At 37.8% G+C, this 288358-nt stretch overlaps 14 protein-coding genes and 2 long non-coding RNA genes across 21 annotated transcripts in view; 8 read left to right on the forward strand and 8 right to left on the reverse strand.

Annotated features, from left to right (window-relative positions):
* gpc6a (glypican 6a) overlaps positions 1-25252 on the forward strand; it is a 139702-nt gene extending 114450 nt beyond the window's left edge. Inside the window, exons 9-11 of the mRNA XM_055045110.1 lie at positions 14687-14817; positions 19424-19599; positions 20242-25252. Of these exons, the coding sequence (XP_054901085.1) occupies positions 14687-14817; positions 19424-19599; positions 20242-20465 (531 nt within the window). The 3' untranslated portion in view covers positions 20466-25252. The remainder of the gene's footprint in view (positions 1-14686; positions 14818-19423; positions 19600-20241) is intronic.
* Positions 25253-39989: 14737 nt separating this feature from the next.
* Positions 39990-42379, forward strand: LOC129369415 (uncharacterized). The gene is made up of 4 exons (XR_008606941.1): positions 39990-40046; positions 41011-41045; positions 41678-41768; positions 41932-42379. It is a non-coding gene; the product is annotated as an uncharacterized LOC129369415 (long non-coding RNA).
* Positions 42380-43016: 637 nt separating this feature from the next.
* gpc5a (glypican 5a) lies at positions 43017-159111 on the reverse strand. The gene is made up of 9 exons (XM_055045254.1): positions 158749-159111; positions 154989-155150; positions 133858-134318; positions 133531-133764; positions 132601-132734; positions 132357-132482; positions 100401-100521; positions 80798-80951; positions 43017-43432 (listed from the first exon to the last, which is right to left on the reverse strand). Exons 1-9 carry the CDS (start codon positions 158891-158893, stop codon positions 43293-43295), a joined length of 1677 nt encoding a protein of 558 aa, XP_054901229.1. The 5' UTR covers positions 158894-159111; the 3' UTR covers positions 43017-43292.
* A 9045-nt stretch (positions 159112-168156) lies between these two features.
* Positions 168157-176918, reverse strand: LOC129369564 (ephrin-B2a-like). Its single transcript, XM_055045066.1, has 5 exons — positions 176556-176918; positions 175735-176018; positions 174680-174772; positions 170920-171012; positions 168157-169801 (listed from the first exon to the last, which is right to left on the reverse strand). The coding sequence occupies exons 1-5, from the start codon at positions 176660-176662 to the stop codon at positions 169389-169391; spliced, it is 990 nt and encodes a 329-aa protein (XP_054901041.1). The 5' UTR covers positions 176663-176918; the 3' UTR covers positions 168157-169388.
* Positions 176919-188354: 11436 nt separating this feature from the next.
* LOC129369599 (uncharacterized) lies at positions 188355-189905 on the reverse strand. Its single transcript, XR_008606957.1, has 3 exons — positions 189665-189905; positions 189406-189563; positions 188355-188939 (listed from the first exon to the last, which is right to left on the reverse strand). It is a non-coding gene; the product is annotated as an uncharacterized LOC129369599 (long non-coding RNA).
* A 13598-nt stretch (positions 189906-203503) lies between these two features.
* LOC129369540 (C3a anaphylatoxin chemotactic receptor) lies at positions 203504-205934 on the forward strand. The gene is made up of 3 exons (XM_055045030.1): positions 203504-203563; positions 204103-204252; positions 204486-205934. Exons 2-3 carry the CDS (start codon positions 204148-204150, stop codon positions 205419-205421), a joined length of 1041 nt encoding a protein of 346 aa, XP_054901005.1. The 5' UTR covers positions 203504-203563; positions 204103-204147; the 3' UTR covers positions 205422-205934.
* Positions 205935-209524: 3590 nt separating this feature from the next.
* cenpq (centromere protein Q) lies at positions 209525-214216 on the reverse strand. Its single transcript, XM_055045070.1, has 8 exons — positions 213906-214216; positions 213767-213827; positions 213568-213679; positions 212775-212843; positions 212233-212362; positions 211045-211164; positions 210532-210606; positions 209525-210195 (listed from the first exon to the last, which is right to left on the reverse strand). Exons 1-8 carry the CDS (start codon positions 213996-213998, stop codon positions 210028-210030), a joined length of 828 nt encoding a protein of 275 aa, XP_054901045.1. The 5' UTR covers positions 213999-214216; the 3' UTR covers positions 209525-210027.
* Positions 214217-215462: 1246 nt separating this feature from the next.
* On the reverse strand, positions 215463-218734 carry mrpl16 (mitochondrial ribosomal protein L16). Its single transcript, XM_055045052.1, has 5 exons — positions 218518-218734; positions 218166-218237; positions 217462-217610; positions 216974-217267; positions 215463-215981 (listed from the first exon to the last, which is right to left on the reverse strand). Exons 1-5 carry the CDS (start codon positions 218585-218587, stop codon positions 215790-215792), a joined length of 777 nt encoding a protein of 258 aa, XP_054901027.1. The 5' UTR covers positions 218588-218734; the 3' UTR covers positions 215463-215789.
* A 584-nt stretch (positions 218735-219318) lies between these two features.
* txnl4b (thioredoxin-like 4B) lies at positions 219319-221278 on the reverse strand. The gene is made up of 3 exons (XM_055045067.1): positions 221093-221278; positions 220862-221013; positions 219319-219883 (listed from the first exon to the last, which is right to left on the reverse strand). The coding sequence occupies exons 1-3, from the start codon at positions 221222-221224 to the stop codon at positions 219718-219720; spliced, it is 450 nt and encodes a 149-aa protein (XP_054901042.1). The 5' UTR covers positions 221225-221278; the 3' UTR covers positions 219319-219717.
* Positions 221279-221510: 232 nt separating this feature from the next.
* Positions 221511-223531, forward strand: trmt10c (tRNA methyltransferase 10C, mitochondrial RNase P subunit). The gene has a single exon (XM_055044991.1). It carries the CDS (start codon positions 221726-221728, stop codon positions 223250-223252), a length of 1527 nt encoding a protein of 508 aa, XP_054900966.1. The 5' UTR covers positions 221511-221725; the 3' UTR covers positions 223253-223531.
* Positions 223423-227794, reverse strand: blzf1 (basic leucine zipper nuclear factor 1). The gene is made up of 7 exons (XM_055044992.1): positions 227665-227794; positions 227318-227383; positions 226273-226727; positions 225881-226080; positions 225565-225693; positions 224510-224738; positions 223423-224397 (listed from the first exon to the last, which is right to left on the reverse strand). The coding sequence occupies exons 2-7, from the start codon at positions 227340-227342 to the stop codon at positions 224212-224214; spliced, it is 1224 nt and encodes a 407-aa protein (XP_054900967.1). The 5' UTR covers positions 227343-227383; positions 227665-227794; the 3' UTR covers positions 223423-224211.
* On the forward strand, positions 226661-236804 carry ercc5 (excision repair cross-complementation group 5). Of its 2 annotated transcripts, none has more exons than XM_055044990.1 (16): positions 226661-226749; positions 228124-228234; positions 228365-228540; positions 228626-228741; positions 228827-228928; positions 229446-229500; positions 229878-230021; positions 230102-230312; positions 231053-231919; positions 231992-232269; positions 232878-232997; positions 234199-234412; positions 234598-234742; positions 234840-235040; positions 235158-235242; positions 236211-236804. In XM_055044990.1, exons 2-16 carry the CDS (start codon positions 228147-228149, stop codon positions 236706-236708), a joined length of 3300 nt encoding a protein of 1099 aa, XP_054900965.1. In that variant the 5' UTR covers positions 226661-226749; positions 228124-228146; the 3' UTR covers positions 236709-236804. The 2 variants fall into 2 exon arrangements, with proteins under 2 accessions (XP_054900965.1, XP_054900964.1); XM_055044989.1 differs by lacking the exon at positions 226661-226749 and adding an exon at positions 227318-227377.
* A 454-nt stretch (positions 236805-237258) lies between these two features.
* mettl21e (methyltransferase like 21e) lies at positions 237259-240376 on the forward strand. 2 transcript variants are annotated; one of them, XM_055044736.1, is made up of 5 exons: positions 237259-237562; positions 238567-238736; positions 239288-239405; positions 239488-239585; positions 239809-240376. In XM_055044736.1, exons 1-5 carry the CDS (start codon positions 237511-237513, stop codon positions 240130-240132), a joined length of 762 nt encoding a protein of 253 aa, XP_054900711.1. In that variant the 5' UTR covers positions 237259-237510; the 3' UTR covers positions 240133-240376. The 2 variants fall into 2 exon arrangements, with proteins under 2 accessions (XP_054900711.1, XP_054900712.1); XM_055044737.1 differs by having other exon boundaries at positions 237259-237559.
* A 2594-nt stretch (positions 240377-242970) lies between these two features.
* Positions 242971-247438, forward strand: LOC129369492 (uncharacterized). 2 transcript variants are annotated; one of them, XM_055044936.1, is made up of 8 exons: positions 242971-243038; positions 243213-243314; positions 243426-243571; positions 244039-244168; positions 244234-244881; positions 245452-245600; positions 245712-245829; positions 245933-247438. In XM_055044936.1, the coding sequence occupies exons 2-8, from the start codon at positions 243221-243223 to the stop codon at positions 246373-246375; spliced, it is 1728 nt and encodes a 575-aa protein (XP_054900911.1). In that variant the 5' UTR covers positions 242971-243038; positions 243213-243220; the 3' UTR covers positions 246376-247438. The 2 variants fall into 2 exon arrangements, with proteins under 2 accessions (XP_054900911.1, XP_054900912.1); XM_055044937.1 differs by having other exon boundaries at positions 244039-244156.
* Positions 247411-263030, reverse strand: tpp2 (tripeptidyl peptidase 2). 2 transcript variants are annotated; one of them, XM_055044934.1, is made up of 29 exons: positions 262765-263030; positions 261242-261370; positions 260995-261090; positions 260600-260704; positions 260359-260483; positions 260093-260256; positions 259439-259593; positions 259049-259125; positions 258831-258958; positions 258504-258752; positions 258283-258398; positions 258035-258206; positions 257790-257947; positions 257633-257709; positions 257446-257552; positions 255957-256111; positions 255752-255868; positions 255563-255663; positions 255382-255478; positions 255166-255303; positions 254816-255060; positions 254507-254585; positions 252277-252315; positions 251756-251907; positions 251578-251674; positions 251358-251488; positions 251011-251266; positions 250128-250247; positions 247411-250008 (listed from the first exon to the last, which is right to left on the reverse strand). In XM_055044934.1, exons 1-29 carry the CDS (start codon positions 262927-262929, stop codon positions 249919-249921), a joined length of 3840 nt encoding a protein of 1279 aa, XP_054900909.1. In that variant the 5' UTR covers positions 262930-263030; the 3' UTR covers positions 247411-249918. The 2 variants fall into 2 exon arrangements, with proteins under 2 accessions (XP_054900909.1, XP_054900910.1); XM_055044935.1 differs by lacking the exon at positions 252277-252315.
* Positions 263031-270563: 7533 nt separating this feature from the next.
* The window catches only part of rasa3 (RAS p21 protein activator 3), a 40313-nt gene continuing 22518 nt past the window's right edge, over positions 270564-288358 (forward strand). For both annotated transcript variants that reach the window (XM_055045074.1, XM_055045075.1), the window contains exons 1-3: positions 270564-270801; positions 282300-282417; positions 286174-286277. In XM_055045074.1, coding sequence (XP_054901049.1) covers positions 270747-270801; positions 282300-282417; positions 286174-286277 — 277 coding nt within the window. In that variant the 5' untranslated portion in view covers positions 270564-270746. The remainder of the gene's footprint in view (positions 270802-282299; positions 282418-286173; positions 286278-288358) is intronic.

Genomic DNA, 288358 nt, shown 5'->3' on the forward strand with positions numbered 1-288358 from the left:
AGGTATACCGTATAACTGCCCTTGGGTGATATCTTGTATCTGTCTGACTAGCATTTCTTAGCCGAGGTTACGTGTCCTTTGGTTCTTTTGGGTGATGTGTGTTACATGACTTTCTACATTTTTGTCTCTAATAACTGTGTACTTCCAAAGTAACAGACTCACATACACCCACTCAGCACAAACACATTTATTTCTACATTTACTCTCACCCACCTACCCACACATGCCTGAGTACTGGCACACAAATAATCAAAATGGTTGAAGGTCATACAAACAGAGGATACTGTTATAACAATGTGGGCAGTTTACTTTGATGCTAGATGCGGTCTTGAGTTAATAAAGGCAACCACAAATTAGGATTTCATCTTCAGATAATCATTTTGCAGAGCAAAACTTCCCAGGCACACGTAGAAAACCAGCTTCTCCATATGGAATGAGTTAAATAATGCTTCAGGTTTTTATACTGCTTCATGTTGCCAGACAATTAAAGGGAATTATTTATATGACAGGTTTTGCACTAATCGGAGCCAGGTGAGGCTTGTGAAATTAACATTTGGTTGATCAATGTTAAACCATGTTTTCATAAGGGCTGCAGTCATTTTTTGCCTTGGTTTGTGTTGTTTTGATTAATGTCCCACCCCGACCCTCCATCAGTGAAAGTATAATTTGAAAACTCAGTTTTGTAGATCTCTTTCTATGGTATTTATTCAAGTTTTCTTTGTCTGATGTTAAAACTTGCTAAAATATATAAATCATCTACAGACTAATACAGTCTCTGTTTCACATGCTGTGTCACTCATTGAGGGTGGATTAGACATGAAGCTAACAAAGTCTTGTAGTGAATGAAATTGCTTTTCATTCTGTTCTTTTGATACCGATGTCCTTGCTAAGGTCAGTCGATACTTGTCCCATTGAAATCATTTGCTTCTGAGTTCAGCATTCATGAAGTAAATGAATGGTGTGCAGCTTTTCACCTGTCAGATAAATTCCTGACACATCATTGTGGTACATTTTTAATCATGTTAAAAGTTGTGCTTTAAGAAGTCAAAACAAAACCCATTAGCACCATTAACTTACTTTATTAATTAAAGTTGGTTTAGTAACTTTACCTCCAGAGGAGCATCTGTTTGTGAACTTTTTTTCCACTCCTAAATGCTATGTTTACCCTTGGGATGGGACACAGAACCAGCTATGTATGAAACGTCCATCTGTGCTTACATTAGGCAGGACACGGTTTGTTTAGCATGAATGTGTAGTTCTAAAACTGCTCTGTGTTTGTCTCCTTTGAGAGTTTCTTCTTACTCTATAACAACAGAAACCAGGTTTTCTTCAGTTTCTATCATGTAGTTTTTAACTGAAAGATTTTCAGACAATGCGGTGTGAAAAATTTACCTAGAAAATTTACCCGATTTTATAGGATCTTGTCGGAATGGTTGTTTTATAGCATGCAGACATTTTGACATGTGTTTTTAAAATTAAGTACAGAATTGTATCTATTATCATTAAATTACTACAAAGAGAAGAACTAGAAAGTTTTTATATTATTTGATATATAACATAACTTACTGTGTCCACTTCAACCGGACCGAGGCCTGGGTTTTTAGGCGGATCAGAGTTTGGTTTTTAAGTCCGTTTTTTGAATTCAAATTTGCATTCAGTCTGAGTTTTTGGGAAAAGTTCCCAAAAACTCAGACTTTCTGGACAAACGGATTAGAGTCTGATTCAGGACTCTAATCCTGGATTGGTCTGAATACACCCTGAGTCTAAAGAAATGCTGAAAATAAGTAACCCCAGACCAGCAAGTGGTGTCATATTTTTGTTTAGCACTTGTACACTTCTTTGTTGTAAGAACCCTGGTGTGTTAGGTTTGAACATGCTGAGGCAGGCAGAAATTTTGTTGAAGACTTGCTTGGAAACAATGTTCTTCTTTAATTTTGTCTCAGTGATGTGTTCCACAAATACGGGTTTATCACTCATGGTGTTGTCCCCAGTTAGTGCTTAAAATGTGCAACTTAATATTTGCGATTCTGTTTGTGTCTCCAAAGCAAAAATAATTACAGTGACAGTGACAACATGTGCACACAAAAACACAACGTTGTAGAAAACTTGAAGGTTATTTGGAGAGCTGTTGTTACGAAGACACATTGTGAACAGCATGCTAAGTATACCTGCTCCCTGTTGCTAGAAGTAACAGATGTGTAGAGCATTTAATTATAGGTACAGAGCTTGTGCTAATTGTGTAATTAAGTGACAATGTGATTATGAAAAAACAGTGAACATTTTTTATTACATACAGGGAAATGATTTGTGTATTTCTACTTAGTTATGTGTTATTACACTGGTTTTATCGATACTTTTAGGTAGGACTTATCACAAGAAAATTTAACTCAAATGAACTAATGCAAACCATTATACCTAACTACATATGACAATACTGACCTTGTTTGCTTCTCAATGTATTTTATGCAGACCAAATGCCCTTTTCCTTCTGTATTTTTACTTTCTGCCTTTACACACAATGTAATGTAGGCAGCTAGCTGACAAATGGTAAAATTGGCAGTATGACACAAAGTTTTGATGTACCTACCCATCAGTTTCAATCAATTTAAAAAAATCTTCCCCTACTTTTGTTGGTGACTGTTTTCTGGTTGTTGAGCACAGAAGTTGAAATTATTTAACTTAGGAGGACAAATCACCTGACAGAATATTCTTATTTCCTTCACCTAAATGTCTACAGTAGCGAATTGTTCAAGTCTGATAATAACTCTCCTTGTTTTTGACAAATAAACAGATTTCTTTTTATTATTATTATTGCAATGGCACACAAAATATACTGAGGATCATAAATTTCTGGTTAGTAGCACATATGAAGTATTTATGTTAAACTTTTTAATCTGCAGAATGACCTGAGATTATATGGTTGCAGCTAAAAGTGAACAAAGGCCATTTTTCCTTTTGTAAATTCACTTTCTTTTATATCTGTTTAAAATGAACCAAAAGTATTTCTATTAAAAAAAATTACAAAAGTATTCATATCTTTTTAACTTTTTTGACCTTTAGCTGAAGGACATTTTCTTTTAAATTTTGCATAATTTTATGTTTGTCCCTGCCTAAATACATTTGAAATGTAAAAAATAAAAATGTGATGAGTTTTCTGATATATATACTAATAGATAAATATGTCAAACTGGTACATAGGAAAGTGAAGCGTCTGACTCGGACTCCATTTGCATGAACATCAAGAGACTTAAAAAAGAAAAACACAGATCAATTATAATCCATCAATGTACAAAACGTAACTTTATATAAAAAGATATGTATTTCAAAAAAAGTGAGGGTGATTATTTACATACTGAATTACAAGGTTAGTAAAAAGAATGTAATTTTTAATAAAAAAAAGAAAAAACTGTGGAGAAATTAGAGCAAATTTTTCAGTTTGTACATCCTACCATGACTGAACCTTGTTTCCAGGAAGTAGTTTATACTAACCAGAGATATTTTTTTTCCACCTCCACACAACTCAACCACAGCTTTGTGATAAAGTGCCCTTTCTGCAGAAATAAAAATGGCCAGTAATGAGGCAGCTGGGCTTTTCCTTCTGCTATAGCACAAAAGCAGCAGGGCTGGCCTCTCTATTCCATCCTCTTCATTTCTGCAAATCCATCCACAAAACATTTTAATATTTTTAAAGTCATTGCCAGAGAGATCCAGGCTTCTCAGTGTTTAGCGCTATCTCTCTGTAGTTATTACCTTCACCCTTTGTGTGTTTGTCATAGCTAATTAAAAAAATATACTGCCTTCAACTGCTATGATTAGCAGCAGGCCAGTTTTTTTTCTTTCCAGTGCATCTCTTGTGATTCCCATTGATCTGTAAAAGGAAACCATTACATCCAGTAGCATAAAAATGAATTAATTCTTAAAAACATCAACCACTCTAATGTCACAATATACAGTGAAAGGTGTACTTGTTAAGAGAAATGTTTTACTGTTCAAATTAATATTCATAAAGCTACACATCCAGTTTATTTCTATGTGAACTTAGCAACTTAAAACTTCGGGTATATTTTCATGGTTTACTTCTAACTTTAGATTTCTGTCATTTATAAACAGCCTATGAGTGTAGCGTTGTACTCTTTATGAGCTACGAAGAAACTATAAACAAAAATTTTGCCTCTCCAATTTCAGTTGTGTTAAGTGTTTATTGGCCTTTCAGTCCCTTGAGCTCCACCACTAATTGCCAGTATTTTCCAGGAAAAGGCAGCAGAAATAAATAGGCATGTTCTAATGTAATAGCCTTTCCCTTTTAGTCACTAAATTACCTAACACCTCACTCTTATTGCTATTTTCTAGTTGGCATCCCTTATGTTCTTACTGAAATGCATTATTAATTAGGCTGAATGTGGGGGTGTCTGCAAAGGTTTCAAACTGCCTACAACCTAAGCTAAGCTCATAACCTTAAAGACACTTGTAAATTACTTGTTGTAACTGTGTGGATCTATTTATTTGAAAATATTTAATTATAGTTATTACAGAAATACTTATTAGAGAGAATTACAGCCTAGCAAAATATGCCAGCTGCACACGGATTACAAAACCTTCCACTGATGTACAAATTCTACACAATGTCTTCATCAATAAAAAAAATAAAAGGAAATCCTAGTTACATATCTTTCTATTTAAGTCTTTTTCTATAATTTCTTTAAGGAGAGACTATTGACTAGAATGTGGAAAATAAATTATTCCATCCTAACAATAAAGACTAATATTTGAGTAGGAAGGATTCTAATGACAAATGAGAAAACAAAATATAGATTGATTGATTTTGCAATTGAAGAATTTAATAGCATCCTCACTGCATGAACTTCTTGCACAGTTCTTGTTTTTTTTGGACTTCAGATCCTCACTGTTTGACGCTCTGCTTTGCATTGTTTGTTTTAATGTAAAGGTTGCTTTCAGTTCAGTGTGTCTGGTGTTGCATTTCTGCAGTTCTTTATGAATTAATTACAGAGGCGATAAAATGTTAGTTATTTTTGTGCTTTATCTCAAACAATGTGAATGGCATTGTTTTTAAATTAATTAAAAGGACAATATCTTGAAAAAAATATACAGTTTTGAGTTTTATGTACTATTATAATGTTATCCACGCATCAAACATATACCTGAAGTGTTGCTTTGATTCTTTGATGCATGTTGAAGGAATTCTTAAATTGTCCTTGTCAGCCATTCAGTGTCCCAAAACACTTGGTCCAGCAATCCGAGTCAGTTTTTTAACAACTATAGGCAACAGTTTCTTGACTGTGTTGTAAAATGACACCATATGCCTGGAAAACACAACATACATCCCATTTCAGATAGGCATTATGCAATTATGTCCTTATTGATAGAAACAGCAATACCTGCACATAATCCTGATAATCATGCAGTGGCAAAACACTTGACATCCTGAGTGAAATGTTCAAGACACAGATGTCTTCATTTAATATGGTTAGATCACAAGTATCAAGTGTTTAGCTGTAGCTGGTGGGTCTTTGAACTTTGAAAATCCTAATTAAGGTTACTGGACCAATTAACATGCATTACTGGAGATTGCCCTACTTGCTGTGTGCTATAAATGCTCAGATCATCAAATTATTTTTAGAGATTTAACATGGGGGTATTATGTATTTACCAGACACATAATTCCATTTTGTTGTACAATAAAATTGTTATGAAAATCCCTTAAAATCACTCTCTGTCTCTTTAAGTAGCTGTCAAGCTTTCCAACCTTCACCATTCAGCACATAACCTCAACAATGATACCACTTAAAACAATTCTTAGGAGTGTTGGACTGAGAAGTAGTTTGTATGATAAGCTCAGCAGATGTGTACTAATTGCTGCTACTTCTAGTCTGATGGGGACGGTGTGTTTGTGCGTTGGTCTGTGGGGCAGGAACTCGGCAGGGAATTGAAGCTACAAGGTGGAGCTTTGGGTGTGAGTATGCAGATATTCCTAATTGGTTACCACAGAATATTCAAGGACTTCTCTAACATGCATGAAAGAAGCAAAGCAAAACTCTTGGAATGACTTTGATGATGAAATAAAATTCTAACATGATATAAACCTCTAAAAAAATCAATGTTGCCCCACTCTTTAGCCCTGTGTAAAGAGTGGGGCTTCACACTAGCAGACGGCACAATCTAAAGATGCAAATGTGACTGACGGTTCAGACATCTTTCCTGTAAATTAGAGATTATCGCGTTTGTCTCTTTCAAAAGGCAATAACATATGGAAACTTTTAGCATTTGGAACAGTCTGCTGCCAACTGACTCCACTTAAGTAGGAATAATGTGTTGGCCATCTGGCTTTATTTAGACCAGATTGGAATCAGCTGTTAGTCTAAATGTCCTATAAATATAAATAATATACCTCATTTTTATTTGACTGAATAATGCAAATTGCACACACATTAGTTATGATGATGCTCTAATAGTTTGTATGTTATGGAGAGTTAACAACATAAATCCAAACATAAAAATCAGTTAACTACACAGGTCATTCTTGGGTGCTTAACAATAGAGAGATACTAAAGATTTATCTTTGATATAGTGACTAAAAGTGATAAATTTGTTGCTTTTTGTGGGATGTTTATTGCCACTTGATATTCAGTGAGTCGTACAGCAATCTAAACAACTGCTGTTATTTGAAAATGAGCTTCGTAAATAAAACTATCTTGACCTCGAAGAAATAAAAGTTGGACAATAAACCTGAAAAGCGTAAGATGACTCATTGGGGATTTTGTCAGAGTCTTCCTCCAGCAGACCTGTTGATAATTATAAAAGTTGCTTTGAGATGTCAGTACTGAGCATTCAGAGAACAAGTTCATGACCATCATATTGCAGAGCTTCTGCTGCAGTGCAGATACGGCGAAAGCAGTAAATGTTTAGCTAGAAAATGTCTGATCTCGACACTCATCATTTTGCACCTAGTGTGGTGTGTCTCTGTGGGACGCGTGTCCATTCCTTTTTATTGATAGAGCGCTGTGCCTTGCAATATCCAAACACACTTCAAGCTATGTTGTTTCTACACATAATGTCCAAAATAAAATTACACTGTATATGTCTGTATGTTTAAATTTTCCACAGAATTTTTCTTCTTTTACACATTCTGTATAAAATCATTCTGCTTGCCGACTCATGGATGTCAGATTCAGCTGTGTCAGTTTCACATTAAAAGCCGAAGCAAAATCTCCTGTTAAATCTTCACCCGATCCATATGTTGTTGTCACTGCCAGGTTGCTTTGGGCCATGATGAGTCAGAGCCACACCACTGTGTTAAAACTAACCAGCTTTGGTTCCTGTGTAATAGGATTATCACATCAAATGTGAGGGCAGCCTCCTGCAGTGGCATCCTATTATTACAGGCCCTTTCATGTCCTGCTAAGACCTGAGGCTTCAGTGTATAGGAGACTCTTTAAAAATATAAAACATAACTAGGACATCATGATGTTTCTTCGTGCATGTTGCTCTGCATGTTCACTTGAACCAGGTATGTATAGGTTTGTATGTGTGATCAGGATTGTTTAGACGATTGATAGCGCCTATATGTAAAAATCAGGCTATTTTTTTTATTTAATTTTTTTATCATTATTAATAAATTACTCTCTCTTGGCTGTTAGGATCGATTTAGAGGTTGTGCCATTTCACTTTATAACCGGAGATACCATAAACTGCAACAAGGTCCAGATGTATAAAATTCTTATTCACAATAGTAAACCCAGCCTATTTTGAATTAAAAGCTCTCGATCACCTTTTCTGTATCTATGATGACTTTTTATGTAAAGATTTCTTACATCTAAACAAAATATATTTTTCCAAAAAATAAATATTTTTTGACGGTTTGTTTTTTTTCCTGTGATAAGAAGTCATTTTAAGAAATTAGGAATAAAAATGGTCATAAAAATATACAAATTCACATATAATTTAATTTACTGACTGAAAAAATTTTTTCTATTCACTCATAGATTAGCCCTCCCGCTGTCTTAGGGGTCATTTCGAGCCGGTGGCTTTTTTATTCCGGCAGCGTCGCACTGACCCCATGTGCGTTTTTACAAGCTTCTTTGTGTGTAGTTTTGGGAATTGACAGTCTGACTGGACAACCCCCCTCCTGCTTCCCCGCTGTCTGGCTGTGACATTTGCTGCGCTGCTGCTGAGTGTCACGCTAAGACTGTGGATGGGTTAAATCTCCTACACTTCTAACAATGAAGGTCTTTTATTCTGTTTTTGAAATCAAATAAAATGTCCAATTAGACATTTTGTCCCTGTCTCAATACTCTAACTTTGTAAGTGCAGATATGTCCAACGATATTGCCGCAGTTCCTGATGAACGTCACAGGTCCTGGTTTGCTTTGCACAAGAGAGTATGTTTCTGAGGATAGAGATCGGATATTTCATTATGGTGTCATGCTGTGACAGAAATAAATCATTTGCAACTCGTTTGTCAAGCAAATAAAAAGGCATCCTATTGCAAACACAAGGTAGATGATTACCATAAAAATTGGGTCTGTTTATAAATCTCTATTACTGTTCCCTAAGCATGAATGAAGTTATGAGTTTTCTGTTATTATGTTTCAACATTTCAAACAGCTTCTGTAGTGAATGAAAACAGCACAGGTTATCTCACACACTATTGACTGGTTTGTAAAATCAAATATATATATAACCTACAATTAACTGAAAGGTTCAGAATAAATGCATAATTGTTTATGGTATTTCTTCCTGCTCCTCCTAGCTAAACCATGAGTTCAATGTGATTGTGGCACAAGTTTTAGGTATAGGGCCAATTACTTTTTCACAAAGAGTCAGAATGGTTTGAAAGTGTTTTTCCTCTAATAAGTGAAGGTGTCGTGAGACTTTCTTTCTCTGATAAAAAAAAAGTTTTATATTTTGAGTTATAGAAGCGTGCAAAGAAAAAAAAACATATTTAAAGGTAAAAATACTTTTTAAAGCACTATAGAAAGTGCAGTGTAAAATAACCTCACATCTTACCTTGACAAAAATATCTTTATTAAAGAAGGGATTAAAAAATCCTTTGAGATTCTGTAAAATAAAAACCTTTGAGGGAAAAATTGTGTTAACTGAAAGCTATAAATGAAAAAAATGGAAATTAGGAGAATAAAAACTTGCTATGGCATAATTTGACAAATTAATCAGTGAAACAATGGGATTACTGGTGTGCAACAACACTCTGAAGAAGCAAATACTGAGAAATACAGAATAAAAAATCAGAGAAAAAACAAACAGAGGAGGCTCTTAAGCCTTTGTAAGTATTTAAGAAGAAATATCACTTAATATACAGAAACCTTATTGAAATGCTGGAGGCATCTTTGGTCACAATATCTTTTAATTCATGAACAACAGCTTGCTTTTCACCCTATTGTAGAGCTTTCTGTCGAGCAGACTGTGTTCAGTGGGTGGAGTTGTTTCTCACTCTTACTCTGACCTCTCTTCCTGGGGACCATGCCAGCAATCCTTCGAATCTCTCCAACATGGCAACTGTTTAGTGTAATCTAATGACTCCGAAAACCAGAACCAAACCATTTTTTACATCACAATGCCTTCATATTCTGTCAATTCTTAGTGAGACCAATAATTAGAAGATTATTCCAAATACATTTGAGCATTTGGACTATTTTAATCAATTTACATTCTGTGTTTTTTCTTTAATTGTGTTTAATTCAATTTCAGCAAAGTTCATTTATGTAGCAGAAATTCACAATAAATATAATCTAACAGCACTTTACAAAAACAGAAATTTATTCAATCATATAAACAAATTCATGGACTCTTGTTTGATCGTAGTTATCTTACAAACAGTTTAATAATGAAATTGCTTTAAAAGCTTTTCTGTAAAAAGAAATCCAACCAACTGAATCAAGTCAGTGACCTACAGCAATCCCTCCTCCTGAACAAGTAGCAACAATGTATTCTCTAAAGTAAATGTGTTAAGTGGTTGATCAGTGTTGTGCATGAAAAGCCTATATAAGTTCAAAGGTTATCTCACTAAATGTGCACAGTGAGATATCCAGTACAACACATAGGATTCTGAGCTAAATCCAGATTTCAGCAGTAATTAGTTCATGTTCTTTCCTCCCGTTTATATTCAAGTTGATAAACATAATTATCAGTTATTTTTATCATTTGGGTGTCTTTACGTTGATTTCATACTATCTATTTATATTTACTTGTTTTCCTCATATTCTGGGTTCACTTGTCTGAAAAGTTCCAGATATTACTGCATGCATCGCTGCACAATGTATGAGGTATTTTGGGCCTTTGAAAGCAGTTCTAACACTTGCTAAGCAGTTAGTGTTGTGGTTTGTTTAAAATAAAGAAATTATCCAAATGATATAGAGATTGTGTGATAGATCCACAAGAAGCTCATGGCTGATGGCAAGCAGGGATATGGCCATAAATTTACACTTTGTGTCCAAATGACTTAAGAGTAAAAACAAATTTGTATTTGCTATTGAAGGTAACAATAGTATTTCCAAATAGTAATTTGGCTTCTCATTCTGCCTTTGGAGTTATGACTTCTTCCTCTCCCAGTGACCTTTCAGCTCATGTCTGTACATGACCAGCTTTACTGAGAATAAAGATACTTTCTTATCATAGTGAGCTAACATGTCACAGGGTATTTTGCTTTTTTACTGGCGTTGATTTGCCCACAAGATTTAATTGAATTCAGTTTTTACATAGTGCTAATTCTCAACAGATATTGTTTAAGGCGCTTTACCAAAAACGAGTTAACTTAATATGATTTTACAGACAAATTTAAAGCCAAACATTCATTCCAATTTGATTTTTATCTAAGGAGATGTTAGATTTGCAGCGATCCTTCACGTTGAACATGTGTACAAAGGAAATCCCCCAGTGAAACCTAGCTGAGCGGTCATCTGCTGTCACCAACTGGGAGTTTGAAAAAAGAGAGCATATGCAGAAATAATAAAAATGCATAATCACTGATCCAAGAATATTTTCTATGTTAAAGAAAAAGTGGACTGTTATTGACAGACATAGATTTTTTAGCGGAGAGCTAAACAGTTACAATAACACTTACAGTGCAGCCAATTACTTTATCTAGCAGAAAAATAAAATTAAACACTGAAAACGCTGTCTGGACTGCTAGGTCAGAGCTTTATGGAGTTGTTAGTTTCTTCAAGCAACTAACTACATAAGCAAAACAGCATAAGTCTTAAAATAGACTGAGTCAGTATTCACACTAATTTATTTCTCAAGATGTTATGAATTACAAATCCAAAATATCAGTCCAGCTCTTGCAAATGTTTTGGTATACAAAATATATTTAATTTTAAAAAGTAGTTATGTAGCTTGTATATGCTTCTAAAAACAAAATCAGAGGAGGCATTTAGTCTCCTCGTATATGGATTTACTGAATCAACCGCAGGCATGCAGCTGTATCCAAGAGAAAACAATGTTGCTGCTGAGTGGGTTATTACCTCAGGGTTCACAGAGATAAACCAATAGCTGCTGTTTTCTCATATTGCTGAGAAATCGGTCAGTCTACCACCCTGAACTAAATGTTACACTCTTGGAGTCCATTTGGAATCGATGACTTTTCTTACTAATGCTTTTTTTTTAGATTGCTTAAATACATATCAATTGAAAATGCCATGTTTTCACTATTTGTAGTATGTACTACAAATAGTGAATACTATTGTATTTGCTTATTTATGTTTGTAAATAAGCAAACATACATTATAGTTATAAAATTGTGGATTTGCAAAAAATGAGGTGCCAACACTCGCTAACCTAATTTACTTTCTCTTATTAATGTAGCACCCTTTGAAATAAGTATTAAATGTGAATGCTACATAAAAATACTAAAACATTTAATGAAAACCTTGTTACATAGTGTTAACTATAGATAGGACATTCATTACCCAACAATATCTTTGTTTCTCACAAAATTGTTTTTTTTTTTTTTTTTTTTTTTTTGCATTTGGATGCTAATATTGGGCAGAAGACCTTAAAACTATTAAAATTACTATTTTTTTTTTTGATAGTTCTGAAAGAAGCCATCAACATGCAAAGTAAGAAAATCCTCATCACTGTTTATAATTATGGCTTCCTAAAACACTTGAAGAAAATTATACGTCTGATTATAATCCTTTTAAGCCTATTTGGGATTATTTCTTATCTGTAACAGCAGATGGCCTGGCTAACATCCCAACTTAAGTCCTGTATGTGTGTTTTGTCTTGTTTAAATGTACCTTTCTTGATGGTCACAAAAATTTAAAGATGTGTCTAATTCGATAAAAATATTAAAAATTACTGTTGTTGTGTTATGCCTATACACCATTCAAACACAGTGAGAGGAGAAGACAGCCTTCCAACCTTTGTACATGGTAGCGTAAAGTGGACAACATGAATAATTCAGTCTGAAATTCAGCATTAACAAGTGTTAATCTCTCCATTATATTTCATTAAGCATAAATAAAATAGTGCAGATTTTATTTCCAATTTATAGCAATTGTAGCAAAAAGAGAAACTATTTATTTCAGTCAGAAAAAAAAATAACTTGACTTGGATTTGAAGTGAAAAACTAGAGATTTTACTTGGACTTGGGAAAATGTCTGTTTTTACATCAGATAACTGTGTGGTGACCCAAACTGGATAACTCTCTGCAAGACATAGTGAGACAAGACAATATTGTGAGATCTGTTGCCATGCGATGTGAACAGTCTTTCAGAGTCCAGGAAAGTAGATTTCATGGTTTGCCATCTTCTGGCAAACAATGATCTTATGCATTATAGGTTAATCTTACTCACCAAGTATTTGTTGTTCTTTAACCTTCAGGTTCATATTCAGTCGTTACTGAGCTTGTGTGTCAGCAGATTCATCTTCCTGTCACATTAGCAAGCTCCATCACTTTATGTAGTCTTTCAGCCAACTAAAAGAGAAATGAGAGCTTAAAGTCTTTAGCTTGTGTCACTCACTTGCTAGGATTCAATCAATGAGGCTGTAATAAACAAGAGGCAAAAACTAAAAATGTTAGTTTATCATCTTATGTTCTACTACAATGTTTTATTAAGACTTTTTTAAAAATCAAGAAAAAAGACACTGTAATCAAAATTACATGGATAAAAAAATTTGAAACAAAAAAATCTTAAAGCTAAAAGCTCCACTGAACTGAACTTTATATTGAAGGATGCAGATTTTTGGCATTTTCTTTATTCTGGTATAATGTTTTTCCATACACACAAATTCTGCAACATGTTTCTATATATGTATGCGTGCATGTGGGTGCATGTGGGTGTATGTGTGTGCGTGTGTGGCAGCAAATTCTGTAGGCTTGATACTTTTCGGTCTGTGCTTTACCCGAGCTTTGAACAATTCAGTACCTGAAATTGGTCTGAGTCCAAAACAATTTACTGGGAGAATTGCAGCACAGCCAAAGGCAATAGAATTTGACATAGAAGGTTGAGGCCCTCCTGCAAAGGTTTTTCTCTTCAAAATATACATTGGGACAGTCAGAGAAACACGGGATGAATTTGCCACCTGTCTAAATTATCAGGCTCAGTTATTTACTGTTTTTGTACAGCAACACTGTGTAATTTCATAAAGGTTTATGTGTATATCAGAATAGGGGTGCTTCTTTTAATAACTCTTATTATGTAAAGCTTGATTCAAGTATGAAAAAATAAAATGATCAAAGTTGTACTATATGCAAAATATATTCATTTCAGTGAACTTATACAAAACATTCTCAGCAGAGCTGGACAAATAATATGAAGCTTTAAACTTAAAAAGTAGATAAAAGTCACTAAAACATTTCTTGGAAAATAATTTTAATCCATTAGCTTCTTTATTTAAAAGTCCTCTTAGTCATATTCCACAACTTTTGTCAATGGCTTACTTAAGGTCATTCCACATCTTCTTTTTAGACTCAGATCTGGTTTTCAGAAGATGAATGTTCTTTAAAGCCATTCTTACATCAATTCAGTCTCAAAGAAACTATCCTCTAACATTTTATAAGCTTCTTTTCACATTAGCATTAACCAAATATGACACCAAAATTAATATTGTAATATTTATTTTTATTTGGCATATTTCAATTGTTATCTTTACCCCCTCCTTTCCTAAATGTTTTAAATGTATGAGTATGAAAATGTGAGTTTTGTATTTGTATTCCTAACTGTTTTTCAATTGAAAACAGAGAACATAGAAACATGGTCCAGTGGATGACAATTGTGGTGTCTTTCTTTCCATCCTGTTTGCTGCGCACTCTCTCAAGCGTCTTGTTGAGCCCAGATGGAATCAGTTGGTGGTGACCACTTATTCCAAATATCAGATTTGAAGCCTCAAATCTGTCTTGTATGAATCAGAGATGAACCAAATGAGGAAGGAAGTGGACAAAAAGAAAAAAAAAAACCTCTGTTGCCCATCAGAATTTCTCTTATGATGGAATAAATGAACAGAAGGGCTGGAGCATGGACACAAACTGGGTGCATGACTGCAAAATAAAGATAGTTTTTCTCTAGCAGTACTAATTTATTTGCATTTACTCTTGTTCTTTCCATAGTCAAATCTGTAATTTTATTTAATAGAAGTAAATGATGTACAGGTTCTAGAATTCTCATCTTTTAATTGAAATATATTTTCTTTCCATTGTTTCGGTTAATGACAGGTGATTGATATCAAAGAGAAGTTAAAGGAGTCCAAGAGGTTCTGGTCCGAATTACCAGATGACATCTGTGCCAAAGGCAAACTGACAGAGTTTGACGAGGAACAGTGCTGGAACAGCCACACAAAGGGCAGGTGAGGACTCGACAGCTCCAACTAAAGTCACCCCTCTCTCCTGTTATCACATTTTGCCTGCCAGGGATTAAAATAACCACATTTTGTTAAAAGATTAACGGTTTCTCTGAAACTACAATGGTTAGCAGTGATATGGAGAACTTGTGCTGTGCATAATCTCTGAGGCTCTAATACTCGAAGGACTGTGGAGCTTCAAAAACCTCTTGTCGCCAGAGCAGCTTGTAAAGTAACCCTGAGACTGACAGTTGATTGGTCAGAAAGTAGCTCTTTCCGACAGTGAACTGGAGATCCTGGCAGGGAGCACGAATCACTCCATCCTTTCCATGCTTTCCAAGCAGCAAAATCACCAGATGGTGCGATAAAAGATATATGCTGGTGCCAGTGCCATTTTAAGCACTGCTCTAAATCTGGTTGTTAAATTGATAATGAAGTACCAGTCTGGCTATCAAGGATTCTTTATTAAATAGCTACCATGTTCTCTAAATACAGATCAATGATTACATACATGCAAGTAATAAATTGATCAACTTAGTAGGAAATTATGGGAAAGAGTTACCACATATAAGCATTTATGTAGTAGAAGCATTATTAGTTAGAGTGATGGTGTTGTGTCCTGAGGCAGCAACACCCTGAAGCAAACACACAAAAACAATCTGTAGGTTGTGAAGTGACCTAATCAAAGTAGGGACATGACTCCAGTGAAGATGTTGGGGATAGTTTTTGAAATATTAATTTCAGTGCATCACTCTTTGAAAAAAATATTGTATTATGTTTTGGCCAACATGTTAAAGGTTCCCTTTTGTGAAGAATGTCCAAAATAATCAAACAAAACCTAATTATACATACAAGGTCTTTCTGATTTACACCTCTGCATAAATATAACAGATCTAATGCTGTTAGATTTCAGTCGTTTTTCAGACTCACCAGCCATGAACACATACATTTCTCAGTTCATCCACTGTTTAGGTTCTTCTTCTGGGGATAAAGCCATTTTAGATTCTAACACAAACAGAGAATGTCGAGAGATTCATTTTAATTGCGACTAATAATGCAACTTATTTTATAATGAGGTTCTGGCTTGCTGCCATGCCCTTTTTACGCTGCTGATTTTGCATCTCAAGACAGGACAGAAAAAAATATCAACCTCCTAATACCTTTCCTCTGGCTGTGGAACGCTGAAAAGAAATAAGGAGCTTATTTGACAACACACAATGAATGTGAGATGCGATTCACTTCAAGCTGTTTGCGAGCAGACAGGCAGGTAGGCACACAAAGAAGTTGTTTCAGAGTATCTAGGGCACAGACAGAGCAGCAAGGTAAGTAAAAAAGCTTCACAGAAAACAAAAGAAATAAAAACCTTTTTCACAAGATCTAGACACCAGTAGGATTTTCACTGGTGTGTCATGGCTTGGCAGGGAATAATATTGTGGCAAAGATTGGAGAGGAGATGGGGAACAAAATAAAAATGTTTCAGCTCAAGTAAACGGCTGCACCAAAGGGATCCAAGAATCCAGGACTGTTTCTATATGGGAATTATTTTCAATAAAAAGGCATAAGTTGTGAATCATGGATGGAAGAACAACTTTCACTGCATATGTTGCAGTGAAAGTCTGTGTATCAGAAGTCATTCAAGCTATCTGTAGGGAAGAAAGCTGAATTCTCTCACTTATTTGATAAACAGGAGCATCCGCTAGAACATGGTTATGTCTAGAGGTCCAAAGTAAAGTCAATTTAGTTTGTCCACAGAATCCCAGGGAGTGATGAAGATCATTTTAAACTGGGGGAGTAATGACCTTGTTTATTCTGCGCAGGGAGCTATTTGGGTTTATAAAGAGGCCTGAAAAGATTTCCACAGCTAGGAAACAGAGTAGTTATCTCTCTCTCTCTCTCTCTCTCTCTCTCTCTCTCTCTCTCTCTCTCTCTCTCTCTCTCTCTCTCTCTCTGTATATATATATATATATATATATATATATATATATATATATATATATATATATATATATATATATATATATATATATATATATATATATATATATATATAATGTCTATGCCAGGAATGTGATCACACAAAGTAATAGAAATGTAGGCCACAAATTGCACGCAATGGCTTAAATGAGTTTAATATTTAAACTGAGAAATGTAGTACTCTCCATGGTATTTTTCTTCGAAGGCAGAACTTAAACACAACTCCCAAGGATTGTGTGTCATTAACCAATTTTAAGTATTAAAATAGCAACAGCTGACTAAGAGTGCAGATACAGCTGATGTGTCTCTGCTCTCCTCAAAAGGCAAGTAAATATGGAAGTCTGTGTTGGCAATATTTATTTAAAGTTTACAGCTACACCTTACTGTGAGGTTTGAGTGACTCGGTTATAATGTGATGTCGCAGTGACAGAATTCTCAGCTGTGCCTTTAGTGCTTAAAACCATGGCTTTTGCAGGAAGCCAACCACTGTAAACCCCTGACCGGAATGTCCCTTTAGTTATTGTCAGTCCACTTTTAAATTATAGCTTCTATGAGAGATTGTGATTGTGAGCTGATTGCTTAATTTCACTGCAATTAACTGCAGTCTGGACTCCTCTGTTGGGGTAGGTCCATGAATTGCAGGAACACTCCAGCTGAGAAGGATCCATTTAGCGTTAGGGGACAAAATCTATACAAATTTCTCAATTTTGGAACTCACTGTGAAAATGCACATAAGTAGACACAAAAGTTTCCATGAAATTAATTTCTAGGCTTAAGGCATTTCAGAATATAAAAATAAAGTACACCTAAAAACTGAGAGTTTGTTGAAGAAGAATTTAAAAAAAAAAACCTAAATATACCACGGGCCCAGATCACCCAAAAGCAGCTGCTACATAATGGCAATACATACTTTATGAATATCCCCAGTCAAGCACTCGAGAGCAGAGATAATTAGGGGCAGTTGAGCTCTCTTAGGGCCAAGAAATTTAAGTTGTCTTTTTCTCCAAATTGTTTATAGACACACATCTAATGACTGTGGACAGTCTGGGGTCACCAGTTCATAGTAGTTTATTTTTTTCTATCCTCAATCCACTCTTAAAGTCCTGAACTCTTCAGTTCTCCACTACACTGCTTTAGCCCCTGGTGGAGAAGTAGTAAAATCTGATTACATCCCAGCCCCTAACAGGAAGATTAAAGACTCCCTTTAGCTCATTAGCAAAACCAACAGAAGACCACTGTTTGATGCCCTGACGGGCAAATAAGCCTCAGCCCATGCCCTCCTGCTTGATAAAACAACAATGTATCCAAAGTAAAGGTGGTTTCATTCTGAATCAACAACAAGGACATTTGAGAAAGAAAGCCCTGATTCACCTTTGTCCCCAAAAGAGGAGTGAGGATCAGGAAAGTAAGCAAACTTTTGAGTGGACTGTCAGCTGAATGTTATTAGTACTTGGACATGTTCTGGTTATTGAAATAACTGGGGTTGTGTTGTGACAGTGCTTTGATGCCGTGATTGGAGCTCTTGGTCATGCTATCTTAACTGAATATTTGGCTTTATGTGTACCGTCTGAATCAGACGCCATTTTCATCTGCAAGTCCACTGAGTCTGTCAATATTCCTGGGCCGTTCTGTCACAAGTGTGCCCTCCTTTGAGCTGAAAATAAGTCTATGAATGACTGAAGACACTTAAGGTGTTTGTTTAGCTAAATCAGAGAATAAAGGCTGAAAGATGAGTCAAGTGATTTGAACAGCATGTGTGGGGAAATGGAAACAACATCCAGTCAGACAACCCCTCCAGGCATTCTGGTTGATTAATAACCGGAGCAGCTGTGAAGGATCAAGAGTACAAAGGGAGCAATTGTGTTAGTAAAACTCCAAACTAAAACTCATCAAATGCACACAGTCACACACGCACGCACACACACATTCACATATTTACTGCTTTGTTCTCAAATTTTCAAATGGACAGGAATCCAAGTTTTGTGATGATAATTCCAAGAGATTGACTTTATTGTCCTTAAGCCACTTTGTAACATTTTGTTTTTCAGAATGATAAATCTTATTGTCCGTGTGGAAGACCCATTTCAAAGTTTTATCTACCTTGCTGATATGGCCAGATCTCGTTTTAATGTTTCACCGTAATGTTCTTCTCATGTGATGTCATCTAGTTTGTGACATATACCAGCCTCTGCTGCAGCAAAACACCCACACAGCATGATGGCTTTAATTGTGTGTAATTATGTGGCCAGGTGAACAACTTACCTTCAGATATCTGGAAATTGTACCCCAGGATTTGGACTTGTTAAGGTCCATAATCTTCTTTATAGCTTGACTTTCTTTTAATATTTCTCTGATGTTGCACAATGAAGCAGTGTCTGAAGTCTACTTTAAAATCTTACACGATGAAACAAATGGTAAAATTACCATTTTTCTTGCTCATTATTCTGCCATTAAGCAAAAAGGAACAATTATGACAACGACCCGAGACAGGAATTTCATTCACATTAGTTAATAAATTGTCTTTTTACAGCCTGTATGTTCAGTCATTTACCATACATTAGAACACACGTCCCGATGAGTCTTGTTAATAACAACCTTTGAGCAGGTATTAAACATACCTGTTTCTCTTTGGTTCCAGATATTTCCCTGAAGTTGTAAAGGAGGGCCTCACCAACCAGGTGAACAATCCAGAAGTGATTTTGGATATCACCCGACCGGACACGTTGATTCGGCAGCAGATCATGGCTCTACGAGTCATGACCAACAAGCTAAAGAATGCCTACGTTGGAAATGACCCCGCCTTCCCAGAGTCCAGTAAGTCCTCAGAAATCTCCATAATGTTTTCTATATTTGAAACAAAATCGAAAAGCCCTGTTCCATTTCTTTCTCTCCCTGCATGGTAGTTTTGATTTAGACACACACCACAAACACTCTCAGGGATACACAAACTACAGAAACAAGATCTCATTTGTCATTCATGTTGGAACTTGTCACCAACGGCAGAGGATGTTCAGATCATCTCTGAGGCAAGACAGACATTATTAAGAGAAAAAATAGCTCTAGGTGTGGAGAAGCAACATATGATAGACAGACAGGCCCATGTTTAGGAGGATGTACGTCTCAAATGCTGTTGTGACAGAAACAATCATGTTTGAATCTGTGGATCTCGTAGAGCCTACAAGATGGGAACAATGCTCAGAGCCCCGTCCAAAATCTGTCTGTATTAAAACTGACAATAAATGTAGTTTTTCTAATCTTTGGTAGTATTAAAATAAAATAGATTGTGAAATTAACTAATGTGTCATAGAAAAAGCATGAAAGATTATTCCATGGTTTCTGAAACCGAGTTCAGTCTCAATAGAATCATTTAAATTCATAAAGTACTTACAATGCCAGACCCTGTCATACACCATTTATGATGTTTACATTTAAATTAGTGTAATTTTCTTGCTGCAGATGAAGAGGGCAGCAGCTCAGGAAGTGGCAGCGGCTGCTCTGACGGCTGCACGACAGAGTTCGTTTTTGTGGGAACAGAAGCTCCCGTGATTAGAGCCGACAGAAGTGACGAACGGGCTGCAGATGCTGCTGCGGGCCAGTCGCTCTCCTGTGGACCCTCCACCATCCTGGTGATGGCTGCCCTCACACTGCCACTCTGGGCAGTACAGACTCAATGGAGATAATACAACGTGGCCTAATCATTGACTCTTATACTGTTAAGTAACAGTATGTCTTACAGCAAGTTATACTGCTGTTCCCTCACTGGACATGTAGAACCTCCCGGAAACATGTCTAGAATGATTGACTGTATGGTGTGGTAGGGTTGAAAGTGAGTGCAGCGCTGAATCCTGCTTGTCCCCCAAAGAATGCTTGGTGCCATCAGTGAACCAGCTTTTACCATCTCTGAAAAAATGAAAATCTGGTGTTTTCTCATCATTCTAAAGTGAGCTTCGAAAAACATGCTTCTCGTTTAGGAAACAAAACTATCTTATGGTGGATCTATCAGTGATTTTCCAGATAAAGGGAAACCTCTTTATTTCTTTTCCTTTGTGTGATGAAGTGAAAAGAAGACAACACTGTTTTTACGTTATTAGTTCTCTTTCCCTCAAACAAAATCAGAAAAAATTTCTGTGTGCATGCATGGGTGTGATGTAAACAGATAAAACATTGTTTTGTTCTGCTTTTCTTTATTTATTCTGATTTAATTTTGTCTTTACAGGCTCCATCGTTTTAGGTTTGTTTGCACAGAACCGTACAGCCCGAACAGTTCACTCGGTTTCCTCTTTGGCCACATCATTGTGGTTTGAGAAAACTGTGGGTCTTACAGCCACTTTGTTGTTGCACATTTGATTATCTTTACGAAAGTGCTAAAGTGCTGCACTAAGGGTACTACTTTGCACAGATAATTGTACCGGCTTATTTATTAAGCTGCAACAGGCACCCATCATATAGAGAAAAAAGATTTATATTTTCAGATCATTTAAACTGATTGTATTGTTCTTTAAGTGGGTACAGTATGTAGTTAACAGGATTGTACTTTTATGTAATCTTACTGGTATTGGTTAAAGTTACATCTTTATAAAGATATGTGTTTTATTTTATTTTACGTTACAACAATGTTTTAGCAACAATATCAAGCCATTATACTACAAATGCCTGCTAAGATTGTCAAACTACCTGATTTATTCTCTTTTTCCAGAGTCATTATCCTGCACTAACACATTTATTTTTTACCCTCTTTAGACGGCAACAAAACGTACATTTAATTTATTTCCCTGGATTCCTCTTATATAATTATGCACAATGCAGAAATTCGCATGTTTTTTGTTTGACCGGCAACAGCAATCCCTGGAACCTTGCAGCTCTTTGCAAGTGGTCATGTACTTTAACATGGCATGTACAATGTCACCTCCAAAGGTAGAGGACTGTCAAGGTTAGAGTGCTCTGAGAACTCAAAGAACTGGGGTTACTATACATACCCTTCAGTCTGTCTCCTACAGGCTTTGACCTTTAACAGGCTGTAGAGGCTTAGTGTGCAAAGCAAATAACCTGCGCTCCAGAAACACAGTGCCTGAGACCCCCGGTCATACAGAAAAGGTTAGCCTTAGAAAGTTTTGCAGGCCTGCTGCTAAAATTAACAATGGAAGAACTGTTCCAAAATGTTGCACAAAAGATGAAAAATGTCATGCTCATGTGTGTTTCTGCAGGATCCAAAAGCAGCCAGGTCATAAACACTTAAACTGTTTCCACATTACAAATGTCCCTTATCACAGCAGGGACCTCTCCAAATGCATCACAGTAACAAATTAACAGCTCCTCTGAGTGTCTCACTGAGGCCATGTGTGTCCTGTACCACAGGAAGATGAGCATGGGACAAACAAGTTTTCCCCTCACACAAAGGTATTGCAGAATGAGAATGAAAAAAATGGCATCAAGCACAAAGTTTACGCCAGCATCACAACTGATTGCACTCAGAGCACCAGAAGGGAGATCTGTCCTCAGTGTGCACTGGTGACTCACAACCGAAGCCCCAAGCGCCGCAGGAAGCTCCTACCGCACAACAGTTGACCTCTATGACCTCACTCCCCGCAAAAACCTATTTAAGAGAAGGTGACTGAATAGCACCCTCCCACCAAAACCAGCATGGCATGATTAAAGCACCGATGCGTAAACCTTAATTGTAGAATGCAACAGGCCAAGGCCTGAGGAAATATATTGCAGTGATTAACATAAGGCCCTCCTCAATGTCAAACTGTCCAGAAGTAAATCAGTGCTAGAAAATATAGAAATCCTATTCCTACTGAACTGCTACTGAAGCATTTGTTGAGGGAGAACTAAATAGATTAAACTGGTAAAATACCAAGAAATGTAAATGTTTCAGTAGATGTTTAAATAAAAAATGGGGCAATTAAGAAAGATTCCAATTCTCTGAAAGATGAAAAACAAAAAAGGGGGCAGGGTATTTACACACCTCAGATAGTTTTTATTTTGGATCACCATCTATATTTTATGTGTGACTATATGTGCATGCTACTATGAAATGCATAGTAGTATGCATTTCAAGCATACTACTCAAAAAATTGGTATCATTTAGGTTGTTGATGGAAGAGTTCTTTGTTTCAAGAAAGGACATAACCAGCTTTGGTGCTAAAATGGCAAAAAAAATAATAATTCTAAAAACCTATGTAAAAGTGAAAATAAAATTATAAATAGTAATGGAAGCAATCGTAATGCCATTAGGAAAAGATGGGCAGCTGAATTTAGAGGACTAAGGCCTGTGTACATGGATCACATGCTTTATCACTGGCAGGTTTGATAAATGTTACCAGTCCCCTTTTGTAAACCCGAAAGACACATCGCTGTTTATCTGATACATAATATGTTTCCGTCTAAAATGTTATGTGTAGTTTTCTACTGAAGAGTGTTGTGATGCTGGAGTTTTTGGCTATTTCTATTTGCAAGTTCAAATATTGACACATGGTAGTATTTATCAAATGTCCTTTGAATTTTCTTAAAACTTCCATACTTTTGGTTAGTCAGTGAATGAATATAAAATGGATTGTGAATCACACACACGTTTTAGTAATTTATGGCTTTAAGAGATGGAGAGAAGTGATAGTATAAAGCACTCTCTAACCAACAGATGTGTAATCTAGGAATCTACTGGGAGTAAAAAGAGGGACAAGATGCGCCCACATCTGCTCCACCAATGTTATTGGAGCATGAGGAAGAGGACCCCACCTTCAGCTCTTTGGTCATGTTATTCCTATAAAGTTTCCACTGGGTCAGTGAACCCAGTTTGATTGACTGAACATTTCATGGAAATTTCAGTGAACAGCATAAGGGTGACTTAGCAAGCCCCTTCCAATGACAGAGCCTGAAAACCTTACACATAAACAGATCTGACCCACCTCTCAAACTCTAAAATAGTTTGTATGCAGAAGTCGGTGCTGGAAATTGCACTGCACTTTGATGAGAAATAAGGACCATCAAGCTGTGTTAGGCGTTTGTAATACAACAACCAATCTGAAATTCTTTATTTAAAATAAATACCGACAAATGGATTTTTATTTGGTCAGAGTGATGAGAAACATCCATCGGGAAATCTTTTAAGTGTGCTGATTGTTGAGCCCATAGCAAATCCGATTTCTTTTTACCTGACTATAACAGGAACATTTTGTTTGTTTGGATGAACAATCTAATGAAAAGGCCTGCATTGTTTTTTGATCAGTTTTGCTGGGAATGCGCAAATTTTTGTTATTTTATTATCACTGTTTTAAAGTTTTGCAGTGTTCACTAAGCCAGGGAGAGCAGGAAGAAACACTACTAGGTTTATAGGAATCCATTACATTGATGCTTGGTGAATCAAAGTAACATTGATCTGTACTATTCACATGGTGATATCATTTAGTCAATAACAAATTCAATTTTAAATTATAAACAAAAAAATATAGCTGAGGCAGGTATCTTTGAGTGAGACCCTGAAACGACACATTACAAAATAAAAAGTGTTGTGATGCTGAAAATTTAGGTTATTTCAAATATCACAAGCAGCATTTCAAAAAAGCTAAAAAAAAAATTGTCCTTAAACTTCCTGTACATTTTCTTAAAACGTCCCTTCTTGACAACAACAAAAAAGTCATCCGATTGGCGTCAGATACTTGTTTTGTTTGACTCTCAGCAGGTATGTTTTTTTCACAGCGCAGAAACACAGTAAACATCTGCAGCCACGCAAAGGTTGAAGGCACCTATTAGAGCCTCTGCTAGAGCTGGGATTGCATCAGAGCTGTGGATGGGTGAGGAAAATGCAGGGCTGTGCTGGTGTTGCTGAAAACACAACAGAAAAAGTGAATTGAGAAAAGAATTTCTTAGAGCCTGGTCCTGTTTTTCCAAACTGCTTGTATCTAGGGAAACTGGTCCCTCAATAAACTGTTGCTATTCTCCATTACCGTATTTATTCTTATCACTCCTGACAAGCTGCAACATTATATTCTAATCAGAAATACAAAATGACTCTTTGAAATGATGCAGTGATTGTCTTCATTTACACATGAGCCATAAAGAAATCAATTAGCTTCTTGAATTATTTTAGCGATTGAGAAAAAAGGAAAAAAAAAATTCGGGATTTCTCATTTATTTTTTACTAAATGTTTAGAACACAACTTGTTATGCAAGGTCTTTTCATTTTGTCGTGAAACATTTGCTGCACTTTTGCTAAACATAATGCTCTGAGTGTGGTACTGTTGTGACTTGCGAAAATTAATGACTAAGGAGCACATTACGATTTTTTGAAGCTGTTCAGTGCACGCTGTTTAAAGTGTTTTGGGGGAACTGAAGTTGATGGTTATACAAGCAGACATGCCTTACCATTTTTTAAAAGACTAAAATGGATTGCTTATTCGGCTTTTGTTACACATTCTTGTATACAGAAAATATTACAATGGTAAAATAAACATTTTATTAAAAAACACATTTTGCCTGCCTCTTTTACTGTGTTGTGCATCAGAATTTAATTTATTTTTTGTAGAAATCTTGAATTTTAATTGTTCTTACTTTTATGAACTTAACATAAATGTATATTAAGGTCTCAGCTTAACATACATTTATGCATTTTGGTCTTTAAATGTACAAAATGCTGTCCAAGATCAAATGTTATCATTTAAGACATTCCCTGATTTGTCAGTAATGTGAAAAAGTAAATTGTTTCCTTGAAATATTCTGTGCTTCTGAACTATGATTTTTTTCTAATTGCTTTTCTCCATGTCTTTCTGGAATCACAGTTTTAAACAAAACACTTCTCCAAAAGATGAGAAGCAAACAGCCTTGGTGAGTTGTGATGATCAAGTTATTTAGATGACAGACTTTACCTGCAAAAGTTTCCGAAAAGTTGACCTTAATAAGAATTTTGGTAAAATTGCTGACTTTACTTTGTCTTAATAAGAAAATTGGAAAGCTTGGAAAAACATTTAATTCAGTTCAAATTAAGTGTGAACCTATTTTTTCTATGGTGTAGTTATATTAGTTTCTTGCTTGAAAGGTGATTGTGTAAAGAGTCTAAGATAGGTATTGTGGCAAGCATGACATTTTTTTAATCTCAAGAAGTCCTCTTGGGAAACAAATATGTTTGGCTAAGATGACACAGTTTTCACATAAGCCAAAATCTACTTCTGAGCAGTTCATCGGTGCCAAGTGATGACTCCTGCTCTGGATGCACATACTGTCACGGAGCTGAGCTGAGCTGGGACACACAAACTAACCTATAAAATCCATTAAGCATGAGATTCAATTATTGCAGACAGGACTGATCAACCTTAAGATCTGTTCACATTGGATACATTTTATTATGAACAAGTTGTGCAAGACTCTAGTTTTTCTTGTGCTCTTCACTTTGGATCACTTATGCAAACATACAGACTGTTTTGCTTTAAGCAACCAGTGCACCTTACCAATTAAAGATTAACCTTTATTAGACACAACTGCTGATTGTGCAGAACCCAGCTATCTCTAAATTTGAGAAAGACATAGGGGGGAGACCTGAAATAAGCTATTTCTGTGATTTAGTTTGGGTTCTAAAAGTTGCAGACCAAACCTGGTTTGCAGCCTTCCTTTCATCTCTCTTTTTACTTACTTTTTAAAGTAGGTATTAGAACTCTGAAATAGGCTGCAAATCCCCTGTTTGTATTATCTTGTCACTCTGCATACTGCTAAAAAAAAACCATGCTTGCATTTCGGGCTGAGAAGCAGGATTTCCTCCTGACACTCTGGACTATCTTGAATGACAATAAAATGCCAAGAAAAGGATTTGGCTTTCTAACATGTGCCATGACTTTCCCTGTCATAACTACACTTGTTTCAAGATGCCAGGCTGCAAAACGTCAGCCTTCCACAATGGCAGGAAGTGACACTTGAGAAATGCACAATGTGCTGCTATGACAAGTGATATGAGTTGGCATGCTCTTCATATGTGCTTTATGAGAGCAAGCTGACCCGGCTGACATGGTTCCTGGCATTGACAAATCTATCTGAGACTGATTTATTATACTTTCATCTGCACAGATGGATGGGGCATCTTCATTTGTTTAGCCAAGCTTAAACATTATTTTTTATTTATTTATTTATTTTTATCAGAAAATGAAATAAAAACTATGCATGAGAAAATTATTTGTTAATGCTTACACAATGTGCATTACATCAATAACTTTCTATAAGCAGTAAATAAAGGACATTCTATATCATTTGTCCAGCCACCGACTACTCCCTATAAACGCTCCAGCAAGGTCACTTAGAAGTCAAAGTCAAAAATGCTCAGTATTTTCAGATATTAAATCTACCACCAGTTGATCACAATTTTCTTTTTTAAACAAATAAAATGTATTTTGTTAATACCCAAAACTTCTAACTTAACCATCATGCCACAAATGAGGTGTTTTAAAACATTGTTTTTCCCATTCAAAAGTCAAGAGGATTTTCATTCTACTCGTGGTAACCTTGAGTTGAAAAGGGTCCTTTGTTCGTCAAATGTTTGTTTGCTTTTTTCCCCACAAGTGTTTCAGATTTACCAAACAGCTCACGTCTTCCTGTTTTCCTTTAGTAAAGTGACAATGATGTAGTGTCTTTTGTAGAAAGAGACGGAAGCCCTTCTCTTGCAGCTCTGATTTCATCTGAAACTCTGGAGATCAGTTCTTGACACAACATTCAACAAGGTAGTTCTTTGAATTGCTCACAATTCAGTTCTGAACTCCAATTCCTAGTAAGTCAATATGAGGTAAAACAAATACTTATTATTGACTATGTTACTCTTCCTATTGACATTAAATAATTGCATTATGTTGTGATTAGAAGTGAGTCAGATCCTACATAACTGGATCTGAATTAAACTACACAATAAGAATGTTCTAGAACAATCAAATTGATATGAATGGACTTTAGATCTAATTAGATTTTACATAGTTATATATTAAATTTTTCCATTCTGCAAACTGTTTCCAGGTTTAATTTAATTTCAATTAGTGCCTTATGAAATAACTTAACTGAAAGGTACTATAAACAGAAATGACAATGTCTTCTAATTGTCCTTCGTAACTTGCAAAACTCACTGATACCACAGAAAGTAGGGTGGTGCCTGTAAATATTGAGGTCTGAGGACATTGTTAATGGATTCTCTGATGACACATTTCATCTCGGCAAGGATTGTAATTGCTTTTTACATGACAAGTAATAGTGCAAGGGCTTTAGAGACGGTGAAACAAAATCCCTTGAAAATAGAGACCTATGAAATTAAACCTTGGATTTCAATTTTCTCTCCCACGAGGCTTGAGCAATTAAATGGGTTTAACCCAGTGCTGTATAATAAGACATAAATAAAGTGTGTCTGTTGCTGTGTGTGTGTCTATAACTTTCATTCATTGCAGATCTAATAAAGATATACTAATCTAGAGTGACATGAATAACTGGGGAGTCTGAACTTCATCTTCAGTAAGATATAAAAGTAATATGTAGGATGATTATATCTGAAATATTTTTCTGTCAGTCTCTATATATTGATCTGAAAAACATTGTAGTTTATGTCAAAAACTTGCTGTTTTCCAACCGTGTACAAACACACTTCTGTTTCTTTTTTCCACCTTCACACATTAGAGATCGTTTTCTGTCTCTCTTTCTCTCTTTAGATTTAGGATAAAGAGTGAATTTACACAGCAGAGCCGTCCTGGATAGCAGAGGCAGAGATTACCCTCCCTGATCTTTTCACAGACAAGAAATGGTTCAGTGCAAACCCTCCCTTAGGGCTTTGCCACCTCTGTACTGACAGTCTGTGCATTAGCATCCATCAGAGAAGAGGAAGAAAATGTTTTTATCCTGTTCGACCTATTGCTTACTCAAAAAAGAGAGGAATGAAGAAAGACAAAGTACTGGATGATATGCCTGTCACTATGGTGGATAATCTGTAAACACACTGCCAGGTCAGAGCCACACTGATGCAAAGCCAAAAGCTTTGTCTCTTTCTTCAAATGACAATAGAAACCACAGCTTAACTCTGAAACCACCGACGGTTTGTCATCCTTAAAAAATATTTAAGGGGCCAGTGCATCTGCTCCTGTTAGGCATTTATACACAAAAACACAGTAAAACCAATGGGTTAATATGATAACAGACACGATACAGTGAATGAGTGCTTACAAAATGAATATTCTGCTTCATACCTATAACTTACCATCTGCAATTTTTCTGAAGCTTAAAAGTTTTAGAAGAAATATTTCATTCAAGGCCTCAGGCGCTCTCGCAATATCACACATATTGCATTAAATTTTGCTTCAGGGCTCAGTAGGGCAACTGATCAGCAGCTAGTATTTAATATGTATCAGCATTCAAGTCATCCATCAAACACTAAATAATGTCCTGGTCACTTAGAAATATATTATTACCTGAAAGTGGTCACAAATTAAACTAATAATTTCAAAGTAATCTCCATTTGATAAGTATTAAAATGCTATGATCCCTTTAAAGGCTTAAGAATACCAGAACCTGTTGAAATCCATTGTATATGTATTCCTATGATAAATCCAACATATTGTAGGACTGGTCCAAGCATATTGAGTAAGCTGGAAATTCGTATTGCAAATGTCACTAAGCCATTATTTAGAAACAGATTCAGCACCTAAATCAATGGGACAACATCAAAGTTTGTTTTGCTGATTCCCATGATTTGCACACATCTGTATGTTTTTCTTTCTTTTGTAGTACATAATCATGATTCTCAGTTTATTCTGAAACTTCTCTCTAAACAGTTTCTCAGACAACAGGTTATCATCAGTCGTTCATCCTATCTTAGCTCTGAATAATGTTTTATGTAAAGTGTGCTGCTCTATTACCATTGAATAATATGTATATAAAGTTATATAGACAATATAAACAGTTAGAAATACATATATCAGATAAATTATGAGTGTACATGCTATACAATCGTGTGTTGTTCCAGACTGATTGCTCCCAAGCTTGAGTGAGGTCATCTATGCACAATTCACAGCTGGTGACAAAAATGGGATGATCTGGAAAACCAGACAGGAAAGTTAGCGAGGAAATGGGAGAAAACTTGAGTGTTTAGGCAACAGAGACTCTGAGAGATGCTACTGGGTAAATCTGGGAACCAGCACATTCACAGAAGAAAACAATTTCAGAATTACAAACCTACACTGAAACACAAATACTACAGACTGTGAACCAAGAAACAGTCAAAGAGTAAGAAACTAATAGCTATTAAATGTAACTATTGTTTACTAGTTGTAGCATATTAAAAAAAACATAAAAAGACTTGAGTACAGAACTAAACTACAGTAAAATTTAAAACTAAGAAATCCAGTGTGCAGCTGCTAAGTTGAGATAAAAGTTCAAGCCAAAACCTTGATGTGCAAGATGTCTTCTTATTTGGGTAAATGTTCTTTTGCTGTCTGATTAAGAGGGATACATTAAAGACTGAATTGTGTCAGAAATTGAGGTTGCAGTGCAGCTGCCCTGGGTGCAAACAGATGATGTGTCAGGCTCACTTTGAGCAGCACTCCCACAAATGCACAGGAGAACCGTGATGAAAAAAAAAGCCAGGATCAGAAAGACAGAACCATTGGTGGTGGAATATGGGTGAGTAGATATAACCATGACTTATGTGATCTGAAAATGTGAAATTTTGAAGGTTGACTTCCTTAGCAAATGGGTCACTGCACAAGTGGAGAGCTGGGGAGTCATGTTTTTAGGAAGCAGTTTTAACTAGGTCAAAATATAAAATGGAAATCTTCTCCTGAAAAATAATAGCAAACTATTGAATCAAATTCATGCCAAATTATCAGTCTGTTGTGTGCTTTACCCACAGCAATGCCTTGATGTTTAGTAGAGAACCCTTCCAGACGACACACAAGGTAACACCTGTTATACCAACTGAGCCGCCCAGGAACACAAACTCATTCATTTTCTAAACTCACCTCTAACCTACTATGTGCAGCTACTCTGAAGAATTTTCAAGCTGTTCACTATTAAAAATCTGTTGCTAAGCAAGCCTCTAACATCTCTTACTCTTTTTTTCTCATCAAACAGCAGGATCACTTGACACCTCAGCAGTACATCAAATATCATCCGCAAAACTATCAGGCAAGCACATGCATATTTCAGTCCTATTTATTGTCACTTGTTCTCACTCCTGAAACTAGATCTTTTGCTTTTGGAGACAAAATCCACCATGCAGCTAAAAAATTAATTATGGTTTCAGGTCAATGTGGTAGACACAAACTGTATGGCTGGTAATGTGAGGTAGATTTCACTGCTCCATAATTTACATTCTGACTTTTTATCTGCATATTGCATATTAAAACATCTATATTTTCAGCATTTCCCTAAATGACTAAAATAGCAAAATACTGAAGATGTAACTTCAACATCATTGGTTAGGAGAATAGGATTTTAAACAGTAAATCCGAGTGTATAGAAAGAATGATGAGTGAAGGAGGGATGCAGGGGATGAGGTGATTTATTGTAAAACCTGTGCTCTTGTTCTGTCTGATAATCTGGAAGCAGTAGGTGGCAAGACAGCAGAAAACACTATATTGATGAGACTGTTTACTCCCTGGTCAGAGAGAAAAATAACATGATTCCAGCAAAACAGAGCTTGGGTAAGACTGGGATTGTTTCTCCATGAGGGGAGGATTGTGGGTAATGAGTTGCGTTAAGTTTTCATTTACAATTATTATCTTTAAAATAGTATGAGGAAGCACAGAAACAGAGCAGCAGGGTGGGTCAGTTTCATGCTGAACGATGTCATCTGCCCTCTTTATGTCTGTGAACTAAAATCAATTATGAATAAAATGAAGCACAGACATACATAAATAAATGCAAGGCTTCAACCTTGGTATTGGATTTGAGCTGCAGTGTTGAGTAACATGAACCTCTGGTCAGAAAAAATGTGTTTGAATTTTTCTAACCTTGGCAGGTCGACAGCAGTACTTGACATGAACTCCACTTGCTTGTACTGGATCTACAGGCGCATGCTTTGCTTTGTAACAGTAATATATTTTATGTTCTCATTTGTCGTTGGCAGGTGGATGAGTGTGGGAGGGATTTACGTTAGAGTTCACAGAGCGCTGCAAACCGCACATCGACAAACACTGGAAGTGATGAAACAGATCAAAGCTTCAAACTAATGCCTGTAATTTTACAAGCTGTGCCTTCCTCACACAAGCATAAAAACACAACGTCTAGAACTGGTACCAGTATTTAACCACCCTAAAATGACTGGGATGTGGAAATAAAGAAAATTTTCATTACAGCTCAAATATGTGCAGTTAGGATTTAGTCCGATTTCAATTTCACCTTATAGCAGCTTTACATGATGATAATCTCTCACAAATTAGCATAATTCATTAATTAATGCAGACAAGTTGCTTAGCACCAGCAGATTAGTGTGAAGAGGTGAGCACAGTCCCTTAGAAAAGCTTAACACCTAATCTGAAAGCTTTTGTTCTAAATAAATATCTGATGAATGTAGTTGTATTTTTAGATACATGTTATGTCTCTCTTAGTGTTTTCACAGTGTGATTTCATACCCCAGTCTCAGTGTTTTTTTGTTGTTTTCTTTTTATTCCATACATCTTCTCATCAACTCTGACCATCTTTCCTACTTCTGCAGGAGACAGGCAGAGCTGTCATTCTGCCACCGCCAATGGTCTCTGCGGTGATGCTTTGCTCAGTAATGTGTTTTAATCATCTCCCACACAAAGCGTTCTGCACGTTTAATTGTGGTCTCATCTGACCAGAGCACCTTTTATCATGTTTTTTCTTCATGGCTTGATGCAAGCTGCAAATGGTACTTCCTGTATTTTTCAAACTTCCATGAAACCAAAGTGTGCAGATTACTCAACCAACAGCTGCCATGTCAATACATTTTCCCACCTCAGCTGTGCATCTTTACAGCACTTCGAGAGTTACATTGAATCTTTTGGCTTATTGACATTTTGACAGCTTGGAGATGAACAGTCATTTGCTGGTAGGTAGTATACTCTTTCCACCCAGATGATGGACTGAACAATGTGCTGTGAAATGCTTAAAGTATGGGATTTTGTTTTGTAACCAACCCTGTCTATCTGGTGGGTTTCTTAGTCTTCATGATGCTGTTTAATAATATTTTATATGTTTTTTCTTTCAGATTTGCATGGATGTGCTGCTTTATGGTGATCTTTGACATAAAATTCCTAAGATTACTGAGACATTTATGGTTGGAACATGCCAAAGTAAGAAAATCTTCAGTGGGTTTAAAATGGTATTTATTACATCAAGAAGATGCTGTCTATATTCTGCCACAAGTTTGTGATCCAGTAATGTTAATATAGCATAAAACATCTGGGGAATGATTCCTGATCCCTTCTAAAAATGTGCTATAATTAAACATTTGAGGTTAGAAAATTAACTTAACCTACAGGGTGTAATATTTAAGTACTAATGTGATCACTGGGTGAAAAGGTGAACCTCCTGTTGGCTTCAAATTAAAAATTCATGTGGATACCGTCCAATGGTTTTATATTACAAAGATCCAGAGTTAATGATTTTAACAAAAGTGGACAAATACATGACTATTGATGTTGGAATTTTAAACTTTGCATTTGAATAATTCAAAAAGGCATTCAGGAAAGTTTATTTAAAATGTATTGTGCAACATCGATTCTGATGCAAGTGGAATTTTGTTTTGTACAACACGTTTCTTTGACACACTCTGTGTACAGAATATTTAAAAAGAAAATAAGATCTTTGCCAGAAACAGAATTACAAATAAAACTGCATGTTTTCTGGGCCTGCACTGTGATGATTACTACATGAATTGAGGCTAAACGTTAGCTATTGTCAAGGTCACATTAATTGTCTTTAGTGAAACAGAAACCTTAATGGGAAAATGAAATGAATTTCTGTATACATTTAAGCATAGCTCACCGCAATTCTTCTTTGAAGGTCTCAAGAGTCTTTTTTCAGCATGCAGAGACAAAACACTAAAACCTCACAAGTATCTGAAGACAAAAATTAAAAGAGTAATAAGAGGCAAAGTTGTTAAAAAAATTACTCCCTAAATAGCTGAACTAACGTTAACAGCTTAACTGGTTTGCACATTCGTAACTATATTACCCCAAAACAGATATTTTCCAAAGAAAAAAAAAACTAATCTGTTGCTTGTCAAACAACAAATACTTAACTGTGATTTTACGTATATGAAGAGAAATAGAAAAAATGTGCCAATATTCACTTTAAGGTATTAAAAAGTTTAAGTCACATAAATCAATTATTTGTATCAAATATGATACTGCTGATGGGACTGCTGTAGACCTTCATGGCACATCGACACAACTGAGTTAAGATTTAGGTCTATAGATTTCTTGGTTGATAATCCATCAGTGAAAATATTCCTACCCTGACTACCTGAACAACTCAAGAAAAATGCTGGCATTGCCTCCTATTGTGAGATGGCTCCCATGTTAAATGATGTAGAATGTAAAAGCACACACCTCATCGATCATGTTAAATAACCCGAAACATGATTTCACTTCTTTGCTTTTTACCAAGTGGATTTTATCAAAGGTTTTATTTGTAAGTCTGCACAAAAGATGTCCAAATTCAAGATATAGACATTGACTATGAGTGGACTGCGCAGTCAGCTGAGCTGTTTAATCACAGATCTCTTTTTGTTTTCACCCTGTCTTTCATTCAGCTCTTCCCTCTGGTTGTGACTGCTCACTAAAGCGTGTGATCAGAGATTTAAGTGTCGGCATGAGGGCATAGTATGGTTCAAATCACTCAAACAATAGACAGCTATCTTTACAAAGAGAATAAAAACGGATTTTCTTTTACTTCACTGTTGCTAGTCATGAGTAGAACTTGTTCAAAAATCTTTGCTTTTGGATAATAAAAATAATAAATGTGTCATTAAATCTATTGAACCTCTCTATGAAGAAAAACAAAAACATTCACATTTGTTTATTGTAGTGGATTTGCACATTTTTCTAAGTATGTGAAATTATTATTTTTTTGTTCCAAACATAAGGTTAAATTCTAGATATTTGCTAAGGATGATTAATAGTCTGCATTTTTGCTGGATTACATCATATTGGACTTATAGGTCAAGTTACAAATTTCAGAGTTTACTGCTTTCTGGCTAAATAACTAAAATTAGAAGTCAATGCTTATATAACTGAAAACACCAAGTATTGTTCCTTTAAAGTTTGTAACAATCAGACTAAAATTTTATCTGCCTGCATTTTTTTTTGCAACATTAATAACACGCAATGGTTCTAATTAATGCAGCTGAAGAAACATCTTGATTTAGTACAAGCTAGATTGAGTTCTGCAAGTGCAGCTTAAGTTGTGACAAAAGTAATTTTATACAGAATATCTTTGTAAAAAAAAAAGTGTGCAAACAGAAGGGAAAAAACTCTTTCTAGTGTTTGCTTTGACAAATATCTGCTCAAAGATGATTTGGCATGTTTGGATGGAGGGTAACGCTTTCTGGGTGCAGTCTAATTAATGTGACAAAAATCTCCAGGATCCATCCTCTTTCTTAGTTTCTCTACAATTCAGTGATAAAAATCAAAAACTAAATCAAACTTTAATAATCAAACTTTAATAATCCTCTTTACTTCAGGTACAAAAGAAACACCATAGGCTCAGATCTATATTTAGCCTCTGAAAACCTTTGTCTCTGAGACTACTGGGTGTCAGCGGAGACTTAACACTGTTCTTTAGAGGTGTCATTACCCTGGCTGTTCAAAGTATAATACTGCTGACTACGAGGGTGGCAACTTGTGATATAATTGGTTTAGGGAAGAAGCAGTCACTTTTCCAGAAGTAACATTCTTAATTTAAGGTTCTTAACAAGTGAATATCACCATTTGGGAATTCGGTTTGATGAGAAAAGAAGCAGAGAAAAAGAGAAAAAGCAAAGCAAGTCATATGAATGAGCACTGAGATGGTAATTGGCACAACAGGTAGCACAAAAAGCTTTGACTGCTTTTCTTCTCCCTGAACTCCTCAATAGGTAAAAAAAAACAAAAAAAAGTTGATAATAATTATGACGTACAGATGCGCAGAAGTTTTTAATTTAAAATGCAATCAAGCAAAGCAGCTAAAACATGCAGTTGAAAAAAAGACTAATGTTAAAGTGAAAACCATTCATAAATCAGAGGATCAGCTGCAGAATGTAACTTCTATAAAAAAACATTTATGTATTTATTTATTATTTTTAAACTGGCATGACAATGAAATGAGCTCCTCTACCTTCTCCCAGTGCTAAACACAGAAAACTGCCATTCGTCAGAACAACCAATCAGAGCCAGCAGGACGGCCTTACCGCTGTCAGTCATGCTTGTGTTTACGCTTCTCACAATCTCCCCCTCACTCTATGGTATGCTACCAGTTTCTTCTCGGTAGCACAGCCTGCTTTGAATTCTTAGGCTAGTTAGCATGGCCACTGATGACAGCGGATAAACAATTTTCCTGTGAAGCTAAGTTGTTTCTCTGCTGTCAGCTCATTGAGCAGCATGTACATGAAATTGATTGACAGCACTAGTACTGTCCTCCAGACTGACTGGTTGTTTCTGATGGCGAGCATTGGATTTCTGCAGATGGCAGGAGGAACTTGATCTCTTCACATATTATCTATCACATTCTGTACTTTTACAGCATAGTGACAGTTTAAACAAATATGTAAAAATATTTTTTTTACCATGGTAACTTACTGCAGCTTCACTTTATCCTTCAGATTTGTTTGTTTGCTGTTATTTATCTACAATTTAGTTTTTTTAGTAGGCTACATGACTGTCAGGAAATAATTTTGCATCAAAAGCAGTTTTATTGGTTTTGTATATAATCTTTAGTTATATACAAAACCACTAGATTTGTAAGTATTTTTCTTTTTTGTACCATTACTGTATTCCTGAAGTTTATAAGAATACCTTAACAAATGCAATTGAAAGATGAAAACAGTAATGTTATAAACAACCCTTAAAGGTTGTTGTTTAACGGTTGAAACAACAACCTTTAAACACCTGGAAAGTCATTGTGGGATTTATATGACGATTTTCCTTGATTTTCTCAGGGTTTTAGGGATCACCAGGGGACACAAGCCTGAATTTGAGAAGTCAGACCTTAGCCCTAATGTAGCATAAGCTCAGCTCTTATTTTTCAAAAATAAGGGTTTAAATTTTTCAATTGAAACTATAAAGGCAAAACTAGGCTTAGGAGAATGGGTATGTACGTATACAAATCTGAGAAAAGTTGAAGGTTTCAGAGAAAAATTTGATGGAAATCTTCAGAAATCAACTTGAATTGCATGTTTGTAGCCATTTGTTCGTCACCACTAATGCAGTTTTAACTTGAGTGCAGTCAGACTGCCAGGAAAAAAGAAATTGTTTTTTCCTAAATCCATTTGTTGTTATCCTGAAGGCCAAAAAGAAAGATGCTCGAGACAGAAGTGCAATCCTTTGCTCATGTCCTGTTGAGACAAACATCATTTCACTAAGACTTGTTGCTGTTTGGTCCTGTTGTAAATGGCAGACTTCTCATCTTTAACTCATCTGGACTATTTGTCTTCCTTGGGGTTTTAAAATATCCATCATGTGTTCTTGTCCCATTGGAATAATGAGACTCGGAGTATAGCTGAAATATCTTTAACAGTTCAACAGCATAGCAAATTCTGACAACAGGCTCAGACAGTGTTCAATGAAAAATACACACAAAAAAAAACATTTGACTGAAGCCACATCCGAATCCAACTAAGTGAGAATCACTGGAGAGAGGATAATTAACATATTATATGTATTTTGTACAGGACATATTTTAACTTAAAATATCATGGAATAAAACAATAGATAAAAAACAAAATTTCAAGAACAAAAGGGCCTTAAATCTGTGATACACTTCTTTAAATCTATTTTTGCATATAGTAAAAATAACGCATCTAATTTTATTTGGAAAGTGCTCACTTCTGAAGTAATAAAAATACACTTTTTTACTACCATCAAGTGCTTTTCTCTCCCAGTCATTCACCAGGTGTGCATGGAAAACATGAAACAAGTCTTCGTTTACATTTATCGGCACAGTAATCTGTTAGCAACACACCAGTATTATGCAGTCAGGAAGCAAGTCGAAGCAATCAAATTTTTCCTCACTCCTGGCTCCTGGAGCTATCAGCCCCCCTCCAGGCCCATGAAGACACCGCTGGATTGAGTTTGAAAGATGATAATAGACTCCTGAGGAAACTAATCTATTTCTAAAGAAGAAAGGGGTATGAATTCTCGCACATGCACCCATCTCCACCTGTCCACTCTTCAGCAGTTTTCACCCTTGCAGTTGTATTACTGCGCAGTTGCTTGATTAAGCCATAAAGCATAATGTAATTTTGATTTTTAACAGTACAAAAGGGGAAAAAGGGTATTTCATACATACCTCAGTTTAGTGTGTTTTTATGCCCTTGCATAAAAAAGTAAATGCCAGTTTTAATACAGAGTAATTGTTATAACAGCCTTTTATAAAAACTCAATTTCACCATATACAAATATTGCAACGGCAGGAGAAACAGATAAAAAAAGAAAGACAATCTGTACTGTACTGGGAAGTATTGTACTTTGCAGAAGTACAATAATGCATAAATATTTACAGAGTATTTACTAAATGTACAGTAATACAGTTCATTTCAGACCAAACATTTACAGCACTGTCATTGTCTTATCTTTCTTATTATAAATAAGTCATTATTTTCTGTTTACCTTATCAAAAATAACTGCTGTTTTCAAGCCAGAATATGCAGTTTCACACTTAGCCCAGGAGAAGTTCTGTCCAAGTCATTATTATATTGTAATAATGACGTCCACTGTCTTCCTCATCTTGGGGAAAATAAGCTTAACATCTAAATTTAATGTTTAATGGAGCAAAAACGCAGCTGCTACAAGTCCAAGATCATGTGTACACTGTAAAAAAGGAACCTCAGGGGTTATCACATTAACAAAAGAATATCATGTACTGTTAACTAAATAATTGCGTGTTTGAGCCAAAAACATGATACATTCATGTTGCATAAACAAGATATTCCACAACTTCAACGTTTATAAAATTGAATCATGTTGAGCGAACATGATTCATTATAGTCAGACCGATCCTATGCTGAAGACCACGAGTGAGATCACGCGATATCACGCAAGTTCACGCAAGATTACGGGAAATCACGGGATATCACGCGAGAATACGCGAGACAATCTGTTTTTCTCGCAAATGGAATAAAATGTATTCAAGGTGAGATAACGTGATTCAATTACGTCAGCTAGATCTTCCGCCAAAAAAAAAAGAACGTCGGGGCGTATTACATTAACAAAAGAATATCATGTACCTTTCACACAATAATGTTGGGTTTGAAGCGAAAACGTGATAAAATCATGTTGGATAAACAAGATATTCCACGACTTCACATTTATAAAATTGAATCATGTTGAGCTAACATGATTCATTATAGTTAGACTGATATTGTGCTGACGACAACGAGTGAGATCACGGGATATCACGCGAGAACACGCGAGACAATCGGTTTTTTCTCTCAACTGGACTAACGTGATTGAATGACGTTATCTCAACTTGAATACATCTAATTCCTCAAGCTCCCAGGCGTCTACCAGAGGCCTGGGAGCGTCCTGCGCAGTATCTATATCTATATATCTATATCTATATCTATATATATATCTATATAGATATATATATAGATATAGATATATATCTATATCTATATATATATATATAGATATATAGATATATATCTATATCTATATATATATATATATCTATATCTATATCTATATATATATATATATATATATATATATAATATATATATATATATATATATATATATATATAGATATAGATATATATATAGATATAGATATAGATATATATATATATATATATATCTATATATATATATATATATATATATATATATATATATAGATATATATATATATATATATGTTTTTTTTTATTTTATTCAATATCAATATTTGTCAAAGTTAATCTAATAAAAAAAAACACAGTGACGTCAGTTCCAAAGCGCTATTGTGTCAGACTCATCTCCCGCTGAAGAGGATCCAGCGACATCAAGAGATTACGGAAAATCACGCGAGATAACTGGCTTGCACCTTGTTGGTTTTTTCAAGGGCAGAGGGGAGATTCCTGGCGTGCATCTACTTAATTTGAAGAAGGTAAGAGTCAAACTATTTTCATCTAAATCCATATAAAAATATGTAACTTAAAATTTCTCTACCATTTGCACCATTTTCTACTTGTTCCATACTTGTGTCACATTATTTCATGTTCTGTAGATTAAGTCGGTTAGGTTAAGGCAGATAGCTTTTTGTTTACATTTATCGCCGCACCATGTTAGGTACATTCTGTGCGAAAAAACTCTGCAGAGCCATATGTAGTGTAAGGGTCACAAAGCTGCTGCCAGAGACACAAATGGACCCCAGAAATGTCACAGTTTTGCTCCTCCTGAGCTCCCTGGAGGTTTAGTGGATTTTTAACACACGGATCTAACATCAGTCTATTTCTAACTATTTTAATTCTATTTCAGTAATGTTACTATGGAGGTAAATGTAGATACACACACACTTTGGTACCTTTCTATCATCATCGAGATTCTTAATTAATTATGGTAATAAAAAGTCCTACATTTCAGTCGGTGAAACCTGCAGAAAGCATTGCTTTCTGAGCTTTGTTAAATGTTCCTTAAATACCTGTTAGTTATGGATTTCTAGTATATTTTGTCAGGCTAAAACTCTCAATGGATTATCCATTATTACAGACTTGAGCTTTCTATTTTTTTTCTTTAAAATACATATTCCTCTGCTGTAAAGATGTTGGGTTTTTTTGGACTCTTCTTTGTTGTCCCCAAATAATTGTAGCTCAGAAACAATATTGAAGTTCATTGGTTTAATTTTGAAATGTTGATGTTTTTTTGTGTTGATTGTTTGTGCTCATTTTGACCTATGTTACTATTGCTTTCTACCATGTTCAATTCACCATTGTTCTGCACAAATGTGCTTGCATACAAGTGTCCAGTGGTTATATTCATGAGGCATTCAAGGGACTTGTACTAAAAGATAAAACTCAGTTCAGTATGAATTGCATATTTTAATGGCTGAAAATATATCTGATCTCTTTCAGAACATCACCTGATCACCTGTCTGTAATCCACCTGCGTAAGTACTGGTCAAGGGGCTCATCGGCTATCAAGTTATAGATTTCAGTGGCTAATAGTAAGTTTTGCCAGATCTAAAGTGACTGAATGTAGTGTTAGAGAGCTTATAAAGCTAGGGTTCAGCTAAACATTTATTTGGCCAGTCTGTTTTATTTGTCTTTATTTGCGTGGGGATGTGGAAATGTAAGGAGTGTAGTCTCTCTCTGTCTCGTAGATATGACCTGTTAAAACATTTTACACTTAAACACCGGCATATGCGACGTTATCCATGCCCACACATAGACTGTCCATGTACTTGTAAGACATGGAATGCTTTGCATATTCATTTAAGTAGAAGGATATAGACTGTGTTGACCATTCTGTACTTTTCACATATTTCTTTGGTGATATATTCATGTCTTTATTTAAACATCCAACAGCTTCAGTTAGATGTTTAAATGAGATGTTAAACTCAATTTTAGTCATGGCATAATGAAGGGATACTAACAATTTTAAATATCTTTCAAATAGACTGCAAGCCACTGATCACTTTTGTTGTGACTTCCTTTGAATGTAGCTATGTTTTCAAGTGTGTGAACCTATACTGCTGGAGTTTTGAGATTGTTCTCATTGTTTTTTGATCTGCATATTTAGGAAGACACTGCTGAGGTCAGACGAGAGTGCATCCTCAAAGGTCTGTGTGTACCTAAATGAAGATCCAGAGAAGCTGGTGAGGGAGTACATGGTATGTTAAATTCTCTTTGTGTTTACAATAGAACTCCTAAGAGTTGTTAAAATACTTTCACCAACTAAGGTCCATGAGTGACTCAATCAATGTCAGTCTAATTTATTTATTTAATTACATGTGAATTGTCTCCCCCCCCAATACCCTTCCCTAACTCCCTTAGGACGTTGATGAATGAAATGGCCAAAGCCGAGACTGTCCTCGGAATCGTCATTTGAGCAGAGGGTGCCGATCCTCATCTGGATGTTGGGATTGTCCTGGAGGGGGTGGAAGTTATGAACAGCTTGGGCAGTGTATCTTCTGCAATAGTGATGCTGCTGGGACTAATCTACGCACTAAACTTGAGCTACCCTCAAGTTTAGTGCGTTCAGCACTCAACTTGCTCAGTAACTCAAGCATACCTTTGAAGTAATACAGAAAATAATAATGAAATTGGATGGAAAGAACTTATCAAAGAAAGCACAAGTTCTCAATATGAAACTCGCTGCTAAGTTGAGTAAAGTTTCATATGGAAAATGAGTGTTTAAAGTCTGCAGTAGAAAAGATTTATATTGTTACAGTTCTCTTAAGTTGAGCAACTATACTGACATGTTTTATGTTGTAAAGAATTGGCTGGAAATGAAACTGTAACCTTTTGTAGTTGTTTTTTATTTCAATGTCCAACTCGGCTGTGTTTTGTGCTGTGTAAAAAAACAATGTATAACAATTTTGAAAATACAATTGTGTTGTACCTTTTCTAATTGTTGAGTGTTCTTCCTACACTTTCACCTAGTGCTATCTTAAAATGCTTGATTAACGCTTGAAAATATGTCTTTGAATTAACGTCATGAAATAATGGAAAGGATTTTCACATGATTAACGAGCTGTCTTTTAGCATGAAGCATATTTGTTGAGCTAACTTGCTTTTAGTGAGTTGGACCTACTGAATCAGGTAGTGTGAAGGTACCACTGTAAAATAAGGTGGTTTCAACTAGATTTACATTCATCTTAATGAAGTTACATCAATGATTTGGTCCTAAACATTGCAGATTAGTTGGGCGGGCTGTATTGCATTACACTGGGTCACGCTATAGTAACTGAGTTAAAGGAACCTTTAAAACATATGTTGAGCCAACACATTTCATTTGAATTTGAATAACCTTAATGAATGGAGTTGAGCCAACTCATTTGATTTACAATCATCCATTGCATTACCATAATTCTGGTTAAGCCAACATATTTGGTTTAAATTAGAACAACCTTAATGAATTATGTTTTGCCAACTCATTTTATTTATATAAGAATAACCACAATATATTACGTTGAGCCAACATGTTTGATTTAGAATCACCCATTGAATCACCATTGTAACAAGTTGAGCCAACACATTTGCTTTACATTGGAATAATCTTAATAAATTAGGTTGACCTAACACATTTGCTTTAAATAGGAGTAACACAAGTACATGGTGCTGAAATAAAGCAAAGTAATCAGGTGGAAATCCTTTCCATAATTTTTTTATGTTCATCCAATGACTTATTTTTTTCAGTGTAAGCAAGGCAATACTAGGACCCAGATGGCTCCAGTCAGTCTGAGGCTGTGAGATTTGCCATTTATTTCTGAGTCCTTGGCAGGTGGATGATGATAATGATGATGTTTGTAATCACTGGTCACATCTGGACTCACTGCAGAGAGAGAAGAGATGAAAATTACAGTTTGAAGGATGCACAGTAACAGCATGACATTAGGAGACATTGCAATTTTACATGTTAGAAGGACAAGGACGGTTTATTTTAGATTTTTTACATGTCAATAAACATAATAAAGAAACAGAGTCTGTCTTTCAGTCCGTCTTTGAAAGTCTTTCTTTTCTTCTCTATGAGAGATTGTTCAGGTATATGAAAACTGGGTTTCCTCCTAAGACATGAAAATACAAAAAAATCAAGAAAGAATAACATAAGAACGTTGTATGGTTATCACTCTATACCAGAAGGATTATTTGATCTTATTTTCTAAGGAACTTTATATCACAGCTGGAGAAGTAGCTCCTTTTTAAAACTATTGCTAACTGCTATCATTTCCATGCCCTAGAAACATATGTTAATGAAGCCATGTAAAATACTGTTTGCTTTTTCAATTAACCTTTATGTAAGCAGGAAAAAAGTGCATTGAAAAAAAATGACAAGGTATAAAATAAATTGGTGCATGTCATTAAATCAGGCTGGAGAACTTTTAGTTTGGAGGTAAGAAGAAGTCAGTGAGATTTATTCAGTTAATTTCAACATTTTCTGCAGCAAGTTCCAGGAAAAGGAAGCAGAATGAACAAAAGCCTTGTTACCCATTTCAGAGCAAATGGGACAGAAAGCAGCAGCAAGTTTTGTGAGCAAAAATATAGGAGTCAATATTTCTCAGTGCAATTCCAGTACAGACAAAGGCCAGCAGAAGTCTGAGTAATGCTTTGTAAATAAAAGTTAACCAATGGGAATTCTGTCGGGCAGCCAGACCATGCCGCTCCATCCATAATTATAATAACAATGGTTTACTGATATTGTGCAGTTTGTAATGAACTTCAGAGAAGAGGAGTAGACATGGTCAGAAATTCTTACTAGGTAAAAATGTTTTTGCTACTTAACTACATCCATTTGTTTCAGTTTAGGCTGGATAGTGGCATAGTTGTTGGCATGCCATGCAGGAAGAAACTCCTCAGTTTGAACTTTGACCTGAGTTTTTCTTTATATGTTCTCCTCATGCATAAATGGCTTTCTCGAGCTGTCAACAAATGTCAACAATAGGTTAACAGGCAACTCTACATTTCCACTCCACATTGAGACAACCCTAAGTCACTTGTAAAAGCATTCAAGGTCAAGGTTAAAATTTGAGTGAAGACAGCATTATATATTTGATCAAATCCCATACAAGGAATTCATGTGGCATTTGATGGAGCAACTTATGTTGGATAGTCATGTTTTTCATTTCCCTCTTAATTACAACTGAAGCAATAATGCCTCATACATCTTTTGCAGCTGCAATACATTAGCGCCCCTGTTAAACCATTAGGGGAGTGTGTTAATTTTCCACTACCCTATAAATAGCGAGCTGATGCAACCACAGGGCACCTTCATCCTCCATCTCATCCCCTGGAGATGTAGCAGAGAGCATCCTGGGTGCATCTTTGTGTCAACAGATACAGAGAGTTTATGGCAAGGTGTTAAAAGTGTTAAAGCCCATTCAATAGCCTCACAAACTAGAGTTGTGAAAGTAGTTCACGAGAAGAAGGACTCGTTGTCTTTTCTTCTGTGTAGAATCCACCTGTTTGTTTTTTTTTCTTAAACTAACAGAGTGAAAGTCAATGTCAAGTCATCATGACTGGTTTCCGTATAAACAGTTAAAAACAATGAGTCAATATCGCCTCCAGTTCTAACATTAGAGAACTACAATCAATACAACAATTCGATGCACAGATTTACTGTGACGTAGGAAAATGGATCAGGAAGCCTTAAACATAAACAGTAACCAATTCACTCATCTTTTTTTTTTTTTTTTTACTTTTGAAAATGATTCCCCGGATTGCCAGGCCATGAACTCAAACACATCCACGTCTTGATGTTTTTAAAATTAAACCTAAGCAGTCATCAAGACAGACAGCTGCACCACACCAGCAGTCAACATCCATCTTGTTGTTTACATGTCGTTGGAGGCCTTTAGGGCTGGAGGGGAGAAATTCTGTGTACCCTGCAGTGTGAAATAGAGCATCCTCTTTAACCCTGCTGATGAAGCCTCAGTCTTCATTGTGAATTTCTTCCCTCGGGGAAGGAGTGAGGTTGAACCCAAATAGATGACCAGCTGCTCAAGGATTCTGGAGTTTCTCGCTTAGGCCCAAGGGTCATAAGTCTGTCATGGGCTGAATTAGTCTCACCTACACCCTCCCAGCTCTCCTATCAAAGTTTATCTCAGTGGCAGAAAAATAAGACCAGCTGTAGATGCCATTTGTACTCTATGGATTCAATTCCACTTTTTATGGTGTGGCACAAATGGAGTGTAATTCCTTTACCAAGAACAGAATCCAAAGCAGTTACATGATTTTGTAAAGACAAAAAACAATCCTAAATATATGTGCTGTCATCTAATTCAGTGATTATGTAATTTAGATGATGTCAAAGAAATATTTATAAAGTGCCAAGTAAAGCAAACACACTCACACACACATACACATTTTTCACCAGATTTAATGTGTCATTTCTGCATGTATTATTTATTTAGAAAGATTTGTACCTCTTGTGAAAGCAGATGATCAGATCCGGTCAACTGCCTATTGATTGCATACCACAGAGCTCACAGGATAGCATACAGCTCACTGACAGGTTTTACACAAAAGCACTGAACTGAAGTCTTCACTAGGCTCCTCCCATTGAAGATACAATGTTTATAATGCAGGAACAAGCTGTAGACAGAATAGCTGAGTATCTGTGATGATGAATAAACTATGCAACTCACAGAGAATAATCTTATTTCAACTGCTTGACAGTTTGTGTGAACCTCAACAAAACCCATGAGCATGAGCTCTTAATTTAGAGTAGATAGAATAGAAATGTCCTTTATTGTTTGTTTCTCAGCCAGAAAATATTAGGTGTAGCAGCAGCAAAGTGACAGGCAAATGGAAACATGCAAATCCACGCAAGGTTAATTATAACAACAAAAACAAGACTGTATGGTGAAAGTAGGCTTTGAACATAACAAAAAATACCATACTGTTATTGAATTGAATACTCAGGTAGCCAATAAAACAGCAAATATTCAGCAACACGTTTGATAGTTAAATAAAAGACCAGGGAGTACAAATAAACAACAAAACAAAAACTACAAATTGTCATTCACAATAAATCAATTATAAAATGCATTAGATATATAACCACTCTAATTTACTTTCACTATCTGACTGAGGCACATAATAAGTCAGCTGCACAATGGAGATAATTTCTGAAGAATATTAACATTAAGCTCCTGAAACATTTTGTCCTTGCATGTTGGGAGCTTAAAAAAAAATGTATAGCCTGCATATTTTTTCCCCAGTTGTTAGCTGGGGTCAGGTCACTCTGCTGCTAGTCAGACCTTAATGATCTTATGTGTAGGTCATTAATTCTTGGTCAGACATTTCCACTTGCACCATATGTGGCATCTCAGTGTCGAAAGGCTCATGCAACACAGCCAAAATACTGTGTGACAGGCTGGGAGATGAAACTGTGCATGCTGCAGACATGGGAAGATAATACTGAAGCTACCTGCATATTTTCCAACATTACATTAGAAGGTGCCTTGTTGAACCCAAAGGCAGATGCAGATCTCATTATTAATCCCTGCTTGCACTTATTTATTAATAGAAAGTACTTAATTCAACAGTCCATTATAGCATTTGTGGTCTCTCTTTGAATCTGTCTTATTTTGACCACATTCAAATAGTTTCAACCATGATGACGCCTAAATCCTTCTTCTTGGGTGTTTTGAAATCATTGTTGAATTGAGTGGGCTCAAAAATAGTTTTACTTGAATGTCTCTAAGTATCTTCATAGATATTGATATGATGTAATCCATTTTGAAACAATGCAACCATCACAGTGGGAATTAGGGTAAACAAAAAGTAGGCAATTTTAAATTACACAAGATTATATATTTCTAGCATACAGTAGCTATAATGACAAAGGGTACAACCTACAAAGGTAAAGTCATTAGAAATAAAAACTGAAGATGTTCAATCCTCAAAAAATATTTCTCCAACAAACATTTTTTGTTGCAGGAAAAAATACCCATTTATGTTTTTCACACATAAATGGGTATTTTTTACCCATTTATGTGTGAAAAATAATGTTTAAACTCATAAAATAATTTCTCAAAATAACATAACAAATGCAGTCATTGTCATTTGGCAGGCACATACTTGATTACAAACAAATACATGTTACTTAATAGCTCTCTGACAAACACACACACACACGCGCGCACTCTATTGACTTTGCACTGCAGCTATTATTATACACAGCCATCAATGCAGACTGTTCTGGCTCTAAGTGGGTTGACTTTATAGATCATAATGACGGTCCAGACGAAGGAATATATTACCTCAATAAAAGAACAACTACATCCTCAATGTAATAACCCAGGAGAGGTAGAACTATGACTCATTAAATGGGGAATTTGGTCTCCAATCACTGAAAGCTGAAAACAGCTAAAATGACCTTGCTTTTTTTGACATCCAAGAATGAAAAATTTTAGAAATTGGTCTGTAATTATATGTTTTTGGTCAATTGGCTCCAGAGAGGTTAGGCTGTTTGAAAAGGTCCTCAGGCTGAGGAGAGACACGTGTCAGGAAGTGAATCCCTACAACAGAAGAAAAATCAATGCAAGCTGGATTCTGATGGCTTGGACCAACAATGATCAATAGCATGCTAACTGCTTCATGAAAAATGTCTAACTGCAGTGGCAGAAAATGTTACTGCAGATTTACACTATCATATTTTTAGTGTTTCTATATGAGTTTTAGAAATCACTTGCCAAACACACCCTCCCTTTCACTACTGAGTTTTATTATTGAGAAGAGTTATCCAACATGGAAACAGTCAGCTCATTACCCTTCTCTTTCAAAAGCTGCAGCTTGTTGTTGATCCAGTTGAATAAATTAAATGGCAGACTAATCAAGCCGCACAATAAATGACACGATAAAGGAAGTCTCACATTTGGAGCATGAAAAGTCATAGAGTTTTGTTGTAAATTCAACATAAATTATCTTATTTAATGGCATTTAAGAGTGTAATATTGCCACAACCCCAGTCTGAATTCCCTGTCTGAATATAATTACAAAAGCTTTGCAATGTTGATTTTACTGCAGATGCAGACATTTTATGAGTAGTGATTTATGTGGCTGTGACAGCAGCTACAAGCAGCAGACACTTTACAACAGGGACTTTTTGGGGGATTCATTATTAGAGAGTTCCAATTACCACCTCCATTTAGTGAAGAAAAACCCAAAGACAAATGGAAAGCTTATTTAACCAAAGCTACACAGTTTTTATTTTATAGATTTTTTTTCTAGCTTACCCTGGCTGTTACTTGGGATATCATTGTTAACATTTTCACCTTTATTCTGTAGAAATGCAAAGCAAAAAACACAGACAAATGAATGTAAGGCTGACACACTGGTAGGACCATAAAAAGCTTTCATTTTCTGAAATACAGGTGTCTTTGCACTGTTTCAGAAAGTAGACAGTCTATCTGTCTATTGGAAAACAGTAAGTAGACTTATCCAGTGTATTATACATACCTAGCTCTTCTAGAGTTTAAATATGGACCTAAGAAAAACATTACAAACACATGAAAATGCAGTGAATTGGAAAAGTCAGGTCTTGTATGTCTGTAAAAAACTATTATAAAAGAAAACCTAATAAGCTATTCTTTTTTATATGAGTCCCAGTTTTAGTCTTAAAACAAAGTAAACTGTTGTGACTTTTGGACAATGAATTTAATTGACAAGTCTTGTTGGAACTCTAACTTTTGCATGTTTTTCCCCGTATGTTAACTGAACTCTTTGTAAACACCTTTGGTCATCACTGGAAAAGGATGACTGCAGAACTTTTTCAAGACGACACATTGGCTTAATTGCAAGTCTGAACAGTAAAATCTTTCAAATGTAAGGGTAATAAAAAATGCTTTCATCACAAGTACAACATCCTCAATAGTTATGTTTATTGAGCACAAGACTAATAATCTTTTCCCAACAAAACCAAATCAAGTCTTTGTTTTAGTGACTTTTTTTTTTCTTTTTTAAGGTCAAGTTTATTCCCATCATTGACCTTTTTCAATATTATTCATGTAACAAAATAATACATTTTAGTTAATTAAGTAATAGGCCAATATAAATGACCAAATTCATATACATAGTTTTCAGCAGTTTTACAAATACAGATATGAAATGTGCTTGTATTCAGATCAAACAAGGCTTCGATCTAAAGCTTCACATTGTATAAATGGCAGAACATTGTTACTCAGGACAGTGAAGATCTATTCTCTAGTGTCAACTCTCTCAAAGCCTTAAGGAGTTTTTCTTTCAGGATTGTCGTGTATTGAGCTTTCAGATAAACGTTGATATGATTTCTGCTGTTCCTGATGTATAAAAAAGTCGTCAAAGCACGATGCCGCCATCAATATGTTTTACTCCAGAGGTGGAGTTTGCTTAGGGTGAAGTATACTGTTAGCTTTCGAGTTGTACATCTGAAACAAAAAGTTACAATGTGTCTCATTTGACGTTTTTTGACATGTTGCTGTGTCCATGTGGTTTTTCCATATTGGCCAGTATTGTGGTAATGATTGTCTGGTCAGGAGATTCTCTCACCTGATGTTTGGACACTGCAACTTCTCCAGATTTACTCAAAGGACCTTGGTCATTTTTCTCTTTGTCCAACCTGTCAGCTTAGGTGGAAGGCCTCAACTCGGTAGGTTTGTAATTGTAATACTCTGATGATGGACTGATTGTCTGTCAGGTCCCTGGTCTTTTTGATGCTCTTGTCTAATGTTCTCCAACAAACCTCTGAGGCCTTCACAAAGCACACTCTAACTAACCTTATTTTTAGGTCATCAGTGTGTGAAAGCAATTAGTAACACTGAGATTTATTTGGATTTATCAGAGTAAAAGGGGGCTGCAAGCAAATGCATTTGTTTTGTAATAATCTTGAAAACCACTTACATTTTCCCTTCTTCTTCACAGCTATGCATAGTTTTGTTCTAATTTAAAATACAAAATCCCACTAAAATACTGAAAGAATTGTGGTGGTAATGTCACAAAATATAAAAAGTGTGATGAATACTTACAATATCACTCATCAGCATAAAATTTTGCCTGATAATATTGAAAGATGCCCTCTGATGTGTTATCAATGAGAAACTACATGCAGTTTGAGTGTGCACAATATCAATGGGGTTCCTGCTTGTTCTCAGATGAGAAAATCATCTTCATTTAAATGATTTTAATTATAACTTGGAGACAGGTTTTGGACAAAATAAGCATTTGTATATGATCTAATGTTTTCCCTAATAAACCAGACAACTGAATCTTTTTAATATGATGTGAACAAGTAAAGTTGAAAGGATTAAGCCACAGAATTACAGAAAAGAGCAATCAAAAAGCAGTGATTCAGTTTTCTAATCCTTTTCTTCCAAAATGTTACAATGTACTTTGATGCTAAGCGGATGAGTAAACAATGGCTCAAACCAGTGGCTCAAAGGCGATTTATGAGTAAATATTAATCCAGAAAATGAATCCAAAATAAATTCTAACAGATGACAACTTGTGTTTTGAATAGAAGTTTTGTTAGCAATATCTTGAAAGAAGGTATTTCATCCTCTGACTTCAGTGTGAAAATTTGCATGTGGCAAAGTTACATTAATGCTTGTTAAACCTAAACTTGTTCCAATAGGTATGTAAAACCTTCATCTAAAGATATATAAAGAATAATCAATAATAGAAATCAAATGTATCCACACTGCATTGAAACTCTTGTTCAGATGAGCAGGTCTAGACAATGACAGAGTGACAGAATATGGCAGTATCTTGGCTGTGCCAAGGACTGCACATTTCTGGACTGAGATGTCTGATGTTGCTCCTGGGATCTGGGATATGAAGCCTAGGTGCAAATTCAAACTGGAAGACTCTTTAGCCCCACCTGCAGCATTCAGTCGGCGCATCCTGCTAATCACCGACGACCAATCATCACTGGACCAAGCCACGTCGCAGCCAATCACCGACCATGCCCCAGTTGATAAGGACGTTCATCCAAGTGGTCTTCCATTTCGCTGCTGCGCTCAACCCACCTCCACCCTTTCTCCACCTCCTCTGTCCACGCTCCCAGGCATACTTCATTCACCGACCTCCACCACCAGGATCGGGTCCCGGAGTTGACATTCCTATCAGCATCGGGAATGCTCATCCGAGCTTATCGGATCAGCTCGATGTCCTTAGCTAGACTTAATTTATGCATGTCAATAAACTTTTCTAATCGGTTTCTTTCTCTGTCTGAGTCTCTCCAGATTGAAATATATATATATTTTATAAATAAAATGAAAATGTCATATTTATATGGTTAGTATATAAACATGCAATTTGAGTTGTTCTGTGTGTGCTCTGGAACAAAGTGTTTTTAACTAGAAAATGTATTTATAAGGCTTTCAGAACTGTCATCAATGTACCACAACTATAAACACGAAAGATGCAAATAAAACGCTACATCCAGTTCTTTGATACAGACTGATTTCCTGTTGGAAACACCAGTTAGGTAAGTCTTTTTTTGTGTGTGTGTGTGTTTTATAATGGTTTTTAATGGCGGACATGTTCAAAGGGTGATGTGCACTGGGCGTCCATTGGACATGTCTGGAGTGCAGAGTGTCTGATCAGAAGGAGCCACATTTCTCCTAGTTCAAAGTATTTTCCTCTGGCATCTGCTCATGTTAAAAACTCACGTTTCACATGTATCATGAGTTTATGAGACGCAGATTTCTGTAAAATGTCCTGTTGACATTGTTTCTTTTTTCACTTTTTTACATAAAAATTGAGTGAATTATCTTCTAAAAACACTTTTTAGTATAAACAATTCTTTTTTTTTTTTTTACTTAAGAACTGACTATAATTATAAGTAGTCAGATAATGAGCAGATGCCTCTTAAAGCTCTGAAAGTGGAACAGACATTCAAAAGTATTGTGTGTCTTTCTTTGATACCATTTCTTCTGATTTATCCATTAAATAGTAAAATGTTTCTTTCATTATACTTTTGTACAATACTCTTTATTTCTGCCATGTTGTCAGTCTTATATCTGAATTTCATTTTGCATAGATTTATTATTATTATTTATTTATCTATCCCATTATCTTACTTTTTTACCCTCTTTGATCATGTATTTCCATTAGCATGTCAGCAAAGGGAAATACATGCACAAAAAAATGGCTTTTTTTCCTTATATATCTTGTATATTATTCAACAGTCTTATATGAATATATGTCAACATCACATCTCTAAGATATTCACATCTTGCTTCAATCCTAGATGATGTCAAAAAAAAAAAAAAAAATTCCCAACAATAAATAAGGGTTGCCACAATGTCAACCAGACAGGCAGACATGTTCCTCCATACAAAATAAAGACACCCCACGCCCCATCCTCCACACACACAAACACACACGCAGACAGGGTTTTAATCTGTGGTGTTAAGCTACTTCAGGGATCAGGGAAAAGCTGAATCTATAGAGCAATATAGAGCATGACAGCCAAGATACAAACATACATACAGACATGAATATTTCCCGGTTGTTTCTGCTTCAGTGGTTTTGTTTACAAAAGGAAAAAAAAATGAGCTGAAGAGAAAAGCAAGGCAAAGAGAAACCACCTGAGACCTTTTGAAGACAAAGCTCAGTGGTCCCATTCTCACACATTAATTCTATTCAGCTCTGAGCCGGGTGCCCTCTCAATTATACTCAGACACCCACAGACAACAGAATAAATTAAATCTTTATCAGCAAAAACCGCATCATTTTGTAACTCATTGTGAATTCATGCATCTATATTGTCTGTACAATTTCAGTGTTTAATAAATTACCAGTTTCTAATGATTGATCCACTGCAGTCGCTATTTTTCTCGATTCCCTTCCTCATTCTCTGTCTGAATGATGACACAATTAGGCTGTGTCATTTTTGCATTTCTGCCACCTCAATCAGAGCCAAAGGAGTCTTTAAGCTGAATTAAACCAAAACAGGATAACACAGACACACAAACCCGCACGCGCACACACACAGTAAAGCATTAAAATCTATGTACTGCAAGCACACAAACACACACACTTTAGAAGATAGCAAATTGCTTTGAGTTATTTAAAGAATATTGGGATTTATTAGACCTTTTTTTGCGTTATTATGTGAATTTTCCAATGGTAAAAATCATTTCACCACAACAACAAAGTCCTTTCGAAGGCAGAACAAACAGCTAATACAATAACAAATAAGAGACACATAACTTATAAAACTGTACTTTTGGTAAATTATTCAGTTATCTATAACTTGATTGAACTGGTTGTTCAGTGGTTGTTAATGTACCATCTCACAAGGCTTCTTACCTGATTGGATCATTGTTTGTGTTATAAAGGTGTAATTTGTCAATAATATACTCGGTTTAACAGTCAAAAGCTGCACTGATCATTATGTTTATGACAGCCTAGAAAAGGAGAGCAGATTTTACTTTTTTTTTCTCTTCAATCAACATAAATTTGTGTAATTAATTAAAACTGCTTTCACTTAATGCCCAATCTGCTTTGAGTGTTATGTTATGAACAAACTGAATAAGGTGATTGCAGTTGTAGTTTAATGTTTATTTGTTATCATAATCAGCATTTTTCTCAAAACACCTGAGTTATTTTTCTTTTTACAATTGTTTTAACAATGAATCTGTGCACCTTGTTATTGTCACCAAGCTGAAGATTAAGATATTTCTTATTGCTGCAAGATTTCCCATGAAATATTTTCATCAGTTCACTAATTCAGTCATAAAGCATCAAATATTTGCTCCATTATAATTGATCACAGGATGAACCCAAACATAATCATTAACATTGTCGTGTTTGGCAACAGATGCCAAACACGACAACATGTCTAGTTTAAAGTGATTCTAGTTGTTATTCATTGTCAAGTGTGTATAAAAACAATGTTTGCAGAACTTAAAATATAAATGCAAAAGAGAGTCTAGTAATACCACTAATTAGGATGACACAATGAAAAGCAATAAAAAATATGTTCTGCAGATTGGAGCCTGAGGAACTTTACCATATAAGAAATTAAAAATCAGTTTGAGGTTCCAAGAATTATTAGAATTGTTGAAGGTGATCATATTACATTTCTAAGAACATGACACAGATGTGGTTTAAAAGCTTTCTTATTGATATTTTGATATCTTCAGAGACTTTATTGTTGGATGAAATTGTAGAAAGCATGAAAATGTTTCCTGAATCAAAATGTGTAGGAAGTCTAATGGTAGACAAATTTGCTCTTGGAATAGAATTTGATATCTCAACACATCTGAACACATAGAAAGCTATAAAATAGTTTAATTGATAGTTTTATTAATACATTCTGTCACAAACTTCCCTTTGAGGACATTTATGATGTTGTTGTGTTCAAAATGAACATGAGTTTGACACCCTCTCTGTCAAACTGAGGTCATTTCAGATTAATTCAATACATTCCTCAACTGAATAGAATGAATTATTTGTAAGCTATACTTTTAAGAGTAAAACATATTTAGAGACCTACTTATTGAAGCTGATGCTTTTGTCTTGTCTTGATTTGATTCATGTATTTCAAACAGGTATTTCAAAAAGCAATCAGCAAGACAGAGAAAACATGTGCATACATAATCAAGAACAAAATAATTTGCTTTCCACTTCTTTTGTGTTTGAAAAGGAGTAGGAAGATAAGATGAGCTACGAAGCAAAACCAGTCCGAGACGAAATGTATTTTCTTCTAGACCCAATGTTCAGATAAAAATACATGGATTTTTCAAGCTTGTAGAAAAATGGTAAGAAATTAAGCAGATTTTTCAACAGACACACATGTCTTTACAGACCATACAGTGCAAGCTACATGTGTACAGATGATATGTGATATTATCATAGCAGATCTTTTTTTTGTGTGGTATATTTACCACATAGGCAAAAAAAAAAAAAAGTAAGTGTGTATGCATCTTTGCATTGGCATTAAGTTCAACAAAGACACATTTGTTCCCTCTTTAGAGAGAATGTCTATACACTCTTAAAAGCCAAATCACCTTATAGCGGCTCTAACTCTGTTTCACCTTATTTCCTCTACCTCTTATACTTAAAGCTAAAGTATTTCTAAATCTCTATTTTGACCTCCATTAAAACCAGCATCCATCCTGCTTGTGCTCGTATAGAGAAAAGCAGGATCAATGAGATCTAATTTAAGGCAGGAGCATTATTCTGAAAAAGAAGGCCTAGTGCCTCTCTGCATGGAGCCAGAGAAATGATTAAGTGCCCTGGTTTTATCCCATATGGCTCTGATCCACCCGCCACAGAAGAGGGTGTGCATGTCCAGGATCCCATCACCCCGAGCCTCTATTACATCCTCAGAGCAGTCAATACAGAGGCTCTGACCACCAGTCAGTCACTCTCATGTTGCACACACAGGCAGAATACAAATCAGCCTGGAAAAGCCAAAGCTCAGCATCCTCTCTGTGTCCACACCTTTACTTCACATCTTGTGTTTCAGAAAGCAAAGGTTTGTGCAAACAGGAGGCATGAGACTTAGGATCACAAGACAAGTGCAAAAAGAATTTTAGGTGAAACAAATTATTTTATATAAAAAATAAAGGAAACTTTTTTTAAAACTGCTAATAAACTCAAAGCTACATTACATAGAATCAATGGTGAAAATACATTTGCGCAGCAATTTCTTATGTCAGTCAGTTGTTAGATACAAAAAGAAAAAACTGTTTGGATAATAGATTAATTGCAAAGGGCAGAAGCAAGTTGCTGCATTGGTCTGTGCCTCTGGGAAATTATAAACAAATGTACTAGTTTGGCTTATTTTTATTACTCAAGATACACTAAGCAAAACACAAATAAAAAATAATATTGCTGGCCAACATAATGTTTTATCGTTATCCAAGTCCACAGAGAAAAGCCAAACCTCCAAAAAGCAAAAAACAAACAACATCCTTTGAGAATAATAAGCAATACTCAACCCACTTAATATTGTATCAGATAAAGTCAGACAGTGTTAACAAAAAGTGGGGATGTTCTAAATTTTTCATCCACGATTCCGTTTTTCCACAAAGGAAAAGAAACCATATGGAGCTGATCAAACTGACATGCTGGTAAAGGTCTCTGCAAACTTCCTCCTCTCGGTTTTGCCCTTCTTTTTGTAGCAAACATCAGCTCACATCCTCAGAATTAATCCTCATGGAAGTCAGCCTCCTGCAACAACAAACTAACCTCGGCTGCTTTTAAACAGCACAGGGTCATCCAGCTGTTTCATCTCTGGCTTCACAAAGAACTCCAACTATAAATGAGGGCATTAAAGGCTTCACAAACTTTTTCCTCAGTCACCCTCCTCACAACAAGACATTTCTGTGAGTACAAAGAAAACCTTACTTCACAACAACTTTGGAAAACTACTTAGTTGTGGAAACTGTGTAATTGACAATCTTTTTCAGTCAGTTCTTACAAATTCTTGGGAATTTAAAGAAGCAGCTGTGCCAAACATATCAGTCATAACAGCCGAGATGGAGGTAAAATAGGTGCAATTTTGTTGCGTTTGTGTGAACACGTTTGATCGTGTATCTGGTTACTTTATTTGTATGTGAGCTATTGCAACATCCAGATTGATTTAGAGTCACTTTCTAGGGTGGATTTATCCAGAAATATTGCAAAAACAATGTTTTCCACTCTGCTCAAAATTGATCACAATATTCCCCTGTTAGCTGATTGTAACATCCAATTTCTACCTTAAAGCAGTGCAAAACTATTGTTTTCCCTTATTTTTGTTGTCTTTTTAAAAGCTGCAGTATTTCTAGTGAATTTAGGCTGCAGGAGCCAAGAATGGCCATTCCACTTCTAAGTCAAGATGTGTGACTGAACACCTGAAGGTCAAGTTTGCAGTCGACTAGAAAACTACTCATGTGTAACATCTCCTTCATCTAGTGTTGAATTGCTTTTGTTGAAATTCTAACTTTAGTTTTCTACTAAATGGGATTTATAGCTCTGTGTTTCCTTTTGACACAATCCTTTCATGTTGAGTCCTTATAACTCAGTTCATAACTTAATGTTTCTGTCACTCATACTGTATATTTTTCATGATCTCAGATGAATTTGATTTACCTTTTGGTTCATCTCTTGCTTCACAAAGAGTTGTTTTTTGTTTGATCAAAAACCAAACACATGGATTTCTACCCAACTGATTATTATAAAATGTTTAGGTTGTTGAACAAAATGCAGTGAAGTTTGATTGTACAGTATCAATATAGAGTGTAGGATGTGTCATTCACATTTCTTAATTGACTAAAACTTATACACAGTATCAAAATGTAGAAATCTGAAGAAAACTGCAATAATGTCTTACGAAACCAAATCAGCCCAGAACGGCATTAAAACTTTAAAACTGGACACGTTTGTTATGCTTTTGTGGGCACCAAGTTAGTCATTTTCACAAACACATAAAACTGTTTCTCCCACTATGCTATTTCTCCTTAATGGTTGCATGATTGTATTTCTGATCTAAAAATTATCTGGTCATGCATGTGATTAAATACGTAAGCAGTGAAATTTATGAAACGCTCTGAATGTTGGGTAGAAGGTTAAAAGAAAACAAGACATAAAGATATATTTTTGACTTTGAAGTATTTTGAAACTTAACACCCATTACATACTAAAACTATATTTCACCATAGTAATATGTACATTTTATTTTCTATTTTCATATGTATCACAATTTCAAGGCTTTGCTGATCCACTTGAAAATCGCAGTGACTGCAGTCTGTTCGCGGCAGCATTATATTCAGGCTAGATGCTGAGCTCAGCATGGCGTTAAACGCATCGCCAGCCAATTGGAACACATTGCCCTCAGTTTAGATCGTCTGCATAATAAGATCTGCACAGACAGAAAGAAGAGATTAAAAAGGGAAGATGTTGCAAAGCCAGGCGTCTCACTGTCAGTTCAACAAGTATTAATGAGACACCTTAATCAAGCCCTATTTTACTGTCAGTGATCAGCTAATGTAAGCTTCAAAATGATATTATTGTTTCCTTACAAATTATACCTCAGAGGTGGTTCTGTTTAGACCAACGTGGAGACAATCTGCTAATTAGCACAGTCAAAATCATAAACCATATTACGCTTTTTAAAAAACATCATTTGCATAATAAGGTTTTGAATTTTCACTGCTCCCTGTCTTATTAACCTTCCATTAACCTTTAGATAAACATAGACAGCTCTGAGCATTAGTCGCAAGGATCAAACACCAAATGCCTTGGCTGAAATTTATCAGACCAGCTGTAGAATCGCTTCAGGGTGATTAGGACACTGATAGATGCTTGGCTCACTGAAGATGAAGATCACTTCCAAACCGCTTTAGAGCAAAGAACATCTGGAGCTCAGGGTCTACTTTTTTTTCCTGAACAAAAAGTAATGAAGTGCTATCATCTGGGAATTTCACATCAATGAAGAGTTCACACTGGTGCAAAAAACCCAAAATACAGTGGTTAAATTAAAAAATTGTCTTCAAACGTTTATGGGGAGAATACTGCCATAGTTCTTTACGGTGCAACTTTTTACAAGTATCAGCACCTTTTATAGCAGTTTTATGTGGGCATACTGACAGAGACTTCTTGCACAAACTTGGTGGTTTCTTTCAATACCTGAGAGCAGCAATATATCTGAATAACAAAACATTTGCCGGGTCCAGGTCAGACATTTGTGACATTTTGAATGCATAGAGAACTATCCTTCATCTTAAATTGCAACAACAAGTCAAACAAGCAAGTTATCTTATTTAATTGCTCATTGGATTTTGGATTTGTTCTTTCTTGAAGCAACCAATTGCAGCTGAATAAGGTCTCTGCAGCCTGATTTAATCCACTGCACTTCTTTCAATTAAACTGATGGAAACTAAACATGATGGCTTCATGTCTGAATGAACATTCTCATTACTTTTTAATGGAAGCCACACCAGCATTTTTACTGGGTCAGACCTACTGGCATCTAGTTATCACCTTTCCCACTGCTCGAGTTGGAGCTACTTGAAGTCACATTAACCAAATAACACACACAGTAGGGGTGGATGAATTTTACGTGTAATATGATTTTTTTTAAAGAGAAATGAGACAGATAATGCCAAACCGAAAAATTATAGAAGCATAGACATGGAGCTGCTGTAATGAGAACTTCCTGAAGCACATAATCAAATTAAAATAAAAAATTTTAAATTTGCAGGAGTTTTCTTACTATTTTATATTTTTTTTAAGATGCAATGACATTGAAGAGATAGCAAGTAGAAAAAACATGAACATTTTTGTAAGAACAACAGTAAAAGTCCTTGAGCAGTTCAACATGTCACCATGTGATTCTCCACTGTAAAGAAATAATTCAATAGGTATGTAAGAGTACGCATTATCTACTGTGTGACTGTAGTGCACGACAAGTCCAAATTAGGCTGTATATATTACAAAATGATATCATGAAATTAATTTTGCTTTTAGTTAAGAGAGTTGTGAATTAAGAGACTTGAACTTCAGGTGTCCTGTACAGACTGTGAAAACGAGGAATACTTATGTAGTCAAACTGTTAGTGAAGGTATGCAAAGATAAACACAATCTCTAATTGTAAAAATAAAACAAAAGTTCTATAAGATAAATAAGTATATGTTTTTGTATCTCTGATCTAAAGTACATGCATGATGTGTGTGTTTACATTTGACTATGTCCCAGAGGAGGTCAGTCAAATGTTTCATGTTTAGCACAGCTCTTCCTTTGGTAGATTGGCTTTGTGATCCATTAAGTGGCTCCGTCCCCTCAGCAGGGAGAGTGTGCCCTCCACCTTACACTCAGAGGATTAGGGGAATCCCTGAGACATCATCAAAGGAGCTCCAAGGTTAAAAGTGCAGACGGCTTTCTATGAAATGTCAGCGAAGAGTGCTGCACTTCTGCTGAACACCCGATTTCAAAAGCAGAAACTATATCAGGTCTGCAACAATATAACACTCAGATCCATTCAGAATATTTGGAGAGAAGAAAAAAACAGTTATTTTACATGGTTGCTTTATTGTCTTGTATTTTCCAGACTAAAAGTCCATCTGGAGGACTGACTTATAGTCAATAAGGGAAAAATATATTTAATTCACACTGGAGTTGCATTCATTGAAGCATGAATTCTTCAAAAAAAGGAGCATTTCTAAATGAAAAATCAAAAAAGTAGTTAATTTTATACTTTTGTTTGGTTACTGTATAATTAATAAAGTTACAAATCAATATAATTCCAGTAATTCGTCTTTGTCTGTCTTTGCACAAAACACAATAAGTTAAATCTATATGAGGGTTTTTTTTTTCTTTTTTCTCATAAGTTAAAATTTGTGGAGCCATGTAGTTTAAATCAAGAAAAAAAAATGTGTGAAGCTGCGAGACCACAAGTTTCATTTCAACACTCCCTCTGCAAGTACAGACAAGGTGTGAATGTGCCATGAAATGAGGTACAGAAGCAGGGCCAATTGATATTTAATTAATGTTAGGCCTGACTGGAAGGACTGGGCTCATCTGCTGCATGTCTTATCTAATATTCATCATTTACAAACAGGCTCCTGACCATGGCAAACTTCTCCTACAGTAAAAGACATGTGTGTGAGACACATGCTTGGGGTCCAGGAGTATACACTTTTAAGTCAAAGCAATGAGGAAATGAAATATTGACAACATAAAATAATGTCTGGATAAAGATTTCCATAAAAAAAGCCTTTGTAATTTAATTTGAAATATAAGTAAATAAGTAAAGCGCAGAATGCAGACCTTTCCTATTTTGAAAGCAAAAAATTTCTGAGTACGGTACACCTTTTCTCTTTAATTAAACTTATGTTTTATTAATGAACATATACTGCATTAATAAACTAAAATGAAAAGATACATGTTTGGAGGACTGACATAAGAGGATAGGATTCATGTTAACCCTTTTCGCTGTACTGAGAACAAGGTATCAAAAAAGAACAAAGTATTTTCAAAATATTATTTGAAAACAAGTTTTGTATGAAAATATAAAACATCACCTGGTAAAGACGTAACATTTGTCAAGTCTTAGGTTTGATAAATTAGATATGGTGGATAGTAACTAGCTACATTTACTCAGTTAGATAAGAGTTTCACTGTATCCTACGTTTTTCCTTAAGTTGAGTCATCATCCTGGAGAAATGTATTCTGAGTAGCATTTTTACTAAATATTTATATTAAGGTTCAAATGAAACAACTATTAAAAAATTAAGCAAAATTTAAAAAAAAACTGCATGTAAAAGTAGAGGATAAAAACATGAATTGTCCTTGCTACTCTGTAATATATTTTACTTCATTGGTCAAATAGTCAAAATTCATATCAATTTAACTAACAGCAGATTGGATAAAAGAACAAAGTAAAGCTTTTTTCCCCTTTTAACCAAAATAGTTTTTTTGGGTTTTTTTTTCTGAGAACATATTTGCTTTTCTGTTATCTTTATTTAAACAGGTGAGTCTCATTTCAACAGATGCTCTGTTATGAAACTGACTAAAATGTTTTGCATAAATCTAATCTTGCTCATTTTGGATCTTTTTGAAAATACTTGCCAATGAGGGGTTATGAGCAAATTCAGGAGGAGACAAAATATAAAAGACCAACAAAGGTTCCAGTCAAAGGCACACAATCGATATAATGAAACTATAAATTTAAGCTTCATTATTCTAAAGGTCCTATAGGCAGTTTGATTGAAACCATTTTAATCTGTAGCTTCTTTCATGTCCCTAAAAATTCAAACACAGAAAAAAAGCCTTCATTTCCGATTACATTTTAATCCCAACTGCAAGTTAAAAGCAGTAAACACCTTCCCAGGCTGCTGTCCAATGAATTATCATTTTTCCACCCTGGGCCATCTGTCAGGCCCCTACCTTTGCCCACGTTACATTAAATAAATGCCTGGCTTCTCTCAGGGGTCCAGAGCAGCGTTATTAAACTGCCTACCTGTGTTACAATGATAGATCTCTCCGAAAGTTTGGGCCCAAACAAGCCCTGGTTACCCATAAATGCAGAACATAAAAAGATTGCTGTTTGTGACAACCAGTAAAAGCAATGAAATAAGGCAGCACACAGCTGACTGGACTTTGAATTCTGAAAGAGGACAGCTGGAGCCGACTGAACGGTAAGCAGACAGTAGTTCAAGGACACGGTAGCATATGTATACAGGTTAACATAACCCAGCAGAGTACAGTTTAATATTAATACAAGATTCAGTATGTGATGCCTGTGCTTTTAAGTTTGCACAGGAATAAAAATAGAATGTTACATTTAAGCCAATAAAAAGGACTGCTGAAAAAAATGTCACATTCAGTTAGAGGAGAGATTCTTTTCAAAGGTTATTTAAAAATGTCCTAATTTAAAAATAAAAACAAAAGTTGGGAAGAACACACAATTAAGGCTAAAACTTGTATTCATAATTTAAGCTGGACATTGTGCGGCTGATGCCAGGCTAATACACACTCATGAAGCAGTGCTCACAGATATGCTCAGTGGCAACGGTTCTATACAGTCGAGGCTACAGCCAATTAATTATGCAGTAGCTTACTGACAGAAACAGGAGAGCCTTATTCTGCTTCTACCTCATAGTCACAATCATGTCTGCTTGCCAATTTCCCCACCAGGGGTAAGTGACAGGCCAGTGGATGTTGGGCGTGATAATAGATGGTTCTAATGGTCAAGCCTGGACCGCACATTAGGAATCGGGTCGATTCTTAGTAATGCACACAAGAAGTGCTGCCAGCAATCAATGCCAGGCTAATATGTGAAAAGGGGTGTGTTGAATGTCAGTGTTGCTGATCAATAACTATTCATTTTCAGCAACCACATTTCCACAAATAGGACACTTAATATTGTGCGATTGGATAATTACCACGCCCAATTAAGGGTGTGCGACACTAAGCAATAAATGGTTGATGGAAGACAACTGCCAAAAGGTGCTAATGGAGATGCACCCACACTCTGATCGACACTTGGGAGACGGATCTTGATGTCTGCAAACTGTGGGACGCCAGCTAAACCCGGCAGGAGTCAGATAATCCTCTCTCTACCTCCACGGCATCCGGGATAATAAATGTCCACTCTCAGATTCGGCTTCAAAAGGAATAAGTTGCTCCAGAGGAGAACGGGGTGCAAACACTGTTGCAAAACATCTTAAATGGATTTTCCCGTTTTCTTCACAATTCGATTCTTCTTCTTTTTTTATTTTTTGAAAATAAGTAAAAATTATTAATTGCAAAGGATGTCTTGAAAAATATCTGGCTATATACTTACAGAGACAGATCCCTGGTTGCCTCTTTTCCTAACAGCTGAGTAAAACATGTTTTGCTCAGCTGCAATAAAGATTATCTTGTTCAGGGGCAGACTGACATCTGTATCCCTCTCATTCCAAACCATGAAAATCCTGAAAACATATTCAAAAGTCCACAAAAATGCTTCATGCTAACATGGCAATCCTGCAGGAACACTCAAGCCATGAAGAAGAGGATTCACAGCAAGTAGTAAAGCCCATGCATGTCATGTTTTGCCCGTAATCCTCATTAAAAGTAGGGTTATACTTGGAAAAACTCATTACTTTATGTTATCTTCAAAGCTTCTTTTGAAATCCAAAAAAAAAACTATCTTGATCAGCAGATCAGTGCAGCCACATTCATGTGGTGTTAAAATTGTTTTTAAAAGCATAATTTACTTTTGATGTGGGCCCACATTTATCAAAGGATCTCCATCTTTTATTTCACCAATTCATCTTGATTTTTAATTTACATCATGTGAACTGTGCATTACAGACCAAAATTCCTGTACAAAAGAAACAGCATAAGGACAACTGTCCACAAGACGTATCTCAAACATTTGTGATAAGAATGTCTGAGGTTTTCCTTCATTTCAGTAAATTTACTCCCCACTGTTTACTCTTCACAAATGTTAAAATTGGCTTAGATGCAGGAGATGACTATTACTGAGACTGTGAGAGAGGAAGTGTTTTGATTTATCAGCATTGCCTCATTCCTTTATAAAGTTTTAATGCCCCTGTAGCATTGCTTAGATTTCCCTGTAAACAATTTGAACTTTATGGTGAAGAAAACACATATATCTTTACTGTGCATATTACGACAATAAATACACTGCACTGACAGTAAAAAGTACAACTTTTTTTGTATTCATGTCTAGAATTACTAAAAACTGAGGATATTATCAGTTTTGCCTTAATATCCCACTACTGGTTTAATTTATGTCCTTTTTTTTCCTTTTTCTTGCTTTAAAGGTTTATGCATAAATCTGTGTTTCGTAAATGTTCTTTCTGTTTTTGGAGTATTCAAAATTAATTCACATTAAAACGTACATACAAACTCTAACCCCAAAAGTTATTTTTGGGGGGCATTTAGCTTTAGAAATATATTCATTGCAAAAGCAGAGCGGTCATGAAAGTCCATTAACTTAAAACTTAATGTCTAAAATACTAATTTTTTTATGTCCCAGCATGAGTGTATAAAAAGTGAAATGTCAGCATGTTACAAATGATGAATAATAATTTATTGGCTATAAATTATTTTTAAACAAAAATGTATTTTCTCAAATACAAGTATAACAACATATTTGCTAAATAAAAGTCTCCATGGCAAAGTCGTCATGTCTCAAATAGGTATCTATCCATCCATATGCCCTGACTGCAGCTGGGCAGAAAACATGACAATTACAGATAAAGAAAAAAATACACTTTAAATATTCAGAATTAATAAGTACAATATGGCAGGTATGTTGTTCATAAGAAAGCAGAGTCCTAATCTGAGCTAATCATCTCTATTTATTTTGTGCAAAGGTTACATTTTCTAGGAAAAAAAATTCAGGGCTCTTTTCTACAAACCTACAAACAAATAAACCAATGAATGTTTCCATTATTTAGTCAGTGAAATCTGAAGAGTAAATCCAAAGCAGTTGTGAAGTTAATGGCCATCATTCTAATTTCATGCACACAAACATGAACACATCTACGTTGAAAAGTATGGAAACTTGCCCTCTTGTGTCTCTGTGCAGGACATCGTCTGTACATGTCATCAGTTAAGTGACTGTGGTTAGAAAGAAGTGAGACTGTTGAGACTCCGCGCGCCACACGCAGTGTTGTGACATTCAATCACTCGGACAAAGGAAAATGAGTAATTGCGGGTTTTGAGTGGGTAAAACCGGGGAAAAAAACGTGACTCCCAGATGGGGATCACAGATCACTGACACATATCTGCTCTCTGATATCTGACTGATAAGATCAGCCGGCTGCAATTCTGTTGACACTGTTACACTTTCCCCAGACAGGTTTTCCAGTCAAATGTTCAGGCCTGACTGTAGTCATCTGTCCAAAGTCTGTTATTATTTTTCTGGTTAATGCAATAAATAGTATTTAATTTCAAAGTTAGAATTATTTTGGCACAAATATTGGAGTGAATTATATCAAGAATGATACAGAGTTCAGGAATGCTTAACTTTTTTGTTAAATTCAACCATTAAACGGGAGCTCACATGGTGAAAAGCAGTATGACATCAGTGGCAATCTGCCGGCTGAAAACGTCTCGGCAGAAAGCGAGGTCAAAGAAAATTGGCGAGACCTGTTCGAAGTAGCAGGAATGTTGGGAGTTAATGAATAAAAGTGCTGTACAACAGCAAGGTATCCTGCAGGGAGCGTTCAGTGACGCATTTTATTGAACCTTGAAATGTCTGGGTCGCAACACCAAAGAGCCTGCAAGCTTTCTTTACTGTCTGGCATCACAAGAGAAATAAGGCCATGAACAGAAAATGTGCAGATGATAGACGAGAGGAAAGTGTATGATGTGTGTTGCATTATGTCAATGTGTGGCAATAATTAGTTGTCAATAGCATCTATTTAGCTTGTATCAAAGGCATGAGAGAGGGTGAGCTCATTCTGTTAGTGGTGTTTCTTGGCACACCTAAGGGCACTTAATGCCAACGGAGCATCATTAAAATGCTGCACCGTTCTCTCCAGATCACTAGCAGCATCCCTTCATTACTCCAGTCAACAATCGCGCTGAAAGGAATGTCCAGCTGCAAAATAAACAAGGCAGCTCCAAAAGCAGCCCTAAATACCTGAGCAAAAAGCATTTCAGACTGTCTCCATTTAATATAAGTGTCTGCAATGTTTGAACAATAAATGATGAGTCATTTTCATTTGTCATTTGTTCCAGTTTAATAGCAAAGCGGCATCTAAATGCTTAACTTAAAGCAGAAAAAATATCTGCAAAGATGTAATTAAATTTATTTTAAATTTATCATTTGTTGTACGATATATTACTATTTAGTACATCGTAGTGATGATTTATTCACAGGGAAAAAAAAAACAAAATAAAGCATGTAGAAAAGAAGCCTCTTTAATGTTTTACCATTAATACAACAATAGCTGATCTTGAAGAAAATTGGATGCGTTCCATACAAAGTGTCTGAGTCAAATAATTCATCATTTACAAAGAAATACTACTTTTTTTTCTGCTTTGGCTAAATGAAAGATCAAAGCTAAGGACATTAGAAAATCACACCAAAGAACCACAAAATGTGTTTACTTTTGTTTGAAAAACACCCAAATAGTGGCTCATTCTATAGTTCACCATATACATCAATGATAATGTACATGCTATTCAAATTAAAGATAAAAACAAAATTTTAATGTTACCATGATTTTAAGTGTATGCAAACATCACACAGTGAAATCACCTGCCATTTTAATTGAAATCTTTCAAAAAAATAAGCATTTGAAAACTGATATTTACCTGCATTTCAAAAAGTATAAAAAATCTTAATGTCATCTAAACCTTTCATGTTTTAGATCAGTTAAGATTGCAAAAATTATCTATTTGCTATATATATATATATATATATATATATATATATGTTAATCTCCAAAAATAGAGGAAAATATATATTTGTATTAATTTCTTCAAATTCAAAACAATTTGGGGACCTGCAGATGATAATCTTCTGATAAACTGATTTATAACATTAAAGGTAAGTGAAAGCACAACAGTAAATGTATTTTAAGGGAGAAACTCAAACACGTTGCTCTCTTGTCATTATGAAAATCAAATCAATCACCCAAGATGGACCTCCATAAGTCAAGATCATCCTTGGGCACAATTCCCAGATGCCTGACGGTACAAAAATCTTTTTCTCAAAAATGATGTGGAACTATTAGCAATGCTGGAATTTTCTGTCCCCTTACTATTCAAGAAGGAGAGAGATTTTGTGACCAAGAGATTACATTTTTTGTGTGTTTGAAATGTGGGTCTCCACCCCAGAACAAAATCAGCAGAAAAGTGTTTTCTTGTGGCACTCATCCACAATAAAACTAGTCCTGTACCAAGATGGGTTGAGAGGCCACTCAAAAAGAAAAAAAATAATTATTAAAAGACATCATAAAAAGGCAGATTATAGTTTGCTATGGCACTCAGGTACAAGAATCTACATTTTTGGAGATGTAGCTTCTAGTCTGATGAAAATTAATTTGCAGTGTTTCGCCATGATGACCATCTTGAAGCAAAAAGCGAAAAGTTAAAAAGTTAATCCCCAAAAACACCATGCTAAATGTGAAGTACCAGACTGGTTACGTCATGTTGTGTAGGTTATTTGCTGCAGAGGAACTGGTGCACTTCACAGAGTAGAAAACCTTGAAGAAAGAATGTCATGTGGAAATATTGAAGTAACATCTCAAAACATCAGCTGGAAAAGTCAACGGAAAATGTGTGCAAGGCAGCTTAACCTTGATTTGGACATTATTCTGTTTTCCAGTGAACTACTGGACACCAACAACAATGCACCCCAAAAGAAATCTTTCAATGTTTGTGAACCAAGAAAATAAGTCATGAAAGTGTCAACGTTTTTGAAGAAGTAAAACATGCAAAACAATAAATAACAATGACAATAAAAGACTAATGTAATGTTATGCCTGTTCGCTTCATTGCTGGTTCCAACATGAACCTTTCACCAGGTCTTATCTTTACATCAGCCTTTTCCACATCCTCATCCATCATCACTAAAGGTCAACAAAGAACATCAGCATGAGAAGATTCAAACACTGTTCATCTTGGACGACTAAGATTTTCACTAGTTCACCTGACATGTTTCTGCACCGTGTGGCCGTGCTCGTGTGTGTGTGTACGGATGCGGTTGTGGGTGTGCACACTATTGAAAGCGAGGGTGAGCTGAGGGCTTTTGCTGCAGACAGAGTTGTTTTTTGTTCTGCCTGGCAGGGCAGTCAAACGGAGAGGGAGGATGATGGGAGAGTAGTGCGTGGGTCTGCCAGGGCCGCTGATGCACATCTGAGAATGACCTTGGAGGTCTGGAGATGAAGGCTGAGTGAAATTTTAAGAGGACATGAAAAGGAAGGAAACAAAACCTTTCTATCATGTCGCTATGCTGACAAGTGGTGTGAGTCATGAAAGCCTACTTTCATGTTGGCATAAGATGCAATACACAATTCTGTGTGGAATTGAAAGCATTACAAATGAAACCTGAATAACATATTACCTATAAGGACTTGTTGCAACACGAATAATTCATATTATCATAGCTGAACTAAGAGGTAACCCACTTGGTAACCACTTAAAAACATAAACCGGTGCTGCGGATCTGAATTTTATTACCATCAGGGCATTAGTCACACAGTAGACTGAATAAAACTGACGGCTCCAGACTTTGTAATAACAAAAATCATGTGCTTTGATTGTGTAGTGGATTGTCACTCACAAAGGAGTTGTGCTATGATGTAAAACCAATTTATAATCAAGTTATCTCTAAAGAGGGACAGATTTCACAAATGAGCAGAACAAATAAATTTGACTTTCCTGTGCCATAAATTTTAAATGTGCGAAAATAAAAACAAAGTCATAAACAAATTGTTTTTAGGCTTATTATGAAAATTTTAACAAACTTTTCACTTGTAAGAATTAATTGGAAGTCCCTTGAGACTAGAATTTCAACTTGCAAGGTTAAAAGTTTTACACAAAAAATCTAATATGGCAGCTCCACTTATAAAATACAGCGTTAACAGCAGAATTAAATATTTAATATGCACTTCTGATGTCTTATATTTCATTTTATAAGCCATTCTCACTACTGTGTCACATGCAGTTGTGTTCATTCACTGTTTTCTATGCACAAGAGACAAAACAATCAAATTGACAGAAAGCAGTTTGCCTGGCGGCTGAGCTCAACATTTTCTGACATTAAAGGATTATTCTGGATCCATCAGTAAACCATTCAAAATATAGCCAGGCTACGATCGTTGGTATTAGCTTCTGCAGCATCAGAAGTCATGCTTCTCAGTCTACTTGCATTAAATAATTTATAGGGTCAATAACAATAACAGGTAAAGAAACTATTGGGATACAGTTACCGAATATTGCAATGACAAAGTCAATTACAATCAACCCATATTTTCCTCACATCTTTCTTTTCCTTCGTCACTAACTCTGTGAGCTTTAGCATCTCCATCACTGACATTGTTAAAAGTATAGACAATCATGGCAGTGAATGTTTATCCAACAGAAATGATGTCATTCTGAATTTGCAAACATGGTAATTGAAATATCCTACAGAATAATGTCTTCACACAGTCCTTTGCAATTGCAATATTGCACATGTTGACATTAAGATGGCAAATGTTACCTGATATAATGTGCAGTTCTACTCATTTATTTAACTTTTGTTGACTAATTACAGAGGAAGCATAACGAAAACAGATGTTCAATAGAAGCTAACCACATTGCTACCTCAGCTCCTCTTCCAACTGAGTAAGTCTTAGACAAGAGTGTTCACTGGATTCACAAAGCCAAGCTCAGATCTACCCTTCAATGAAAAGGGCTGGGAGGAGTGGTGAGTGGCATCGAGAGAAACAACAGCAATGCTGGAGCAGATTGCTTAGCTATTGCAGAGTAAGTTGTTTAAATGAAACATTCAGCATCTTTGCTCATAGATGAAGCAGGCTTTTGGAAGATGGGTTGTGTGTCTGACAGCGAGCTGATTATTAAAACAATTCACACAATAATGTGCGCTTGCCCTTTTCATGGTTCATTAACACAATGAGATGTCCTTCCACATTCAAGCCGCAGCTCATTAAGCCAGCCATTAACTCATGCAAAGTCTGAGAAAATGTTTGAAATACGGGAATGTGCCATTGTAGATAATGACATCTTACTGTGGTTAAAACGCTATGCTTCAAAACCCACAAACACCTGGAAGGGAAATGATAAGGAAAATGCAAGGTTTTTATTATCTTATAATAAAATTGTCATCATGTTTACCGTGCCAAATCAAAAAGCAATTGCATTTCATTTTCATCCAGCCATGTTTGAGTTACAGCAGGCAAAGACATTTAAGGTCCACATGCAAGGTATGTATTTCATCAGAAAAATATCCAATCTGAGCTGTGAGCATTTGTTAACAGATATTAATCTGAATGTTTTTTATCTGCCTGGTTTGTAGCCCACTCATATTTCTATTTTTTGCAAAAAGCAATCTTTTCCCTATTCACTTCAAAATGAACATAAGGAAGAAAATGTTCTTGAATAATTGGAAGGTTGAGGGTTGTCTGGTCGCACAGCTTAAGTGTGATCCACAATGTGAAGTTGAGTCATATATCTTTACTAGTGAAATATAAGGAGTAGAAGGCAAATATAAAAATAAAGTGTGTAAAAGTTACATTTAATTTTAAATCCTATATATTAACTTGCCGATCACATCCTATCTGTTACTTTTTCTTGTTTAACACGACTTCTTTGATTTGTACATTGAATCGTTTTAGGCAGCCGGAACCAGACTGAGAAATACAAAACTACTCAATTAAATAATTAAGTTATATCAGCCAGCATAGAATGGGGGAAGCATTCATCATGAGTCACATGAGACATATTATATAAACAGATTTCATCTAAAACACAGAAGAGTCTGCGGATGAAGAGATGGAAATGGGGATAATATGTTGTTAGAGATAAGCAAGCGCTCAAGGACATTTGAAGTCTACGCTTACTGATGAAGCAACATCAGTAAGCAACATCAATATTAAAACGTGAGCACAAAACTAGACTTAACATTTGTGAAGGAAAAACCCAAACAAAAACTGAGTCATAGGTTTAAGTTTCGTGAGCAACTCAAGCCTGAAGCCTGAATTTGAGTGAGCAGAGATATTTGACCTAGCAGCTGAAAGAGCAATGAAAGAGTTTCAGACTTTGTCTACTTAAGAAGCAAATCTACACATTATAGCCAATAGTGCCTCAGATCAGCCAGTAGTATGTCAGCCAACAGCTGGGACATAAAAAAAATATTTCATAAGAAAGAAATTTATTTTACTGTGAAACAAGTCTGGAGGCTAATAAGATCAGGTCCTCAAATTGTCATTATTTTTTTTTTCTTTTCAAAAACAGTATCTATCTTCCTCTCAGCCAATTATCTAAATTCTAGGAAGTAGTCTTTTCAGAAAAAATCGTTTAGTCATTCATAATAAAAGAGAAACAAAAATTCTTGCCTTACCAAGGTAGAGAATGATGAATTCAATTATCAACAACTATCTTGTAATGAGCTCAAATATATTATTCTTAAAATTACACTTAAATTCCAAATGAATCTAAAAACAACTCAAAACCACCATTTTCAACTTTATAAATGAAAGGTTTTGTACTTAATTGCAACACGAAGGAATGCATAAACCTTCCCCAATAATAATAGTCCCTTCAGTCATGTTTCTTTTACTTCTCTCCTACTTCCCATGCACTCGTATGCAATATGAATGAGGACAAAGCTACTACAGACATGCATTCTTTTGGTAAAATGTTGATGTTTGTAGGAAATCCTGCTTTGACACACCATGTATGTTTTGGACAGATCAACAGAATCCTGGAGGATCTGTCAAACTTGGATCTCAGATCATTTATATACACACATTTATTTTCTGAGCTCTTAATTTAGACTGTGGTGTATGTGTGATTGTTTAAGATATGTGCTTCATTTTGCAGTTGCCATTTATAGTATGTATAACATTTATTAACTTCTGCTGTTTGTTGACTTATGAGACAGCAGTGGATACTTTCATTCTTTCATAAAAATTTCTTTCGTTCTCCTTTAACAGGCAATGCAATTTCCTTCAGTCCCTAATGATATGGCTTTCTCAGGCTTACAGTACAGTAGTTTCTAAACCTCCGCCCACTTCTCTCTGTGTCCAGAGACAAACAGCCTGCAGAGTCCAGCATAATCACTGTAATGAGACTTTGTGAAGAATGAAGGGGCTGCAATAACTAGAATGAGTCAGCATTATACATTTTGGTATATTTCTACCAAGATAGTCAGACAATAGTCTGTCAAAGACATGCAGATCATCTACACACATGATGATCTCTCTTTACATCTCAGTGTATAGATGATCTACATGTCTTTGAAACCTGCCAAGTTATACAAAAACATGTAACTCAGAGCTGGTCCTAGCTCACAATAATATTCACATCTAGAATTATTCTCCAAAGTAGTGGCACGGCCCACCACTGCACTATTTAATGACCAAAAGGTCTCTTAATGGAAAAATGTCATTCACCCTTTTACCTATACTTGCAAATTAAAGCACTGTGCATGAATGATACCAACTTTTCAAAAGTGCTGAATTAAGAATATACATCTCTGATCACATCATTTGCTGAATAAGCCTCCCTCATGGCAGATGGTGTCTTTCTCTAGTGATCTCCGGCAGCCACCTCATCTGTCAGACGATGACAGGAGCCATTTCACTAATGCACTCATGAATGCATTGTGTGTCATACTGTGTCCTTGACGTTCACCTTAATTGTCATCAGTGTCAGTGAAGTGTGATGAACATGAACGTAGAACTGTCAATAAAATGTAAAGATCTGTCTTTAAAATGATCATATTTATCTTAAATACTTATAAATTGCTCATATAATACTGTCTGAAAATACTCAGACTAAAGCCAATAGCATAGGTACAGTGCACAATGTTTCATTTATTTTTCTTGTTTGGAACTTTATGGTTTTTACAGCAATTTAATCTTCCGGTCAGGTGTCCACCACATTCCTACTATGAGTTGTTCCCCACTGGCATTTCAGTTCAACCAGGTCAATCGTCTCCATATAGAGGGTATGGTTGCTGTTAATTTTATCTCTAAAATGGATATAAAATATTCAAATTTGACTGAAATGGTAAAATGATAAAATGGAAAAGAACAAAATATAAGTTTTACGGTGCAGCTGAGAACTATGGCTAAATAACATTGTGGCAACATTATTTATCTTGCAGGAAGTGTGCAATATTGGTTACTAAAGAGTGTGTAACCATGGTATTACTGAAAATAAGTGCCGTGGCGTGCATCTAAATGTTATATTGGTCAGTAAAGAATTCGGAACAAGACCCTTTTCTGATGTTTATTTACTATTTTAATGTGTAGTAAACATTACTACACATTAAAACATTTGCATTTACTTCCATGTAAATTGCAACTTTGTTAGAGAGTTTCTGCTTGTCAGTAAGTATTTCCACTCTGCAGTGCTGTATTATTCGATTGCCTCTTCCAAGTCGATCTAATCCAGCCGGTGTTCAGGTTCATCTGTTCCAATGACAGCTCTGTCTTCAGCAGCTGGTGCTTTGGGCCTCTGGTGTTGTTTTCAATCCCCTGCTGCATTTTACTCCTGTATTGACACACATGTCTCTTCAGCTTCAAGACTGTGATGTCTGACAGGAATTTCTGTGTTGCGCAGTAGTCGGATGGAGCTGTTGCCTTGTCAAGATCATTCATGATCACTTGCGGCGTCCCTTGTGTTTGACAGTCTTGGAGTCTGCCGTTACTCAGTTAATTTGTGCTGTTCTGCTTTAATGCAGCATCGCTTAGATTCCTCTACCAGTGAGTGTGGATGATTTCAAACTCCATTTCCTATTATTATGGAGACTGGTTCCCACTGTTTCTGACTATGATTGTCTGGCGATGAACTTCCAGATGGTCACTTTCCCCCCTTTTGCAGCTTGTTTATACTTTTGTCAGAGTTTATGAATGCAGGTCTGAGTATCAAAAGGCTTAGCCACTCAATAGACTAAGTTACCCATTTAAGACACAGGCATTTCAGAGTATTATCTCTGCTGCAGAGTATCATCTCAGCTTCAATTATCTCTAAGCATAGAACAAAATCTGTATGAAAATTATATTGTGTGAACCTCAACTGTAAACACTCAACAAAATATAACTTTAAAATAAATAATTAATTACAGTCTCTATGACATGATATGCTCCAATATTAAATGGTCCAGTAGGTTAACGTATCTAGTAATAAAATCACAGAGGACTTCACACAGTAAAACTCATTGACCAAAAGCTTACAAGACACTGCAGTACAGTAAATGACTTTGATCTTATTATTTCTGGTGCAGAGAAGGGCAAGAGTCACAGCAGGTAAGTTAATTTGATCTCACAGAGTAATGAAGATAAAGATCTGTCTAATGGTCACAGCAGAGTGCTGTAGGGCCTGGTAGGAAAACTCTTAACAGCTTTCAATGATAGCCCTATTACTGTATATTTCCAACAAAGAGGCCATGATGTTATCATCCATGTCTTAGATCTCTTATTTAGAGGTGGATTAAACACAGCAAAAAATTATAATAAAAAATCTGGATTTGGTTATTTAGTATGGCTATGGCAATTATAATTTAAAATTGGAGCCAGAGACTCATTAGGAATAACTACATTCCTCTCTTTTTCTATAATAGATTAGAGCATTTGAATAAAACAGCTTTTGTTCATAAGAGTTGTGATAAAGGAGTCTATCCCCTCGCTCTCATTGTGCTTACCTGCAAGAAATCGATTTCTGTCTCTCCTGCTGCCACTCTGTCTGACAGACGTCTTTTGGCCATGCAGTACTCATGGTGCGAGCAGTCACAGTGTCTGCAGCTAAATGATGCCAGGCCTGATAAAAGTCATCAGGCTGCTGGCCAGGCAGGGTTGGAGCATGAAAAACCTCTTAGATGTTTACCACTATGGGCACTGCTGACAAGTAAAAGAAATCTAAGAATCCACTTGGATAAGAGGAAATTGAGAAAGATCTTGATTTTTTTTGTGTGTTTTCTAGAACACGTTGAATCAACAAGTAATTGGAAACTGTGTGGCAAAGACATTTTGTTATCCCCTTTTTTCTGCAAGGTGGCTAAAAAGAATGGGAGTGTGAGTGCTTGCTTCACAATACACTTTTCATCAACAACCTTTTACATAAAAAGGATTAGATTAAAGTGTTAAAACAGGTTTGCAAATTATATTAACTTGATTTAAGGAAAGTTCTTCAAATGTACTGTTCCAAGAAAAGGTTTCTGCACTTTTAGGCAGCATTTTAAATGTGTTTTTTTGGCATGGACCTGGCACTGGATTTGATTTAATTTATTCATTTATTTCAAACACGTTTTCAAAGTAAGAACTGCTAAAGCATATTCTTGACATCTTTTTACAGTATTGTAGGTAGGACTTTGGGAAGATTATTCCTAAAGCCCAATGTTCCCTGATTTTTTCATTAAAAATCAGTCTACTTGCTGAGATCATATTTTTTATATTTTCAACACCCAATTGTGTCTATCAATGAAATCTTCCACCTTAAATGAAAGAAAATGTATTAGGATGTTTAAGAACAACACAGTGAAGTGAGTTCAAATTCAACATGGACTGAGAAAGAGGAGCAAAATGTGCGCCTTGAAGATCAATAACAATTTGCACTTGACCACAAACAACAAAAAACCTTTCTGGAAAAGGTTTACAATCTAACGAGACAAAACCTAAGCTAATCAGCAGCCAAAACAAGGAGCATTGGGTATGTTTAGAGGAGTCCAATGAAGGGTTTTAATCCAGAAAACTATAGCAGCTGCAAACCAGAGGTGTGTAAGAAAAATGCTTGGAACTGTTATGTTGCAAAAAGTTGGACAAATATTATAGACAAAGAAGTAATTCCTAATTCCTCTATTTCCAGCTGAAGGTGGTTTGAACCTAGCTAATGTTAAACTTTGGTATGCCTGTACCTCAATCCTATTAGCATTTCTCTTCCTCCACAATTATGTAGAGTATTTCCTTCAGTTTAGCAGTGAAGTTGCTCATGTTATGGACAGGTGTGCCATTTATACTAATCTACATAACGTCATTAAAAGTGCTGGCTTTTAAAATGTGCACTGGCAACGAGCCAACTCATCCATTTATTCATTAGCACAAAAGGTTTTGGAAAGAAATTAAACAATTTGATTCATTAAGTGATATAACAGTTTTACACTTCTGTTTTAACCCATTTTATGAGGCTACTTTTTCAACTCCTCAATAGCATTGCGTAAGTTTTCCCTCAGGGCAGCATGATGTGAAAGAGAAACGTAAATAAGACCAAAAAACAGCAGCATTAGCAGCAGGGTTTACGGTGCCACTCAACCTCATTACGCACAACAACAAACCCTTCCTGTAGCTATCGAACAGCAGACAATGGGTGAAACATTATTCACAGATCATTAACGCAGACCAGAAGTTTTGTGGCGATTAATGTCATAGATGGATATCATCAATTCAGAAAAAAACATGATTCTGAGCATTCTTGATTATCTAAATTTACAAAAGGCTTTGTTTGTATTTACCACATCAAGGGTTGCAGAAAAACAACACACTAGCAATTACTAATAGTTTTATTTTAATGGTTGTACAAGAATAATTTCATTTTGTTGTAAAGCTCAGATATCTTTAAGTCATAAAACATTTTTTATTAAATGAACACGTCTTATTTACAAATTAAAGTCAAATGGGGACTGAAAGCCGACAGTATTTTTATTAAGAAGAGAGAATAATAACTAACAGTATTTACACAAAGCAGCAACTTAACTGACTTTATTTTCAAGCTAGTTTGAGTTTGGGGCAAAATGCAATTAGAGTCATAAAGCATGTGTGGCCAACCATTTATTTGCTGTCACATTTCAGGGGAAAATAAGTTTGGATGTCCCAGCTCTTTTAATTACATTCATTAGTTTTACATTTGCACTTTTGGCTTAATTTTCTCAAAAGCTTTTTATGGAATTAACATAAATGAGACTTCGAAATTTAGAGTGAAAACATAAATTTGCCTCAACCCACTAAAATGTCATTCGGTATTAATAAAGGTACAGCTGCTTCGAGTCATAAGTGACACTGTGTTCTTATGTAGCAATTAAGAACTAAAACTGGACATCTATGTATTAACATATGATTGTGGTATTCTGTTTTACTAATTTGCCAAGTTAACGACTTAATAAGCATTAAATATAATGTAAAATAGCTATTAACTGTCTCATAACTTCTTCTTAGAACCCTTTCTCCAGAGTTCACTGATGCATAAGAGCAAGCCTTCTTATGCGGTGAACCTGGATTCATGCTGAATTGATTTTCCCTTTGGATTTGTGTTTTCCGAGTCAATGTCACCCACTGAGCTGTGAGGAGTTCGTGCACCACCGTAATGAGCCTGATGATGTGAATCAATCTTCTGGTTTCTCTCTGTGCTTTCAAGTGTTTCTCTGAATTTCTGGAAGAATAATTAATTGTTTCAGTTACCATTCACTGAAAAAAAAAAAAAAAAAACAATTTGGACTGAAATGCAGAGAATGAAAAACAATACTATAGAAGCTGCTTGGCTTCAATAACTAAATATTTAATATCCAGGGAAAATCTCAGAAGCGCACACAGCTCATTTTGTTGCATCGATCACATGCATATGTAACGATTCTGTGCAACAATAATTCTGCTAAATAAGGATAATCCTTTAAATCAAGCTTGTATTGTCAGTATTGAGCTCATCTCATTTAAATTCTTTATCACACTGATCTATCATCTGCATGTTCTGCAGATAAATATCAAATGAGAGAGAGATTATGAATTATAGCAGACAAAGAAATCCAATTAAATTATACATGGTCTTTAGGCTTTGAATCTGATCATAAAATAGCACTATCACTGTAGGTAATCTGCTTTGACTGACTTGTAAGCTTGTGATGCATTTTATATGTCTTCCATAAAACACTTCTCTCTGTAAATGTTGTTTAAATCTTTGTGAGAACCACCACCGAATATTTCTTTTGCACAAGTCCTCTCTCAGACTCCCCTTGTTATTTAATTACTCATAGTTAATTGTGTGATTATATATTTTCACAGAACTATTTTTAGTCCAGTCCTTTTTGTTGCGTAAAAGTTTATTAATACAGTGGCTTTGATGCAAAATGCATAGTTTTTCTTGTGTCTGCCTCTTGTTTTGGATTCTATATTTTTGTCTCTGAGGTGTTCTGTTTTGAAGTTTTTGCACGTTCACTGCAAAAAACCTAACAGCGGTCATTAAAGCTGCATCTTCACCGCGGTGTTTTAACCTCAAGGTAGGCAATTAAGCAACTCTGTTTCCTAAGGAAGCTTTGGTAACTTCATGAAAATTCAAAGTCGTGTCACTGACAGCAAGCAAAATTAAATATTTCAATGTATGAAATAAAGTGCGAAAACAGGCAATACAGTTGACTGCAAGAGTTTGAGTCTTAATTAAGTTTTGCTGATTCACAAAGTCATACTTTGTAAATTAGGCTGATTTATAAGATTAAAAGTAAATTTTGAATATCATAACATTTTAGGCTGTATTAAAGATTGATCAGATTAACCAGTCTAATTTTTTAAAATACGCAGGGCTGCAATAAGCAAGATACAGACTTTCACACATCTCAGAAATATGGAGAGAGTCCTCCCCTCCGTTCTGAAAGTTTGGACTTGGAAATTTGTGCCTCTAATAATGTACAGACCCACCGATGGAAAAGCTATGTCAGATCTCATTTGGCAAATGTGTGTCCATGTCCCTTTTTGCACATTAACTCTTTCTTGGAAAGCACTTTTTTTAGACTTGAGGAACTTATTTTGTATTTTGCCATTTCCATCAGCCATTCCTAATATGAAACTTCGAAATGAGCATAAAAAATATTGATGGAAACTTTAAAAATGCATACAATGTTGCATAAAAGAAACTGCAAATAAGTAGATGAAAACTATTCAAATAATAAACAATAAAACTGACATTGTCCAACAATAAAAAAAAGAAACACCAAAGGGTTTATGTGCTTCATAATTCTCGCTAGAGCTGAACACAAAAGTTAATCAGTTGTTGATTTTCTTGATAATAATTTTATTTTAATAGTTTTACTATTAGACTTTAGAGAAAATGTAAACATTGAAATTGGAAATTTTTCTTAAATTGCTCATTCTTTTCCACACAACAATGACAAAACACTGAAAAATAGATAAATAAATAAATGTTTTGGTACAGTAGTCGCCACTAAATCCTGCAGGGACTGAGAAGAAGTCCCTCCCTGTTGTTTTGAGGGTCAGGCACCAGGGGACCGATGTTCAACAGAGGTCACAGCAGACAGCGGGTTATAAATATAGGAGGCAGCCTGATCTGGCCTATGACAAGGAAAGGGTGGCTCAGCTGTAATGGGTGATAAATGTCAGAGCCTCCCGACAGCTTCAGATGAGTGATCGTTAAGCAGCTTTCCTGAACCGCGGCGGCTGAAGCCCACAGTGAGGCTGACAAGCAGCAGAGGAAACATTTTCATGGGTAGAATGGTGAGTTTGGATGACCCTAGCTTCCTTTGAATCGCCATAGGCAAAGCGAGAGAGGTAATTAATCAGGTTGTTAGCATGTCTGATGGAGAGCAGAGGACCAAGAAGAGGGGAAATCTATAAGTGCTAAAAGAAAAGTGCAAAAGGTAAGAAAATGGAGAGGAGAGCTCTGCCGCTGTGATTCATTGAAGGTTGCTGAACCGCAGAGGAGCAATAATTTTTCGAGTTACAGGCCTTGATTGCAATAATGTCCCCATAGCAACTATTATCTTTAATGACTATTATTACGGCTGTCATAAAACGAGACTGGAGCCAGTCCTATTTAAAAGAATATATAGGTGCGTCTTTAAGTTTTTTTCACTGATAAAGAAAAAGAACTTTGTAAAATCTTGCCAATTTAAATGAAGATAACATTTAATACCTACCAATAACAGCTATATATAATACAATTATTTTGATACATTATGCTTTCTAAGCTCATTGATATCACTAATATAAGTTTACGATGTGTCTGCTAATTTGTTCAGACACATGTATTTGCCTTGAGACAAACACATCAACTAGAGATTTATTACCAATATCACACAATAGTTACTTACTTTTGGAGACTTTTCTGTTAAGCTCGCCGCCCCCTGACCCTGCACATCCATCCTCATCATCACAGTCACCGCTGTAATGTCCTTCTGAATCTCCACTTCCTGTTTCAATCTGGTCCAGTGATCCCAGTTTAGGGATGGTCTTTCCTTGCAACAACTGACAGTGGGGGGGAAAAAAAGACAGCATAAGAAAAATGATTAAAAATAAACAACTATTAAGATTAACAATTTTCACTCTGTATTTATGAGCTCACATTGCAGGCAGCGGGATGTGTATTCAAATTCAGATCAAAGCACTTTTTAATAGTAATGACAAAATAAAATATTTTTTTTTTGTTTCAAAAATAATAAAAAGACAAGAAAAAAACCAAGACAGAAACTCACACGCTTTCTCAGAAGATAGAAAAGCAATTAATTATTTTAGCTCAAAGTGTTTTGGCTTTTAAGCAACTGGCTGATTTTTGGTATTAAATGCTTTTTATTTGTAACAAACAAAACACAAAACTACACAAGCAATACATGTCTGAAGAACCAACAATGTGTTACAGTAAATACCCTGAACAACAGAACTATAAATGAATCCACAGTGTGATGCACATTGTTATTGGTCCCAGTGGCCCACAGGGCAGCTCGACGTTTTTGCTGTACTGCTGCGCTGTAGAATCTCAATCACACACTTGGTAAACTTGACATACCGGGGGAAATAAACACACTAATTGGCTCATTTAAATTCTTGTTGTATCATTGGAAACAAGAGAGAATGCCTTGTGTTGATCAGAAAAGGTAAGGACTATAGCAATTAGTCACCATTGTGGCTCAGAGTTGGCAGAGGCTGTGTGGCTGTAGCTAAACGGTGACCTGTTAGATGACGGACAGGCTGTCTCAAGCAGTCTGCTTCTGTATAGCTTCATTTCTAAATCAAAATGTTCAATGCATCTTGGAGAATATTGACTGTCTGCAATCCCCAGGTTTTGGATTTGCTTTTTTTAAAAGTAATAAGCAGCCTGAGTTTTAAGGTAATTGATTTATTTTTTCCCTGAGGTCAAAAAGTTGACTAACTGTGCAGGACATGTGCATAAAAAAGGCGAAAGAAGGAGCTGTGTTATTTCACACATTCACAGATGCATGTGTGAAAGTCGACTCTGAAGTATCATCGTCCTCTTAAAGGAACAAATATAAGAGAAGGAAACTCACAGGAGGGTTGCCTTGATGTCAGATCTGTCTCCTGTGAAACACTGATAGTCTTAAACAATTTCATCATGTCTGTTTGACCAAAAGGAGGTTTTCTGTTCTCAGTTTACATCTTGACGTCCATTTTTCTAATTAATTCATAATTAAAATAAGTACGCTAAAGATGTCATGCAAACAAGTTAGTTATTCATATCATTCTTTATAATGAAAGTAACTGAAACATAACAACCTTAACTTTTCAAAAAATATGTGGAAATCAATATTTTGTTTCTAACACTGCCAAAAGCAGATTCAACACAATCTCGGACATCTTTAAACAGAAAACTTTGTTCATCATCAATTTTCCTTCAGCAGGTTTTCTTTTGTTTTTAGAATACTTTATTTTTTATTTTTTAGTAACATCACAATTATGAACTGACAGGACAAAATTGGTTCAGGATCAAGCAAAAATCAAAGAATGAGACATATCTAAAGTAAAATATATTTACAATAATATAACGCAACAAGAAAAAGACAAGAAGGACTGGATGGGCGAGGGCAAAGTGTGGAGGAGAGCAATCAATAAGGATTAAATAAAAATGTATATGAATCAGAGATAGGGTGAGAGACCGATGGCATCAGTATCTCTCATAGATCTTGTTGAGTCCAGCTCAATTACAGAAGATCAATCAATCCAATGTGCAGGTAGGTTTAACATATACCTTAAAAATGTTTGCCATATTTTATGAAAAGTCAAATTAAACTTCTCTTTTAAATGAGGTAGTGATGTAAATACTTGAGTCTTAGAAGTTTTTAAACTCAGCTCAAAGACTTCACATACAGTAAATCATTTATTTAAATCGGGGGAAGAAAGCTGTGACCCAGTGGACAGCAAACCTGTTTCTGAATCAGCACTTGTGCAGAAGTATTTGACAGACAGTGGCAGCAAGTTTGGAAGCTGTTCAAGTCCATTTTCAACTTTACAAAGGTCCAGCTTGCTCATCCACACTGACAGAGGGCCATGCTCTAAGTGGAGCTCTGTGTCCATTAGTGAATAAGCACAAGTCCAGCCAGCTGCTATATTTGGAATCACTTTCATTTTTATCTGTCCAGATAAAATGCTTTGAGAAGATTTTTCTTCTAGCACAACCATGTCATTTTAACTTAAAATTCTTCATTTGTCCAGCTGTACTTACTTACCTAAGAGATGTCCGAGAGCATTCTGTAGTATATTTTCAAAAAATTAAAGTTGACGGAATTTCCTTAAAAGTGAGAGATAATGATATATAAACTAAGCTTAACTTTTCACCTCATTGTCACAGATTGGGGTGATCTAATCATAAAGTTACATTAAATGATTAGACCTAATCTGTTCTTCAGTAAATCCTGAAGTACAGGTGTGTGTTACAAGGAAAGTTTGACACTGTGGGTGTGTTTTTATTTTGTTTTGTTTTTGCTCATTAGCTGATTACTTTATTTGTGCCAAAGAGCAATGAATATGGAAAATGTAATAATATTTTCCAGCCACATTTTTGTCCCAAAGCTGCTGAAACATTTGTAACTTGTGATTAACCCTGTCAGTCAAGGCTCACAGTTATTTTTCTCCTTGGCAGGGGAAGTACCTCTTTAGTGTTTGGGTCGAGCAGCCACACTGTTCACGCAGACACACAGTGGAGTGTTACCTGACTGTTATTAGCCTCATCGCGTTGAATGACACAGGGTTTATGTGTAACCCTGGCTATGAGGCAGTTGCTTTGATTTGTTCTGACTCCAGACAGCCCCCAGCCCCTGAGCTAGCCTCTGGCTTTTACTGCAGTGTGTAGGGACTAGATAATGCCCAAATAAACCAATTACTCTGTTCATAAAAATAACCACGTATGTGCAGATAAAATTGATCTATACTTCACATTCTATATGATCCTCTGCCAATTGGGAATTTTCTGTTTCTTTTCAAATTAAGGCCTCAACATAGAGCTAACATGACTAGACATAATAATGAAGATTTTTTTCTGTACAATATATTTAGTGGTACACTTGGACAGGTCAACATTAGAGGATGTGCAACAGATAGTAACAAGTTTAGTCATGAACTGCCCTGAGCAGTAAAAAAAAAAAAAAAAAAAAAAGCATGGATTTAATGAAGAATGTTTCATCCCTGTGCCCTCGCATCACCTCATGTTCTGAGATATTCTGAGGACACACAGAAATTGTGGAAAGAAGATGACTGACAGAACATGCTTTGTGAATTTTGTCATGTAATTTGTCATGTCTGCTTTTAACTGTGAAAGAAAAGCTTCATCCTTTTGTCTATTTATTTCAATGAAGCTGATTCAATTAGATATTAGATAACCAGCTCTTAAACATCACTCAAAACTAAATTTTAGGATTTTCACATGATAACCACATATTCAATATCAACCAGAAAAATGGCATTACTTCCACTGGTGAGGTTTGAAGCCAGACTTATTGCTTTTAGTGCGATTCTGACTTTGACGAGAGGGAAAGTTGCAGTGGCAACAATTTACCTGTCAAGCATAATGCTAAGAAAAGGCTCAATGACACACAAGTAAAGAAACTCCTCTCTGTAAACTCCAGAAAAAAAAACTGTCTCACACAGCAAAACAATTCAAAGGAGGTTGATTGAAAATGCTGAAAAATACTGCAATTACTAAATGCGTCAGTCTTTTAGGTTGTCAGTGAGACCTTAACACTCTACATGTTCAAGTCAATGCCCAGTGGTTTGCACAAACACTAAATATATATTTGATTTATTCGGTAATTGCATCGTAAAATCTTATTTCGATATGCCAGTTGTGGGTTTCTGTAGTTTAGTGATGGGAATACAAAATAATAATGTCTAAGGTAAAGATTAATTCTTAAGAGTCAACCACTCTGCCAAATTCAACCTTCACTATGAAGCTATACAAGCTAGCTAAATTATTTAATCAGGATGCTTCACCTGAACACTTTTCTTGGACAGTATATTTGTCTAAAACAGATCATTACTGTCTTACCCACAACACAACAATGCAGTTTGAAGTTATTATGTTATCTTTTATAATTTGCAAATCAAGGACACATCAGTATTTCAATAATTGCTGTTAGACATAACAAGAAATACAGTAAAACATTTACTGACTACAATTATCGCCAACTGTTATGCCCCCAAGGTCTAGGAGTTCAGGGGCAAAAATGTGTCCAGAGAAAATAAGTGGAGTGTAAAATAATTTATTACAAAAAAGATGGTTTCACAAAACCAAAACACAAGACAATGTAACCCAATTAAAACAAAACAAAAAGGACTAACAAATTCAAGAATTTTTAGGTACAAATTGAATTACAAAATGTTCAATCAAGACAGTCTACAGTAAACTCAAAACGACCTAAAAGAAAGGACAAATGGAGCACCAAGCCTCCCAAACACAAGCTTCCAAGTCAAACCAGAGCAGTCAAACTGCTTAGCAGAACAAGCAAGAATAAAATGTCTCAAAACTCCCCAAAAGCCATTATAAGCACCAAAGGAGGGTGACAGCTGAACAAAACCTCTTCCTACAAGCTGCCCCCTCTGGAGGAATGACTTCAGGAGCCTTTTATAAGGTGCAGATGGGCCTCATCAGCATCTGATTGGCTTGACAATCCTCTGCTGGTCCAATGAGGTCGCTGCTCCTCTGCAGCCTTCATGCAGCCAATCAGGAAGGTGTGCCCTCACAGTTGAACCTGCATAAATAACAAAAAGAAGCCTGCACAGCCTCAAGAGGCCAGGGGCCATAGCACCAACCAATCACTAAAATAAAGCATTCCATTTTTCCAGGCTACAGTCTGCACTATTCACACTTTGCTCAAGTCAGGGGTTGAAAATGTTTTCATCTTCTTCCCCTCAAGGACATGCATCTTACCATACATCTGGTGCTTTTCTTTTGGAAGCCACTTTCATTATGATCAACCAGGTACATACAGGAGTTACATATTAATTTACTTTCTTATGTGTTGCTTTTTCTCATGTTTTTAGTCATTGCAATAAGCTGAAGGACTTATTGTTTTCCACAAGAGTATCAGAAGAGTATCATTGAAAAATGAACAGGGAAACAGAAAGTACAATGCAGCATTCAACATTCAGCCAAAGCCGCAGCTCTTTGGTTGAACATCACCTGACAATAGTTTTTATTTCTATATAACCTTTTTCTATTTTGTCACATTGCAATTAACTTTAAATGGGATTTTATGTGATAGACCAACACAAAGTAGTGCATAATTATGAAACTGGAACAAAAACAATATATACTAGATAAAACTAGTTACAAATAAAACTCTGAAAAATTTGGTATGTATATGTTTGTAGCTGCCTTGAGTCTTTATGTAAAAGGAACACATTTTGCTGCAACTATTCCTGCAAACCTTTCAAGGTAGTTCCTACCACCACACACACGTATTCATATATTGTGTCCATTCACTTTGAAATGTAGCACAAGCTTAGTAAGAACTTCAGTGATCAGCAATTGTAAAGTCTTTATGAATATTCTGAGTTGGATTTAAGTCTGGACTTTAAGAATAATAACCTTTATTTTACTAGATAAAAAACTCCTTGACAGAAAAAAATAAATGGCCTGATGTACCAAATATTACATCCAAATATAAAACAAATAGGAATTTCTCTAACTTATTTGATTATACCGTAACATTAATTATTATTTATTTATCATTATCAATATTTGTTTATCATTTTCAACTGCATTTATTTTTATCTACTGTCACTTTTTTACACATTGATTTATTTTCTCCTCATAAAATCACAAAATAATAAAATCAACCAATAAAAAACAATTGCAATTAATAAATGTATTTGCTGCCTTTCAGCATTGTATTTAGTTAGACAAGTGCATAATGCTCTGCCAATTTAGAGTCTTTTTGAAAATGATTGAATGTTGAATGCTGTGGACTATTTAACAAGGCAATACAACACAGGAATTTTTACTATGTTATATTTCTATATATTTTATGACAAGCTGCTCAAAACATAAGTTCTTTAAGCAGTTATCCTGGGAAGAGGATACTGTTGTGAAAACAGAAATTGCTGCATTAATACCTAATAATTGACCAGGCTCCAAATAAACCTGCATTTAGGTTTGAAAAAAGCTTTTTACTCTGATGAAAAAGCTTTCAGTGGGATAAATGTGAAAGCTTTTCAGACTTTTCTTTGAAAATAATTTTCAAAAATATCTATCACATTTCTTCCACTTTGCCATGCATTAGTCTATCACCTTGCATTTGTTGTTTTAATGTTATAAAATATGCAAAAAAATGCATATTTTTTTAACATTAAAATTCTTATAAAATAAAATATGAGCTTCTAATTATTTCTGTTAAATAATCAGAAGGTCATTGCTTAATATAATGAGCTTATGATTTCACAAGAAAGTGATCATTTCTGAGGCTGCAAAATGTATATATTTTTTATTTCCCTGTGGTTAATTACAAAACTGTCCCACTTTTGCTACTAAACCCTGAGGAATACAACCTTGAATGTTCATGGAGCATGAAATAAAAGTGTTTTATCATAACCACATAATCTGTGGCTCCCTTAGATCAATTCTTACAAATGTATGGCACATCCTGTAAAACAAAATGTAGTTTAGACAACATCTGAAATGCTGACTGTTACTGACAGTGCAGTAAATGCTCATATTCACTGGTTCTCTTCATCTAGATGAAGCATGTGAAATAATGAGGTAAAGTGGCAAATACCTAATTGACCTTGCTTTAACGGACTGATGAAGCCATTAACTTTACATACTTAGGAGGGGAAAAGTCTTATTATTGCTTTATAAATGCTGATTGGTTAACTGAGCCAATCCGAAGTTAAACTTCATTTAACAACTTTCCCTGAAAACTCCAGTCCAGAATAAATCAGATTTTTTTTTTTTTCTATTTACATCACATACTTTCAATACCAGATACTTCCATCACCAGCTCTGAAAATCATACAAAGGACTGCAGTTTGTGGCGTGTCTCAAAAGCTTTGGTATGAGAACTGAGGCTTGGCTCAAATATTATCACCGCACCATAAAATGTGGATGCTCACAGTCTGCATCACTGTACATGAATTAGTACTTTTCACTGTACTGTACAGGACTAGACCTGGAAACTGTCCCTGTCAAAGATTTACTGGCACAGACCTGCTGTGACTGTGTGATATCTTCATTACCGGCTGCAGAGGGAAATCCCAGAGCATAATCAAGGACACCAGTCATCCAGCCCACACACACACACACACACACACACGCACACACACACACACACACACACACACACACACCCACACACACACCCACACACACACACACACACACACACACACACATATTTTCGTCTCTCTTCTGCCATCTGGAAAATGCTACTGGAGCATTAAATCATGCAACACCCAAGTCAAAGGCAACTTTCCCCCACAGGTAGCTAAAATAATGAGTATTACGAACAAATATGGAAACATGTGCACACTTACACACAAATGAAAACATTCAATTTGTGCCTAAAAGTAAACATTTGGTTTGTTGTTGTTTGTTGTGTTCTTTTTGAAGTACCATTTAATGATACAGCCTGTGTTCTTCTTTGTTCACAGTTGAGAGCACCACAGTTCAAAAATTTTATTGGCACAGATATTGGCATCCATCACCGGAGCTAGCCAATGGGAGAAAGGAGAAATATAGCAATATGCTTGGCTTAATTGCTTTAGTCATTTAAAAAAAACTAAATCAAAATCCTGTGGCAAAAAACAGAGAACATGATCATGCTGCCGTCTAATGCTTTGCATTTTCACTCAGCTGACAGCTCCAATTTGCAGCATCACACTCTGCAGTGCATTTACAGCAATGTAACAATGTGACTGCGCCTCTGTAAATGCAAGGGGATCATCACTACTCATTCTGCAGATGCATGTTGTTCCACTGACATCTATCACATCTGGTTCCACAAACACAGAAAATAAGAAAAGGTTTCAGATGATCAGTGACAACTGAAAGCCCATATTTGTCTTCTATCTTTTATGGAAGGGAACAGATTCATCTGCCAAAAACGACTCATTCTTAGAGATCCAGGAGGAGGTTGGATAAAACTTTTGACAGCATTTTTACTTCTTTTAGTATTCTCTTTGAACCTGATCTAGTGTCCTTAGACTTGTGGGAGGAGAAGAGCTCTTACAATAATCATATTTGCCAGTCAGAGCAAAAAAAGTGTCAGGATACGTGTTGGCTCGCAAGATACCGACTGTCATTTTCCATTTTCCTCTTCATAGAACATGCATTGACAGTATAGTTATCCACACCAAGTGCATCAACTGGAAGAAAGCAGAAGTTCAGTGAGAACAGAAATTAGAATGGGATGAGAATGTAGCACCTGGATTTCCATCTTTAACAAATGTGCAATGCCACTGTCATATGAACGCTTCTTTTTAATTCAAGGCGAGAATATTGCAAAGTCTTACCATCATTCCACAAATGTAGTTAAAAAGATTTCAGCTCATCCAAAACACTGTAACAAGAGTTCTGATGAAAATTTTAAAAAAAGATCATAGTTCCCTAAATTTACCTTCTCTAAAATCCAGAAGAGCATTTAAAATTATCATTCCAACATATAAAGCCCTTATATGTCATCTGATTGTTCCATTGACACTTTGTTCCCAGATTGCAGGTGTATTGGTGTTCCTAAAGGTTTGAAAAGTAAAATTGGAGGTAAATCTTTTATTTATCACGCTTCTTTTATGTGGAACCAGCTCCCATACTTATTTCTTGTGTAATTACATATAATTTATGTGGTGCACTGATTTGCACTGATTTATTTGTGTGTAGTTTTGTAAGTACTTGGGCTGTTATTGACATCTGGTGTAAATTTCATATTATTAACCCCTATCAAAATATATATTTACTGAGAAAAACATGGGTCACGCCGTATATCACTAAATTGTTTCTAAATAAATACAGTGCACCTTCTCTTCCATTTCCTAATCTGTCAATTATTCAAAAATTATTTAATCAAGCTTCATGCAGCAAGTAGGAAATCACCTCATGTATTATTTACTTAAGAGTGCTGAGATCAAGATGTAAAAATAAAAATAAAACCCTTTTACACTTTTCTAAAGAAGTAACTGTAGAAAAGACAAATAAGTTAGGAAAGGGGTAATTAAGGTTAATTTGCTCAGTCTTGTGGCAAAAGACTAAGAAAAGGGAACAAGGCTACAAAGAGTTCTTAATTTTAAGAATGGAGGTCTGCTCCTTCCACAATCCCCTGAAGCAAATCGTATGTCAGAGGGTCATGGTGGTTCTGAGTTGGATCAATTCCAGCGGCTGAATTCTGCCACAGTAACGCCTGAAGCCAAACTTCTCTGAGCCGAGGCATTGCAGGTGCAAAAGAGAGATGAGGGCATTCCCAGAGTGGTAACATAATCGGTTAAGAAAGAAGGCAGTCAGAAGGTTCTTTCACTTGAGTCACATTTGCGTTTGGAGAACCACAAGTTCGGGCCGCTGTGCTGAATCTTAAAGACCGAGCGGCCTGACAGACAGCTGCATTAGCTCCGAAGTCGAGAAAGGAAGACTGTGTACTTCTGAGGATAATGATGTTCTTTTGTTGAACCACTTTTGTTTCTGCATCAGTGTTTAGTTAACCAGTTTGGAGATAATGAATGGTAAGAAAAGACATTTCAAACCAAGGAAATCAGATATTTAACACTTGATTCAAGAAAACAGTATGATTTTATTCGAACGTTTAGTAATACCAGTTCCATTACCAGTTTGAACACAGAAATATTCTACGTTTGACTTATTCAAATATCTTTTTTAACCAATATCCATTAACTCAATTATTAATAAGACATATCAGTACAACCTATTGAGAAAGAGATTTAGTTTTTCCTCATTACTTCTATTTGCATTGCATTTCCACAGACAGGCAGAATGGCAATATTTCCATTTTTGCTGAAAGGACGGAGTTGGAATGCCTCAAATTTTAGCAAATTGAACACAGAGGATTATGCTGTTGCTGCTGCAGCAGCCCAGACTGTAAGCACATGCAAGCACTTCAGATAAAGTTATCTACAGGTGTGCAGCTTAGCTGGATTTGTCCCCGAATGTTTTTATTCACTGTCCTTATCTCATGGTGTAATGGATGTCACAATGAGCATGGGTTAGACAAACAAACCAATCATTATGCAGCACACTGCTGTTTTCGATGCAGTGTCCCATGGGACTTTAATGCCGTCCTGGTGCCACATGTTTAGGGATTTGTTTCCCATAAGAATGCCTCTCAGAGACATGACATTCTGCACTATGGGAATTAACCAAACAAACTGTATTTGCGCGTTGCATTCAGCTGCTTATAACCCGATACGTCGTCAGACCTGGAACATGCTTATTAATAGGATTGTCTTTGCTCTCTGACTGGGTTTTTATAGCATTCAAATGCTGCGTTGTAGTATGCAAATTTAGTAGCAAAACACATAAACTGTGAATACATTTTGAGTGTTAATCCTTTGGACTAAGAGGAGAGGGGATATGAATAATTCACAAGCAAAACTGCTGGTCAACCACCACATCAATGAGTGGTAAATAATTCAGCCCGTAGACTGGGTGAGGAGCTGCTTGCCCCTGATTTTGATTGAGAGACACAGGAACCGGGCCTACTTATAGATTCTTGATGGGTTTTACCACATCAAGAGGCGAGGACAGGCAAAAAGGAGAGGAGCCAACAAATAATTCATACGAAAGAGCTGCTGATCAGGAAGATGATGAAATCCACAGTTTGTTCACTCGGATTGCATGATTGATTTGTCAATAGCCGCATTGCTGTTTTGTGTTTCTCCTGCAGCCTCGGCTGAGGAATAGTAATGATGCATTTCCATTTGGTCCAGGCGAAACTGGGTGGGAGCAGGTTCTGCACCTCGTCAAGGTCAGGGGCGAATAAATAGAAATCATAAAGAGCATTACTGATAGGCAGAAATGAATCCTGAAACATCAACATTTGCATAGAAGCATCATTCTTATCCTCATAAATAATGGCAAAACAGTTTCGTCATGAGCAAAATATCACCTTGTGCCTTCACCTGTATTTCTCTGTATTTTCTCCAGTTCCTTTTTAGCCATTCAAGCAGATTTGAGCAAGTAATTTCAGAGATTTTTCTTGATATTAATAAGTTGCACCAACATTATAGAAACTTGATACAGTGTAATGCGTAAGATGTGCATGTAGTCGCTCATGTGTACAATGGAATCAGTGTGTGCACTGGTTTATGTAATTGATGTTTTTGCAGGTCATAAACCTCAACTATGTGTTTATGTGCATATGTGTACAGACACATATGCACGTGTGCACACACACACACACACACACACACGCAAGCACGTACAGACAGTATGTATTTCTATCTTCACAAGGACTTTGCACTGACTTCAAGTGTTACTATATATCTTCAGTGTTCAAATTACTTATTAATTAGATGATTAAAAGTTCAGAAGGCACTATGTTGTGTATTACAATATAGCAATACCTCCTGAAAAAAAACTGAGGAAAAGTTTGGGGAAGATGCTGAAAAACAATCCAGGTCAGACATGCAGGCTCACACTTGTTCTGCACTTCAGTGGTTAGAGAGAGATGCCAGTCAGAGCTATTTGCAAATGAAATCCCAGTGAGATGATCATGCAAACTAGACTCAAGCACTGTGAACACAAGCTGCCTCTTGACTTGTGCCTGATGTGTATACAAAAGGGTTGCAACTCATAAGCATTACATTATTTGCAGAGTTTTATCCTCCACCATCAGTATTAAAACACAAGCAATTTCCAGCCTTTTTACAAACTTGCAGGTGAAACCAGACATTTAATAAGCCCTTTTAAGTAATTACTTACACTCTGTTCTCCAGTTTCATTGTCATACTGCAATAAATGATAGTTCTTCTTCCAAGAGCCTCTAATGATCTGCTATTATTAAAACAGAATAATAAATGGCACTGCTGCTCAGTAAGTTCTCACAACAAATTAAAAAATAATTATATTTATCTAATAAGGAACTCAAACAAAAGCAAGCTGATGTAAGCTTAAAAGTTCATTCATAGATAAAATTGTTATGTATGGCCAGTATTGCTCTTTAAGAAATAAGGAATGAGCCCATTCTCAGAATACCACAAGTTTATTAAATGTTCAAATAAACCTGCTTTATAGCAAGTGTTAGAATTAGTTGATTATATTGGACAAGATTTGAATTTAAATATGACGTTAAAAAGACATCATAATTATCTTTGTCACTTAGAACTGTAGATTCTCACATTTGAGAGACAAGAAGTGATTTTGATTAATTCAAATGCTCTTAGTTTAATCAGATAAAAGCATCATAACCCTAAGGTCATGGATATGCTGTTTGGTCAAAAATGTTTTGTATCTCTGTTAAATTGAACTTCTGAAATAGATTCAACAGTGGGGAATTGAATATAATATTGCTGCTGAATGATTTGGTATGGTGTCAGAAATAATTTTAGTTTATGTAGGTGAACACATTTCTATTCAAAGTTGTTTCTACAATAGCTGGAGACAGTGCTTACTTTGTAACAAGTTCATAAAGGTTTATAAAACAAGATATTAGAGTCCTCACTCTACTATCTGCTAGCAGCCCACAGCCTCTACTTTTAAGTAAAGGAAATAGAAATTATTCTAATTTCTATTAATGATCATTATTAATGATCTTTTTACTTATTAATGTCTTGTTAAGGACCAATCAATGTGACATATATAAGGCATGGAATATTATTAATACCTCTTGAATTATGGTATTTTACTCCCTAGAGTCAAGACTTTGCAAGCAAGTCTTCACCAGCCTTGCATATCATGAAAATAACTAAGTATTTTTTGGAAAACATCTTAGCTATTCAATCAAGAATATGCATGTGCTTTGGTCCAAACAATTCCATTGTTTTGATTGTATATACCAAGTTGTTGTCTCACTTTAAGATGAACCAGTTCCACAACCTTTGGTTTTTTGTGGTGTGTGGAAGGTTTCCTTTCAGGACTGCTGTGTATTTAACTTTCTTTTAATAATGGCTTTCTTCTTGCCCACTTCCATAAAGGCCTGATTTGTGGGTTGCAAACTAATGGTTCACCCATGAATAGATTCTCCAGATAAAGCTTCTCCAAAACAAAAGGCCTGTTTATTTAGGTACACAGGGATGTCCTCCCTACCACACTTTTCAGATTTATGTTTGTGAAAGATTTTTGAAAACCTTGGCTCATTTTCCTTCTGTTTTTGAAACACATTAAAGTTTGTCGTGGCAATATTTCAAAATAGGAAGAGGGTTGTGAGTGGAATTTGCAAGTCACGGTAGTTCCCCTACGAAATAGCAGGTATTCAGAAGCTGCGTAGGCAAAATGAGTGGAGAAAAGCTGCATCCACAGTTAAAAACAAAGGGTATTCAGTTTTAGTTTGACCTCACTGAAAATTCTTCTGCTTTTCTTGTTTCAAAAAAAAATTTTGTAGTATCAGAGCACATCCTTTTCTGTTTGTTTATACTGTGTGTTTCCTATTTGCATCAGCAACATGAAGAAAACATGCCCAGTAATGAATTACACTGCAAGTCAGAACATTATTAGTCAATATGAGGCTTACACCTATAGCTTGGCAAAAACTCTTCCCTTTGAGAATCAATTTGACCCAGCAGTACAGATCAATTAGACTTCAGTAAGTACATGTCTCTGCAATTGTTTATTTTGCTTGCAACTTGAATTTGTTGAAATGAAATCCAAACATTATCTCGAAATTCCCTTAGGCAGAGAAAGGCTTGTGGAGCATTGATCTGTGAGGTCTGCGTCGTGACTACATGCAAGAGAAGACATGGGTCACTGTTTTCCCTGCAGTCGTTTTTTTGTCTTCTTTGTCTGCTTGTGCTGGAGGCACTCCTGGCACACGCAATGAAGTCCTGGCAAAAAGTACTTGTGCAGGAGGGCAAATGTTGTTTCAACACGAGTTGGCTTTAACTACAAAATCACACAACTGAGAAATTTCTGTTGTGTGATTACATTCAAGATAGGAACCATAAATTGGATAGTTCACAGCAAAATGTTGAAACGAGAAGAACTGCGAATATTTTCAATTGTGGTTTAGTGGCTCATAGATATGCAATTTTCTCAAAAGAAATATATATCTTTATATATATATATATTTTTTTTTTAAGAAATTCACAGTAAACGATTCAGCTATGAGTATAAAAACACTTTTGTGCATTAAATGAAAGTATATTTGAAAAGCCCTCACTTAAACGATTCCAGAAATAAGTGGGGTTTGGGTTCTATGTTTCTGTATACTCTCTTATTTTTCCTCTCTATTGTATTTTGGGTCGATCAGCCCTGAACTCTGCTAAAGTGAGTTATAATACATACTTGTAACATTCAGGAGAAAACCAGGAGCAAGACACTAGCACAGAAATTAAATAAATAGATTTTAAAAAACACCTCTAACTCAGAAAATAGTGATACATTAGTTCAGATCATGAGGAAACAACTACATAGCAGTCTCAGAGGTTTTAAAATGGTAAACTTTGTCTTTGAATTCATCTTGCTTACAGAATAAATTCAGCCAATAAGATGCAAATGTGAAGAAAATACCTGGCTAACTAATATTGCCATCATAGCACCCTGAACCCAGGTTGGTAATGTGCTGTTAGAAATGTGATACTTCGGAGAGGACGACATCCAGCAGAGAAATACTGCTGAAAAAAAAAAAACAATACTAAAACTGCTTGTATGATTGGACATATTCATGTCTGCAGGAATAGTGTTTTTCATTCTCATGGAGTGACCCTCAGAACTTTTATTCCTTTTAGGATATTAAAAGTTGTGGCCAGAGGAATGAGCAGTGATGTGTGTCATGCTGATGAACTGCATCTTGTGGCTGGTGAAAATAAAATTAAATAATTGTTTACATCATATTTTCTTTGGGGTAAAAAATATTTTCTTGCATAACATGTTGTGTCTTTTATCTTCTGCTATTTTCTTGCCGAATTGTCAATAAGTCCAGGTAACTGATCAGATTCAGGAATAACTCTTTTAAAAAATTGAGGGCTTTTTTCTCCTTCATCTTGTTTAGAGTCCCAAAGCTTCTTCACTTTCTCATTTCTATGTGTTTGACATCATTATAAAGCTTCAAATCTACACTTTCAAAATCGGCAAACAACTCAAAAACCCCAAGGGGTAGAAACTTGTTCCTGTAGCAGTCGTGGCCAGTCACATTTACAATCCAATGAAAGCAGCAATGTGATGTTTGGAAATCTCCTGTAGAATCTTAATTACTTCATATACCACACATGTAAGGGCTAAAAGATTACAACAATCATACAACACAGATTCTTTTAATTAACAGAAACACTCTAACTCCCTGACATTTTACATTTGTGCTATTTGTATTTCCAGGGACTAATGAGGGCTCTGTATTAGTATGCCAGAGGGACATTTCTATTTCTAACTGTGGTTGATAGGCTTGCAACACCTTTGTTAAGGTTGTCCACATAGAAAAAGGGACATTAAGACTGCCATGCACGTCATGGTTGTTGTTTTTTTTTCCCTGACATGGAAAACAACAACAATAATGGGGGTAAGCAAAAACCGTCCCAGATCAGACATGTCTGAGGGAAAAAATATGTTATAATTAACCTTAGTGATCTGCCAAAAAACAAACACAATGATTTTATTTTTGCCTATTTTGAGCTGTCACATTTTTAAAAAATATTTCTTAAAACAATTATGCATTAATCAAATTTAGTGTTATAATTACACAAATGTCATTGTTTAAGTAGGAAGCAGAGTAATTTATGACAGATAAGAAACCTGCTCAGCCAGCTGAGCTTATTAAAAAAAAAAAACTAATAATCAACCATTCAGCAACTAGATAGCCAAGATTCCCTTATAACTGTTCAGTAAATTTGACTTCAAACTCTGAGAAGTAAAACTAAACAACTGATGATGATCCCATTTAGATCATCATCTAAATCATTAGATCATCAATTTAGAAGCTCAAATAGTAAAATATTATCTGCTTCAACTTAAGAACTCTGCTTACTAAAGATTATAGTGTGATATCATAGTCTACACACCTGGGCAAATACATTGTACAGAATAAACCTTTCTCTGTAGAATGTAATTGTAAATGTGTCTGTGGTTAATCTGCCAGATTTTTTGTGAATAAACCATATTTAAAATGATCAAAAGAAAACGCAGCTTGGGAAGCTGAAAAGGCCTGGCTTGAAATTTACTCCTGTCAATGAAAATTACTTTTAAGCTTTGTAAATATAGATATTACCCTCATTAAAGTCTAGACAAACAGTCATGGGAAAGTGTGAGAAAATCCTATCACCGCTTCTATGTTTCCTTAGCTTATTTGGACATATGAATATTTTATATTTATGTTAACAAAACTAAGTTTTATGTATTTTATATGAAGAAGAAAAACAAAAGACATCAAGCAATGTAATTCCCCACTCAAATGCTCCACATCCCACAGCGGCGTATCACTACCGTGGATTCTGAAGGAGGTTTGCTCAGATTAAAACCTCAGACATTCAGTTTGGTGACCTTCTGACTGTTGAAGAGAAAATGAACATCAAAAGAGTTTTCCAATGCTGCAGCAGCTTATGAGTCTCTCAAGGGTTTAAAATACCATGCAGGACCTACAGCAGGCTCTTGCTACTATTGATATGCAAGGGCTCAGTTGCACATGCATGTGTGACTATATATTATCTACCAGAGTAGAGGACATGTTTGGGAAGATCCAAAGAACCTCAAATAAAATGTGAAGCAAAAAGTCTAGCAATATTCTGAGCATCATATTAAGCATACTGGTCCAGTGGTTTTTTCCAGAACCTTCCCCACATATTTCACTCATGAATCCCCGTCTGAGTGAACAGAGTCATAAAAACCACACTAATATGCAACAACATCCCCAAAACAGCTTCATGGTTTGAAACACTGCGTGCCTTTTGGGGCAAATTGCTCACCTGTGTTGCTGCATGGAGCTCAGAAAGTCTGACCTGTGCAGCCTCTTTGGTCAAAACACAAAGTTAAATTAGGCGCATCAAATCCATTTTTATGACTGGTCAACTGGCCGTGTGTCTCTGGATTTGGCTCACTGATTCCCAATTATAGCTCAACCGTGTGCATCCAAGTGTATTCATCAAAAAAGGTAACTGACATTAAGTCTGTCAAATTGCAGTGCTTCATCACTGGTGTGCCTTTCTGTTATTTTTAGACATTACTGGTTTAATGAGGCCCCAAATCAGCAACTCACATCAGTCTAAGGGAAAATATTATAGAATAACAAGGGGAAACATTTTTTGTTAGAAGTAACAGTACTGTCAGTCTGCTTTGGTGCTTACATAAAACTTGTTAGGAACATAACCATTGTAAAAAAAATAGATAAATAGATAAACAGGAATATACAACAAGTATATTCCTAGAATCTAGTGCTTGTTGTGTGTGGACTTACTGAGTGGCAACAATATTTTATTTATTGGTATTTTTGAAGGAGAAAGCTTAATTAGTCCCACATTTTTTTCACTTACCTAATTTATTTAGCTGATGAAAAAAATAACTTATTCCAAGCCAAGGTGTGGCTTGGTAAAAATATTCTACATATTCTTCTCAAATTCTTTCAGAAAGACCACTGCATAGTTTTGCTAAAGATGTGTACGTACCAAGTGGAAAGCACTTTTAGAGCTTCTATCTGTTGTCACAGTTTAAGTTTTTTAAAATGTCTTTTTATTGTTGGTTGGTGAATAGATACAGTACGGTACTTATTTTATTGTAGTCATTCCAAGACTTGAAAAGCAACATACATCTGCCTTTCTTAAGTGGCATGTTCTCTTGTATTGTCTGTATTGCAGAGTAACTAGAAGAAAGAAGTTTCTGTGACACAACATATCTATGGCTCAACAAAACAAGAAGCCGAATGTTACTTAATGAAGTTTGAAAGTCTCTTGTCAAGATCACTTATTAAAAAAAAGTAATAATTAGATCTATTTCAAAGAGGTATATCCCAACTCAGTAAAAAAATATATTCAAAATACAGGTTGAGCATTTCTACATTTTCTGAAGTGAAAGTTGGCTACTGCAATGAAACATTGATTGCGTTTGAATCTATTATTCATCTTCATCAAGACAACCAATATGTGGAGAGAGCTGTAGTTAACTTTTCATCTACAGGTTAAGCTGCTGGCATGTGGATTTTAAAAGAGCTCCATCAGGGATTCGTCTTCAAATTATTTTTGTTACAGTAGAAGAGAGAGCAACAGAAGAACTCAAAATATAATGAGAGGCATATTTAAAATGTTCTGAAAATGTAAAATAGCATTGAATACAATAAACTATGTCAAACCAACAACTTGGAATGGAAAGAACAACATGGGATTTAAAATGACACTGGCTGAAATACTTGGTCTCAGCAGATTGTAGGTGATTATACAATCTGGGTAGAGCTCATAATCATAATCTGTTCCATAGTATTTAAAGTAAATCACATAAACCATTTCCAAATCAGATAAGCCATCCCTGAGTATTCAAGATTACAAAACAATCTTTCCTGCTGAAACTAAAAATGTACAGAACCAAAAGACACATGAGGAAATACAGTTAGGATGCAAAAAAGACACCGCACGCACAGTGAATGTCAGCCAGGCAGAACAGAGGCTCTCTGATGGTTATGATATAGATTTATGTGTTCTGACACCCCACAGATGGTGAGAATTAGTGAAGGAGGGGGTGCCAGTATGAGGTCAAGAGAGATGACCTGGCCTTCAGCCCGCCACTTGGGAACCCGAAGCAACAGACATCTGAAGCTGCCGCTGCAGCTCGACAGCCTAAATGCAGCCAGAGCAGCTGTTATTGAGGCGAGAGGAAAGAAAAGTGCTCCCGTAAACTGCTCTAATCTCATCATGCGGAGAGATAAACAGCACTGAGAGGTGCTATGGCAGCACACACGCACATAAAGGCAGACTGGCAGGTAGAAAAAGTCACATTGATTTTGACAAGAGCAAAAAAATAATAATTTTGTAAATACGAAGGCACATAAAGCAGACCAAATGGCTTTCTAAATGTGTAATGATTGATTTTTTTCATTCATTGCCTTAGAAATGATTCTGTATTTGAGACTATTTTCTCTTTGCTGGTACTTGCCAGGAATATAAAAGAGGGTAAAAAAGAATCATTTGATGAGAATTAAAGGTAAAGAGTGAAAGGTGTTATACACAAGAGGGCTCTCAATTTATGAAAAACTATCAAAGAAGCAAAGGGAATTAACAGATTTTCAATGGGCAAAGTTACCATATGTATGACAAATGAACCATGTAAATATAGGTTTGAAGAAAATGAGAGCAAAATCATGTAGTTCTCTATAAAATGCACACAGGATGAAAGAATCTCACCTGGTTGATGTGTTTTAATTTGTCGATGATCTGGTTTATTACAGGGTCTTCTCCTCTTACTTTGACTTCGGGGTTGGTACTCTGAGCTCTGACTCCATTTCCAACAACACGCCGCGTGTAGCTGTGAAGAGCACAAACAGGTGAACACATAAATAAATTTTTTCATGTGAACACCTGATATATTTAAAAAATATATAAAATATATATATTTTCTAAATTAAATATATATATATATATTCTAAATTTCTGACACAAAAAGAAATTGGACCCTAACATTTGACTCAAAGTGGTTTTACTCTTTAGAGGCACAGGATAACAAGCATTTGTAATAAAAAAATATTTATATTCACATGTTTCTGACTTAGAAACTGTGCATGACTTCAAACGTCTTTTCATGAAAATACATTTTTTAAACATTTTCTAAACTGTAATCATTTTACAAAGATTTCTTTCTTTACTTGTGCTTTTCATAAGATTAAAATAATATCAAAGGGAGTTATTCGCTTGCAGGGTAAGGTAACTGACCTTTCCGGAGCTCACGAAAGGCTGAAATAAAACTCTTAGTCTAAATGAGTTGAAAGGGGAGTCTGATGACAGGGAAGAGTAAAACCGAGTGAGGCTTTTTCTTCCTATATCAAAATTCTGCCAGGTTTGAGAATTAACAAAGAAATAGCAGAAATATTAAAATTGTAGTGTTTGTCTTATTTTGAAAGGGCAAAGCATCAATATATGTACAGCTGACATGAAATGTGTTCAGCAAATGTGAAGGAGCTGCACAAATTTCTGGTTGGTGTTTCTTGTTTCCTTTTTCTCTTTTTTTTCTCTTTTTTGTACATGCATCAACAACTCCCCATATTTTCCACATGGATTGGAAGACAGAAACATTTTGTTCCAAAGAAAATATTCTTGCTTGGCTGAAATCTCACAAAACCATGGGGGACAATATTTTATCATCTGATGAAGCCAGGCATGAACATTGGGCTATAATTCCTTCTTGCCTACAAGTCAAACAAGAATATCTACTGCAAGACATCGGGGAGGCAGCATCATGCTCAGGTGTTACTCAGTGGGTTGTTTAATAAAACAGATATAGGAGTGTAACACTGGACTAAGAAAACCTTGTTTAAATATTCAACCATAGAAATTGAAACATAGCAGGAAAATGATTCCATTTTCTAATAAAGCTTGTTTTTGGTATTACACATTGGTTTCTAATTGCCACCAGCTCTGTAGACTTGCCTCAGGAAATTGGCTTTGTTGTGCTCAAGACTTCATATTGTTTGCGAAATGTAGTTGGAAATAGAAACAGTGGTTGTTTAAAGAAAATAAGCTGTATTCAGGTTTCACACTGCTAGATTAATGATGTGCAAAAGATGCAACTCGCTTGGTTTTCAGCGCTAAACGTTAGCATTCAGTGTGAGGTTTAAAAATAAAACTATGCATCCAACAAGGTGGTGATTCTTCATGGAAGGAAAACGACTACCGGTAAGTGAGTGTATGCAACAAAGCCCACTTTGGGGTGAACTGTTGTTATAGGCTGGTAATGGACCTCTGTTTAGCTCAAGGACTCCCCAGTCTTTAGCTTTCCTTTTGTCTGCCAGGCATAATGACTGTGACCATGGCAGCAGGTGACTGAACACAATTCACTCACATCTCAATCTCTGCCGTATCATTTAAGTCATACAAGAGGATCAAGGTGAAGTCACTTATTGCTGAGATATTTCTTCTTTTTTGCTGATGCTGAGCACACGTGTTTGTGGAGGTTCTGAAAAAGAAGATGTTGGCCTTTCAACCTGAATATCTGAATGAGAATGTCGACATCATTTGCAACAAAAATAAGATGGTTTGCGGGAACAAGTACAAATTAGCTCTGACTATCAAAAAACTACAAAGTCGGAGAGAAAAGAAAAAACTATGAATAAATAAAATGCTGCAAGTGTGGAAGCTTAATTTATTCAAAACACAAGGTAGGTGGCAGAATTCAAACATAGCTTGTCTGGATCTTTGAGATGTAATTTTGAAGTTAATTTCCTGCAAATCAGACTCCACAAATGTGATTAGTTTTAGAAAAACATGCTCCACCTTCTATAAAAAGAAGAGTCTGTTATCACTGCCGCTTTTTTTATTACCAGCTCTTTTTTCTTGTTTTGCAGCCTTTTGTCTGTCGTCTTCGCCTCTGCAGCTCCGTTGTAGAAAATGAAAATTGAACTCAAGGTTTGAAGTGACTTTTAGGTTCCCATACTTTGGTAATTTACATATAAAGGCCAATGTATTTAAAAAAATACATTTCTATGTTAGATTTGCATAACATAGAAATGAAGTTTTTAAATTCATCAGTAACGACTTCTTGAAGTTTTTATGATTTGATGTAATCTACTGTGTTTTAAACTTTAAAACAACAAAGTCATGTCAATGAAAATAAATGATTTGATGACCTTTGATGTGTTCTTTGTTTAAGACAAGAAACTATTACACATTGAAAATAGTTCATGCACCGGCTATTCTAACGCAAAAGATACAATTCATAACTATACACAGTAAATGGCACAGAGGTGAATGTAGAAAATACTGCAGCCTGCCTGTGCGTGTTATATATAATTGATGGTTTCAAATATACCCTATGTAACTGCAGATGCATAAATAAGCTATGAGGCAAACATTTATGTCTAACGAAGGGGTTAAAGGTGTTTTATGTGGCCTGAACAACAATCACCTGCTGCTATCAAGATGTTCTTCAAGTGTTTGTCAGTATCAAAGCAATTTATTCCCCTTTCCCCATGAAACCAGTGTTGATTTTTCAAACAGAAGCATAGACTTAAAAAGCCTCATTGTACAGCTCAAAGCCTTCTCCTCACAGATTGGTGGAATACGAATCTTTTTTTACAAGAAGTGCAGTTTTATGTTTGATACTTAACAGAATTGAGCCATTAAATTGCATCTTATGTAATCAAGCAATTTGGGATTATTTTCAGCTTTCATTTAGTACTTTAAACATATTTTTTCCACATTTCTGTAGAAATACATGAACACTCCTTAAATTTATGAGGGGGTTGTTGCAGCCTTCAAACTATGCATATGCTGGATATCTCAAATTACCAATCATCAACTTTGTGGTGCCTGACATGTCCTGATGAATGTACTTTTAACATTTGTCATGAAACACATGAAAACTGTTTAATTTTAAAAAACGCTTTTTTGTTTTTTGTTTTCTTTTAATTCAACTGTTTTAAAGTAAAGATCTTGTGGCTTCATCAGCTGCATATTTTTAAGTGCATGCCAAGACAACCTTGGAGTTTGTATTATTTATTTTGAATAACCTGGCTTCAAGTGTGCATCCAAACCTACTGATTGCCCGAAACACAGGTGTGAAAGTCAAGGTCTTGTTTGCAAGATGCAGCAGGTGCCTGCGGCTAGAGGTCGAAGCGTCGGGAGGACTAAGCTGCATCTGAACCGTGTATGCCGGAGGAGCCACGTATGATGCACCTGCCTTCAGCTTTGCTTAATCCCCGGACACAACCACGGAGATTGAGATAGGTCTTTGTAAGAGCCGGAGTCAACACAGTCATCGCCACGTCAGGCTCTGCACAAAATTGCACATAAATAAGTAAATCAAATCCAAATTCCTCAAAGTTATTCATTGAGATGCTACAATTAAGATGAAGTTAAATGTAGATTAAATTATCTGTGCATTCACACAGAAACAGACACAAGCAACTCGTTTTGTATTCCAGAGCAGCGTTTGGATCTATATTTCGAAAAGCATACAATCTGTTGTAATGTGCTGCTGGGATGTCGATGCAACACAAAGCATCTCGGTGGCCTGTAGCACCAGAGAATAAGAATCTGCAACTTAAAAGGTGTTAGAGATGAAAACTCCTGATCACAGTCATCATACATTTTTCAAGGTGAGCAGGAAAGCAACACAGCGGCATCGAGCACCACCTACGAGAGGATATAAAGCAGCTGAGTGATTGCCCAGGGTCTCTGTGGACCGGCAACAGGATAATATAATCCATACAATTCTCCCCAAAGGGATGCTTGGTTTGCAGCTCATTCCTACTGTTCAGGCCCAGATTGAAAATTTCAATCATTTTATCCTTGGGTCTTATCCCATTCTTACTCCACCACAGTGTAAGTGCAAAATATTAAAGTCTGGAACAAAAGAAATCTGAAGCCCTTAATACTTTCTTCTTTGACTTCAGTATACAGACAGATAAGTACGTCAAAGTAATTTGCTCTAATGGCGTCACATACAGGGCCCCAATTCTCTCCAACACATTGTGAATAAAATGAGCTGTAATAGTACACTGACACCTAAACTCAGACACGGTCTTCTGTAAATTATTTCCTTAGTTTATTCATTGTGTTATTTTGGTCTCCACAGCCTCTCTTTGACAGGAGATACAGCAAGACAAGACAAAATTCATAAAAATATTTTTAAAAATTGCTCTGAGCACAGAACGTGAAAGTAAATAGTCTAAATGCTGGAGAGAAAAACTCCTTCAATTTGAAAAAGTCATCAGCATAAAAATAAAACCAGCTCTGTAACAAAAAACAAAGCCAAATGATGCCTGTTGCACCCTACGATTCTGTGGTTCATGTTGTTTGCGTGATGTATTCTTTTGTTTCCAGCTTTGCTTAATCTCAAGCAAATGACTGCATATTATAACAGTCTGCTCACTCTGTTGTGATTTCTAGACGGAGTTTAGTAATAGCTGCTGAACACTTAGAAGGTAATTCAAGCAGCAGGATGAATATGGCGGAAGAATATTCATTCTGTTAGCTCAAGTGTTCTGCTCCTGCTTTCCAAGCCTGAATAGTAATGAGAGTTTCTGCATCTGTCTTTTTGTTATCCATTCACACATGTACAGTGATTCTTGATTTTCACCCAATAAACATTACATTTGATATAAAGATGTGCATTGTTGATTTCTAATCACATATAAATCTACAGATGAGGGCTAAAGTTTAAACAGTGGTCTAATATTTTCAAAAACTATATTTAATTATGAATTTAGAAGCTCTGATTTCTTTTAGCATCTTTAAAATTTAATGGCTTCCATTTTTATTAGAGCCCCCTGGGAAAGATGTGCAAAAGCTAACGAATAAAGTCCCTTTTTATTGCAGTAAAAGAATCTAAGAATGAATGTAGAAATGAGCAACTTTCAATTTAAATATGTTATTCAGTGGTGAGAAAATGCTATTAAAACTTTTTTTTTTTCTCAAAATCACTGATTTGGTCACACCAAATGTCAATACTTTGTGAAATTCCCTTTTCACATAGGGGTAGTACTTAATCGTCTCTTTTAACATTTCACAATGTTGGAGCACACAGACAGAGAGCCCCTTGATAAATCCTCTTGGTATAATCTCCCTTAAAAATCCAGAGTTCTAGCTCCTCGCTAACATTTTCTATGGGATTTAGATTTAGGGACTGGAAAAAAACTTTACTTTGAGTATGGTGAACCATTTCATGTTAATTTGATCATATATTCAGCATCATGTCCAGCTGCAGGACACAACGACCACCCGCTGTTAGTTTTTATAGTAGAGACGAGCAGATGAACAAAGTTCATCATACATAATTTCAGACCCTCCAGTATTCATTTCCTTTCCAAATATTAATTCACACTTATTTTAGTATTATCTTCGCATTCAAGATTATGCAACTCAAACAAAAGATGGATTTATTGAAAGGTGTTTCCACTTCTTATTCTGGTGTTCCAATAAAAAATTTGTATATAATTTGTATATACACAAATTATAATCTTTTATAGCTCTATATATATTAAACTTTTTTAATATAAAGTAAGTTGTCTGGCCTCTACTTGTCTGGTGCATAATAAATCACATGGTATATTAATACATGGAAGAAGAAAGACAAAAAAAAAATTGTATTATTTGCCTTAAACCTGATAGCAAATAATTTACAGAGAAACAGCTAGTATGCTATGTGATAAATTATGTTATCTATATGCTTTCAACAGCTTCCTATTTGTTTGTTAAACAGTAAGTTTTAATTGAAGAATTAATTGGATTTTACCATTTATGAACAGAGCTTCCAGCTGGTCCTTGAGAAGAACACTGCATAGTTTCTAAAACTGTTTCTTTTCTCAAGTTTTTTTCTTTTTTTTTAATTAATACTGGGAACGAATTTGCATTAAGTCACCAAGATCTACAACTGTTTGTACATTTGGATATTTGCTTGTGTACTACATGTGGCGTGTCAATATCAAAGTACGTAAAACAACTTAGATTGAAAAGAAATACAGAAAAGCTTCCTGTATTTAGAAATCATCAAACGCTACACAGAGCTATTGCAGGTATGAAATTCTGGTGCCTTTATTATTAGAAAAATAACAATGTACAATGGTACAAGTGGGCTCCAATGAAAAGCAAATTGACAGGAAATAAGGTGAAGCAAGAGGGGGAAGACATGCAGCAAATGGCCCAAGACTGATAATCGAACCCAGGGCGACCAGATCCAGAACCATATCGTCTGCACAATGTGCACAGGCTCAACCAACTGAGCCACCCAGAGCCCCAGTGATCAAACTATTAATGGAGTAATTCATGGTTCATCAATTACCTCAAGTTGCTCAGATTCTGAAGCAGCAAAGCAGCCCCAGACATTCACACCAAGTTTTAGTGTCGGCAGGATGTTCTTTTTGTTAAATACCACGTTAGTTTCACCTCCTAAAAGATTAACTGCTGTCTTCGGTACACAGAGCATTTTCACAAAGTCGCCGAGGACCATCAAGAAGTTTTTTGGCAAATGTGAGACAGCTGCGTACGTTTTCTTAACGGTTTTTCTGGCACTTCATTTGCAGAAAATCAGGCAGAAAATAGGTAGAGTGAGAAGACGTGCAGCACAGCTCTCAGATTTGTAAATCTAACACGGGATGGCGGCATCGAGGACTAACAGCTTCTGTAAGTGCAACTGCCACTCCATCTCTGCCTCATGTTTTTTTTTTTCCTTTATCACACATTTTATTTTCCTTATTAAATTATTTTTTTTTTCTCAGAAACAGAACAAAAAGGAATAAAATGGAAAAAAAATAACTATATAGATACAGCGTTTATATTATTTTCTGTTGCATTTATGGCATCATAGAATTATTGAAACAGAAAAAAACAAATCTGTATTTGAGAAAAACAAAACAGGCAAGAGACAAACCTGTACAGTGAAGGTACAGAGAATAAACTGGGGTTTTTGTTGGCATTTATATCCACATGGATTGCCGTAAACTATTGAAGTATCCTGGTGTCAACCTATAGTCATTCAAATTATATTTTTCAATGGCTGAGTTAATCTAAGCATTTCACGTTTTTCCAACACAATTTCAAGAATGAAAAGACAAAACAGAACCTGGCAGTCTAAATACGTAAATGTATTTCTTCTGAGCGCAATTTTATCACACGGTTTTAGAGAGGGGAGTTTAACAGCTTGGGAGATGAAGAAGGTAGACGACGCACACTGTTCATGGTTGGCTGAGTGAGAAACAAAGCCAGCCTGCAGTTAGTAGGCAAAATGGAAATACCTGCCTTTTGAGTTGTCACTGAGGAAACAAAAGTCCTTCTGGCTCACTGCAAAAGGCAGAAAAAATAGGAAAATAGCAGAGCAGACCACCGATATGGAGTCTGTTCAATTAAGCTTAAAAGGACAGAAAATACCTGAGGCAAGACAATTAAACACATGCATTTTAATGTTCAAAATCAATAGAAGGACCACACTTCACAGAAATACCTGTGTGGTACAATGAACAAGAAATATTATGGTGATGAGAAAGCAAAGTGTATAAACAAAAAGCTTATTTAAAACAGCATAAATGTTTTCTCAAAATCAGGTTCAGAGTAAATATGTTTGGACAGGAAGTCACTGAGATTTTATAGAAATGTTTTATTTATAACTGACAGATGAATTAATTGACAAAACTTCCACAGACAGACTGTAATGAGGAATATTCATAAAGGATTATTATGATTAGGCTTACAAGGTTTGCCGGAGCATCTCAAGCTGTGCTCCTTTACTTAGAGGTGTGACAAAGAGGATAATATGACAGCAGTGAACTGTGCCTCTGGCAAAGATTTAGCTCTAAACATCGCTACTGCCGTGTTTGTTCCAATTACTAAGAAGCCCTGAGCCTTAAAGTTGTATTGACTTGTGCCAGCGAGAAACATGAAATTCATCAGACAGCGCTGCTGAAGCAGTGTGGCAGCTGTAATTAATGTGGTCTGGCATTGGGTTGGTGGTCACTGGGAATTGGTATTTACACTTTTACTGGGATTTTGAGGGTGGCTTGCACAAAGGAACATTAAGTACAGGAAGGTCTAAATACATAAACTACCAGAGAGTCACAGTTTAACTCTGTGCAGTCGAAGAGCAGCAACACAAAAAAAATTGGAGAAAATGGAAAATTATAAACAAAAAAAGCGGTATAGCACTTGTGTGATAGATCAGTTTTTCTTTTTTCAAAAATTGTATATATTAAATCTGATATATTATTAGTTTGTTTCTTTACCAGAGAATAAGCATTAGGTTTGACTTCGCATGTGGTGAAGAATCTGCTACAGATGTTTGGGGTAGAGAAGCTGTTTAGTCTGTGTAGTTTAATACATGTTTGTGTTTATTTGGTAGTCGCTTTAATCCAAAGTGACTTACAAAAGAGCTACTTAGCTCTTTTGCAAAGAGCTACTTAGAAGAACGCTAGCCAGACTCTGTTGGAGAAGAGGCAGCAGATAATACACCAGGTTAGATAATAAAAATGGTAAAAAAAAAAAATGTCTTTTGTTGGATTGTTTTTGTCTCTGTTAGTTTATAATTCTCATAGTAGTTAGATATGTTTCATTGTTGGAGAAAAAAATCTAATCTTACACATAACTCAATTTATTGTATATTATGATAAAACCAATAATAGTTCTGGACCACATTTTGTGACAGATTATGACCTCTTTAATAGATGCACTTTGTTTGAGTAGCATTTTTTTCTCTAAATAAATATAATTATTATTTAAAAACTACATTTGCTATTTACTCAGGATGTATTCGTCTGATATTAAAATTTATTTAATGATCTGAATTATCTAAGTGTGACTAAAAACATGAAGACAGTGGGGCAAGTACATTTTCTCAGCGTAGTTGATTCAAATACAGGAAAAAAAAATTGTATTTAATAATATAATATTGTTTTCTGATTATTATTTTTCTGATTAAGAAAGCTGTTTTAAAATTATATTAAAATATTCAAAAAGGGTTGGGGGGAAAGTGAAAACCTCTGACCTTTTTTGTTTCTAAATTTTATTTGGCAGAAGAACACAACAGCTGCTTGAAATAAGATCATTTCAGACAGCTTTTTGGTCACACATAGGAGAAAATGCAACATTTATCATGTTGAGTCAATGTCTGCCTTAAAAAAGGTGACAGGTCATAGTTTTGAGTTTAAGAGTAAATGCACTAAGTAGTATTGTAAATGAAAAATAGAGTAGTTTTAATCTAAATAGATTAAAGAAGTGGGTTTTAAAACCACATAGAAAAATTATGTCATCAAAGTAAAATAAGTAAAATAACATTGAAAGTGCTTTTAATTAATTACTGTGGTAAATTTGGTGTTATGAATGACAATACACTGACAGTCCTATAAATAAAATGACACTAATACTGCTGTAAATGAACTGAAGCAGTATTTTTGGTATAGTAAATAACATTGCAGAAGAAATTAAATTAAATATTTAAAAATATCTTACAGGCACCCATTAGCTGGTGAGTTACTTTAAAACTTAGAGAAACATTTCTACATTAGAATGAACCCGGCATTAAAAATTAACCAAGTGATTCCTTTTGTCCTGCAGTCCAAACTTTTTGTCCTGCAGTCCAAACTTTCATTAAAACCCAATGCTGCAAACAATTTTCTTGTGTTAAAGAAAACACTGCATGTCTAATGTCACACTGAATGATTGGTGGGTTAATCACATGTGCAACATTTCTTGTTGGGAGTTTTACAATAGAAATCTCAGAATGTTAGTGCACCCAGCAGGAAATTATACAGGCACAGTGTGACTGTTTTTTTTTTGTTTTTTTTTACTCCAAAAGGTGTAAAACCAGAACATAAAAGTTTTGAAAACAGAACATAAAAGTTTTGAAGAGCTGTTGTCAAAAACCACTGTGAAAGATTTCAGAAAAGTCTGAATCACTCAATGCAAACAATAAATAACTGAGAGATACTTCAAAGCTGTGGTCGGGTATAATATGATTGACTTGATTTAGACAATCCTTGTTGGCTCATGTATCAACATAAGACTTATTAGGTAATACACTTCTTTGATTACACTTCTGATGCATTTGCCTACAGGTTCTTGTGCCCCCTTGGTCTCTCAGGACAGCTTAGGAAATGTCCTTATATTTATTCATTGATCATTTTACAGCACACATTGCTTGGGGAATCTATGAAACAAGCTCTTCAAATGGCAGAGAGTCCCAAAGTCCCTGCCCAAGAGAAAACGGTGTGTCACCACCGCAGGCGTTAAGTCAATGAATTAATTTATTTATTCACCAAATTCCTTATTAGTGTCAGTGATTGTCCAAGACACCTTTCTGTAAACAGATATTTTATTGATATTATTATCAATGGATGAAATAACCATATCTAAAACAGCTTCAGAACGCTCTAGGCACTCTGGAGCAAAATCTGCGTTAATTATTTCTGAAGGATTATGTATATTTTTGGAAATAAGTGGCAACATGTGATGTGGCCAAATGAGATCAACCCTTACAATCAAGAAAATCCTTTATCACAGCTGTAAATGATGAGTTATATTGCACCAATGATATCCCTGCAAAGCTAAGTGGCTCTAAAAGTGCATGAGCAACTGCATCATGCACACAGTTAATGTCGAATAGATAACAAAAGTCCTCAAACAGCAATGTTCCCTCTCTAATACCTCCTAAATATTTGATTTTTATGGTAGATAATAAGGACAAATGGAAAACTTGGCTATCTGGGAGGCACAATGGCCTCATAAAAGCAGATGGTCACCAAAAGAGTGAAATTTTAGGGTTGTTAATGTCACATAAGGGCATTAATGCTCAGGATTTAACAGATGTCGAAGGAGCAGGGCGGACAATAAAAGACTCATCAGAGCTTTTATGATGTCATTGATCAACATACTCACATCCACAAGGATTTTCTGCTTAACACGGAATACTGAATCAGTTCTGTGAGAGTTTTTATTTCAGTGCAGAATGCCAACAAATGATCTGCACATTTTAACAGACTGATTTCTTGGTCTCAGTCCAGTGCAGATTATCAAAATCATCAATCTGATGAAAAGATTTCCCTCCCTCTTTGGCATAAATTTTAAGAGGCTTATGAAATCTTTGCCGTCTTCATAACCTGACCTCGGTGGCTTCAGATTTTAACACCTGCTATGTGGAGATGCAAAGGAACACAATGAAAGCGTGATTGTGAATTTATGAAGAGGTCTGTCAACATGCAAAAACAAACCAACGAGCCTGAAGAAACACCCTCATTCCTCTTGAGGCAGCGAGATTGTCAGGTTTAAAGTAAACACTCGAGCAGTGATTGGAGTTGCTCTCACAGAGCCACTGTTTCACAATCCAGCTGAGAGTTGAAGCCGAAGGAGCACAAAAACTGGAATACGGCTTGAAGTAGCTCACTGCAGCACTTTTGTGCTGAGATATTCAAGCAGGATATTAACATAAAGTGTTTCTGTCTGATGCATCCCTGCTCCAATGTTCACTGTTGATAAATGATCAGTAATTTACTATCGAGAAGCAGGAAGCACATGCTCAGCAGTAATTTATAATACATCATTATGAGCTCAGAGGGATCTTTACTTTCCAGCAGCATTAAATGTTTTTAATAGAACTGTTTAAGAGTTTGAATTAAAACATTTAAATATGATAAAAGCCAAAGTTTGACTCAATATAAATACAAACTCAAGCGTCAGCACATAGGCCTTAGATATAAAATACACCTAAAGTAAGATGCCAATATTAATGTACCAATGTATAGCTCAACCTCCTGTCAGACTACACAGAAACAGTCATTTCACATTTTTAAATGATTTGGTTTCATGAAAATAAAGCCAAGGCAGCGGTCACATGGGTTATGTTAGTGGTCCAGCTGGCACTCTTTGTGAAACCATGAAAAGTGATCACAAACGGTATCAGTGCCTGAAAAATGGCCACAGTGCTATACTTTAATATGTTTAAGTAAAAGTCAAACATATTAAAGTATGCATATTTTAAAAAAAATAATTCAGTAAATAAAAAAAATAAAAAACAATTGTCTCCCTACTGCGATCCATCATGTTTGCTCTGTTTTGGGAATCTGCACAATAAGTGATGTGACTTACGGGTTAGAGACATTGCCACTGACATTAGCAATAAATCTATAGAAGAACTGCTTCCATTTAAAGTCTGCTCTAAAATTGTTTTATTTAACTGTATTGGCAGAGACTATCAAAAGCTGTATTGTAGACTACAATAAATAATTGTATACATGCACAAGATGTTCTCAGAAAAATATTCATTTGAAATGTTGTTGCTTTATAAATTACTGATCTGTCCTGATTTTAAGTACAACTGGTATGTAGGCTTAAGGATTTCATTTCAGTTTGTTTAATTTAGTTTTGTTTTGTGACAGATCCAAAGACTAACAGGGACAGACAAATGCTTTGCCATTCTTTGCAACATGTACAGGCATGTTGTGATGCTCTTTAGATAATACTTAATTTGTGTTCTGTTTTACTTCTGAAAATAGTAAATTATTAAATATTACACATTTTCATGAGAACCCCTGGGAACCATAGCTTGATATTTTCTTTCAATATTGTCCTAAAATTAGCTTCAGACTCCATCTTTACATCAATTTTGACCTGCTTCTATGCCTGTGCTAACCATAAAGACTCCCATAGCATGATGCTGCCACTCCCCTGTTGCATTGTGGTTATTGTGAGTGGTGCATGATAAACTTTCTACCACACAGAGGCAGAGAACCTCCAATATGTTGTTTCAGTAACATACTAGAAAAACGAGGATTAACAAGCCAATCAAAGGCATCAGCTTTGCAAAGCCTCTGCTCACAGCGATCAACATACCCAGAGCTGGACAGTATTAGAAAAGTCAAAACTTCAGGTTTCTCTATTTCATAAAGTGTGAGAAAATGAGCAAACACATAGGAATTATCATGTTCAACCCATTCATCTGATGTTGTTATTGTGATATTTGTTTGACACCCCTCTGTTAATCATATTCTTTGCTGTAGGTGAATATAACCTCTTTTGTTAAGCCACTGTTCCATAACACCCTTCAAACTTTGTAGGGCACTAGTCGACATTTCTACAAGCGCATAAAGCCAAAAACCTCATATCAAAAGCACAAATACTGTGGGATTAACCATAGCAAGAAATAGACATTGATGTGTTTGTGCATTCGATCGTGTGCTGGCTAATAAAACAAGAGTTTTTGTTCTCCGTAACTCATTACATCCATGCTTCAGGGGGAATGGATGGGACTTTAATTCTCCTTAAACTCACAAAAATTGCCACCATGTTTCTCAGAGTCCAAGTCACATCAGTTCAAAAACATACAAGTCTCACTGAAGTATAAGTTGTATTTATTTAGAAACTGTCAACCGTGACCTCTATGTTGAAGATATGATCCGTTGACACGTTGTGTTCAGTTGATTTTCAACAAACTGTCAACACAGTTCTAGGGAATCTGCTGGCAGTCTCTGACATGCCAATGTCTGTGCTCTAAAATCATGGTGGTCATGAAAGCCGCCGCTCCACCGATGAAGCAAAGATGCGTACAGTAAATCTGGGGTGATAGAGAAGCGTTCACATTACATGAAGCAGTAACATCAAGAAAGCCTGCCAGAAATGTAATTTCTATTCATCTGCTTGACAACTGTGGCGTGGAAATGTAACTGCACCATCCACAAGTCTTTCCCAACAGGACTTCCCTTATGGGCCCAACTGTGGGCTCTTTCCTCCAGGTCTGGCTTTCTTGCCTTCAGTCTGTGATTAGCTTTCTTCGCAGTGGCAGATGGTGATGCTTAATCCTACTTTCATTTTGTCAGATCAGTCAAAACATCAGTCATCAGTCAAAAAGTGAGTCATGAAGAGAACTAAAAACATACATTCATTGCACCTACATTTAAAAGCAGCACCAGACAAACTTTGAAAAAAGTGTGACTTATAGTCTGGAAAACATGCTAATTTTTCAGAGATTTGTCAGATGTTGAGCATTTGAAACCAAATCTGCAGAAACCAAATGTTTCAGCTTGTTTATCACCATGTTCATGAAACCCAGTACAAAGTTTTACAGAGTTCCAGTTTTTAATCTCCAACCTCTAAGCCTCTTCCAGGCTTTTGTCATCAAATCTCATTGTTTTACAACGGGATGGAGGAACAAGTAGCCACATCTGCTGTCTCTCTGGCTATGGATAGTGAGATTCACAACAGTGTCACTTCACCTCTGAGGGAAAGAGCTAGTAAACACAACTCTGGCAAAAGGGAATGAAATACCAACAATCTAATTGCCCTGGTGAAGCTGTTTGTGGATATTTGCTCTCAGACCCAGTCTTCTCTCAGCTCAGTGTTGCAATAGGCCGAAAAGGAACGAAAAGGGGGGGGGGGGAATGCTGCCGATGGCAAAGAACCTCTTAAACCTCCCCCAGCTCTCAAAAAGCTCCAAGCAGAATGACGGCTGCAAAACACTAGCCAGAATGATTTGAGTGGTGTTCAGGGCTTCTTCAGATTAAGGAGCCTGTATGTCGACAAATTCAAAAGAATGACAGTCATCCTTGAAAGGCAAAGAAGTGCTGCAGCAGCAGATGCGACGGAAAGGGAAAAGCATTGCATTAACAGTTTCTCAGATAAATACTTGAAATAGCCGTTGAAACATCTCTCACATTCCAAAATTGTAATTTTGCACTCCTCAGTGAGCGTGTAAACACATGCTGTGGTGTATATCTTCAATTTTTTCAAAGCTTTTCTCCCTATTATAATGTCAGTGAACCTGCTTTATGCCCCTATGTGACCCAAAAGATGAATGCACCTGCAGTTTCACATGTTGACACACAGTAGCAATGGAAATAAAAGAAACGTTAAACAAAGCTCACTCATTTTTAGTCATTCAAGTTTATTTAAAAGACAAATAAGATAATAAACCAAAGAGTGGCTGTGTTCAGATGCTTTAAATATTAAAGAACAATTTACAGTCTCAGTAATGCTACATGAGCTGCCTCATTATCAGGACAGAATGCAAGAAATTGGTACTTGCTGCTAAGGGAAACTTCTAATTTTGATTTATATTGTTATTTCCTCCCATTAAAACAGCATCTGTATATCCTAATGATTATTTGTACTCCCCAACAATCTGCATTTATTTTCTGAACAATTCTAATATGCCATGCCTTTCATTGAAAAGGTTTATACAATAATTCCTGATTTTTTTGAGTTACTCTGTGGTTTATGTTGTAGGAAAATTGCCTCGTTGAAAGTCAATCTGCAATTCAATTCAATAGATAGCTTCATGAAATCTTTACGAATCATGAACATTTTACAAATACATCATTTATAAATGAAAACATTTTCAACTTCTCATATTCTTGACAAAAACTAAATAAATCATGCCTCACCGAGAGTGGAGTGTTAGTCCTATGCAGATCACAAAAGGCAACTTTTGTGACACAAAAGTTTCACTACGATCAAATTTAATTTGTAAAGTTATTGAAAAAAGGCAGATTTTAGCAAAAATGAGAGCTGAGCATCAAGACCTGCTGTGTTAACATGGATCAAATATGACTAATTTTCTCTAGATCAATATAGGCAGCTGACTGGAAATTTCTGTGTACTTCACAATTTCTGAAGTACACATGTTCATCAGCTTAAAGCATAAATAGTGAATCAGACAGTGAGACAATACATCACGCTTCAATAAACGGTAAGCATGTTTTGCTGAAGTTTAAACTAAACACTAGGATGTGGAAGAAATTGGCTTTATATTACTGTGACTGTGGCATGGTTGTTGGTGCCAGACAGGCTGGTTTGAGTCTTTTGGAAACTGTTGATCTGCTGCTGAGATTTTCTCTTGTAACAATCTCAAAGGTTTACAGAGGATTGTCAAAAAAAAATAAAAAAATAGAAAACCTGCAGTTATAGGAAGTTGTCCGGATAAAAATGTCTTGCTGATATCAGAGGTCAGAATGAGCAGTAGAACTGTCAAGTAAACCAGGGGGCCACTTCTACCAGTTAAAATCAGAAAACTAAAGTGATATGTTGCACTGGATCATAAAAACTGAATGACAACCAGTTTGAAAAATGCTTCCCGGTTCAATAAGTTTCGATTTCAACTGCAACATTTAGATGTTATGGTCAGAATTTAGCAGAGACTGCATGAAAGCCTGGGCCCATCTTGCCTTTTATCAACCAGAACAATTACTGACAGCTGAGCTTCAACTAAATCCCAGCCTGGCTAAATAATGTCACCATGTCCATCCCTTTATGATAACAACATATCCATCTTCAGATGCCTACTTTCTGCTCTAACTCACAAAACTTCAGTCATCTTAAACGTTAAGAGTTCACTGAAGATCACAGTTCAATAGAGCAATGCGGTACATGGATGAACAGGAGAGCTGCAGATGTACAAATTTACAGCAACTGCATAATCTTTTTTAAAAGACTTCTGAAGGTAAAAAGGGCTCAAAACCAGGTATTAACTAAAGTACCTAAGAGAGTGTCTGGTAAGATGACATAGTCTTTATTACATTTACTTTATTTGTCACATGCCAGTCTTTCTCAAACGACATTAAGAGTCAATTTTATAGATGGCTGAGTGAACACCTTAAGTCCCTGTCTTTATCCTCTAATTGGCTTATCTGTTTATTCTGCACAGTACTTACTGACACACACAGTGCGGCTAATCACAGGAGAATACTATTCCTAACACCACCTTTTACCCCTCATCTCACTCTTTAAACAACGGCTGCACTGCCCAAAGGTCCATCGCAATTAGACTCATCTCAGTCTTGATTTGATGCAAAGTCAGTCAATATGTTTCATCTCAGGTGGGTATCAGTTCAACTTTCCTTTAATTAAGGACATCTTCACAAACGTCTGCTTTGCACATGGATCTCACAGCTGCAGTGCTTTCAGTGTTTGGAAAAACAGCATAAACACATTTGTTTTTCTTTCAAGATGCATGAATGATAAACTTTAAGGCTCAAAAAACAAGTGGTGGTGCAAAAAGAAAGTTTGTACATTTTCAGTTTCCCCAAAATTAACACATTTCACACAAAAAAAACATTCACCAAAAAGCTTGAGTGATTTTGGAAGATGTCCCCCCATAGTTGTAGTCATTTAGTGAGACTGAAGTTTGATGTTTATTCAGTTGGATAACACAAATTGGTCTGATCCTTGTTAGTACAAGCTGCTATTTTTCCTTGTTGACTGTGATATGCTGCTTTGAATAAACAGGCAACTGTGCACAGTCTGAAGATCACACTAATTTATTCTCTGCCACGGCTTTAACTAAATCACAAGACACACCTAAATCGTGCTTGAGACAAACACATTCAAGAATATCTCATCGTGTCCTCACAGTGGATCCTTCTCTACCTCTGAGTCATTGCATCGTTTCTATTTTGCTTTAAAGGCATAAGTTCTCTATTTATGTATTAAATTGTGTTTCTTATATAACAGTAACGCCCCAGACCTTTGCCAGACAGTAATTTATTAAGACGTACCATGAGACTCTTTTAATACTAAGTTCACTTTAAATACAAAAAAAAAAAAAAAGTTTTCAGTTTTCTTTCATATTGAAGGACAAAGCAATTTGTCATGGAAATATAATTATTTCTCCATTTACGAGGCAGTCCCAAAGCATGAATTTAATTTCAGCACTGTGTTTATCTTTAGATTAAGTAATCACTTTAAGTCAGAAGGACAAGGCTACCCATCTGATTTTATAACCTTAATAAAACCCAGAGAGGAAGCCAGTTTGACAGACCATGCTCAATGATAAATAACAAAGGAGACACCAATTAAGGAGGTCAAAAGGGTTTTTTATAGAAGTTAATAGGAGATGGTGAAATAAAATATCTCAATTTGCTCTTTTCCCCTATCCGTTAGTCCAACCCATAAATGCATTCATAAAAGTAGATATCCTAATGCTTTACATATTAGGAGGTTAAAGGGTTTGTTCATTACAGGCCTTTCAAGGCATTTTTTATTTTTTTTTTATTTTTTTTTTTTGTGGAGAAAAATATAATTGGATGTATCCCTCCGAGTTATTATGATGTACATTTCTCTCCAATAAGAAAAACAAATTAATTAATTAATATAGTGCATTACACTATATTAATCGCAGAGGACGGAACATGGATTTGATTCTACTTATAAGTCAGAAAGTGATTGATACTTACTGAATGTTGTGAAAAACAATTACTATTAATATTTCTTTGTGTTTTGAACAATCAAACACCAAATAATTCTGCTTATAAAGAAATGATGTAATATATATTTAGCTTATAAATCTGATCATAAAGAGACTATGCAATATGTATTTAGCCATCAGAAAGACATAAGCTGTTTATATCTGGAACTTTTATTATATTTAAAAAGTCCAAATTGAAACTTCAGGGCCTGTTGCAGTCCATTTTGCAGACTTATAACCTAGAAACTCAAACTTTTCAACCTGTAACATTCCTTTTCAAATCAGCAACTTGATCAGCAACTTGAGTCCAAAGTCAACAAGGGTGAGATTTTAAAATCCTCTTCAGAAATTTAAATAACAAAATTTATGAAGGTGGAGAAAAATTATACAATAATGAATGTTAAATCTTGGCCAGTCTTACTTTATGGTTAATGGCTTGTAACTACTGGGAGGTAAATAAAGTATTTGCAGCTTTTCTGTTTGGAGGGTTTGGAACTGGAACATTGATTATTGTAGCCATTCAAAGCTGTGCTTGATAGTGTGTATTTACGTCAATGATGACACCCTGGTTGACCTTAGGCGTTGGCGGCTCTATTTCTAAAATGGCTCACGTTATGCTCTGCGTTCTTTTGTGATCTGCAACACAAGTCTTAAGGCACCTTCACAAAGGAAATCAAGGTGAGAATAAGCAACATTTTTGTCTTCTCTATGTGCTTTGTGAAAGAAGCAATCTGGCGAAGGAGCCACTGTTACGCCCCTGAATCAGCCCGAAGTCACGGCCCCCATCGGCTGACTTGTACATGAGTAAACCGACTTTGTGGCTTGCATATTGCTTTTGTTGATGTTACACAACACCTCGGGTTGTCCCATACGTATTGGCTAAATATTTTGTGAACTTTCAGCAGCAACAAATCTTGAGATTTGTAAATGGCCAGAGGAAACTTAAAGGTGGCTCATCTTCACAGGTTTATGACAGTAATATTTAGTGATATTTGTTCTTGGAGTAATTTGGTAAAATAGCAAATAAATCTCTCTTTTTTTCTTTTTTTTTTTTTTCAAAAAACTGTTAATTCATAATTTCTTAAGAATCAGGGTTATTTCTTCACATTTTTTCAAATCATCTATTTATTATGTTTGTCTGATATTAACACTTTGTTGATGATTTGATAACATATGGATGTGACAAAAAAGGCAAGAACAGGAGAAATGTGTAAGTACTTTTAAAAATACTTTTTCACAACAGTCTCAGAATGGCTTAAGGACATTGGGTTTGTGTTTTCTGTGTTTATTAAAATTAGTTTAAATTACTTTTGTTATAAGATAAATTAGGCACAAGAAGTCCTGCATCCATTGAGTCGGTGAATGATCCATTCTAAAAATATTATCTGGCCTTAAATAGAAATAATTATTCCTTCTCCTTCATCTGCTTTTCCCAAAGCATTAAATTTACCTTCTCTGGAATCTCCCTAATCATGTCTTTTATGGTTTCCTGACTCTATAATTTAAGATAACAAATTTTGTTTACTAGAAACTGAAGCAGCAACTTTGTACATGTGAAGGATTGAAACTAGCCTGCTGTTGGACAAGTGATCTCCTGAAATAACTCATAATTTTAGCTCCAAACAGGACCATAAATAAGGTTTTTAGCTCATAAAACATGCAATAAGACGTTTAACAGCTGTGGTTTCACCGGGACTCTCGACATTTTTCAGCTGAGCATCTTGTGCACCTCACTCAAAACACTAAAACAGACTTCAGCAGAAAGACAAAAAACAAAGCCAGTGGAAGAAGCCAGAGAACAATTCACACAGCTCCACTTCAGGTGTTATGAATGTGTTGTAATGAGAATTCGTCTTATTTTATAACACACATAAAAATGTTCCCCATGCAATCCTGTAAAAACGTCAGATTGACAAATGGCGCGCACTGTGCATTTGGGCTTCCTCGTTTTTTGACTGAAACAGGTTTCCAGGCTATGCGGCAAGAACCGGAGCTAATCTGCACAACCTCTTCACACTTCTTCAGCTTGTGTCAACAGCACTGTAAGTCAGTTAGCCATTCATATGCTGCTACAGATGGTCCCATCTCTCTTCTTCAGCTCTGTGGCTGACATGATTCATGGGGCTCTGTGTCTTGATTTAGGGTCTCTTTCATATTTCTACACGCCCACGGCAGAGGAGAATTTCTCTAAGACACCCCTGAGGCAATGACCCTGGTCTGCTCGGCCTGTCTGCCTGAGAGAAATATAAAGAGAGTTCACCTGAGCAAAACTGGGCTCAATACAAGAGTCTTGCGCATGCATGATGACACACACACACACACACACACACATACATATTTGTAAATGAAATTTCCTCTGGAGCGAACCTACTCACATAAAGTCAAACAAGGCAAAGTCTGTTTGTTTTTCTCAAAAGAAAAATGTGGTTTAAAGTCAACAACCAAATTATGAGTCAGGATTAAGTCAACAACTTGCAGTTTGAGTTGATGCAACAACCAAGCTCAACAAAGTAAAGCAAGCCCACTCTTCTCTTTTATTTCTGCTGCAGTCATTACCCTATTGTTATTTCCCCACCTGCAGCCAACTAAATACACAAATGAGAAAAATTAGATGTAATTGTTTACTCACTCACAGTTAGTTACATTTGTGCAACAATAACAACCTCATGGGTTTCCTTTCCCATCTGCAACAAAGACTTTCCTCCAATTTGCTCTCTGTGGGCTTCAGATTGCCTTGTCAGAAAGAACTATATCGCAAGACTTTGCACACCACTTCCTTATCGCTGCCAGTAAATTACCTCAGGATCAGATACAGGCTGCCAACTCGCCGAAACTCGACTCGGCAGACATGAAGAATAAGGGGAAAAATCGGGGTAAAAAAAAGAGAGAAAGAAAAGAAAAGTGTCAAGACATGACAAGGGCAGAAGAGTGGCCCCATAGAGACGGATTTCAGACGCTCTCAAAGGCCATCCGATGTTATCTAAAGATCATCTACAGTCACCAACTTTCGCCTTTTTACACTCCGCTCAACAGCTGGAGTCAAGCACCTGTCAGTCAAAACTTTAATAACCTGCAGGCACCGCAAAGAGGCTTTTTCTTCCAGATGTAATCAATCTGAAAGACAATTCCCAACAAAGTAAAGCCGGGCAGGAAATAAAGAGCCTTTTACTTTAAACAATATAGGAAAAATGGATGCTATGTGTCCAACAACACAATCATTTCTAGGAAGCTAAAATCTAATTAATCACCACTTCTGATAAGCATAAAGTAAACAAATGTTTTGTTTTGTTTTTTTGTTTTTTTTTTTAAGTCTGCAAATAATATAAAATTGATTAACTAAATAGAACTTTGGTGATAAAAACAGCACAAACAGAGGAAAGATCTGAAACTCAAAACTATAAAATATTTATCACTGGAGATGCACTAATCAGGCTTTTTCCTGACCAAAATCCAACTTCCTGTTTCCTTTGAGGTCTGAGTTTCTCTTTGACCAATACAATGGTATAAGTAATTCCAACAAAAACAAACTTATGGTTTATTCACATTTATGTATCAAAGCACATTTCTTTAACATCCACCAAACATTTAATAAACAGAACATCTTGTTGCTCAATGCATTTATAAACCAAAAAGGCAATAAATAAGTCTGGTTTACCTATGAATCGATTTCAGTTTCTGGCAATTGACTGGTGCAAACTCCAAATCTGATTTAGGTGAAACATAAGTTTTGTGATATTTTTTATTTATTTTTTTTTTTTCCCAGAAAACCCTTCAGTCTTATTTTTGGCCGAATGTATTGTGAATACAATATTTTACAGCTTCTTCAACATTTATTGGCACCACTGGTACGGAAGAGTAAAAATCCTTAAAAGAAATAGGTCTTTCAATCTTGCAGCAAAATTTTACAAAAAAAAAAAAGCCTCATCTGTAGTAGTGAGCATTAGATAATATTTTACCATCCTGGAAACTCTGTATGGTGGCCAGATATACACCTAATGCAGTATCTGCAGATACAGGTAGGGTTGGATATAACACAATTTTCTGATAGCCATTTCTTATTTAAAAACTAAATTCACAAAATAACACACAAGGTAGTAAAGAGCCAGTAAAGATTTAACATTAAATATAATATTATATTCCAGAGCTTTATTTCTTTACTATACATGTATTTATTTATGTTTGCCAAAGACAAATTTTCTTAAAAGTACTTTTGAAGTTTTGGTGTATTACTGTAACAGACTAAGCTTTCAAAACCACAATTTGAAAAAGACAACATTTAATAAACTAATATTTATTAATTTCAAGCTTGTAACCTGAAAAGTTAAAAATAAATATAATAATTAAAATAAAAATACCTGAAAAATACAATGCACAGATGGGAAAATTAATGCATGGCTTGTTTAATCAACACTGACATGTGTTACATGAGAAACAGGTGTTACTCAAAAGTTAGAGATTTTTTTTTTTTTTTTTTTTTTTGCCACTGGTGACCACCATCTTATCATTCCACTGACTCACCCAACCTGTTCAGCAGATCTGAGAGAAGTGACCTCAGAGACTTGTCACTTTAATAGCTTTAGGGTACGAAGGTATGATTAAACTCGCAGCATGTCATCTGGATGCAGGCAGCGGGGCCTTTCACACGTGCCACAGGAAGCTCGCACCGCGCCGCCGACGTGCCTCGACTCCTCTCTGCTGCATTGTGAGGACTGCAAGCAGCTCCGCCGCGGTGGAACTGAGCAGATGGTGAACGTATGCGGCGCTCGTGCATGTCATCATCACCTTCATTAGCTGAAGGTGACATATGACATCATCTGGCCTGGGTGTGTAGTCGCGGTAAGAGTAGTTTGCTCTTTTTTTTCTTCTTTTTTTTTTATTGCAGCATGGTTCAAGGTTGTTTACGGGAGGTATTGTGAGTAATCACAGTAAGTTTCTACTCCTACACACCCGCCTTCCACCGGCTACCTCAAGCCTCCCTCATTCACACCTCCTCCCAACATTAAGGTAAATAAGGGCTTCCAGCAGAGAGCCAATGAGCACGGGCCACTGAGCAGAGATGCATGTTTGTGTTGCCTTCCTCCTAGGACCCGGCTCGTTTATCTTGGCTGTCAGGTAAAGGGCAGACTCGGAGAAGGTGAAACTTTTTTTTTTTTTTTTAATAAGGCCTGCTTGGTTTCTATAGAAACTGCAACACAACCTTACGGGGACATTGATAGGAGAGCAGAGTCTGATCTCGGGGCATCCTGTGACGTGCCACATTGCTGCCCAAGATATTTGTGTTTACATCCAAGAAATCACGAAGCCATTAAGATTCATTTTCAGGGACCCGCCAGGCTCAGACCTTTTACTGTGGGAGGTGAGATTAATGAGAACATATTCACACCCAGCTTTCAGCTTAGGTCAGGAGCTAAAAGGGAAGGTTTCACTTATAAAGAGGTGCTGACTCTTCTGTGGGTACAAATCCCTGATAAAGGCAGAAAAGACCTCCAGTGACTGCCAGGCTTTTTTCCCTGATAAGGAAATGATACTTCCTGAATGCACTGTTTGAAGAAAGAATGAACGATAAGGCTTAGATTTAGCAAACTGCTACTTTTTTGTGAGGTTAAAAAAAAAGCCTAAAACATTAAAGAGGAGTAAAACTACCACCTAAAGCTGCCACTATTTAAAATGAGAATTACCTCCATGAGCAGAACCTTTTTCAGGCCAAAAGTGTATAGAGAAGAAACAAATGACACTGGTAATGAAAACTTAATGACTACTACATTTTTCACTTTGTGGCAGTAAATGGGAAGCATGTGCAGTTAACAAATGAAAGGGAAAATTAAACCGGGAGAAGGTACAGCATGCTCTGTCAAAAGCCTGCAGCCAGCAGATAAACTAAGACAATGATACCAAGATACGGCAGCCATTGTTTTCGGCCACAGAGAGAAATTAAGTCTGTTCTGGAGCAGAACCCAACACAGACGTGGACGCCAAGCGGCCATAACGTCGACAGGAAGGCGGCCTTGATGAGACACCCCATCAGTCTAATTCATGTGCAGACAGGCAAATAGTTACTCTGGGTAAGTGCTGACTTCATTGTCAGGCTTTCAGCTTTTATTCTGTATTCATCTCAACATTTTGACTGCCTCGGTATAGCAGAGAAAAATATACACTAAGGCAAATCTCTATTTACCAAACAAAACAAGAAAATACATTCACAAGCTTTATTGTAGAGGTCCATTACTGAAATTGTTCTATTTGTCTGTTGTTTACTGGTTTGCAGCACTGCACTGTTGAAATTATTCCCGGTAAAATTGTGCAATAAAACCAATATTGCTGTGTCCTTGCAATCTAATCACAACTCTGGTCCTTTTTGTAAGTGTAATTTCTGTCAAAACAAATAGGGTTGGCTCCCTCTGAGTTTCCCATCACAGAATACATCCTCTCCCTTTAGGAGCATTAACTTCACAGCTTTCCCAACTCTTTGTTTTCCCAAGTTTCAGCGGGCTCTGATTTATGTCCAAGCTACAGAGGAGGACTGCTCCAAGGGGGGCCACGACCGAGCACTCATCACTGGATGGAGGCAGCCTGGTGTCGTTGCAGAAGGTGTGCTCTCTGACAGCTCAGCGGTGGACAATAAGGCCTTGGATGTTAATGTCCTGCTACCTGGCAAGCTGCAGGGCCACAATCTGCTCCAGATGCTGGAGGCAGACGTCCAACTCGAGGTGGCAGAAGTGTGGTGTGTGCGGGAATTGGTGTTCGAGAAGCAAAAGGGAGTGGAGTCACTGAAAAATGAATGGGACCAGACAGACGCACGCATATACATGCACCACCTGCCACCAGCCAGCTCTGAATTCACTGCCTCCCCGCTGCACAGTGCTCTCACTGGCAGTCACTGTAGCAACATCAGGGATAATATCTGAGCACAAATAAATGAAATCTCCCTTTTGCGGAGGGTGAGATTGAAAATTTATCTGTTCAGAGCAATCATGCATTATACAAGAACGTGGGGCTAAAGCAAGCTGGCGGACTTGTGCGTGCACAGGCTCACACATCCACTCGCTGGTACAAGAGGGACTTATGAACTCAATTTAGTCAGCCAGACAGAGTTCTTGATTCTGTCACTTGGGATAATCGTCAGGATGTGGCACTCTGACCAAACCCCTGCATCTAAAACCCAGGCAGGATATAAGGTCATGTTGGAGTGGAACTCTAGCCATGCAGCACCCGGACCTCAAGTGCTCCAGTGGTTTTGCGGTTATCTGCAGCAGCCAGCTGTCGCAATACAAAGCTTTTCAAGAACGTCCGTCCGCTCTGCTCTTCCTCTGCTTCTCGTCTTTCCCTCCTTTCTCTCAATCACAACTGTTCAATTAGCCCACCCACTTTGGTCCCGTTTAGAATGGCTTGACTTTGTACAATAATGTTTTGAATTTTATTTTTATATGTAGTACATACATATAAAAATGTCAAACTATTTATTGATACGCTTTGGAGTGAGGGGGAGAGCTCTCTATTAGTTTATAAAAAATGTTTTATCTCTTTATCATTTGTTGGAGAATAAAAAATCAACTCTCTTATATTCCTGCAAGAGCGTGACTAAGAGGATGGCTGTGCATAATATATCTGACAGTGAATGTTTAAAAGGTTATTACCTCTGTTTGAAATTAGGTCAGTTCATCACCGCAAAGAAAGGAGGTGGGGGAGACATGATGTTCTCTGTATCTGTTTATCACTTAAATTTTGTTTCCTGTCAGTCACTGTCAGGAACAACATGGATAAGAACAACCGCCGGACGGCATACATCACCAAAACAGATGCAGAGCAGCAGCAGAGCGATAGCAATCTGCCATGTGTCTGTGCCCCGTGAGTTTGAGCGTAACTCAAAGTGCAGAGCTCCACCTACTGGTACAAGAGGGTTGCAACAGGTCCTTTGCAGACCAGCAGACCAAGTGTGCGGATTTATGACTGTAATGACCACAGTCAATTCGCTGAATGTGGCACCGCAGCTTCCCCAGCAGGTTTATTAATAGATGAAGAGTCGGCATTCTGCTCGTGCTCAACAAACACAAGCAGCTGTGATCATGTTTATTTGAGGCTTTGCATCTGGAGGGCTCTCTGCATGGACACGTACTTTGGGTTTAACATAAGGCAATTATTTCTACCTGCAGTGTGTGGCTGAAAGAATTCACACAGCTCCTGCTGTTAGAAGTACATTAAAATAAATAGCAGCTTTATTACTCCAACATATTTTTTTCTTTGTGTTGGTAACTTCATAAAACTCAAATTGTAGGACATTTTTTGTAGCCGTATCTCATGTAATACAAAAAAAAGCATCAACAACATACTTGTTGATATTGTTTTTATACAAATCACAAAGACGTTGAACACAGAAAGATTTCTTACGCACAGATGATCAGCCATTTCTCTGGAGTCATGAAAAATTAGGTATTTGATGCCACCATCTTGATTTTTTGAAAAAGTGTGACACAGAAGTGTATATTTGAGTGTGTTTATATCTATAGACAGGAGGGCGGACGGACGGACGGATGGACGGACGGACGGACGGACGGACGGACGGACGGACGGACGGACGGACGGACGGAGGGACGGACGGACGGACGGACGGACGGACGGACGGACGGACGGACGGACAGACAGACAGACAGACAGACAGACAGACAGACAGACAGACAGACAGACAGACAGACAGACAGACAGACAGACAGACAGACAGACAGACAGATAGATAGATAGATAGATAGATAGATAGATAGATAGATAGATAGATAGATAGATAGATAGATAGATAGATAGATAGATAGATAGATAGATAGATAGATAGAAATGATACCCATGAAGAATTATAGAAAAGTGATGCAATCATTGAAATGTTTGAGAAAAAGGGCAGAACTGAATAAAATGAATAGCACAAATGAAAACAGCACCACAGACATTCATCCATAGATAGCATCAATTCATTTCTTCAGCTAACTGGCCGCACACTGAGAGGAGGCCTTCTCCTCAACTCCCGGGCTCCCATTACCATGTGATTAACCTCCACAGGATTAGCCGGGGCAGCGAAGACAAGGGAGAGGTCAAAGGTCAGAGCTCAGACAGCTCCAACAGCATAAAGGGTGGCCTATTAAACAAAAGGCCATGCTCAAATATGCCTCCCTGTCCTCTGGCATCTTTTTGAAGCATGCTGTTGGCATTCACCTCACTGGACTCATCACTACATGTTAAACTCAAACAGCGAGGTCTCATGACTTTCTATTGTGTTAATGATAAAAATATTGTATTCAATTAAGAAAGACAAGTTGAAAGCACAAACACGCTCCCAAACACATGGTGGGTGCTTGAAGCCGTGAGACAAAACACAGGTGGGGAGGACTTAAAGCGAGCCTACGCCAGAGGAGGTAATCATGAATAAACCATCACACTCTGGTTCTTGTGCGCGGCTGAGGCTTTTTAGCATCACTTCGACAGTATAAATCTGTTTTCACCAACTGGTAAAAAAAATGGGTGAAAAAAACACTAGGTTTTTCTTATTGAGTTTTATTTTAAAAAATCAGAATCTGTTGTTTCTCAGCTGGTTATCAAATAAAATCAGACTAATTTGATTCTTTACCCAAGTTTTACCCACCCCGACGTCTGCTGTGGTTTGGGTACTTTTTAAAAGCAGGTAGCTCATGGCAACCTGCCATTTGTGCTGTGTGACAGATGGGGGAAGTATGTGGGAATGTATTAACCTTTCCACCCAGACAAGGACAGTGTCTCCAACTTTGGCTATTTAAAGGAAGCTGGAGTTTTTTTCAACGTGTTTATTGATTTCATGACAAGCTGTCCGATGACATAAATCCTGAGACCTTTAAATTCTTTATTCATACCAGTTTACAAATAAAACCTGATAAGAATATAATTAAGAACTCTTTCAAGTAATGTCAGTGAATTTCTTTCTTGTCTGCTGTCACATAGAAATAACCTGCAGAAATATAATTTTCACAGCATTTCTGATTCACAGTGTTTTTATATCTCTGCTAATTGACTTCATGACCCACAACTGTTTTGAACAGAAAATACTCTAAGAGACAATGACAATACACAACATGCCCAGAACCTAAAGAGCATGAGGAAAGAGATGGATTTGAGCTGATGGTGGAAAGTCAACAAACCCTCATCTTAACCCTAATGATAGCTGCTGTTTATCTGCAGATAATCAGAAATGTGGTATGTTTAATTAAGTTTTAGTTAGAGCTATTATGTGTAAAATCACAAACATATTTATGTGTTTTTCTCCTGTCAACAGAAATAAACTACAGGCTTGTTCTAGAACAGTTCTGATGAATTGTAGAAATATGTTGGTTATATTTAGTTTATTCAATTTGTTGCTGTCTTCACTTTGATGACAAGATACCTCGAAATCTAATGTGCTGTTTTTAAATGTCTATAGTTTGATTTGTCTCAGAGAAAGAAATGGCGTCGCACCTGAGTTGAGTATGTTCTGGTTGGGCAAAAAGGAGCAATACAAGCTGATGGATGGGTGTACTAAATTATGTGCATTTAAACACTAAATTCAAGTTAATAAATAGAGGTTTCATGTGGGTTTCCTCAGGTTTCATGAGCTAAAAATCTTCAGAAGTCCAAAGTATGGTTTGTTAACTGTTGTGGCATATAAATGCCACAACATTTTACATGATGCACACTCATATTGGACAGTGAACTGCAGGTATACAATTTGCACAATCTTCTCTTTTAGAAAAAAAAAATGATAGACTGTATTTCCAAGTAGAAAATACGACAAGAGTACATGCAGAATGCAACATGAAATGCTGTTTGTAGATTGCTAACGGTGCCCCCTGGTGACCACAATGTAGAAAACATTCTGTCAATATTTCTTAACTTTACTGTTATTGTCACAGAATGATAGAGAAGCAGCAAGAACATCTCAAAATAAGAACCAGCTAAAGATGTTGGGTCATATTTTTATCAAAAACAGTTATTATTATTGACTATTGAATAGCTACACACAGTAAATCTCACCAAGTCACTCCTCTGAAAACAGTGACTATATAAAAACACCTTTTAATATTCAAGAACAAAGAACACAAAATATCTGAGACTATTCAATATATACATTCTGTTTTTCAGTACAGCATGCCAAAGCTGTGTGGAATTACTTCAGATCAAATTAATTGTGTCCTAATCTATGACACTAATTACAAGATTGCTTGTCTAATCTGTTTTTCTGCCAATATGAGTGAGTAAATGAAACGAGCCAAGCAGCAGCAGAAGAACAGAATGTTTTTTTCTCTCATACTGAAATAAAATCCAGCCATCAACATTCTCAGAGACAGTGGGATAAAAGCTGCTCGTGTTCTTCCTTTGTGATCTTATCTGATCGTTCTTTATCTCTTTACTTTATTTACCCAAAGACTCAAAAGAGAACATGCATTAAATCTCCCTTAAATCTGAGGCTCTTGAGAGCTTTTTGTGCTCACTCTTTTTATTAAAAAAGGCAAAGTTCTGGTTCAACTTTATGCTTCTTTTAGGCCATAAAACAATTTGTGCCAGAGCACATAAAACGATGCTATAAGAGGCATACATGTACACTGTTTCTCACACTCACACACACACACATCCACAGATGCAATCGCTTAGGGACTCTGAGACCTCAATAAGCTTCTGTAAATCAGACACCATCCAACAGCAAATTTTATCCCCCCTCTCTCAGTGGGTGTTGGGTTACGACCTGTAGGTAGGAGGTTATTTATTGCTTTTGTCTCAGCCAGTGTTGACTCCCAGCAACTCATCTATGGTTCTGGGGAAGCAGAAAGCAGCAAAGGATTGCAGATCTCCAGAAGCTGCAGAGATTCTCGGCTCGATACTCCCCTCAGAGGCCCGTTTCTTAATGTCTCTTAATTTCTACTTCTTCAGTAATGGCTGAACCGAAATGAATCCGACTGGACCTGAGGTGGAAGAATCCCTATCAATAAGTATAACTGTTAATGGGAAATAAAGAAAGGAAGCTTAAGCAGCTAAAAGATTCCCAGGACCATAAATATTTCCCAGAGGCTGCTGCAAGAGCCTGCAGTCTGTTGTCCTGCTTCTTCCAGCACATAATAAACAATGCTATTATCTGAGATGTTCACTCCTTTCCTAGAAAACGTCATGGCCCTATGGTGGGACACAGTAAAACATGCAAAATTTAAATGATCAGAGGTGGAGTGAAACTGAACTTTGACCATCTATCTTCATTTTTAATTATTTGCACCATCCCAATACTAATACATCCAGCTAAGAATGCTGTAAAATATATTTTTCCAGCTTTTCCCTGCTGTAATTCCCCATGTAATTGTCATCTTCTACAAAAGAAAATCTGTTGAAGTCCAAGCTGACAAAAACTAACCAGTCCACCTGCTATTTCTGTTCTTTTAAGAGCAGCTGACAGTTAAAAAGAACAACCCCCGACCGGGGATATGTGTAGGGGTCCTTGAGTGATGACAGGATGAGAAAGATCGAGAGCTGTGATGTAATGAAGACAAGGCCACTGACTGATACCATAAAAGAGGCCCGAGTATGCCTGTTCCAGTTCACAGCTATTCATTTCCCACATGCATGTCTGTGGGCACCAACGGCTGATAGATGAATCCTAAACCAGTATATATACAGTATATATGTTCTGATAAGTTTTCCACGGATTGCATTGCAGCACTTAGAAAACCCAGACTATTAAGTTTGAATTTAAGAAAAAAATACTGGCAAGCCTCCATGTAGACCGTTTTTTATCCACTGTAAATGTGAGGAAGTTTTGTAGTTGTCATATTGTAGTCATTTACTGACATTCATTCCCTTGTTTTTCCCATTTTATAGAGTGGCTAAGAGAAATGGTGTCTTAGCCAGTAGTCATATTTCTACTGACCTCCAGAGAAACAGGAAGTCATGGATGCCAAAATAAACTTTGAGGAAAGGCATCTGTACTAGGACAGACAAAAAGTGTGAAAAATTCAAACTTTTAACATGGGACGTAAACCATAATTAACTCAAGAAACTGTGCTGAGCATGTCTTCCCATTTTCCTCTTCTTCCTTCTGAAAGGCGGTTTGAATCAAGTAAACAAAACTAAAAACCAAAGTAAAAGAAGAAAAACAACATGAATTAATTAACTGATTGGGAAAAAGTTTGCCACGTTATTTACAAGTCATTTTATGCAGTGAACTTTAAAACCAAGTTTCTGACTACTCTTCATTTTACTTTTTTACTATCATTTCCAGATAGTTGCTCACGTGTTCAGATTAAGACATAAGGAAGGCTGTAACTCTGTATCACACCACCTCTATGGTTAATCAATGAATAAATCATGCATGTTTACATCTGTCCAAACAGAGTCGTAAAGGAAACATCTGAAAAACGAAACAAATTTGAGTCTCAGCAATAAAAGCATCTTCTGATGTTTGCCTCATTTGCTCTTATATTAAGCATCTGTGTTTTTCTTTAACATCTTTTGAAACAAACCTTTTCACAATGTTTGTTCCGTTCCAGCATGGCACCCCATCACCAGAAGAAAGTCCCTGCAAACACATCTGATCCGCCAGGCCACCGTAGAATGTGCTGAAGGTACGCAGGCTCTTCAGAAAGTCCCTAAAAAAAAAAGAGGTAGCCACAAGTAAGCATGCATGCATAGTGTTTACTTCTTGAAATCTAGTTAAAACTAACTATCTGATTATCTTGTGTGTGTATGCCTTTGACTTCCACCTACTTTCTCATGACAGAAAGTGAATCGTCCGACCGTCTGTTCAGAGCTTTGAGCGGGATGGAGACTCTGCTGTTCGCGTCCTGGATGCTGACCGACTGAGCTGGCCTCCTGATTGATGGGCTGCACAGCTTCTGAACCTAATGCACAGTAAAACAGCCACAAATGTAATTTTGAAACACAGAGGGAAGAATGTGTATTTTGAGAACTGGATAACCTTGTTAAACATTACTGGGGCCTCAACTATGAGATTTGTTTTAGATGGCTGAGTGATAACTATTTGTATTGCAGCCATTAGTGCAAGCTAAGGCTTTCAACTCCAATTTATCTCAATTTATGTCTGTCTGCCAAACAGCAGTTACTCATATCATCCACTAGATGGAGATGCGGCATCTTAATTAGTGCACTGGGACTCAGTGTAGCTCAGGAACAAACATCTGTGGAATTCAGTTTACAAAAAGATATAGAGCTTGGGAAAAAAAAAACATTTGAAAAGGGGCCTTTATTGTCCATCTTTTCTGGAAAGGTGAAGGAAAAAGACCACCTATAAAAGATGATAAATGGGTGGCACCTGAAGGAACGGTGGTTTTCTCCCTATATAGACCAAATCCTCCTGTATCTGTAGATTTATATACTTTTAGCTCCTTGCAGCAACCCGCACAGATATTTTTAAGGCAATTTACCCTTTCTTTCTTCAAACTATCTGTTTTGTACATACATGAGGAATTTATCTTTGGCCTAAAGACGCCATACCTCTCTAACACGGAGCAAGCAGCTCCATAATAAAAATTGCCCCAGGCAAGTGTGAAGCACTTTATTTTTTGTTTATCCAATCACAGCTGCGGGTGACAGTGGGTTCACCTTGTATAAAGAGCCCCAAGATACATTCAAATCTACCATCAAAAGCAATTTTACATCTCTGCTCATGATCTAAACCTGTGCCGAGAGGCGAGGTCCATTTTTCTGAGCGTGCCCGATAGCATCATGAAGCATATTGTGTGCTCCCAGAAGCACTTGCTCCAAATCCTGAGCTCCATGCATTCTTGCTGACAGGTTCTCCAGCGAGCGAACAAACTCCCTCCAGTGGGCGTCAATCTCTGCCATGCTCGCCAGGCACCCCCGCATTACGTTGAGGCAGTAGCCCATGCAGGGCTTGGAATGGGTGATGCCCTGTGGAGGGAAGTGCTCAGAGATTAGCGCTGCCAGTAATCATGCTTCATTGACTCAGATCAATAGACTTACATCACAGAAATGTGACCACACCTGACAATGAGGACAGTACAGCATCTTGAGCAGGGCCCGCCTACATTCACGACTCAGCTGTAAATGGTCCGTGGTGTTAATGACCTCGATGCCGAGGTGCAGAGCCTGAAGCAGCAGCTTCCCAGAGACCCCAGAGGTAGCAATCTGATCGGCGAAGAGATCCGGCACTGTACCAAATGGTTTGATAACGCGGTTGAGTGACCTCACACACTCAGCATAGCCTGGTGACGTGTCACCGACACCTGGGCTTATGTAGTGATTGTAGAGCAGCGGGAGGAGAGCGTCGAAGAAGCGCTGCACAAACTCATCAACGTTGAGCTCAGAACCCAGCAGGAAGAGACCGACGTCGGTGAAGAGTTCCCTCACTGAGCCGGCAGCAGGATCAGCTATTTTCTGATAAGACACCTGGAGGACGACGTTGGTGTGATTCTCCGCCTGCCTCATCAAAACCTCAAAGGTCTCTGTGGAATACAAAACAGCAGAGACAAATCAAGACGGAGAGATAAAAGAACGAGGAGATGCCGCAGCTAGTTTTGACATATCATCTTCAGCATCGGGCCTGCTCTGCTGCTTGTTGAGAGTTTCAGAAAAGAAAAAAAAGAGAGAGAGAGAGAAGTACAAAAGCTCAAAAGAAAAGACAAATGTGGAGAATAATGTTATTCCCTGTGGGGGCTGCAGCTCCCTGAGGTTTCTTCTTCTAGAAAGCAAGGAGCAAACATGTAGTGAAGCCATTTCTTCTCTAACCTAAGATTTTGCTGACAAAAACGGAAATTGAAGGGAACAAACTTCAGAGAAGAATCAGTGGTGATAAAATATATGTTTCAGTACAATGTAAATGTGCCATCTTCATAGCAGCACTCCAGTGAGATGCATGTACAACCACTGAAAACAGCAAGAAGTTGAAGGATAAGGCTGGGCTGGCCACCAATAACAAAGTGTGACATGGTGCTAAAAAGCTACGGTTGAAATGTCTTCTGGTGGTAAAAAGTCATTCAGATGAGGAACCATAAAATGATCTGGAGTAACCAGAGTTTTTTTTTTCCAGCTGTTTGGTGAATAGAGTAACACAGCACTGCCCCTTCCCCACCTGTTGCTTTGCACTACCAACCAAATGCTTAAAAGAAGACTGCACAACTTTTCCTTCACTGCACATATGGAAATATGCACATGTTTGGAACTATTTCTGGTTCTGATGATAATATATGAATAGTCAGAGTTTGGGAAATAAAGGAGCTTCTAGCATTACTCTTAATAAAGTGAAGCTGTTTTAAAACTATAGTTGTCAAACAGCTCTTAGAGGCTCTACCCATGCAGATAGCTCAATAATTTATCAATAAATATTAGTCATATTCAGAGTATCACTGGAAGAGGGGAATGTCAAAAAGGGATTGAATTTACCAGGTGTTTATTTTTTTTAACTCTGCTTGAGGGTATCTAAAGTAAAATAGCTTTTGTAACAGAAGTTTGTTTTAGATTCAATATTTCTGTACTGTGGAACTATGGCATTTCTACTCAAAGTTGCACCTTGAAAACCTCAAAAGGGCCCATTCCTAATGACAGGCAAAGCAAAAAAAATCAAATTACAAAAAAAATTACACTCTTGCCTTAGTTTGCACAACATTTGGCATGGTAATTATTCTACACTGAAATAAGCTGTAGTCATTAACAAGGAGCTAATTGGTTTATTTTAGGTCAAAGATGGAGGAAAATGTAAGATCTGGGAGAGTAAGCACCTCACCATCTGGTTTGGCAGCTTGTGTTTTTTCCACATAACAGACGACTTTTAAATGCGAGATTTAAAAAGAAATGTAAAGACCTTATCAAATCCTTGTAGAAGAATCATGATTTCTGATTTGAGAAATCTTCGGAGGCTCAATGAGTTTACGGTTTGTCTTTAACATTTAGGGGTGCGTGTTGCATGGATGCAGAGCACACCTTATCTAAAAGAGCCGATAAGTCTATGTAATTTAAAAGCCGCTTCAGGACACTCCTCCCCCTTGTCTCTGCTTCTTTTTCTGAGAATAAAGGTTATTACTGCTTATTTTACAACTTTGTAGATAAAAATAAACAGTAATTGTCCAAAGTTCTGCATTTCTGTAAAGACAGCAATTCTGGTGCAAATAACACATTTGTGCACCACTTGTGTCAGCAACACCCGAGAGACTATGTTTTGCTGGCTCTCCAAGACCTTTTTCACACAGTAAAGTGTAATTTAAGCACAAAAAAAAAAACTCACTGCAACAAGCTTGCTTTTATTCTTTTGTCACTCTTTGCTCACATTTATCTCAACTAATACCTGATCCACGGCTGTTTTCGGATCATGTGCTTGTCATGAGCTGTGAGGTGATAGACGGGGGCGAGCACCCGGAGCTGGCCAGGGCCTGAGTCTGAGATGAGGTCTTACACAGCCAAAACGCAGAGTAACATGCAATCATAAGGAAAGTCTGACCAAAAAGCCCCGCTTGTGAGGGCTACCACAAGGGGAAACAGAGAGGGGGTCTGTCATGCCTGCAGGCAACATCTCAGGCGGGTACATTAAACTTGGAGGTACCAGGAACCGAGTCTTATCATAGTCCCTCTGTAATCTTGCCTCAATGTGTTATGTCTAACAAGATCAGAGACTGAAAGAAGTGTTTTTGTGTGAAGACACAAAAAGAAATCAGCACCTCCTACACAACAAGCTTTGTGGTCACAGAGCAAAGCAAATATCAGATGAGGAATCTGCAAAAGCAGAAAGAAAAGCAAGAAAATCTGTTCATGTGTGAGTTGATGAAACAGAACGTCGCCTGACCCATGACACAGAGACACAATATGAGACCACAGAGATGCTGAGATTATTATGGACATTAGGAGCAGGATTCTGAACATCACATGTATATTATAAATGTTGTGGATCCCATCTGTTGAAATAAAGCATTTTTTGAGAGAAGATTGTTATATGCTCTCTCTTTGAAAACAGAAATGTTGTATTTAATAACAATAATGGATCTTATAAAACCTTCTTTAAAGGATTCAGTAAAAACAATTAACAAAAAAAGCAATGAATACAGTCATTAAATCATTATTTTTTGTAAATCAAAGCAAAAATAAATAAATCTGAAAAAACAGAAAAGGATTTCAACAAGTGCTATTTTTACATAAAATATGGATTTTTTATGTACTTTTTATTTTATTTATATTTTTATAATTGTTAATTTATAAAAACTTTATCAATGAAATTATGTGTCGTCTAATAATTTAAGAATCACTCTGAGTCCTTGTATAAGCACATCTAAAAAATTTACATACTGTGGAAAAAGATAATTTTTTGTCACTCACTTCAGAAAGAGAGTCTCATGTATGATATAGCTTTATTACACATAGAGTGAAATATTTGAAGCCCTTATTCCTTGTCATTTTAATGATTATGGCTTACAGAGAATGAAAACCCAAAACTCTGTGCCTCGTAAATTTAGAATACAAATATTACATTTGAATTAGAAATGCCAGGCTTCTGAAACCTTGTTCATTTCTACACACCCAGTAGCTCCTTTTGCATTAATTATTGCATCGAAGCAGCGTGGCATGGAGATAATCGCTCTTTGGTACAGCTGAGGTGACTTAGGCCCAGGTTGCTTTGATAGCAGGTCTGGTTTCTCTCATCTTCTTCTTTGGTCAATCAAGTACCAGGGACTGAACCAGCCTTTTTCTGACTTTAGCAGATGAAAAGTCCTGATCGAAAAAGAAATCAGTTTCTCTATAAATGTGTCAGCCATTATCCGTACAATAAATTTAACTTTTTCACGATATTCTAATTTTACAGCAGAGGACAGTGAGAAACAAAATCTGTTAGATTGAGGCCTCGACTAGTAGGCTTCAGGTGAACCCTGAGGACACAAATGCTATAAGGAGAAAGCCTAAAAAATACAGGAAAGAAGATTAGGTAGATTTTTTTTCAGCTGAAATAGTCAAGCCTGTCTAAAAAATCTTTTTATGTTCTGCATCCAACAGGCTTGAAAATGCAAGCAATTACTATACTTTCAGCTCAAAGTATATCAAAGTTTGCATATTTAGACCAACTATCACGCTTAATAACCTACCAGCAAAGAAAATAATACCGTATATCAGCTTAAATAAATGTCAATATTATTTCTTTAACACATTTAAAAACATAAAGCACTTTTTCTGAGTTTTTAAAAATATGGTAGAGAGAGTACAAATCAATTAAATAAGTACAAATAAACAGATTAAAGGCATAAATCAAACTACAAAACAACACAACAATATTAGCCTAAAAACAACTCCACAAGGAGACTCAAATTACAAGCCAAAAAGTGACAAGCAGACTGGTTGGACTCAGCAGTATGAATATCGAGAGGCAGGTTATTCCAGACTCTAAAGGCTTATAATTCCTCTGTGCTTCAGTTTTGACCTGTGCTGCCCTAACAGTCTGGCTGGACATTGTTATACCAGAAAATCGTGATATGCTGTGGAAGACAGACAAAAACCGCAATGAAATATAGAAAGAGACTTTTTTTTAAAGCCATTTTTCTTTCAAGGACATAAATATTACATTCTTTGTTCATTAGAAGGAGATTCATTAGAAAGCCAAACTCTCCTTCGCTTGTGGATTGTTTAGTGTCAAAGATCAGACTGATAAAAAGAGAAATGCTTGTGCTTCTGGTATGTGGAAGAACAGTGAGAGGAGGCTGAAACTTTACCAAAGTTTGTTAAACTTTTACTAAACTGGCTGTTTATTTCTGCATTTAGAAGCCTGTTTCATGCCCAGAGCATTTGACAGCCCATTAAAGGTTTAGACATTTTAATTGCTAAAAGTCTTAATTTGATAAATTAAAACTTTTAGCAATCATGAAAGGTTGGGGAGTGACACTGACATAGAATAGAGACATACCATGCAATTGTAGTATCATGTTTTCTTGCATGAGAAAGTACAGTAGAAATTATTAAGTGTTCAATGTTGCTTCTGCCACAAGAGGGCGATCTATTTCACCTTTTTTTCTATAGAGATTGAATGCGAGGAGGAAGGTGACATGAGATAGTTTTCAGTCCTGAGGAAGGTTGTATTGTTTAAATACATTTTTTTCCTCTTCCTCTTTCTGTATTGATCTACTCTGCATGTTTCTTTCAAAAGACCAAAACCTGACCATGGCTCATTCAGACTCGTATGTTTGTATTAGGATCAGGGTAGGCACACCTTTCCATGTTGGCAGTGGGAATCATTTACATGTGACTTGTTCTTTTCAAATCCCATTGGATTTGCTGTAGCTCCAAATCTTTAAAACTGGTGCTACAACTGGCTTAACAGGCATTTATGCTGGCACTGCTTATGTATATATTTGTATTCATAAATCTGTCACCGAGGTAGGGGATCAGTCAGCAGGAAGGTAAATACTACTTTGTAGTTCAAGACCCTTTCGACATAGACAAAAAAACCAAAAGCTCTTGCTCTCTCACACTCAATCTGAGTAAGCGCAGGGACGGCTGACACAGTGAGTGCTCTGACTGAGATGCATCCCTAAAAGTGGACTGCAATGCGTGAACAGAGCAGATCAACGTGAGCCGGTTTTGTTTGAAACTTGCCATGCTTTCAGGTTTCCAGTTCTCAAATGCCACCAGCTGACCTCAGACGAGCTGCCGAGCAACGCAAAGATGGCTTTTATTAATGTGATTCATCCTCTGGTGAATGGCTGTGACCACAACAGAGGAGCCCGGTGACATCTGATAGGCTGCAGAAAAGGCCATTCTCCATCTGGAGAGGATGAGTCAGTGGCGCTATGGGTTCAGCTCATCCCGAAGAAAAAAGAAAACATGCTCACAATGGAAGTCTATGACTTCCAGGGCCACACGGTTAGTTCAGGAAACAGGAAACTATGAGCTCTTTGTGACGTGTTAAAAGATGAAAATAAGGGGTTGTTTTATGACGAGGCCTGGTGTTTCAGTCGATATAATTGTAGTTAAAGTATATCAAGCAACTATGAAAGTAACTTTTAAAGTAGCTGGCTAGTATTTATTTCTTCCTTGTATGCAGTAGCAAAATATAAAACTATGGCATCATTTTTCTACTCTCATTTTCCTCAAGTGTTGCAGACAGATTCAATAATCACAGTGACAGAGTAACATACACTGATAATTGATTGCTCAGTTATGTCTAATATATGCTGTTGATAAATCATTATTTCATGTTAATAAATGAAGGGTATCAAAATATATTGACATTTTAAAATTTGTTTTACAAATTAAAAACATGGCTTTTGGGATTTTTTTTTTTTTTTCGCAAAGATATTTGGTTATGTAAGATGAAGAAGCATCCACCATTTTTTTTTAAATGTTTGCATGGCAGCATTTTCAGGTACCTGAGAAAAAAATGGTGACACATTGACAGACAGGATACGTAAGCACTGTGAAAAAAATATCACTCCTTGCTCTTCAGCCAATGCAAAAATGTGCCAATCCTGTATCATAAGCATCTGGAATGTTCAATTTATAAGGCCAGAAAGAGAAAGACAGGGAGCTACCAGCAGCTCTTTGGTTTGTTGAGGTGAATACAGCAAAAATCACTCATTCACTTCACCTGTTGGTAGATTTAAACCCCCTGTTTGAGCATCATCAATGAGGTGAGGCTGAGATCATTTGATATCAACCCAATTTTAATATAAAAGATGATGTAAATACTTTAGGGATATGTAAGGGATTAATATGTTTCCTGTCTCTGAATCAGACAAAGGGAACTTCAGAAAAACTACACTGAGAAACCAACAGCTTCTCGACAGACTGTTTTAGCTCCTCTTCTGAATCCTTTGAAATACAAAAGCAATTCTAAAGAGCAGCCAAGCAAAGAAGAGGATATTGCAAAATTGGCTTCTGTTAAAGATAAAGTTTAACAGAAGCCAATTTTGTTGCATCACTAATGGAGATGTTGGATATGAAGCTACAGTAAGTGTCACAAACAACAAAATAAATAAACATCATGTCTGTCAATTATGAATTTAAAGTCCAGAGTTTTAAAAGAAGAACAGCTGATACCCAGACTATCAGGCTGAGCATATTTTGTCTCATAGACTTCACTGTCTGACACGTCAGAACAGTTTCTGAAGGTGGGGCTGAAGAAGCAAAATGCTTCTCAGTAAATGCATTTTGAAACTTTATGTTATCTAAAGGCTTTACACCAACAGTACACAAAAAACACTTACTGTAAGGACAAGAGTGATAAGAATGTTTCTAAGCTAAAGACAAACAAAGAACTTTGATTTTAAACTATTTCACCAGATGTAAATCAAGAATTGTTTGTTTTTTCTACCTGCAGTCCCTGTAAGAAGCATTTAATTTTCAGAGCACCAATCACATTTGTGGAAAAAAAAACTACACCCTGAAGGACTGTCAGAGGACAGATAAGATTTTTATATGCTTCTTCTGCAATGGGCAAGATTCAATTTTACACAAGCGTACATATTTTAGATAAGTTTGAGACAACTTATCTAAAATAAGTTGTCTGAAAAAAGATAAAGCAGCATAATCAAAACAGACATCAAGACATGCAAACACGTGCGCCTTGTGAAAGCGTGCCAAGTGTTTCCAGGAGACTGAGGTGAGCTAGAATGGGTTCTCTAGAAAACATGAGTGAGTTCAGCATACCTGTTGCTCTGACTTAAAAAACAAACCACTGACTTAAAATCAATCTTTCATCTTCTGCGTGGGTCGGGATGTGCAGAGGCACGCAGGAGTAGGGGGGGTCCACAAATCTGATTTCTGTCTGAAAAAATGTTTCTCTGCACATTTTTTATTTTTTTTGACAAAACAACAGAACTCCCGCAAACAGCAACAGACTGAATGCTGTGACCTGCAGGTGTCAGGGATGGAAAAGAGTTTGAAAATCGGTATAAATAAGCTATTAGATGTTTTTCAGCCGTCTGTATTTGGTTTAAATAAAGGAAGTATTGTGTAGAACTGTGGTTGCCTGCTTAGAAGGGCTTCAGAAGTCTATTTTGATAAAAAGGACAAAGGAGAGGAGAGGAGAGGAGAGGAGAGGAGAGGAGAGGAGAGGAGAGGAGAGGAGAGGAGAGGAGAGGAGAGGAGAGGAGAGGAGAGGAGAGGAGAGGAGAGGAGAGGAGAGGAGAGGAGAGGAGAGGAGAGGAGAGGAGAGGAGAGGAGAGGAGAGGAGAGGAGAGGAGAGGAGAGGAGAGGAGAGGAGAGGAGAGGAGAGGAGAGGAGAGGAGAGGAGAGGAGAGGAGAGGAGAGGAGAGGAGAGGAGAGGAGAGGAGAGGAGAGGAGAGGAGAGGAGAGGAGAGGAGAGGAGAGGAGAGGAGAGGAGAGGAGAGGAGAGGAGAGGAGAGGAGAGGAGAGGAGAGGAGGAAATCTCTTATCTCTTTTCACTTCCTCTTCCACATCAATACACATCCTCCTCATATCGTACATTAGCATTTACCAAACAAAGATTCAGCCAAAGCAAACTTGGCCCTCGTGTAATAAATCTGCCTACCTTAGCTATAATAAACAGACGTTTCTTCCTGTCTTTCTGTCTGTTGTTTTTCTGTGTGAGTCATGTTTCTCTCCATCCATCTCTGCTCTCTCTTTTCCCCAGAAGGCTTAAAAGTCAATATTTGAGGATCTGTTGCAGCTCTTGAGCACTTCAAAGAGCACGGAGCTTGCAGTGAACACAGCCTTTAATATGTTGTTCAGGAAAAGAAGCATAAAGAGTCAATAAGCAGACAAAATGATCATGCGGGAAGCTGTACTTATGTGTATGTGGATTTTCACAACCCATGTTGCAGGGCCATGATTCTGTTTACACAGTCAAATGGCAATGACCTGGCTATAGAGACGTTTGAGATATAGCTAGAGCAAATGAATGCAAGACGTTCTTGAGAAATAAAAAACATGACTGTGTGCTGTTGTGCAGGGTTAAAGATCTTTTCATACATGCTGGAAAAACCACAGGTCAGTTGAGCAGTCCTTGACAATTTCTCACTGTGCACACAGAGAAAAAGGAGTCAGCTGTGATGGTTGAAAACCCTGAGTGAAAATAATAATATCATAATAAAGCTTTCATTAGCTTTCAAAGGTGTCTCTGTGTGAGGCTGTTAAAGGTTTCCTGTGGCTGACCTCAGTGAACTGCTGGAGGCCAGTGAAGGAGTACACTGAGCTTTCAAGAGCCTGAACAGAGGAACTGCAACACACAGCATGCCAGTGATTACTCTGCTGAGCTGGATAATTGCATTACTTGTGTGACATGGAGGCTCAAAAGTCAGATTCAAAATTTTCAGCCCAGATATATGTCCACTCTGCTACAGCGAACATTTCAAACGGGTCTATTTTATTTTTATTTTTTTATAGATGCAAGCTTTAATTATATTAATTTATCTTTAAATCTACTCAGACCTACTTAGTCTGCTCTCATACAAGCAGGTAGATATTTTATCTTAGACTGCCACTAAGTCATCCACAGTTCAAGCAGCAATAACTTTTCGCACACCTTTCTGGCAGGTTCAGACATCCCTATTTTTCAGAAGGCATTTTGCTCTTTTGATGTCTGATGCAATTCAAGGATCCTTCCAGATCACATTTTGTAGATGCTTAAAGTCAAAGTGAATTAACTTTGCTTGGCCTCATTATGATGAGCTGTTCTGAACATGAGCTGCTCCCTACACTCACATTATATTCAAGATATTTCGATAAAATGAACAGTAAAAAAAACTAGCTCATGTCTCTGTTACCTCTAGGCTTGAATATTGCAGTTTGATATAATATCGCTGTCCTGGCGTTCTCAAATGAAATCTACAGCTTATTCACATGAACAAATAACAGATACCAAATCCCTCCTGTGTCAATATGACAAACCAATAGGAGTCTTATCCTGGTATAAAGCTCTCTGAACTTCAAACAGCATGAATATGTAATTTGTCCCATAGAGATAGAGATGTGTGATGAGATGCTTCTAAAACACTGCTAATGATAATAAAAGTCAACTGTGATCAGTTTTAATGCATAAAAGAAGTTATTTTTAGTTTGATAAAACAGCTTGAGGTTGGTGTCATTATGTCTTAACATATTTTAAAATTTCAGAAATACTCTTTGCCCTGAATTATGGTGGGCTATGTTTTGTTTTAAAGCTCTGATTTTATGCAGGTACATTATGATAAAGTTGTGACAGCAATTTCCCTTTTTTTCTTTACTTTCACACCCTTATTCTACCACATCCCTGAGCTGCACTGACTGATAGACAGATGATCCATTTAGCCACATTTAAATACCTTTTATGTCCCATTTCATTGCTAAATTATCACATCTGGCATCTTAAAAAAGGACACTAGACGATGTCCAAATCGTTTTCTCTAGAATGTTGCATGGACAGCCCTACCCTTTGAAAATAATGTTGCCATGAATTAGTGATGTATTTATTGTGATTCTGTTTAGTTTGCACTACAGCATTTATAGCCTTATTTACTTGTTGCTCGACAGGCTTTTTAGACACGTAAAAGCCATAAAAAAGGTTAGACCAAGATGATAAAAACATAACACTCATCAATATTATACAAGAACCAATAAAGGACCCTAAGATAAACTCACCACAGTGAGTTTATCTATGGGTTATTCTAACCCTATTCCCAATGCTTGATGGTAAGCAAATTATTAATGTGTGTGGTCTATCCTAAAGATAAAACTACTTTCTTATGGGGTAACCATACTTAAAATGGGATTCAAATGTTTATATCACACAGCCTTATCAGACTCTGGACTCCCCGCTCTAAAAACAACATTCATTTGTCACTCATGCCAGCATATTAATGATAAGGAGAGCAATTACACCGTTATATAAGCCACGTAGCAGAGAAGGGCAAGGGAAGAGAGACAGAGCAGACAGAAGGCTTGGTGTATTTCTGTGTTTAGGATTTCATCGCCCAGTCGACTGCAGAGCCTAATCCCTGGAGACCTGGATCTTACTTAGTAAATACTTCCTGCCGTCTGACTGACAGAATTGATTTGTCCTCTGCAAGCATCTACAGTGTAACAGAGAAATGTAACATTGAAAAGGGAAGACTGAGTAAGCTTCAAATAGAAGTAACAGCAACAACAACAACAACAAAAAACATGACATTGATAAAAATCTGTATTCTTTTGGAAAATAAATTATTCATACTCTGGGATCAGTATTTATTTCAAGATGATTCTTGTTTAACTTTATGTCCAATCAATAAACATAAAACTAAAACATCATCAGCTTTACGTTTGGTTTGCATGCTCTTTAAGACCACAGATGTTTAACTCCAATGGCTGGGCTTTCATCTAAATAACATAATGTAGGTCTATGAAAAAGCAGGAAAAATATAGTTTAAATTTGTCCCGGAGACTTCCTGTTGAGCTGCAGTGTGCTGTATCGTCTCAAAAATGGCCTTAGGACAACAAGCAGTAGCCATAAATCTCCATTTCAAACAGGCACACAAGAGACAATGCAAAGTGCTGACAAGTCTGTGTATTTTTAGGGCTCATCTCTATGCAGCAAGTGGCTGCAGTGCAGTAGGAAGAAAATGTGTGAACTTCTAATGGCAAGAGACCGAAATGTAAGACAAAGAAAGTCATGTGGGCAGATTCCACTGATGTTCTCTGCTTATTAAGAGCTAGAGGATCTTCAGCACCTTACACAACTGCTGGTTTTCTGTGGAAAGTTGAAGACAAAATCCAGGAGGATTTATTAACTGAATGCTTATGAAATCACATGCCTGACCTAAAAATCTGATCAGACTTCTTCATACATGAAAAGTGGTGGAGGCTGCAGCTCTGAGCTTTTCTTAGTACTTCTGTCAGTTCTGTATAATTTAAATCTGCTGCACAGTAACAGCCATTGTCCCAATAACATATGAACCTATATTATGCAGTTGAGCCCAAAATTATTCATACTGAGGGGCAATATTAGGGATGTTTCAATTCTGCCAACAGTTTTCTTCTGACTGAATGTAACATCAAGGTTCGGCATAAGTCCTGAAACCGGAGCTTCAGGGGCCTGGAGCTAAACATTAAGGTGAAGGGATGGAGGCCTTCCAACCTCTAAAACTTCAAAACACCTGTAGAAACCTGGCAAAAGGGAAATAAAGTTTTGTTGTTGTTTTTTTCTTTGCTCTAAATATATATCAGCTAAAATACCAAGAAGTTACCCAACCAGTTAAAGAAATGCTTCGAATAACCCAGGTTCATGCACCTGTAGGTCATGTCCATTGTTATGCTTTGGCTGAATATTTGAACTAAGCTTGAACGTGTTAATTATTGAACATTTGCGGTTCAAGTGGACAAATTCTGTTACCCTTTACAGTCAGAGAACATGTTGAAGTTCAATCTATCACCTTTGAATAAAAGAGAGGTCACTTCTATTCATCCCCACCTTAATTTTATGTGGAATGTTTAAAAGCTCCTAGTTTGAAAATACAGAATTACTTCCCCTAAATATCCCAACATTTTATAAAAGTACAGACAACAGAAGATGATAAAAGAGTCACAAAAAGACCTCACAAAAAGACCTCACTAAGTACTTCAGACAGAAGATGTAAGAAATGAAAACAGCCACTTTGACTTTGTGGCAGTCCCACGTCTGGACTGCTGAAGGCTTTTGACTCTGAATAATCCTGCTTCCTTCTAAATCCTTATCCTCTGACTTCAAACACTGCGCAAAGACCTTTAACAGAATCTGGCATCCTCCCAGCCTTCTCTCGTTCAGCAGTTCAGTAATTCATTCTTTTTCTGTGCTTTCTTTCCCACTTTCTGTCCCTCCCTTGGATCAACTGTCCAGCCTTGAATCACAAAGCCAAGCCTGAATTCTGTGGGAATAGTGCAGTGAGGCCTCTGCAAAGCAAGATTGTGCACCCACATCAATACACACATTAATGCACCTCTGGTGAATAGTTAAACTGGAAAAAAAGAAATGTTTATGGACCTGTTGGTAAGGGAAAGACTCACATTGAAAAAAGCACAGACTAACTTGGAAAATATCTGATGTGTAGAATACAAAAACTGAAACAACTTTGGAGTGTCTTGCAAAAGTATTTACAGCCCTTAAAATTCAGCATGTTTCAGGTTAAACGCATCTGTATGTATTTTACCAGGACTGTTTTGTAATAGACATGTATTCGCTATAACTGTAAAGCGGATACACGGTTTTCAGCATTTCCTACAAACAAGCATCTGTAAAATGTGTCCAAACCTTTTAGAACCAACAGGAGTTGAAATTACAGTTGTTAGACCTTTTAGGTTTTGTCTCCATTGGTTGTGCAGATTAAGAAACAAAAAAAGGTTTACCCATTCTTCTATGTAAAATAGTTCAAGCTCCGTTATATTAGGCGGAGAATATATCTAAACAGAAATTGAACCTTTACAGCAGCACATTTTTGTGCCTTTTATCGGAATATCATCCTGCCCTGTAGCTCTTTTTATTTCCAGTTTTAAATAGAACCTGTTGCTGCGTTCACCTTCTCCATAGCTCCATGCCTTACCTGTGCCAGGTGTTCCTTGATTTATTATATCTAGAGTCAGCTGGTCACATAGAATTTCACTTGGGTGTATGAAAGTAAACATACAAATGCATGTTCCACCTTTTGAACATTTATTTGTAAAAAATAATATATAAATAATATATTTGTAAAAAATAATAATATATATTTGTTTTTTGTTTTTAATTGGATTGTGTGTAACTTCATATAATACTTTCAGGTTTCAGGTAGTTCAATATGAGAAAGCCTGAAATACCATGCAGGATTCTTTGGAGTAACATGAAGTCCATGTCTGACACAAAGCATGCAGAGTCCTATAAAAAGCAGCATATTTTCCTCGACTAAGGCAAGCAGCCAATTTGCGACCAACATAGAAATTTTACTGGAAGCAAAGAGTGCATTGCTGAAGTCAATGGTGCAGAGCCACCCGTGGTTGGTCACAGCGCAATATCTGTCTCAAGTAGGAAATTACTATTTTAGACGGTAAAATGTGAATTGCCAAGAAGTCGCCAGCTAAATGAATCGGCTGCTTTCACTCCACTTTTAGAACATTGTTTTGCATATTTCTTAGCAGGTCTTTGTAATCCCAATATAATAATAAAGTCCAAAAAAAGTGAGAAAACAAAACAAGATTGTAATTAAAATACCACATTTTATATTTTGTAGCTGCCACGGTCACTGCAATAAAATTAGTATTCTTATAATAAACTATAGTGGTTTCACCAACAAGAACAATTACGTGTATTTATAATTTTAAAAAAGGCATCTGTCAGAGCTGTTAACAACAGCAGGGTTAATTTGCCCTTTTCTGTGTTTTTAAATACTGACTTTAACAAAGAGATTGCTGTTGTCATTCTACAACATTTCAATTGAACTAAAGTCCAGATTTGACTTGCTGGTGTGCTTTTGATCACCGTCTTTCTGCGACACACAGGTCCTTAGAGGTGACCTGAAGACTGGATATTCTCCTTCAGGATTTTCACCAAGAAAGCAGAATTTGTCAAAGTCCAGAAGCAATAAAGCAGTCTGCACCATCACACTAACACCACCGTGTTTAATTGCAGTTTAACATTATTTTTCTGGAATGCAGTGTTTCACTATTCCATGAACATTGACCTTAGCTGAAGTGATTGAAGCCTTCAGTGCTTTAGATGTGATTTAGTTTGTTTTTGTAACTTCCTGAATGAGTCATTTAAGCATTCTTTGAGTAATTTTGGAAGGCCGGCCACTCCCAGGACGTTTCACTACTAGTCCATGTTTTCTCACTGGCTATTGCTGTGGTTCACTGGAGACCTAAAGCCTTAGAAATTACTCTTTCATTCAGATTGAGCCGTTGCTTTTGGGATCATTTAGTCTACTTCATGTTGTCAGTCCGGCTCTGTTTTGGTGACCTCTTGGTTGTAATAGTCAGACTTGAGTGTGACTAGAAAAGTTAAACTTAGCGCTCAAAACATTATGGTTAATCACAGTTAATTTAAGGTTTACCACATAATGTCAAGTTAGTTTAGACTGCTTTTGCCCGAAAATAAATGAAATAATCATTATACATATGCCTTTTGCATTTACTCAGATGATTTTTGTCTGAAATTACAGTCGGGTGATCTTATCGAAAGGACACAAGACATTTGCACAGGAGTGTAAAAGTAGATGTAACAAATACTGTCTGGAAGACTCTCTTTTACACTGCAGTTAATAATAAAAAGTAATCAAAAATCATCAGTACTGATGTTAATTAATGAAGTAATTTGAAGATTGCTTCAATTATTTTCTTAATGATTATTCAAAAGAGTATTATGAAATCTTTATTAAACAAAGTCCAATAGAAAACATGTGATGCAAAGGGTTTTGAGATCACATTTTCATGATGAATAATGAGTCAAAAAATGTGTTTCACTTGTTAAATCCACATTCTGTTCTTGTTCTGTTTGAAACATAGTGGTCATAAATCACCCAGACAGATACCTAAAACTTCTGCATCCTAATTTCTGGGTAATATAGAGGCCAGGCTAATATCTTCCTCTCTTTGTTGAAATGTTCTCACATAACACATAAAGTAGGACAAACTGTTCAGAAGAAAGACGAAACAAAGCAATTATTGGCAGCAAGAGTGTCAACATTACGTCGTTATGAGCTGATCAATGCTGTTCCTTTCAGCGTCAATGAGGAATCAGATTGCTGAGCAAGACTGTGATACAATTCATTAAAAAGCTACACTGAGTACAAACAGGGGAATTAAAAAGCCAAAGCTCTGGTGCCAAAGCAAAATCTGCTTTGTTCGCTGTTGGTGGTAGATATTACCATAAAAGACCAGCAGGAGGTCTGCAATAAATGATGCATTAACTGAGTGAAAATTTTGACTTTTAATCACCAAATTTTTTCAAGACAAACTAGGAGAATAGTCACACCCTTATGGAAGATTTACTACTTAATCTGGAGTCAATTCAGTTCATTTATACAGCACCAAATTACCTAAAGCACTTTACAAGACAAAGTGGTTGACTTATGCAAAATTTTAATTGGTTAATTTTGACTTCAGAGCGGTCCTGTTCAATCCAATACAATTCAGTCTGTAAGCATACAACCCAGTTGTACCGCACCGCAATAAAAGCCAGTTGATTATAAAATACCAAAAGGTAAAAATTGGACCAAGTGTGCCCTGAATGATTAACTCTGATAACTCTTAATTTTAGTAAAAGAAAATAAATAAATAAAAAGAAACAGAAAACAACAAAGCATTGCTTTGAATAAGATTAGTTCTGACATTTAATTAGCGTAATTTTGAACTGAACTGAACTTCACCACATTACAGAAATCCTGCAACATCAGGAGGACTTTTTTTTTCACATTCACCTCCTAAGCAGAATGTCTCAGTCAGAAACAATGCAAATAAAGAAATAAAAAAGCCTGTGTCTGTGCCCACTAATTTCCTCTGTCTCATGCTGACTTCATTTTTGTTCTTTCTAGACTCAAAACCAAAATGACATACTGACTGGAAGAAAGACCACAAGCCACAAAATCTTAATGGTCGCAGCAGTTTTATGCAGCAGACATTCAAGTAACAGCAGCATTAACCTTAAAACAGCCTGTTTCAACTTGCCCTCCAAGTGGTCATGTTGTACTTATGAAGGCTTCGAGCTGAATTATGGGTTAACAACCTCTGTCTGAATTGGTCTTCGGGTTGCATGTTCTGCTTTTTTTGCGCAGGAAAACCATTTTTCAGAGCACTCTATAGTTTGTATATTCCTAGCAATAAATCATTAGGTAATGTTCCCATCAGTCTTTTCAAGACAACAAAAACACTGTTGTGCTAAAACCACAAACATAAACCTAACAATGCAACTGCGTTTTTTTTTTTTTTTTTTTTTTCTGGTGAGAAAATCTCACCACAGGAATCTCAAAACAACTCCACAAATTTCCTTCAGGCATGAAATAAAATAAGGCGCAAATCATAACAATGGGCTTCAGTTTCGTACACTTTAATATGCAAGACTTATGTGAGTTTTTTGACATGATTTATGAGGTTCAGTCTACTCACCAAGCAGATTTCTTCAAATAAATCATTTTACTGATATTGTCAAGGGATTTTTTAGTGGCTGCACGTTTGTTTTACTGAATTCAGACTCGGTTGAGTTACGACAAAGTACTGTAGCAGCAGGGAGTTGTTGAGCATTCTTGTGTTATTCCTCTCAACACGCATCCACAGTTAGTGCAATACAAATCAGAGCTTCGGAAATGGTTCAACAAATCAACATTTTCCCAGAGGAGAACATTGCTTTGATGTGGTGCTTTTCAGACCGCTGTGCTATAATTTGCGCAGCCATCCTCAGACGTTCTCTCGGGCGTCTCAACAGCTGATTCATACTGCGCTCTGTTTGACTTTTATGTGACTCCTGGCCGACGGGGTGCCGGGATCACTTAGGTTGGTTGCCATGGATGTGAGGCAAACCTGTGCGGTATGAAGGAAAGAACTTCCCTGAAGGCCTACTCGACAGGCTGCATATTTGTGCATTGTGTGGACAAAGTGCAGAAACCTCACAAAAGCTGAAAGAAAGCAGGCAGTCCTGATAGACTTACTGACAGACGGGCAGCAAGGGAAAACACACAATTTGCTAAAGATTGCAGTAATATCTGCTAAAAGTATACAATTAACTTTAGGTTTGTTCCCTTTTTTCCTCCTTTCCTGGTGTTTGGTTATCTTTCTTTCAGCACAGTACCATTGAAAGAAAAGCATAGAGGTTCATGCTCAATTTGTGTATATTCAACTCATGAGAGGAATAAACCAACGTTTTAAAAAGAATTTCTATCAATTTATGTATTTATTTTGTGTCTCACATCAAATAAACCCATACATTAGGTTCTGTTGTCCGACTACATTTCACTAATGTCTTCATTCTGATACCCTCCCCTTCGCTGTGTCATATAAGGAGACATAATTGATGGCTGCGCAGAAGACAAATGACCACATTAGCTGGCCTCCTTTTATCTCATCCTTCTTCCCGTTCGTGATGTTATAACTCTGTTTGTTTGTTGATTTCTCTCAAATTACAGTGCCGACTGCCAATCATTACTGAATCTATGGGGCTTTTCTTTCCCGGTAAATTGTAAAGCTCCTGTTCACCAGAAAAGTCTTATTAATGCAACTGGCATTGAGTTTCGGCCAAAAATACTTCTGCAGAAATCTCACAAAACTAAAAGTATTCATCAACACTTCCTTAATAGATTTGAACAGCTGATGAAATGCTCGACTTCTGACAGGTTACATGTTAAACAATGTGGTTCTGTGACAACAGTGCTTAAAACATCTACTGTGAATTGCCTTGAGTGTATGAATTTGGTTTCTGACATGACTCGCAGTAAGTCTAATTCCATAGTAATTCAAATAATACCGATACGAATTAGACACAGTGTCCAAATATCTCACAAAGAAGAACATTATCTTCCATCCATGTTGGTGGTGAAAGCATACAAAAAACAGTCTTCTTTCAGTAAATTGGTTAACACAGCTGTTTTTATATCTGACTCTTTTTGTTAACTAAGTTATTTATTTACATAATCAAGTCTGTTTGAAGAGAGAAGATGTTTGGCTTGGAGCTGAAAGAACAACTCGTTTTAAAGTAATACAAAAACCGCTCGCTGTGTAATGTTGCAATGCTTTTAGTGAGCTTTACATAAGCAAACAATTTTGTGAAGGGAAGTTTATGTCATAGGTTTTACTAAACACAACTCTACATTTAGTGGCTTTCCTAAAAAAGAAGAAGAAACAAGAGAAGCTTGTAAAATATGAAAGGCCAAATATGGAAAAATGCAAGCACAATTGTGTCACATAAACATTTTAAAGTGATTTGGGACATGTCTGTATCTGCTTTGCACAGCTTGCAGATTTCATCTCTTTTGCAAGATAGCTTTTGCTCAGTCAGATTATATTTGGATTTTAGGTCTGGTCTTTGACTGAGCCATTCTACTTCTGTCCTGCTAAATAGTGAACCTCCACTTTCTTTGGGAGCCTCTAACAGGTTTTCTTCTCTGACTTTCTGGCATGTAGTTCAATCTATCTTATGTCAACTCTGAACAGCTTTTTTTTCTCAAAAGTCAAAAAGCATCCTTAAAGCATGATGCTGTCACTACCACATTACCTAATGGCAATGTGGTTCTGGATAATGTACATTGTTAGTTCTCCACATTTTTGATGAAGGCATAAACAATTACATTTTTGTCTTATCTGATCAGAGCACTTTTCCTCTACATCTTTGCTGCATCACCAATAAACAGAATTTTTTTTTAAGTTGGTCTAGTACTTATCTCAAATTTATTAAGCGTAGACTCCTATCTAAATACTAAATATCTGCAGGTTCTGCAGAACCTGCAGAGATTTACCTTGCATACATAAAGGTAAAAAAGTACCTTTATGTATGCAAGTTCAAACAGATTGTCACATCATAAGATTTGCAGATTTGACATAAGTTTGACAAAAGTGGCCAGTGAATTGTTGCACATTTTTTTTACAATTTTATCCATGAACTGTCTGCTGTGATTCTTGGTCTTAGTGATGCTATTTTTCATTAGTGTAAACTGGATGCCTGGGATTTCATTACATGTATCAAAGAAGTCAAGGGGACTGAATCAATTTTCAGATTGATACTTTCTAAATAATTTTGAAACTTGTGAAGCATTTTGTTGATCTGTGACATGGAGAGATTGTAGCAAAAAACAAAAGAATCATCAGCAGTTTTCTCATCCTTCACTGACTTCTTGTTTTGAAAGAGAAAAATAAAATAGTCAAAGTGATAAATGATCCAAATAATGGTTAATGTGTGAAACACATTTTCTCTGTATATCCAGAGCCAACAGAGTGCAACAGTGATCCTCACAAGCAAAAGAAAAATAACCGGAAGGTCTGTTGCCACTTGTCTTATGCAAGAAACGGCCGCCAGTGTTTGTTGACTAATGGGAGTTGATGTTGACGGGGAGCGTTGTTTGGTTTGGAAGGAGCGAACATTGCCTGCGATTCTCCAGATGAAACCATGTGAGTTTAGCGGGTACTTTCAAACGGTTATGAGCGCCACTCCTGCAACATTACTTGTGTTTTCTCCCGAACGGCCAAGAGAGCACGAGAACTTGAGAAGTAGGAGGGAAAAAAAATAAAAAAATCACACAAGTCCAAATTCAACTCAACAAAAAGTGGGTCCACTGAGGAGTTAGGGACAGCATCAGGGTCAATACATACTTAGAAAGAAGAAAGGAATATTGAGAATGACAATTTAATGTTTTCTGTAGCAACTAGCTGAAGTAGGAACCACATACGACTGGCTGAAAAGGTCCAATAACAGCAGCCTTGTTCTATACAGCATCAGTTATGCTTTGCCTCCTCAACTTTAAAATGTAATTTCATGTTCAAAGCCTGAACAAGCAGATGACACATTTACCAACAAAAATAGGGTATTGCCCCTCCAAACCTCAGCTAAAACACTGTAATCATGCGGGGCTTTCCTATAAATCACTGGCGTTTCAGGGGAGGATAACAGTCTGTCTTTAACCTGAAAGGCAGCATTACAGTGAACAACCTTAATGACATGTCTGAGGCTGCGTGTTCAAGTCATTCACTTTGGATCTCTTGCCCACCAGCCTCAGCCCTCATATATCGGCTATCAGCCGGAGTGAGAGAAAAAAAACCACACTAGATGGACAAAAGCAAGCAGACACACAAAGAGGCAAGTCGGTGCTTGCACGTCAAACCCTGAATGAAATGATGGAGAGGAATCAACACAAACACCCACCTGTGTGATGGGAATGCTCCCCCTCCAATTCTCTAAAAAAATATGGTTTCATTCTACAAAAGGATACAAAGTGTTGGGGAGAGCTTGCAAAGGAAAGGATGTAAGTAGAAGGAGCTCTGTTTATCCCTACAGCCCATGCCTTCAGCAGCAAAAACCTTCAGCAGCAAAAACCAACAAATCTGAGCTGCAGATCTGTTGCAAACGCTATAGATCTCTGAGTGGGACTTATCTGTTTCATCTGATGCACACGCACACACACGACTCATCTGTATCTTAACGACACCCACACAAACATCTGCACATAAACACTAAAGGATAAACATTTGCACTCAACTCGTGTTCACAAGGCTACAGCTGTGACGCCTAAACACACACAAGCAATTACCTTGAAAGGCGGCCACGTTGCGCGACAGGAGCATCTTGAGTCTGGAGCTGTAGGTCTGCAGGAGGTTTTGGACATCCCGCCGGGCCGCCACCTGGTACTTCTCCTCCATCTTTTTGGTGCAACACGTTGAGCCTTTGGACGTGCACACCTGGAGATCGGCACCTGAAAGCAGCCGGCATCACGTGTGAGGATATTAAAATGTCATACAAGTGCATAAACAAAATAAAAGATAAAGTAAACGTAAAGTAAAAGTGGTTCTATAGTTGCTGCCTTCGACAATTTCAAAGAAGGACATAACAAAGCTCTGTTTTATTGACATATAACAAAAATCAATGTAACTAAACTTTTTCCTGTAACAACAAATAATTTAATGCTACAAACTGCTCTCAGAACAAATACAGCTCCTATTAAGCACCTTTGTCTTCAGAAATCCAAGCCTTACACATTAAAGATATAAACTGGGGATAAGCATGTTGCCTTTAAGTTAATCCATGTAAACTCCGCTTTAAGACAAACAAATCTGGTGGATTTGCCACCCGAAACTGACCAGATTCATGAAAAGAATGTGCAAAGAATAACACTTTGACCTTCGTCAGACTAAAACTATAGCAATATTTACACAAACTGGAAAATTGACACATAAAATTGTAAAAAAAAAAAAAGTTGTAAGGAGTGTAAGTGTTGGTCTTAAAGAAGCTATCCTTTTCAGTGCCTTGTAAATGTCTAAATATCACTTAAACATTTTGTGTGTTGCGACCGCAAACCTTAATTCTATTTTAGCAAGATTACAACATTGTGACATGGCAGGAAAATTAGAAATCTGTGCACATGTATTCTACCCACTTCACTCTGATCCAGCTAATAAAACCCAGTGGAGCTCTCAAGGGTCACACCTTTGTTGAGCACAGTGTATCTGCGCATTAATAAATCTTAGTAAAACACACAGCTACTCTGTGAAGGCTTCTGAAAGTTTTTAGAAAACTTTTGAAACAAATCCCAAGAAGATTAAAGATCACACCAGACAGGTCCGGGCTAACATAGCTTTGAACATCTCACAGAGCACATCTAAAAATTTAGATAGTAGTAGACAACTGTAAATGTATTTAGACATGGTCCAACTACACTCCATGTAGCGAGCAAAGCCAATAATAGCTATAATCGCAAGGAAAGATGATTCTATGAAATGTTAACTCAAAGGAGTTGAATACAAATATATGGCACAGTTTCAGGATTTGTATTTGTTCAACAATTGCAAACTATGCAAAACATGTCCTTCCTTTTCACAATCAAGTATCTATTACTGCTCTTCAGTAATGCCAACAGTGAAACTCCTAAAGTTTGCACATTCGGACAAGCCAGGTTGTGGTATTGCAATATGCTGATTTTATTATATTTTATTTGTTTATTACACTGAAAAAAAATAATAAAATTCAAATTTATTGAATAAGACATCAGCATACCGTTTGGTGTTGCATGTATCTTTTATTTTCTTTACAGTTTATGTATTTATAGTTAATGTCTGTACACTGGGAGCATGAAGTCAAATGTCTTGTTTTTGTTAAAAGGATATAAACACAAAGGACTGTAACTTCAAACATTACAGATGTTTATCAAACAGCTAAATTTAATTTAGAAAACCAAGTGTCTCGGAAATCAAAAGTCTCTCCGAATAAAACAGTTACTGACTGAAACAGATGAAGTCTTGGATTTCCTTGTAGAAACAGATACAAGCCAGCGTACACCAGATACAGGACAATCAAAACATCCCAAAGGAGACCCAAAATGCTGCAAAAGCCTCCACGACAAGCCCAGACAGAGTTTGCAGACTGTTGTCAGACGCTATTAACTCCCTGCGAGGTCTGATGGTGAGCAGAGCTAAGATGGCATACGTACTGGAATTCAAAGTCTTTCAGATAAGACTGCATGAAAGACTTGCTTTTTTTCCCCCACCTAAATGCATGCTGGGGTCTTATTCCACCTTCTTCCAGATATGACTTGCAACTTGCTATGCTTTGACCCAGACTGAATTATGCTTGTTGCTTGTTTTTATTGTCAAATATAGATACATTTTTTCTCTGTCTGCGGATATTCCTGCAGGCTGTTATTCACAAACCGAGACTCTGTTTTCGATAAGTGCTGATATCATTCTGGCCCACCAACAATAAAAGCTACTATCTACCATTTGTTGTACTTCGGAACATCAAGCTGAACCCATCAAGAAAGCGATCTGTATCTTTCAGCTGGCTTGATGGATGTAGATGTGGCAAGGTGATAAGAAAACGGTCAGCTGTGACGTATTTCACAACAGTAGCGAGCGTTTTTACAGGGTCTTATCATCTCTTAAACTACTGAACACCGCACTGCAAACAATTTATCCAAGAGAAAATAAATTTTAGCTCCAGCTATGACACAGACCAGCCACAGAGGCTTATTTAAGGAGAGGATATGTGCCACTATAAGGGGAGGTTAGGAAGTTGTTGAGGGTTTTCTGTCAATTCTGTCAGGAGCCATGGAGTTTATAGGCTACATTTTGTGGCACGGCGGCAGTCAACACCATTTAGCTTTACTTTTCTGAAAATGAGAACAGAGTTCAGCAGGAGCACCAGCAACAGGCCATCCAGTCAATGACAGTCCACTAAGGACACCCACACCCACAATTCCTCCCAAATTTTGCAGATAATTACCATGGGTGGCATTCAGAAAGCCAAGTTTACCTAGCCTTAAACAAAATCACTCCTATTTATCCCTGAAAGCCACTTATCTGTAGTAAACACCCAACGGGGAGGGGATTTCTGTGCATTTCAATCAAGTAATCTCAGATGCTTTTGTTGCTGGAGTCACAAGGTTAAGACAGCATGATTTACACCAGCAGATTCACAAATACAGCACATGCTGCTTAAACCTGTTATTGTCCTTCTGTATTTTAAGTTTAAAAAAGTGAAATAGTGCTAACTCTTGCATGCATTCATGTGTACTCGCATTTAATAGGATATAAACAAAGAGTTTGTAATTAACTCAAGGGCTCAGCATCCAGGTTGTTCAGCCCAAACCAGCAAGCCTGCATTTCTTTGACAATTGAAGATGCTTTTTTACATTACTGTGATATTACTATAATTACTATATTCAACTAAAAAGCTGAGCTTTTTCAGCGTTTGTTTAGAGGGACTGGTTTTATAAGTCGTGTGTGTTCTTCGAGTTCAGTAGTTTACTGAAATAAAATAGCTTCATAATTCAAATGTGTTGAATAGGACTGTGCATGTGCACAGTCCTCTAGCTTGGAGATCAGAAGACTCATTTGAATCATTTCCACTCAGGATGGACCAGTTTGTTTGTTTGTTTTAGTTGCATTGCTGCCGATTCAAAGTTCAAAGCTGAAATGAAATAAATGCCAGTTCATCAGCAGCGACTGACTGGTTCACATCACACTGGTTTAATAAGGCTGAACCTTAGAACATTTAAGAAGTTTGTTATGGAAATACTCCCCCAGTAATGTTTGTTTTGCAAAAAAAAAAAAAAAAAAAAAAAAAAAAAAAAGAATAACCATGTCCTATTATTGTCCTTCTGTATCATTTATGCGATATGATGAACCTGAAAAACCACTTAATCTATAAATGTAGGTCCAAAAGATTTTTTTAAAAAAAAGAAAGAAAATAGCGAACGGTCTAACTACCACCTTAATTTTTGGAGGGGCGGGGGGGTTAAATCACATTAACTAGAAAGCAGATTTGGGTTCTGTGATATACCCGACTCCTCCACTTACCTGATCTGGGACTTGAAGGCAGAACCTGATTTGGTCCGATTTGCCTGAGTTGAAAAACTTTGTGCACCTCGCTGCATGTGTCCATCTCTCCGAGTCCTGATCCGCACAAACATAGAAAAACGCAGCACCTCAAAAGCGCACTCATTTTAGAAAATATCCTTATTCATCCAGAGAACGTGGAGCTTCTTGGAAGTCAGGGGTCCGTCTTCACACATACGCCGGCAGGTAGCGGAAGAGTACGCATTTCAGGTTCCAGACTTAAACCGCGATAGAGATGGTTTCTGTGCGACTCAAGACTTAAATCCAGAAAACGATTCAAAGTTTCTGCGGACTCTGAAATCGCACGCTGTCCAAGTTGGCTGGACAGACAGCGGAGGCGGTACCACCGGGTTACCTGCGCAGAAGCGGGTCGCTGAGTCTAATAGCGCCATCTAGTGGACACCAGGTTTTAAGTTTCCCCATTGCACAAATCCATCTACATGAATAATGTCAAATTATCGGCTTTAAGACATAAAACCCACAGAACAAACGCCTCGATTTAAGCCAACACCTAGTCTGCACATTTTCTAACATGTTTGCCATTTTAAGAGTAATAAACTTTTGTGATTGCTAAAAATCAAAGTTACAATTTAAATCAAACTAATAGTTAAGTGTTTAACATAAAAACCATAAATGTGAAGATGGCAAAGTTGGACACATTTATGTTAAAAATACTGCTACTTTTCACAGTAAAGGTAGATTAAAGTAAAGCAACTTTAAAAGCATTAACAGGACATGGAAGAAATCAGGACAGTTTAAAATGTTTTTTTATTTTTTTATTTTTAAGACCACACAAACATCTGCGTAAAAACAGCATTGCAAAGAGGAAACATGCATATAGCCCATACAGACTACAGAAATGCACAGGACATAACAGTTATGCAGCAGTTTGGCTAAATCGAGGTCTGCTCAGCTCATCTCCCAGTTCCTTTACAGGCCGGGACAAGTGCAATACCTACAGAACAACAGCATTGCCACCGATCCCCACCTGAATAGGACAGGACATCTCAACAAACCCAAGCAGGACAGCAAGCGGTTTCCCTCAGAAGAACGTGACCCGTCAACGTAATCAGTTTTGCATGGATTTGCACAGCACACATCTGTTAAAGCTGAATGCAAACCAGCAAAACTGACCAAGCGACGAACAGATTTGACGTCGACTACACAACCCAGGCTGCGAGAATATACAGTTGGAAATACTTCAAGTGCTTACATTGCAGTAGATATGGGGACAAACACTACCTGCACTATAAGCACTTTAGTACTGCAGAAACTGTGGTCAGTGGATGAGAACCAGCAAGCAATCCTTGTGCTTCTTATTAACTGTTTGCTTCATACTGTGCAATGATGCTCTTGATGTTGACACCCTAAAAATCATGGATTTGTAAACAGGTGTAGAGCAAGCAGGCCATCATCAGTTTTGCATAGATTTGCACAACTCATCTATTCTTGTAGTGCAACTATGCAAAACTAGCAGTGAACTGCAAGATATTTTTGCCCAATTAGTAATTAGTACTGACTTGGCGGTGCATATTACAGCCCCTTATGCCAGAAGGAGCACTTAGGGCAGTAGGTGCTAGTCTATTTCACTATCTGCACTAGATGCACCTTAGCACAAAGACAGTACTTCAAGTGACATTGTAGCAAAACAAAATTTACAAACAAGTGTCTGTGTATTGCTGTAAGTGCCTCCACTGCAGTAGATATCACATATTACTACCTGCACTGTAAGCACTTTGACAATGCACAGACTGCATCACTGCTCCCCAGCAAAACTGAGAAGCTCCTAACTGTCCACAGCGTGGGCTTCAGCGCCTCGTGGTAGATCTGAAACAGGAAAGTGAAACAAAGAACACAATTAGGACAACTCGGATTTTAAGGCGACGCAACAGGAAACCTATGGGGACACGTGTAAAAGGAACAACAAGGTCTAAACGCCATCACAGGCAGCGGTGTTTTGACTGTTGTAGACGAGGAGCAACACGAGGTCGCCGAAAACATGAATGAGCAGCACCGCTGCTGCGCCTGCGCGGAGAGCCAAAGCCGTTCACCCCTCCCCCACATCTTCTAACATGGCGCCTCGAAGTGCGCCAACGTTAGCACTTCAAACGACTTCAAATCAGGCGAGCTAATATAGCATTTTGTGTTAAAAGTATGAAAATTACTTCACTGCTCCGTGCTGTTCACGTACTGACCAAAACGTGGGTTGTGGTTTTTCGGTCGCCATGAGGAAAAATCATAAACAAAACAAGGCTGTGGTTCGTGTCGGAGCAGCACCCGCAGGTAGCTTAGCTGCTACGAAATGCCGTTTGCTTGATTAAAGGAAAAAAATACCTTCCAACATCCATTGTAGCTACAAATGGAAGTGGTGCGGGGTGATGTGTGGTATTAGAGAAAATAAACTGGTTATCCTAATATTAAGACAGCCAGAGTTTAAACACGAATTAGCCGCTACTGAACTAGCAAACACGTTTAAAAATAAACCAAAAACCACGTGTGCCCTTTCCAGATTTGTATGGTCGTCCTTACTCTGCATTATGTATCAACTTCTACCTTCGAAGTGAAGGATTTTAGATGATCGGGAACTTTACTGGTGTACTGATGCGCACGGGCTAGGCTAGCTAAGCTAAATCGCGCGGCCTAGAGCTGCCCCATGTGCTGCTGCTTTGTTCTGGGGGGCACTTTAACTCACACACCACTGCACTCGACACTCAGCCGCAATTTGAGCACATTTTCACAAACTAACTTAATACACGCCGCACTTGTGTCTTTGAGTGCATTCTGCTCTAACAGAAAGGCCGGGTATTTTTCCACGCCGCTCGCAGCCGAGAAAGCTCCACGCCGCTTTTTCAAATCTCCCTCATTCCCTCAATGGTGGAGCTGAGGGGGCTGCCATGCGCCTCACGCTACTCTGTTTTCATCGCCAACACGCCATTTAGACTGTGTGTTTGTACTTACACAACACCACAAGCAAGAAAAAACGAGTAGAAGGACCGCAGTGCACAACACCGGGGATTTATTTCACGAAAACACGCGCTCAGACCCGACTTCCTCACCGATAAACATGCGCTCCACTCACCAGCCGAAATCCACCATCTTCGCTCACTTGCTCGGGCTGCCGTGCTGGTCTCACGCCGACAAAAGAGGCGAATAAAACCGCTGCTATCCCGAAACTTTTTAAACAGCGGACAAAAACGAAACGTAAAGTACGGTCGGTGCCGACATAGAGCACATTTGGAGCCCAGAGATGCTTCTTAGAAATGATTGCGGGGTTAAGAAAGTGGCGCGAAGGCGACCAGTTGGTAACCATGTGGGTGAATGAAGGGCGGCTCCCACTGAACGTAAATATCTAGCTACAACCCCCAACTCCCCCTATTAGCATACATAAACTACGGCACTTCCGACATATCTCAGCCAAACAGGCTCTTTTCTGAAGGAGGCAGAGAGGAACGGACAGGAATAAAACATCTCTGTTGGAAAGCTTTTAATTAACAATAAAAAAAAAAAAGAAAGTAAACTCAGTACGCATTTCGACGGATATTTAAACTCCACTGAAAAAAAAAAACATATGCAATCTTATTTTTAGAATTTCATTTGATTTAAAGCAAATATTACAGGATGCTGAAACTAATTAGAGCGTATTTAGTTCTTCAGCTGCCGTGTGTGCAACTGGAAAACCAAAACAATTAATTAACCTGTTGCTGTTGGCCACTGATTATAATTACCCAACACTGAGTTATTGTTGCACATAACACAATGCTGCTCATAAATCAGTTACAGACTTTCAGCCTCAAACGGAGACAAAAACTGTATTTGGTTATTTTATTATGAAGTTTTGTTTTTTGTCTTTTTTCTGCAAGTTATTTTATTGAGATTTACAACGTTTGCTTAGTCGTTATTATATGTATATTTTCTGTTCTTGATTGAGGGAAAATCTGTGCAGTACCTAAACTAAGGATAAAAAGTTGTATTAAATAAACCAGCGTTTCGTTAGATGATGATAAAACCGCATTTTTTAAAATAATCTGAGGCCCAGGTACGAATATTAATATTTTACATGTGCATATGTTTGCATGTTTATGTCTCTGTGTTTCTAAATGTGATTTCACTACTCAAGGCTTGTTTTACCAACTTGCAGTTTTTCTGCACCATTACCCAAAAATAAAAACCATTGATCAGAGCAATTGATCTGATTAATACTCAATTATACTGATTCTGAGAGTATGCACTGAAACAAATTGTAATGTTGTTTTATATATTTTTTAAATAAAGGTAAAACAGAATAAAAGTGATTTTTAGATTTTTTTTAAAAATCTAACTTTCAAGAAAAACACACACACACACACACACACACACACACACACACACACACACACACATATATATATATATATATATATATATATATATATATATATATATATATATATATATATATATATATATATATATATATATAAATCAAATATATTGTACAAAAGAATAAGAAATTTACATAAATAGGAGGAGAAGCTGTCAATTTGTTCAGTCTGCTTAGTTTAAGCACCAAAACAAAATGTCTGCAAAACTGTTCTGTAAAATTTCAAAGAAAAAAAAAATCAACTTTGAAAATGAGAATTTGTGGAAAACAATTAATTTAAGCTAACAGAAGTTACATTTCTCTGTGTTGAGTTTAGTTTTTGTTGAGGGTTTTTAATTTCTTCTTCAGAAACCTTCAAAGTAATTTCCACACAATAAAACTAACACATTTGTTTGTATCATTAATGATCGAAATATTTTTAAAGATAATTTCAAAATGTAAAACATGGTAGAACTCATAGAGAAATTCAGACAATTCTGACTTTTCTCCAGTTAAAACAAACAAGCTTGATGTTTCAGAGGTTTCACAAGCAAAGGCGTCAAACCACTTCACAAGCAAATACTGCACTAAATCCTGTACTGATGCTTTCACATTCAAAAACAAATATTTGTGTTTATGTCAACAAATTATTTTTGTCAATATTAGAGGTCTTTGAGAAATAAAATAATTGTTTACAGTAAGTATTTGTAGTTATGAATTGTTTGAATTATCTGAATGTGTGGGGAATGTTAACTCTGAGCTCTTTACCTTTATTCAAATTCTGTTAAACTAAATGAAAATAGAGTGATCCTGATTCAAATTACATCTTTAAAGTCCACTCAACCGCATGAAGACCGTTTTCGACATTTAGAAAATGCAAAAGAAGTATACCTCATCCACATTTCATTGCAGTTACTTCAGTAGCCACTGAAGTAAGTAACCAATGCAGAAGAAGAATAGTAAATTGCAATCTCTCATGGTGTTAAGCAACAATTTTCTTCTGCTGTATGGAAGTCGTAACATTTTACTGACTTAGTTCATACATTTATCAGGGGATTATTTTATGTTATCTTTTAAAAATTTGGATAAATAATCTACAGTTTCACTGAAGAAAACCTCTCCTAGGCCTAAAGAAGCCATTTGGCCGTAACTTTTACTTCAATCGTAAATATGAATATTTAGATGTGTCCTTCCACCAACAGAAACTACAGGTAACACCCTGGTGTGCTAGTAAAGTAGTGTGTCTAAAGATGTCTTTCATAAATTTGGAAACAACCAAATAAATAACAAAAATAATTATTTTCACAGGAGTTGAGTATCAAAGAAGTCACAGATGACCAAATTACCGCCACATACCGTCCATAATCCCCCCGTTCAGCAGAACCACAGGGAGATTATTATCATAATAGTGGTTGGATGAAATGCATTAGAGAGATTTCACTTGGACAGGAAGTGTTTGCGAGGATGTGTTGTGTGTGTGTTGTACTTCAGACTTCATGTTTTATAAATAAGCAAGCAACAAAATATTCTGCAAGAAAAGGCCTGCAGCTCAAGGTTTCTGCTACTGAGGCTTGTTGAATTATGAATTAAATCTTTAAAAAGAATTAACATATTACAGTATATAATGTGGCCAGCAGAGGGAACCATCAAACTAAATACTGTAATGACACGAATATTGTGAACAGTAAGAGGAAATTCTTGTTTCCCTATAGCTGAGGTTTCTGTTGTTTCAAATTGGTTCATTTTGCCGCAGTGGTCAGCAAAGGAAATAAAAAAGCAGGTGCCGGGCCGTGTGCCACGGGTCTTATATTCCCCATGCAACACGGGCTGGTGGTCAATTAGGTACGATAAAGGCCGATCACAAGATTCGGTCGACTTTATAGAGAAGTCTGCGTTAAACTCTAATCCCCAGTCACCTGACACTGACAGAGAACTGGACAGCAGCTCGCCCCGACTGCTCTTCTCCACTCCACACTGTGGGAGTGGGAGCGCTCAGTCATGACCCCCAACCCCCCACACAAAGCCAGTAGTTCCTCTGCATATGGAAGTGAGGTGGGGGGTGGGTGGACACGGGGAGGTTGTAGACTTCACATCGTCCCATGGGGTCAGATAAAAGCTTACAGCTCTCCTTCTTTAGACCTCCCCCTCTGCCCTGAGCTCCGGCTGCTCTGCACAAGTGCTGTAAAAGATTTATCGGCAAACTCGGTAACAAACCCTAAAGCAACTTTTCAAGATAGTTTAAATGTACTTAATGCAAGTAGCACCGTCAGACAAGACATGATATTTATGATATCGATATATTTACATAAAAAAATAAATAAAATTAACAAAGAGTGTTTTTTTTTTATTTCCAGGTGTGAAAGTCAACCAAAAAACAGTTAACAGTTTTCAATGCAAGTATGTACTTGATATCCAAAACATCCCCTCAGATAGCTTGAGCACTTCTTCCCTCCATTCTAAAATGGCTCACCACATAAGCCCCTCCCACATCAGGGGCCGTGAGCCCGGGGGTCTCTGTTTTGTTCTTCCTATAGAAGCCTGACCACTATTGTCTCAGCGCGACCCTGGGGTCAACTGAACTCACCTCGCTCGGCCACGACCCATTCAGATGTGAAGCTTCACATGGGATAAAACCAGCTCTAAAAGGATCCTTTAAGGCGAGGGGGTGGTCAGATACTGGCACACACACACACACACACACACACACACACACACACATGTTCACATAAAACACACCACCTTGGATCAAATGTGTTGCTTTAGTGTATAAAGAAAAGCAATGTTCAATTCACTCACTTGACCAGTTCAGATTAAATAATCTGATAAAATAATTGCAAATAGAGCAAGACTTTTAAAGTGGCTGCAACAGGGAAGGTTGTTAGAGGAAGTCATAATGAAGTCATCTTTGACACATTTTTTCTTCTGTTCATTCAGATACATCACCTTTAAGAGGGGAAAATTATATTTTGCTTCAGAAGAAGAATGAGGCCATGCCAGTCAGCTGCAGCTTTCTAGTTCACTGTTTATGGTTCCTATGCAGCCTGCAGGGCTGGAATCGTGTTTCAGTATTTTCTCGATATTGACTTCTATGAAAAAAGTATGGATCAATTGAAAATTATTTGTTTCCAGACTTTGGTCCCATTATTTGTCCTTCCTTCCTTCTGTCCTTTGTTCCTTCCTTCTTTCCTAGCTTCCTTCCCAGCTTCCTTCTTTCCTTCCTTCCTTCCTTCCTTCCTTCATTCATTCATTCATTCATTCTTTCCTTCATTCCTTCCTTTCTCTCTTCCTTCCTTCATTCCTTCCTTCCTTTCTTCCTCCCTCCCTTCCTTCCTTCCTTCTATCTTTTGTTCCTTCTTTCCTTCATTCCTTCTATCTTTTGTTTCTTCTTTTCTTCCTTCCTTCTATTCTTCCTTCCTTCTTTCCTTGCTTTCTTCCTTCCTTTTATCAGTCCTTCCTTCCTTACTTTCTTACATTTCTTCCCTTCTTTATTTCCTTCCCTTCTTCTTTTCATCCTTTCTTTCTTCCATCCTTCATTTCTTCCTTCCTTCTTTCCTTGCTTCCTTCCTTCTTTCCTTTTATCAGTCCTTCCTTCCTTACTTTCTTACATTTCTTTCCTTCTTTATTTCCTTCCTTTCTTCTTTTCATCCTTTCTTTCTTCCATCCTTCTCTTCTTCCTTCCTTCTTTTCTTCCTTCCTTTCTTCCCTCCTTCCTTCCTTCCTTCCTTCCTTTCTTTCTTCCTTCCTTCCATTCATCCTCCCTTCGTGTTGATGTTAAATCTATGAAAGCATGGATCTTCTACATGATCACCGGAACCCTGTCTGTGCTCAAAAATTTACAGCTGCACAATAAATTTAATAAATAAATTGAATACAAAGTAAGATTTTATGTCTGAACAGAAACAGCTGAGTTCAGCACAAAGTGTCTCCTGTTTTGGCGTCTTGCTGTCAGAGACAACAGTGTCCCCGGTGGAGGGGAAACTCATGGAGGCTGACAGGTTGAAAATGTGCGCCATGATGTGGCTGAAGGAGCATGAAACATGTTCACTCATGAGCGCCTCGCACATCGCCACAGGAGACAGAGCGACAGTTAAATGAGTGTTTTTACATAAATATGTTTTCTTTATGTGAGCTTGTGGTTCGAGAGCTTTTAGGCACAACACACACACACGTGCTGCTCTGCCAAGAAAGCACTTCAATTGTTCAATTCAGTCAAGAGTGAAAAAGTTAAATGAGAACAGGAAAACATTTTCTTTCCCTCTCATATTGCACAATTTTGTCTCTTTTTCTTAAAATTGCTCCAACTAGTGAGGCGAAGAAGCTTTCCAGGCAATATTTCACTGATTTACACTGAACTGCAGTTGTTTTCAAATTTTTACCTGTTGAAAACTATTCAAAATTATAATTTTGACTACAAGACGGTAAAGCACCTTTTGATGAATAAGAGACTTTTTTCAGTTTCTAATTTAATCAATATTTCCCAAGAAATTATTCACAGAAATAATAGAACCAACTGTGCAAAAGTTTAATTATTTTTTTTTTTTAATCGCTCCTCAGCAGGCAAACATCTTTTTAATATTTTAGAAACAGTCTTGTTCAAGCTTTCTCCAGGATACCTAAAAGTCTTGGAGTCTTTGGAGTTTTGTTTTGTGTCACTCTTGATATGTCCACTTCCTACTTTCAGATAAATAATTTGTTTTGTTTTTTTAACAAATTAACTTTTCATACTTATTCATAATTTCATAACTGCTTACAACCTGTTGTTTAGTTCTCTGTTGCAAGAAAAAAAATGGTGATGTGACTCTAGTAAATGTTATCAACCTTGTTTTGGTTTGATCCCAAAACCTCTGAATGAATGGAAGCAATGCCACTGCAATATAAAACCTTCACAAAGATTTTATATCTTTGTGAAGATGTAAAATCTCGTCTTAAATTTACTGAAATTATGCATTTTGTGAATATTTTGATATTTGATATTGATATATTTATTAAAATATTTAGGAGAAACAGAAAGATAAATCAGAAGCCATCAATCAACTTTAAAAAGGCTTTTAATTTAAAGGATTTAGTGCTGAGTTTAACCTTCTTGAAACCTCATACAATTCAACAACAACATTTAGACACATTTAGACATTGTGTAAACAACAATCTTTCAGAAGAACATTTTTTCCTGTCCCAATAGAATGAAAAGTGCTAAAGAAAAAACAATTTGACTGAAAAAAAAAACGTTTTTAGTGTCAACAAGGTGATTTTCTGAAGCGCTGTTGAATATAGACCAGCTGAGGAATGACAGATCCCTTGTTCTTTTGTTTCTTTTTACATCTGATATATCTTCTTTTGTGCAATCTATAGTATTTTGTCATGGTAAAAGGACTGACTTGATCAGAACTGAACTGAACTAAACAAGTTACCGTGAAGAAGTTTAAAAGACCTCCAGAAACTGCCCATGACCTTTAGGCCACTTTGACAGATTATTATAAAGTCTGGCCTCTCAGGTTCAATCTATAAGAAAAACATGTTTTCTGAAACAACAGTCCTTATAAAAGCAGTGCTGGGGCTTTTACTCTGAATGTGAATATTATTGGCCTCCAAAACGATGGATGAGTTGGGTAATGCATTGTCGTATATAACATTCATAATCCAAACATCTTGTTAATTTTGTGAGCACCAGAAAAGGAATGTCCTGCAACTTCTGCTCTAATTTATGTTTTCATGTTATTTTTATCACGTGTTTACACAGACAGAGGAGAGAGCTGGAAAATTCACAAACTTAATTATTAATGTAAAGACAGATTTCTAATTTACTTCATTAAAGAATTATACTTTTCGGTTCACTTCACAGCTTTTCAGACAGGTTTACACAAAATGTTGGCGAAAAGAAAATGAAACGTAGCATGTTGGAGTGCAATATTCTTCTCTCGATATACATTTATCATAAAGTGAAATAAAACACAGTTAAACCTGACACAAATAGTGACAGTAAAAAAAAACATATTATAATAAATAAATCTGTTTACTCTGTTAACCATATCTAAGGGACTACATCTACTGAATGATATGCTGAGAGCTGTCTTCTGCTCAGATTGTCTCAAATCCTTCCACAGTATTTTGTGCATTTGTTCCAGTGTTGCTAAGCAAAAGGACAGGTGTCTCTGCAGGGCATAAAAACAGTGCAATCCTGCTTTTAACACACAGAACTCACATTAGCTCAAACTTGTCAGCTGGAGTAGTGTTGTATTTCAGAAGAAGTCATTAGAGGAGCTTATTAGACCTTGTAGTAGACATTGGTGGGGCTCTGAGGCATTATCTCCTGAACTATATACACAGGAGGGCCATATTCACCACTCACACGCTCGTAGTGACGGCAGATCATACTTTCAGAAGGCCGCAGAGGGAAGACAACCTCGCTGCGGTCTGAGCCATCATTGTCGCTGCTAAAGCTATCCCGCTTCGGCACAGCCAAAGTGCTCAGGGATACAGAGGCAGGCGGCGGCTGCTGCTGCTGCTGCTGCAGCTGCTGCCGCCGCTGGCGGTCAGGAACACGGCGACGTCGGTGGTGCCTCCACAGCACCACTAAAACAACTACAATGACCAGCAGGAGGCTCAAGCTGCAGGGAATGACCCACACAATGATTCCTGGCCCGGACGTGTCAGTCTGTCCGGCTTCAGAACCCACATCTACCATGGGGCATGGAGAAGAGACGAGAAAAACAAATACATCAGAGGGAGAGCATGTGTGAAGCAGAAGTTTCAGGATTTTACTTTATTCACCCCCAAAAATAAACACGACACGTTAATAACACCAAAGGTTAAAGGTCTCAATAGTTTTTGTTTGATAATTAAACCAAAAGCAAATTGGTTTTGACAACTTTCAGAAAATGGAGCTTGGTGTCTGGAGTTCAGTGAAAGTCAGATAAAATGTGGGACCCATGCTGCATTTCTGCTGGATTCATAAATGGCACCTCTAATTAGTCTCTGTTATTACAGCTGAACTCTGATAAAATGTGATGATTGTAATAAAGCCACAACTGGATATTTTAGTCACTTCAGAGTTGAATTTAGGTATGGGTTTATCGCAGCTCCATTAGAACTGAGCATCATAAGAAACAAGTGACTCTAAACTGCTCTGACCATTTTATCAAGTAACTCAGTTTTAAAGAAAGACTGAACTGGGGATTATTGTTTATTGTTTAGGCTTACCTGGATTACTATAATTATTTCTTTATCTGTTTTCACAAATCAGTTTTAATTCCACCTCAGATTCAGACAAGTGAGTCCACTTCACTCCAGTTTTTGCTTTTTTGCAAATGTTAGCACAACATTTTAGGGTTCTAAATGGATAATCTCTGTAATATATAGTTGTCTTAGAGTCTCTTGAACTCTTGAATCTTTCCTCTTTCTCACACACTGGCTGCCCTGCAGGGTTTGAGCCTTCATGTTACTGGCACCTACCTCTATCTATTCAAAGAAAAGACACTGGCATAAAAAGTAGCTGCTGTAATCTCATATTTATATCCTCAGTGTTTCTGAATTTCAAAATCACTTTGAATAATTTGTGTGTTGATTTTAATCATATTATTCTCTTATTTTGTGTGCATTACTTTTGTGCTTTTATCTGTGGAAAGTACATTGTAAATAATTCTTATCTTTACTTCCAAGCGAAAGTTGGTATCAGCCAGTAAAAAGCTATTTTTTTTTTGCATCTCTAATTGATAAAGTACACTTTCAAACTGATTTGATTTACATATCTGAGACTTTGCTGCAAAATACATTTATTACACTGTCTACATTCTTGCCTTTTGAGAAGATGTCCTTAGTCTTGGTCTTTGGTGGTGCAGGTGGGAACCTGGTTGGTGACTCCTGAAGGGTTAAAAGTGAATCAGAGGAGTCTGGAATATAAAGCACATCACATGGAGCACATTAGAAAGAGCACTCACGTCTTCAGACGCACCGTGTAGGTGGGTTCATGTCACGTAATGAGTCAGTGAACATCACTGAAACCACAGTGATGTCATTCCTGTGGTTAGTCATTATTGTTTCACGTCAGTGTGTAAGTATGAAAAAAAACCTAAAAGAAGTAAATGCAGATTTGGGTCAAATAGAAGTGGAAAAAAAGATTCTCTAACCCAATCAAGCCACAGCAAAGTTCTGCTTTGAGTCATTTAATTTTTCTTGCCTGGAAAAATTAAATTTTAAACAGCGATACAAGAATAGGATAGATGGCAAAATGAAACCTGCTCTGATGTGACTTAAATTACATGACGTTTTTATAGAATCAACATAAAATAATGTGTTTCTAAAATAAAATAAATGTTATTGTGCCCAAAAGCAGACAAAGGTCAATTTGTTTAAAGGTCCAAATGGATTTCTAAAGCTAAAATTACAAAGGTTGCTAATTATATAACAAGCAAGAAAAGAAGAAAGAAGGAAAAAAAGAATGTGGACACAAATAATAAAACACAAAATGAAGAAAAGTACTGACCAGAATGGGATGTTTACACTAATATGCATCTAAGTTAACAAAATTACAGAAATGTTTTAAACATGAGAACAAAAAAAATCCCTAAAATAGTTTAACCATTTTATAACTGCAAAGCTGGGACCATTTAAAATCTTTGCAAATCATGTTCAGCATCCGGTTGACTTATTTTTTTGTTTTGTTTCGATTCCTGCTGAGGCTGGTTTTACTCACCACACCTGGAATAAAGCATTCAACACAAAGTCACTTTTACAAAAGAAAGCTTTGAAAATGTTAAATTTTTCTTTAACTTCACAAGGTTGCCTTTGGACTGGTTATGATCTAAACATATGGAAAATACAGTAAAATCTTAAAGCCCCAAATAACCATTTAAAGGTTAATTTGTTCCATCAGTGGAGCTTCTGACAGTAGAAGAAAATAATCAGTCAATATTCAGGTCATTATTTTTGTATGACTAAGCAAACAGAAACATATATTACATGGTTTTTTTTTGTTTATTTTTTAGCCAAATAAACCGAGACATCTCACAGAAAACCAGTCAGTAATTCTGGAGTTTCCATTTATTTATTATTGTTTATTTATAGTGCTGTAAATACATTTCATATTTCTTCTAATTTTGCTCTCTTTTTACTCTTATGTGTGTTTGATCTTCAAACAAACTACTATACCACACAAAAATAACCCAAACACAAAAAGTATTTTGTGTTAATGATTTCATTCTTTGAGGAAAATGCCTTTAACCCCTCCCAGCCTGATTAATTATTTTGTGACCTCTTTCTAGGTTTCTAAAAATCAGCGCATGTTTTGCTTTTGAGATCTTTTTGTCTGCTTCATGATGCCTGACAGAGTCTGTTGAATGATTTCTTAATTTTACATTAACCAAGCTTGTGTGTGGTTGGTGAAACTGAACCAGCTTGATAAAAAATAAATAACAAGAGATGCAACTACTTTTTCAAACTGAGCCAGTTTGGATTTCTGTTTTCTCCAGTCAAATAGCTTTCTCTTATAAAAGCTGCTTTTTGTGTTTACTCAAGTTTTGTTTATCTGACATTGATATTTTTTGAGAATATAAAACATTTAAATGTGACAAAACGTAAAATGTTTAAGGGAGCAAATGCCTTTTTACAGCTCTGTACAGAACATGTTGGTTCTGTACAACATGTACAGAACCAACAAAAAAGATTTGCTGCAAAATACATTTTGCAGCAAAATACAACCTAGTTTACCACTTCAAAACAATAAAACCTTTTTAAAAAATCCATGAATTGTGCTGTTATTTTGTCATTTGTAGAATGAACAAAACATTATGACTACTAGTTAACATCGGTACATTGTTGTAAGTTAGAAGGATGATTGTTAGTTGGTGTAATCCATACAATATAACAAATAACTTACTTCTCTTTAATATTTAATGCCATTAAAAAATTTTTGCATATTTTCACTAGTTTGAGAAACTGAAAGCTAATTTACATGTGGCTCACAGAACCGGTAGCTGTTTCCTCTAAAACAACAGAGCTGATAATGCATGATGTATCTTATTTGCACAAAAACAGAAAACATGGAGTGAGTAAAATGTTCGGTCTATTTCAGAAACGCATAAGCTGTACTGGAGTGTTTTGAAGGGGCTCCTTTAGGACCTCAATGCTCTGACATTTACAAAAAAGCACCAATTAAAAGCAGGAAGAAAAAAACATCAAGTCATTGTGAACGACCTTGTCTTTTACAATTTGATGAAAATATTTAAAAGAAACAATAATGTGTCTCCGAGATGTTTATGCAGTTTTAATAAAGGGTGGGTATTTGTTTTTACACCCCTGCAGCAACTTCAACCTGCAGCAAGAGGAAGAATGAGAGCCCAAAAGCCTCTATATGTAAATCAATGCATGAGGCTCTGAGCATTTCCTTAAACATAAATCTATATTATGACCTTTGCATGAACAGCAAATAAAGTGAAACAGAATATTCTGATTTATTTCCATTATAGATTTCTGATTTCCGCCTCCATGAGTCAACATTTCGGTTGCAGTAAGATAACCATGCACCCTGTTAGGTCTCGCTTCAGCGAATTATTATTAATTCACCACTGACTCTTATTTAAACTTCCCAAGCACACATTTTTATATTCACTTGCGACGTAGCCACTCGAACATGTCTGAGTTTCAGTTTTACACGCACCATATGCTCAAACAAATCCAGGACATTCGTGACGGCGTCCAAACCACTTTACATGACTCGCAACACGGCTAGAGATTAAAAACAAGATTTCAACTAAATCTGAGCTGTTAAACTTCTTTTTTTTGCAATAAAAAAAGGTTTGTTTACACAAGTAATGTTTATAAACACAGCATGAAATATTTTTGAGTTATCATCAGCACAAGAAGCACATGAAAAGCTGATTTCTCATCTCTAATGCTGATTAAATGAATAATTTATACAAATAACACTTCATATACCAGGGATAAAATAAAAAAAACAGGACAGAAAAATATACAGAAAGCTTGCATCTGTTTAATATCTAAGTAAGCGGTTTTCATGCAGCACAAGCATTTATACTGAAATATTTCTTTACATATACTCTTTTCTGATGAAAGTATGCCAATATGAAACAAGGTGCTTTACTGTGAACAATTCCTGACACAGTGAATTTAAAGTTAGCAGAGACATATGATGTGAGCCTATTTTCTTATTATTTTTTATTCAAAGCATGTGGCAAGAGCATAGATTCACACAACTTAAATGGTTATCTATTTTGGAATTAATATGAGGAGGAGAAATAGAAAAAGAAGAGATTTGACTGTAATTTCAAATGAGGGATAATACTGATAGCAGTAAGCTGCTCCTGGTTTAAAAAAAAAAACTCTGATTCATGTTGACAATCTGAGAGAATGGTCCCCTGATCAGATTATCGGAAATCAAACAGAGATGATATGATTGCATTACCAGTGTAACCTTTGAGAGCAAAACAACTGTTGCCATTTATTCGTTGGACTGCACAAATTCGGATCTATGCACGTGCGTGAAAGTGTGTGTGTGTGCATCTTTGCCCGTGAACACTAAACTCAACCCATGCTGCTTACTCTGGCCGACTCTCAGCACCAGTTTCATGGATTTGGTCCTGCACACCCCTCCTTTGGTATTATCCAGCCCTCTCAGAGATCCTGTGGAGGTGGCTGGAGAGCAAAACCAAGAGACAAATGTTCAGTCAACTCAAATGAATAAGCATAAGACACGACTTAAAGCCAATTGATTGTTCCAGGGCAGTTTTGTGTGATTTCCACACAAGTAAGATGGTAGTTAGATGAAAAGCCACGTTTTGCAAACACCCTGACCCCAATAGTGATTAAATATGTCTCAAGATATTCCAAGACAGTATGTAGAATTGAAATTTTAATGCAGAACTGCAGCATTAGGCTGCATTACTTTGAGCTGTGTGCAGCTAATAAAGTGGAAACTGAGGGTAATATTCTCATTAAACCGACTAACCAATGACTTCTGCTCTACGCGCAGCCTTGGCATAAAAAATTAGATGAATAAAACATTAATTCAGCCTTTCTTAAGAAGCAACTCTCATTGCAGAAACCCAACTTCCATTGAAAAAAAAACTCCTCTCTTAACACACACACACACACTCCAAGAACTCTGTTTCACCCCTGTCACTCACACACACATAGACTTGTTAGGAGCATTTAGGTCAGATAACATTTCACAGGCTACAAGCCACGTTGCAGTGAAAGCTCCCATCAAATCTGCCTGATGCTGTAAAAGCCTTGAGTGATTTGGGGCATGTAAGCCCCTGGAATCACACGGGCCTCCCAGAGCCAAGTCTGGGGTAGGAGCGTGGCACGGTGGTGGGCGAGGCTACATGGTCGGGTTTGCTTTCTATCTCATGCATCACTTGCCACTGAGATGCAGCCTTAACCGACAGCGGTCCAATAATGAGGCCACGATGGTTTACTTTTCTTTTCTTTTCTCTTTTTTTTTTGATCCTCACTCAAAGTGACAAACTAAGAGGGAGAGATGAGTATGATGTCCTCATCACACCCTGGAAATGAAAAAAAAAACAAAAAGAAATGCTCTCGGACTGCTTGAAGTGGCATTCCACCTGTAGGAGCCTCACATCTCCTTGACTTACAGGTGATGTAATAGTCCCTCCCCTTGAGGAACTCCAGGCCCCAGAGGTTTGGGCTGAACTCCTGAAACTTGAATGTGAACTTGACGTCCTGGTCAGGTTTGTCACAGTTCAGCAAGGGCGTGTCAGTCTTGGCCACGCCGCAGCTTTCCATCTGACTTTTGGTCACCAGGTAGACTTTGTAGAACTCCTCTGTCCTCCCTGAGGAGGGGTCAACCCGGGGGCACACGATGTCCATCTTGTCCCCAATCTGAGGGTAGAGCACCAAACCCTGACCGGGAATGAATCTGGGAAGGTAAGAAGCAAAGAGATGTACTTTAACTCAAGATGAATTTTAAAAAGGCCGACTTTGATATAAAATTCTTTGCTCAGACTAATGAATCATACAGTAGGGAGGCTTTTAGCAGGACATCAACAGCCGAAGATCCATTTTTTTGCAAGTTCTTAAATGAACCAATAACTTAGAATCCTGAGATTCTTGATTTTATTTAGATCAGAAGTGTTTTTTTTTTTTTTCCTAATTTTAAAGCATGATTGAGTTGCGGAAAGTTTAGTTCTAAGAAATCATTTGAGTTTTCTCTAAACTTCTGATGAGGGTCTTCTACTGAAAAGTTACAGAAGCAAACCATATATCTGCAGAATCAAAGAACTAAATCATGACCCAGAATAGTTTTTATTATCAGATGCAACCATGTTTTTGCAGTCAAATTTCACCCCTCAAAGTGCATACAACAACAACAACAACAACAACAACAACAAAATCTTGATAGTAGCTAATAATAATAATTGCACAGAGAGGCAACACGCGCGTCTCATCTTCCTACTTTGAGTTGGAGCTGCTCCAGTGGATCGACTCCAGCGTGACGCCCCTGCAGGAGCAAACGACGGCGAGCAGGATCACGGCGCCGCAGCTCCGTGCGCATCCCCCCATCCCGGGAAAGGCACCGGCGGGCAGACTATCATAAAAAGCGGCGAAAACTGTCCGGCATCCGTCGCCTCTGCTGCATGCCTCCCGTGGATCCAGGTGAGCGCGGAGGACAGCACATACCTGAGGACAGCCCCGCCGACTTACGAGTCTCCTTCTCCTCACAGCTGAGCGAGATGCTGAACATTGCGCGTAACTCTGGCCACAAAGTCATTCATGTGACGAGATGTGCGTAAAGTGAGGCGGGAGACTGTGCGAAGTGTTGGAGTTTTACCGACCGGGCCACCTTTACACACACACACCCTCTCTCTCTCACACACACACACCTACACACACGCTCGCGCGCGCGCAAACACACACACACACACACACACAGCGTGAGAGGATAAGGGGGGAGTGTTTAACTATCGGTCAATTTATTGACAAAGTCAGTGGAAGATTATGAAGTAGCGTTTCAAAAGTAACACAGGGTTGTTTCGTTAAGCTCTAAAACACTTAGACTTTATTATTAATTAATTAATAATTAATTATTGAATTAATTATTATTATTATCAAGATTTCAAAAAAAAAAAAAAGAACAATCAATTTTTAGGTAATCTTTCAAACTTCCCTCTGGTGATTGGACCAGCAGGCTGCAGACACTGACACACTGAATTTATCTTTGTCTTCATCAAATCTAAGATTGCTACACTTTTTGGTGTATATATGCATTACCACCATTGTCTACTCCGATGCACTTTCAAAAAACAAACAAATAAACAAATAAACAAAAGAAACTAATGCATATAAAGTCAGAGATGGAGATGGAGCTTCACAGATTGTCTCCATCACACCTGATAGAGCTTCAGAAGAGCTGCGTACAAACAGCCTAAACACAGATGAGCTGAGCTTGTGGCACCATATTAAAAAGACTCGAGGCTGAACTTGCTGATAATTATGTTAATGTGATTTCTTGGTTTTTCTCATTTTAATACATTTGCAAGATACTCAAGAAAAATTCCACATTGTCATGATGGGGTATTTGTGTATAAGATTTTGAGAAACGATTTAATTTGGAATAAGATTGCAACATCACAAAATGTAGAGAATGATCAATTTCCGGATACACTATGTATTTATATCAATGGATTTTTATATCAATGGATTTTTATCAAAAATACATGTATATAAGTAAAAATATTTCCAGCTGTTTGCTGCAATTACATGTGCAGGCCGCTAGGGGTTGTACATCTTATTCACTTCCAGAGACTGAGATTTTTCTATTTGCAAAATTACTAAAACTCTGTCACATTTGAACTTTTAAATCTAATCACAGATTGGATTTGTGTCGGAACTTGACCAGACCATTTAAAACCATGTCAAAATTCAACAAAAGATATGTTGCAAATATTTCTGCATATATATTTTGTTTTTATAGCTGATCAACAATAAACTAAATGTTAATGTTATTGTTAGATGAATAAAGTAGTAGTGATTTTTAGTAAAGAGCCAAAACAGAGAACAGAATTTTTGGCCTGATGTTTCTGTAAAAATACAACAAAGATGAGTTTATATCATCATCATTGGACATTTACTCTTTATTTTTTTATTTATAAACCTTACATCAAATCTATTTTTGTCATTTAAAATCTACTTTATGGACTTGTCTTGGCAAATTGTACCATTCTGCATTCTAGTTTATGTCCAATTTCAAGGCCAAGAAACTTTGGACATCTCTGTAATCCCAACAATAATCCAGTAACAAAATCTGTTCAAAAAAGAGCCTCTAAAATGTTGATAGGTGAAATTTAATCCTGTTCAATTTTGTAAAGTTTGTGGTGGTTATGCACCTAAATTTGAAAAAAAAAAAAAAAAATATCTCTAGAAATAAAGATACACAGTGAAAAACAGGCTTTTAACATTTTTAGCTTAGAAATACTCTCTTCCTCTAAAAAAAAAAAAGATTTTAAAAATCCATGAATTGAAATTTTACTAAGAGTTTTATCGTCTTTTTTCACAGATCAATGCATGGAGAGTCTTTGTTAAAAGGATTGATTGGAACTGGGTGAATTTTTTAAAGTCCACTCTATTCTCCATGTTACCAGTCAAGACGGTAATCCTCTCATTTTCAGGGAGGGTAGACTAATGACACAGTGGTTTAAGAGATTACAAGGGACTTCTGTCACAAGACTAAAGCTGCCCACACAGCGGCTGAGCAGCACAGAAATGTCTCCAGTTTCTGTCAGGATGGACTGGGCTGCATGTGCTCTAACATTTCATATATATATTTCATATATATATATATATATATATATATATATATATATATATATATATATATGCATATATATATATATATATATATATATATATATATATATATATATATATATATATATACATATATATACATAGTTAAATCTCAACAGGCAGAACAGATGCAGAAATGTTTCCTCATGCAAACACAAAACTAAAATTTCAGACTCTCAAACACCAGAAAGATTTTTTTTTTTTTTTGTAAACTTTGGTTCTATGCAGAGATATTCAAAACATAAGTCTCATAGATGAATACCAGTCTAAATAAACCCTTGTTAAAAACATTCTTAGTTAAACTTTTCAGAAAAAGCAAACTAAAAAGTACAGACAGTAATTACAATGGGAAAGAAATCCTTGTAAATACTTTATTTTTAAAAAAGTACATTTCATGCAGCTGCAGAAGAAGATATGCTTTCTTTTTTTTTCTGCATAGTGTCCACTCAGCAAATATTTTCTATATGGGAGTCAATTAATTCAACGGGTTTATGATGATTGATTTGGTCATTAAATCAAAAATCTGAGGGTATATGATCCAAACCAAAGCAGACAAATGTGGTACAAGGATGATTAAAAGACTGCAGAAGACTTATGATTTAATTTCTCACGTGTTTTGAGGTTTTAAGAGTAATTGAGAGTGGTGATTTAAAATTGCAGTTTTAAAAACAAAAACAAAAACTTTTCTACATAATGCTGCAGATAATGCTGCAATCCACTCATGGCCAATTTTGAGAACACATTATGGTTTTTCATTGACATGGAAATATAAATTGAAGTGTCATCAGCATACTGTATGCATAATGAAAGTGGGCTGAGAATGAAGCCTTGAGGAACTCCATATTGTATCCTTTTGTTTCTTCTTCCACTTGCCAAATGACACAAAGTAGTTCAGTGTGCCAAGAAAGATCTGAACTAACTTTGCAAACAATGCCATCCACCTTTCCAGTGGCTTTCAGTCTGAGTTTCACTGAGAGCTGGCAAAATTATGACAAGGACTTTTGATGTTTTGTTAGGACATGTCTAAATGGAAGGAGGGTGTGGGGCCATATGTTGAAAATTAACAACAAACAACAAGAAGAAGAAATGCTTAAACATGTTGAAATGTTCACTGATAAGACAGAACGGTCCCTAAGGGATGCTATAGAAGAAGAGCATCGGCGTAATCCTGGACAAAAGTTGGCCAAGAGCCTAATCTTGATGTGTTCAAATGGAATATGACAAAACAAGTTTGAAATAAATATAATCAGGTCATAAAAACACCTCAGTTGCCAAGAGGGAAATACATAATAAAAGCAAGTGTTTCTTTATCTTGATGTTTGCACTCTTTGACATTTAGGATGTCAATTTAGAGAAACAGTGAACCAAGACTTTTACGAATCGGATCAGAAAATGTCCAGTGCAATAAAGTTGATTACTTGTTTTTATCCGCATAAGAAACACCTGCACCTGGTCGAGGTAAGGTATATAGATTATACCTCTCCTTTATAAATGAGATTTTTAAAAAATTAAAATGAAGTTTGATGTCCAGACTGGAACACTGTGTGACAAAATGAGGCAAATAAAATAGTTTGAAGTTTGAAAAAAAATTTTTTGAAAAGAAGAAAATTTCCCAAATGAAGTTTTAAGTTTCTAACAGTCAAGTTGAATTGAAGCTTCATTATTAAACATCCACACGTTATATTCCTCCTCTGCGTCATGTCTGTGGTCTCCAGTCATTTTACGGTGAAAATCTCCCAGGGTAAAGATAATGCTACCATGTTAGGTGTCAGGTAATAGACAACCCCTATCACGATTAGCATTAACCTCAACCTGGGACTGTCCTCAGAGGTGGTTTCAGTTCCATCACCGATAGTGATGGAATATGTCCTGCAGGGGGCGACAGAAGGAAGCATTAGTGGTTCAGTTCAAGATTATTTCATGGAATTGAGTGAAATTCATTCTCCTCAAAAAGAAGAGACTCGCACTCAAATTTCTAGGTTTCAGCTGAGACAGATAAAGGCTCTCCATTCAACTTCCTGAAAGAATAGTATATTAAAAGTATATTTTAAAAATGTCTTTAATTAACAACAATTTTGAAAGTTAAAAAAACAAAATTTGATCTGAAAATGTGTGATTTCTGTCACTGTTTAAATATCAGATCTGAAATATGATTCAAATGGGCAACTTTTCAAGCAACAGTCACTGTATTTCTGTTTAGTAAAATTGTTCGCTCTAAGTTTCAGCTGTTTGTCACCGGGATGGTAGATGACAACGGCCATAAGTTGCCTGGACTTGATTACAGAGTCTGAAAAAGCAACTAGAATGGAGCAACGAGAGCTGGCCGTAAAGTTTTGTAAATGCTTAGCAGCAACAGGATGTAACAGGTACTGTTATGTCGACTCTAGCTGATAAATGAGGAACTAATCGGTGACTTACTGCCAGGAAGAACGTCTGCGTGTGCAAAGCTATACAGACCTGTCTCTACATCTGCACCGCTTCCTCTCACTGCTCAGCCGTCGCTCCTCTGTCGTTTCTCCACCTTCTGTAATTGGCAGTCTCATTTTATATACTTGAGTGACTCATGGAGAAATCCCCAATGCTGTTTCGCTTAAAAAAAAAATCCTGTATAAAATCAGACAGATGTGACATCATTTATGTAAATGCAACCTACTAAAAAATGTACAGGGTCTTCTTATTCATGCAACAATAAGAGCAGTAAAAATAACTTTCACAATCGTGACAGCAGTTTGACTGAGTCAGTTTTTAACTTATTACAAGTGTCACACATTAAATAGAAAAAAAACTCATTACAAGACTAGTTAAGAGTTTTCCTAGCATATGCAAACTGTCACCATTTCAATAAAATGTTAATGCAGTTTTTATGTGAATGGCTTGACATGCCAACAGAAATCTATTTCAATCATTTTAAACATAACTGTGGAAGATTATGCATGATTATATGACAAGCGATAAACACATTCCTTTCCAGTGAAGAAGTATTTGCCTTTGTTTTTGCTGTTATTATTACACTTAAATTCTTAAAACTGTCATACAAATTTTAATGCAACTCAGTCATAGTAAAAGTAAATGAAGACTTCATTGAAAGAAAGGATGCTTAGCAAAACTGCTCTGGAAAGCTTTCTGTTTGTGATTTTGTGGCCCTTGGCAGCAACAGTTACACTCAAGCTTTTTTTAAATATGTATTTTATGTCGTTTGATACACTTAGTCTTGCTAAATTGTTCATCCTGACACATTAGTCACCATGTTTCACTGTCACTATGATACGTAAAACGCTTTTAGTTTAATGCCAGATGTAGCACAAGCCACACCTTCCAAAAATGGCCACTTTCGTCTTGAAACAGAATAGTTTTCTAAAAGGCTTGAGAATCATCAACATATTTTGTTTTGGGTAGTTTGTTGCTGGCCAACAGTGTTTTTTTTTCCTAGTTCTGTGTTGTTTTTACCAAGGAGCTGTCACATGAAATGTAATTTTCCCTGGTCCCTTTTTTATGATTCATTCATTGTGCCTGAACTTAACTGATGTAATTGAAAGCTGCAGTGTTTTAGATGTTGCTCCAGGTTTTTCTGTGATGTTCTGGATAAGTCGTTGCCGTGCTGTAGTTTTTAATTTAGTGGGAAAGCCACTCATGTGAAGACTCACCCCCTTTCTCCAGACTAATATGTCATTGACAATGTTTCTGATCTGCTTTATAGCTTTCTTTTTTCAGCTTGGTATGATGTGGTGCTTCTTGAAATTTTCTTTGCCTCCTTTCTGTTGTCAGGTTAGTTCTATTTAGCAAATCTATCGATTTAACAGGCCAGGCATTAACCTGATCCGAGTGTTGTTAGAGAAACTGGTCCAAATAAATGTGGCTATGCACAATCAATACACAATCTCACATAATTTCCTATGAGAAAACATAATCCTATATATTAACATAGGGTCAGGTTATATTAGCTTAAACACCATAATTCACAAAATCACAATATAAAAATAACTTTTTACACTTATTTATGATGTAAAAATTTCTTTCTTAAATTTGTAAGACTTGAATGCGACAAAAAACAATCTAAATAAAACAACAACAAAACAGATGGTGTAAGTGAGAAAATACTTTGTGCCACTTTGATTGTTTCATTGGGAACAAGAATCAGTTGGAGTTCTCGTTGGAAATCTGCTTCAAAGTTGGCACATTTCTTAATTTTTATTTATTTTTTATTTTCTTAGGAATGTTAGTGTTCAACCGACTAAAGAAGGAAAATCAACATACAAACGTCAGGTCAGAACAAATCTCTATAAATTAATGATTGTGTGTTATCTTTTTCCATCCTATTGCAAGTGTTTTTATTACTTCCTCATAAACTGTGAAACTGTCTCAATGTTTTCGTCAGAAATTGTACCAATTTAAATAATTCTTTCAACAATTTATTTGATATCGGATTTTGTAAACGGATTAATAGAAATTAAATCAAGGTGAAGACCAGATCAAATTAAAACCCAGCAGTTGCCTTTATTTATCTGTTGTGCTCATTATGCAGTGGAAACATACAGGAGACAGTCAATGGCCATCCTTTGATTTGGTAATCATGAATCAGGTAATGGGGTGTGAAAATACACACCAAAATACACCAAAGCACAATTTAAACAGATCAAATGATTTTTTTATTCATGATCAAGTACAGACCCTTTGAACCCAAACATTTAGCTTCTCGTGGTTTGACAGTGATTCCAGTGGCTTTTAACAAATTCCCAGCAGACTGATGTGTTGCTTTTAGAGAAGGTCTGACTTTTCCAGCAATGCACTGATGTCATGTTCTTCACTGAGATGCTGTGATCTTTGCACCCTGGATCTCACTGCTTTAACTTCTCAAGTTTCAAAGAGTCCTGACGTGATTCCTAAAATGTTTTACGTTGAAATCATTGTTACCAAACCTCAAACATCCAAAAGGAAAATATTTCACAATAAAAGGAGGAGGTCATTATATTTCTATCCATATTTCTGTAAACCCTCTGTCCGTAGTTTCAGTAATAACATGTTTCAGGTTTTATTGATTGGATCTCTTCTGCTTCACCAGCAGAAGAGATTGACTGAAGAAAGTTTTCCACTTTTCCATGGAGCTTTGAAAGCAGCATTGAAATTCAAGCTGATGTACTTTGAGTTGCACTTCACCAAAACATATCATGGAGGTTTTATTAAGATCACAGAAATTTCTCATGAGGTCCACAGCACTCATGAATACATAACTAAAGAGCTCTGATGGAAAAGATGTGGATCAGAGATCAGTGATTATTGCCAGAGTAGAATAGAATAGAACAGAATAGAATAGAATAGAACAGAATAGAATAGAATAGAATAGAATAGAATAGAATAGAATAGAATAGAATAGAATAGAATAGAATAGAATAGAATAGAATAGAATAGAATAGAATATCTTTCATTGTCTCTCACTAGGAAAATTCAAATAAATCAGTGAGAAGAAAACCCCAATATATATATATATATATTTTTAAGAAAAGTTAAAACATGAAATATTTGGGATTGGACTAACATTTCAGTATAGAGAGTTTGGTTTCTACCATCCAGCTTGTTCTATTCCATGACGTGGCTTTTCTTACCTGGTTAATGAAACGCTTTAAAAAAGCAACAGTTCAGTTGCAACTCTGGTCTCCTCAATTCACTATTTCAATGCTAATGAGCCCGAAACAGATATGAAAATCTTGCTTCTTGGCTTGAAGCTAAAGATTCGGTTTCTGAAGTGGGGAGTATGTCTTTGTTGTGAGACGGGGCAAGAAATCACAAGCTGTGTTAACTCAAACCGAAAGTTTGTTTCCTGAAATGTGTTTCCTTGACGAGAACAGCAAAAGAGCAACAGTTAATTGATGCCGACATTTTCTTTTTTTCTTCAAACATGACTCAAATGAATCCTATTCATTGTGTGTTGAGCTGCATTCATCTTCCTGTCTTAAAGATGCTTTTCAAAAATTAAACATGGCCCACTTTAACCCCACCAGACAACAACTTTGACTGTTACAATTTAGGACTGCTAATAATTAATGCTTTTGTACTCTGTTTTCTTTCTGGCACGACTACATAGACAGAAATATTTTATTTTTCATAACATGCAAACAGCTCCTTGTGCATTAAAATGGGCAAGAAGAACTCACAGAAAATCAGCCACTTATTCTTTCTGGTTCACTTTCATACATCTCTATGACTTTAGCTAAAGAAGAGTAGAGCTCTCTTTAATGTATTGTTGTTGTTTTTCTTCTAGCACTTCTGTCCCCTGGTTTTCCATATTTGCTGTGTGCATAACCCCACACTCTCACTGGGAGTGTTGTCGTCTCTGTGGGCAGGCAGAGTTAGTCACTAAAGTCTGGGCTGCACTTAGATATTGGCGTGGAGATATGATGAAATTGGCTAAAGAGTTGATATCAATTATAGGTCAGGAAATGACTAAATATAGCTCATGCCCCCGTAGGTCCGGTGGAGGATCAATGATGCTGTGGGCTGGTTTCTATCCTAAAGACCATGGCGTCCTTGTTGGACTGCATGATGCAATAGCACAAAAGCTGTTCTAGCTTTTGTGATATTCAAAAGCTAGAATAGCACAAATAAACTTACGAAAACTGAAAATGGCTCCTTATTTTGTTTTTCGTAAGGTTAATGATCAATCAATCCAGTTTATTTGTATAGCTCATTTAAGCAACAAGGGCGTTCAAGGTCCTTTAGAATAGCTTTCATTGTCTCTCACAATTGAAGCATTGCATTTTGTCAAGTGCCATCGTTACACATCAGAACCTTAATGTGCAATTTATGGTGTTTCTAAAGCAACTCTAAACAGGTGGCTTTTTAGTCTAGATTAAAGGAACCCAGTGAACAAATCGACACAGAAATTGCTCTCCAGCTCAATGTTATCCTCACTCCTTGTGTATCTCAGCTCCTGGAACAAAATGCTATAGGAACGTGTACACTGTATGCTTCTAAGTCTGCATTCAGACCTTATTAGTTACCCTTGATTTAAAACGACTCACTTTCACGTTTTCATTTTTACTCACATGTACACAGAAGACCCATTTCTCACCAAGCCACCTATGTATTGAACATTATGACTTAGACCTGAGATGAACCGGGTCTCTGTTTGACAGTTATAGGAGTGTCACCTGTGGGGAATTTGAACAAGACCCTTTTTTTTTCCACTAAATGACTAGAGGAATCCTCAGAGCAAATCTAAGGTGGCAAGTTGTCCTGAATCAAACTGCCCCGCGCTGTTTGTTGTGGTAGCTGAGTCATAGTGATCCTCTTCTCAGAAGGAAGGTGCCTCCCCTTCCTGTTCTCGCCGCCCTGGGCAACTCACCAGTTGATCCTGAGCAACGACAGCGGCGCCATTAGAAACGCCACGCTGCAGACTTTACCTTCATACAGCGCGGCTTTCTTTCTTTCTGTCTGTCTTCCTTTTTAGTCTGACCCAGTGAACGTCTGTCGTACACATCGCATTCCTGCTCGTGTGTCGGAAGAGGAAGCATGAATCAATGACATAGAATTGAAAAGGGAAAACACTGAAAGTACACAACGAGGCGGGGAATAAGCCCAGATGGCGCCGGGGACCCCCCCTCTTCATGTTCTGGAAATTCACAGCATTTCAAGCACAAAAGCATTTTTTTTGACTGTCTCGTCTTTCAGATTACAAATTTAGGACGAATGTCTTTTTTTTCAAAGTTTTTCCATTCAAAAGGGATCCGGGATGGTGATGTTTGTACTGGAGCTCAAAACGAGTCTGTTGTGCGTGTCGGTGGGAGTTTGGGGCCTAAAGCAGCTCGATCACAAGAAGCCGGTCTCAATCAGCCGATTTTCTTCAATGGGAGAGTTTAAGAGAGCTCCACAACCTCACGCACTTTCAGTCGTCTGTGAGCGACAACATAGGAAGTCAGAATCGAAAGCCCCTCCGACTGCGTATTCACAAGAAACAGAGAAAAAAGGTGAATCTCTCTGCGCGTCTGCAGAGATCCGTTTCCACGTGGGCCTGACTGCACTCTGTTTTCCTGTCATACGTGGGATATGCATGAGGCCTTGATAGACACACAGCTGATACGATCACATATCATTTCCAGCTCTCGATGACGTCATCCCCCCGTCGTCTCTCGCTCCACTCAGTGAAACGTGTGGCGGCCGCTGGGAAAGAAAAAAAAATGTCGCACAAATCCAGCGGACTTACAATAGTCAGAAGACACGTGTTTGGTTTGCTTTGTTGTGTTTTGGTAGACCAACGGCGGCCTTTGTTTCTCACTGTGCGATGGACTCCACTCCTGCTCTTTGCACAGAAACACGGTGACATTTGTTTCCCCCGATCAAAAGTCCCAGCCAGCACACCTAGGTGGGCCCCATATGGGATATAAGTGGGCAGGCAATATGGGTCCCAAAAGGGTTTGTCCACGGTTTCCATGGTGGCCCCACATGGGTTTGCCCAAGTAGATTTCAATGGGTGCTAACTGGGTTTTCAGTGGGTCCCACATGGTTAACTTACATGAGGCCCATCTGTGGCCCACTAGGGTGCTGTCAAGAATATTTACGTGGGTCCCAATTGGGTCTGAACTGGGCTAGAATATGGGTACCAAGTGGGTTTGTCCACGGTTTCCATGGTGGCCCCACATGGGTTTGCCCAAGTAGATTTCAATGGGTGCTAACTGGGTTTTCAGTGGGTCCCACATGGTTAACTTACATGAGGCCCATCTGTGGCCCACTAGGGTGCTGTCAAGAATATTTACGTGGGTCCAATTGGGTCTGAACTGGGCTAGAATATGGGTACCAAGTGGGTTTGTCCACGGTTTCCATGGTGGCCCCACATGGGTTTGCCCAAGTAAATTTTTATGGGTGCTAACTGGGTTTTCAGTGGGGCCCATGTGGTTAACTCACATGAGGCCCATCTGTGGCCCACTAGGGTGCTGTCAGGAATATTTACCTGGGTCCCAATTGGGTCTGAACTGGGCTAGAATATGGGTACCAAGTGGGTTTGTCCACGGTTTCCATGGTGGCCCCACATGGGTTTGCCCAGGTTGATTTCAATGGGTGCTAACTGGGTTTTCAGTGGGTCCCACATGGTTAACTCACATGAGGCCCATCTGTGGCCCACTAGGGTGCTGTCAAGAATATTTACGTGGGTCCCTATTGGGTCTGAACTGGGCTAGAATATGGGTAACAAGTGGGTTTGTCCACGGTTTCCATGGTGGCCCCACATGGGTTTGCCCAGGTTGATTTCAATGGGTGCTGACTGGGCTTTCAGCGGGACCCAGATGCCTTAATCCTGTAGGAACAATTCTCATCTAACCTGGATGTGAATTACATTCATAGATATGCAATCTTGATCAACAATCCAAAGTCCAGCTTAAAACGTGTTCAAATAAAAAATAAAAAAAAAAGAGATGAAAAATTTATTTTGCTCAAGGCTTTTATTTAGTAATTTAAAATATTGTCAGGAGTTATTTTTTACCTCACTACAGCAATTATTAGAACTTCATTAATACTCAGGGAATGGTGCCACAAAAAGAAATCTGCAATTATTCACGACATCTTTGAAAATAACAGAAGCTAGTTTACTATAACAAACTTATAAACAGATCTATAAATATATATCTATAGATGCACACAAATAAAGACACCTACATATTTTCCTACAGGTCTATAAATGTATACATCTAAATACTATCTATATAACTTTATACACGTATATTCACATTGATACACACAATGTGAATATACACACCTATATAGATCTTTCACAATACATTTTTGTTAAACATTTTTAAAAATAACCTACATGCCATATGCATGCTTAAATTTGAAATCTCTCATACTTTACTGAAACTGTCCATCTTGAAAGACCTCCCCAACCTGAGTTTGAACTGGCAGTCTCTCTATTCTATTTCCACTTCCACTCGGGCTCCAGTAAACCACTTCGAGAGTCTTTGCTGTATGCTTGTGTGATTCTGTAGATGGATAATTTCTTTTAAGTCCCCTGAAATAACAAGCAAAGGTAGAAATTGTATTAGTGTTTCATTTTAGCACAATGTAACATTCATGAGATTTGCATCTCCCCCTTCATGGGGCAAAAATGCTTGCAGAAATATGCCATAATCAAAAGGACTCTTGAGTCATCATTATTATGTACAGAAACTATATTCTTACTGTAAATTTAAATATATCCATCTATATAAATCAACTACTAGGTTCTATCGTGGTTTTGTGGTTATTTTAATATTGTTTGAAATGCAAACAATATTACCTTCAAATTTTTAAGTTCTTAACAACAGTGAAAGAATACTGTTCAAATAAAACCAAAAATTGAAGACTCAATTTTTAACCTAAAAACATTACTAAAAATAACAAACAAAAGCATAAAACAACCAAAATAAATTAACATATGTTTAAGAAAGAAAAGTGAAAAAAAAAAGTTACTCTGACAATAAAAAACTGATATTTACCATACAAAACATCAAAGAGACGCAGGTCCAAGAGCTTGTTTCCAATGTTGGCCAAAAAGGTTGAACTGGACTTCCAGTTCATGGGACATGAGGAATCGCACAGTTGGTTGTATTGTGTCATCTAAGGATGCTCCTCCAATTTCTGTAGCCATGGCAACCTTAAGTACAATGACAATAACAGGACAACATTTTGTTTTTGTTCATCAATTTGTCATTATATCACTCTTATGTGCTTAATTTTACTAACATATTAATCTACCTTTTTCAAATCATTATAAAGTGATCTTCACACGCTGATCCTCTTGAAGCCTGCAAAAATATATATTTTATTAGTGCAATATAACATTTAGACTTTTCAAAAAAATAAAAAAATTAAGGCAAAACAGCCTTTGTATAGATTAACTACTGAAGCCTTATATTGTAAACACTGAACAGTTTTGCAATTATCCTAATTTCTTTGTTAACGTGACAGGACTAAGACAGTAGTATTACTCTTAAGAGAAGTTTAGAAATCACTATAAATGTAACTAATAAAGCCTAAAACATTGTACATATAAAAAAATTAGAGCTACAATTAAATATAAGTACATTTCACATAACTGCTAGCTAAATATTGCAAAAATATCAAAAAGAATTTCTTCATCTTTCAATATTTGTTTCAGGCTTGGCCACTGATTGACATGATGGGTTTCAATTTACGGACCCACATGCAGTAACCACACGTTGGATAGGGATGAGTGAGTGATTTATTTACAACAGGACAAAATAAAATCTATTTCCCGGACATCAGCGGAAGGGTGAGGACCACTCGACCAGGTTGGCCTGAAACGAGAAACTTAGTTATGACGGGCTTAGAATGAGTGATCGGAGGGGAAACAGGAACAGGCTTACTTCGGTGCGGGTCTTTCGAGGCGTGGGTGTGAGATGCCAGGTTCCTGAGAGGGTGTGCAGCGGTTCCGAAGGTAAATGCGAGGTGGGAATGGAAGAGAGCTGGAACCTTGAAGGGTGGAGTGGAGGCAGTGGAATCGGCCGAGCGAACAGGCAGGTATTCACTGGTGAGTTCTCGAATGAGGCGACAAAACCCCTAGGATCGAAACAAACACAGAGACCAGGTGACTTCTAGTAGACACAGAAACGTTCTCAGAAAACTGTTCACAACAGGAGAGGCCAGAGTGACTACCGGTGTATGCAACCATCTAGCATACACCAGTAGAATCTTCAGTCAATCTAGCGTAGACTGAAGATTCTGCTGCTCCTCCACCTGTGCCAAGCTCCACGGGGTCCTCACAAAGATCCTCGCTGAAATAAGATGCGACACTCACATACACACACAGGAACCCTGACACTGATGACTACTCTAGACCAACACAATAGCGGCAGATTGAAAAACTCTGACATAACAAAACGCTTTAAAGTGTCACACAACAATTAAAAAAAGAATTTAAAAATATGAACTACAATGCCTTCATCCTATTTACAAAAACCTTTTAGGCCCAATATACTGAAACCACATGGGCCCCATATAGTGTTCCCATTTCTGTCCCATGCCCAGTTAGCCCACGTTAATGCTGAATTGGGCCCATACATTAACCCAATTGAGCCAACAATATGAGTCCCATTTCGGTTAACCTTTTGAGCCTCACGCAGTTGGCCCAGATAAAACCCATGCCCTCTTATCATACCTATATAGCCCAAAGCTAAACGATTCAATGCAGTTTTATTGAAAAAACGACAATAATAATCTTGCATCGGTCCCAGCCAAACCAGCCTGAATCCATACATGAGACCCACCCGTGCATGCTGATGTGACTGTGAGAAAGATTATTAAAAGCCCAAGTACATAGAATGAAAGCACAATAGTTACTCTTTTTAAATCATACAAATGGTTTTATTGTGTCCAGACACTTTGTAACAACCTCTGCTAGCAACATAGATTCTTCAGTGAACCGATTTCATTCTGCCTCGTTGGCGCTCAAATGAACCAATGGCAGCTCAACAAATAGAATGGCGGCGGTATTTGAAAATGGTTTGGCCCACAACGCTGCGTTTGAAATCGGTCTGCACTAAAATCTGCTTATTGTGTGTAGCTGTGTGTGTTAGCAATATCAGAAAAAGTATCACCCTAAAGAAAAGCAAAAATAACAATAACAATTAAGTCTCTTTTGGGATACTGTCGTCCGATTTGTTACGAGCAACAATTTTTTTAAAAAGCGATTTAAAATCTCTCCCTAAAATTTGGTACTAGGTAAAACAGAAGAAATGTACTTACAGATTTCGTAGATCAGCCAACAGGCAGACTCCGCGCCAACGGACTGATGAAGAGAACAGGCTTGATTTTGAAACCGCATATCCATCCGCGGGTCATTTTACGTTAAGAAACACAAGATTAATTTTTGAGAGTGCTACATCGGTTTAACAAATGTAAAACCGATGTAGCAAAAGTTCTCAATGTAAATAAATACATTTCGTTGTCCTCCTTATTCAAATATGTTTTGGAACTATTTTCTTCAGTGGATGTGTAAAGTGCCTACCGGTGCTTCAATTCAACCTTTATTGGCAACGGCCTCAGAGCAAACAATGAACAAAAAGGTAATTGGAACCAAATGAATCATTAACAGAAATGTTACGTTTTTATTATTTTTTTTTATTTATACTGATGACTTGGAAAATGTTTGCAAATATATGAAAAAACAGATGCTCAAAATTTTACTCTTGTCTCTCACTTGCTAATGAGTTTTGTTTATTTTCTAAACATTTGTGATACTTTTCACAATGGTCTGATCTGAACTATTTGTCCAAATAAAAATTTAAATCTTGCTGCGAACAGGCTGCAGTAAACTCTATGGATGTCTAAACATCCAATTGATAAAAAATAATAATAAAAATAAAATAAAAAAGTTATTATTATTAAAAATAAAACAAGGACTAAAGCTCAACCATGACCACTCTGTGCTTAATTTTGAGTAAGCACCAGAATATGAGTTTACGTATATATTTCAAACAGATTATTTCAAAAAAATGTTTTAAGACATTCAGATTGCAATAATAAAATGAAAAAAAAAGTTAGGGGTTCAAAGTGTAGCAAGAGCAATACTGAACTGGCTTGCTTTGACATACAGTGAAAAGTTTGAAAGTGACAGGGTAACCACATTGTCGATTAAAATGTTCTACAATTTGTCCCATTTAGACCATGAAAAAAAGTACTAGGGGCTACATTTTCCTGCCCAGGTCCAACCCATGTATGGTTAGCCCATGCTCATGTCATGTTAGTTTAATGTGGACAGCCCACATTGGGCTTCTCATGTGGGGCCCATGATACTGAAACCACATGGGCCCCAAATAGTGTTGCCCATTTCTGTCCCATTTCCAGTTAGCCCACATTGTTGCTGAATAGGGCCCATACATTTAGCCCAAATGGGCCAGCCCATAGGGGTCCCATTTTAGTTAACCATATGTATCCCATGAGGTTTGCCCAGATAAAACCCATGACCACTCATTACCCATATGGCCTACTACAAACCCAAGGGGGGCCCACTCATGCGTACTGGCTTGGAGACTGGACTGGACTGTTCTAGCATAAAATAATAACATGAAAAATGTTAAGGGTTCAAAGTGTGGCTAGAGCAATACTGAACTGGTTTAAAAAAATAAAGCATTGTAGAATTATTTTTAATGTTTTAATATCCTGGTCCTCTGGAAGCCTAGTGTTTGTAAATGAGCCAGGCATAGATATCACACAGTGAACATGTTTTAGGTTCAAACATTAGGAAGACATGGATGTTCTGTTCTATCAGCAAAATATATCCTTGGGTGATCTCCAAGACGAGGTCACCTTCGTCCTGGAGACCTCGACAATGGTCAAGGTCACCAACCTTTACTATCGTCGAGGTTTCCTACAAGGAAAAAATTAAATTCTACAATTTACCTTACATCAACTCCATTAGAGGCCAGCTTGCCTTGGCAAAGACTATAAAGCTGACATCTCGGGTAATTCTTTCCAAGTTTTGAGAATCTTGCTCTTGCAGCTTTTGCTTTGACATACAGTCAAAATTTTGAAAGTGACAGGTTAACTACAGGGGTTGGACAATGAAACTGAAACACCTGGTTTTAGACCACAATAACTTATTAGCGTGGTGTAGGGCCTCCTTTTGAGGCCAATACAGCATCAATTCGTCTTGGACAAGTATGGGGCCAAGGGAATGCCATGATATGGCAGCCCACACCATCAATGATCCACCCCCATGCTTCACTCTGGCATACAACACTCTGGCTGGAATGCATCTTTGGGGCTTCTCCACACCGTAACTCTCCCGGATGTGGGGAAAACAGTAAAGGTAGACTCATCAGAGAACAATACATGTTTCACATTGTCCACAGCACAAGATTTTCGCTCCTTGCACCATTGAAACCGACGTTTGGCATTGATACGAGTGACCAAAAGTTTGGCTATAGCAGCCCGGCTGTGTATATTGACCATGTGGAGCTCCCGACGGACAGTTTTGGTGGAAACAGGAGAGTTGAGGTGCACATTTAATTCTACCGTGATTTGGGCACCGTGGTTTTATGTTTTTGGGATACAATCCGGGTTAGCACCCAAACATCTCTTTGAGACAGCTTCGTCTTGCATCCACAGTTAATCCTGTTAGATGTGGTTCGTCATTCTTGGTGGTATGCTGACATTACCCTGGATACTGTGGCTCTTGATAATCACAAAGACTTGCTGTCTTGGTGAACAATTTGCCCTCTTTTGAACTCCAGTATGTCCCAAATAATGTTATGTGCATTGCAATATTTTGAGCAAAACTGTGCTCTTACCCTGCTAATTGGACCTTCACACTCTGCTCTTACTGTTGCAATGTGCAATTCATGAAGATTGGCCACCAGGCTAGTCCAATTCAGGCATGAAACCTCCCACACTAAAATGAGAGGTGTTTCAGTTTCATTGTCCAACCCCTGTACATTGTTCTACAATTTTGTCTCATTTAGCCCACTTAAAAAAGGACTGGGGTCTACATATCCACACCCAGGTCCAACCAGGGCGTGGATATGTACTGACCACACTGAACCCACAGTGGGTTCAGTGTGGTCAGCCCACATGGTCTCCCCATGTTGGGCCCATGACATGAGCCCATGCTCATGTCATGTGGGTTCAGTGTGGTCAGCCCACATGGTCTCCCCATGTTGGGCCCATGATACTGAAACCACATGGGCCCCACATAGTTTTGCCCAGTTCTATCCCATTCCCAGTTAGCCCAATTAAAAAAGGACTGGGGCCTACATATCCACACCCAGGTCTAACCCATATATGGTCAGCCCATGCTGATGTCATGTGGGTTTAATGTGGTCTGCCCACATGGGCTTCCCATGTTGGGCCCATGATACTGAAACCACATGGGCCCCACATACTGTTGCCCAGTACTATCCCATTCCCAGATAGCCCACTTAAAAAAGGACTGGGGCCTACATATCCACACCCAAGTCTAACCCATATATGGTCAGCCCATGCTGATGTCATGTGGGTTCAATGTGGTCAGCCCACATGGGCTTTCCATGTTGGGCCCATGATACTAGAACCACATGGGCCCCACATACTGTTGCCCAGTACTATCCCATTCCCAGATAGCCCACTTAAAAAAGGACTGGGGCCCACATATCCACACCCAGGTCTAACCCATATATGGTCAGCCCATGCTGATGTCATGTGGGTTCAATGTGGTCTGCCCACATGGGCTTCCCATGTTGGGCCCATGATACTGAAACCACATGGGCCCCATATACTGTTGCCCAGTACTATCCCATTCCCAGATAGCCCACTTAAAAAAGGACTGGGGCCTACATATCCACACCCAGGTCTAACCCATATATGGTCAGCCCATGCTGATGTCATGTGGGTTCAATGTGGTCAGCCCACATGGGCTTCCCATGTTGGGCCCATGATACTAGAACCACATGGGCCCCACATACTGTTGCCCAGTACTATCCCATTCCCATAAAGCCCACTTAAAAAAGGACTGGGGCCTACATATCCACACCCAGGTCTAACCCATATATGGTCAGCCCATGCTGATGTCATGTGGGTTCAATGTGGTCTGCCCACATGGGCTTCCCATGTTGGGCCCATGATACTGAAACCACATGGGCCCCACATACTGTTGCCCAGTACTATCCAATTCCCAGATAGCCCACTTAAAAAAGGACTGGGGCCTACATATCCACACCCAAGTCTAACCCATATATGGTCAGCCCATGCTGATGTCATGTGGGTTCAATGTGGTCAGCCCACATGGGCTTTCCATGCTGGGCCCATGATACTAGAACCACATGGGCCCCACATACTGTTGCCCAGTACTATCCCATTCCCAGATAGCCCACTTAAAAAAGGACTGGGCCCACATATCCACACCCAGGTCTAACCCATATATGGTCAGCCCATGCTGATGTCATGTGGGTTCAATGTGGTCTGCCCACATGGGCTTCCCATGTTGGGCCCATGATACTGAAACCACATGGGCCCCATATACTGTTGCCCAGTTACATCCCAGATAGCCCACTTAAAAAAGGACTGGGGCCTACATATCCACACCCAGGTCTAACCCATATATGGTCAGCCCATGCTGATGTCATGTGGGTTCAATGTGGTCAGCCCACATGGGCTTCCCATGTTGGGCCCATGATACTAGAACCACATGGGCCCCACATACTGTTGCCCAGTACTATCCCATTCCCATAAAGCCCACTTAAAAAAGGACTGGGGCCCACATATCCACACCCAGGTCTAACCCATATATGGTCAGCCCATGCTGATGTCATGTGGGTTCAATGTGGTCTGCCCACATGGGCTTCCCATGTTGGGCCCATGATACTGAAACCACATGGGCCCCATATACTGTTGCCCAGTACTATCCCATTCCCAGATAGCCCACTTAAAAAAGGACTGGGGCCTACATATCCACACCCAGGTCTAACCCATACATGGTCAGCCCATGCTGATGTCATGTGGGTTCAATGTGGTCAGCCCACATGGGCTTCCCATGTTGGGCCCATGATACTGAAACCACATGGGCCCCATATACTGTTGCCCAGTACTATCCCATTCCCATATAGCCCACTTAAAAAAGGACTGGGGCCCACATATCCACACCCAGGTCTAACCCATATATGGTCAGCCCATGCTGATGTCATGTGGGTTCAATGTGGTCAGCCCACATGGGCTTCCCATGTTGGGCCCATGATACTAGAACCACATGGGCCCCACATACTGTTGCCCAGTACTATCCCATTCCCAGATAGCCCACTTAAAAAAAGGACTGGGGCCTACATATCCACACCCAGGTCTAACCCATATATGGTCAGCCCATGCTGATGTCATGTGGGTTCAATGTGGTCAGCCCACATGGGCTTCCCATGTTGGGCCCATGATACTGAAACCACATGGGCCCCATATACTGTTGCCCAGTACTATCCCATTCCCAGATAGCCCACTTAAAAAAGGACTGGGGCCCACATATCCACACCCAGGTCTAACCCATATATGGTCAGCCCATGCTGATGTCATGTGGGTTCAATGTGGTCAGCCCACATGGGCTTCCCATGTTGGGCCCATGATACTGAAACCACATGGGCCCCATATACTGTTGCCCAGTACTATCCCATTCCCAGATAGCCCACTTAAAAAAGGACTGGGGCCTACATATCCACACCCAGGTCTAACCCATATATGGTCAGCCCATGCTGATGTCATGTGGGTTCAATGTGGTCAGCCCACATGGGCTTCCCATGTTGGGCCCATGATACTAGAACCACATGGGCCCCACATACTGTTGCCCAGTACCATCCCATTCCCAGATAGCCCACTTAAAAAAGGACTGGGGCCCACATATCCACAACCAGGTCTAACCCATATATGGTCAGCCCATGCTGATGTCATGTGGGCAATGTGGTCAGCCCACATGGGCTTCCCATGTTGGGCCCATGAAACTAGAACCACATGGGCCCCACATACTGTTGCCCAGTACTATCCCATTCCCAGATAGCCCACTTAAAAAAGGACTGGGGCCCACATATCCACACCCAGGTCTAACCCATATATGGTCAGCAGATGCTGATGTCATGTGGGTTCAATGTGGTCAGCCCACATGGGCTTCCCATGTTGGGCCCATGATACTAGAACCACATGGGCCCCACATACTGTTGCCCAGTACTATCCCATTCCCAGATAGCCCACTTAAAAAAGGACTGGGGCCTACATATCCACACCCAAGTCTAACCCATATATGGTCAGCCCATGCTGATGTCATGTGGGTTCAATGTGGTCAGCCCACATGGGCTTCCCATGTTGGGCCCATGATACTAGAACCACATGGGCCCCACATACTGTTGCCCAGTACTATCCCATTCCCAGATAGCCCACTTAAAAAAGGACTGGGGCCTACATATCCACACCCAGGTCTAACCCATATATGGTCAGCCCATGCTGATGTCATGTGGGTTCAATGTGGTCAGCCCACATGGGCTTCCCATGTTGGGATGATACTGAAACCACATGGGCCATATACTGTTTGCCCAGTACTATCCCATTCCCAGATAGCCCACTTAAAAAAGGACTGGGGCCCACATATCCACACCCAGGTCTAACCCATATATGGTCAGCCCATGATGTCATGTGGGTTCAATGTGGTCAGCCCACATGGGCTTCCCATGTTGGGCCCATGAAACTAGAACCACATGGGCCCCATATACTGTTGCCCAGTACTATCCCATTCCCAGATAGCCCACTTAAAAAAGGACTGGGGCCCACATATCCACACCCAGGTCTAACCCATATATGGTCAGCCCATGCTGATGTCAGGTGGGTTCAATGTGGTCAGCCCACATGGGCTTCCCATGTTGGGCCCATGATACTGAAACCACATGGGCCCCATATAGTGTTGCCCAGTACTATCCCATTCCCAGATAGCCCACCTAGTTGCTGAATAGGGCCCATGCATTTAGCCCATATGGGCCAGCCCATATGGGTCTCATTTTAGGTTAACCATATGTGTCCCATGCAGTTCGCCCAGATAAAACCCATGCCCACTCATTACCCATGTAGCCCACATCAAACACAAGTGGGGCCCACTCATGTGCTGGCTGGGGTCCTGGGTCTAAAATTAGCTGGTTTAAAGGAAACGTGGGTGCAGCGTCAGAAGCGGAAAGACCGACGCTGGTTAAAATTTAATCCCACAAACCACCTTGAATATACACACAGACACCTTAACTCTTTATCTACTTAAATCACTTTGCCTGCTGTATGAGGGCAGCAGAACTAGGTTCTGAATACGACAAACAAACAAAGTCTTTCATTTCATTTGAACTGTATTTTCTTAAAATTAACAGAAGTTTTTGTTTCAACTTCAGGTTCTTTGGGAAGCAGCTGTTCCCATTTCTTGGTTTTGGTTAGTGACAAATAGAAAGATTTTTTTTTCTTTTTCTTCAAGCTTGTAGGGTGATTTCCATCAAGTTCTAATTATTCATTACACTGTATAATCTTACATTTTTATGGAAACTAAACTTGTGGGGAGAAAAACAAGAACTGTCAGGCCTAAAAGAACCTATAATCCACAAAACTTGTTTGAAAGTCTCTTGTTTCAGAAGAAAATGGAAAAACCCAGCAAGTGACCATCGAAGCACTACAGAAAGCTCTCCTGCGTTAAAGAAATCAGGACATGATTTGTGAAATCAAAAGATGAGAATACTTTTTTATGGGTCAAATTGTATTAGTCTTGTAAAAGAAACATGAGCAAATGAAGTGTCTAAACATACAACTTGCCTCATTTCTCCCAACTATCTTGGCTTTAACCCTTGTTTTGGTTTATGGTTTGGAAAATACTCCTACTTCAGTTCTTCTATTTATTTTGGGTGTGTATGCTCTGTCTTTTCAAGCCCCTGGTCGGTCGTGGCATATGATTGTTTGCTGGAAGTTTCAATCTCGTTAACGGGGAGTTTTTCCTCTCCACTGTCACTACATGCATGCCTTGCATGGACGATTGCTGTGAAGTCAACGACACAACTCAACCACCTGTGGGAATCCTTACGTATAAACTTTTCAAACAGATGTTAAAAATGAAATAAATTTGACAGCACTGTTAAATAATTAGAATCATTGGATTGAAGTTACTTTTTTTTTTGTTAAGTGCTTCAAGATGACTTGTTCTGAATTGGAGCAATGTAAATAAACTAAAATGAATTTTATAAAAATGAACAAGGCTGACGATTAAGTGTGGAGACACCTAAAAGGAACAGCAGGAAGAAGAAGAAGAAAAAGAAACAAAATCCAAAAGAGTAAACACCACCAATATGTATGCGATTAAATTAAGATTGTGTTAAACTCTGAAATCCAGACGTGCATTTCATTCAATATTATTCCATATGAACACCTTTATTACAAAAAGGTCTTATAAGGAAAGTTTGTTTACATTCTCAGATTCCCCCTGAGTCTAAAGTACATGGCAGGAAAACAACAGTCAGTTCTGTCTGTCTGCCACAAGGTGATGATCGCAGTTCTCTAAGGTCCACCTCTGATTGGTCGATCAGGCCCGATTGGCAACTTCTTTCTACAGAAATTCTCCTCCTCACCACTACATTTTGAGAAACATGCAAACGGAACCCAAGAGCCAGAAGTCTGAATGACTTGCAACATTGTGTTGCGATAAATGTTTTTAATTGCATCATACACTGGGCTACATTCGTCTATGTTGAGTAAAATTTCAGCAAAGGTTTTGTTTTTTGTTTCCTTAAATTGATTCTGAACACAAAGTGAGGAACTTTGAGAAAACCGTAAATGCGAACACAATCAGTAACCAGAACCACATTCTTTTCCAAGTGACCAATTCTAAGTTGCAAAACATGTCTGTCTGGACCACAAAGTCTCTGGAATGGTTTGAGAAGCTGATAGATAAAAGGTGATTCCAACTTTGGTTTTCTAATCCTAATTTTAATCTGTCCAATACTCTCCCCTTCAAATACATGCTGGAGAATGCATGTTCCTCAGCCATGAAAACCTTTTTTATTATTATTATTTATGGTTATCATTAATACATAAAGATAAAATTAAATTACCTTATGTTTTTTTCTAATCGGTGTGGTCTTTTTGATGTCGAATAAGTTTTACTCTTGGAAATTTACACTACATCCTTCCTTACTTATATTCATCATGTAAATTGATTAAAGGAAAGATGAAAACTTTATCCTTTACAACTGATTTTTGATTTCATGACAATGGTTCATATATCTTCCCAATGATAGCTTAGCCTAGTTAGTAAGTGCTACAAATTCTATGATTTTATATGTTTCAAAATACAAAAACAAAGTTGATGGAATCCCATAGAAACCAAATTAGTTAGTGTAGTATTTAGAGCTTTTTGTTCATAAAATAATATTTTATAGTTTTGTTTTTTACAAGAAAAAAGTCTTGAAATAACTTTAAAACAATAAAAATAATTTTGCATATTTAAAGAGACATTTTTGTGTTTGTTTGGGTTTTTTTTTTTTTTTTTCTTACATTTTCAAAAATAAAACTCGGGAAGAATTTTCCTTACTTGCAATGCAATTTGATCAGTTAAAAATAACAAAAATGTCAGCCAACCCAGTAACTATATGAAACCCAATCTGTTTTATTGTCAGCATTATCATACAAATAAATACCATTCCATAATGTGGCGATGAATATATTTGACAATTCTCTAGAGGCAGCTGTAATGTTATACTTATGTTTTCAAATCAAAAAGGTACACAAGAATTTCAAAACCTTTCAATGTAATTCATAGATGTTTTAAAATGCCAAATTCTTTTCAGAACAAAATCAGCAAATTTCCCCAACCTTTTTTGTCTTATAAGAAATTAAATTGAATAAGGTCTACAAATAAAAATATCTGTTTGCAACCTTTACTTTGCTTCCCTAATCTGGACCTGGAACAAGAAATCTTCATAAAAATACTGATTAAATGTCCATTCAGCTTACAATACGAGCAACGTCGCCATCTGGTGATGTGAGCAAACTACTGCATCGAAGGCATTGCTTTGTAATCACAGTGAAAAGTGTGAGTGAAGTGTTCAAACGATTTTTGCTGCGAATGGGATTGAGGGTTCAATTTTGCAAACCATAGTTTTTAAAAGGTCACATATTCTATTGCTTGCAGGTGTTTGGACTTTCTGAAGCACAGCAAAATAATTCTGAAGTGAGTTTTAATCTTACGTCAAACCTAAAGCAGCCACTCGTTGCTGCTTTAGGTTTGAGGTCGTTTTATGCAGAGGTACTTAGCTAATTAACATTTGAGGAAATATCTGATGAAAAGGCTAAGAGTATATTCAATCAGCCTGATCAGTTAGTTTATTTCGCTTACATTGCATTCATTAAATGTGCAGAGCTGTTATCAGTGTCAATTGGGACATTTGAGACAATGTCAGGTACAGAGAGAGGATAAGAGTTTGATGGTCCAGACTTTGCACTGAATTCTCCACTTTTAGTTTGGCTCGGATTTTTATTTGCATGGTTGACTAAGAAAGAAACTTTATTTCTTGTAACTTTGAAGATGAGTGTTTGGTCCTCCAAGATAATAATAATAATAATTTCACATTTTGAACAAAGAAATCTGATTAATTAATGATTGATAATTCAGAATCAGTAGCTGGGCATGTGTTTGCATCCTCTAAAAAATGTTGTAAATTGATGACCTCAATCAAAGGTAAGCATATGCATCATCTGACTATCTAACATGTATTCTGTCCTCTTCTCTATGTTCATACGAACTGTATTTTACAGTGTTTAAATTATCAAAATACCTGCCCTCATTCACAAATTTGAATGCTATGGTTGTATGAAAATAATGCTGAAACTTTGCACAGTGGTTTAAAGAAGTGCTTAACAAGAAAAACCACAGTTCTCTCATGCACACCGGACGTCATGTTAGCATCTCGTGGGTGCCAGAATAGTAGCCAATCAGGAAACGTCCACAAACTCCGATTACCACACAATGGTTGCAGAAGAATATCTCATTTCGTTAAAACACAAAAACACATCTGATAAAGACATACAAAAACAAGCTAAATTATATCTCTTGTCTAATTTCACATTATCCTTTTATGCTCTGGCTCCACAACAAATAAATCAAACTGTTATAAAGAAATCAGCGACACCTAGAAATTCAGCAGGTGTCAGCTGGTTGTCAGACCAGATACCTGCATGCTCACGTTCTTCGGAAAGCAGGAAGTAGTGCTCCATTGATCAACAACTGTTATCAGTAGTTTTGTGACACCAACACAGCAAGCATTATGAACGACAGCGAGAAAACAAAGAAAAGAAAATGGAATTAAACACACAAACTCAAATACAAATTCATATTCTGAATGAGTGGGCAAAGTACTGTTCTTACATCCTACTACAACAACTCCTACACTACTACTACTAATAATAATAATAATAATGATAAGAATAATAATATATAACAAAAAATTCTGTGTGTAAACCTTAAGTTTCAGTCACTTCATGACTGTGTCATAAAAGTGCATTGTGACTGATGTGTGACCTGCAAAGTGACATTTGCATGTAAAATGTCATACATTTGGCTATAGAAACCTCCCTGAATACATCCCTTTCAACTACGAGGTTTCTGCAGAACCATGAAGAGACCATCACTTCGGCTTCTTAAAACTGAAATATAATGCTATCAGAGAGCAAATAGTTTAAAATATCTGTATTTGAAATAGTTTGTTTCAAATACAGATTTAGATATTCCTAGAAACCTGAAGGTAAAACTTTGTTGCTTTTCACTTGAGATTTTATAACCCTGTGATGGACACATTTGTTCACTGAGCCATTTTATACCCAAATGCATGTTTGCGCAACAAAAGCATCAGATAAAATTGTTTGAACAAAGAGCAAATGCCTTTTACGCTCTACATGTTAAGATTGTTTGTCTCTTTTGCAGATATTACTGGAAATAGAAATGAATGTTGCAATCACACACAGGAAAGAGAGAGAGCAAGAGAGAGAGAGAGTGAGAGAGAGAGAGAGAGAGAGAGAGAGAGAGAGAGAGAGAGAGAGAGATGTTAAAATAGCAAGCAGGAACTCCCTCTCCTAGGTGTCGCTCCATTTCTTCCACACTTGAGGAACACTGAAAAGGTAAGCAACCGACTCTTTAATTAAATGGATGGCTTTTATTCCTCAGGTTTTAAATTGTCTTTAATTGACATTAGTTACTGTGGATTCTAGTGAAAAAACCAGTTATTGGTATGAGCTTGTAATCTCAGCTACAATCATAACTTTGCTGCGGGTGAAGATAAAGTGTTCATTAACATGGGAGTCATTGCATGCAGCAACACAAACAGGTCTGAATGCAGGTTTGTGCAGAACCCTCAGGCTTACTGAATGTACTACTAATAGATTCCTTTCACCTTAATCACTTGTGCGGCTACGCCTACTGTGTGCAGTTGTTTATTCATAATAGATTATTGTGGGGGGAGAAAAAAACACAAATAATTGGTTCACATAATGTTTGAGCCCTTTAGGTTGCTAAAGGGCTAGTATAGTTGTTCTTGTACAAAACAGCAGAGGATGACAGAAAGGAAGTATGTGGTTTCAGTCTGGTTTGAGTTTAGGACATCGACTTTTTCTTCATTTTAGACAACATATGTGCAATCGTTCTCCTTGTGTCTTTGCAGAGTTAAGGACGGGTGTTGTTTTTTTTCTTGCTCCACATCACCTCCATGGCTAATGAAAACACAACACAGACCTCTGCTAACTCTAGCAGCCAATTGCAGGGTGATGCGTCCAGAGGAGTCCAAATTACAGTCACTCTGCTTATTTTTCTGGTAAGAAATGTTCCACCTGCAGTTATTTACAAAACCATAATATGCATGACTGAAAATGCTTATTTTCTTTGAGTTTCAGGAATGAAAAATGCACTAGTTGTTGCTCACTGGCTGACTGTGTCCGTTACATTTATGATGAAAACTGTTTGATGGGCGAAAGCCAAAGAGAAATCAGGCATGATATGTTTAATTGGAAAATCAACATTTCTTTCTTCTCTGCTTGGTTCCTGTAGGTGGGCGTGCCTCTGAATGGGTTGGTGGTCTGGGCACTTGGTCTACGGGGCAGGCGTCACCTGATACGCAGAGGCAGCACTGAGGAAACGCGCGCTGCCAGCAGTTTCAGAGTCTACGTCCTGAACCTGGCCGTGGCTGACCTTATCTTGCTCCTGCGGACTCCTCTCATGGTTGGCTACATTATAAACAACTACAGTTGGCCATTTGGAAGTGAATTCTGTCACCTGGTAATGTTCCTGCGATGTCTGGGGCTGTACGCCTCCGCTTTCCTCCTTTGTGCTGTGGCTCTGGAGCGTTGCTTGTGTCTACTCAGGCCTGTGTGGGCTCGACTGAAACGACCCGCCTGGGCTGTTCCTCTGGTATGTGGAGTCCTATGGCTGATGGCCTTCATCTTTTCTATCCCCTACATCTACTTTGCTGAACTGAAGACTGTGTACGGCAAATACCATTGCGTGGAGAGCGGAAACTTTAATCTAGGATTGTTTCTGACAGAAACAATAGCTGGCTTCATATTGCCTCTCATGGTATTTGTGGCAAGTAACTTGGCTGTTTTGCTCACCATTAACAAAGCCATGCCTTCAACACCCAATGGCACAACGCCATCAATGGCACGCAAGATGACCAGGATGTACCATGTGCTCTTTTCCACCATGGTCCTCTTTCTCACCTGCTGGGTGCCCTACTTTGTCTGTCGCTTTGTGCAAGCCCTGGCAGAGGAGAAGTCTGATTTGTACTACTCAGCAAAGAAGGCCGTATACATCTCGCTGTTTCTGGTGTACATCAAAAGTGCTCTTAATCCTGTGCTGTACGTGTTTGCTGCCAGAGGCCTGGGCCGTGCCATCAAAAATTCACTCGTCTCCACAATCGAAAGACTTTTCAATGAGGAATCCTATGAGTCCATACGAAGGAAGTCACTCAAGAGCTCCCAGATCTAATCTAGATGTTTAAGGAATGTTTTGACATAAATACTTATTGACAACCTCGTCCATCCATGTTCTAGCCATGCCCAGGAGGAGCTCCAGCAGCCAAGGGGCAAGAGAAAGGGCAGGTCACCAGAACTACACATGGCAACAATGTACAACTTAAACCCAAGAGCAGTTTAGAGTGACTGATTAACCTAATTGCTATTTTTGGACCATGAGAGGCCACCAAAATACCTGGAGTGAAATCTACAAAGAAAGGACATTTGAGCCCAGGACTTTCTGTGAAGCTTTGGTTATTTTTATTTTTTTTTAATTTGTAAAATTTCTTGTCCTTCCCTTAGACCTTTCCTGCCTCCCTCAATATGAATATTGTAAATAAAATCTAAGGAATGTAACTGTGAAGCACTTTATGTCAATGTTCTTTGATGTGTATAGGAGACAGAGGAATATGTTTTTGGGAATGTATAAAATGTGTTTTGAAATTGTGTGTTTTTGAAGCTATTAATAAAGATTGTTTTGTTCCAATTTTTTTGTTGGTATTTAGTGTGAATGTACATATAAGTAGTCCCTTAAAAATGATTTAAATACCCCAGAATTTTTCCACTCTCCAAACTTAGTGCTTTTGAATGGGACCTTTATGTTACAGATTATAACAAGATAGTTTGCAATTGTGTAAACTTTTTTTTTTTTTACAATAGTTTGCACAATTTGTTGCGCAAACTACAATAGTTTTTACAAATACAAATCAAATAAGTATGACACTCCGATTAAAGATCTCCTGGCCCATTTTAAATGGAGTTTAGATAATATGCAAAATAACGAGGGAGATTTTATTATATTTGCAAGGCATTTTATGGAAAGGTACCAGCATATAATATGCTGGTACCCAGATTTCTTTTTGAGTGAGCATATTTTTTAAACTCATGGTAAATTCCTCTCACAATCATATTCTACATCAGTCAAAAGCTGTTAATGTCTTTTTCACGCTAACAGAAAAGTGAAAATATATTTATTCATCCTCCATGTCTGTATAGATACATCAAAAGAAAAAACTTATAGATTTTAACAAAAGGAAACACTGAGTCTACATTCAGCAGCTTTTCTCAAGTTCAGGACTTTAAGCAATTCATTTCAAAACTCAGTATTGCCAAATCATTTCCCTGAACAAGATGACTTCTCTTTTTGTCTGCTTCTGCTGAATACATCTTCTGTATTATTCCTTCTATATATTTAGATTGACTGGAAACTTATTTTACCAAAGAGCATGGCATCATTTATGAATATACCAAATACATTTCAACTAAAAGGAAGCCCGATCTGACTAAAGGAAAAAATATTCAAAATTTTAAAAAGATGCAACAGCATGGTTATTGAAGTGTGCACATCTCTATATACTTTCTTCAAACACCTTTTTGTTCTACTTTGGCATTCAGTCTTGAGATGTACTTGTCACCTCTCACTGCAGGCTCTGGTTGTATCAGAGATGGACAAGAAGCTGAGTAAAAGATCTGGTGGATCTCCTCTTCAATGTAAATAAAACAAATGAAAGGATTTTTGAAACAGATCAGACCCTATTTCCTTCATGTGAGAAGAAATGATGGTGGTTGAGGAATATAAATACCTCGGTGTTCATCTGGACAACAGACTGGACTGGAGATTCAACAGTGAAGTGTCTATAAGAAGGAATATTGCAGACTTTCATTACCAAGCAAGTTTTAAGTCCTTAAAGTCTTGCAGCACTATGCTGAATATTCAGTTGTGGAGATTGTACTTTCTTCTCCATCATCTGTTGGGGAGCAGCGTCAGAGCCAAGGACTGAAACAGCAACCTGATAAAGAAGGATGGTTTTATTCTGGGGATTTCTGTGGAACCTCTGGAGATGATGAGGAATATTTTTATGAAGAGGAATTCTTCATAAAAATTAAAAAAAACCCTGAAAATTCTCTTCATAAAACTGTTATACAACAATGGTGTCTTCAGTCTGAGGGTTCTTCAGATTTGCTTTAACACATAGAGCTGCAGGAGATTCTTTCTGCGCACAGTCATCAGCATCTGAGTCATTAAATGTTGCAACTCATATTGTCTAATATGAGTTGCAACATTTAATTTACTTTTCTCAGGCCTTGTCACATTTTTCAACAAAAGTCTTCTGTCTCACCTCTGTTTGGACATATGGAGGTACAGATGTTGTCACATGTGGATCTAACCAGTATAAGTTTGAGATTGTTGCAACTCCTTCAGTGTTACTGTAAAAGTCTTTTCAGGACCAGATTCTGGATTGTTACTTTTTATTAGTTATTTAGAAAGATCCAGCTTTAATACAATCCTTGTTGCTCTACATTTTCTCCAGGTATTGATGATCATCTTAATTATGACCCAAGATATAGATATTTCTCTAGATTATTTTTGTATCCTTCTCCTGGCTTATACCTTTGTACCGTGAGGCCACACGGTACAAATCTCTAAAGGATGAAAAGGAGCAAATGTGAAAAAAAAACTGACAGACTTTAATTATGGTTTATCAGATTCTCTATATCTGATGACAGATGTGTTCACAGAAAGATGTAAAATTAATACATATGGTGGACCAATAAAGACTTAGTTTAATCAGGTTATTGTAGCTTTAATATATTTTTTTAAACATTCCCCTCAAGCATATCTGCTTGTTTTTCAATTTAACTTTTCAAATTGTACATCACATTACAGTTAATTATTTCTCATGTTCTTGTGTTTTACTATACCACAAACAGCTGGCATTTTAACAGAAGTGTGTAGACGTTTTAATGTTCTCTGTGTTTGATCCTTTTTCTTCTCTGCTTGTACTCAGATTCCTGATTTTCAAGATCTTCTGGATATGTCCTTTTGGCTGTTATATGATCGGGGTTAGTGAGGATAACAGGGGATTTGCAGCAACAACCCCAAGACATTGGAGCATTCTTCAGTTGAGAAGAAAGTGTCACTCTTCCACATGGATCGTTTTGTCAATCTTGCTTTTGGTGATTGGAGATTTCCTCCAGGTTGGATTTATTTTTTGAGTTGACTTTTCAGGAAAAAAGCAAAATGACTTATGGAATAGCTAGCTACCTTTCATCAGAGGACACATTCCTGCCTGTGTTCAGGCTTGCAATTGGCCAGGGCGTGATTAGATATTAATTCATGATGCATCTTGCCTGCACATTCATGACACTCGGATAAGACATGGAGGCAAAAATACCTAACTCAATATCTTGCCTCAAGGGAAACAGTTATATGGATTCCAGCCAGCATCACATCACTATGCTAGAATGCAGTTGTGCTCAAAAGGAAGTGATACCATAGTATAACTATGTTTAAAGAAGTGATAATATTGTGCTGAATTAATACTTTCAGTTGGGGAAAAAAAAAGTTTCAGTTCACATAACTAGTGGTAACGTCTGATAACCTCTTAGATGCAGAGATTTACAAACTTCTTAACTGCCTTGGAAACAGCTGACTATGCAATTTTTTAAATTAAAAAAATTAACTAAAAAACTATACAGCTATTGACTCACTCTCATTGGCATGGATTTAGTCATCAGTGTAAATTTAGAGAATCATGGTGTCATGATAGAGCAAGGTGTATCCTAATTTAAACTCCTTGCTCCTGCTACTCTCTGATCTGTAATATTTCCAACTATTCCTGCTAGTCTGATTCTTAGTTCTCTGTTCCTTGTTTTCAGCCCAATGCTTCTGTGTTTAGATATCACGTTTCTGAACAAACTCATTACTGGCTCCCGGTTTTCTCCCGGCTCTCGCCTTAACCTAGAAAGCTATTGCGGTCATTAACTACTTGGGCTTGCTTTAGTTTTTCTCTAAACAAAAAAACACTCCTGGGTCAGTGCTTCCTTGTTTTTTTATCCTTTGTTTTGTTTGTTGCTTTGTTAAGCCAGGTTAAGAATAGTATCGCTTTTCTTCTTTTAAATAAACCTGTTCCTTTCCAATGTGGCTCACTCAGAATGGGGAATCGCTGCACAGTAAATCAGCAGGGATTCTTAGACATATGTTTTTACCAGCTGTCATTACACAATCAATTGGATTTGACTGCTTTGGTACAAGTGGGTAATGAATATCTGTATCTGGAAAAGAACAACATAATATAATTTTACGAGAATAATTTTTACTTTTTTACATTTGTGTTGCATTGGATTCTATACAGTTAGATATACAAAAAATGCATTTCTCTAGTCAATTAGTCATTTCTAGAGATGTAAATTAAGATATACAATCTCCTTATGTGACTGTCGACTCATCTAAAAAAAAACTTGTTTTAAAACCGTAAACATTTTCACATTTTTTAAAGAAACACGTTTGACTTCCGTTCCTATTGCCGAGTGAAACTTTATTTGAAAGTAATACAGTATTTTAGTGACGTATATAAATGTAACGCAAGGCTAGACAGACAAAAGTCAAATATATCTTATGTTTCAAAAGTAACAATTATAATTTTGAAATAAATGGATCAGAAAGCAAAAACAAGTTAGAAAGCAAAAACAGTTAAGTTGTTTTTGCAAGATAAATCTAACCACAACAATAAAAAAAAAAAGAAAAAACATTTTCTGCATAAAAACCTTTAAGAAAAATGTGTTTCTGCTTCATCTTCTTAAGTAGCACCACTGCTCAGTGAGGGGAAAAGCTGATCAGCATGTTTCTGTGCCTGTAGTAAGAGGACGTGGGCATCCTGAGTGGTCGCTGGTTTCTGCAGAATGATCCCCAACTTCTGAGCTGTTATCTCACAATCACACTCTGGTAATATTTTCCGTAAACGAGACTGAAATAAAAAGAATATGCAGGGGTCTCTGTGGTGCTCCAAGACTGGGTTTTGTGCACATGCACAAAATGTGATCATTTTGTGCATGTGCACAAAATGACTGCATGCAACTCTCACAAGTTAATATGTGCAATGAGATTTTAAAGAATGTTGCAATAGCTAAAAGGCGTTTCACCACAAAGGGCATCCTCAATATTTCCTGTTAAATTTCATAGGAACTGCACATGCACAATATTTCACATGTTATTAAAAGAAGTGACAAGATAACCAATAAGTGTTCAGAGTGAAAAGACACACAGACAGTAAAGGAGATTTTTGTACAGTTTCAAAACTCACCTCTAATGTGATTTCCTCTTTTTGTGGCAGAAGACACGGAAGCTTGAGAACAGATTGATCAGTTATTTCTAAAATCTGTAGGCAGGAAATAATTGCTCACATTAGTGTTTTTTACCGCAAGCTCAGATCTCAAAATCTCAGCCATCTTTTGTTGATTTCCTGTACTTTCAGACATGTTTTCATGAGATCTTCTGAACAGAAGTGAGAGCTCTAAATCCCCACATGTAAAACAAAGTTTTAGACAACAGTGATTCACTTCATCTCTTTCATAATCACTGCAATTTTGAAATATCCCATTCAAGTAGAAGGTTCAACGTCTGTGTGCAACCAAGAAGATTTTTTTTTTTTTTTGAAATATGCTGAAAACGTCTTGGAACTCAAGACATAATGTTCGAACGTTCAATTAAAAGAAATTGAATGGGTTAAAACAAATCTAAAGAATGAAATACTCAAAGTTGCCATAAATCAAAATAAATAGATTTATATATGGATAATGGCTCTTTTTGCTTTCACCTGTTTTGCTTTCTTTTCTTCTTCCTCCAACTCATCTCTCAGCTTTGAGCATGTCTGCTGTAAAGACACAGTCTGCTCCTCTGTCCTTTCCAGAACGCTGACAACAGCCTGCAAGTCTTCCTGAACAACCAAAATACACATTCATATTCTGTGAAACAAACACATTAAAGCATACGTGTAGATCAGAAGGAACATTATGACTGCTAAAAGGCCGACATCTGACTGTTAGGGGGAGGACACAAAGCAGAAAATGAACATGTTGTCCTTGGAGTTCATGTCTTTGACACACAAGCCCATGGGGACTTGAGCAAACCTGACAAGGGACAAATCTCTAAAGTTACAATATTATCTGATGTCAAAGTCTACCAACACATGGTAGGTGAAGAAAAACAATTATCCAGAGAGATTGCTATGGCAGACAAAGGATCACTTATCCATACAGGAAGTGAAGACCATGTAGTTCCACATAAGTGGAACTAGCATTCCGCACATTGAAGGTTTTTGTTTTGGGTAAATATGATAAATTAGGGAGTCTGTGCCAGCACTTGTACTATCTTCGCACATTTCAGGAACACATACACAAACAAATTAAGATGTTTTCTATGGTCTCCAATATTTTTCTAAATCTAAGTCACACGCAGGAGGATGTGGTGGATGTGCCGCACAAACAGTTCGCTTAGGAAAGCTACAACCTCAGTCAGCTTGATTACAAAGCAGGGACTCAACTGAGACTTAAAGGGTCAACTATTACCTCATGATTCTTTAAAGCATGCTTTGTTTCTTTAAATTACCTAAAAATCAGCAGATATTACTTGTAAAAAGTAATATCTGCTGATATTGCTTCTTATTTCTGTAGTAACAGAAAAGGCTACCACAATTGAAAAATAGCTGACGTGTTGCCACAAATAGGCTCTAACCTCTACAGGAAACATCTGCGTAAGCTGCTTTTTCGTTTTTTTTTTCTTTCTTGACTACAGCAGTGGTTGTGGCAGTGAAATGTGGTAACAGATAGCAGCAAAATGTTGAGTTTCGACCTTGTTAAACAACAATTTTTTTATTCATATCAATCTACACCCTAAATATGACTCTGAAAACACTCATGGAGACTGAAGATAAAGCAAACAAAACATACTTTGAACATGTCTAGATTTATTTTGTTAACATTTATTTTGTTAACATTATTCTCACCTTCAGGGAGTTCAGCATCCTCTTTCCGAGCTCAGACTTCTTTGTCTCCTCCTGGTGGCGTTGAGATGAATGAATCAAATCTCCCCGTTTCTGTGCTGGAACCTTGAGTTGTGCACAATGAGCTAGAAATCTGAAAAGATTTACAGAAAACATATCATTCAGATTGCATAAGAAGTGGTTGATGTCTCACAACCACACTGGATTCTATACCCTGAAATAACTTGATGCATGCTTATCAGTAAAAACTGATAAGCATGCATGAACAGGCAACGTATGAATTCACAGGAGCAGCACCTTTCTGCTTGATAAGTGTCTTATCATCCACATAGGAACCCAAATGTCACAAAATTATTTATTTCAGTTGCTTTTGATGTCACATCGACCTGAAACTCCCTAATAGCGTTTAGGTAAATAAATCTTTGACGAAATACAGTAGAATGAAATTGAATAATCCTGTATGTCTTAAACATGGAAAATTCATAAGGTGTGCGTTTCACATATGACTTATTTGATTTATTTAGACTGAAATGTTAGATACTCACTTATTTTTGATGATGTTTAGATGTTCCTGGCTCTCTTTCTTCCCTGTCCGCTTTAAAACAAGTGTTGCTCTGTCAATAAAAAGATAAGGGCTTATTTTCATTTTTCATGCATAGTAATCAGTTAGCTAAGCAGTCCATGTAGACTTTTGTGATATTGAAATTGCAAGCAGGGACAACATTGATTTGTTATATTTAGCTCTATGAGTTCTGGAATAGTTGCTGAAGATGGATTTAAGCTTGAGCTGCACAGCCTATCAAATGGCAATTATCATTGCAATCAATTTGTACAGTACGCCAACTGTTTGCATATTATATGTGATACTTAACAGGATACTGTAATTAGAAAAAGCAAAGAATAAGAGATAGGAAAATATGGGTTGTTTGTAATTGATACTGCACTGTTTAGCAACAGCATGATAATTATGTATCTTGATATGACGAAGCCCTAGTTTAATTCAACTTACAGTGAATGTATCATAAGTGTAGATACGTTTACACTTTTAACTTGTGTAAACATTGCTATGAAAAATGCATGCAAAAATTACCATTGTTTAATTTTTAACAGAGACAGGTTAAATTAAAAGTAAATTAACTGTAGACCTTATCTTGGGATAGAAATCAGAAAAAAAAGGGGGAAAAAAGGAACGTGTTTTTTTATTACATGTGATTTGATAATATTTTCACTGCATGGTTTTCTAATATCTTGGTGTGCTAATACACACCCTCATGGTCAGATGATTTTAAAAAAAGCTTAATAGTTTGCATATTGAAAAATCATCAGTGTGAATCTCACAGTATGGACAAGTCCAATATGTTCTCCAGAGCATTGATGGTGGACGGGGGCATCGGCCTCCAGCTCTCCTGAATGGTCATTTTCTTTGACGTTGAAGGTGAATCTCCCTTAGCTTTCAGGAACAAGAACAAAGAAATATCACATTAACAGCCAATCTGTTTCCTGTACCTGAACAGCAGAGTAAAGAAGCAGATTTTACCTTTTCTCCTCTTCAGTGGTTTTGAGAGGGGGATCTTCTCATTGTCACCTTGCTCCTGATCCTAAAATAAGTGATTATAGTAAATTTACCCGCGAAACAAAGCAGTATATAAAACAGCTGTGTGTTTACAATGTCTCGCCTCTTTTGCAGAAAACCCTTGCGCCTTTTCTTTTTTCTTTTTCGGGTTGGGGGTTTTTGTTGGAGGCCGTTTTGAGCCTCTTGACGGCTTCATGGTGTTACAGAAACAGCTAGCTAAATAGCTAACTGCCTACGCCTTAAAGCTTAGATAGTATTAATAAGTTGAAAATTGCTTTGACCAATACGTTTGGACTAAATATGGTTTAAGACACAAACGAAACGGCAGAAAAAGAGCAACAAAATCTCCAAACCGAGGTACCGGTGTGTTATAATCACCTGTCGACCTTTATTTTCGCGCTGTTGTTTTCGAACGTTTAGACTCAGAGCGCATGCGTCACACTTGGGTAGCTGTACCCAGAGTTATAGTTGCCAGGCAGCACGTTCTGGTTACAGTACCATGCATGAGATGACTTCATATACATCTACTGATCATGACGGATATAAAAACAGTCTAGTTATTTCGCTGTACGAATTTATGATACTCCCGCAGGGCTCAGATATGGCAACAGGAAGCCTGTAAGACAAAACACGGGTGGAAAACTATACGATGACCATAAAACCTCTCAAACCATCAAATAACTTTAAAAGCGTTTTTACTATTTAAAAAAACTACTCTGCATACAGTGTTTCGTCATATTCTGTCACTGCCGTAAATGGCAAATCATATTTCTCTTGGATTTATAGTTTTAAAGGAGCGTTATGTATTTTCCAGGCACACGGAAAATACATAACGGTATTATAACACAATCAAGGTACTATGTCACTTCACTTGTTATAAAAATGCTGTATATGTGCAACATAATTTCAAAGAAGTGTTGGCCCTCCTCTTTAAGAAGCTCCTACTCTTTCTGACACTCCACCTTCAGCACCTCATCACAATGCCTTTCTATTATGCCCTTTACAACTGTTGTAATCTGCATAAACTCAGCAGATTTGCAATTCCATCGGGTGTTTTTTAATTGCTGCTAATGCTAGTCTGAAGGTGTGTGGGGGGAGAAATGCTCTGTAAGGTGGAAGCTCAGCTGGAGACTGCAGCTCCAAGAGCTTCGTGAAAGTAGGTGTACATTGTAGAGTTAGCCTTTAGGCACCACCAAACGGTTCAAGGATTCCTGAACCATGCATAAAAGAATTAAAGTAACAACCCAGGTATGTTTTTGATTAGCTAATAACATTATAACATAATATAAAGATTTTTTTAAAAATGTTTTAAGAAGCACCAATGACTGAGAAATACTCATTGGTGAGGTTAAAAGACGAGGCAAAAGTACCTTTGGACTGACTTACCGTCATTATTTGAATAATAATTTGAATATATTTAAGGAGTAATCAAAGTAGATAAATACAGGTTCATTTTGTTTTTGCTACAACAGATATTTCACTGCAGATATGCAAGGAAACAACTTATATCTGCACTATGAAACTTGCAACATTTTTATGTTAAGCTATCAAAAACATCAACTGCTTTCATTCATATATCTGTATTTGTACAAATATTTTTGGGGAAAAAAAAATAAAACATGTATTTTCTGTTATTTATGTGCAATATAGAATGAAAGTTACCACAAAACACACTGATTACATATCAGTAATCAGATTAACCTACCTTTTCATATTTTCATTAGCTTTGTATTTTTCTATGAATTAAGTGAGATGTTATTTGTTTTCACTTATCCCATGTTTTATTTGCTGATTATGACTCAGAACCAAGTAGCTCGATAGTAATAAACACAAGTCACTGGTTTACATAAGCAAAACAAACAACAAAAGACTTAACAAAATGCGTCATTGAAAAAAGAAAGTTGTTTCTGAAAGTGAAGGCGTAACAAAATTCAGGTTGAGTCTTCAGACATGTGGTCTGGATGATGTTGGCTGTTCCCCAGGTCCCTCACACTCTCCACGGAAAGTGAAATTTGCCTTCAAAGCGTCCATTGTTGCGCAGGTCAAATGGACTAAGCACCTTCCTGAGACCCATCATGTTGCCTTGGGCTATCTGGTTGAAGGTCCAGGGATTCTGGTTGTTCTCCTCCATCTCTTTCTGCTTTCTGTGCATTTCTTCCAGACTCTCTCGGCTCATTATCTGAAATAATAAAGGCAAAGCACTGCTGTATTATGAGAAAACCAACTGTAAAATAAACCAAAAATGTTGTTTTCAATCACTTTTACTTTTGTGATGTTAAAAGATGGCTTACAATACTCAGAATATGAATTGCTTGTTAAAAACAAACAAAATAGATACATTTGTTCTCAGAATTTAGGTTTTTTTCTGATCTATTTTCTTTTTTCAATGTGTCTAATAAAAATAAGAATGGAAAGAAATATGTACAAAACAATAGCAAGACCAGCAACGCTGTTTCGCTTAGACAGTGCCAATGAGAAAAGGCCAAGAAATGGAGGTTGCAGAGGAAGGAAGGAGGCAGCTGCACCATGTTTTAGAGTCCTGTACATCAGCTGAAATTATTTAATGGTTTTTCTTTGAATCCTGAGCAGTTGTTCGGCCACCAGTTGAAATTATGTGGGGCTGCCTGACTGCAGATTGTTTTTGAACAGAATCTTTAATTTTCCACTCCTTACTTTGAGCTTAAACACTGCTTATTGGCAATGTTCAATCAATTTCAATACCGTATTTCATTTGAAATAATATTCAAGCAGTTTAACAGATCCACTGATAATAGTCAAGTTTCCTTTGAGGCAGAGTCCAGTAAAATCAGTGCAGCACTGAATGAAAAATGGCAAGATGGTTACTTTTAAAGCCTTACACAGAAACTAATGAGCCCTTTACTAAGTGAAAATGTCCAGGCTATATCAAGTTTTGGTCTGAGGCATTTAGGCAGTGATTATGATTAAAACAGAGCAAACAATTATTTGATGATATATAACTTCAATGAATCACTAACCATGTGAAAATAATAGTTCTTGTATCATTCTTATACTCAAAAAATTGTTGAAAAAAATTGGAAATTCTGCTAGGGCATGTGAACTTATCACCACAGCTGTAAATGCACCCCAGTTTGGTTTCTTTTTGCCTTTGTATTGAAACAGCAACTGGAACAGAACACACTGGGATCCCACCTTAGCAGGGAAGGGCAGCTTCTTGGCCACTTCAGTCAAGACACGCTCAATCTCCCCCAACTCCACCTTTCCTCCCAGCTCCACGATCAAACGTCCATAGCGGACCGGTGTCACGTAGTGGTCAATGGCTCCTTTACCGCCGCCCATGCGTTGGCCCAGGCCTTTACGCGTGATTGGCTTGTACGGGGCATTAATACGCCACCGGGCAAATGTTGTGTGGGCATCTATTTTTCGGTTAATTGTCAGACGGATCATCTCCAAATGACCCCAGTGCAGGTAGCCTCCGCCCATGGCCTGAAATATAAAGCAGCAGTGTTACTTTGATATTTAATGCTCAAACTCAGCCATTTAATTGTGCAAAAATAAAGTTAAAACCTGTGGAGAAATGTCATTAAATGTCATAAAAAAATGATAAAATTATACTGTGGTACAGCTGTATATGTAACAGGCAATTTCAGCTGTCAGAAAATCATCAATAGATCACTCACAACAATTGCATACTGCCCAGTAGTGAAGGTATTTGCTGCCTTGGACGGTCCTTGGATGTCCCGGAGCTTCTTTCTCTCTTTCTTTGCCTTTTTTAGGTTGGGCACCTTGTTCAAAAACTTCAGTTTGGGTTTCTCTGGCAGCACAACATCTTTAAGAGAGGAATACGGACAAAATATTAAGATGAGAAACGATCTGAGGAACCCGAAAACCTGCATCCATGAAGAGGAACACAAGGCATATATGAAATACTGTACCACATACAGGAATGCTCGAAATTATTTACCGTCCGCCCTGACAGTTTAAAATTTTCCAACATGATTACCAGACAATCTATGGAGCCTTAAATTAGATAAAAAGTTAAAAACATCTGTGGAAACGTGTACAAATCTTGTTAGTAACTATAAGACTTTTGAAATTTGAATAAAGAAGCTTAAATCATGTAATGGCAAGATTTTTTTTATTGATTACTGAGGAAGCAATAAATCTCTTTTGAGTTAAATGTATATAACATTTCTTTTATTTTATGATCTCTTGACTGAGGGATGTCTGTCCTCTTTCCCATTAGTAACAAACTTTTTAGATGAATAACAGTAAGTTTACATGAAAAATCAGACATCAGAATAACTTTCAACCAAACTGTAGAAGGTGTGTGCATAATTATCAAAAGAAGTCTCATATGAATGAGAAGAAGATGAAAGCTTACTGCTGTAGTCTGGAGTGACTGGAAATGTCTTCAGCCCAGCAACGCAGATTTTCAAATGGCTGTGCAGAGGAGCTGTGGAGTAAATACAAAGTGCAATTTGATAAAACGACAGATTGTGATTGCCTGCGACTCAAAACCCCCCAAAAGGTCTTGGTGAAGTTTAGGGTTGCATTTGCATTAAATTTTGCATAACACCCGAGTTAGCATAACACTGAATCAATTTTTGGTTTCCAGTTTTATGAGATATAAAGACAATCAATTGTGTGCTTCGTATGTTCATCTTCATTTGTTAATCGGTAACTGAGAATTCCCAAGTGTCCAAATGCATCATTGCTAACACAAGCCTCATTACCTTGCTGGAGACCGTGAGTTCTGCAGATGACCTCCAGGCCGCCGACAGCAGCTTTAACGAGGGAGATCATTTTGTACAAACCGATACTAAAAAACAGTAATTTTTATTTCGTTTGATTCATACATCGGCATTTTAGAAATACTAGCAAAATACTGTTTTAGGAACGCCGCACGCTGAGCAAGGTCGCTGCCATTTCTGCGCAAAATACTTCCGCCAAGATGAGGTAGACACTTCCTGTTCAAAGTGACTTTCAAAATAAGAGGAGCTTTAATTTCGATCACTTTTCTGAAAAATTCTGCAGAGTGATTCTTTGGCACATTCGGAATTTCCTTGAGTAGCCTCAAGGATCAAATAAGCGACATATTTGAAAACAGAAACTTGTGAAATGTCATAGTTGTTAAAATATTGAACTCGTTTGACATTTAAATTCCCTTTTTAAAAGCTTTTATCTGATAAATAGGTGAAGTGAAATTAAATTTTAACTTTTTTCAAATGAGAAATTAAGTGTAATTCGGTCTTCCAGGTTTCTAATAATGAGAATTAGCTAAGTCGATAATTGAACTTAATGCATTTATTCAAAATGACCAAATGTCATATCAACATCTTTGAACATCATGCACGTTTTTTTTTGATAAAACTAGTAATTTGTGTTGAGCATGGGTCTAATATACAGTCTATGAATGATCCAACTTGCTGACACTTGATGCATTCAGAAGAAAAGTTAATCAACCACTCGTGCAAACCCTCACACCTTTAACTAGCTTTGAACCCAACATTTTATGAAAAACAATAAGACAATCAGCAAAAAGACAGGACTTTGGAGGTGCTTTTGGTTTTATTGTCAGAGGAAGGTTTTGACATTTCACATAAACATCGGTTTCTCCAGCAGGTATGTGGCAGTTTTCCATGGGAAACATAATTTCTGCCTCTAAGGTCATCCACAAACAAAATGATGTTGTTACTTACAAAATACATGTTAATTTATAGTTGAAAAAAAAAAGTCTTAAATAAAATAAGCATAAAGAACACACTGTCGATTTTTCTTTTCCAAGAATAAGGTTTCAAATCGAGAACACTTTTTTTAAAACTTCTTCACACAACTTCTAGGTGGCTAAATGCCAGGAGAATTTGGCAATTTTCTTAGTCAATAAAAATACATGTCACTTTGATGTAGTTTTGACAGAGACATTCGTGAAGATGCTAAATCCCATGGTAGAGAAGGTCATATTTCGGAATATTCTGAGGATCTATTGGACTCTGGACTATCATTTTCCCCCTCATGGCTCCTCTGTAAATCACCTCGATTAGGTCGATGAAGTCCTGCTTGGTTTTAAAGCTGCCAACAAATTTAGTGTGATCTGGAGACCTGAAAGAACATTAAAAACACATAATAAATACCACTGTAAAGTAGCTATATATATATATATATATATATATATATATATATATATATATATATATATATATATATATATATATATATATATATATGAGCAAAGCATACTCACTTGTCACTTCATGAGGCACACCTCACTAGTATTTGGCTGCCTTTAGCACTGCCTTTATTTTGTTCTATAATAACAATATAGTATCCCTAATTTTGGTTGATCAGTGGTACAGAATGGGTAAATGCATTACACTGCTGTAATGTGACTGGATGATTTTCAACTGAGCAGGTGTGCCTGCTATAGTTGCTGGTGAGTATATTTGCTGTGAAATATTCTCACAATTTAAAGAAAACAGCAATGACCAGGAAATAATGTAAAATTAGAGAGTTTTCTCGTAAAGCCAATATCCATAGTTTTAACTTGTTTGAGTAGAAATTAAAGATTTCAGCTTTTCTGAATTTTATTATTGGTTTGGATACATTTTTGGAGTTGAAAAGATTGATTCTTAAATAATTCCCTTATTTTAAGTTCATTATACCTGCAGCTAACTGTACTTTTAATCTGTCTATAAATTGATTTGCATTTTCTTTTTACATCCCCTACTAATTTTTTATTTGTTGCAGTTTTTAATAACCTTATTATAAATTCTCTAAATTAAATGCAGATTTTTGTTCAAACTAAAATTTTACCTTTTTCATATTGGTGTTTATTTTTTTCTCTTACAACTACTTATTAATAAAAGGTAGTTGTCTTTTTTTCCCCTCATTGTTTTATCTGTTTTAACTGACTTTGTTCTGTCCGTTTGGTGTTTGGAAAGTGCTCAAAATGTATTTGAAATTCTTCATAATGACGACTTCTGTGTCGATTTAACTTAGCTGTTAATTAAATTGTTGATCTAATTGTTACCAACGTTCGATGTAAAAAGCGTCTTGATTAAATGTGTTTCATGAACTTACCCATAATCAACTTTCATGTGCTGCCCGTTGAAAAAGAAGACAGTGGATGGGATGTAGCTGATGTCAAAGTATCTCGTGTAAATGGGAGATTTGTCCACATCGACGATATAGATGGACGCCATGTTACTCAAATCGTGTGCGGTTTTTGACAGCTGCAACGACACGGGAGGTGAGGGAATTACGAACAAGAGGCATTTTCTGATCAGATGTTTTGTCGTTAAAGTCACTTACTATCTCGTCGAGCTGGAGACAAACCGAGTCATCGTCTCTCCCGAACCTCAGCACCAAAACCTTCTCCGCCACGCCTTTGATAACTTCGTCGATGTCTCTTTTGGTTGATAATTTTGGTAAGAAGAAGCTCATTTTCGGATGCTAACACGTTAGCTTCCCTGCTGTCGGCAAAAGCAGGAAGTTGCGTCATTTTGTTGTTGTGGAAACCCGGTTAAGTTACCCGCTAGAAACGTGAAACGTAATTCAAATATCTTTAAGCATTATATTAAACAGTTTTAGTTTTCAACAATAGTTATAAATTGGGTTTCTTTTCATAAGGCAACATCTTACTTTGATAAACATATGATTTTATTCTCTCCTTTAACTGAAACGTTTCTCACGTTTTAGTACGACACAATATGACGTGACACCGTGTAACAACGTGACCTTCCATCAAATTTTCTTGAAGGAAGTCTGAAAAACACGTGTGGACGAGGATTTCTCATTCCATGAGGTATAACAGAATGAATATTCTTGTCGTGATCATTTGATGAAAAACGAGCGGTAAATAATATCGCCAATGATATTTATTGGGTCGTGCAAAGGAAGCTAAGTTTGACGGTCCGGTTGAGGGAGTGAACTGTTTTTGTCACAATGCTGCGACTCTTCTCAGCCACATGCTGCAATTTGCTGTTGAAAAGAACATTTTTGACATCCACGAACAAACCAGCCTTTGCTACCAGACCTTACAGAGAGTCCATCCTCGTCAGTCACTTCTGCACAGGTCACACTGTGAAGAAGGATGGCCTCGACATTAAAGAAGTCCTATCCGAGGAAAAAGAAGCACTAGATCTTGACAGATGGAAGTCTGTAATGACGTCACAAGCTGCATTTCAGGAGCAAAAACTTTCTCGTGGAGTGGAAGCCGAGGAGGATGATGATGGTGACACAGACAGTACAGGTGATGATGTGAAGGACAGCTCCTCATTGGAGGCAACTCGTGAACTGGTTTCCATGTGGCGTCAAGCTGGGAGACTGGTACCTCAGGAAATGACCGAGGAGGACTTGTGGACGCTGGCAGGCCTCACCACCAAGTCCTCCCGTAAAAAGTACCTGAAGTACCTGGCTGTCAAGGAGGGTTACAAACAGATCCGCAAGGAGAAGCAGCAGAAGAAAAAGGCTGACAAAGAGGCTTCAATGAAGCAGAGAAAGGAGTTGGAAAACAGTGAAGAAGACGAAGAAGGCAATCAAGATGGACGCAAACTAAAAAACACAATGTTTCTCCAGTTCTGGGACCGCAGCCTGGACAAACTGTTGGCCTGGAGGACCGCTCAGGCAATGCGGTTTGGTCAACCAATTGTTTTTGACTTGAGCTATGCATCCAACATGTCCAGGCGGGAGATAGAGAACACAGTGTCTCAGCTGATGGAGGTGGAAGCGTGGAACCGGCGTGCAACAGACCCCTTTCACCTTCACTTTTGCAACCTGCAGCCAGACAGCCTCTACAAGAAGGAGCTAATTAAGCGTTACGGCACAGAGGCCTGGGACCGCTTGCTCATCACCAGCACTGAACAACATTATATCGATATGTTCCCCAGGGAACAGCTCGTTTACCTCACTGCAGACTCTCCCAACGTCCTGCGCAGCTTCGATCACTCCAAGGTCTACATCATCGGAGCCATGGTGGACAAGTCCATCCAGTGCGGAGTGTCACTAGCCAATGCCAAGCGCCTGAAACTAGCAACAGCTCGCTTACCCCTTGATGAGTTTCTTTGTTGGGAAATGGGAGCCAAAAATTTGACTCTGGACCAGATGATTCGCATCATGCTGACAATCAAAGACACGGGGAAATGGGAAGAAGCCTTACAGTTTGTGCCACAGCGGAAGCACGATGGCTTCTATCAACGGCAGACACAAACAGCGGTTTCAAATGACAGCCCCAGAATTGTGAAAAAACGCGCTCCGAGAATGAGTGGTGATGTGTTCATGAGGTCTGAGGCAAAAGACACTGGGCAAACATTTAAGAACCAGACGGTTTATAAATCCAATCATGATGGAATGACTGAACAGAACGGCACCAGAAACATTTCTCCAGCTGCAACTAAAGTGCGTACATCGTTAAAAAGCCAGATGGAAGCAAGAAAAACAGGAAACAAGCCAAGGATGTGGCGGCATGAGTAACAGAAAATAACTAGTGTGTGTTAGAAAGTATCAATGTAAGAAGTGGTGTGGAAATTGTTCTAATATCCACTTTGTTTTCACACTGGGTGACCCTGGGTGAAAACAAAGATCAGTTTTGTCTGTACAAATGACAAGAATATGATTTCTTTAAAAGGTAGAAACTTCTTTGGTCTTTATTTTAATCTGACAGAAAACAAGATGCTTAAATAACATTTTGACAGTTTTAGAGCAAATAAAAGTATACCCATTACTGTAAAGTTTTCTATACAGATGAAATACAATATATAGAGCCTGTCTGTTTTGTTCTTAAATACTGTATCATGTAAGTAGCTTCATAGTATATTCTAAGCAACAACAAAAAAAAAGATGAAAATAGAATCTCACACTGGTAAAATTCAAGCAGGGTTTTCTTTTCAAACAAAACTGCACAATACTTATCACAGTACTGTCAATTCACTTTCACCAATGCGTTTACAGTACATAAAATAAAATATATTCCTGAAGTGAAAAAAGCACCATAAATGGGAAAAAAACCCTCCTGAATTAAAAGAGGCAACTATGCTTCTTTAATGTCTGACTTCCTGTCATCTGTGTTACTACCTAATTATTCTCTGCAGTATGAAAGTAGAAACTGGTTAAATAAAAACACTATGCACATGAGTAATGCGTTCCATTAGAACTAATAAACTCGTCCAGTGTAGCACTGGACTCTGATCTCACATCTCAGCGGTAAACATGATTTACATATCAGTCCACAATGGAGTTGAAATGCTTTCTTAATTCCAGACTAGTGTTTGGTGTTTTCCAAGAGCTTAATAAGTTAAGCAACACATTTAAAACTATTAAACTGAAATGACAGCAAATAAACAGTCATGGTTTCTGCTACAGCTCCAGCTTGCCATCTTTATTTTTTAAAATATAAAAAAAGGCTAATCCTCTCTGTATCAAATGAGGATGACCTATAGAACTATAATGTCGCCAGTGCATCGTTCGCAGCAGTTGAAGGTTATGTTCTCGTAGCGGGTGTAAGGGTGAAACCTGCCGATGCTTTTCTTGCTGCTCAGAAAGTTCGGGGATGTGGAGTCACTGAGCGCAGGTTCTGCCTTGCTTTCTGAACAAGAGATTGGATTCAAAACCTTCAACACCTAGAGCAAGTAAATTGAATAAAGAAAAAACATTGTTCAGTTGCTGGGTTCTAAAACTAGCAGAACACATTAGGGAAAGAAAAACAGGTAACATTTAACATAAACTTGATACCTTCTCAGCCATCTTCTCAGCCGGTGTGCTGCAGAGATGTTCGGCTGGTGCACTACTGCCCTTCGACACAGTGCTGTTGGCGTTGTTTTTGCCCAACAGATGAGAGTTGATAGCATCTGCTAGCTTGTGATTGGCTGCAGCCAGCTCTCCGATGCTGAGAGGCTGAGCACTGGGATAATAAGTCTGCTGTCTGCCCCACTGCAAAGACACTAGGAGCTGTTCCAGGGACCTGGCAACACAAAGACAATGTAACAGCTCCACAATCATTTCAAAACATATCTAGTATGTATCTAAATGTATCTAAATCTAGTATCTAAATCTCTTGTTTTTGAGTAAAACACTTCCAAAAGGAACCAATGCAACAAGAAGCAAGGCTGAATGAATCAGTTATTCGAAAAACAGAAACAGATGTAGTCAAAGAGCTGAACAAAATTATTACAGGGACACAAAAAGCATTAAAGACATGAAACTAACATGCATATGAAAAGAAAAAAAAGAAGTTTTAATTTCAAGAATGAAGCGAAACAAATTTTAAATATGCATCTGGCATCTGACTGCCAGCATATACTTTGATACTGTAATACTTTAAAATCAGTCCAAATGCCATAGGAACAAAACGCTATGAATATTAAACAGGAGTTGTTTTAAGAGCTTTAATATCCAAGCTGAAGCGTTTGTACAAGCTTCTCTGATGCACTTTCTAGTCTAGAAAACAACACATAAAAAGTCCATACAAAAACACATGAACATTTTTGTCTAGTTCAATCAATAGTACAACAGAATTACAAAACACCAGGCATTGAACCTTGGGGAGCCTCACTAGGTAAAGAATATAATTTCTACAGAAAAGTAGTCACTAACTTTTATATAAGACAACCTAATAGGAGGAAACCCACTGTTATCACAATTAGGGTAGGTTTTGGAGTGTTGGATGCTTTTGTCAAACATTCTAATTAGCATGTAGGACTGACCCACTTTAACAGAATCTGAGTGCTTCTTAGACTCAACTTGAACATTTGAGAGGAGTCGGTAATTATTGATCAGTGTGGTGTTACCTGTGACTGAGCACCATGTCCCTGGAGAACTCCTCTCGCTCCAACAGCAGGTCTTGAATCGCTCCTTGGGCCTCTCTGATCTGCCTCTGCAGAGCAGCTCTGGCATTTGTCAGTTCCTCTGCCATGACTCTGAAGTAACAACAGTTTTTTAATACATGTCAACGTGACGGTTATGTTGTGTTTATGAAGCATGGTTTTTTAAACTGAAAGCATCCTTCTTTTGATTGTAAATGTCACTCCCTTTGAAACTAAGAAGATGATCTTAAACTTTTCAACCAATTAAAATGAAGACAAAATTAAGTGGAGCATTTCCCACCTGCTGGCGAGGAATTTGCTCCTCCAGACGTCACACTGGATACTCATACGTTCCAGCTGCTCCGCTGTGTGTGAAAGGCTTCGGCCTAAAGCCTCGTTCTCCAGAATGAGCTGGTTTTTCTCTCGTGCAAGACGTTCAAACTGGTACTCGAGGTCATCGCCTATCGAGGCTACCAACAGCTTCTTCAGTTCGCGGTTTACCTGCCACAGTTTAGAAACAAGATTACAATAAATGTAAAGTAGTTTTATACTCAAATTATACATAAACTCTGATATGTAAGATACAATAACTAAAAGGAATCAACATTTCAGATAACTATTATGTAATATAATTACTCTCTGCAGATTGTTTTTACACTGAAATCTGTGAATTTCATTTTGCTCGTGCCTTACCTCTGTCTGCACACGGAGTTGATTGGAAAGGCCCTCTTTGTCTTGCAGGAGCCGGCGTTCAGAGTTCTGTAGCTTCTCCAGCTGTCCTCTCCAGTCCTCCACAAGCGGAGGAGAGCCCTGCTCCTCGGCCTGCTGCCCGGCCTCGCCTTTCCCCTCAGGGGGTCCCGCCCGGCTACTCCGGGTGATAGCAGCTCTGGGCACAATAATCCTCACGGCTTCCACTTCTGTACACGCTTCTCTATTCACTTTGCCTAGGTGAAGCACGCCGAGAAGCTGTGGGGTAACAGGGGGGGTGACATGTGGAGATTTTGGGCTGTGCTTTGGGTTTGCTGCTTTAAGGAGAGGAACTTCAGATAAAAACGGTGGCGGGGCGTCAGTGATGACCTCCAGTGTGACTGGTGGTTTTTCAGTTTCCATGCCATCACCGGGTCCTCGAATAGGCACAGTGGCAGAACCTAGAAGAAAACAATAAGAAAAGTAAGAGCAGTTATTTTTAAACACTTCTGCCTAAAAATCAAATATGTTTATTGATCTGTCCAATGCAGTGTCCTGTCTTAATGCCTTTTCAGAATAACCTGGGCTATCGGGTCTGTAAACTATCACAATGTATTCTGATTACTATTATTTTACTATTTTCTACTACACGTTCTTGTTTTCTTCTCAAGACCGAAATCCATTTTAAGATCAATTTTAAAATATATGTTGCAATCCTATTACAATGCATCAACATAATTTCCAATATTGTGTGAAGCAGATATATTCAGCTAAATGTACTTAACCTGCAACAATTTGCAACGTACGTCACTCTTAGGCACGTAACAGGACAAACAGTGGGACTTTATACCAATGAAGGCAACACAAAGGGCCCTGGTTACTGTTAAAAATTGAATTAACATTAATTGACGTACACAACTATAGTTTTCAGGAACCTGTTTAAAAAAACATAAGATGTTTTACATCCATACAGCTAATGCTTGAACAATAGATCAAGCATGGATGATGCAGTTTTATTTAAAAAAAGAGGATAAACGAACATGCTACGTACCTCTTACAACTGCTGCAGCAGCCATGGCGGCGGAGGAGACGCAGCTTTAGCTTAAACCGGGTAATTCTGTCGTAATTCACAGGAAAGACGGCATTATTTGGCAACAATTACAGCACTATTTGTTTATGAAAGAAATGCGTTGCTCATAGTTCACCTTTTATCAGCTTGGTGCTGATAAGGTTACATATTAAGGGAAGCTAGTCGTTGAGCTAGGTGTTAGCAAAAGTAAGAACTTCATCAGCACGAGCTACAGCAGTCAGCTCTTCTTTACTGAGAGAATTTATCAGAAATGTTTACTGCGACTTAAATCCTAAGCCTTAAAGTGGAAATATTATGTACTAACATACCAGGTAAAAATGAATTTGACCTCCTCCTCGGTTCTAAGTCGTGTCAGCTGTTTGTTTTGCCAACCGGACACGGTTGGTCTGTCGTGAGCGCACGTAGTGTTTTCTTCCCCGTGATTGAACTTCCAGGCAAAACTTCCTGTCAAAACAATTTTTTTATCTAAATAAAACTGGATTAAAGGAAGTTTCTCTCGATCAATTTTTAGAAAAAAAATTATAACGCGAAAGTAAATTTTTACCCCGATCACAAATTTGCTTTATTTACTAAATAAGGCAGCGCAGTAGCAGATAACCTGACGAATTACTCCGCGTTGCTGAACAGCGGAACCTTCGTGTCTTCTCGGAGTTGCAGTACGGAGTTCAGAAATGCTGCAAAAACACTTTGGCTCCATTTGTCTTATTCCATTGTTAAAATTGCCAGAAGTCTTGGTAAGTCCACCCTTCTGCACTTTACTTTGGCAGGGTGTGTGCCTTGAGTTGCTGTCATGGGAGTGCACGGACTTTGGAGACTCCTGGAGAGTACAGGCAAACCCATCAACCCCGAGACACTGGAAGGAAAGATTCTCGCTGTTGGTATCCTAACCTTTAATTTGATCTGTTTATTCTTCCTAGTTTTTTAGATGTTTTTTTCTTTCATCTATGAAACGCATTTATCGATTCCGACTCATGCGTCATAAAGATAACCTTAACCAGCGCTCCTCAGACATCAGTATATGGCTGAACCAGGCAGTGAAGGGGGTGAGAGACCGTGAAGGCAACAGCGTCCAGAACGCCCACCTCCTCACTCTGTTCAACCGCATCTGCAAGCTGCTGTTCTTTCGCATTAGACCGGTGTTTGTGTTCGACGGAGATGCTCCCTTGCTGAAGAAGCAGACCCTGGTGAGACCATCCCAGAGGATCACTGTTGTGGGTGTAATAAATGCCGACACCGAACTTTCCGTTTACAAACACCCTTCTCTTGCAGGCTCTGAGGAGGCAGAGGAAAGAGGAGGTGACCACTCAGTCCAAACAGACCAATGAGAAACTTCTGAAGACCTTCCTGAAGAGACAAGCTATCAAAGCTGCACTTGGAGATCATAGGTGAGCAGGAGGAGGCAGAATGGTGGCATTTTGTACATGCTCTATCTGCTATATTCTTTACATTTTTGTCTGAAATATTCCACAGTAAGGACCCTCTACCAAGCCTCTCCAGCGTGAAAAGAAGTGAAGTGGACGACATGTATGTCCTACCCGCCCTTCCACCCACAGAGGAAAAGGAAAGAAGCAGGTCAGAGTCAAGAAGTGTTATTGCTGTCTGGTTAAATGATTTATTGCACCCTCAACATTTGCTTAATTTATGATTAATTTATTGGGGTTTGATGTGATCAACGGACACTTTGTGAATTGTTGTTTGGTGTTAGAAAAATAGCAATCTAAACAGGAGCCACTTTACTCTGAAACCCTTAAAGAAAATGGAGAGGAACCAGCTGCGTAAGTAGTCATCTAATTAGCATTTCTTATCTGGTATGTAATTTAACCTAAGTATAAATACACCAAGGTACTGAGTGTATGAGAAAGTAAATAACATGCAACGTATTACTTTAGAAGAACTGACTACTGAAGAGTGCTTTTGGATTTAGAAACAAAAGGACAAATTAATTGAATATGGTTAAATAATTACTGGTGTCATTTAAAAAAAATATCCTAATTAGCTTTCAATCAAAAACAACACTGTCATAAATGTATACTTTGGTGTAGATAGTAATATGTAGTCATGACAGATGATTTGTTTTTTCTCCTTGCAGCTCAGAAGAGGATGAGGAGGGGAAAGACAGTGACGAAATGGTCGAAACATACCAGGTAAAAATAAAGGCATTAATAAACACAAAACGTATTCAGATTTAAATCTCGAGGTACTTTGCTACAGAAATAAGTTCAGTTAACTTCAAATGAATCCAATTTATTTCAGTCTATCCAGCGGCCTTCGTGTACAGATTATTCTAATCCAAATTACAATATTTTTACATTACAATACGATTAATAAAGAGTTTTCTATTTTAATTTCTTGGGGTCTTTTTAAGTGAGTGTCTGACTGTTAAACATTACTGAGCGAAGTCGTTCCAAAATGTATTCTGGCTACCTTTTCTTTCTGTTTTGCATGTCTCCTCCCAAATAAATGTCAAACTTTTTTTCTTTGACAATTCACCTTCAAAGCCAGATTCCTAATTTTGTTTCAGGAAGAACTGTATGAGAACCCAAACTCTGTGGACATAAACTCAGAGGATTTTACCGCCCTGCCTCCTGAGATGAAACACGAGATACTCAAAGAGATGAAAGAATTTTGCAAAAGACGTCGGACCATGTTTAACAAACCTCCTGAGGTACATCTAAGCCTCAAATACACTCCAGTCTCCTCTATTCTTTCCACTACTAACTCCTTTGTATTTTCCTTCTCTTCTAGCGTTCCGGAGACTTTTCGCAGTACCAACTGGCTGGCCTGCTGCAGAGGAACCGGCTGAACCAGCGTCTGGAGGGAGTTGAGAAGGAGATGAGCCAGTGCAGTGCCGGCAGCGCTCCACAACTCGGTCAGCAGGATGAGGATCAGCAGAATCGCAGCGTGGAGTCAAAGCGGCTGGTTTCAGAAGACAACTCGCACTATATACTTATAAAAGGTGAGGCAGATGTAGCATTATGTTAATAATACTTATGCACAATACCTGATTCTAGATGGAAGTATGTCTTTAATTTATATATATATATATATATATATATATATATATATATATATATATATATATATATCTATATATATATATATATATAGATATATATATATATATATATATATATATATATATATTAGCTCACATTTAAATTTCTTTTAAGGATCAGGGTCTAAATCTGTAAATTTTATTGGCTCCATGGCCAGTTTTAGATTTACTTAGATATAACTGTTGTACTTTCCCATAGAACTGATACAATTAATCGTGTTCAATCAATTATTGACATAATTGTTAATTAGTTTAGTAATTGATCAATTGCTAATTGGCATATACTAAATAAAATATAAAATTTTCTGTAAAAAACACAGCATTCTCTGAGTAGAAATGAAGCCAAAACTCTTAAAAAATGTTGCCTTTAATATAAAAACAATTCTTTGTCTGTAAATATTTTCTACCCAGAACTCCTCAAGTGTTAAAGTTTTAGATTCAGCTGGTTGAGATTCTGTAAAATTCTCCTATTTGGTACCTTTTGCTTTCCAATTATTAATTGGTTAATCGAAAAAATAATCAAGAGATCATTATTCTGTCTACTACACTGTACTAATGTTGTACTGATGTTGAGTGAAGCAAAACGGGCTTATGTCTTTTAATTTCTGTAAAAATCAACTCTTTACTCTCTTCACCTATAGGTTCCAAAAAAAATGAAACAGCCTCACAGAGCCAACCTGCAGCTGCACCCTGGACAAGTTCTAGAAAAAGGAAAGCTGACAAACCCGAGCCTCTCTGGCGACCCATCACTGAAGAAGACAACGACGAAGAAGAGGATGTACGACCTACCTGCTCAGACACCGTCAACCCGCCTGTGTCAAAACCATCCCAGCTAGACACGTCTCCGCCTTCGCCTCGGACACTCAAGGCAATCCAGGCTGCTATGAGTGACAGCTCAGACGAAGAGAAGCTGAATCCAGATAGCAAGGATGGCAAAGTGTCTCCACGGACACTCCTCGCAATCCAGCAGGCATTAACTGAGGATGAAGTAAGTGTCTCACCGTCCAAACGGCAGACAAGTCCCCAGTGTCCTGTGCGGCGAGTGGTAATCAGTAGCTCTGATGAGGAGACAAAGCCTTCCCTTAAGGAAGAGTCAGACTTCAGTCAAAGCGCCACACGCCAAAGTTCACACATCGAAGACAGTTTGCTGGGCAGTAGCTCTGGAGATGAGCTGGAGGAAGTGATTGGAGAGAGAAATAAAGCTTTTCGCTCTGCGGCGCTTCAAAAAAGTCCCACAACAGCAACGGAGTCAGAGGTGGAGCGCGTCCGGGAAGCGGAGAAACAAAAAGAGCTGGAGCCGAGAGAACCTGAGCACAAGCTGCACGCTTCTCAATCCAGTCAGGAGTTATCCATCAGCTCTCCTTCGCTTCCAAGTGGAAAACAGGCCAGCACAGAGACAGAGCAGAGACTCCCAGATAAGAGCAAGGATGGACTCACCGCTGGCCTGGCAAAAACTGACGGAGACGACATCAAGTCAGAGAACAGCCAGCAGGAAAGCGACTCAGAAGGTAAAACTCCAATAATTTTTAGACTCAACTGTTTGTTTTATCATTCAAATGTAAAATGGTTGTGTTTCACAGAGAGCTTCATTGAGGTGTCCGAGGAGGAATTTAAGCAGGAGGATGCAAATGATTCAGCAGGAGAAAAGAGGATTTTAGAAGAGGTCCAGGAAGATGAGGCAAAAACTGAAGAAGAGTCAGAGGAAAGTTTGACTCAGGTTGTTGGTCATCCAGCTCTGAGCTCAGACAAGGAGAATGAGGAGGAGGGAGAGCAAAGGAAAGCTCAGGAAAAAGAGGGGAAGGACGACATGAAATCCAAACCAACAGCAGAAAACAACGAGTGGGAACACCTCGACATGGTTGGTATTTCTCCATCAAACCAGAAGCTCTTCGTCTCATACTGTAATAAGCTGAAACAATTTATTAGATTTTTTTTTTACCTAGGCGAGTCAAAATATTATTGTTAATATTATAACTAGCCTCCTGCTAATGTGTCAATTGGTTGATGTAATTCACAAGTTATATGATGATTATGACAAAGGCTCAACATAAACACCTTTAAGTTGTTTAGACTCATTCAATTTTAAATAGGGAAAATTGCCAACAACCAAAATAGTATTTCTAGTCTAATGCAGCGGTTTCCGATGCCGTTTTATTTTCAAAACAAATAATTCATCCTAACATTTGTTTCTCCCTATTATAAATCCCTGAGAGTATATTTACTAATTTAGTGAAGTTATCTTTTGACCTTCAAGAGATATCTGAAATCTCTTGAAGCTGAAAAGCTTGCTCTCTTCAAAATGAGTTTAAGATTATGTTCTGCAGCAAAGTAGCTCTATTTAAATATTTCCTTGCTATCATAACTTTAACGTCGACATCTTTAGGTGGCATCTGAACTACTTGATTTCAGATGAACCTGCTCAGCAGATCAGTGTGCTTGTAGAGTAACGTGTTTGTTGCGCTGCAGGACGAGCTGCAGGCTCTGGAGACCTCGCTGCAGCTGGAGCAGAGCAACCTGAGGGAGCAGAAGCAGCAGCAGGAGCGGATGGCGAACACAGTCACGGGGCAGATGTACCTGGAGAGCCAGGTGAACGAGACGAGCTGTGTAATTGGATCCGGTCTAACGGCGAGCAAACGTTCCTTACGCAATCTGACTTGCGCTTATGAATTTAAACTTTCTGTGACGGTGACCTGACAGCTGATCATTCACAGCAGGTGCAGGAGCTCCGTGAGGGAGGGGGAGGGTTGCATTTGCCAAAACACACAGCTCGACTTGCGTTGGCTGCTGCGATTTTAATTTACAGCGTGTTCAGTTTACACATATTTGTGTTTATGTTTATGATCAGAATTTTCCTGTACTAACTGTATCACAAAATCAGCACTGGTGTATACCTGTCAGAGTGGAATGATCTTCATTAATGCTTTCAGCTGTTTTGATAATGAGCTGCTAAGAGCAAAGGGATTCCTCACATGACAACAAAAGCTCCCTGGAGAAACGCATTGCTGTCATCTTAAAAGCACACACTCTGAGAGTTATAGAAAAAACAACAGCGACATTAAGGTATCAGAAGAACATTTAAGTAGAAACTATATGTGTTAAAATTATGATGTCATCCTGCAGTACTGTCAAGGGCCACAAGTGTTGCAATACAGTAGATAAAAAGTCCTGCAAGAACTGTTGTATATATTTATTTAAACAACACTGGAAATACATACATTAAATAAATAACAAATGTTTCTGTAGTTATTTAAATTGTATTTATATTTCAAGCTAATGTTTCAATGTAATTAGGAAAACCTACATGAAATATTTATTGTTATCATTCATTTTTTATTGGTCAGCCTCACCCATCAAAGTCAGAGAGGCGGGGCTAAAAGGGCTGATGAGACCTATGGGTTCTTCAATTGGCTAAGGGGTTAATCAATTAGATGCTGTGGTGCATTTAATGAGTCATAATTTGAGTTTATTATTATTACTGTTGACTGCAGCACAGACAATCTAAAATAATTAAATTATATACAATTTTAAAAGGCAATGACTAAATTACTTTACATTAAACTTAATTGTGGTTATACCTACATCATAAATTAGTTTAATGTATATATTATAGTTTTTATCAAAACAATAATTAACAAAATCATTTATTTTGGATTATGGCACGTTTGTCTCTCAGTACTGACTGTTTGCTATAATTAGCAACTATAAACCCTGAAGCATTTTCCAGTCTGTGGTTTTATTTTTTTATTCTTTGTTTTGCTTTGTAAAACGATGAGTGTTTTGAACGCAGGAGCTGCTGCGGCTGTTCGGCGTGCCGTTTCTGGTGGCTCCCATGGAGGCCGAGGCTCAGTGCGCGGCGTTGGACCGCGCCGACCAGACAAACGGGACCATCACAGACGACTCTGACGTGTGGCTGTTTGGAGGACGACACGTTTACAGGAACTTCTTCAGCCAGAACAAATATGTTGAGCACTACCAGTTCAGCGATCTGCAGAGCCAGTTAGGTCAGTGACTGCTGTCATTTTGTGCTGTGTTTTGGGGAGAGCCTAAAGTGAAAGAATAGAGGAATGACAGAGATTAAATTGATGAGCTCATGAACACATTGGAGAATGTAACAATTTTTTGGGTAAAGCTAGATAATCTATCAGTTTTCCTTCTGATGAAGTGCGATGGCGCCTGTCTTTGCCAGGTCTGGACAGAACAAAGATGATCAATCTGGCTTATCTGCTTGGAAGTGACTACACAGAGGGTGTTGCAGGAGTGGGATATGTTACTGGCATGGAGATATTGAATGAGTTTCCAGGGCCAGGACTGGAGCCACTAATACAGCTTAGGTTTGTTTGTTTGTTTGTTTTTTTTTTTAGCTCTAACAAACTGCAGGAACACATTAATATTAAAGAGCAACTATATTCTCCATTTTTGTCCCTGTAGTAAGTGGTGGTGTGAGGCTCAGGAGAAGAAGCGTCTGACTGATAATCCCAGAGATACGAAGGTGAAGAAGAAGTTGAGGGAACTGAAACTTCAGCCTGGCTTCCCCAACCCTGCGGTGGCTCAGGCTTACCTTCAGCCTGCTGTTGATCAGTCCCAGGCCTCCTTCAGCTGGGGCCGCCCGCAACTCGACATGATCAAAGAATATCCTTTTGTTTCTGCAGCCGTTTTACAGTGAAGCTGCAAAGGAACATTTTTTTAATAAGATAATATCTTGTATTTCTGTTTTCTTTGTGATCTTTTCTTTGACCTCTTCGTCACGTTCTGTCTCAGTCGTTTTGGTTGGAGCAGCAGAAAGACGGAGGAGACGCTCCAACCTGTGATCAAACAGCTCAACAACCAACAGGTCTCTGAGAGACTTTACCCACCTTGACGGGGTTACCACCATGTTTGATTGCTTTATCGTCAGTAATGTAGCTGTTTCTGCTGATATGACATGAGACTCACGCTCCTGCCACTACGCTCCTGCCACTACTTTCTGAAACTATAAGTAGGGTTTATATAAGTAATGATTAAGTTGTGCTCAAAGTTTGAACAAAGTTTACAACTCTTTCATTGATCCTGTAAAGCAGGATCAGTGGAGGTATTAGCTAGCATTTTGCTAATAAGAAGCTAAGAATCAACTCCTTAAGTAGCAGATTGTCCTATTTGCCATCTAGACAGGGCTAAAGGTAATTCCAATGTTTGGAAGGTTAAACAGCTGGGAGGGAATTAAAAAGGGCCAAAAGCATAAAGGGCTAAAAAATGACAAATTTACTGTCATAAATAACTGTTTTTAAAAGTAATAAATAATTTAAAAGAAATATTTAACTTTGACATCTTTAGTTTCTGAAATATATTTGTGCATAACTTTGGCTGTACTTACACAAAATGCATGAAATTAACCATTTGCTTCATATTTTGAAATACATTTTGCATAATGCATATTTTCTTGCAACATTTTGTGGAATAATCATTCCCATTCAGTTCTCATCTGTTTTAAAACCAATTAAAATATTGTTTTCCATTAGGTAACAATATGCTCTCATGTATTGTAAATTTACCGTAAATGGACATATGTGGTATGAGAATAAAAATCTATTTGCAAAAAATCAGGAATCACCATTGATGCTATTTGTTTGGTTCTCTTGGACTCTGACAAAGAACCCAAATAGAAAGATAATCAATTTCTTGTGTTTTACTATAAAAAAAACAGACTTGTTTTAATCGATTCAATTGACATTTTAATATGTAAATATGTCTTATATTATGTAAAGGGTGAAGTTAAGGAATGTATCAAACCCCCCCCCCCCCCCTTTTTTTTTTTCTTTTTAGACTCAGCTCCGAATTGACTCATTCTTCCGCTTGGAGCAGCAGGAAAAGCAGGCGATCCGCAGCCAGCGACTCCGCCGAGCCGTCACCTGCATGAAGAGAAAGGAGAGGGAAGGAGGAGACGATGAAAGTAGTGAAGAAGAACTGCCTTCTCCATCCAAATCCAGGAAAGGAAATCTAAAAAACACAGAAGGACAGACAGAAGAGGAGCCCCCTGTAGCAGGTGGAGGTTTCTTAGCTCCAAAGTCGAATTCTGAATCTCCTTTTACATCCCTCAGGGATTTCTGTAGTCCAGGTGAGGAATCCTTCACAGCAACACCTGCTCACCAGTCTACCAAAAAACTACCTCAGAAATCCAGCAGGAAGAGCAGCAGCAGCAGCTCCAGTGAAGACAGCGACGAAGGCAGGGCCGTTGCGATGGTTACAGCCCGATCTGTGTTTGAGACCAACAGACGAGGCCGAGGAGGAAAACGCACAAGAGGAAGAGGAAAGAAGCTTTAAGACGCTCCACTTTTACATAAAAGTTGAAACTTGTGATACTAAATGTGAAACCAGCTGGAAATTTCTGAAAATAAATTAACTGAGAGTTTTCTGTAATATGCATTGTTTTTTTTTTTTGTTTTTTTATAAACACTGAAGCTACTGGGAATATTTTTTATTTGCAGATAGGAGGCATGCTTGTCTGCATTAAAAAAAAAAAATTTTTCCCTAAGTATGTGTCCAGTGTAATTTCTTTTTCTGCTATATCAACACTAACAACAGTTCAAGTGAAATGTATTATACTGATCTAACCTCATTATCCATACACCTTAAACACATTTACAGTCAGACACATCTCAATATGTAAAATGCCTGTATACACAAACAAGTTTTCAAATAAAGAATAAATAATCCATCCCTGATGTAGAAATCAAGGTGAATATATAGGCTATATATTGTTTTATATTTATATTTCATTGAGCCCCTTATAATCAAAACATGCCACCACCCATCTTTCCTGTCCAACAACAGCACAGCTACAGCTGCTGCTGTCAGTCAGCTTTCTGCTTTAAGCTTGACCGGAGGGAACTCGAAATATGGGCAGGATCTTTGGCTCTGCATGGGATTGTCAGACGAGGACATTTTAAACACTTTGTGTGTAACCCAAAACCACAGAGGGTTAGAAATAAAAGCCCCTTGGAGATCAACATTCACAGTGACCCACATCTGAAAGAGCTTCACCTTTGATCACAAGACAACTTACTGTTGTTGGCTCGTGCACAGGAGCATGTCCTGTTAAGGGCGTGCTTTTCCTCCTTCAGACATGGACGCTCAGCAGCCCAAAGCCATGGAGGACTCCAGCTCCAAACAAGGTGGTAAGAATTTGGACTTGTGTTCAGAACCCTTTATTTATTTATTTGCTCTCTGTCTAGTTCCACTTCATATGCTGTAAATTAACTACAAGCGGTTCTTTCTGGAGAACCAGTTGTGCTGAAGCTGGAATTTTCTGCAATCATCTCTGTGTGAAGAGGGTTTGTAAGCTCTCCACAAGCTTGGCATTGTCACAGTGGGCTTTCCTGACCTTTTATATAAACCAGCATTGCATAACGCAAAGTTGTGGGTTGGATGCTCTCATGCAGCCAACGCAGCTCAGAGGGCGATGACGAGCCTCTGTGTGATTCACAGAGCAAAGAGTCGAACTTTATAAAAATAAAAAAGTATAGAAAAAACATCAATGTGGTTTTTCTGATTAAAGTTTGTGGTACTTTTGCACCTCTTTTATCTGACATACATCCCTTGAAATGTTGAAGGACAAATGTACCTAATGCACAGAAATCCTCCTATCACATGTTTTTTGGAATGCTGTCATCACTTTAGTAGGTTAGACTATTCATGCTCAGGTGCTGATGTGTTAAGCCTTTTGTGCAGCTAAAGGAGAAAATTCACATCTTACTAACAATGAAATAAAGTCAAAAATATTATTAATACCCCTTGAACTTTTTCAGACCTTATTTTATTAGAACAAAACATGCCAATGCAAGAGGGTTATGGATAAGATGTTGATACTTTTGGAAGGTGCTGTATAACACTAAGCAGGAAATCTTAACCTGCAGGAAGAAACAAAAAAAGCTTGAACAGGATGTTACACAGTTAAAGGTTTTAACGAGTCAGCAAATTACATAGCAAATTTTTATTGCTTGTAAAATCTATGAAAGTGGATACCAACAAATTCAGTCACTGCTAATGTGATTACTTGTACTCTTCTCATCCTGTGTTATTTGACTATGAGCATGTCTATTCCTCTCTTTCTTGTTCATTGTTGTCATCATGACATCGTGGTTTGACCATGATAATTTAAGAAAGATACTTGTCTTTACAGACGCCAAAGAGCATGTCACTGAGGATGCAGAGCTGGCCAAAGCCATCATGTCCCGGCAATTCCACCCGTCTGCCATCGGTCCTGAGACATGGGAGGGATACATCTTCTCTGATCAGCAGATACGGATCAAAGAATCCACAGACATCTATGGAGCCATACTCTGGCCCTCGGTGAGATCTTACCCTCAGTACAGTAACACTGGATAAGAAACAAAATATTTAGTTAATCTAAAAGAAGGGTTCACATATTCATCTGTAATATTTATCTCTGGGAAAAGAAACCAATTTATTACTCACCACCCAAAAAAAAAAGACTTTTTTTTAGCAAAATGAAGGATGTCAACACAAATGTGTATTCTGAGGAAAATGTGTTTTGGTTTCCAAATAACTGCATTTTAGACTAATGTGTCCAAAAATATATATTAAAAAATCCAGGACTTCATTTTTATTTTATCTGTAAAACGTCATCTTGCCTTAATATTTTTCTTAAAGAGCAAAAGTTTTGTACTTCCTCACCTTCCATAGAAGCTATAAAGTTAAAAGTCACGAAAGTCTCTGAAATATTGACAAGAGTCTTTCTGTTCAGTCTCACCATGTTTTCCCACTTCAGTAGTCAGGAACACGCTGAATGTCACCAAACTAAACGTTTGAGGTTTAAACATGCAGACTTATTCTTGCTGATGACTCCTCATATTAAATCGAAATGTATTCTCCTCCACCAGGCCATGGTGCTGTGCCATTTCCTGGAGACCAACCAAGACAAATACAACCTGGCCCATAAGAATGTGATTGAACTGGGAGCTGGAACTGGGCTTGTCACCATTGTTTCCAGTCTGTTAGGTACTCCAACAAAAATCTGATCATTTGCATGGATGTGATCGTGCTTTCAATTGATCTTGTAATTACTTTCATTGTGTCTCAGGTGCTAAAGTAACATCCACAGATCTGCCAGATGTGCTGGGGAACCTCCAGTACAATGTTACACGCAACACCAAGGGCAGATGCAAATACATCCCTCTGGTACAATTTGTTTTTGACACAGTTATAACACTGTTAAATTACCTCATGCGAGTTTAATTTACAACTTGAGAAAATAAAAGCAGATGTAAAATGAAACTCAGTCTATTTAGGAATCTTTCAAATCATTCAGATATTTTAGTGCAAATAAAATAAATCTTTAAAGCATTGCAACAAATACATTTTTGGCTATCGATTGTTTAACAGGTTTAATGACTCTCTCCAGGTCATGGAGCTCATCTGGGGTCAGAACGTGGCTGAGCGTTTTCCTCGTGCTACGCATCGTTTTGACTACATTCTGGCAGCTGACGTGGTGTATGCGCATCCTTACCTGAATGAGCTCATGGAGACCTTCGACTACCTCTGTCAGGACGGCACTCAGATACTGTGGGCCATGCGTTTCCGGCTGGACCCGGAGAACAGCTTTGTGGAGCGCTTTCAGCAGCGTTTCCACCTTGAGGAGCTGTATGACCTGCCCAGTCTGAGTATAAAACTGTACCGAGCCTGGAGGAAGGACAGCGGGGCCAAGGACCAAACGGAGGCCGCGTGAGATGAAGAACTCATGGAGCACTGAATACTTACTATGAATCTGGGGCTCAAAAATCATATTAAACGTCAGCAACAGCAATTGTTTGTGCGTTTGCAGGCCTACCAAAAAAAAAGAAAAGACGGACATCTGCAATTAACTGTTTACAATGTTCTCAGCAGATAGGTCAAGCTGCTTTATTTAATTTGGAAATCAAAGGGTATAAATATGTAAATAACTACTTTCTCAAATATATTCTGCGACTTTGTATGTTGTTCTGTGTAATTTGTGAAGAGATTCATCCTAGTGGGGTTAAGTTTGGCGTCTCTGTGTCGCCCGTTTCACTACAAATTCACTGCATCGTCAATGCACAAATTCAACAAGCTGGTTTGTTCTATGACTGGTCAATCATCTAGTTAATTTATTCAACGGTTGCTGGTTGCTGCTGCAATACCCAAGTGCTTACAGTCAAACTGATGGACAGAGGTTCTACTTCAGGACTTTCTGGTAAATACTAGAACTCATGGTTCCATTCATTCATTTTCTGAGATTCTTCTGGGTTTCTGAAGCAGCAAAGCAACCCCAGGTCATCACTCTATTTTTTGTTCTGGAATGCAGGATTAGTTTTGTAACAAGTAGAGCAGTTTTTAAAAAGTTCTCCTCTTGTCTTTTTAGTTTAACATGTATTTTTTACAAAATTTTATTTTATCAAGATTGAACTGGTAGTCCTGTTGCTTGAGCTGAACAGTGACGCAGTTAGAAGTACTATTGCATTACAGCAGGAAGGTTCTGGCTTGAAACACAGCCTGGAGTTTGCATGTTCTCCCTAAGAGTGCACAGGTTCTCCCCAGCTTCTCTAGTTTCCTCCCACAGTCCAAAAACATCACTGTTAGGCTCTGTCTAAGGTTTATTATCCCTAGATGTGTGTGTGTTATGTGTGCATGTGTGTGTGTGTGTGGGTGTGTGTGTGTGTGTGTGTGTGTGTGTGGGTGTGTGTGTGTGTGTGTGTGTGTGTGTGTGTGTGTGTGTGTGTGTGTACATGGCTGTTTTTTCTGTGTTGGACTGGTGGCATGTCCAGCCTCTTGCCCCATGACCACCAGAGATATGAACGGAGACAGTGATGTGTAAAAACACAACTTTGACAAAACACATGAATTATTTTGAGATCAAGTGTTATTCCTGAAGTTATTTTTGAGTTTTTCTATTAGTCGATTAAAGTGTTAAAGGTCATAGTTTAGCAGCTCAACACTTTTAAGAGGTCAAATTATTATGCTTTTATTTTGCTCTAAGTATGGTACTTCAGTAACTTGAACACCAACGCTCTGCCCAATTTCTTCCACATTTTGGAAACTCACCAGTTAGTTTATTATATTGGGAAGAGCAAGTTTGAGTCAGCCTCTATAAATGTAACCGCTTAAATCTGATACGTTAATGATTCCAAATCCTCCAAGGTTTTCGGGGTCTCTTTCTGTTCCGGTGGATGTGTGTCTCTGCAACGTCAGGAGTGTTGAAGAGCTGGATTAAAGGGCATCTAAGCAGGTGGACAGTAAATACCTCCGTCTTTGTAAAGACAAATAAATACCCAACAGCTGAAGCCTGCATGTGGCCTCAGAGGAATATCTCTTCACTTCATCTCTCTCTCTTCACAGCCTGTTAATCCTAAAAATCCTCTCCCAGCGACACAACACTGGAATTCTGCTTGTCATCATGCTAAATAAAACTTCTAATGTTTTATCAAACTTAGCCTGCAAAACAAAATTAGCCACTTCACAACATCAACAACACAACAACCAAAATCCAGGATCAAAAAAAAGATTTATCTTACAATTTATGATCCTAGCACATGACGCGGTGAGGTGTGTCTGATGTTGTCAATATTAGAGCCCCCTTATTTTCTCCAGAGCTTGATACGTGCAGGATGCAGTCCAGCCTGATCCTGTTACCCTCTACCTCTGCTGAAGCAATTGAGGCCATTGCAGGAAAAGCAAGCAAGAGGCATGAAGACGTCCCAGACGACGTGACTAATTTTAAATAGACTATTTCTTTGAACCGCTGACCCACCCGTGTGTCAGGGCATCGTTGAAAAAATAAATGTTTATTACTGACAGAGATTAAAGTTACTCTGCACTTTTTTTTTTGATATGGGAAATGTTTCTTACTTTAAAAAAAAACAACAACATAAAAATGAATTGCTTTTTCTGTCACAAGTAACAGTTTTAAATTACGCTTTGAAGGTGTCGGTTTTCCATGAAGGACGAGTTCATGCGATTGTCATCATAGCACAATAACGCAGGTAACGTCTTCTATCATGACATACTGGGTGTATCTCAGTCTCTGCTTCTGGGTGTCAAATGGAGTCAACAGGTCAGTGACGACATCCACTCTCTGCCAAGATGCTATCATGTCAAACACAAATCATATCCTGGGTTGGTTTTCTGCACAGTGAAAACCTGTGCTGTGTCTTTCTGTGTTTTTCTATTAGACAGAGTCAACCGATTAAAACTGTTGCACCACCATAATTTATTCGGACTGTTCTGAACCTTAAAAACCGGCATTTTTTTTGTAGATGTAGCAATCCTCCTTTTTTTAAATCCGGTTACTTTAAGCAGAGAACCGCTGTCTGGTTCTCTGCAGATGGACCAGCAGACGCGTCCTGAAGCAAAGACTCAGCTTTCTTGACCTGCCCTTCTTCCTATTCGCTCCTCTTCCATCTCCTCTTTGTTTGTGCATTTGAAACTTTGTGCCCTCTGCTCCTCCACGAGGTTTATTCCTAATGAGCGCAGCTCTAAAAATATCCTTCTGCCCTTGTAATGATGATGGGAGTGTCCTGTTGGATGCTGAGCCTCTATAACATCCCAGTCGATCGTATCCAGACACAGTTGAGGTGCTCGTTCATGAAAAGTAAAGCAGGATTGGGTCACAACTAACAGGTAGGAAACCAGAATAAAACATGTTCTTATTTTTAAAAGAGCAGTGATTATAAATACAGCTTAGCTCAAGAAAAGAGAAACTAATTTAACAGTTTTAATCATAGTTATGTTTACTCTCAAAATAAGTACAAATTCAAATGAAATAAAAACTACCTTCTTTCTAACAACACAAAGGATTTTATATGGAAACGTCGTGTTCACCATTTGTGGAAGAAACAAGCTTCACCAGAACAGAGGATGAAGATGAGGCTGAAGAAAATGAAGAGGAGGATAAAGGTAACTGCAACCAATGTGGTCTCTGTGTTTGACTCACTCCACATTAGATCTGAAACTATCTCACTTTTAACTTCTTTCTTTATTTATTTATTTTAAATGATGCACAAACAGAGGAATCAGCTGACAGGAAGCAACGACTGGCAGCCTGGGCTCCGTCTTTTTACTGCAGAATGGGCAAAGAGGTGTACAGCTACGCTGGCCATGAGATTGTTATCGAAGAGGGTCTTGACTCATATGCAGGCATGATATGGCCTGGGGTGAGTGTGCTGGTGCTGGTTCTGAGGTTTTATTTTTTTTTATAAAACCTGACCTACTGTGGAGAAGTACAGGCCAGCCATGCTTCCCTTTCGAAACACCACAGAGAGTTAAAGGGATCTGACAGGTTCAGCTTTTTTTCCACTTAATGTTCATTGTAGAGCCAGTTAGGGTTATCCACTCTGCACCGTGGCGTTCCAAAATGTTCAGAAATGTTTTATTGAAAAAGCCGTGAGTACCTCGTCAATTCTCAGGATCCCAGTGTAGATTTTTGTCTTTAACACAGAAAAAGAAAAATCTACAATTTATACTTCCTTTTCTACATTAAGTTTGAGGACTATAATGTCATGTTTGGCAGTAACGTACTTGCAGAAGGAAGTTATTTATGCTATAATGGACATTTGGGTGCTTGCCACATTACATGTTTTACTTTGCACACTGACAGTGGGAATATTGCTGTTTCTCCCAGGCTTTGGCTCTCTGTCGCTATCTTGAAACTCACCGTGACCAACTGAATCTCATGGACAAACCCATCCTGGAGATTGGAGCAGGAACTGGTCTTGTGTCTGTGGTGGCGACACTTCTCGGTACGAGTGAACGTGAGTCAGTCTGCTTTGACTGAAAATGAACACATGCGATTGCTTTGACGGGTCTGTTTTGTCAGGTGGTTGGGTCACAGCGACAGACCTTCCAGAGGTTCTGAGCAACACGAGAGCCAACCTGTGCAGGAACACCAGGGGCCTCTGCAGACACACACCCCAGGTGGCACCTCTGCCCTGGGGCTACAACCTGGAGAGCACCTACCCTTCGACCGTCTACAAGTACCACTACGTCCTGGCAGCCGACGTGGTTTACCATCATGACTTCCTGGATGAGCTCTTGGTCACCATGAAGCATTTCTGCAAACCAGGAACAACATTGATCTGGGCCAACAAGGTCCGATTTGAGTCCGACCTGGTGTTCACGGAGAACTTTAAGAAAGCCTTCCACACAAGTCTGCTGGTCGAAGAAGGAGAGATGAAGATCTTCATGGCAACGAGTAGGGAAGGAGATGATGAAGTAGATCGGGGGCTGAAAATCCAAGATCTGTTGGGAGAAGAGGATGGAAAGACTGTGGAGGAAGAAAGCAACAAAGACAACGGTGAAGGCAAACCTTCATGTGCCTGTAAAGAGGTGAGAGGTGATACACTGGACAATTACAATGAGGAGGAAGAAGACAATAAGTTTGAAAGTGATGTGGAGGAAGAGGAAATTGTGACCTCCAAAAATGTTGAGCACAATGAGATTGTTGCAAGTAATGACAACATTTCTGGTAAGTTATCTTCACACACAAATACGTTAAGTACCAAAGGATGTGCCAGCACTGTTTGCATATTACAGATGTGCAACAAGCCCAACTTTAGCCTGAAAAAAGAAAGTCAATCACAGGAATAATTTATTCCATACAAAACAGGTCTGGATCTTGAGTTAGGTCTCGGTTGTGTTTAAAATGCTGTTCTTCTCTAGACTGGTGTGTTAGTTTGCCAGCAGACTATAAAATGAAACAAACAGCCTTAATGAGAATGTCAGGAGTGCTGCAAACTAAATCTGAGATTCAAGAGAAGGCCAAAACATAGCAAAGCCAAGAGTATAACTGGCTGTCCTGAGATAGCACAGAGGGTTGGGTTGCTGGGCCTGCTGGTGTAGAGTATCTCAAGGAAGAGATGGAGACTGTTTTTTAATGGCAATGAGCTTATTTAGTCAAAAACAATGTCATATTATGGGCATTTATATGTTGCAATTGCCCATATCAAAATCTTAAATGTTTTCATACTCTGCAGTTAAGCCTTATGTTTTGTTTCATGCTTTCTGAGCTACACCACGTGTCTGTTGGTCCTTGCAGAACAGGAGTGTTCGGACCAGACGGATGTAAAGCAGAAATGGGTTCCAAACATCATTTGCCACGTTAACAAAGACATCTACCATTACGTAGGGAAGGACATTGTCATTTATGAATCCATAGATTCATTTGGAGCAATGATGTGGCCAGCTGTGAGTGTTTCTGATAACTGTTTGCTACAATAAAAAATAAATAAATAAATCACATCACCTTTAGCATAATGTGACATCAGCAGTGTTTTTTTTTTTTTTTTCAATTTGCAGGCATTGGCTTTGTGCTCCTTTCTTGACAACAACAGGGACACAGTGGACCTGCGAGGGAAGAGGGTGCTGGAACTGGGAGCAGGAACAGGATTGGTAGCCATTGTGGCCAGTCTACTGGGTGAGCAGTCACTAGACTCATCATGGTGTTAAACATAAACAGGACACAATGAACAGAATCATAATATTTTACAAATGACATTCCTTTCTTTCTGTATCAACAGGAGCATCAGTCACAGCCACAGATCTTCCAGAGATATTAGGGAACCTTCAAGCCAACTTAATGAGGAACACCAGGGGCCTCTGCAGACACACACCCCAGGTGGCACCTCTGCCCTGGGGCTACGACCTGGAGAGCACCTACCCTTCGTCCGTCTACAAGTACGACTACGTCCTGGCAGCCGACGTGGTTTACCATCATGACTTCCTGGATGAGCTCTTGGTCACCATGAAGCATTTCTGCAAACCAGGAACAACATTGATCTGGGCCAACAAGGTCCGATTTGAGTCCGACCTGGTGTTCACGGAGAACTTTAAGAAAGCCTTCCACACAAGTCTGCTGATCGAAGAAGGAGAGATGAAGATCTTCATGGCAACGAGTAGGGAAGGAGATGAAGGTGACCGGACCAGACTGGGTAGGCCTACAGGATGCAGGATCAAGGCCTAATTTAAAGGACTTAATGTTGAACTATTTTTTGTGATTTTTTTCCCCCCCAAATGTTATCAGATACCCACAAACTTTCTTAAAGGTTGTCTGACATGCAAGATCAGTTTAAAAATGTTTTGCTCGAGACTCAGTATGGAAGACATGTTTAGGTTATTTACCTGAGAAACGTTTAAATGTCAGTTCAGTATCAAAATATTTATAATAGTGGTCTTGGCAAGCTTCACTTTGGCTGGTCTAACTTCAATCAAGAAAAATTGGGACAAGTAATTAACTGTTTCTGGGGTGATTTTGGCTCACTCTCACAATACACAACTTTTTTAATACTTCTGCTGTTTTGGTTCTGCCAAGGCATTTCAAGCCAATTGAAGTCTAGGCTTTGTATATGCCACTGCAACAACTGGAGCATATGCTTCTCTGCTGGTACAAGATGTTTGTAATGATATGCTGCACTGGGTTTTTACCAAACAAGGTCTACTGTGGTCTCATCTGTCCAATGGATAGGCCTTGTGGTACGAGACGCAACTTTACAAACACAACTTGTTGTAATTTCTTTAAAGCAGAAGTTGTTTTACTAGAAACCAACATTTGAGTTCATCCTGAAGTGAATTTGCTGGGATGTCTTAAATGATTTCCACTTGTGAATTACTGAATTGATTGGAAATAGCCTTAAAATCTAGACTGATGCACATCGACAGATGTAGCTTTCATGGTGACGTTGTGACACACATCTGTGTCCTCCAAACAACCAGACCTTCTGGTCTTATAGGAGGTGGACAGACTTGCTGAGTATCAGATAAATAGGAGGATATACTTTCCCTTTTCCGGCTAAATCTTATTGAAGATGATATGGTCTAGTTGCAACAATGAAGTTCATTGTATTGGGGAAACCCATTTTAGAAATCCATGTCCATTTGGTGGTTCAATGCCTTTTTGTTTAACAAACTACTTTTAATGGATCAAGAAATGTGGACAATGTGGATTCTTCTCGTCTTCTGTATTTTTCCACACTCGTAATACAGAGAAGTGACATGTGAACCCGTTTTAAATATTTTTATTCAGTGAACTTTCTTGTTTGTGACTTTTCTTGTGAGCACAAAATAGTTTAACAGTGGCTCAGGTCTTTTCCCACATGATCCAGAAAGGATATAAAATGATATAGAGAATACAGCTTTAACTCATAACATTCTGTGATGAAATAAGATTTTTATGGCTATAAATATAAACAACATCCACAGCATCCATAGCAAGCATTCGTGAAGTTCTTATGAGCACCAGCGGCGCAAACTGCAGTAGATATGTGTGGTGCCAGAGGTCGGAGGTGAAGTCTTGTGGTGAAAACTTAAGGCCATTTTTGGAGAGACTGTAATTGGCAACGCATGCTGCTGTGCACAGCATATGTTCAAACAGGAAACGCAATGGAGAGGGAAATTAATGAAGAGGCTAACTCTCACAAAGGATTCCTTCCAAGAGCTTGATGTGGTCTGTGCTGCGAATAATGCAGAAAGTGAAGCCGTTTCAAGCTAAACAGAAACGCAAGAATCTCGCGCCGTTGATTCACCATCAGACTCCAGAAGACAAGACGCCCTAAAGCAGATAGTTTACATTCTTAGGCATCAGCTTTCCAGCCAGAGAGCTAAAAACAATGAAAGATAAAACCAAAGCCTTTATTTATACTACTAGTTTATAAAAAAAAAAAATTTTGAAATTATTTTCCCCCCCCCATCTAATAAATATTTTTTCTTTCATTTAACATACTGATATTGAATCCAGCTTAACAAGACAAATTTTCTTTGGTTACACAAAGAAAAGGGGGAAAAAAGTTAACACTTCTGCTTTTAGGACTATAAAGCAAAGAGGATCATCAACATGAAAATTAAATTGAATCACATAGCCCTCATCTGTTAACTTCAGGTGAGACATTTCCAGAAGAACCAAACCAGTGTTAAGTTCAGACAAATCAAAAACATCTGTATATTCTCTGCTTTTAAAATAATTTCTTCTAACTGTTAAGGGTCAAAGAGTAAATATTTTATACATTTTAGGCTTTCAATATCTCTTTCAACGTATGAAGGAAAGTGCAACAGTTTTTTTGAAGCTTTGAAGGCAATTGAATCAAATCTGAAGTTGAAAGCATCAAAACTCTCAAGTCGCAATTGTCAAAAGTGAGCATTTCTAATGCGAAGTATATTATGGGAGACAATTATTCAAAATAGGCTGAAACTACTGGTGTGGTCCTTTTGAATAGCAAGGATCCCATTGAGAAGAATGCTGTCTCACTTGTGCAGGGAGAAATGTTCACGTGGACAACACAGGTTCACAAATACACGCAAAATTCTTCAAACACACACACACACACACACTCATCAACCACTGACATTTCTCCAAAGCATAATTCACAGGGAGAGGGGGAAAAAAATATGTCAAGTTGAAAGAAACTAAAATCCGATTCCTCATCAAAACTAACTTTTCATACACCTTAGAATACATGCATATATGCAAAATACATCGATTAAGATAGATTCTGTTATATCCCTATTGCATCTTTATATTTTCATGGTACGAGTGTATTTACATTACTTTATGACACTGTGTACACGTGCAGCATTCTGAATGCTGCGGAGTGAAAATTTGATTGTGTAACCTGTTCCTAACATCCCACCGCTGCCCAAAAACCGCATCATTCTGAGAATGAGGTCCGGTGAAAATGGAGGCTAAATGTGGCGCTCGGGAAGTGTCAAGCCTGCACAGGGTGCGGGGATGATTCATGCGGTTTGACTCAGAGAAGCTGATGAGTGAAACGACTGTGAGGGCGGACGGATGCTACAAACTCTGCAGCTTCCCCTGCACAAAACTCTGCCACCGTTCATTAAGCTCCATCTTGAAAGGTAAGGTACGTTGAAGAAAGGCACCGTGACATTTTTTGTGTTCAAAGACAGATAGGACCGACTTGTCAACTCAGGATTGTTGGAGAGCTATTTAAGAAAAGAAAAAAAATGGGCTTGTGATCAGTCCAATCCCTGCTTTTCATTTGGGATCATCAGGAGAGTTTCTGCAGCAGCAAGTCTGACTTTCCTCTTATCGAAGTAATTTAACGGACTTTTACAGTTTTCTGCTCTGATTTCCGATGCATCCCTGGAGCCCACAATGCCGGTTTTTACGGTATTTACACATGAAGAGAGGTTTTAAATGCAATGAGTTAAGAACGCTGGGGAGGAAGGGATATTTAAGCCTCTGAATTTGTAGCTGACACAGGGAAAACAAAACACAGGACAGATTACAGTTCTCCATATTTTTCTGTTGGAGCGGATTCCAAATTTCTGATTTGACTGGTTTTACAACCCATCGCCTCACAAAATTTGGCATGCATGATAATATTGACGCTCTGGGTCAGCTCCTAGTTTGACGTCTTAAAAAGAAAAAGTCTCAGGAGGCAGCTGGTTGGTCAGATGCATAGACCATATGACCCTGAGGGACACGTCCTCAAATTCGTCCTGTCATGGACTTTTGGAGGTCATGCCGTCCCATGCATGTGCCTGTTTGTGCTTAGAACGGTAAATAATCTGCGGGGTACATGACGGGGAGCCAGTTCTCACTGAAGGCAGTGCAGTGCATCCAGCCGAGGTGACGCATGAGCTGCAAAACAAAACCCAGGAGATGATTTTATTTTATTTTATTTTTTTTTTTTACACCAACAGACACCGACAGAAAACCTGTTTTTTCAACATAAGCATCGATCGCTGATACTCTCATACCTGGATGCAGTTCTTCATGTTCTCCTTGCTGGGCTTCTCCTCAACCATTTTGGAGGCGTATTTTAGGGCTCGGCCGTACATCTTGTTTGCCAGGGCGTGTTTGTATGAAAACGTCAAAACCTTAAAAAAACAAACAAACAAACAAAAAGAAAAACACAAACAAAGAGTGTTAGATAAAATGTTTTATGAACTAGCTTCAAGCTCCAGTTCAATCAACAAAATAATTTTGGATCAGCTTTCAGAATGTTTGGTTTTTCTTTCACTGTTGAGCAAGTGACAAGTTCATCACAAAAAAGAAAATTAGTAGGGAGAGGCGTGAATCATTTCTGAATTTACCTACATATCCATCAACATCTTTCTGTTGATAGATGTTGATGAAATGTCAAATGTCTGTTGACATTTCTGTATGTCAACAGAAAATTATATACTTATCAAAGCACTGATTTACTTTGAGTTTAACAAATCAGTGACTATTAAACTTTCCCAAAAATGACACATAAAATAGCAGTAATGTGTCTAAATTACAAAAATCTCACCTTGATTGCTGTATTTTTGAAGCACGATAGTGCATCAACCTAACATGATGGTTTTAAGATTAATCCAATAGTTCATCTTTATAAATTGATCAAATGAAGATGTATTCAGTCTTCCCGTTAGGCACAGTGGGCAGTGGATTGTTAGGGTCGGGTAGTTTCCTGAATATTCTCCCTGCTTTTCATAACCTTATTTGAGTTCTGCATTACATTGTAGAACAACAACTGCTTTTCAGCTGGTTGCCACGGCATCTGTTTTGTCCTCTTGCCCCAAATTCACACATAAAAGTCAAGAAAAAGAATACATAATTTGCCCCAAACAACCCGTTTGATTTATTTAAAATTCTCACCTTTGAGTCAGTTAGCTCCGCCCACTTCTGCACCTCCCAGAATGTGTCCATCAGGGCATTTAAAGTGTTGTCCAGGGGGTCATCAGAGCTGCTGGCCAGCTGCTCCCCGACCTCCTCCTCTCCTGCTGCAGCTTGCTCTGTAGCAACGGCTCCAGCGCCGCTCTGCAGCGTGGACGGCACCAGGAGCTGGTCGGCCAAAGCGCAGCCTTTTCTACACAGGGCGTCCAGAAGAGACGACTTCTGCTTCTCCATGTCACTGAAAAACAAAATGTTTTATAGATGAGGCGGGTTCAGACTGCCCCATCAATCCAGCCTTTGTCAAAAACCTGTGTGAAAGTGATGCCTACGTTTTGATGGAGGCGGCGTCTGGCCGAGGGTCTGTCTTCATGGTGAAATACACAGCCAGCGCCGTTTGGTCGATGTGGGACATGACGACCTCTGCTGCAGACACCACCTCTCTGAGGCGCTTCACTCGTTCCTTCACAGAAACAGGGAGAGACTCCGTACGAGGATTCTGCACAGCTTTGATGCAACTATCTACCAAAACCGTCTCCTGTCGCCGTTTACCTTCTCTGAGTCCAGCTGATGGAGTCTTTGCACGTGAAGTGGAAGGTAATCCGAGTAGTTTTCCCTCAGCTCATCGTAGATGGAGCTAGAGTCCAACCTGAAGAGCCAAAAACGACAGATAAATTACAGAGAAATAAAGAGGCCATGTGGTATGAAACCAGAGAGAAACGTAGCTTACTTTGTCATCCACTGAATCTTTAGATCCCTCATAGCTTCTGCAAACTCTTCCTTCAAATCCTTCTCTTTGTCTCCATCCTTGTCCTTCTCCTTCCCACCGTTCTTCGATTTGTTTGGGGCGGGGATTAGATGGTAGATGACTGGAACGATGTCCTACACCAAGACACAAACAAACGAAGTCTGATTGTATGATAGAATACATCTCTTCAACTTCTCAAATACTCTCTCTTGCTGCCAATGTCATGTCCTCAAGTAGTCTTTGCTCCATAGATCACTGAAGTGAAAATGGCTTTTAAATTACCCAGTAGTGAAGGTTTAAGGTAGTACTATCAATACTTTACAGACCACCAGAAAACCTAGTAAGTAGTTCATAAAAACAGCTTTAACACTTGTGTATATTTCCTAACACATTAACATGCTTTGACATGATAGATGAAGATGTTTTACAGAAAATAAGTCATTTCCCAAAGTAAGGAGAGCAGCAGGCGCTCTGTGGTTCAGTGCTTCTAACTTGTCCAGTACCTTTTTAAATTTTCCTTGTCGTTTTGCAGAGGCCTGCCCCTGGTGGTCAAAATAACACACAGTAAGGAACAGGTAACACAAACACCAACCAAAAAGGATGTTTTCATTCGTCTTTCATCCTCAACCAGAGACCCGGGGTCTCATTGCTAAAGATATAACTCAAACAGTACAAATATAATACAATTTACTCTAATCTTTGCCGTTTCTCCTAATCATGTCTAATAAAACTGTTTATTTTCATTACGACACAAATAAAAGTTACAGAATATTTAAAAAAAATAAAAATAAATAGAGTTGGCAGCCCAAAGGCAATAGGAAAAAGTAGGAAAAAGGATGAAAGATTAATTTTTGTTGTTGATCGAATATTTTGTGAACAGAAGCCAATAAACCATAAGGGTGCAACCAATATATATCCCCCAATTGTTTGTAAAACAAAATGAAAATACAAAAACTAGAGGAAGGTGAAAAATTTTACATAAAAATGATTTAATATATCAATTTAAATCAGTCGATAAAACAGTCACAAAAAATGCAGCTAGATCCAAAACAAGCCAACTCTGGTAAGGTCCGTTTCCACTGCAGGATCAGGGGTAATTCTCTGGGGCAGATTAGCTCCCCCTGGACCAACGCAGACTGAAACAGGTTGCAGTCTAACCTCCCTGGTAGGGAGGGAGGAGTTTTCAGACCGACTCTGAACTGAAGGCAGAGCTTCTCACATTTTCTGTTAACAGCAGTTCTGTATTTTTTTGTGCAAACAAAAACATTTTATGGAATTTGAATTCGCCTACATGAACCCACTACAGCTGTCCAGGGTTGTTAATCATCCGCAGGTTTTAAATTTGAATGGAGCAATGCTGCTGCAGGGTACGAACAGGAGACACACCTAACAATATTTAATTATCAAAAATCTATAGATTACCTCAAACCTCTGAGTCAGAAGAGACTTTAATTCAGTTTTAGAGCTTAAACATTGATATTGTTAGAAATGATTACTTTAGATAGGCAGTAAGTTGTGATCTCAACTGGAGCCACGTTAAGTTCAGTCCAATGTGCTAATAATCCAATGCAGCGACTCTTTTTCACACAGGTTATAGTGGTAATCTGTGACCACTATGAAACAGTTTCAAATTAATTCATACAGTCTGAATATTTTAGAATCACATCCTGGACTCTGCTGTTGTAACGGCTGGACCCACGACCCGCTCAGTAACAGGGGATGAAACCTACATAAACCGCCTGGCTTTCTGGGAAATGTACTCAGAAAAAGTCAAGTTAAATTCAAAGTTACAGAAAGTTCAGGAGACAAAACTACAATTTCCAGGATCCCTCAGTCCAAACATATTTTTAGTTTCATTTGCTGGGTTTACAACTAGAGCAACTTCCCAAACTCAAAAAATGTATCAATTCCTAGGAATGGCCGATTACCATTATCGAGGTATACTGACAAAAAATAAATTAATAAATCAAGCATTGAAAAAAAAAGAACTGGAGGTCAGATTCTTTCTAATGTCTCAAGGCCGAACCTGCTGCTGTGCACTGCTGGTGAACTGACAGAAAGAACGTTGCTACATTTTTGTCTCGCTTACAAAAACCAGATCTAGCTGTGTGAAAACTCATCACTTCTATTAATGTGAGCCTGCTTTAAAAGCAGCATCAGACGAGCACAAACCCGACAGAAGAAGACATGACTAATTAACCAACAATTATCAAGCTGGTAGGTGAGCAGCTGGTGAGTAAGTCGACCAAAATTTGCAAGGAATTCTGCCAATAAAAATAAGAAATCTCATAACTACAATAACCAATACAATATTTTAGAAGTGGTGAGAATAATGAGCCCTCAATGCTACGACATCCTGGTATTTCTATTCAAGGTTATTATATCATGAAACTTGACCCAAAGAAAACAAAAAAAACAAACTCAAAGTGCACGAGTGAGAAGAAAACGGAAACAGGTGACAGTGGTGGTCAGTCTGGTTCTTCAGGACACTTCCTGACGCCGGTCCATTCTGAACACTTCTCAAACATAGTCTTGTCTCACATTTCCATCTATAATAACCATTTGAATAATCTTTAATATGAGCTACAACGTCATTTCAGTTCTCTTTTTGAATCCATTTTTGATTTTAATTGAAATGGAAACTCAACGTAACATTTTGGTCCTGAAGAGCACAACTGACCATTTGAAGCAAAAAAAAAAAAAAAAAAAAAAATCAAGAATGGAGCCACTCACTGCTTTCTTGCCATACTCGCTCTTGGGCACAATGAGAGAGCCTGATAGGTAGCATCCTGGACTCGTGCCTTTAGGGATCCTGAGGGATGAAGGGGGATGAACAGCAATGGGAATAAAAAAGAAAATGTGACAACTGGTCCTACTAATATTAGAAAACTGAGATACTTTTCTTAGGAACAAAAAATAAGCGTCACAGGAATATTGTGTTCATTGAAAATAAAGATGTAATACAGCCATATGTCAACAACTAGTAAAGAGCTCATCTCCTTCTGTTAGAAATGTGAATGGAAACTCTCGAGTGTGACTCACTTGTCGTCTGGAAGGGTGGTGACATAGAAAGGCTGTGTAGCCCCTGGACACAGAGTAACAGAGTTGGCCTTCTTCTTTGCCATGAGGGCGGCACGGTGTGACTCATACACATCCAGACTGAGAGTGTTGGAGAGACGATGGGAAACCACGAATGGCAAATCCTTTAGGCGCTCCAGCTCACTGGACTGCTCGTGTCGGACCTGCAGACGGACCGTGTAATCCCCCTTTTCTAACTTCAGGGAATACTGGAGAGAAAAGAAACGTGATTAATCCCTATAACAGTCAGAGATCATGTGTAATTTTTACTATTATTTTCTTTAGTAGAAGGGGCAATTCTACAGATGTCCAACCTGGTGTGGGTAAGCGTCCCCTGAGCCCAGCAGTCTCTTGTTCTGGTCAAACAGCATCCACAGCTGACTGTCAAACTCAGACTCGTACAGAAGCTCGCACAGCGTCGGGCAGCTGGGCGTAACCTCTCCACTCTTTGGCTGAGGACAGAGCAACACACGATTATGCATCCACACGACAGATTGATCGGCTCTGATGGGCAGAAAGTTGGCCAATACCTGGTGAAAGCTATAGGTGAGGATAATTTCATAGAGCTGCCTGTTATTAGGCAGAATGTCCCGAACTCCCAAAGCTTTAATCTTTGAATTTAGAGGCCTGAGAAAAACACCAAGATGGGAAATAATTAAAAAACAGCACTTTAATACATGGAACAAGTTGTTTGTGTGTGTGTGAACTCACCGCAAAGGCTGAACCCATGACTTCAGGGTGACAGTGGGGGATACCTCCTCATATCTCATGGGTGATGACACGTCAAAACTCGTCACTCCCTCTGAGGCGTGCTGCAGAGACACAAAACAGAGTCAGAAACAAGAGAACAATGCCTGTTCTGATAGTACCGGTGTGTGTGTGTGTCTGAACTATTCTCACAATGTGTAGAGGAGAAGGAGAAGTGCTGAGGCCGTGAAAGGAGATGCTGTAGTCCACCGTCACGTCGCCCAGGCTCGCCCACCAGCGGGCTACACAGAACTCCACAACCCGACCCGACTGCAGAGGAGGCAGGAAAAACACAGAAAATAAAACAGAGGTTTTCTGCTGATTCTGGTGTTTTTACCTGATTGTAATGTCTACATACCAGCACTGCAAAAGCCTCTGTTAGAGAACCTCTTTCTAGCAGTGAGGAGAACTTGTAGAACTCGTTGGCTCTGTAGGCTTTCTGCTTGACCAGGTGAACGGCATGAAGAACAAACTTCGATGACACGTCTCCAGAATGGGAGGTCAGAGTGATCTCTGTGGGGGAAACCAGGAAAAATGAAAATTATGACACAGTAAAAACCACTGTGTTTCTGTCCTGCAACCTTTTAATAGGAATTTTGAATGTACAATTTTTTATTTTATCAGGACTCGTTTGACTTCAAAATCCTTTAAAACTAAATGCAAAATAAATATCTAGTTGGGTTTTATTTTCTGTACTCAAAAAACCCTGAAGCAACACTGAAGTTGGCTTCTGATTCAACATTGTGGTAAAGATACATTTTACTTTTTTTAACTTTATGTACCAAATAACAGTTGCTCCATTGAATATATCTATCATAGCTACCAGAACTGTGGATTAGCACAAACTTCATCCTAGATTCAGAATTTGTTAAATCTATTCTACCAACAAATATTCATGTTTTTTGAACCATAACCACTGTAAAACAATCTGAGATTAATGTAGTATTGGTCTGACTCGTCCAGGCATTCTGGATCTGGTTCCTATAGGAGGAGTCACTCCTAGCGTCAGCAACATACACAATGTCCCAAATTATTATGCAAGTGATATTTTCTCTGATTTTCTTAAATGGCCAATGCAAATGATGCTCAGTATAATTTTCAAATCATGAATTATTACAGTATAAATTAAATTTTACTGAACAAAGCTTTCGTCAGCAGTGAGATCCTTTCTCTTTTCCATATTGCTTTAAACCTGTGGCCTGCTTAATAATGTGGAACATCCTTCTTAAGTAGATTTCCTTTAATTGAGCTCAGACAAACTCATCAACCCACCCCTAGGAAATTAATGATAGAGATTCAAAGAGCCCTGACATATAATACCATCTATAAATTTAATAGCACAACAAAAAATTTAATCTTTATGACACTTAAATCCAATTTGCATAATAATTTGGAACACGGTGTAATCTACATCAACAGGTGGGTTGATGTTTCAAAGGTGGAAACAGACATGCAGCTCCACATTTGTAACAGAAACTGGACGGCTTGACTAAAAAGCAGGATCAAATTTAACACCGATCTCATGTGAAATTGTAGACTTTTAATATCTACCAGCAATGTTATACTCTCCCATCATAAACACTTTCATTTTGTGTTTAAGCTCCATCTACCTTGTATGCTTCCAGAACAACCGCACATATTAACTCCACCTTAAAGAATCTACAAGACTAGAATATTGGACTTTTTTTTTTTAACTTTGAAGAAAATCCTGGATTATAATCAGCTTTTTCTTCTTATACTACAAACCATGTTATTTATCTTCAGCAACATGTCTTGGAAAGTATGAGAGTGACCAGCAACTTCCATTGGTCAGACATATTCTCAGCTGCCACCACGGAGCAACCGACCTGCCCAGGAGGCTCCCTGAGGAACAGTGACGAAGTGACGTCTGATCTGTCCAGATCTGAAATGGACGTCTGAGAATCGCACCTCTTGATTACGACCATCAGTCACCCTGTTGGTGCAAAGAGGGAGAAACGAGTAAGAGCCAAAACTACGTCAGAAAAACCAAGACTACACATTGTGAGAACGTACTTGGCAGGGATGATAACTGTAATAGGAACTCTGAATAATGGGCCACAGGTGGGGGCTGCTGTATCATAACCACAAACCTGAAAAACAATTAAAAACAATTTAATAAACAAGACACAATTTATTAAGCTTCATTCGTTCCACTTTGCCTTCTGCGCACCTCGGTATAGTGGACTCCCTCTCTCAGTCCTACGGGATCGATCCGGACGTTAATGTGCCGACACTGGTTCATCAGTTCCAGATGGGAGGGACACTGGACCCACGTGGCTGCACATGTTAGCGCCAAGTGTAGCTGCAAGGAAATTCGCTCCGAGTTTTCTGTTTGGCAAAAAGAGCAGATTTAAAACATATGGAAACTACAGATAAAATTATGTAAAACTAAATCCAACCACTCAGTTGTGGTACCTGTGTTCTCTGGGAAGATGGGCTCGATTCCGACCCCGTGATCTGAAGGTGCAAGAACTTGGGCTGGTTCCCTGAGGTAGATGCCTCTCTGTGAACCCACGCTGACCGAGAAGCCCAGGCGGCTGGTGGGTAATGAGGCGTGCTGAGTGAGGTAGTCTAAAGCCTTGTCCACCTGAGAAACAAAGCAATTACTTCACTATGAAAAAATACAATTAGTTAAAAAAAGATATGATAAAAAAAAAACCTACCTGGATTATTCCATGACCCTGTGCAAACACTTCAATGTCGTCGACCTTCTGAGCGGTGTTCTCCAGCGCTCTCCTCACAGCAGGAACAGAGGGAGGGATCCCGCTCTGCTTCAGGCCTTTTTTATTGATTAAAAGTTAATCACACAGAACCTTCAGTTCTGAAATCACTTACTTCTAATGACGTTACCAATCAACTACAAGCCCTGCAATCCAGAACACACCTGACAGAACGAGTGCGATGCCTCCGCAGGCGTTTGGCGAGGACATCGACGTGCCGTTCATCAGCTGGGTGCCACGGAGCGTCCAGTTGGGTACGGATGCAATGGCACCGCCTGGAGCGCTGATGCTGACCCCGAGGGCTCCGTCGGTACTGGGACCCCTGGATGACCATGTGTACTGGTTGGGGGGCAGCTTCTCTCTCAGGGAATACTCGGCCACCATCATGTCTGGAGTCACGTATGCGCCAACTCCTGCAGGGACGACAGCAGCAATTAGAGGAAAAGTAAAGAAAATTCCAAGACTTCTTTTAGCACGTTTAGAGAACGTACCGATAACGCTGCTGGTGGTTCCTCCTGGGCAGCCGACCGTAGAGAGGCAGGGGCCGTTATTTCCTGCACTCGACACAAAAATCACGTTGTGCTTCTGCACGGCCTCTGTGATCACTTCACAAATCCTCCTGAAAGGCAAGTGGTCCACGACACTTAGCAACAGCATGCTAAAACAAAACACATGGCAGAAAATTGGAGACCCTCTCTGCTATTCTTACCCTGAATTAGGCCAGTGGGTGGCTTCCCCGTAGCTGTAGTTAACCAGGTCACACTTGTAGTTGATTACTTCAATCATCTTTCAGACACAAAGGGACAGAGACCAGAAATAAACTTGTGCAAAAAAAGTCAGTTAATGTATACATTATGTAGGTCTGCACAATATTAGAAAAACATATAACCAGTATTTAGTCACTATAAAGAAATTTGTTGTAATTAAATAAGATTTTTCTTATAAAGCTAAATTATTAAGAACAACAAGAGCCCATCAAATACACCAAATTTATTGTGAATTTATGAAATCTTGGAATTTAAAAAATGTAATTTTTTTTCTGTCTCGATTTTGATGCATCGCGCAGTTTTAATGTTGAGCTATCTTTTTGAAGGAATACCGCTCGGATGAGTCCGGTGCCAGTTTCCATGGTGCTGAGTCGAGTGTCTCCGATCTTCAGAGCCAGAATTTGGGCACCAGGAGCCACGCCGTTTCTTTCTGGTTCCTCTGGGAAGTAACCTGCCGCAATGCTCGCCACGTGGGTCCCATGAGCCCCTTCAAGAGCACACAGAGTCAGATTGGAAGTAGAAAACTTGGAGTCAACATCATGCTCAATTAACTGCTTACATCTAGAGCTAAACCGAGAAATTAGCTCATTTTCATCTTCGTGCACCCTGACCATCCAGACAAACTCAAAATTCATATCATCTTTCAATCACTAAATGCACCACACAAAATTGCTGCAGGGTCACACAAACCTTAATATTTGGACAAAAACTCAAGTTTTTTTTTTCTTTCAGTATTAGTGAGTCACTTAAAAATTATGTCAGGCTAATCACAAAAGCTAGACGAAGCTTTTAAAAAGTAAATAAAGTTATTTATTGTAGTATGTCAGCTGATAACACAGAGTTATGAAATATCGGTCGACTTCATCAGATGCTGGCAGTTCTTTCATTTAAGGGTTTTGTTAGGATTAACTGTGATAAATCTATTGAGCATTTAAACTGACTGAAAGGTACAAAGACTTCTGATATTCTGCTTTGGGGTAACTCACCTCCACTGGTAACGATGCAGAGTGTGTTTCCTTCGTCGTATATGTTAACAGAATAGTTAAGCATCTCAGCATTTCCTAAAGTGGCATATTCTTGTTTCTCTTTGTATGAGCCCAGGACAGTGCACTGGGACAGTTCTCCACACTCTGATGTGTCCACTACCGCCCTGAAAACAACAAAAACAGTTTTAGACAATGGAAATGATAGACATGCTATTTGTGCATACCAGTAAATAATGAGGAGGGCACATAAACAAGAGCCGACTTACTTCCACGTGACGCCATCGTGCCAAAGCACGCAGTCATACACTGGACCGGGATCACTGTACTTCTTCTCTAGAGATGCCAGCAGCTCTGACTGACACTGCAGGTCTTCCTTCTGCAGCTTTTCCAACTGAGGAGAGAAGATGAAGGATGTGTCAAAGCCAGACATGAGAATCATCACACTAAGCAGAGGCATGTCGCTGCAAGCAGGACCTTTGGGTTCAGAGTTTGTGTTGTGGATCTGACCTGAGAGGGCGTGGGATGAGCGAGGTCAAACTCCTCTGTTTTGCGACAGACCTCAGCGAGGGCTGCTCTGTGCGCTGGGTCCCACATCTTTTCTTTTCGCTCTTTCTAAAAGGGAGAAATGTGCAAAGATGTCAGATTTAGCAAGAAGCTTACTAAACCAAATCCCTTCTGGTAATATTTACTCAAATGTAGAAATCCAAATTCAAATCAGAACTTTTTTTCCCCATGCACAGCCTTTTCTAACCAGCTAAAATAACACCAACGTTTGTGCCTGTGCCACGACTCCCTGCCACGACTCCCTGCGTGTTTGATGTTGTGCTTTCTGCACATCAAAAGTAATAAAACATCAAATCTCTGACGGAACTAGAGCAGCAATCATCGTCACATCTCCCTACCTGTATCCTTTCCTTAAGAGCCTTGGGGAAGAACTCATAGCCATTTTTAACTCCGATGCGAAACTTCCCTGATGGGTTGACCCAGGCAGGAGGGATCTGAGAGACAAAATAAGACGCAGCGAGAGACGAGATCACCAAAAAGTGAACTTGGATGTAGGACACTATGTGAGACAGAAAATTTCACAGTTGACAGTGGTTATGAATTCAAATTATAAAAATATGGACATCATCATGGTGTTTCCCCAACCTTGAGCGTTCTTCCAGAAAGGCCAGTGATTGTCCCATCTTTGGGCTCCACTGCTGTGGTCATGTTCACGTCACCACTGCCTGTTGTATCAATGATGTCCACAATCTTTGGTTTCCCCTCAGTGGTGACCTAAAGATGCAGTTCAAAACGCAGAGTAAATAGATCCAGAAATTCAGACAAGTCCTTGTTCATCAACAAACTAGCATAAAAGAGTAATGTGATCTAAGCAAAAAAAAAAAAAAACAACATGAAATAAACTATTTGTTTATTGGCTGAGTTAACCATTCAAAGACCAGCTATAATTTTGGGTTTTATTTAAATGACCAAAATGCTTGATCATATTTAAATGACTACAATTTTCATCCATCCAAATATTAGTTCATTGTTTTAATTTGCAGGTTTCATTGTAAATAAAAACCTGCATGAGAAAAGATGTGTTCCAATTTCTTGTAATATTGAGGGGGGAGTGAGTGTCAAATACAGTTCATCTCAACTCAGTTGAGAGTTTACTGTTCAAATATAGAAAGCACATCATTTGTTTTTAAGAAAAAAAGATGAAATTTTTATGGGTTTTTAAAGGAACCTGCTATGTATTTGACCATACATACTTTAAAATAATTAGACATCGCTATGGTGCAGCTGTGATATTTGTGATAAACAATGGTGCTTTTGCGTCTTGAACACATTAAACCAGATCCACCTGGTAAACAATACTCAAACCTGTATGATTCTGCAGTCATTGTATTCTTTTAAACACTTCATGGTCAGTTCCTTAGCTTCAAGGTAACCTTCAGGTCTGACATCAAGACTACAATGATTAGATTGTACCTGATCTAATGTGGTTTCAATGGGACATGTAGTTTCACATAAAACATCATAATCCTACAATTAAAGTACCGAAGTGGCCAATTTACTTGTTGTTTCCAATTTTAAAGAACATGTAATCAGTGCAGACAGGTTCACGGGTTTGATTTTTCAAAGTGTGTTCAGTAGCTTTCACTTTGGATCCCATTTTAGGTCGTCAAATGCAAGAACACATAAAGCAATACATCCTGTTCAGTGATGTCACAACTACATTAAGTTTGGCAGATCTCAAATTATTGTACACGTGTTCTTCCTTTGTATACAATAATCCAGGCCATCTTAGAAAAGTACTTTGGACTTTGAGCCGGAGCTGATTTAAGGTGCTCCACAAACAAAACAAAAAAAGCTCTAAGTGGTTTTGAAAGCTACGATTCGGACACCAACTTCAACTCCGTGAGAACAACCGTTGCTAGCTACCCGGTTAGCATTTATGCTCAATTAATAAATGTAAAGATAGTTCAAAGCCCGCTTGTGTAGCTCTGAAACAAAATGTAAAAGCACAAGAAAACAATTGTCATAACAGACTTTAAATGCGCTTGGCTGTCATAAAATATATTTGCCAGTTGTCATAATAGAGCTATTTAGGAACGCCGGCCTTTAGCATTGCTAGCTCCGACCATCTCGGTGTTCGCTAGCACGAGGCGGCCGGACAGATTCACCTGCATGCCGGGGGCTCCGGGGTCCACGCCGGTGTCGAGGATCGCGATGAGCACCCCTCGCCCGTCATAGTCGGGGAACCTGGTGAGGTAAGAGGCAGCGCCGGTTTCTTTCTTGGGGAGAAGCCCGTGGAAAGGGAACGGTTCGTCGGTAGAATGAGCAGCCATGATCCAAATTTTAAAAAAAAGGAGCGAGAATGAAAACAAAGAAGCGAAATGGGGAAGAGACAAGAGAGCAACACGGCGAGCGAGGCGAGGAGGAGAGCTGATTAAAGGCGCAGTGCTTGCTGTTTTCTGCACCACACTGGGGAACACCGCCAGAACTTAGAGATTCTTATCATGCTTGAGCCAACCAGAACTAACCCCATGTTATTTTTGAGCATATTTCTTTAATATGTCCACAATGTCTGTTTTATACAGCAAACAGTCTGAATGTGTGGATATTGTGTGACTCACAAACATAGTTTGATCAGAAGGGAGGAGATCATTATTATAACTCCCACAAGGGCAAAGTGATCATCAGCTTTCAACATCAAAGCAGCCTGAGAAAAAAAAGAGATGTCTAATTTGTTGGGATCAGAAACTTCACATAATCAAAGCGAAGCTCTTCATTCTGCCTTTAATGTGGAAGCTCACACAGGGGATTTGACTGAAAGATGGGATTAAAGTCTTAGTGGACTTTTTTGGTTACAGGGACTTTTTCAGGGTGTTTTTTTAAAACTATGTTTCTGCTTCATCTAATATTTTAGAAAAGATGGCATATGGGCTAAATGTGGAGAAGCTGTTAAATAATCATAAGTTATGCATAGAACACCTGGTTGTAGTGCTGCTGGTGTTCGCTCTCATTTGCTTCAAAAGTAAATAAGCAGAAAGTCTGCAATACCCCACCCTTTTCTCACTTTTTTTCATTTGCAAGAACTGGGGTCAAAATATTGACTAAGCTAGAAATTTGATCCACAAAATATCTTAGAAGGGAGATGTTGGATTTTATATAACAATAGGAAGAGTTTTAACCTTCTATAGTTAATATTTCCTGTTAATGTTAAGATGTATGTGAAACGACATTCTGGATCACATAGTTAGAACATTTTTACAAATTGTCTCCTCTGATGTTTTACTCTTTTGTTTTTAGATTCAGAATCCTAGTTTTAGTTTATTCTGCTATGAAAAAAAAACAATATGTCTGGCAACATTTTTCTTGTTAGATGTCTCTGTTTGGGCTATGCTTTTGTAAGCTGTTGTGAACCAACAATATTTGCTGAACGGAAATGTTCATTATTGACCAAAAACTTTAAAAAGACATGTTTCAGTGGTAAAACACAGTCTGTGCTATCTAAATAGCAAAAATATATAAAGACAAACAATCTGAGTGAACAGCTGAACATGGCATACTGTTATTCCCAATATGAAATAAGTGAAAACCTCATTTTAGAAATATTTTTCAAGCTATATTGAAGTTAATCATAACTGAAAATTGAAATTTTTGAGCTTGGTGAAGCCAAAACCACATAATGAAAAATAAAAATTACCTGAAGTCAGCTCCAATACATAACTGGTGATACATGATAATGTGTAATTATTGTTTTTTTCTTTAAAAGTCAAGCAGTATTAATGCTTATCTTCCATGTAATGCAAGAGTTCTTTCCAAAAAGGGTCTCCATGTTGAAATGCCTTCATTCTACACATTTATCAAACTTTTTAAGACATTTTTATACATATAGCACTTCCACAAACTACTTTGCATAAAACCACTTGACACAATTAAAATGATAAAACTAAGTAAGAAGTAAAAAAAAAAAAGCTAATAACATTTAAAATAATGCAACAAGGAGTTAAAAAAGAGGAATGGATTGTCATGAGTATTTAACATTAAAAACGTTCAGTCAAGACATATCTAACTCTACTACAGTGAGCGCACATTAGGTGGTGCTGTAACTCTGCCATACAAGTTTTGTGGCTGAACGTTTTAGTTGTTGCAGTTTGAGGTCAGGCATTCACAAATCAAAGTAAATCAAACTCTTACTATGGTTCATGTATATCTGTGTGCTTATTTCATAACCAGTAACAATTTTATCAAACAAAAAGCTAATCTAACCAGCTAATATTGGAAACATTCTCACTTAGGTCCCTTCACTGGTCACAAATGAAAACTGTTGTATTGTCATACTATAGAACGATGATGCTGCTTGTGTGCTTTCTATGTTTTCAAACCATTTATACTAGGGATGAAAGCACACAAAGTCAGTGATGGAATTTAAATGTCAAATGTTTTTATTCTTTATGCCGCTAATCCATTATGGGCTGGTCCTACGTTTTCCGGCTTAAGACACCTTCCAAGTCTGTGTGTATGCAGATATGGCGTTGGAGACACTGCTGTGGCTCGAAAGGACGAGTTGGAACCAACATTACTGCAGACATCAAATGTGATCAACATGGACACTTCACGTTTGTTTGTGCTGGGTTGCACCAGCGCAACAGTGTATCCGTGCCAGATTAAAATACCGCCAGCCTCATTTTACAAGACAAATTACATACAATCTGATTTGATTCATACATTCATAAAGCTTTTGTCTTCTCCGTAATGCCAGGATTATGTTTGTCCATCCAGTCGCCATCTGTTCAACTCAATATTCTCTCCTTTCCACACACATACGCAAACACATATATTATACTTTGCGTACAACATAGTTTACAGTAAGTGATTGTTCAGTGAAAAAAGCACAAGCAACAGTGGGGAGGGTTGGTGGTACGTTTACAGTTATTTGAAATGAGCCAACGCCCTCAAACCCAGCTCCCCCAGCTTTCTTGTGCAAAATAAACCACCACTGAGCATCCTTTCACTAATCTGCTGATAATCAGCTTCTGCCCCCTCTTCCTCATCCTTTCACCAACATTGCTTCATTGCACACTTATGCATAGTCTCTTCAAATAAGTCTTTGTGCAAATGTATTTGATCTGCTGGCGTTTCAGCATAAGCGTTGACTGTATTTATTTGTGTCTCTCAGCAAACACGTGCATTAAGTTAGAGTGGTACAGTTGTGGTTTACCACGGGGCGTTGTCTCGAGTATAACTGAAGCTGCACCATGTCACAGTCACCTTTTAAAACTTTATTTCACTATGTGATGCCATGCATGCAGCCTCAAAGAACTGGCCTCTTCACCTCTACTGCTTTGGGTTGTGTGTCATGATAGTGGTATCTTGTGACTCCTGCACTGTAATCTAATGTGGTCATTTGACTGCTGTTAGATTGTGTGCAAGAACATTTATAGAGGGCAGTTTTCAGCTAGAGTTTTATCTCAATAGAATGTAAATTTACAATTGGGTCATCATTGGTTTGTTCTTGTAAAAAGCTGCAAAAAATGAACAGCTGGCAGGATGTGGCCACTGTAGAGGAACTGTAATTGATTACTTCTTTCCTCTCATGTCAGCATGTTGCTTTCTCTTCAATATCTACTTGTGTTGAGTGGTTACTGACACAACGTTGGTAATACCATGATTATTATCTATGAAAAGAGTCACAGGGTTTTAGCGCTGAGAGCCAAAGACGCACAGACCCTGTTGGCATTGTAATTATGTCAGTGACATGAAGCCATGGGGCGACTGCTTTTTTGCACCGTTTGCACTTTTAGTAGGCAGAAAAAAAGATGATCTTTCTAGTGAAAGTCAGCTAGTTTTAATTTGTTTGTTTACAAGTCAATTCTAAATGATTTCAAAGCTCAGTTTTGAAACTGAAGCTCATAAAAATGCCAGTCATTCAAACTGTACACATAATTGGGCTGTTTTATCATAGCATATTGATTATTATAGCTTATATTCTTAACCTGGTATGTTTGATTAGATAATGTCCCACCTGCATCTGCTGAGATTACAATATAAAGAAATTCATATTTTTTAGTCCTGTCTGTTGAAAGTATAAAGCTGACTTATTTGACTTCACAGTTGACATTCTTGGTTGTTTTAAGACAAGAGATGCGCCAAACTTTGCACAGTCAATAAAGAAGATTAAATTTCATATACTTATCCTATGACAAATTACATGTAGTTTGTTTATTCATTTATTCACTAATTTCTTCATTTATATAGTTTGTATTCATGCTAAACTCTGCACCATCACGCACAGGGTTTCCCCCAGAAAACTTTCTAAGCGCAGTGGTAGGAGCAGTAGGGCAGCAGTGCAGAGTCTACCATGTTTTGGGGTTAAAGATTAAAAATAGACTTACCCTGGCACAAATAAAGTCTGGTTGTAGCACATTGGAGGAAACCTTGACACATATACGCTTATACCATGCATAGATACATTTAAGTGTCTAACAGTTATACTTAAGTGTCTTTTAGCCGACAGCAACACCGACTGACATCTGCAGAAACCACAGAGGGAATCTATAAGTTTTTTACACAAAGTGTTTTGACAGTACTAAAAGTATGAAATTATGTTATTGCGTGAGTCACATTGGTGCAGTGGTCTGCAGCAGAAAGGCTTCTTTATGAAGGAGTATGCTTTCTCTTTATGACTGGGGCACAGAGTGGGATGACGAGACATATAGTCTAATTAGATTTAGAGCTGTTCTAAAAGAGTCCAGATAATCCCAGCACATTGCGGCCAGCAGCAGGGTTACCGCAGTTAAACGTCGTTGCACAGTTGTGACGTAGAGAGGCGTCACAACTGTTTTTTTTTCTTTCCTCCATTATACATCTCTATTGGTTGGACTGGAGGGTTTATAGGAGAGTTCCAGACCTGGGTCTGGCTATTCTTAGTAATGTGGTCTTAGTGGCCTCTGACGTGTGGTCCAATGGGCTTGAGTGTGGGCTGGTGATGCAACATTCACCTGAATGAATCTTAAAGCCTGTCCAGCTATTACTCAACATTTGGGACAGTGCTGAGCTATATTTTCCTTCTATCTGCTTTACTGTTAAAAGGGATTTAATGACCGCTTGCTCCTTTCACACCACAAGTCCTCCAGTGACTCTTTGCTCTGCAATAGAAACCAGGATTTCTACTGCCTCTCTTCTAAATTCATAGATATGAGATTACATGTGAATTCTCTACTAATGATTACATTTTTATGTTTATATAAATCTACCCCTCTGCAGAATTTATTTCAAAAGTTCATTTATTTTAGAGAAAATAATGGTAACAAAACAGAATACACCAGAAGTTTACGTACACCTGATAAAAAAATGCATACACCTTTGTTTCTCACTGCTAAATCAGACCAAACCTCTTTTGTTTTATGTCAGTTCAAATTACCAAAAAATATTTTTATTTGCTAAATGCCAGTAATTTTCTTCTAATTCGGAAGTTTACTAACCTTAAGCAATCCAATTTGGGTCAAACCTTTTAGGTTTAACTTCAGACAATAAGAAAAAACTGTGTGTGTATTTTTATTCCATGTACCGGTATGTATATTGATTACATTACTGCTAATTAAAGCAACAATAAAGAATAAAATTATTCACTTTAGAAGGCCAGCATAGTGGCATGGAGGTATGCTCACTTTCATTCCAAAAAATCTTAGTGAAGGTTCACATTCAGAAACATAAACTGTTATCAATTCAATTCAAGCTTTTGGAGGTGAAAGGATGACAGTCAATTTGACTTGCAAAACGCTAAACGTAAAATCCATGACGCACAGGGGACTGTAAAATTGCACACAGTGTCCTGTGTTCTAGGTACGACTCTACAATGCAGTTATAAAAAGAGTGCCTTGTATTCTTAAGTGGTCCAAACATGCAATGACTTCACTCCAAGTGGATACCTAAACATGTGAGATGAATGGGAAAATCCCTGTCTTTTATTTAGAAAACAGCCACAATATCACTGAGCAACAGTACACAATTTCTTGTTTAAACTTGTTTTTCCCTCTGATTTTTGCATATCAAGCCGGTTTTAGGAAGGAAATGGTAGGCGGTACTGGAAGGGAGGCACCTGGTCCTACAAGGTGTAATGCTTTCAAAGATGCGGAGGAGACTAATTGTAGGCTGTTGTAGGTAGACCCATTGAGAATTTACATTGTAGTCATTTATGTGACAGTTTGAAACAAAACATGTAGAAGCGGATACCAAAAGCTGCAAACATGGCTTTTATGAGCTACACGTTGTAACTAATGGCAGCTGGTGGTGGTGAAATATTTGCATCCAAACCTGTATCGCTTTCTATTTGTACTGAGTTGAGAATGCAACAAGGCCATGAGTCAGAAATGTGCCCGGAAAAGGCAGAGGTTGACAAGCAGCTATAAGTCCAGTATTTAATATGGTTCACATGCATATTCATTAAAACATGGTGAAAGTTTGTATAAGAAATTTATTAGCACTTCTAATTTTTGATTTCATTAAACCATTGGTGCACCCAGTATTTTACACCTACTTCTGGACATACTCCTTCAGTCTTTGAACTTGTAAATTGACTAAAAGAAGCGCAGAGAAACTGTCAAATTCCACTGGTCTTCTCATTTTCAGCTAGACAACACTAAACTTGAATATAATGTCATTCCCAGATCTGAACTTCAATTTCTGAGCCAAATCAAACGCAGCAGTAATGCAAAACATCCTGCATCCGTTTCACTCTAAACATGAATTCTTAAACACAGCTTCTCCATAAAATATCAAAGTAACTTATTAAAGATCTGAAACACGCTTTGAAAAAACTGAAAACAAACCCATTTAGCTGGTGACAGATGTCCTTGATAAAGTTTGTTTAATAAGGTTCCATATAGCACAGGGAAAAAGTCACGAGAAAAAGATTTGTTGATCTCGGAAGTTAGAGGAGACAGCCCAGAATGTTTTAAGTAGACAAAAAAGTGAACTTAAATAATCACTGATTGCATTGAAGTTAGGCTGATATCATACATAGTTATAATATCTCAATGCAGGTGAGCTAATTACAGCGGACGGTCACACCAGGTACTGTCTCTGTCAGCTAAGAACCAAAAATAATTCAAACTTTTGCATAGGCTCACCAAAATTGGATTGTGATTGCGGTAGTATGTAACTTTTTTTAAAAAAAAAAAAATATATATATATATATATATATATGTATTTTTCACATATCTGTTAAAACCGTCACCATGTCATGACTGTATACTATGAGACAGATAACCTGTGAAAAGACTGAGCTCCTCCAAGTCTTGCCTGAGCGACTATTAATGTCTAAAGAAATGCATTGCTCCCAGTCAAGACACTCCTCCAGAACCAGGAGGAGTGTCTTAGTGCTGTCAAAAAACCTCACGTACCTGCTGCTCAGGGATGGGGAAGCAACTTAATGTTACAGGAAAGTCATCATCAGTGGCCATGCTAACTAGCCTGAGCATCAGTGACAGGCCTGTGCTAGTTGCAGCATAGTGGGAGAGCAAGTGAGGGAGGCAGAGGGGCCAAGTGATCTGTCTAATAACATACAGTCAGGACATTTAGTGACACTTTTAGCAAATAAGTAAGAAAATATTCTTTAAAAAGTTACACACTGCTGCTGCATACTTGTCGCTAATTCATTGCTTCCTTTCTTCCTGCCATTTCTTCATTAGTTCAAGGTACTGCAGTCTCAGCAGCACTTATACTCTGTGAGAAACTCTCCAATAAACAAGACGTTGTTTGACTAGAAATAAAAATGATGCTTTTCCTTCTACACTTTGCCTTTCCCTGGGAAGCAGTGCTCGAAATCCGCCGCATGGACTGCGTTTCCTCTGCACCGCCCCTGCAGGGCACGGATTACCCTCCATAGCCTCGGTATGGGCGGTGTTTGTGTGGAGCCACTCCTTCACCGCTGCTGCTGCTGCTGCTGCTGCTGCCGCGGGGGGCTGGAGCTCAACCCGCTCACTAGATCTCAGGCAAACAGCAGGAGCAGCGGTCGGGACCGGAGAATGGTCGCTGTCCGCAGAACATAGATGTGCAAAGCCCCCCGGAATATCCGACCGCTGGAGAGGCCAGAAACAACAGCCGTGGAGGACAACCTTCATTTGAGCGTCAAAAGGGAAAGACCTACGGTGAAGCCATGGCGGTAGAAGAAGAGGGTCTTCGGGTTTTCCAGAGCGTAAAAATAAAAATAGGTAAGAAGAAGGGGGGAGTTGGTGGGGGTGATTTTAAAAATCCCTACCCCCAGTCTGATCGCCTCAATGGATGGCTCCCTATTTGCAGGGAGAGCAGGCAGGCGGGATGTGAGGGGCTGGAGACTGAACGGGCTCCTGATCGGTGTTGTTCTGCTTGTTATTGTAATTCAGATCACACTGGAGCCCCTCCGCGCAACGATCAGTAACAGCAAATAATTCAACAAAACAAGCGAGAAAGTAAACAGAAACTGCAGCAGGATTGAAAGGCGTGTGGGAGAATGTGGGAATTTGGCAGCTGGCGTTTGGATCCAGATAATGCGTGTTAAACTTGAACCGATGTGAGCAGACTCTAACAGACAGAAAGGCTCCACAGCTGCACGTTTCCAGATGCTGTGCTGCACATTTTAGGACCATAGATACAGTTATTACCTCTTAACTACAAGCAGCCAGTCTTTTCTTTTTCTTTTTTTTTTTTCAATTGGAAACCCCCTTTACAGAAAAAAATCTGCTTCAACTATAAGCATGGATGGCTGTCTGATTGTTAATCCATCTTTTTTTATGTTTGAACATAGCTTTTCACTTTATACTTCTTTGAGGATGTGGCCTATTCCATGTTTAACTTGTGAATGTAGCAGTGAGAAACCAGAGTTGATATAATGACAGCATTGTACCTCACAGCTTTTAAATTCAGCTGTTTGTAATGTTCACTCTTTAAGAAAACGGCCTAAATATATTTTTTTGCACCAATAACGTGCTAATAATCAGTTTTTTTAATGAGATGTGCTGTGCTTCCTATTAAGTAATTAACAATGTTTATATGATCAGAACCCGAGTCATTAAACATTACAAACATTTATCTAAAAAGCAGAACAGATAACATTTTCGTATATTTTCCTCTTTTTTTTATGTCATTTTATTTGAAGCAGACAGTCATTTCCTGTGCTTGGTGTAAAGGTCATCTTAGGTCATGACTGATGTCTGGCACCCAGTCCATCCTGTCCAGTTTGGAGTCCAAACATGCGAGAGAGAGGATGGACTAAAACTAAAAAAGCAAACAAAAAAATAAAGATAAAAGCAACAAACATCTTTGCAAGCTGTGAGGCTTCATGGCACTGCCAGCTGCTCTTGGAGAGTGAACAACACACGTGACGTGATCCCCTTTTTTTCTAATATTTTAAAGATGTTACCTGTGCAGACTGTTTATCCGGAAAAGCCGTACCGTGAAAACCAAAATTGTCTTGTGAATTTGCTCCTGCTCATCGCTCCTGTGAATGAAAGGTAAACAACCCGAGGACATTTGTGCCGCCTTAAACGCACATCTTGTTTTCAGATGAAAACAAATGCTCTGAATTATTGTCCATAAAACCAGTGCGGATAAATGATTCCTAGTTTGTTGTGATTATTACGTTGTGATGTAGCCGAATTACCAAACTGCGGTGCTGGATTATTTTATGATGTAACTCGTATACTGAGAACAATCGTTTGATCGACAGTAAACTAATCCGAAGCTCTTTTTATGCCGTGCATCCATTGTGTAAAGTACTTTTTCCAAGAAATGGTATGAAAAAAAGGAACTGGTGATTAGAAATATTCACTTTAAGATGGTCTCTGCTCTGATCTTGGATGTGGAGGGAGTTTGGGGGGTTGGTGGGTGGATTTCTGCTGAGTTTGCATGTTTGCATGTACACTGGTGCATTGATTTTCTCCAGATACGCTGGTTTCCTACTGTCTGAAATTGTGCATGTCAGGTTAAGATGCAGTTCTTAGATCGTCTTAGGTGAAAAACTTTGTGCAAGCATGGTTGATTGTCTTCTTAATCTTCTTTGTGGCCCCTGTAATGGGTGGAAAATTTATCTATTTCAAACCTCAAAGGTTTCTTACCTTTCTAGAGCCAGGACTCTCTTAAGCCAAGCAGGAAAATCAATTATTTTTACAACCAAATCGAGCACCTTTTAAATTCAAAGATACTAATACTAAACAACATGTTAAACAGTAGCTGACATATTGTAAAAACCCAAAGTTTTCACCCTCTTGGTTTCAGTTTTTGCTCTTTTTTTCTCTCCAAGAGAACATCGATGATGTTACAAGTACCATGATCATGACAATTTTACTTTGTTGTGTTGTATCAGAAAAATTAGGAAAAAACTATTATTTAATTATGGCCTTCAATTTTACTCTGAAACTTAAATTTCCATATTTGTGTCGGGAACATTTTACAGATTGGCCTGTAGAAGTCATGATCTAGTATGGCTGCCTTACACATAACAATTTGTAATAGTTGCGCTTCTGATGCTATATATGTCCTTTAGTCTTTAACACATGCAGCACCATGTTAGACTTTATCCTTTATTGAACATGTTGCGGCATTTGAAAGTTTGAAACTGCTGCGAAATATAATTGTAGGCCTGCATTGCTAACAGTTGACAAATTTCAGTCAATAATAGAACTGCTTACACCTTCACTTTAATGACAATGCACATTTCAGATGACATATTTTAATAATGCAAATTGTGGTACAAGTACTATTGGTAGTAGTTGTGTTACCTGTTTTTGGCAATGTCAGTCTTAATTTGTTGCAAACAGGCTTGTGCCTGTATGGGATTCTCACCTGATTAGAACCACAAGTAAAAATGGTTACATTGATAAAAAATAATACAATACCCCAGAAAAACAAGGTCCTAATGAGTTTGCACCAGCTACTGACTTTAAGAAATTATGTTGTCATTACTTTGAAGGCCTTGGCTGAAGTTCTTCATAATGCTATTTTGTGACGACAGCAGAGTTTACGCTCTGCTGCTACCAAGCAGCAGACATACTTTCTGTCAGTCTGATCCTTGCAACGCTCTGCTCCCAGTACCGTCTATGAACCGCTTGCATCACATTGTTTTCATCAGAGCCTGTCCTTTGGCATGAGGCTGCGGTTGGCCGATGACTCAGAGGCGAAAACCCGCCACACACTCTTATTATTCACGTAATGATAAGAGTGCTTATTATTGCGGCCTGCCAGGTGATGACTCCCCTCGTCTTCCTGGAGGAGCGAATGAATATCGGAAACCCAACCGGACTACTGGATCCGAGCATGTACCGTCTGGGGTGAAACACAGGAAACAGGAAACTGCCCCCTATTTGCTTCCTGATTGGCTGGAATAGACTACAAAAGGATTGTTTTTTCCTGCATGGCAACGAGTTAATACAAAGCAGATGTAGAGAGATGCATATTGGGGTGCTGGTGGGGGCGGGTGGGAGAGTTGGGTAAGGCGGTAGTGTCTCACAGATGAAGCAGACTGTGCTTCATCTGTCAGCGACTCGGCGAGATGGGAATTCTCAGTGGCACAGCTGGAGTCGGGACTAATTAACGGCAACATATGTGCGTTTGGCCTCTCTGGCACAGTGAGAAACATTGTTTGACAAACACGGCGACACACATGAAACATCATAATGATGCACATTACTGAGCATCCTCTTACACAGATGTGCAAAGTGGGTTAAAATCTTTTAACTCGGCGTCTAACAGGTCAGATCCTGACCAGCAGTAGCACATTGTTTTAAAAGTGGACTAATAAAAGTATCCTTGCATAGAGGCCCTCAGAAACACCAACAAACATGCAGTCATTAGACGCACTAATACAGAAAAGAGAGATGTACAGCTGAGATAAGAAAGTGAAATATACCACAGCATATATTTGTACATGCTCCTGGTATCGACAGCCATCGACATTCACTCACTGCTAACTGAAAGGATAGCCAAAAATCTTTGAAGTCCAGTACTGTTTCCCCATATGCCATTTAAATTTCTCTTTAGTATGGAATGTAATCTTTTATGTTTGTTTTTTTTTGCAGTTGTTGCTGCTGTGATCGAAATTGGACAAATATAAAACAGATAGGAACAAAGATGCATAAGAAAAGCTGCACACCTGTCCCTTTTTGCTCACCAGCTGTCCACCTCTTGGCCCATATGGTGTTTCGTTTCAGGTATATGTGGCTCGACTGTAGTTTTCTTTTCCTAAAACAACCAGAATATCCTGATGTGAGCACCGAAACGCAACCAAAACAGAAAATAGGTGGGCCGTTGGTTACAAAAGCACCAAAAGTCACTGTCCTTCTGTGGATTTGTTATGAGTGGTTCCCTCATGGAGATTTGTTTTATTGTTTATATAAATGTATTCGTTTCAGAGGCATTAGAGAGACCGGCTATAGGGAAATTTTAAAGCTCACTGGTCAAACAAAGTATATTCTATGTTAGAGACAGCATGCCGTCAGTGGGAAAAAAAAAGATTACATAACCAAATTGGTTGTTAGTTATGCATTTTCGAATATTTCAATTTTGTGGCTGTAAGCTGCTATTTCATTCAAATATGAGAGGTTAGACTTTCACAGTGCAGTCAGTGTCTGATTCTTAGGAAGGTTGATCGTTGATCAACCGTTTATCCTCTTTATTAACTGCCCGACATTAACTAATTTTATGGGCTCTGCTGTGTTGGCACAGCACAAATCTTTTACTGTTTAATGGTGTTATAACATGAGTATAATTTTGGATGAAGTGAAAATAAGCGTCTAATACACACTGGAAGGAATACTAGGTTGCTCATTGTTTGTAAAGGATCTCAAGTGCTTGTGGTCCAGGAAATAAGAGTGGGTGGCTCAATTCAGGCGACTGGAGCTGAAAGGGAAAAATTTGGTCACAGTGACTGAGACCTTCGTCCTTCACTTGGCGGCCGGCCAGCGGAGATTTCCACATTTCTTCCCGTCGACAACTAACAGGAGCCATGTGGCCCTGTTTGAGAGGAGGGCGGCTTGAAATTCTGGCTCACAGGTTCAATTTATAGAAATAACAAGTGCATGCCAAGTTCTCCATTTTGTCCTAGAAGGCGAGGTTGTCCTGGAGGTTTCTTATAAACATGCGTGTTGACTGTTGATCCGCAGCTTGAGGCTGGTGAAATAATCCGGGTTGTTCTCCTTGTGTCACTAATGTGTCCTCAATGAGAGCACAGTACCAGGAACACTGGGAAGTATGGCCATAGGCCCAGCATGCAGGGTCAGCAGAGGTAAATAAAGGGCTGTAGGGCTCGCCCACAGTGCCGTTCCTTCCGCATGTCCTTCACGCGACCTCTACTTGCGAGTAATGACACGTGAAGGAACGTAATTCATAAATAAATGGGAAAAAGAAAGAAGCTTGAGACGCTGAAAGCACTCTTGAAGAGTGACTTCAGTGAGTGGTTAGGAAATGGCCACGTGGACGCTGGTTAAATATGGTTTTGCAGTAGCGTTTCCATACGCGGGGCAAAACCAGCAATGCCAGCTTACCACATGCAAGAATTTATACCCAGCACATGCTCTGTTCTCTGTGCTTGCAAAAGACATCACAACATCTCAGCTATGTGTCTGCTAAGCTTGACTTAGAGGTTACAAAGCAGAGTGGAATGAGAGGGTTGACCTCTCCTTTTTTTTTTCTTTTTGTTCTTGTTGTCTTTAAATGTTCTTTTTCCAGAACACAGAAAACAAGAACAAAGTCTTCTGAGAATTATGTAAATGTGCCTGAAGCCTGGAGGCAGTTTTGGGATTAAACTGCATCCTGACCAGGACGTGGAGCTCAGCCTCTCTCCTTCTAACTGCGCCGGTGACACCTTGCTGAAAGGTCACCGTCCTCCATTCATGGGCTTCAACCTCAACGAGACATTTTGGAAAGCTGCTCCTCCTGCAGGGTCGTATTGCGCATAAAGATAGAAGTGTGTGTTGTTTATTTCTGTTTCGCTCAGGTTTTCCATTGAGACCAACGACCTGGTGTGAACATTAGCTCTAGGCGGCTCTCAAGCAAAGAGGGAGTTTGATCAGTAACCATATGCTGGTTTATCACAGAGATGGCGGTGTACAGTCTTTAACCAGAGCCTCTCTCCGTTCCAGCTCTCATTCTCCACATGCTGCGCTCATAACTGCTGGGTTTGTGTGGAAAGCTCCGCTCATTAGGCCAGTTCTTCTTCATCATGAAGGATAGTTTGTCGTTGCTACCGCTGATCAGAAATCAGCTCCCAGATCAGTGAAATTCATCATTTTTTTGTTTCAGCTGGGAGAATCACACAGCTGACTATTTTACTGCCATGTATTATTCATTTTACAGATGAATTCACTGATTCATTGAAAGAAGGCTAAATGTGGATTTTACTCACAGTCCCAAACTGCCTAAGGATTCATAATACGCTCAACTTTTAAATGGATCCATGCTCCCGTCAAAATGTAGCTTTTTTCGGCTTAAATGCTTTAGTTTATAGAAGCTCAGCACAGTGGCAAACAAACAGCAGTAGTGCTGTATTGCTGAAAAGCATTTGACATATTTTCATTTTTTCTTGATCAACCAATCTGAGCCTCATAGTGGTGTGAAGGTTTTCCTTATAGTAAACAAAGGAGAGACAAGAAGTGTGAGCATAAGTTAAAAAAAGAACAAAAAAATGAACAGAAAAACCACATTAACCATATTTACGAAGGTCATTTTTCATATTTATTAAGTTAGTGTCACAAATAGATAAAGAAACAACATGCATTGCATACGAATAGACTACCTGGTGATCTCATATTTAAATCGTGGCGTCTTTCCACAAAGAGTCTGCATGTTCTCCCTGTGCATGCATGGGTTCTCTCTGGGTACTCCAGCATCCCCCCATAGTGCAAAAAACTTGAATAACCTCGGTTAATATGTCTCTGTAAATTGTTCGTAGGTGCGAGAATGCGCATGGTTGACCCTGAACGGATGAGCGGTTTGTGGATGGATGGATGAATAGCAATTCTGCTAAAAATAGAAGTAATGCTAACAGCCTGAAGTATTTCCAATAATAACATTACAATACAAATAAAGTGTGTTTATTGAAGTAAATATCCAGAACAGCACTTTCAACCACAGTACATTTCTTGTAGCATTTTAAAACATGCTTGTCTTCTTCAGTCAGGACCTCCAAACACACTCTGGAAACAGAATTGTTGGTGATGTCTTGAAATTTTTAGGAGGAAATTCATTTAATGATATATTTAGCATGAGTCTTGAGCATGACATTACCTTATGAATAAGTTGTTTGTTGCCCTATATTCAGCGACAAGTCCTGCAGGATTAACGCCCCGGCTGTGGATGTCCTTTCGGAGGGCCTTTGCGTGTTGCGTGTCGGTGAATGTTTTTATGTGTAGTCATATTGAGAAAGACAGTAATGACTTCCAGTTTGGTTTCAGTTCTTGTTATGGGTCTCTACCTACAAACATCAAAGTGACGAGCAGCACCAGTGGGAGAATATAAGACAGTTTCACTCCTTGTTTCCATGCTCATGGTGATCTCTCACCGACACTATGTTTCCCCCCGCATTCACACTCTCTCAGGGGTGACTGGGTTGTTCTCGCTGCTTTTAAACTTCGCCTTGGATCCAGTTGAAATTCCTTTCTCCTCATCTCATTTCCTGTTGCAGCGTTCTCCAAAGAGAACTGCTCTCCAGTTTTCTATCTGGCTGACTTTTTCTCTTTCTGCAGTCTTTCCCATCTCTTACACTCGATTGAGTACACTGCTTGTAATTTTGTGTGTGTGTGTGTGTGTGTGCATGTGTGACAACCTTGCCTTCCCCCCTCATTCCCTTTCTTCAACTCTGTGGTCCCCAGACCTGCTAGTTGAGTTGAAAGCATTCACGCCTGTGTATCCTCGAATGTGTTCATGTCAGACAAGATTAGAGTAACGGGTCGAACAGCACGTCTGTAACTGTACAACAGAGGCAGAGGAAGGAAAGGAGCAAAGCTACATTCTCTACATCCATGGCGTTCATACAATCACTCGCATTTCCTCGTTTCTTCTCTTCTTGGTGGTTTTTCACCAGCCGCGCTGACGAGGGGAGTCAAGCATGTCATTTCGCCCCTGCTCCTGTCGTCGTTGCTTTTCTGCATGCCCTCATGTTTGTTGTGTGCGCGTACAGTCGTGTCAAATGTTTGTCTTGGCCTGTTTTGTTCAGATACCGTGGTAAGATATTCTCCAGGGACAGCTGCATCGGTGGTTGATGAAAAACAAAAACGCTGCTGTTCTTGTTCGAGTGTCTGTTTAGCTGCATGATGGAGAAAGAGGTGAAAAAGGGAAGCTGCAGAAATTACAAGAAAGTGAAATCCGTTTTTTTTGGTAATAGAAAATGAAAGCAGGAACAGAGAAGGTTTTATGCTAGAAAACAGCTAGCTGATAAACTCTTGCAAGTTACAATATTCTTTAATTATTTATTGATTTTCTTTTTTTTTTTCTTTACAAACTCCTGTGCCTTCATGCATGAGTGCACACAGATAAACAAAGCTAAAACTCGAACCATCCACCCTCTTGTATTCAGAAACATTCTGTGACATTTTCCACAACATTAAATTGTAACATGGCAACATGTGTCTGCGTAGAGAGGTAAAGCCTGTATTCAATTTACATGACATAGTTTTTAAATATCTTTTTTTTATTATGTTGAAAACCTAAAACATATCTGATTACCACTCTAATTTACATAATGTGTTCAATGAATTTAGTAGCAATCAAAATTAGACAATGACAATAGATAGATAAAATCAAATTAATTGTCTGTTGTCCTGTGTCTCATAGCTCTTTCTGACTCATACTGTCTTTTGGCCTTTTATTCATGGATTATAAATATAGTAAGTTGCTTCTGAGAAAGGCAACTCATCTTAAAAACCTAGAATGATATATGCTGCTTGACTCCGAGTTGAGTCCCTGTGTCCTCGTCCTCAACCCACCATCTACCCCCCTTTTATTATTTTTATAACACCTTAAATTGAGTCACTAAAAGCATGCAGAAGTGAGAAAGTGGTGGTAAACCCATGACATTTGGGATGACCCGGATGGTTGCAATCCAATCAAGGCATCTCACAAATCATGAATAAGCGTTGGTCGGAGGGGAAAGAACAAAAAAAAAAACCTCCGGTTAAAGGGAATTTGAGAGCATAGAATGAATGAGAGGGATTAACTTGTTGGAGAATAAAAATTGGAAAACAGATGAAAGAAAAGCAGAGATGACGAGGATCTAAAAACAGGGAAATGAAGAGGTGAAGCAGAGATAAGAGAGAGTAACGTCATCTCCCACGTAAGAGCTGCAGTCTGCAAGTTGAAGCAATGAAGTGTGTGTCACGCTGCGCAGCTCAGGTGTCCGGTTCATTTGTGAATGACTGTTGTTCAGGAACTGTTGTGTAATAATTCGCCCGGGGCTTTACTCAGCCTCCAGGGAAGCCATCATAATGCTCAGAGCGCAGTTTATCCCCTCCGTTTCTCTCACTTTGGTTTCACGTTTGTCTACTGCGCTGTATTCTGTAAACAATGCGTCTTGTCGGTCTGATTGCATTATCTCTTTCTGTTCTGTTTTGTCATTTTAGCGAATGTGAAACTAACAATAGAAATTTTATCTTGTTAAAGGTGTTTTGTCAGCCTGGAACTAATATGTAAATAAACCCCGGGTTTTATCCAAACCCTTAAAATGATGTGTTGCGTTTCCACATATGAAACTACTCACCTCCGTCCTTGGACGTGTTTTACCTCATCTCTGAAGGATTCAACCGGTACTGTGATAACATGCAAGACACAGAAAATCCTAAACTAAAATATCATAGCATATTAAAAGACTGGCGGAACATGTCTAATAAAAGATCTTTAATTTGTCTCTATGAGTTTGCAAAGTGATTGAAAAGTCCAATGGATCCGATAAATCAGAGTGTAGGACAAATTACTTCTATAATCCATGAGCAGATTGTCTGTCTTGGTTTTTCACAGCGGGCTCTCCAGTGTCAAATGTAAACTTTTCCCCCTCCTTTCCACTTTGGTTTCAGCTGCTGGGGCCTGCAACTGAGTCCAGGCCCACTGTTTCCTGTTGCAACAACCGAATATTTTTCTTAGCAAACCGGTTTAATGTTTTTGCCTTGCTTTGTTTGCTTGCAGGACACAAGATAGGGGCTCATAGGTTTATCTGTGGCCATTGTTTTCAAAATAGGATTCAACTAACTATACATCTGTCACCAGTGCATGCCACATTTTTAAAGTTAGTTTCAAAAAGGCAAAAATAAGTCATTTCCGTGAGACAACAGGGAACATGTTGAAGTGGAAGATGTTTTATCTTGTATTGGCTGCACACTCCAGACTAGCTAGCAGAAAGAACAATGCTAAAACTTCCCCCTGAATATAAAAAAAAACCACACTATTTTGGAATAATTTTATGCCATACTGTTTTTCCTTTTGTTGCTCCGCAGTAAACTTATTACAGAGCAATAAGAACATTTACATGAAAACAGATACTAAAACTAACCTGAGCTCAAGTCTGTGTTAATTGTTTCCAACAAAAATAATTAGATTTGTTTGAAATCATCGTGTTAATATGGTGAAGCGGTGGTGTCTTTGCTCACTGAATTAAAATGATTAGGTTATTTAACTTTTTTCACTATTCCACATTAAGCCTCCGTAGCTTTGGGGTAGCTGAGTCGGCTGAATGTATGATTAAAAGAAGAAGAAATGATCTGAATATTAGAATCGTTTATGATCCCTGAGTGTTTGGTTCCTTTCTGTCTCTGTTGTTCTTTAAGTCTTTTAACGGCAAAAGTAAGATGGCGAGACAAAGCTGCATCGGATTCCTGTCCAGATGGCGCGTTATTGGAGCAAACACTGACATGGTTAGTTAACACATGTGTAACTAAAGACTGCAGAGTCCTGTGGGTCTTCAGGGCGAAGAGAAACACAACAAGGAGTAGAGCACTGGGACCGCAGCTTCATGGAGCAGAATATATTGGTCCTGCAGGACTGCGGCACCACCTTTGCGTTGTGTGTGTGTGCATATGTCTGTCGCAGTGGGTGGCAGGACAGCATTTTTGTAAAAGGGAGTGCTGTCTGTCACACATGTCTGACGAGCAGATTGAGACCGAAGATTTCAGGAAATGTCCCACGCAGATTCCTTCATTCACAGATCTGAGCAGCGCAGCGGAAACTCACGCCTGTTCACGTGTCCTTCTGCTCGCTGCGTCTCTGGGAGACCCTGGTATGATATGTGTGTGAGATGTAAAAGGAGCCACCTTGGCAGAGGTAATCTCATTTATCGTGCTGCCAGGTTTGGTGGTGGGATTGAAAAAAGATCCGATCACACACACACACACACACACACACACACACGCACGCACGCACGCACACACACACACACACACACACACGCACGCACACACACACACGCACACACACACACGCACGCACGCACACCCCCACACACACGCACACACGCACACACACACACACACACATGCACACACGCACACACACACGCACGCACACACACACACACGCGCACACTCACTCTTGTAGCATGAATAGGTGTGAACTTGCATAATTCCATTTATTTTTTATGCTTTGTTTGCTTTTAGTGTTCTGAAAATGAGTTATCATGGGAAGCCTGAATAAACACATTATCTTTGCCTCTACGGCACATAAATGAATCTCACTCGATCTCTTTTTGTTTGTGCAGGGGAAGCAAAAAACATTCCTCCATATCCAGGACCCAACAGGATGAGGGACTGCTACTGCACCGTCAACCTGGACCAAGAAGAGGTCTTCAGGACCAAAATTGTGGAAAAGTCACTTTGGTGCGTTCAAATCTTTCTTTTAATTATGCAAAAATAATTAAGAAAAATAAATTTTTTTCATATAAATGCAAGAAAAAAATAGGACAATAGAATAGCATGGCATTGCCATCCCGACAATAATTGGGATGTAGTTTTGTCACTTAATTTAATTATATTTAATTAAGGTTTGCTAATATTTATGAACTCGATTTTCTTAGATCAAAAGATGCACCAAACGGTTCTGTTTTTGTATCGTGCAACAAAGGGATTTCAATACTTGGTATCTGAACTCAAACAAAGAGTTGTTACAGCAACATCTAAAGGTTATTTTATTAGAAATCTGCCTCCCAGGATATTGGCCTAATCAACAGAGAGCAGGAGATGCAAGAAGTAGAAAACTTTCCAGCTAAAAAGCTGACAGAAACTGTAGCAGCGCAGAAACTGAATCACATGTTAGATTGCCATCATCTTCATGCATCACAAGCTTTAAATCCAGCGAGCTCTGAATCTGCTCACACTTTCACTGTGTGCTGGGCTGCAGCTGCTCTGTGTTTCTGTTGTTTGAAACTGTAATCATTTTTAAATTATGAAGTACATCCTCCCATCTTCTCTGAAGCTAGATGGAGGATACTGTGGAAACTTTTGAGAGCAATAAAAGCAGCACTTTGGTTTTGGTGTTTATAAACGTTGTGATTTAATTAGTGTTGGGTCAGTATGAAATTCCCACAATGCTAAGGTTTGATGGCAAAACCCCGCCATCAAACTCACTGTTCTGCTCATGATGCGGTAATGATGGGAGTTGATACATTTGCCGTGTAATAAGTCAGGCTATCAGCAGTGACGTGCGGTGAGATTCAGAACTGGTGAGGCACTGACTTAATCACAATCATATTTACAAATATAGACCCCCTGCATGTTATTGTTTTTATAGCTAAATTTTGCTCATCCGGACAACGCTGGGGCGCAAAAAGACTATTCTTCTACATGTGATGCTTAGCTGCGCTGCCGCCACAGAATCATTCTGTTAAGAAAGAAGAAAGTAGAGACTTTATACACAAACGTAACAAGACATCAAATTTTTCTCGTGATCAGTTACATTTTCAGCTCATGTTTTCTAACAGTGAATGATACACACTTACATGTTATAACTTCATTATTACCATTAGCATGTTGTTATTATTAATACCGCTGTTAAGAGTTAAATTGACCATGAGGATACAGCAATAGTGTTAGTCCAAAATTACAGTAAAATCGCCCTTTTAGTCTTTTGGTGCGCATTGCTTAGTGTGGTCGATACAGAAAAAAGTCAAAGTCAAAGTAGCAGAAAGCTTGGATTATATTTCTGGAATCTTTTTATTATTTGACTCAATAGTAAAATATGCAAGTCTTTAATAAAGTGAAAAACAAAAAACAGTTGTCAAAACAGATGATGAACATGAGCTTTTTCAGGTATCTCTTAGAGAAAATGAAATAAAATGGCCAAATAGCAAGAGTTCCAATGCATTTAATTGCTAGATCATTGATAAGTGTAGTCATGCTCCTTCCCATTCACTCATCTTCTCCTCTCTCTGTCTTCACGTCCGCCATGCAGCGGAAGACATCGATAATTAGCAACAGCAGCTGCCCCGAGGGCTTGGCTCACGAGATCCTTATTGCTGTGATTTCTGCGGTTGTCATTCATGTGAGGCGCTGAGCCTTCCAGCCAGCAGTGACAAACAGGCAAACAGGCTGAAAAATCCCTTTTCTTCCTACTGATTCTTTTAAAGACATACCTGTGGGCATCATTTTTCACGTAGGAGGTGATTAATTGACCGAATCAATCATGTCCGAATGTTGACAAGGATGTGGTTGGGGTGTTTACACAAAAGTGAAAGTGTACCGACACCCTGAATGCTAGCTGAGGGCACTCCCACTCACCAGGATGGGAAGAAAATGTTACAGACGCAGGAGCTGTTTACAGATTAACCTGGTGATTCTTGACTGAACTTTAACTGACGAGACTCGGCCACTTGTGTTTGATGGCAGAAATACGATTTTTCTCCTTTTGAAGGACGTGAATAGATTTCTTGGGTTTCGCTTCTCCCTCCTTCATTTCCTGGTCCTGATTCCACCACAGGAACCAGCACCAAATAAAAGTGGAAAAAAAAATCTACCCCAAAAACATCCCTGTTTGGGAGGAAGGACCTTTGGAATGAACTAAATGTGCAGTTTTGTAGTAGGGGGGGAAACCAAACATTTCTCATGTCTCAGCATCTTATCCTCAGCTCTGTGCTCATCTGCTTGTCATAATACCTGTTATCTTTAAATTACACAATTTGCAAACACAGTAGTTTCATCCTACAATGCTTGCTGAAAAACATATCAGCGTTTTTCAACCGAATTATCCAAATTTGTCAACCTACGTGGACATATTGAAGACTTCTGTTATCATTGTAAAATTTTGCAGCATTGGTGTTCTGAAATATCGTTTTTCAGATTGTTTTATGTGAACGACTGACTGTCAAGGGTTGCTCATCACACACCAGCTTTCCGCCTGCAGTCACTGTAGCATTTTAAGATTAATGCTGCATCACGCTGATTTTGTTGTTTTTCGTTGCGACATGGACGTTACTGTTGTGGTGGACAGAGGCATGTGTCGCCCTTCACCCAGTAAAAAAGACCTGTTCCGAAAACGCAGATGAAAAACTCCTGGTTAGATCAAATGTTTCAGGAAGTTAAAAAAATAATAAATGATGGTAGTCATAGCGGAAACAGCCTGTAATGAATAAGGTACGGGTGCACAATTTAAGTAAAACATATCACAATATTGTTGCTGAATATCGCAATGATAAAAGCAATTATTATTAAGCCACATCACAAAGCATTGCATCAGATGACGGCTTTTAAATTGGCCAAATTTATTATTGACATGTAGATTGTGAAAGTGCGGCACCTGACATCCTTCAAAACTATTGCATGCAATCAGTTCTTTGGGATTATATGATTGCACACATTAAAATTGAGACGATGATTCAATAAAACGTGCTGCTCCAGTGTTTACTCATCTCATGAATGAAATGAATGAGTCTCATTACTTGTTAAAATGATCTGAAGGACAAATGTCCTTTCTGGGATCATAGAACGTTTCTTAACCAAGGAACAAATTAGGTTTTGTATATCAATCAAAAATAAACAACAATAACGCAACTTAGTATTAGAGCTTGCCACTGGAATAATTTCCTTAATAATGAAAACAATATTACCAAATTTGACCATATTAAACAAATACAAAAAAGAACAGAACTACACAGAAAGTAATGAGAGTAAAACTATGAGGCATTGAGTGATCATGATATTCTGAATAAAGTCCTTTTTTACACAACAGTGTGTCGGTCTCTCTGTGCTTTAAAGAAAGTGGTTTCCAACTAAATTTGAAATTAAATCTGAAGGAATAATTTATTCTGAGTGAGAAAACCGTCTCTGGGTCTGTGGTTCACATGCGCGTCTCCCAGCTCAATTGACAGGAAAAACTTCCACATAACGGCAGTTCCAAATCACCACCATTATCTTCATTTTGGTTTGTTTTCAATTGTTTGTTTAAACTTTGGTCTTAAAAACTTTTGAAAAGATAAGATTAAACATACCAAGCTGTGCTACTTTCTGGAAACTGCAGCTTCTCATTCAAGATGTCACACAGCAAACATTGTAAGAGGAAGAACGACGTTAACTCACTGATTGCTCTTTAATAAAGTCATAAGTTGTACGAGTTTCTGACCCCGGTCTGTCTCTTTCCTGCAGTCCTTTCTACGGGGAGGATTTCTACTGCGAGATCCCGCGCAGCTTCAGACATCTCTCCTTCTACATTTTCGACAGGGACGTATTCAGGAGGGACTCCAGCATTGGTGAGGCATAAGCTCATCTCTCCGTTTAATGCCCTCCTTTTCAGCCCCTTTATCATCTAATGCCCAGCTTGAAAATCGACTTGCAGTGAAGAATCACTCTAGTCGTAGATGATTGTGTTTTGTAGCAGCTAAAGCTAAAAATGGCGATTTTTTTTTCTTCTAGTAGGACACAAAAAATGAATCAACTCATTAAACACAACGTAATCCCCTTCTTATTTAATTGATTTTTATTTCAGAATATTTTATAGTATGAGTTTTATTCACTCATCACATGCGATCACCCCTCGGCCCTGAGAATAATCACTGCCAATAATTACACCCTGTCTGACCGAGTCAGGCTTCTCTTCTTGAGAACTGATTGGCTGCCAACAGGTGTTTACACCCAGACGAGATCTAATTGGACGCCGGCCTCTGTCCTCATGGCAGCACGCTGAGTCAAAGATGTTTCATTGCTGGAATGGGGCTAAAAATAAAAGACGTCTGGAGGTTTACAGTCTCGTCGCTCAGAGGTTCCTGCAGTCGCTCACGTTTCTCTTTGTTCAGGATCCAACTGATGTCAGTATACTGGAGGCATTGCACCCTCAGCAGCTCCTACCAGTGCTAACAAGCTCGAAACTTTAAATTCTCTAGCCTCACAGTACCTCTCATTAAAGCAGCCAACCTGAGTCAGCAAGACGGCTGCAAGCACAGTTGTGAGCTTTGGTTTCTCTCCAGCAAACCATGTGCAGACATGACATAGTGGAGTTCGCAAAATAAAAATAAAAATTCTTTCGGGTAAGCAGGAAGAAAATGACAAGATTCCAACCAAGATGATATTTAACTTTTAGAGAGGTTAATAGTTTTGTTTTTTGTTTTTGTCTGGTACAGTTTCATGATGCAGAAAAAAGCAGAACTGGGAGATAGCTTTAGCTTGATTGGCCTTCTGTGATGACATATTGAAATTTGTTTCAATTTTAATGTCAATGCCAATTTTCTTGATGTAGCACAGGTTTAAAATTGCACCAAAGTGCTGCATAAAAATAAGAACACAATGAATTAGGTAGAAGAAAAGAGAAAGAGAGAAAAAATAATATTACAAAAAATAGTAGTAATAAGTAAATAGAATAAAAAAGTTGAAAAGCTGAAAGATTATATAGTATCAGGCTTCAATTAAATGCCATAAAATAAAAATAAGTTTCAAAAAGTGACTTAAAATGATCTAAAAGTGTTTAGTTAAAGTTTTTGACTTTCCAAGCACTACATCATCTCCCACATTTACTGTTACTTTGGTTTTGTTGTGATGTCATGGGTAAAACATACATCTAAGATGTATTATTTTATACTGAAAAAATAGGAAAACATGCTATATTTGGTGTAAAAATAAATTTTGTTTATTTGTAAGGTTGATCAGTGTGTCTAGGAATTTTTAAATACTAAAACTTGTAGCTTCCATTGGGTGTACTTATGGTGTGTCACTTTTAAAAATGGGGAAAAACATGAGAACATATGTACAAGTCAATGAAGGCAGATTTGCCTTGATGTTTAGAAAACAGCAAGAAGAAAATCCAGTAAGTACTCAACTATACAACTGGAACTGGAAAACGAAAAGCTCAGTAAATAGCCAAAATGATAATACCTCCATGAAACACTGCAGCTAATTTTCCGGTGTTTATCTCTCCCACTGCAATAATAGAGGAATAATAATTTACCAGTTGATTTTTCTGTGTGACCTTTGACCTGTCATTGCTCTGTTATATTAATAATCCCTGTGTGTTTGCGATGAGTGGACGTTTCTCAGTGGTTTCGGGCGTGTCGGTGTGACTCTAGGAATCTAAGTGGGTTTGATCACTTACCGCAAGCTGACATATCTTCACAACTCCGCCCTGACTGTGTGTGAGCTGTGAATGATTGCAGGTGGTACGATTTACTTCCTGGGGTTATCTCCAGGCCACCACAGTGCATGTTTGTGTGTATTTCTTCTTCAGGTGGCTGTTTGGGTTACGCAGAGATGGATGGATGGATGTGTGAGGATTTACAGAGCGTGAGCAGACATGTGAGCGCTGTGCGTGGGCCTTTGTCGAGCTTTTGCTGTAGATTAAATC

The sequence above is a fragment of the Poeciliopsis prolifica genome, unplaced genomic scaffold (assembly GCF_027474105.1).
Source record: "Poeciliopsis prolifica strain line A6 unplaced genomic scaffold, Auburn_PproV2 SCAFFOLD021, whole genome shotgun sequence".
Classification (NCBI taxonomy): Eukaryota; Metazoa; Chordata; class Actinopteri; order Cyprinodontiformes; family Poeciliidae; genus Poeciliopsis; species Poeciliopsis prolifica.

What these genes read in the sequence shown, in the direction of transcription:
- LOC129369540 (XM_055045030.1), top strand. Translation starts at nt 204,148, where the DNA reads ATGGCTAATGAAAACACAACACAGACCTCTGCTAACTCTAGCAGCCAA. An exon ending in TCACTCTGCTTATTTTTCTG is followed by an intron (nt 204,253 to 204,485) that starts GTAAGAAATGTT and finishes TGGTTCCTGTAG; the next exon opens with GTGGGCGTGCCTCTGAATGG.
- blzf1 (XM_055044992.1), bottom strand. Translation starts at nt 227,342, where the DNA reads ATGGCTGCTGCAGCAGTTGTAAGAG. An exon ending in AACTCCGTGTGCAGACAGAG is followed by an intron (nt 226,081 to 226,272) that starts GTAAGGCACGAG and finishes AAACTGTGGCAG; the next exon opens with GTAAACCGCGAACTGAAGAA. An exon ending in AGCAAATTCCTCGCCAGCAG is followed by an intron (nt 225,694 to 225,880) that starts GTGGGAAATGCT and finishes TTGTTACTTCAG; the next exon opens with AGTCATGGCAGAGGAACTGA.
- gpc5a (XM_055045254.1), bottom strand. Translation starts at nt 158,893, where the DNA reads ATGAGTGCGCTTTTGAGGTGCTGCGTTTTTCTATGTTTGTGCGGATCA. An exon ending in GCCTTCAAGTCCCAGATCAG is followed by an intron (nt 155,151 to 158,748) that starts GTAAGTGGAGGA and finishes GGCTGCTTTCAG; the next exon opens with GTGCCGATCTCCAGGTGTGC. An exon ending in AATTAAAACACATCAACCAG is followed by an intron (nt 80,952 to 100,400) that starts GTGAGATTCTTT and finishes CCCCACTGTCAG; the next exon opens with TTGTTGCAAGGAAAGACCAT.
- ercc5 (XM_055044990.1), top strand. Translation starts at nt 228,147, where the DNA reads ATGGGAGTGCACGGACTTTGGAGACTCCTGGAGAGTACAGGCAAACCC. An exon ending in AGGAAAGATTCTCGCTGTTG is followed by an intron (nt 228,235 to 228,364) that starts GTATCCTAACCT and finishes AGCGCTCCTCAG; the next exon opens with ACATCAGTATATGGCTGAAC. An exon ending in AAATGGTCGAAACATACCAG is followed by an intron (nt 229,501 to 229,877) that starts GTAAAAATAAAG and finishes ATTTTGTTTCAG; the next exon opens with GAAGAACTGTATGAGAACCC.
- LOC129369564 (XM_055045066.1), bottom strand. Translation starts at nt 176,662, where the DNA reads ATGGGGGGATGCGCACGGAGCTGCGGCGCCGTGATCCTGCTCGCCGTC. An exon ending in TGGAGCAGCTCCAACTCAAA is followed by an intron (nt 176,019 to 176,555) that starts GTAGGAAGATGA and finishes TTACCTTCCCAG; the next exon opens with ATTCATTCCCGGTCAGGGTT. An exon ending in GAGGGACTATTACATCACCT is followed by an intron (nt 174,773 to 175,734) that starts GTAAGTCAAGGA and finishes TTTGCTCTCCAG; the next exon opens with CCACCTCCACAGGATCTCTG.
- cenpq (XM_055045070.1), bottom strand. Translation starts at nt 213,998, where the DNA reads ATGAAGCCGTCAAGAGGCTCAAAACGGCCTCCAACAAAAACCCCCAAC. An exon ending in GGATGCTGAACTCCCTGAAG is followed by an intron (nt 211,165 to 212,232) that starts GTGAGAATAATG and finishes TTGGTTGTTCAG; the next exon opens with GAAGACTTGCAGGCTGTTGT. An exon ending in AAGAAAAGAAAGCAAAACAG is followed by an intron (nt 210,607 to 211,044) that starts GTGAAAGCAAAA and finishes TCCTGCCTACAG; the next exon opens with ATTTTAGAAATAACTGATCA.
- tpp2 (XM_055044934.1), bottom strand. Translation starts at nt 262,929, where the DNA reads ATGGCTGCTCATTCTACCGACGAACCGTTCCCTTTCCACGGGCTTCTC. An exon ending in TCATGGGTTCAGCCTTTGCG is followed by an intron (nt 255,479 to 255,562) that starts GTGAGTTCACAC and finishes TGTTTTTCTCAG; the next exon opens with GCCTCTAAATTCAAAGATTA. An exon ending in GACAAGGAAAATTTAAAAAG is followed by an intron (nt 251,908 to 252,276) that starts GTACTGGACAAG and finishes GTCTTGGTGTAG; the next exon opens with GACATCGTTCCAGTCATCTA.
- mettl21e (XM_055044736.1), top strand. Translation starts at nt 237,511, where the DNA reads ATGGACGCTCAGCAGCCCAAAGCCATGGAGGACTCCAGCTCCAAACAA. An exon ending in CTCCAGCTCCAAACAAGGTG is followed by an intron (nt 237,563 to 238,566) that starts GTAAGAATTTGG and finishes TTGTCTTTACAG; the next exon opens with ACGCCAAAGAGCATGTCACT. An exon ending in GAGCCATACTCTGGCCCTCG is followed by an intron (nt 238,737 to 239,287) that starts GTGAGATCTTAC and finishes CTCCTCCACCAG; the next exon opens with GCCATGGTGCTGTGCCATTT.
- LOC129369492 (XM_055044936.1), top strand. Translation starts at nt 243,221, where the DNA reads ATGGAAACGTCGTGTTCACCATTTGTGGAAGAAACAAGCTTCACCAGA. An exon ending in AAATGAAGAGGAGGATAAAG is followed by an intron (nt 243,315 to 243,425) that starts GTAACTGCAACC and finishes ATGCACAAACAG; the next exon opens with AGGAATCAGCTGACAGGAAG. An exon ending in GAGCAATGATGTGGCCAGCT is followed by an intron (nt 245,601 to 245,711) that starts GTGAGTGTTTCT and finishes TTCAATTTGCAG; the next exon opens with GCATTGGCTTTGTGCTCCTT.
- trmt10c (XM_055044991.1), top strand. Translation starts at nt 221,726, where the DNA reads ATGCTGCGACTCTTCTCAGCCACATGCTGCAATTTGCTGTTGAAAAGA.
- mrpl16 (XM_055045052.1), bottom strand. Translation starts at nt 218,587, where the DNA reads ATGATCTCCCTCGTTAAAGCTGCTGTCGGCGGCCTGGAGGTCATCTGC. An exon ending in AACTCACGGTCTCCAGCAAG is followed by an intron (nt 218,238 to 218,517) that starts GTAATGAGGCTT and finishes TTTACTCCACAG; the next exon opens with CTCCTCTGCACAGCCATTTG. An exon ending in CTGGGCAGTATGCAATTGTT is followed by an intron (nt 217,268 to 217,461) that starts GTGAGTGATCTA and finishes TTTATATTTCAG; the next exon opens with GCCATGGGCGGAGGCTACCT.
- txnl4b (XM_055045067.1), bottom strand. Translation starts at nt 221,224, where the DNA reads ATGAGCTTCTTCTTACCAAAATTATCAACCAAAAGAGACATCGACGAA. An exon ending in GTCTCCAGCTCGACGAGATA is followed by an intron (nt 221,014 to 221,092) that starts GTAAGTGACTTT and finishes GTGTCGTTGCAG; the next exon opens with CTGTCAAAAACCGCACACGA. An exon ending in CACATGAAAGTTGATTATGG is followed by an intron (nt 219,884 to 220,861) that starts GTAAGTTCATGA and finishes ATGTTCTTTCAG; the next exon opens with GTCTCCAGATCACACTAAAT.